The sequence below is a fragment of the Heterocephalus glaber genome, unplaced genomic scaffold (assembly GCF_053883595.1).
Source record: "Heterocephalus glaber isolate CG9 unplaced genomic scaffold, H.glaber_assembly_v1.0 deba00001481, whole genome shotgun sequence".
Classification (NCBI taxonomy): domain Eukaryota; kingdom Metazoa; phylum Chordata; class Mammalia; order Rodentia; family Bathyergidae; genus Heterocephalus; species Heterocephalus glaber.
This window is the reverse complement of record NW_028258317.1, coordinates 16,772,121-17,029,674: the sequence shown is the minus strand read 5'-3', so window position 1 is coordinate 17,029,674 and position 257,554 is coordinate 16,772,121. Positions and strand designations below refer to the sequence as shown.

Here is a 257,554-nt window from a genome sequence, read left to right as displayed (position 1 = left end):
GCCCACTCAGAAGCTCCTCCAGAAGCTGTAGGCAGGAAAAAGGAAGCGGACAAATGTCCTCACCACACCAACAGTTCATGTGGCTGGTGATGTGTGGTGGGTGCTGTGATGGGCTGTGGAGTTCTGCGGAGTGCGTGGTCCAGCTTACCCCAGAGAAAGTGACCATGGAGGCAGAAAGAATCTGGTCACCTGAAGAATGTGTCTGAAGAGGGCAGGTGTATGCGTTAGAGTGTGGTTGTGGTCTCGCAGAGGCATCTGTGGGAGGGGAGTGTCTACGTCAGAGCATCCCACGTGGAGGATGAAATGCACAGGACCCCATAGGCTGAGGGTACCTGTGAGAGCTGTTACCTTTTGTCATGGTAGGGAACCATGGGCCATATTCAGAAAAGTAGGTCATTGTAGGTCATGGCAACAGATTCTATAAACATTTCCTTTTCAAGGCTCACTGTTTCCTAAGGTGTCCCTGCAGCTGTTAACGGTCCCCACTTAATTAAACTTTCCAACAGCCCAGTCCCCTCCCCCAGCACCCTGGCAGTGTCCCCCACATACAGACAGTGGTGTGTGCTGGTGACTCCCTGGGGACCTTAGGGGACCATGAGTGGGAGTGTACAGAGCAGCTGGTGGCAGGGCTGAGTGGGAACAGTCGGGGCGGAGGTGTACAGGGGTGGATGTGGCCAGGGTGTGGGTAAATTACAGGGGTATTTGCAGAGATTCCATAAACTGTAAGTAATGACCCAGTTTTTAGAACCAATACACAGCTGCACATGACCTGAATGCCAGGTAAAGTGCCAGAGCTTCCCATGTGCTCTCAAAAGCAGGAGCAACAGGCATGAAGCCAACATGACCCTGGAGAGGCTCAAGAAGGAGGCACCCGGGCCGAGGATTTAGCTCAGTGGTTCTACTGCCTGCCTTGCAAGCACAAGGACCCGAGTTTGATACCCATACAAAAAAAAAAAAAAAAGAGAGAGAGAGATGCTGGGCCAGTGCTAACATTTCCACTTTTCTAGGTCCATGACCACATCTAAGATCCGAGAGGACCAGTGTCCAAGCCTACTTCTTGCCCTCTCCTGACTTCTTCACTGCTTTTCATAGGAAATGGGTTGTTAGAGTAGACAAGGGGAGGGGCCCAACTGTGAGGGCACTGGGAAGAATTGGCTCTGTGGGAAGCGGTTCATCTGTAACAACTTTGAGAAGTCCAGCCAACATCAGGAACTCCCTAAAACTCAGAAAGTTAGATTATATCTGTCGTCATTACTGTAGCTCTCTGATCTCTGGGAAGTCCTTGTCTATGGACAGAGTGTGGACAGAATAAAGACCTTCTCAAAATGTTCACACCCTAATCCCTGGAACCTGTGAGTATATTACTTCATCTGACAAGATGTAGATTCAAGTAAGTGAAATCCTTTTAATGGGAGATCATCTTGTGTCGTCCTGATCATCTTGGTCTATTCACATGCATCCTCAAAAGGGAGGACCTCTGCCAGCCGTGGGAAGAAGATTTGAGGAGGGAAGAAGGATCAGCGAGACGTGACATGAAAACTCAACCAGCAGTTTCTGGCTTTAAAGCTAAAGAAAGAGAACCATAAGCCAAAGAATTCAGACGGCTTCTAGAAGCTGGAAAAGCAAGAAAAGGATTTTCCTTTTTTACTTCCAGAAAGGAACCCAGCCCTGCTGACACCTTGATTTTAGTCAGAGACCTATGTCAAACTTCTAACCTCTAAAACTGTAAGGTAATAAATTTGTATTATTTAAGCCACCAAGTTTGTGGTAATTTGCCAGAGCAGCAAGAGATAAGTTTCCTGAGTTGTAGAGAAAGCATGATGTAAGGGAAAGTACCGGATTCTGTGGATAAAGTTCAGCCCTGCCACATATGTGACTTTGGACAGGTCACAGTTTCCCATGTTTAAGATATAATAAGATAGGCTAGACCCGAATCAAGAATGCAGTTGCTAAATGCAAGAGGTGTAAACTTTAACAAAGGCCTCCTTAAAAATATGTCTTGGGGGCGGGGGATTTAGCTCAGTGGTTTTGCCACCTGCTGCGCAAGTGCAAGGCCCCAAGTTAGATCCCTGGTACCAAAAAAAATGTCTTGGGAAAAATAAATGAATAAAAATTTTTTAAAAAAAGAAATCACTGTTTAAAAAAAATGTGTCTTGGGGGTGGGGATGTAGCTCAGTGGCACTGTGCCTGTCTGCCTGGCAAGCACAAGGTCCTGAGGTCAATCCCTGGTACCAAAAAAAAAGACAAAATTTGGATTCAAAAAATAAATTACATAAGCATAGGATGGAGGGCATCTTAGATGAACAATAGTTTATATACAAAATGTTCAAAGGGAAAGACAGTTATCAGGCATGTTGGAGTTGAAAAACAATTTTTTTGTGAGACAGGGTCTTCCTATGTAGTCCCAGTTGGCCTTGAACTCACTATGTGGCCTCAAACTTGAATCTTCTGCCTCAGTCTCCCAAATACATGAATCACCACACCCAGCTAATGGATTTTACAGAGCCAGCCAGGTTTTTTCTTTTTTTTTAGCAGTATGTATTTTCAATACATAATAATTACATTCATCTTGGGGAATTGGTACATATACACACTGCATCTTCATCTATTTTTATGTGTTTGTTTGTTTTTTTATGGTACTGGGGATCGAACTTGGGACCTTGTGCTTTTCGAGGCAGGTGGCAGAACCACTGAGCTAAATCCCCGACCCCTTAATCTATTTTTACTTTCCCTTCTGCTAACCATCTTATTTTACAAATTAGGAAACTGGGCTCTACAGGCTATAAGCTCCTTATAAACTACCCGAGTGACCAGGATTTGCGACCAAAGGCTGCCCCATCAGACTGCTTTACCAAATATGTTAAACATGGTGTCAGCTACACCTATGCCCCTCTGAAGGGGACAAACCCTTGCTGATGAGGCACCTTAGTCCCAAGAATTGTGCTTGTGATCCCCTCCAGCCCTCCTGACCTCACCAAGTTAAAATAAGCGGCCAACGGCCTCAACGTTGGCCAACTTGTGGACAAGCCAGTGGCCAGGAAATCAGGGATGGGGTGAGCTTACCAGATGTTCATCCTCAGAAACTTAAAGGGAAAATACAGAGATGACCACTCAGCTAGCAGTGAGAGCTAAAAGGGAAAGGATACTTAGAGAGGATGTCAAGGGCCAGGGATTTAGCTCAGTGGTTCTGACGCCTGCCTTGCAAGCGCAAGGTCCTGAGTTCAATCCCTGATACCAAAAACAAAAAACAAAAAAAAGAATATTACAATTTTGGGGCTGGGGATTTAGCTCAGTTGATTCTGCCACCTGCCTTCCAAGCACAAGGATCCGGTTTCAATCCCCGGTTCCACACACACACACAAAAAGAGGCTGTCAGTCCAGAGTCAAGATCCTCCATACTTAGCAACCCAGCCTGGCAACTCCTGGCTTTCGAATTAGTGTGCAGTGAGTGTCCTGGCAGAGGCGATTGGTCTTAGTATTGCGAGGAGATGGGATTGTGCTACAAACAGGAGCAGCAGGAAGGGATCTGCGGTGCCCCATGTTCCCTGATACAGGGTGATGGAGAGATATGGTGAATGTCTACATTAAAAATAAAAAAAAAAACTACGGTGAGATATTGCCAAGAAAGATCGGAGAAGTGTGTTCCAAGTAACGGGGAGTATTTTGAGTGCTTTAAGGTGGACTAATTACAATGTCTTTTACTGTAATCAACTTTTTAAAAGTTAAACATTCACTGTATCTTTTGATCAAACCTCATATAATTCAAAAATAGGCAACTTTGACCACCATGGAAAGTGCCCAGTAATCAGGGGTCAGAACCCTCAGAAACAAAGGTCTAGGTTACCCACCAGGCAAGCAATCTAGTTCAACAAGTGGATTGTAAAGGAGGAAAATGAAGACTATCAGTTGCAGCCTTAGAACCAACCCCAGCAATGGGGATTTTACCCTGTTCCACTAGCCTGTCAGTTTTTATTCCTCTTCCTCTTCTTCTTTTTAAAGAAACTGATCTAAAGAAGCAGTGACAGTGTGGAATTAATGCAGCACAGGAGTAGATCTGAGCCAAGTGTGAAGCGTGACAAACACTGTCAGGGCTTGGAACTGGGGAGAAGGATACACCAGCAACTGCAGCCTGGGGGGTGGGAAGTGCTCCTCAGGGTCCATGTTCTGCACCAGCTCTAGAGCTCCCCAGTGGTCTTTATATTGCAGATAGGTAAGTTAATTAGATATCTTGTAGGCATTTAGATAGGACCAGCCCACAAGGAGCCAACATGGAGGAGAGTGAAGATGCATTCACTGAAGGCCAGTAGTGTAAAAGGAGAGAAATTAGCACACCCATGTAGGATAAACAAAAGTGATTGATATTCTAAAAACAGGTATCAATCACCTGGTGGGGGGGTCAAGGTCTTAACCCAGCCTCTCCAGGAAATATCCCTGACCCCCACCCTTACTGAAAATCCTTGTATGCTTGCTACGTGACTTGCTCCTCTATTTGATCCCCATTTAATCAATATTACCTGGGTGACTATACTTGTAATCCTTTTTTTTTTTTTGGTACCAGGGATCCAACTCGGGACCTTATGTTTGCGAGGCAGGTGCTGGAACCACTGAGCTAAATCCCCAGCCCTATATTTGTAATCTTATTGGTTGGTCATGGTTTTGTCCCACCTCATGCCCACCTTGTAAAATTCCATTGGGTCTTATAGTTTTGTCCCACTTTGTACCCACCTCACCACATGGCTTTACTGTATAAAACATCTTTGAAAAGTGGGGTGGGCAGGCAACCCACTTTCCAGACCCCCTTCTGTCTCTCTTAGGCAAAACTTTTCTTTCTCCCAATAAATTTTTCCTACTCTTAACCTCCATTGTTCCTAGAATTCACTCTTTGATTTTAGAGGACACGAACTTGTGTTTTGGATATCTAGCAGGTTTGGGAGTCACATCTTTTCCCCCTATATCATTTAGCCCATTTTCCACCATGAAAATAAAGCAGTAGGCCATTTTTATTTTAAATTACCTGTCCCTAGCTAGGCATGGTGTACTTGCCTGTAATCACAACACTTGGGAGGCTGAGGCAGGAGGATCACAAGTTCAAGCTCAGCCAGGGCAATTTAGGGAGGCTCTGTCTCAAAATAAGTCAATAGGGGCCGGGGATTTAGCTCAGTGGCACTGCACCTGCCTCGCAAGCACAAGCTTGTGAGTTCAATCCCTGGTCCCAAAAAAGAAAAAAAAGTAAATAAAAGATGATAGATAGACAGATAGATAGACAGACAAACAATAGATTGCATGTCCCTGACTCCTAGCAGATCTTCATGTTTCTTAGTTGAATTCGCTTTTCTATTGAGGTTAGAATCCTTTACATGTATTTTTTCCTCCTCCAGCATTTTATTTTTAAAATTAGTACAGTTTAAATATACATAATGATAACAACATTCATCACAAGAAACCTGTACTCATACATGATACATCCTGCCCCTTCCTCTCCCATTCCCCTACCCCTCTTATTTACAGAAGCTTTGTTTCTGTTTTTTTCCTTCTATTCTCTTTTCTTTCTTGTCCCTTCTTTCCCTTCCCCCTTCTCCCCAGTTCCTCTTCTCATTTGAACATTTTCTTCCCATTTCCCAATATCTACTATATAGTTTGATCCTTATTTACACTTTCGGTTTCTCATACCAGAGAAATGCCAACGTTTTATTTTGAAACATTTTAAGCCTAAGGGAAAGGTGAAAGAATAATACAGTGAACATCTATATGTCCTTCACTGCCACCCTCCCACCCCCCCCACCCCCCACCCTCGCCACGTGGCTGAAGGGTCCACAGAGGGAGAAATGGCAGTGGGAGATTAAGAAAGACAGACACAGAGAATGACAAAGAGATAAAGCTGATAAAGCTGGGGACAGATGGAAACCCCTTCTGATGGGATAAAAGGGCTGGCTGGCATCTGCAGCACCTTTATTTATGGTGTAGAGATAAGGAAAGCACAGGGGGAGGTCAAAAGGGGCTGGTCTATAACCAGAGCCAGGAGAGTAGCTAAGATCTGCAGGACATCATGCTTGATGGTTTTCTGGTGAATGGGCAGGGAGGAAGGAAGACAGTCCTCTTCTCAGCCAGGCCTTGCTCCACCATGCCCTCCTGTCACCTGTTCTCCCACAGGGCTCTGCCTCATCCTCTGGAGGAGGTGAGTTAGCCCTGGCCATAGTGATCTACAGCACAGTGCTCCCAGCACTTCATCTAGTATATTAGCCAAGGCTCAATCAGAGAAGCAGAACCATTAGGATATGGGCTGGGGATTTAGCTCAGTGGTTCCGCTGCCTGCCTCGAAAGCACAAGGACGTGAGTTCCATCCCAGTACTAAAAAATAAAAGAACCATTAGGATATGTATGTTCACTTACATATACATACAGTTAGGGGCTGTAGCTTGGTGGCATTGTGCTTGCCTGGCACAAGCACAAGGTCTCAAGTTCAATCCCCAGTACTGGGGGGAAAAAATCACATATACATACAGTTATGAACTGCATAGCAATGTTTTGGTCAATGACAGACCACACCTATAACAGTGTTCGCATAAGATTATCATGGAGCTGAAAATTTCCTACTTCCTAGTATTTTTACTGTTCTTTTTCTATTTTCAGATACGCTTGGATTCATAAATAATGATTGTGTTATAGTTGACCACATTGTTCAGTACAGGAACATGCAATAAGGGTTTGTAGCCTAGGAGCAATGGCTGCAGTAGATCCATCTACATTTTTATTTATTTTAATTTTTTCCTGTCTAGATTTAAGTGTATGCTACAGCGTAGGCACAAGGATGAAACTATCTAATGATGCATCTGTCAGAATGTACACCATCGTGTGTACATACACAAACACATACTTTTTACTCTAAACAAGCACTAGGGAGGCTGAGGCAGGAGAATTGCTGCCAATTCAAGGCCAGTTGGGGCTACATAGTGAGTTCAAGGCCAGCCTGAACTACATAGCAAGACATTGTCTCAAAACAAACAAGAAAATACTCTAAACATAATTTTTTCTCAGTTATGGTAATATTGTTTCATTATTTCCTCCCAGATTGCAACCCTCCCCCACCTCTGCCCCTGCACTGAGCTACATCCCACCCTTTTTAATTTTTTTTTTTTTTTTTTTTTTTTTTTTTGTACCAGGGATTCAACTCGGGACCTTGCGCTTTCGAGGCAGGTGACGGAACCACTGAGCTAAATCCCCAGCCCCGTTTTAAATTTTTTATTTTCAAACAGGGTCTTGCTAAATCATTAAAATTGCCCAGCTTATGCCTGAATTTGCAATTCTCCTGCCTCAGCACACACTTTTTTTTTGCACTGAACTACATCCCTTCCTTTTTAAAATTTTTAATTTGAGACCATCCCGCTAAGTCGCGAAAAATTAACCTCAAACTTTCAGCCCTCCTACCCCTGCCTCTCAGAGTATTGAGATTACAGGTGTGCCCCACCGTGCCCAGCTACATGCATATCTTTTTTTCAACTAACAGCGGCACAGAGCATCGTTTTTACACAGTTGTGTAGCTGTGGGAGCTCTTTAACTGCCCATGTGTCGTCCTTACCTTTTCTGGTGCGGTTAATGGTCATGTTTTTGTATAGACAATCACCTAGTATGGGATTCTCTGCTTTATCCCACTGATTAATTTTTCTCCTTTGCCTATTAATGTACTAAGTGGTCTCACAGTCTCTAGTAAATCTCTCTCTCTCACACACACACACACACACATATTTTTTTCACTATATATGTGTGTATATACACATATAGTTTTTTTTTTTTGTACCAGGAATGGAACTCGGGTCCTTACGCTTGCGTAGCAGGCAGTAAAACCACTGAGCTAAATCTCTGGCCCCACATATAGATTTTATATAGGTATGTATATATAATTATACATACATATACATGTATATATATGTATATGTGTGTATATATGTACTGTATGTGTGTGTGTGTGTGTGTGTGTGTGTATGTTTAGTGGTACTGGGATTTATGTGTGCTAGCCAAGTGCTCTACCATTGAGGTATACCACCAGCCCTTCTCAGTAATTTCTTTCTTTTTTGGGTGGGTACTAGGGATCGAACTCATGAGCTTGCACTTCTGAGGCAGGCATGGTGCCACTGAGCTAAATCCCTGGCCCTAGTAATTTTTAAAAAATAATAAAAGAAAGATCTAATGTGGTGGTGCACACTTGTAATACCAGCACTCAGGAGGCTGAGACAGGAGGATCACAGCTTGAGGCCAATGTGGGCTACATAGTGAGTTCAAGACCAGCCTGAACTACCTGGTGAGACCCTGTGTAAAAAAAAAACCCCACAAATTTTGACAAATGTATTCAGTTATGTAACCACTATCACAATCAAAATACAAAATATTTTTTAAACATACAGAACATTTCTCTCACCCTCCCCCCACAAAATTTTTTTTTTTCCAGCACTGGGGATCAAACTCCAGACCTTGCACTTACAAGGCAGGCGTAGTGCCACTGAGCTAAATTCTCAGCCCCTAAATTTTTTAATGGAAGAATTTAGTTTACTTGTATTCACCTATAATGAGTGATTTATTTAGTTTTATTTTTTCCATCTTGTTTTCAAAAAATTTACATTATTAACTCTTCTTTATCTTTTATGGATTAAATAAATCATTATTCATAACACTTTTAATTTGTCATTCTATTAATAGTTACATTCTCTGTCCCTGCTTTCACATACACACATGACTCTTTAATATATGAAAATACAGTAACAACTATTTCTACAATATTATAATTACCTTCTACTTCCTCCTCACAATAAAGTGTGATCTTTAGGTTACTTTCACTACCCTTTCTCCCTCCCCTTTTACTTCTGAAACACTTTGACCTTCCCCTTAACCCTTTCCACCTGATTCCAGATTTATATTAAGATAATTTAGTCCTTATTAGAATTTTCCTTATAGTGTGTTCTGCTGTGAGGTCTTATTTTGGGGGGTTTTTTTTTGTTTTTTGGGGGGTTTTTTGGTACTGGCAATAGAACTAGGGACCTTGCACTTGCAAGGCAGGCAGTGGAACCACTGACCTAAATCCTCAGCAATGTGAGTTCTTATTTAGCATGTACATTATACATTATAAATAGATTTAGGTATAAATATATAGATCATGGTTCATTGCTCCCCACTGCTTTCTTTCCTCTTCTCTTCCTCTCCCCCTATTTTGAAGTCTCTGTTCTGATTCAATTGTTTGTTTTGTTTCGTTTTTTTTGGTACCGGGGATCAAACTTGGGACCTTGTGCTTGTGAGGCAGGCAGCAGAACAACTGAGCTAAATCCCCAGCCCCCATGATTCAATTGTTTGATTAGAGTATCTTCTCAAAAGTATTTCTCATGCCTGTAATCTCAACTACATAGGAGGCTGAGACAGGAGGATTGCCAGTTTGAAGCCAACCTGGGCAATTTAGTGAGACCTTGCTTCAAAATAAAAAGGGCTGGAGTGCCAGGGTGATTTAGCTCAGTGGTGCCGCCACCTGCCTCACAAGCACAAGGTCCTGAGTTCATTCCCAGGTACAAAAAATAAATAAATAAAATTTAAATAAATAAATAAATAAATAGGGCTGGGGATGTACCTTAGTGGTAGAGTGCCCCTGGGCTCAATCCCCAGTACCAAAATTGAGGAAGGAAGGAATGGAAGGAGGGAAATGGGAAGGGGAGGGAAAGGAAGTGAAGGAGGGAGGGATGGAGGGAAGAAAGAAGGAAGTTAAGAAAGAGAAAAGAGGGCTGGGGATTTAGCTCAGTGGCACCATGTCTGCCTTGCAAGCACAAGGTCCTGAGTTTGAGTTTGATCCCCAGTACAGAAGGAAGGAAGGAAGGAAGGAAGGAAGGAAGGAAGGAAGGAAGAGAAAGAAGAAAGAAAGAGAAAGAAAAAGAAAGAAAGAGAAAGGAAGGAAGGAAGGAAAGAAAGAAAGAGTCAGGGATTTAGCTCAGCAGCACCGCTCATGCCTCGAAAGTGCAAGGTCCTGAGTTCGATCTCTGACAGCAAAAATAAGAAAAAGAAAATAGGAAAGGAAAGAAGAAAGAGAGGGAAAGAGAATCTCTCAGGTGAGGTACTTTGTGACTTCTGTAGACCTTCAGGTATCTTTCATTTCCCCTTGGTTGGGCCCAGGTTGTAGACCTTTTCCTCCATTAGCCCATGCTCAGTATTTTTGTTTTGTTTTGTGGTTCTGGGGATTGAATTCAGAGCCTCATGCAGGCAGGCACTCTACCACTGAGCTGTATCCTAGCCACCCTGCCCCTCCCAATAGTACTGGGGATTGAACCCTGGGCCTTCACACTGAGCTACATGTCCAGGCCTTTTCATCTTTTTTTTTTTTTTACTTTGAGACAGAGTCTTGCTAGGTTGCTAAACTGCCCAGAGTTTGAACTTGTAATCCTCCTGATTCAATCTCCCAGAGTGCTGGGATTACAGGTGTGCATCACTACACCTGGCTCCCAGACCATTAAAAAATTTTTTTAAGACACAGTCTCACTACATTGCCCAGGCTAGCCTTGAACTTGTGATCTTCCTGCCTTAACCTCCCAAGTAGGTAGGATTACAGGCCTGTACCACTGTATCCTGCTCACATTTGATTTTACTGCTTTTTGACCATCAGGGCTGCAGATGAGAAGAAGAAAGAACTTGCTTTCTGGCTGAAGGTATGTAAGATTCCTTATTCTTTAGAATTTCAGACATTTTACCTATATAAGATTGTCTTTTCCTATTAATCCAGTGTGGAACTTAAGTCTTCAGCTCAAAGAAATGTCATCTATTATTTATGACCTCTCTTCTGTTCCTTTTTCTTCTGGAACTATTGCAGATAGGTAACTTAATTAGATATCTTGTAGGCAGTTAGACAGGGCCAGCCCAGGAGCAGCCAACTTGGAGGACAGTCAAGGAGCCAACATGGAGGACAATCAAGACACATTCATTGAAGGCCAGAATTGGAAAAGGAGAGAATCCATGCCCTTGTGCTTCCCCTGGGGATAAATAGCAGAGATTGATATTCTAAATAGGTATCAATCACCTGGATGGAGGGGTCAAGGTCTTAACCCAGCCTCTTTAGGAAATATCCCTGACCCCCACCCTTACTGAAAATCCTTTTATGCTTGCTAAGTGACTTGCTCCCCCATTTGACCCCCATTTAATCAATATTACCTGGGTGACTGTACTTGTAATCTTTTTTTTTTTTTTTTTTTGGTACCTGGGATCGAACTCCAGTCCTTGCACATGCCCAGCAGGCTGTGAAACCACTGAGCTAAATCCCCAGCCCTTGTACTTTAATCTTATTGATTGGTTGTGGTTTTGTCCCACCTCATACCCACCTTGTAAAATTCCATTGGGTCTTATAGTTTTGTCCCACTTTGTACCCGCCTCACCAGATGGCTTTGCTGTATAAAACATCTTTGAAAACGTGGGGTGGGTGGGCAACCCATTTTCCAGACCCCCTTCTGTCTCTCTTAGGCAGAAGCTTTCTTTCTCCCAATAAATTTTTCCTACTCTTAACCTCCATTGTTCCTAGAATTCATTCTTCAATTTTAGAGAAAACGAACTCGCATTTTGGATATTTAGTAAGTTTGGGAGTTACATCTCTTCCCTCTATATCATTTTTGATGTCCCACCAAGATTACTGGTTGGAGATAAGAGTTTTCTTTCTTAGGTTCTAACTTTGGTCTTTTTGCTTCATAGTGTGGGACTGCATAACCTTTGTTCCTGTTCTCCAGCCCCATTGTGATTAAAAGTGAGTTAATGGATAAAGATGCTTGTTAGTTTTGGGACACTAGATAAAAATCTGTAACAGACCTAAAGTCCCAGAGTAAACTACTCAACTCCTTGTTTGCCCGGAACTGATGTTCCGGGCACCGCAATTTTTAGAACAAGCTGCAAATGTCTGCTGACCATCAATATGTGACAGTCAACCACTAACCTTTGTCCCCTTTTCTTTAATTCTATATGTTAACTTCCCCCTCAACCCCCTATAAAAACAGCCTCGGATTCTGAGCCAGTTGCCTCTCTAAGCTATTTTGCTTTGGGAGTGCCATCTGGCCAGACTAATAAAGGTCTGTTTTATTTTCCAACTTGTCCGGTGTGTTCCTTCCCGGATGTTCTTCACTGTAGTCAGCTCCTCGGAGCGTTTGGTAAGGCCCTCGGTCTTACAATAGATTGTTACTTTTCATTTCACAGGCTCTGGACATTTGTTTCATAGATTCTGTTTTTTGTTTCATAAATTCTGGCCTTTGTTTTGGCTTTTGTTTCAAAAGTGTCTTAATTTTAAATTGTGGGTTTTAAATGTTTGCATTTCTTATGCATTGTCTCTTGTTAAAATTACATTTTACTCTTGTTTTGTATGTGTTACATTTGGACTTGGTTGCTTAAAAATGTTGTAAAATGGGTCTCTTATAAAATAAGCTCAGACAAAGACAGTTCAGGCTTTTATCTGTCCCTTATAGAATGCCAAACAGTGGTTACTCTGCCTTCTAGTAATTGCCTTTAGGGCAGCTGCCACCCTCAAAGCAGAGGACAGGTTTCTTCAGTTGCTCTCTTGTTAATCCCCACTCCCATTGACACCAATGGCAGGTGGAATGTTGCCCAGACAGACAATTGGGTTCCTTCCGGAGCCAGATCTCTGATTGTGTGGAACTAGCAGAAACTGAGGTGACAACTGAGGAGTCATGGCCAGGGCTACTCTCTGGCGGATACCTAAATGTCCCTCAGAAGAAACTAGCTCCCGACAGCCCATCTGGGTAATCAGCAGAAAAATCTCCACATCTCCTCCCTATCTGGACTCCTCAGTGAGGTGAAAGGGGAACACTACTAGTAAGACCTCTAGACAAATGTAGAAAATGAATCTTTGATAGATTAAAAGCTACCTGAACCTTTTCTCCCCACCAGGCATGGTCTTCATCATTTATGTGTGTAGGAGGTAAATGCCTTTTCTGATAGGTTATGGACTTTGGAACACTGACTGTGGACTTATAAAATGCTATATGATGATTTTTGGATGTTTAACCAGCTTGAGCTTTATTTGCACTTTTTCTCTCTGCTAGTGAGTTAAAAACTCCCCTTAAACTTTTCTCCAACTGTTGGGAGCTCATTTCAGAATCCCTAGTAGTCAGACCGCTCCTCCTTCCAGAAAGTCAGACTAAGACAAACTTGCAACAACTGTTTTGTCTTACACTAGGGAAAATAACAATCAGTAACTTGGCATTTGTGGTTTTACATGCTAACTAGAATATGGGACTATTTTAGCCAGGCTTTTTCATTCATGCATGCGTAGGAAATCCGTAAGAGTGCTTTTACTGTGTAGATTGTGGCGGCTAGGAGGACCTATAAGTTTCAAATACTTAATGAATTTAAAATGGACCTTAAAGGAATCGCCTTGTCTTGCTAATAAAAGTTGTCTAAATGGCTGGATAGACAACAGAAATTTCTCAGAGCTTTCTCTGCCCTAGGGCCCAGGGCAGAATCTCTGACCTACCATCTCTGGAGGTAATCTCTTTAGCAGGAAAAGTGTCCTAATTTGACTGTTGACCTATTTTCCTCTCTTTCAAGGAACTAAAAAGCAGTGGTTTAAATCTCAGTTTGCTAGCAATATTTCCTTCTTAAACATGACTGTTACGGCAAAGGGTAGATAGTTCGGTCCGGCTTTGTTTTCTGGTTCTCTGTCCAGATGGTAGCTACCTACCCTGGAGTGGTATAAACCTTGGAGGATGCCCTGGGGACATCCTAGAGGGCACAGGAATCAAGCAGATACTTATGGGACACCATATTTTTTTCCCTTGTTTCAGATTAGGAACTCCATATCTGAACCTGGTACTCCTTTGGAATGTATTATTTCTCTATACCCAAGCATGGTGTGCCTACCTCCTAAAGCCAAGTACACAGAGGAAAGTATTATGATGCTATCTCACAATTAGAATTACACTGTAAGAGAGAAAAAAATGGTCAAATCATCTTGTGTTGAGATTTTCTTTACACTAAGAAAAATTCTTGCTTGTGTTCAAATGTAAATGTGGGACATAGGAAAATGAGACACCTCACCTTTAAGGCATTCAGTACCTCTAAGCCTGAGGGTACTCCTCACCCTTTAGAACCTGAGAACAAAATTTCCAAGACAACTTTAAGCCTTGACCACCAGGTGCTGAGGGTGGAATTTCTAGGCCAGCCATAATTAATCTCTATGAGGCTATGTCCATCCTTAGCTAAGTTGTTCAGGTCCCTCAAAGACATTATCTCTTACAGGAAGTAAATGGCAAATATAAGACTACCTATGTTCATGTGTCTTTTTCTCTCAGTGATCTAAAACAGATCAAATGAGACCTAAAAAAGTTTTCAGATGACCCTGATATGTACATTATTGAGGTCTTTAGAGGACTTACTCAGACCTATGGACTAGATTAGAAAGATGTAATGTTGCTCTTACACCAAACATTGATTTCTAATGAAAGACAAGTAGTATTACAAGCTGCTACTACATATAGAGACAGATATTTTAATTTTGGAAGCTCAAAAAGACAGGCAGCCAGGGGGACAACTGGTTTCCACTAGAACACAAGCAGTTCCTATATAAGACCCCCCACTGGCTTGGCAATCAGATAGGAGATTAAATAGAAGACATTTTCAGGCATGTATTCTTGAAGGTCTAAAAAACATGAGAACTAAGTCCTTCTATTATTTTAAATTGTCAACTATTTATCAGGAAAAATAGGACATCCCTACATCCTGATCAGGGATCAAACTCGGGCCTTGCACTTGTGCAGCAGGTGTCGAAACCACTGAGATAAATCCCTGGCCCCTGACATCCTGATTTGATAAAAGGAAATACTATAGTTTTTCCCAAGTCACAGTCTTGCAATATATATGCTGTTATGTGCCCTCGGAAGAGCTTTCTAGCCAAAACATCGGCTCTGCTGAATTTTCTAACAGATGGGTTATAACATTTCTAGATCTAAGGCACAACTTTTCAACGTTGGGGTAAAATATTTAGGCCTTATTATATCTAAGGGAACCCAAAGACTGCAGGGAGAAAGAATTAAACCAATTCTTTCCTTTCCACAACCCAAGACTCTAAAACATCTAAGGAGATTCCTGGAAATTACAGGCTTTTGTGGCCTTCAGATAGCAGGATAGAGTGAGATTGTGTGACCCTTTTATTAATTTGTAGAGAAACCCAAGAGACAGACACCTGGGACCCTCATTCCCAGACAGCACTCTAGAAGTTCAAACAAGCACTTCTAAGTGCCTAACTACAGAACATTGTTTCAGTTTGTATGTTAATAAAAGGTGAGACATGGCTTTGGGAGTGTTTCTACAACATCAGAGAGCTGCTCAACAGCCTGTAGGGTATTTGAGTCATAAATTAGATATTATAGATTCAGAATAATTTATTAAAAGTATAAGCCTTAGGCTGGGGATTTAGCTCAGTGGTTCCGCTCGATACCTGCCTCTTGCAAGTGCAAGGTCCCAAGTTTGATCCTCAGTACCAAAAAAAAAAAGGATAAGCCCTAAATAATATAGCTAGAATGTTCATTCTCTTTTTCAAGTAGCAAAAAGCAGCCATTCTGCTTCTTTGATTATTGGTTTGATTTTCTGCTTGGCAATTCAGTTGGGGTCAATTGTAGCTTTTGTCTCTGGAGACATGTTTTGCTAAGGATTGCAGATCCACTCTGGAAAAGCTCCTGATCTTGATTGTCCTTCTACACCTAAGATGGTTAAGATTTAGTCCTTGTGGGCTGGGGATTTAGCTCAGTGGTTCCACCACCTGCCTCACAAGCTAAGGACCTGAGTTCGATCCCCGGTACCAAAAAAAAAAAGGTTTAGTCCTTGTGCCATACTTAAAGGCACTCTTCTGTCCCTTCTCCACTGCCCTGCTCCTGAGAAATAATGCAGTTTGATTCAAGGCACTTCCCTCTTCTGTGGCTGCTGGATTTCAAGACAAAGCTTCCAGAATGGTGAGTTTTCCCTCCCTGGAGTCCTTCCAGAATAAAGCTGACCTTCATTTATCTCTGGGCCATATAGAACACTGGTCTAGGTTTAATCCTGAAACTCTCAAAAAATAAATGTAAAAATTTTAGTCCAGATTTATCTGTCTTTCAGCCCTTAGGCAAAATTAGAGAAAAGTAAGAAGAGCTAACCTGACTCTGAACACTTTCTTGCACCTCTAGTCTGCCGCCACTGGCACTGAATGAGATAAAGCCTAAGGGGCACCTTGGATTGAGCACAGAACAAGAGGGATAGACATGGATGCCTTCTCTTCCTTTGTTTTTTTTTTTTCAAAATGGGAAAACTGTCATAGGTAGACATCTGTAGCACAGTAGGTTGGAGCCTTGGCAGGCCTTCTTCCCTCACTGCATGGAACTCATACTTAGCTCCAAAGAGTCTCTTCTACATGCAAATCTGGCCTGAGCAGACACCCACTGGAGATAGTTAAAACTACCTTTAATGGTCCATCCTTTAGAGGGAACAATTATATGTGGCTATCAAACAACTATGGTTATCAAAGCAACCATGAGAAAAAAGCCTGTATACCTGGGTATTCCAGTCAGATAAACTGTCAGCTTAGGGCTCATCTTAAAACTGTTTTTGCTTTCACAGGTGCAGAAGATTTTTATTCCTTTTGATTCTTATTACAAGAGATCTCTGTTAATTGACCAACAAAGTTCTGACTACTCTTTTTTATAATTATAAACCTAAAAATTGGTAGAGGTTTTTTTCTTTTTTGGTACCGGGGATCGAACTCAGATCCTTGTGCTTGAGCAGCAGGCATCGAAACCACTGAGCTAAATCCCTGGCCCTAAACCTAAAAATTGTAAAAGTTTTAATTCAACTTGGCCAAATACATCTGAGTGTACTTTGGTTTATAAACAAGTTGTCTTATGTGTCTGTCCAATTTGTTACAACACATACATCTGTTGTGTTTAAGCTTTTCTTTTGGTATTTTGGATTTTTTAAGATGTTTGGCTGTAACTCAAGTTGGCTTATAGATAATATAATTAAAGACAGCTTCCCCGAGGTTGCCAGATTATCCAAATAATGTCACCTGGTTTTCAAAAATAATGTGTAATTGTTATGATCTGGCTCTCACAGGTCATCTAAAAATTTGTTAAGATAATTAAAGACTCTTGGGCTTAGGAAAACTACAGGACAGGACTCCCCTTGGTAAATAAAGGAGCAGCTGCCTGGAAAAATCTATTTCAGCCTTTGTTCACAAAGGAGACCCCAATAATTCCCATAGCCTTGTGGGAAATACATTGCTAAACACATTATTGTGATATGTATACATTGGTCACGGTCAAATGGCTAAGTTTTCTGTGGGAAAACAGTAAGATTTTATTTAAAATTCTCTTGGTATAAAATGAAATTAAGGGACAAGGGGTTTCATGTAACTGATACTCATTGTTATTTCATGGTATATATATTCATGCCTTTTGGGTGTACAAGTTTTCTTGGATATTGTTTATGATAATGATCTTTTTTAACTCAGGTATCTGCCTTTCTCTTGCACTCCAACTACTTGTGATAAGAGGTACATGTCAAGCCAACATGAAAAAACCAGTCAAATAATAGTTTTCTTAAAAATTTATGTGATGTATGTTATATGTGTCACAACACTTAGGGATGTTCAGTTGCCAAACAGTTGTTTGTTTGTTTGTTTTTGGTACCAGGGATCGAACTTGAGACCTTGCGCTTGCAAGGCAGGTGCTGGAACCACTGAGCTAAATCCCTGGCCCAGTTGCCAAATAGTTGAAACAATGTCACACACTAAAATTAGAGGCTAGACATTATGAACTCCTAAGGTACATTTATAGACTAATATGTATGTTCTCTTTAGATGGCATCCTACTAAAGGATAATAAAAAAGAGTTTTCTTTATGTCATTTAATGTCTTGTGATCAGATGGAGGTGTTTGACTAAAAGACTATTCTGTACTAAGATGGACATGGATTCAACTACTATAATGACCATGGTTGATAAAATAAATTTCAAAAGTGCTTAATGTCCAGATGAAATTATAAGTTAAGCTCACTGCTCCTACTAAAATACTTATGTCACTGATCTTTTCTTCTGGGTGTTCAACAACTAAAGTTTGGAGACCAAAACTAGAAATGTAACTGGGCTAGGAGGACAGCCAATATTTTGGCCCTGGCCCCTCAAGGTCAACAAAGATCCAGAACACAAAGGAATCTTTCCTACAGGATCCTACATCTTTGGTAAGTCACTCAACCTCCTGAGCAGGGAGATTGCTGGACACCAGAGGATAAATGGACCCTGTGCCAAAGGAGGGTCACCAAGAGGGAAAAATCTCCCATGCTTTCACTGAAAGTAACATGGTCAAGCAAAGCTGTGACCCATCCTGACAGCTGACACGGACAGAGGAGTTGAGAGGCTCTATGCATGGTTCCAAAGTAATGCCTGAGGATACTTAACTGACCTTGATAGATAGCAAGAAGTTCATGCTGATTGACAGGTCTCACTTTAACTTGGTCTTAAACACCCAGCAGAAAAGAATAACCAAAAGAGGTATAAAACAATGCCATAGTAATAAAGCTAGATGTAAAAAGGGGCTCCAGTCACTGACCCCTTCTGGCAGTTTCCAGCTCCACCAGGTAGCTGACCACAGTTATGGATCATTAGGAAAAAAACTATGGTAGAATCTATAAGAGCCAGCAGGTTAAATCACTATTTCAATTTCTAAGTGTGACTTTCTTCCCAACCTGTCTTTCCATTCTAGTGTGCTCATGCTTAGATTATACATGCTCTAATTTCTTTAAAGTTTTCTTTATTCTTGCCTAGAGGGTGCCAAACTCCAAGCAATCATACAAATGGAACCAATGACAAATGTGCTAGAATTCTTTTACCAGGATCCACTAGATCAACCTTATAAACAACTCATAACTGCTAAACTATACAATATGACTTCTATGTTGGATTCTGAAGTCCCCTGGACCTTCTTATCCTCTTTGTGGGAGGCTATTTCTAGTTCTTCCCAATGGAAACACTTGTTGGCTATATTCATTGCAATCCTGCTGACCTTATAATCTGGTCCATGTATTAACTGTTTCTTTGGCTTTGTCTCCTCCAGACTCAAAGCTATACAGCTACCAAGAAGACAATGCATGGGCTACCAAGATGACAATGTTTGGTGTTAGATTTCCCTCACCTTACATAGTTTCCTTTACACAGACAACTGAGGCTAACACACTCCCACACAATTCTACCTCCCAACAAGCAGAATGAATTGCTCTCACCTGAGCTCTTACCTTGGCCCACAACAGGCGAGGCAACACTATACTGATTCCAAATATGCATACCACATCCTGCACTCTCATAATTCCATATGGAGAGAAAGAGGCTTTATGAGCACAAAGAGAACCCCCATCATCAATGGGCATCTGATACATGCCCTTCTCCAAGCAGCCACCCTTCCAGCTCAAGTGAGGGTTATTCAATGTAAGGGACATCAATCTTCTCCCATAGCTCAGGGAAACAATAGGGCTGACCAAACTGCCCACAGGATGGCACAAAAGCTTACTCCCCAAAGTCAAAACCAAATGCTAATCATTCCACCTCTAAAACCTAGCTATACCCCTCAGGAAAAGGCCAAGTACATAGTAAAAGGCGCTACACTGAGGGATGATTGGCTCCTATATTGAGGATGCCATGTCATACCCAATAACCAAATAATACCTCTTCTCACTGACATACATAGCTCACTCCACATAGGGACTCAACCCCTCCTATACCTTTTCGGGCCTTTGCTATACCACCCATCCCTGACAACACTCACACAGACCACAACGCAGGCTTGCTCCATCTGTTCAGCTACCAGTCCCCAAGGTGGCCTTCAGACACGCACAGAAACTCACCAGTCCTGGGGACAGCTACCAGGGGAAGATTTGAAGGTTGAATTTACTCATATGCCCCCCCATAAAAAAGGTCAGATATCTTCTGACCCTGGTAGATACCTTCACAGGATGGGTAGAAGCATTATTATGTACATCGGAAGGAGCAGCCACTGTAGTTCACATACTCCTAACAGAAATTATTCCTCGATTTGGCCTCCCACGCTCCATCCAGTCCGATAAAGGCCCTGCCTTTGTCTCTCAGATTACCCAACAGGTAACAGAAGCACTCAACACACAATGGAAACTCCACATCCCCTATCAACCTCAATCATCAGGCAAGGTTAAATGGGCTAATGGGCTAATTAAAACTCACCTAACCAAGCTCTCCATGGAACTAAAACAAAGTTGGATTACCCTCCCTTTGGCTCTTATGTGGCTTCACTCAACTCCTTGAAAACCATTAAATTTAACCCCCTTTGAGTTAATGTATAAGCAACCTCTACTGTTTTCTAACTTACCTGATCCCTCACCACCTCTTGATGACTATATCCCAAAACTTAATTATACTCATCACCTCCTGCAGACCCTAGAGGATCAAACTCTTCCCTCTCCTGACCCATCAGGCACTCTACATTCTTGTCCTTTTACTCCGGGTGACCAGGTATACCTCAAGGCCCTTTTCCCAAAGCCCCTCCAACCACACTGGGAAGGACCTTTCATTGTTTCCTTAACCACTCCTACAGTGATAAAGCTTCAGGAAAGGGTCCCCTGGTTTCACCTTTCCAGGATAAAAAGAGCACCTCCGGCTTTCCAGATGGACCAGTTTAAACAACAACCTAAACAGTGCCTGCCTCACAAGTGCAAGGACCCAGGTTTGATCCCCCGGTACCAAAACAAACAAACAAACAAAAACAACCTAAAACTTCCAGATACTCTTCTCTTCTAACAGGATCCACCAAGATCAAGCTCACTTGCATCCCTTAAGAGTAAATGTTCCTTCCCTGGCTGACATCCTGCTTCTCTGACTTCTTCTCTACATTACAACAAGATCTTCATTGGCTTGCCCCTTGAGGTAACATGGTCAAAGAGATCCTTCTTTGGATTGAAGACCTCTGCTTCCAAGACACTCTCTCAGACTTTTCATCTGACAAAGTTTGCTTGTTAACATTCCTCCTCCTATGTTGGTTAGCGCTACCTCCACTCCACTTTCACGAGATACCAAGTTAGCCTGTCATCAGCCTTTCTAGCCTTCTACATAGCCTTGTCTTTTGTTTGGGTAATAGGGCTTTTTTCCGTCTCACCCCAGGACTGGTCTCAAACACAAAAAAAGTCTTTTTGCTCTTCTTTTCCTTCTGGCAAGAGTTATCGCCTTCCCATCATGCACCCTGGGATCCATACCATAATTTTCCCAAAAACCCTGGAGTCTTTTTCAAAAATGTCTTTTCATAATTATATATTAAATTATCATTTTCTGTTTCAGTGCTTTACATTGCTTATTTGAACTGAGGGGAATGCAACTGAGCCAAAAGACCTAACGGGACACTGGACATTCCAAGTACAGCTATATAAAACTGATCCCCCTATCATCATCAACCAGTCTTGCTGGGACCCTTCCCACTCCCAAGTCTCAGTCTATTTTGATGCATGACCTGAAAAGGTCAAAGGCCATTGGTGGTCAACTGGATGCACAAACTTAAATGTAGAACACAGTTACCAAAAACTAAAAAAAATACTTTAGAATGGAAACAGTCAATAAGGAGTTATTGTAAATCCCAGACATGGTTTCCTGGTTGCTACCCACATCCAGGACCAGAATGTAAATGCTACCCTCTCAGGGAGGAGAGGTGTGATAGCTCTGGAAGATATTACTGTAACAAAGGGAAAAGATGTTATAGGGAATATTGGGGAGATACTGGCTCCTCCTTGGTTGCCCTTCCAACATCACCATATTGTTCACAGGGACCTGCAATCCAATGGTTTACACTATTAAAGACCCCCAAGACCCCGATTGGGCCATAGGACACCATGGGGGCATTCAGGTCCCACTAAAAATCACTGGCAGGGCGATCCAGGACAACTCTTTACCATACAAAGGGTCTGGCACCCTCCTCCACAAATAAAGGTACCACGACCCAGGCCTCAGGTGGTTCCCCTAGTCCCCCAAAAACCAGAGCCAGCATACAATAATTCACAGACTCCACCCACCCAGGATATTTTTCTAAACTCGGACCTGGTACAATCCTAAATTCCACCCATGGCATTCTCCAGGAGGTAAACCCACAGCTAGGACACAACTGCTAGCTATGTGGGCAGCTTACAAGACTATATTACAGGGCCCTAGGGATAACGGTGCCAAATTGCCAAATCGACAGATCAATCAGACTAACTCTTCTGGAAAGTTACTTCAGCCCCACTCAATCAAGGCCTGGGGTAATGCCTCATGTTTAAGAGGGACAAGCCATACAGTGGATGTAATAGCTTCTTGTTTTGAGGTCCAAAATGTCACCCACAGTTCACTAGTGCCTCCAGCTGGAACCTTCATAATATGCTATGATGGGATTTATTCCTCATTTACAAATGCCACCATGGGACTATGTGCTATAGCCTTCCTAATTCCAGACATTGATGTATATTTTGGGGAAGGGGGACTTACCCCCTCCCACTCTCAACCAGAAAAAAAGGGATCCCATAATCCTACCCATACTGGCAGGAATAGCTATAGCAGGAAGTGTAGCTGCGAGTGCCACTGCACTAGGACTAGGACAAAAACAGCTTACAGATCTGGGGTATCAAATTCCTTCAGAGCTTGATGCCACACAGGAGGCCATTAATATCTTACAGCAACAGATAGACTCCCTGGTGGAAGTAACACTCCAAAATAGAAGGGCCATTGACATCCTCAGAGCAGAACAAGGAGGAACCTGTGCCTTTTTAAAGGAAGAATGTTGCTACTATGCCAATAAATCCAGAGTGGTAAGAGAAATTACATGTCAAATGAGGGAAAGACTAAGGACTCAGTGGGCCAGATAAGCCCCCCAAGGTGCTAATTAATGGTGGGATACTATTGGTTCCTGGAGCTCATGGCTTCCCTGGCTATTACTGCTCTTAGGATCCCTCAATATTATCTGTCTGATCCTCTGCTTTGGACCATGCTTGTTTCACTGTTTTCAAAGTTTCTTGCAGGAACACATGAGGGGATTTACCAACCAGACAGTCATGGAGCTCATCATGGTGGGGTACCAGCCATTGTGGTAGAGGGAAGAAGCCCCCACCTACCACCAATTCCATCAGATCCAGGTTTAGCCCCAACCTTTGCCCCTTTGTCAGCTTGAAGCAGCTCCAGGAGAAGAGACCTCTGCCCAGCAACCCTAAACCAAAAAGCCTGGAATTGGGCCAGGGATTTACCTCAGTGGTTCCAGCGCCTGCCTCGAAAGTGCAAAGTCCCGAGTTGGATCCCCAGTACCAAAAAAAAAGCCTGGAATGTTGCCTTAAAGTGGCTGCTATATAAAATGGCAGCCTTCTACTTCCCATAATACCCTGCTTCCCACTTTAAAATATGACTTCACCAGCCAAAAGACAACCTTCTTCCCAACATGCCCCTCTTCCTTCCAAAAGAATAACCTGATACTTGCTACCTCCTAGAAACTAGTGATGTCACAGGCTCCTCCAATCCCTAGCCACTACATCACTCAACCCCACTCCAGCTCCTATAAGAAGCGTTCCTTGTCCCGGACGTATTGTTCTCTCTTCTTTGGAGACACCCTGGCAGACTGTTCCTACAATAAATGCTTGTTGTGGTTCTGGTCTGGTCTTGGTTTTCGGCTCTTTTTCCTGACACATGGCACCTATCGAGGGCCTTTAGATAGACTCTCTGTAGAGTAACTGCTGATCACAACTATGACCCTCTTCAGGTGGAAGTGGCCAGACTAGTCTGAGCCCTTTGCCTTCTTATAGCAGTTAGGGGTACTTCTTCAGAGGGGGGAATATTGCAGATAGGTAATTTAATTAGATATCTTGTAGGCAGTTAGACAGGGCCAGCCCAGGAGCAGCCAACTTGGAGGACAGTCAAGGAGCCAACATGGAGGACAATCAAGACACATTCATTGAAGGCCAGAATTGGAAAAGGAGAGAAACCACACCCTTGTGCTTCCCCTGGGAATAAATAGCAGAGATTGATATTCTAAATAGGTATCAATCACCTGGATGGAGGGTCAAGATCTTAACCCAGCCTCTCCAGGAAATATCCCTGACCCCCACCCTTACTGAAAATCCTTTTATGCTTGCTAAGTGACTTGCTCCCCCATTTGACCCCCATTTAATCAATATTACCCGGGTGACTGTATTTGTAATCTTATTGGTTGGCCATGGTTTTGTCCCACCTCATGCCCACCTTGTAAAATTCCATTAGGTCTTATAGTTTTGTCCCACTTTGTACCTGCCTCACCACATGGCTTTTACTGTATAAAACATCTTTGAAAAGTGGGGTGGGTGGGCAACCCACTTTCCAGACCCCCTTCTGTCTCTCTTAGGCAGAACCTTTCTTTCTCTCAATAAATTTTTCCTACTCTTAACCTCCTCTGTTGTTCCTAGAATTCATTCTTCGATTTTAGAGAACACGAGCTCGTGTTTGGGATATCTAGTAAGTTTGGGAGTTACATGTCTTCCCCCTATATCAGAACCACAGCATTTGCAGGTTTAGTCTTCTGGGTCTATTCCAGTCTCCCATCTTTCACCACAGGATTTGCATCTCTTTATTTTTGTTATTTGTTTTGAGATATTCTATTTCATTTTGTAGAGCTGTCTTGAGTCTAGAAAATGACTATTCTCTCTTTTGAATTATCTATGAAGATTTCTAGCTCTAGCTAGTTCAAGGAAATCTTGTGTTGAGCTGCACACACATCTCTGGGCTTTCCTGGTTCATCAGGGCTGCAGGGATCTCTGCTGCCAGGCCTGTGTTCCCTGATTTGTCTGCTTTCTCTTCGGCAGCAGCTGAGAAATTCAGCCCACATCAGTTTTCTGAGAAGTCAGGGAAACTGAACAAAGGCACTGATCATCCTTGGCTAGAAGACTGTTTCTAGGAATTCATCCCCCCCTCCTTCTCTCCCTTCATTTTTTGCTTGGTGCTTGGGATTGAAGCCAGCACCTCATACCTGGAAGGCCCCTGTCCTTGCTCTAAGGTTTTTCTCCAGAACTTGTGTGCAGGAAAGTCTCTGCTGGGAGCCCACCCAAGCCCAGGGAATGCCTAGCTGTGGCCAGGAGCTGTACGGGGGTGTGGAGAGCATCATTAGGGCCACCATCTGCCCAGGATGGTTCTACCCATCCTGCCCCTGCTCCGAGTAGTGTAAACATTATTGATAATACCACAGAATCACCAAAAGACTGAAACACAAGCCATTGACAGAAGTTGCCCCTGGGAAGTAGGACTAGGAATGGGATGGGAGTGAACCTTGTATTATCCCACCCCCATTCTAGGATTTCTCAGCCTCAGCACTATTTATTCTTTGGGCAAGAATTCCTTGTAGTGGACAGCTGACCTGGTTGTTATAGACCTCTTCCACTAGCACAGCCTTCCCACTCTGACAACTAAAACTATTTTGGGCTGGGGATTTAGCTCAGTGGTTCCAGCACCTGCCTCACAAGCACAAGGTCCCAAGTTCGATCCCTGGTACGAAAAAAATAAACCAACACACAACTAAAACTATTTCTGGGGCTGGGCTGAGGCTCAATGATGTAGCACATACTTAGCACACACAAGGCCCTGGATTCAATCCCCAGCACCAAATAACAACAACAACAACAATAATGTTTCCCCAAGAGCAAGGGATTTAGCTCAGTGGTGCCACCATCTCCCTTGCAAGTGCAAGGTCCTGAGTTCGATCCCCCGTACCCAAAAAATGTTTCCTCAAGTTCCCAAATGTCCCCTGAGGACAGTCTCCCCTAGTTGTATACTCCTTCCACAGCTTAGATTCTATATGATTTTTTCCTTATGCACATAACATTTCTATGATTAAACATTTAACTGAGGTCATAAAGGAAGAAATGTGAAACTTAAGAGGAAGTAGAGAATATACAGTAAAGAAAAGAAAGCAAGTCTGTGGGACTGCATAACTCTGTAATCATAAAACTCCCCTAGCCCCAACTGTGAATGTGAGTAAATAGATAAAGATGCTTGTTAGTTCTGGGACACTAGATAAGATCTGCTTCAGCCATAAGGTCCCAAAATAAATTACTCAACTCTTTGTTCTGTTGAACTGATGTTCTGAACACAGCTATCTATAGAACTATCTACAAACATCTGCTGACCATCAGTACATGTCAGCTGACCACTACCCTTTGTTCCTCTTCTGTAAATTTCTCCTGTTAACTTCCCCTGCAACCCCTTATAAAAAGAGCCTCCGACTCTGGGCTAGTCACCTCTCTAAGCTACTTTGCTTTGGGAGTGCCATCTGGCCAGACTAAGGTCTATTTTACTTTCCAACTTGTCTGGTGTGTTCCTTCCTGGGTGTTCTTCGCTGCAGTCAGCTCCTCAGAGCGTTTGGTAAGGCCCTCGGTCTTACATTTTGGAGGCCCCAGTTAGATTCCCGGGTAAGGAACCCTGGTTCAGCAGAGACTCTGGTGGGATCCAGCAGGAGACTCTCAGGCACAGACCTCAGAAAACCTCCAGAGGTAAGTTTTTGGCTGGTTGCAACCATTTGTTGTCAGGAGTGAGGTGGCTGATGGGCTGGTAAGCCTCCCCTGACCCCAAGGTTCCTGACGAGGAACAAGGGAAGATTTAGTTTCACTTTTGTTGCGGTGCCTGTTCATCTTGTCGTTCGTACGTTAGTGTCCTGTCCGTTGTGTGTTTAATTTTGTATTTCTTTCCAAACCATCAGGGCAGAGATGGGAGGATCCTGCTCCAAAAATACCCCATTGGATTGTTTTCTCACTAATTTTAAATTGGCTCCCCGCCCCCGCCCCCCCCCCCAACAGGAGGACGAATATGGGGTTAAATTATCTCGCGGAAAACTTTGCTCCCTGTGTCAATTGGAATGGCCGGCCTTTGGAGTTGGATGGCCAGCTGAGGGCTCTCTTGACCCAAGCCTCTGCAGTGTGGTATGGAAAAGGGTCACCAGGCACCCTAGCCATCCTGATCAGTTTCCATATATAAATATCTGGGTTCAGGCTTGTCAGGAGCCTCTGGCTTGGTTGCAGCATTCTTTCTTGCAAACAAATTCTCGCATTTTGGTTATGGCCCCAAGGGAACCCTGAGAAGTCAAAGCCCAGGCTCCCAAGCCAGTGCTCTCACAAGATCCTGATCCCTTAGACCCCTCTATAAGACCTCCACCCTATGTGGAGCCTTCCTCCTCCTCTGAAAAAACCGGCCCCAGGTCTCGAAACCCTTTCTACCCTCCTCTTCCCGAAGAAGAAAAATCTCCAGATTCTATAACCTCCCCCTCCCACATGTGAACAGGGGCCGCTTATGGTCCCAGCAGGGCTCCCACTGAAGGGACTAGTTCAGTTCCTCTTCTGCCTCTTAGGGAAATAGAACAGGATCATTATGTCTATATCCCTTTCTCTACCAGTGATTTGTATAATTGGAAACATCAAAATCCCCCTTTTTCAGAAAAACCTCAGGCTTTGATCTCCCTCCTAGAATCTGTTTTTCATACCCATGACCCAACCTGGGATGATTGTCAACAACTTCTCCAAGCCCTTTTTACCTCTGAGGAAAGAGAAAGGATCCAAGGGCAAGCCATAAAGTCAGTGTTAGGAGGAAAGGAGGGCCCACTCGATGAACAACAGTGGGCCCGTATTGAGGCATAACTTCCATCCACCCGTCCCCCATGGCAAACTAATTCCTCAGGCGGGAGAGAAGCTCTCCAAAACTACTGTCAGCATCTCCTAGCCGGCTTGAGGGGAGCCGCTCAAAAGCCTACCAATTTGAGCAAGGTAAGCAAGGTCCTTCAAGGACCTGAGGAATCCCCTTCTGCCTTTCTGGAGCGTCTGTTGGAAGCACACCGTACGTATACTCCAATTGACCCAGATCCCCCTGCAAATCGACAGGCAATTAATTTGGCTTTTGTCACTCAGTCTGCCCCAGATATTAGGAAGAAATTGCAGCGGATGGAGGGATTTGAGGGAGAAAATAGGGAAAAATTGATGAGTGTGACAATGAAGGTTTTTAATAACAGGGATCCTTTTGATGATAGAATGGTTAAAAAGATTTTAAAAAAAGCAAATATTGCAGCCTTAGTAGATGGAGGGTTCATCCAAAAGGAACACGGAGAAAATAAAAAAGAGGATAAAAGTAAAGTACGGCCCTTGTTAGAGAAGGATCAATCCACATATTGCAAAGAGAAGGGCCATTATAAAAGGGACTGTGAAAAGTTGAAAAGAAAGAGAGAGAAAGAGACTAAGAAAGAAAGAGACAGGGCTCATCTAGTAGATAAAAAGACTGATGAGGCCAAGGTGGGGATCTCCAAACACATCCACCAACTCCAGGAAGCTGGCATCTTGGTCCCTTGCCAATCCACCTGGAATACACCCCTGCTTCCTGTAAGGGAGCCTGGCACCTCAGACTTCAGACTGGTACAGGATTTGTGGGAGGTAAACAGCTGGGTTGAGACCGTCCACCCAACGGTACTGAACCCCTATACTCTGTTGAGTCTCATCCCTCCTGCTCATGTGTGGTACTCAGTATTAGACCTCAAAGACGCATTTTTCAGCCTGCCTCTAGCACCAGTGAGCCAGCCCCTCTTTAACTTCGAACAGACTGACCCAGACACCAGGACTACCAGACAGCTGACATGGACCCAGCTGCCACAGGGATTCAAGAACTCCCCCACTCTGTTCCGGGGAAGCTCTCAGCAAGGATTTACACAAAGTAAGAAAAGTGTTTCCCCAGGCGACTATTCTTCAGTATGTAGATGACCTCCTGGTGGCAACTTCAACCAAGAAAGAGTGTCTTGCGGCCACTGAGGGCCTCCTGAAAGCCCTTCAAGACCTGGGATATCGGGTGTCTTGGAAGAAATCTCAGCTCTGTCGGACCAAGGTAACCTACTTGGGCTATATTCATGAAAAGGGAAAGAGGAGCCTGGCAGAATCGAGGGTATCCATAATTCTCCAGATTCCGGAGCCAAGCTAAAAGAAACAGGTGTGAGAATTCCTAGGGGCGGTTGGCTATTGCAGAATTTGGATTCCTGGCTTTGGTGAGATTGCCAAACCCCTGCAAGAAGCCACTGCGGGAGGAAATACGCCCCTTAAATGGACCGAGGCTTGCCAGCAGGGATTTCAATTGCTTAAGACTGCGCTTACATCAGCACCAGCCCTGGCATTGCCAGACTTAAACAAGTCCTTCACCTTGTATGTAGCAGAGAAAAATGGGGTAGCCAAGGGAGTGATTACTCAGCTTTTGGGGCCATGGAAGTGACCCGTGGTGTACATATCAAAGAAGCTCGACCCAGTGGCCCAAGGATGGTCTACTTGTCTGAGAGCAGTAGCAGCAGCAGCTGCTTTAACCCGAGAAGCTGACAAATTGACCTATGGACAGGATTTGACTCTGATCACTCCCCATGCCATTGAGCCCTTGTTGAGTAGCTCACCTAGCAAATGACTGTCTAATGCCAGACTGTTACAATATCAAGGACTCTTGTTAGAACAGCCATGCATTAAGTTTGCCACCACCGCTAGCCTCAATCCGGCTACTCTACTCCCGGAATCTGACAAACAAATGCCCATCCATGATTGCCTCAAGACTCTTGAAAACTTCAGGGGAGGACATCTGGACTTGATGGACCAGGCTCTCCCTCGCACAGAGATAACATTCTATACTGATGGGTGCAGTTTCATTCGTGATGGTGTACGGTATGCTGGAGCAGCGGTGGTCAACCAGGACCAACAGGTGGAATGGGCGCAGGGGCTACCTCGAGGGACATCAGCTCAGAGGGCTGAGCTGATTGCTTTGACCAAGGCTCTGGAATTGGGAAAAGGAAAAAGGATAAATATATTCACTGATAGCCGTTATGCTTTTGCCACCCCCCACGTACACGGGGAGATTTATCAAAATAGAGGACTGTTGACCTCCAAAGGTAAGGAAATCAAAAATAAGACTGAGATATTGGCATTGCTACAAGCAATCTGGTTGCCTCGAGAGGTTGCCATCATCCATTGCCACGGGCACCAGAAGGGGCTTGGCCCCGAGATGATTGGTAATAATGCTGCTGACCAGGCAGCAAAACAAGCTGCCCAAAAATCAGTGGGGAAACAAATGGTTCTGCTTCCCACGCCGGTACTCCCAGAAAAACCTGAATACACAGATAAAGAAGTAGCAGAAATGAACAGGAGATGCTGGACTCGAGGAAAACATGGATGGTGGACGACTAAGGATGGAAAGGTGGTGCTCCTCCCAGCCGCTGTAACAGATACATTGCTGCGAGAACTACATGAGTCCACCCACCTCAGTGAAAAAAGGATGATGGCTGCCCTGTGACCTCATTTCATCAGCAAGGGATTAGCCCAAAAGGCCCAGGACATGGTGAGATGATGCTCCACCTGCCTCAAGGTAAATACAACCAGGCCCCCCCACCCGGGGTCCAACACAGAGGATTAACTCCAGGAGAACATTGGGGATTGGACTTTACTGAAATGAAGCCTGGCATGTATGGGTACAAATACCTGCTAGTTTTTGTGGATACCTTTTCAGGATGGGTAGAAGCATACCCCACTAAGAGGGAGACAGCTGAAGTAACAGTTAGAAAGCTCCTGACAGAAATAGTTCCCCATTTTGGTTTGCCCTTAGCTCTGGGGTCGGACAATGGTCCAGCCTTCATGGCCAAGATATCTAAATTAATTAGTAATATCCTTGGAATAAAGTGGAATCTACACTGTGCCTATAGGCCTCAAAGTTCAGGACAGATAGAAAGAACAAATCAAACTTTAAAGGAGATTCTGACTAAATTATGCTTGGAGACTGAACTAGGTTGGGTAGAGCTTCTCCCTTTTGCCCTCCTCCAAACGAGGTGCACTCCCAAGCCTCCCCTCAATCTGTCCCCCTTCCAGATTGTTTATGGGTGATCTCCCCCAATCATTCCGTTAGTAGATGTAGAATTAAAGGAAAAAGTTCTCCCACCTTCGACTCCTTAAATCCTTAAAAGCAGTTCATCAGCTTCAGTCAGAGGTACATGAGACATTACAAAAGGAAATGACTAGTCCCATTGAAAAACCTTTACAACCTTTACCCTATAAGCTGGGAGATTTGGTTTTTATTCTCAGGTTTGATTCCAAGACCCTGGAACATCATTGGAAGGGACCGGTTCCTGTTGTCCTGTCAACTCCCTTGGCGGTAAAGGTGGCTGGACATTCTGCCTGGATACATCGCAACCATCTGAAAGCAGGACCCCCCCGTGGACGTCAAAAAGGACAAATGGAAGGTTATCAGCCAACCAGGCAACCAAAAGCTAAGATTGGAGCGGGTTGGAGATGTTTCGCCTTCATGATAATGTTCTCTGGGACACTGGCAGTATTGCCCCCAGGAGGACTAGATCACACAAAAAAATGTATGGAGTCAATTGGCAAACTCGCTTAATTTGTCTGAATTCTGTCTAAATGTTGATGTAAATTTCCATCATGTATTGGGGACATGCCTCATGTCGAAAACCTAAAAATGCTGTCAAATTATATACACCCAGGGTAATTATGTCAAATAATACCCAATGTGGTATGTATGAAAACTGTATAACCAAATGTCTGAGGATAAAATGGTCAGAAGGAATGCTCTGCCATATAAAACAAAAAACATGTGTATAACAATTGCCATATCTCCCTACCAATAGGATGGTTTTATACCTGTGAAGAAATAACTTTCAATTATATCCCAGCCAATTTAACCAAGACCCATTCCTGCTTGAGTCATCTAGCTGTGGTTCTACCAGATAGAACTGATTTGATTATGCCAAACAGAACTAAACATTGGTCACCCTATACTGCACCAGGATGTGATGATGATGTAGGTCTGTTGACAGATGCTGAAGTAATAACCATGATAGCATCTTTTGTTGCCTTGCCTTCCATAGGAGTCCATACTGAAAAGGCAGTAAGGAAATTAACATGCAAGGTGGTCAAAAGGTTAAATGCTACCTCATCAGCCTTGGCATTAATTAACCAAGAGTTACAAGAACAGAGACAGGCAATCTTAGACAATAGGGCAGCGATAGACTATTTGTTGCTCTTCTACCACCAAGGTTGTGAGAAAATAAGAAATATGTGTTGTTTCAATCTTACTGACAATAGTCCAAAAATCAAAGAAAAGGTAAAACAATTGGAAGACCTGGCTCAAAGGGTACATAATGAAGATGGCTGGAACTTGTTCCAATGGCTAACTAAATGGTTGCCCAACCTACAATGGTTAAAACAACTTTTTCTCATCATTATAGTTGTGTGTATATGCTTATTATTGTCATGCTGTTGTATACAATGGATGCCTACATTTATACGTAAGATTACTTAAGTTGTAAAATCAGTGGGGAATGTGGGACTGCATAACTCTGTAATCATAAAACTCCCCTAGCCCCAACTGTGAATGTGAGTAAATAGATAAAGATGCTTGTTAGTTCTGGGACACTAGATAAGATCTGTATCAGCCACAAGGTCCCAAAGTAAATTACTCAACTCTTTGTTCTGTTGAACTGATGTTCCGAACACTGCTATCTATAGAACTATCTACAAACATCTGCTGACCATCAGTACATGTCAGCTGACCACTACCCTTTGTTCCTCTTCTGTAAATTTCTCCTGTTAACTTCCCCTGCAACCCCCTATAAAAAGAGCCTCCGACTCTGGGCTAGTCACCTCTCTAAGCTACTTTGCTTTGGGAGTGCCGTCTGGCCAGACTAAGGTCTGTTTCACTTTCCAACTTGTCCGGTGTGTTCCTTCCCGGGTGTTCTTCGCTGCAGTCAGCTCCTCAGAGCGTTTGGTAAGGCCCTCGGTCTTACAAGTCAGCAAAATGAGAAGAAATCTGGATATATGTAAATAAAAGAAGCAGGGATTGAGAAAGTGTCTGAGTCGGGTAACTGGAGGGCCAGGACCATTGAGGACCCATTCTGTCCTCTCAGCGAGGCCCCAGCACTGACAAGTCCAAGTTTTCCAGGGCCCGTCATGCCATGGCTGGGTTCCGGGACCCCCATTCCAGTGGTCCTCCTCCTCCTCGTCGTCCCGTGACCGACCTTACAACAAACACTTTCACTTAGTCATTATGCAAGCAAAGGCCTGGAGACAGGGCGACCAAACAAAGACACCAAGGGACTGCTGCTATGTGGGCACAGTACTCTATTCACTTCTTTGCTTGTGTGTTTTGGTTGTTGTTGTTTATTTGTATTTTTTTGGTGTTGTTGAGGATTGAATTTAGGACCTTCACATTGGGCTACATCCCCAGCCCTTTTAAAGTTTTATTTAATTGTTTATTTATGTATTAGTGGGGTTTTTTTGCAGTACTGGGGATTGAACTCAAGGCCTTTGCACTGAGCTACATCCCCAGCCCTTTTTTTTTATTTTTTATTTTGAGACAGGAGCTCACTAAGTTTCTAAATTACCCAGGATGGGCTTAAAGTTGCAATTCTCCTGCTTAAGCTTCGCAGAGTGCTGGAATAACAGGTGTGTATCACCATGCCAGAACCTATTCACTTCTTAAGTCCACTCTCTAATGGGGTGCTGATCATCATGTGCAGAGGTGCATGTTCCTAATACCAGCTACTCATGAGACTGAGACAGGATTACAAAGTTAAAGCCAGTATGGGGAATATACTAAGACATAGTTTCAAAATTAAAAAGTAGCCAGGTGTGGTAATCCTAGCACTTGAGAGGCTGAGGCAGGAGGATCTCAGTGAGCTCAAGGCCAGCCCGAACTACATAACAACCCCCCTCCCCAAATAAAATAAAAATTGTAGCTCAGAACTTCCTGGGTTTAATCCCCAGTGCAAAAAAGGGGGAGGGATCCAATCAAGCAAAACAATGGGAGTAAAGAGGGCTGCAAATAAGGTCTGTAAAAGCACTGTACAAGGAAATGCAGAAAGCTTTTCCTGGAAAAGAAACATACACACAGACATGCACACATATGATTCAGGCTGTTCATAAGAGGTAACTTTCAGCTCCTCAGGGTTGTCATATGTAGGAGAGAGACCAGGAGAAAAGTGACAAGGATTGGCCAGGTGTAGTGGTGCATGTCTGTAATCTCAGCACTCTAGGAGGCTGAGGCAAGGCAGGAAGATCAAAAGTTCAAGCCCAGCCTGGGCAATTTAACAATTTAAGGAATCTCAGTCTCAAAAAAATAAAGATAAAAGGCTGAGACTGTAGCTCAGTGCTAAGGCCCTTGGTTCAATCCCTAGTACCACAATAAACATACAAGCAAAGGAGCCAGATTTGGTTTCAAATAAAAAAACCTTTGGGCTGGGATTTAGCTCAGTGGTTCTGTGCTTGCCTCAAAAGCGCAAGGTCCCCAGTTCGACCCCTGGTACCAAAAAAAACAAAAACAAACCAACAATCAAATAAAAAACCTTTTATGAGTAAAAAAGATTGGAAATGAGTGCTTTCATTTCAGTAGTGAGGGCCCCATGTATGGAAGTGTTCAAGAAGAGACTCATAGGTTCCTACAGGGGGTATAAATTTGGATAGATCTCTCAGCTTCCTTCTAGCTATATAATTGTTGAAATTGATAAACTAGGCAAGAGGCCAAGGTAAGCCACATGTTAGGCAGAAACGTCTTAGCACCAAATGGCATAATAGTGCAATCACATTCAGAGGAGGCTGTCTCATGGAGGGATTGAGCAATAAGTGAAGATCTCAGTAGTTCAGCATCTTGAGCTGGCCTTTGGCTATCAGTCTGTTCTCCCCCACAGAATTAGTCAGAACTTGTAGCAAGAGATAGAAAACTTAACTTTGATTTAAGCAAAAAGGGAAATTATTAGCTTATATATAACTAATAAATTCAGAAGACAGATCTAGCTCTGGGCATGACTGGATCCAAAGTTTCCACTGAAGTCATTAAGACTTGGTCTCGGCCCATGTCCTTCCTTGTAGGCAAAACCAGTTTGGAATTTAAGCTCTCTTTGACCAAGCATGGTGGCACATGTCTGTAATCCCATCACTCAGGAGGGTACCTCAGGAGGATCACTGTGAGTTCGAGGCCAGCCTGGGCTACATTATCAACACCCTGTCTCAAAAACCCAAGAAAATTTTAAATAAATAAATAAATGCACTTTGACCAACTGCAGAGCAAAGCCAAAGATAGAGGGGCCTTGGCTGAATGACCCCTCTCTACCTATAAGTAATTCCTATCCCTCCCAGGCATAATGTGGTTCACACCTGTGATCCAAGCACTCCAGGAGCCTGAGGCAGGAAGATTGCAGAGAGTTTGAGGCTGGCATGGGGAACATAGTAAATTAAGGTCAGCTTGGGCAGGGGATTTAGCTCAATGGTTCCGGTGCCTGCCTCAGAAGCACAAGGTCCCAAGTTCGATCCCCAGTACCAAAAAAAAAAGGTCAGTTTGAACTACAAAGTGTGATCCTGTCTCAAAACTAAATAAAACAAACAAAAGAACTTCCTCTCCTTGAATCTTTGTTCCAAAGAGCCTTACCCTTTGGGTTACTAAGATTTCAGGAAGAAAAGAAAAGGTCCTAGTGGCTTCCCTTTGACGTCTGCCCTCTGGGACTTTGCCTGAGACAGGGCACTGTGGGCTGGAACGATGAACTCTTGAGGCAATGGAGTTCACCAAGGAAAGTACCTGGGCTGTGGAGAAGGGGGGAAATATCTGCAATTTGTTAGGATGGGAGGAGTTGAGCAGTTTATACTCTTAGATTCAGCTATTGGTTAGGAAGGTGCCATAGTCCTGATGTTCAATGCTGAGGGCCTGGGCCAGAGCAACAACCTTGATGACGGAAAGTAAAACTGAAGGGGTGTAGAGGATGAAGTAACCAAAAGATCCAGGCTTCGGGGACTGGAAGGGAAACAGTTCAAATCACACTTCGCCACAGCCACCCGCGAAAAATAAAATCATCTTACAGAAACTCAATTTAAGAAGGCTACCTGCTTGGGACCCCTCCTGCCCCTCAGGAGCTTTCTATCAATAAATATCTTCCAGGGCTGGGGATTTAGCTCAGTGGTTCTGCTGCCTGCCTTGAAACCGCAAGGTCTGGAGTTTGATCCCCAATACCAAAAAAAAAAAGAGAGAGAGAGAGAGATGCAAATTTATAATACAGTTAACAGGTTGGGAGATACAACATTTCATATTTCCTGTGACATTATTGGAGGTTCCATTGAGATAATAATTAATAGAAGGTAAGAATTTACTTTTATTGGCTGGGGATTTAGCTCAGTGGTTCTGCCGCTTGCCTCACAAGTACAAGGTCCCAAGTTCGATCCCTGGTGCCAAAAAAAAAAAAGTTTGCAAAGAATTTACTTTTATTGATTGCTAAATTATATTAAGTAACCAGAATTGTCGTTCTTGTTTGTCACTGCTTATGCCTCTTGTAAATGCTTTATACTGTGAGTCCTTATACATTGTTGTTTTGTTAAAATAATAATGTTTCTTTTGTAGACAAGGTTTAATGTTTCTGTTCTATGCTGATTGCTTGACTGACTTGTTAGACAATGCTGAGGAAAAGTAAGGTTAGATCGTCATCTAACGGCCTTTACCAATAATTACAAGTAAATTAGAAAATGTAGTAAAAATAGGTCTCTCTGTAAAATCTAGTTTATAGTTGAAAAATATATATGCCTATTGATAAAATGCAGGACCCCAGCTGTCAATTAATAAGGCACTAGGCTGGCAGCCGCTCTTAAGACTTGGGAGACAGGTTTCACTGAGCAGTCTGGCCCAATCCTTCTCTATACTCTAGAGAAAATGTTGAGCCAGCTCTGCCTCAGTTTCCTTTCTGGTCTGATCTCCCCACTGGTGAGGAGGCAGTCTTACCTCTTGAGATTCCCCACTCTCACCTTTCCAGGCTGAGAGTGACAACTCAGGAGCAAGTTGTCTTGATAAATCACCAAGAGCCTGAGAAGAAAAGACCTCCTTTCCTGGTCTCATTTCCAATCTCTCCTGCCAATCTTATACTCTCCTTTATAGAGGCATGTAAGGTCAGAAAGGATCTCTGAAGTACTTGATGTCTTTCTCCTAAGAACCTTTAAATTAAGTCCTTAGAAAATGAACATTCTTGGGCCAGGGATTTAGCTCAGTGATTCTGCCGGCTGCCTCGCAAGTGCAAGGTCCAGAGTTTGATCTCTGGTATCAAAAAAAGAAAAAGAAAATGAGCGTTCTTGCCAATGCAGAAGATTGGGAAGTCATTTTACTTTATTTTAAATTTTTTGATACCAGGGATCGAACTCAGGTCCTTGTGCTTGTGCAGCAGGCAGAGAAACCACTGAGCTAAATCCCTGGCCCCCCAGGAAGTCATTTTAGATCAGGAAACATACCCCATCTCTGGGTTAGATGAGACATCAAGGTTTTGTCAGTCCAGGAGAGCACATGAACGCGATGTCCCCTCTTAGTGCTCTGGGCAACAGTCTTCCTCGAGAGACTGCACTTGAGACCCCGTGGAAAGAACTGACTTCTGGGTGAAACCAGAAGGAGCTATTTCTGTAAGCACAACACTTAAGGGACCAAAACACATTTAGTTTAGGGGATTCTTGCCTAGAGGCTGCCATACTCCAGTCATACAAATGGAACCAACGACAAAAGTGCTAAAATTCTTTTACCAGGATCCACAAGATCGACCCTGTAAACAACTCATAACTGCTAAGTTCCTTCTAAAATGGATTCTGAAGTTCCCTGGGACTTCTCCTTATCTTCCCTGTGGAAGGCTATTACTAGCTCTTCCTGGTGGAAACATCTGTTGGCTATACTCATAACATTTCTGTTGATCTTATTGTTTGGCCCATGTATACTGAACTGTCTTTCTGGCCTTGTCTCCTCCAGACTCAAAGCTATATGTCTACCCATGATGGAAACGTGTGATGCCTATTGAGGACCTTTAGATAGACCTTCTGAAGAGTACCCCTGACTGTCAACCACAACTATGACCCCCTTCAGCCTGAAGTAGCTCGAGCAGTCATCGCCCCTTGCCCCCTCACGACAGTTCAGGATATTTCTTCAGAGGGGGGAATATTATAGATAGATGAGCTAGGTAGAAATATTATAGGCAGTCAGATAGGGCTAAGTCCTCGAGAAGGCCAGGACAAAGGTGAAACAAACCACAGCACCACATCAATTAGACTTCCTGGCTGTACGCACAGAAAGGGACAGACCAACCTAAACCAAGGGGATTTGCTGGAAGGTTATTGGGGGCTCTTGGTATTGTAAACAGCTAAATTAGTTATAAATTGTACAGCCGGTTATACAGGGCTGGGCCTTTGCCTGGAGGACAATTGTGGCTCAAGGCACATTCACTGAAGGCCAGAATTGTAAAAGAAGAGAAACTACATACCCTTGGGCTTCCCCTGGGGATAAATAGCAGTAATTGATATTCTAAATAGGTATCAATCATCTGGGTGGGGGGGTCAAGGTCTTAACCCAGCCTCTCCCAGGAAATATCCCTGACCCCCACCCTTACTGAAAATCCTTGTATGCTTGCTATGTGACTTGCTTCCCAAATGGACCATTACCTAAGTGACTGTACTTGTAACCTTATTGGATGTTCATGGCCGTGGCCCACGTGGGTTTCACCCTATAAAACTTCTCTGTAAAGTCTGGGGATTTAGCCCAGTGGTTCCGCTGCCTGCCTCACAAGTGCAAGGACCGGGATTTGATCCCCGGTACCACAAAAAAATTAAACTTCTCTGTAAAGTGGGATCTTTGGTTCTTCCCCCCCCCCCCCCCGCCCGCCCCTCGCCGGGACCTCTCCTGGACCTCAGGAGCTTTCCTAACAATAAATATCTTCCTACTCAAAAAAGAAAGAAAGAAAGAAAGAAAGAAAGAAAGAAAGAAAGAAAGAAAGAAAGAAAGAAAGAAAAGAAAAAAGAAACTCAATTTAAATTTAAGAGGGTCGGTTTGAGACAGCCTTGTCACCCAGACCAAGGAGACCGGGGCGGGCCTGAGTGTAGTCTTGGGCTGGACTTCGCAGCCGCCCCAAACCTTGGAACTACAACTCCCAGAATGCCATGGACAGGGGCAGTTTGGCGTAGGAGCAGAGCTGGTGTAGACGCCGAATCTGTCCAGGTGGGGGTGCTGGAACTCACCCCTGAGGGCCCGGGGCCCAACTAAGGGGAGAAAAGGGTCTGGGGGCCCATGTCTGCGGCCTGGGTTGAGAGCATTCGAGCCTTCAGGCCCGATTCTGGTCCGTTCCGGAGGGTTTGTGGGATCCCGATCCCATCCTCTCCCAGAATGAAGCTGTCCTCCTGGAGCGAACACTTTAGCGGTCTTCAGAAGCACAGCAACCCTGAGACCCCCACATCTAGCTGCCGGTGGTTCCCCGCATCCGGTGACCGCCCCTAAAACCACCCTCCCTCCTACACAACGACAGCTTCCTGCCTTTAATCGCGACCTGGGTGTTCCTGGGGAGGCCCAGGTTGGGGTCCTCAGAGGTCCTAGGATCGATCCCAAGGGCATTTGGTTTTTTTCTGGGCAGGGTTACCCTTCTAATTGAGACCACTCGGTCTGAATCAAGCACAGCGTTCCTTACTCTGTGGTTTTCTTTGAGACTTTTAAGTTGGAAAGGAGAGAAGTTTGGAACTGAAAACCTCAGCTTCCCCTTTCTTCTGCCCCTCCAACCTCAGAAGTCCGTCAAGCTGGACCCCTAGAGAGGCCCCAGGTGGAGGAGGCCTAGAGCTCAGGCCCAAAATCAAATATTTTTTTCCTGCCCCCTACAGAAATTTGGAGCAGAGAGCGGGGGTTGCACTACTGGAGCTTTTGCCAGAGTGAGGAATGGTTCATAGCTGGGCTCCAGGAAAGGTTGGGGTCAGGCTGGGACCTGAAGAGAGACTGAGGAGAGAGAAAGACACGGCGAATGTATGTTGCCCAGATGACAGAGGTAGTCACTTTAGCTATGAGCTGACCTTTCTCCCTCTCTCTCTCTCTGTCTCTCTCTCTCTGTCTCTCTCTGTGTCTGTCTCTCTCTCTCTCTCTCTCTCTCTCTCTCTCTCTCTCTCTCTCTCTCTCTCAGACAAGGTCTCACCATGTAGTCCAGGCTGGCCTCAAACTTCTGGCGATCCTCCTGCCTCAGGCTCAGAGTGCTGGAATCACCACACCAGGGCCATCACGCCAGGATAATCCCATTTTTCTCTTATTCTAATACTTCCTAGCATTACACTATTTAAAATGCTTAAAAATAGACACAATTGGATGAATACTGAGGCCATATTCTTAAATGAAATAAATAGGACATACATGTGTAAATACCGAATAGTTTCTCTGGTGTGAGAAACTGAGTGTAAATGAGGATCAAAATGTACAATAGATTTTTTTAAATGTATAATAGACAATGTAAAATAGGGAAAAAAGGTCTGAAGTGGAAGTGGGAGGGGTTGGGGTAAGGAAAGAAGGGAAAGGAATAAATATGAGAAAAGGAAAAAACTGAAACAAAGTCTTTGTAAATAGGGAGGGGATGGAGGGGTTGAAGGAAGGGCAGGGGAATGGAGAAAAAATAAAAACCAAGATATGTCATGTAAAGGTACAAATTCCCAATGGTTAATGTCATCATATTGTATACTGAAAATGTACCAATGAACTTAATTAATTAAAAAATAGACATTATTAATAATCTCCCCATCTCACAGATTCAGAAACTGAGGCCCATTGCTCAAGAACACACAGCTATGCTGAGCATGGTAGCACACACCTATAATCTCACCACTTGGGAAGCTGAGGCAGGAGGATCACCAAAAGTTCAAGGCCAGCCCCGGCTACATAATGAGTTCAAGGTCAGCCTGGAATACATATTGAGACCTTGTCTCAATAAAACAAAACAAAACAAAACAAACAAGCAAAAAAAAGTACACACAGCTGGTAGGTGAGTAGCAGAGGTAGAATCTGAACTTGGGGGCCTGGCTCCCAAGCCTACAGTTCTAACCTTGATGCCAACCTGTCTGCTACATAGTGCAGGAGGCTGGGGTTAAGAATATAGCAAGTTTGGGCCGGGGATTTAGCTCAGTGTTTCCGCCGCCTGCCTCACAAGCACAAGGATTCGAGTTTGATCTCCGGTACCAAAAAAAAAAAAAAAAAAAGAAGAATATAGCAAATGATGGGCAGATTGCATAGGGATAAAATGAAAGTGGTGACAACAAAGCTGTTGTCAGGGTTGTAGCTGTCTGTCTTCACTGGACAGTTGAGAGACAAAAGGAGATGGAGTAGACTGTTTCCATTGTGATGGAGTGAAGAGCAGGCTGGCAGAGAAAGGAGGGCTATGATGCCAAAACAGGGGTATAGATGGGACTCATGGTGGGCAGTGGGGAATTGGTGAAAGAGCTGGGCCTGCAGGTTTGTAGAGGGTGGCAGCACAGTTACAGAGGTCACAGGGAGAGTAGTTCAGGGGCTGGTGAGTTTGCAGACTCCTAGGGCAATGGAGAACCTCTCAGTGCGAATCCTGAGAATGTCCTTGCAGCAACAAGAGCAGCTGAGGAGCTGAACTCTAGTCCTCCTCTCATATCACCCATCTCTTCAGCCCCTCTTGGTCTCTTTTCCCCATCTAAGCACCCCAGAAGTACTCTGTGTAGATAGCAAAGCTCACACCACCATTGTGTGAGGCCTGTTGTAGGTCTGCAGCCTTCTAGGTAAAAATCTAAACACAATTTGAAATTTTATTTGAAAACTAGGGGACATGACAGAGAGCAGCATGGAGACTGTATTTTCCTGCCAGGGTCCTCAGGTCAGAAGCCGGGCTTGGGTTGCTTGGGTCTGCAGGTCCTTAAGACTCTTCCAGGCTGTGGGCTCCCAAGGATGATACCCACCCACATCCTCTCAAGCTCTTACCCTCCCTGTTGGCTGCCCACTTCCGGTGCCTGAGAAGACACTGAGGCGAAGGTAGGCTCTGAGGGAGGCGGTGGGGAGGATATGGTTAAATTTCAGAAGGAGGAAGAAGTGAGACCCTGGGAGTTTGGGGCTGAGAGAGGAATAGGTAGAAAAGAAAAGTGGAGATAGGGCCATCTACCTTTGCTGCCTCCATCGTCTGGAAGCCAGGGGACTGCCAAACCCTGAGAAGTTTCCCTCACAGCTTAGACAGGAAGTTCTGGGTAGATCATCACCTCTGACTGAGAAATGGCTTGGTGTCCTTGGTGTCCTTGGGGGTGGCTGGGAAACCCCAAACAGGGCACTGGGAGCCTCTGTATTGTGGAGGCAGACCACACATGCCCCCTGTGCCAGGCCCTCCTCAGCTGGGCACAGGCTGGCTGTTGGCATAAGCCTGATCTGGGAAGGAGGCCCGGGCTCTGCGGGTCTGGGCACATACTGAGGCATAGAGCTCTGGCTCGATGTCCAGAGCCTGGAGCTTTGGTTCAGAGTCCACCACCACCTCCGAGTACTTGATGGGAGTCCCAGAGCTGGGAATCCAGCCCTGAGGAGGCGGCAGCTGCAGGCTGGTGTAGCACATCACCTCCTCTGCAACCTGGAGGTGCAAGCTGTTAGAAGTTCACTGGACCCTCGGAAAATGGCCCCATTTCCTTTCTTCCCCTTTTCTTCAACCACAGCCAACTCACCTTGGCAGAGCCTCCAAGGGAAGGATCCTGTTGGCCTGGCCCTGGCTCTTGTGACAGCCGTCCTGGAACAGGGGATGGGAATAAGTCAGCTTCTTGTTCCTCTCCTGCACATCCCCATCCCATCCCCCAGGACCTGGCCCCTGTGCCCTCCCTTTTTGTGGCACCCTACCTGTCTGTAGATAGTGCAGGTTCCCATACAGGGGGACCTCTTCCACAGACGCTCCGGAGCTGCAATGCAGAGTTTGGGGGATGAGTGTGGACTTCTCTGGAAGAGGGAACCCTCAGTCAACCTATCCACGTTTGCCCCTGCTCACTGTCCGTGCCCCGGCTGGCTTCTGCTCTGGCCATTGGTCCATTGGAACAAGAGTGCAGCCAGTGAGATGAGAAGCAGGAGGGTCACAACCCCTAAGAGGGCCCACAGACCCCAGGCCTGGGTTATGGAGGGGAATCCTGTAGATGTGAGAGGAGAGAGTGTATTACTACCCAGCCCAGCGCACTCCCCCCATGGCAGCAATCAGGAGCAATGGACCTCTCCTGCAAAAGCCCCCGCCCCGCCCAGCTCACCCAACACTGGTGGATCCGTGCAGTTGTCACCTTTGATCATGACTGCTGATGTGAAACCCTGGTCCACAAGCACACTGCGCTGAGCTGAGGCTCGGCCACATTCATGGCCTGAAAGCTGCCACAGCCCCTGTTACAACTATCCCTCCCTGGGCCCGGCCCTCACAGTCAGGATCCCCAATACTGGTGGTGGCAAAGTTGCTGGTTTCCGGGGTGGAAGGGGGAGGGGAGGGATCAGCGAAAGAACAAAGACCCCGCCCTGTGTCTGCACCTGCAAGGCACCGTGCTCCCCTCCCCCCACGCCCTTCCCCCCAGGGAGAGACGCAGGCCTGAGTGTCCTGTCCCACGCGCATATGGGCCCAGGAATACTGCGGGACAGAAGTGGCTTGAGGCGGGACCAACAAGGACAGGAGTACCCCTCTGCCACCGCCACAGGATGTCCACTTTTCTCTCCTGCCCTGAGTCCCCAAGAGGCAAGACATTCACTGATCATTGTTGCTGTTACTAGTTTTATGCTTTGGGGAAGAGGAAACTGGAGTCCCTCCGCCAAACTTTCCCTAAGAAGAGTGGCTATGTTACGTGCATTGAAGAATCCAACCCAGGACTATGCTGCTGTATCTGCCCTGGATCATAGGCAGGAGTTCAGGGCTCTGGGTGCAGGCCTAGAGGCAGCCCAGCCTTGGGGAAGCTACTGATATGAGAAGAGGGAACTTAAGTTCCGGCTATAAATGAAGTATAAATTTAAATTACAGTGGCCTCCCAAAGATAGGGATGACAGAAACCTGGCCCCTCTGGTTACAGGCAATAAGGAAGGATACTGTCTGTAGAGACTTTTGAAAATAAAATAAAATAAAATTCATTCTCTCTCTACTTCTCCCCCTTACTCCCTCACCCCACTGAAAATTTAGCCCAGGGCCTCACACATGCTAGGTAAGCACTCTTGCCATTAAGCTACACTCCCAGTCCTTTTTGGGGGAGGGGGGGGTGTTGAGACAGGGTCTCATATGTAGTTCAGGCTGGCCTTAAACTCACTATGTAGCCCAGACTGGCCTCCTACTCCAGGTGATCCTCCTGCCTCAGCCTTCTGAAGTGCTGGGATTACAGGTGTGCACCACCATGCCCAGTTATAACTTTTTATTTTTAGACAGGCTCTCACTAAATCACCTAGGCTGGGCTTGAACTCTGAAATCTTCCTACCTCAGCCTCCCAGAGTGCTGGGATTACAGGCATGTATCACCATGGCCAGTTTAATCTATTTTGAAGCAAGGCAGGGTTTTTGCTAACTTGCCCAGGCTGGCCTCAAACTTGTGATCTTCCTGCCTCAGCCTCTCAAGTAGCTGGGACTACAGATATGTGTGTCACCACATGCAGCCCAGGCTCCCTTTTTTTTTGGTACCGGGGATCAAACTCAGGTCCTTATGCTTTTGAGGCCAGCGCCGGAACCACTGAGCTAAATCCCCAGCCCCAGGCTCCTTTTTATTATGTTTCAGCAAGTCTAAAAAATGTCGGTGACAAAATAGTTTTCCCTTAAAAATCTTCTGTAAATCTTAGTTCTAAATTGCTGTGATACCTAATGAATTTTAATGATATAGAAACTTCAAATGAGCATATTTTTGCTGTTTATATTTTTAAAATATTGTAATCTAAATGGAAATTAATCCAGGGAACTGCTAGTTTTCCAAAAGGATCTTAACACAAGCAATTCATCTACACATATTTATATCTAGAATTAGTTCTTAATAATTTGGAATTGTTAAAGTTTCCTTCCAGCACAATATTTGTTTCCAACCCCAAAGATAACTACATATTTTTGCATTTAACCAGTAGACTTAAAATAAACAATGAGTTGGGTAGAATGGCATGCGCCTGTGGTCCTTGGTATTTAGGAGGCCAATGCTGGAGCCCAGAAGTTTGAGGTCAGCCTAAGCAGCATGGTGAGGGCATCATCTCCAAATAGGGAGAGTTGCAGGGAGAGGGAGGGAGAGAAGGAGGGAGGGAAAAATAAAAGAAAGCTTTTGAGAAAAATGAAGCACTGAGGGTGTAGCTCATGGAGGAGCAAGGCCCTAGATTCATAACCCCAGACAGAAAAGGGTAGGGGCTGAGGGTTTGGCCCAAAGATAGAGGTGGGAGGACCTGGGTTCCATCCCTAGCATCAATATATAAATGAAATAAACAATTATAGCAAATGACTGGAAGAAACTGAATTTCAGTTACATAATTCCATCATTCTGGATCACATGGAGCTTTATTTATATTTAAATTTTCTGGAAATTATTAGGAAATACGACTTTTGTGAATTGTTTCCAAACTTATCCTTATGGTTTGTATACTTGCTGCTTCATGTATAAGAAACTTTTTGTACATTTTTTTTTTTTTTTTTGGTACTGGGGATCGAACTTGGGAACTTGCTCTTGTGAGGCAGGTGGCAGAACCACTGAGCTAAATCCCCTGGCCCTTATAAGAAACTTTTTGAAATGAAATTTAATAAAAGGTCCTTTAGTCAACTGTAAGATCAACAAATCTGGAGAACTTTGTAATATTAACAAATTCAGTAAAAAGTAAATAATATGGAAAAAAAAAGATCAACAAATCTGGTTATATTTCTGTTGGCTATGAATTTGTAAAGATTACTCTTGACAAATTTGCCAAAGTTAAGAATTAAAAAAAAAAACACTGTTCATCTTTCAGACAGGATGTATGCAGGCATACATTTTTGTTCCTTTTCTCAAAAAAATGCAATAATATAATTAAGAAGTATTAACCCATTACTATTTCCTTTCTTGTTCTAGAATCTTTAGTTCATTTAAAATTAATGATCTAGCTTTGTTTTCTTGGTACCAGGGATCGAACTCCGGTCCTTGCACTTGCCCAGCAGGTGACAAAACCACTGAGCTAAATCCCCAGCCCTTAATGAGCTATCTTTAATATTGGCATGACTATATCTACAGGGTTCAATGATTAAAAATATTCATTGTCTGCGTTTTCTTTCCATGATTATTACTGAAAATAATTACTTCAAATAAAAATTTTTAAAAATTCAAATGATACACTTAAGTGTCAAATATACTAAGTATACCCCAATTCCTTATCAACACTTAAAAATTGAGAGATTTCCACTTTTTATTATTTTTTGAGACAGGTTCTCACTCTGTAGTTCAGGCTGGCCTTGAACTATGTAGCCTGGGCTGGCCTCAAACTCACAGCAATCCTCCTGCCTCAGCCTCCAGAGTGCTGGGATTACAGGCATGTGGCACAAAACCTGGCAAGATTTCCAATTTTCAAAATCCTGATTGAGCCCTACATGATGGTATAGGTCTGTAATTCCAATGCTAGGGAAGCTGAGGCAGGAGAATTACAACTTGGAGCCCATCTCAAAATAAAATAATTCTTTTGAAAAAATCAAGTCCAGTAATAGTGGGTTTGAGTTCCCTAAAGGCAGCAATCAGTTGGGATCTACTTATCCCATTATAATTGAACTGAATTCCTTATTTACAACAACTATCCCAGTTGGCCTAGACTCCAGGTTTGGTTTACCCTTCTCTCCAAACAGCCTGCCTGTGATCAGATAGACTCTGACAACTTCCCTGGGTGTAGTTCTCCCCCCACCCTGTCCTTCCTCTTCCGTTTCTGGAAAAACAGGAAGATGTACTCATTTTTCATATACCTACTGCCTGTTGATAGAAATGTGAATGGAACATATTCCTTTCCTTACACAGCAAGGTGGCCCTGTGTATCTCGGAAAATGAAACAGGGAAGAACTTTTCTTCCTAGCAGGGTCATGGGGGATTACAGAGAAACCAGGGTGGTGAGGCAAATATTATAGAGAAGCCCAGCCTATTCTTATTTCCAGACAGTCTCGCTAAATCGCTAAATTGCCCAGACTGGGCTTTAACTTTCGATCCTCCTGCCTCAGCCTCCTAGCGTGCTAGGTTCATTCTTTAAAAAAGCCTAATTATATCTATCGTTTGGGGTCGTTGTGAGCATTCATTAATTTAATTCCATTATTTATTTATTTATTTATTTATTTGGTACCGTGGATCGAACTCGGATGCTTGCGCTTGTGAGGCAGGCGCTGGAACCACTGAGCTAAATCCCCGGCCCCTAATTCCATTATTTATTGAGTGCCTGCTAGCATAGGTCCTGTGCTAGGGTCTGAGATTAAAACAAGAAAAAGAGACGAACAGCCTAGCAGTAGCAAATTAAAAAAAAAAAAAAAAAGTAAAATAGTTACAAAGTAGGGCTGGGGATTTAAACTCAGTGGTTCCGCCTCACAAGGTCCTGAATTCGATCCCCGGCACACACACACACACACACACACACACAAAGTTACAAAGCAATGAGTTAGGAGTTAAGGGTCCTCTTTTTTTTTTTTTTTTTTTTGTGGTACTGAGGATCAAACTCAGGACCTTGCGCTTGCAAGGCAGGCGCTGTGCTGCTGAACTACATCCCTGGTCCAAAAGTTACGGGTTCTGAATGAAGGAAACACACTTCAGCTCAGAACTGAAGGTTGTGTAAGTCAAGTGCACAAAAGGAAAAGGAGGTGGGACATCCCGAAGAGAGTTAATGTAATTTCAACTGCCTGATCCTTACAGTAGCTGTTCAAATTCAAATCACTACTAGGAATAGTTTTAAGCATTCTACTTAGAGTATCTCATTTAATCATCATAACAACCTTGAGGGGCATGAGTGTCATCTCCATTCCTCAAACTGCAAGCTGAGGCCCAGAGAGAGACTAAATAATTTGCCCAAAGTAATCTGAAAAATGAGGCACAAGAAAATAGTAGGGTACCTAGTATTAAGCTACGAAAAAGACAAAACAAAGGCAAGGGAGCTAATAAAAAAAGGTAGCTGCGCTGAGAATGAGCCCCGTGAGGTTGGTGCGTACGGACGCACTGCCTGCGTTACTAGATAAGCTGACGGATGACGTCCCGCTCACACGCCGCTCAGCTCTCCACCTGCCAGGTGGAGCTTCTTGGCGGACTAAGCGTGAAACGCGGGTAAAGTCTACGTGCTTATGCACGTGGCACTCTCTGCCCAAGGTCCGGGGACTTTCCCCTAGGCAAAGGAACGAGGAACCAGTCCTCCGTTTGTAGCCTAGGAAACAGGCCTTCAGCACGAACCCGTCGTGTGAGTTGGGCTCTCAAGATTTTATACCACTGGGAGAGTTACCTCTTTGTGATTAGGGTGAGAAAGTTAGTGTTATGAAAGATTAAAAAAAATCTTTTAAAAAACATAATATTTTAAGACTTGAAAAATTTTGGAGCCATTCTGGCTAAAAGAATACCTAAATAGATAAGAAATTAACTAAATTGGAAAAGCCAGACGGACACGCCCTCATGCAAATATATCTGGTCCCGCCCCACTGGAAGCGGCGTAGACGCCCTAGGAAGCCCAGAGCTGGGCCAGCGCGAGTCGCTTGTGCGCGTGCGCACTGGTACGGGAAGTCAACGCTGCAAGGACTAAGAACCGAGCGCGATCCCTTGTGCCCCAGCAATGGCGGGAGCGGTTTCGCTGTTGTGTGTGTTGTGGCTGCTGCTTGTGTCTGCGTTAGTCGGGGTTCTTGGAGAGTGCCCCAGCCGCCACCACACGGCACACCCAGGTACCAGCAAGGGCTGCTGGAGGGAGGCTGGGACTGCCTGGGCGGAGTCGCCGCTGTGCTGATGGCTCTCTGCCCTCCCTCTGCAGGGCACTGCGCCCAGGTCGGCCCTGGGGCCACCGAACCCTGGCAGCGACTGCCGCCCAAGGACCAGCGCGAGCCTGCCCGGGCGCTACCTTGGGGGGCGCTATACACCGCGGGCGTCGTGGCCTTTGTGCTTTACAAGTGTTTGCAGGTGCGGTACGGCCGTGAGTGGGGTGCCCCGGGCCTAAATCTCCCACGGGGGCGCCATGGTACCAAAACCAAGATACCAATTGCCGACTGTCCGTAAAACATACAGTAGTTCCTTGGCTTTCCCACAAGTGCTTTTGTTTTTGTTTTCTCCTTTGGTGGTATTGAAGATTGAACCCAGGGCCTTTGCACTGAGCTACATCCCATCTTTATTTATTTTTTAAAATAAGGCCTCGCTAAGTCGCTAAATTGCCCGGGGTGCCACAGTATAAGGATCGAGAAGTAATGGATGTGAAGGGCGCCTGGTAAATACAGAGTGACCGTCACATTTAATCTTCCCACAATCCAGTGAAGAGCAGTCCTTTGCTTGGGGTCACCCACTCAGTTACTAATGGAGCTGAGATTTTAACCCAACTAGTGTCTAAACTACTTAAGTGCGGTTCCTGGCGAGGTTCCAAACTTGGCACAAGTGGTTGATTGCTGCAGCTACAGTGTGTCTGAGCAGTCTCAGGTTTTCCTTAAGAGGCCCTGAAAAGTGACACATTTTGGTGGATTGAAACTGTTGAAATGGAAAGTAGTACCACCCAGGGCTTTATCTTCAGCCCTGATCCTATCACTTACTAGGTTAAGGAAATAAGAGGGTTGAACTAACTTGGAGATGATATGAAATTAGAAGAGGTAGCTAAAAATGATCCCAAGTAGACTTGATAGGCGAAGATGAATGATTTTAATGATGAAATTTCACAAGGATAGATTAAACTCAGTTCTTGGATCCAAGTACAGGTCAGGAAGAAACATAACTTAGTAGATGTGAAAAACTTCCAGCTACTATGTAAATTCATTATGTGATATGACAACTTCCCAAATCAGTGCTCAGAACAAAGTATTGTGCTTCATCTGCTGATCAGAACACTAGGAGAATTTTATTCTCACGAAGGTACTGCTTTAAGAGCACTTACATGCTCAATAAAGCAACCAGAGAAAAAACATGAATTGGGCACTAATAGAAAAGGTTGAAGATTTTATACCACAAACTCTGGAGAAGTGTTGGGGTTGTGGCTCATTGGTAGAGCAGAGGCCCTGGGTTTGATCCCCAGCGAACACAGACACACACACACACACACACACACACACATTCTCACACAAGACAGGTAGGAAGGAGTACGACCATTGTCTTCAAATTCCTGAGGGGCTATCATGTTGAAGAGACACATTATTTGGAGAGCTCTAATCCCTAATCAGCATCATGGAAAGAAGATAAAGATTTTGGCTTTGTATATGAACTATCTGACAATCAGCTTTATCAAACTGGAAGAGAGTTGCTCATTCCTGGAAATGTTTCAGCAGTGATCACATGTGGGGCATATTGGTATGTTATGTGAAGAGCTGGACTGGAAATGATTGATTTTTTTTGGTACTGGGGATTGAACTCAGGACCTTGTGCTCGTGAGGCAGGCACAGTGCCACTGAGCTAAATCCCTGGCCCTGGAAATGATTCTGATTTTTTTGAGCTAAAAACTCAATTGTTTTCTCCACCGAAAACTCTGCTTCTCTCCTTATTGGCTTTGGAAACTGAGGTGCTAGAGCAGAACCTTGTTGCTGCAGTATTGCCCTTTCCTTCTTCTACAACAGGGCAAAGATGAGGTTGCAGTTCTCCAAGAAGAGAAAGGCAAGAAGGAATCACTGCAGTCAGGTAAGTTAAACTGTGCTTGGTGGGGAGATTGGTGGAGAGATTGGGGAAAGCAGAATATAAATAACCCCCCCCCTTTCCCTTATCTCCAGAGCAAGAGCTGGCCCAGCTGACACAACAGCTGGCTCAGACAGAGCAGCACCTGAACGTCCTGATGGCCCAGCTGGACCCCCTTTTTGAGCAGTGAGAATTTGGTGGGGGGTGGGGGGATTGTGCTGGGTGGGAAATTCAGGGACAGACTGGGCAGGTTCTGAGTGGGTATTTCTGCAGTGTGACTACTCTGGTTGGAACTGAGCGGGAGCTTTTGGACAAGAAACTACAGACCATTCACCAGCTTCTCCAAGACTGCAAGCCAGAAAACAGTGTGGAGGCTCCAGAGTCAGGTAAAGAGTTGGAAGTTGAATCTGGTGAGGGTAAGATAAAGTCCCAGAAATTGGAGCATGCTGATCTTTGCCTTCACAGAGGCCAGCATACCTTTTCCTGAGGATTTACGAATAAAGGAGGAGGAGGAGGAGGAAGAGGAAGAGGCTGGTGACAGTCAGGCCTGGAAGGAACCTGTAAACTGGAACACACAGACATGGAACCTAGCTACTTCCTGGCAACTAGAGCAAGGGGTAAGGAAAAGATGCACCAAGCCTGTGACAAAGAGTCCCAGGCACAGCTCCAGCCAGGAAGGAAGGACAACCACTGAAGGTCTAGTAAAACCAAGTCTATTCCTGTGACTGGATGCTCCTGTGCACTATTCCCTCCCAGTTGATCATACACCCATACTAGGTGACTAAGGACAGCCAGGCCTCCTTGAAAAGCTTTCCTTATTAGGACAAAAGCGGCTTCCTTCCAGAATGAGAGCAGAGCAGACAGAGGGAGCTCCAGTTCTCTTCCTTGTATTACTGAGGCTACCAGCCTTCACAACCCAGAAATCCCTTTTCTCATAGCTGAGACAGAACAGTCTTTCAAAAGAAAAAAAACAAAAACCAAAAAAACTTTATTAAAATCCAGTGGGAAAATAAATTATATCACAACATAAAAATAAAAATAGTCACAATTCCAAAGTTGCAATCTTGATAAACAACTGGTTATAGACAGCATGAGCGTATGAGTCCCAAAGCCCCTCATCTGTGTCACAGGGGCTGGTCCAGATTATTTATAGTCATTTGGGTCACAGTTGATTTCCTAATTCTTAAGAGCTGGTCTGATGACCCAGAGTAGTTTGGCAAACACACAATGACCCTTGTCAAGCTAGGAAAGGTCTCACTTTGTTTAGTGCTTTAGAAGATCTGTACTGGCTCTGCCCTATCCCTGAAGTGTCCTGAATTCTGGAATTTGTAAGGTTCTTCTAGTTCTTCTGGCTGCTATGGAAAGAAAACAGTTCAGGCACTAGCAAGAGCACTCTTCAGACATAGTCACGGGCAGGGTTGGGGCCGGTCACAGGCAGATGTAGGATCAAGCTAATATCAGACTTGCTCATTTCTAGTCATGGGACTTGCACAGCACTCTTCTGTGTGAAGACACAACTTACCTGATAGCCAAAGCCAGACTCTGGTACCAGTGTGACAGCTCTTCCTGGTCTGTGGACATAAGCAGTAGCTTCTCACGAGGGAAGGACAGCTAGAGAGAGACCACCACTTAGTGCATAGCTTAGAAAATTCCAGGCTAACCACACCCAACTCATTGGAATATTTAATGTGTTTCTATCAGACATCTTATAGGTTTAAATTTTTGTATGCTTCTTGATTTATTTAGTAATGTGGGGTTATGTTCTTTTGGGGTTTCCTGTATTAAGTTGTTACTTTTGTGTATTTGTTCTTTCATTGGCTCTGATTTAATAGATGTCTAGGTTTTCTCCTTGTAAAAAAAAATCATTCTGGGGCCAGGGATTTAGCTCAGTGGTTCCACCACCTGCCTCGCAAGCGCAAGGTCCCAAGTTCGATCCCTGGTACCAAAAAAAAAAATAATAATAATTCCAGGCTAAAGCCCTCATTGTTTCCATGGAGGTAATTCAGGGATGAGATGAGAAATATGAACCCCAACCCTCAGCTATCCTCTCTGTATCCTGACGTTCCCATGAGGAGGGACTCAGGCCAAGGAGGTAAACCAGTCCATAAGCATTGGAAATATATTTTGCAACTAATGTCCCCACCTATTACTTACGCTGAGCAATCCCCCACAAGGACCTCCTGAGTGACCAAAGACCCTGCAGAGTAGACACTGGGCCATGGGGTAGAGGGCCCTGCAGGCAAAGGTGCCACTCTTCAGCAGGTGCAATGAGGGTCGGGGCTTGGCCATGAGAAGCACATCAGAGAAGAGGAAAAACATACGAGGCCGAGGCTCCCCAGTGGGAGGCACCACCAACAGCCAGCCCTGGCGTAGGAACCAGCGTCCTGGAGAATGGAAGGGCCGTTATCCATGGGACTAGAAGGAAAGGGAGGCTGAGGAAATGGGGTATGTGCTGGCTCTGTAGAGGAAGAGGTGAGTAAGCACCGAGCAGTTGAGGATTAAAGGGGAAGTACATGGTCTACCTGAGGTAAGCCCCTTCGCCTGGCGTCCACTGAGCAAAGCCTGGACACGCCGAAGGTGCTGATCATTCTTCTGTTTCTGATCAATGGTGTGGACTCTCTGGGCGGTTTCACTTACCAGCCGGGCAGCCCCTGGAATAGCATCCTCCACATCACTCCCAATATAGTTTTGACTTTGGGCGACTGATGGTGGTAAAAGAGGCTATTCTGGAGGGGATCTGGGTTGGGGGCTTAATCTCTTGAAGAAAAGATAAACAAGGACACTATACATATTAATGGAAGATAAAGACATACCAGACTCAGGGAGGGCAAAACTAGACAGGGATACTGGAGAGGAGCAAGAACCTACGTGTGAGCTGCTGGTGGTCAGGGCTGTTGGGACCTGTGTTTTCAGCCAAAGCAATGACGAGATTCTCATACCTGGAATTGGACAGTAAGAATAAGAAGTAGAGCCGGGGATTTAGCTCAGTGGCGCCTCACCTGCCTTGCAAGCGCAAGGTCCTGAGTTCGATATCCCCAGTACCAAAAAAAAAGTAGAGCAAATCTCCCTCTGCCTGTGCTTGACAAGATCAGTCTACCCACATTATTCATTTGCAGGGCCTGGAAAGATCTGCTGTGGATACTGTATTCCCTTCCATCTGGGACTCAGAGCCTGGGCTCACACACTGAAAAGTCAATGGCAGACCATAGTTCAGAGGTCAGATCAGAAGATGGTAAATTAAACCAAGGAGGATGCCAGCCCTTAGCTCATTACCAGGGATTGAAATTGTAGCTGGGTGTGATGGCGCATGCCTGTAATAATCCCAGCTGTTAGGAGGCTGAGGCAGGAGGATCACTGAGAGTTGGGATCGCTGGGATACATAGCAACGCCCTGTCTCGGAAAAAACAAAAACAAAAGCTGGGGGCTCAGTGGTTTTGCCACCAGCTGCGCAAGGGCAAGGACCCGAGTTTGATCCCTGGTACCAAAAAACTAGTGCAGACTGGTCCCTTCTCTCCAAATACCCCATTTCAGGCCCTAGTGCAGACCCTCTCGCCTTAATATAAAGTTCCACAGTCACATGCCTGAGACTGCTGATCTGAGTACTCCTCTGGCTTCACAGTTACCCTGGGAAATTTGGCCCAAGAGTGGCAGGGGGTTGGGATAGACTCCATGTCTTCTCACAAAGGTGAGGCCCGGTTATACCGTCTCAAGAGGTTGGTTTGAGTTAAAGGGATTCACTCACTGATGGAGCCGCTGCAGAGGCAGAAGGAGCAGGTCCTGTAGCTGAAGGCCTCCAAACTGAGGGCGGCCTTCCTGAAGCTTCACAAACTTTCGGAAACGTTTGTTTTTCTTTAGCTGCTCCTAGAGTGAGGGAGAAAGAGATTGGGCAGCAAGGAGAGAAGCCACTCCTATTGTGTTCATCTGTGTACACATCTCCAGGCTTCAGTAAGCCATGTGCTCCTGAGAGAAACCTGGTCTCCCTGCTGGGAACTTAGTCCAGCTCTATAAATGCAGGAACTGTATGAAGGAAGAGTAAGAGAAGATGTAGGACGCAAACAAAGAAAGGGGGATGGGTTTGAGGTCATTTCCAAGTTACCCGTAGGGTGGTCTGGGACCTCTCTGCGTTGGCAGCAAATTGGGTGTAGAGCTCCAGGTGGAGGCAAAAGCCTTCTAGCCCCTGTCCCCAGTGTCCTCCTTCCAGGTAGGGAAGCAGTTCTCTGTGTGGGAAAAAACAATAAAAGGGCAACCCAAGAACTACTCGAGCACACCCTCATTTAATTCTTAAAACCCTGACCCGGAGGTAATGTTATTGCCCCATTTTGCAGATGGTGAAGAGGGCAGGCACTGGGCCAAGGCCACAGGTGGGAAAATCGACTCCGACATGAACCTGTGATTCTGCGCTTGTGCCAGAGACAAAGCCCTCCCTCTTCTCCTTGTGGTCTTTCCACTCACAGGCTTGCGCCGTAAATGAGCTCCCAGCACCCAAACAGAGCCTGGCGCTCTGGAGGCGGCAGGGTCCCCTTGGCTTTCAGGATCCCCAAGAAGTACTGTGGAAGGAGAGAACACAGGGATCTGAGTCTGGAGAAAAAGCCCAAAGCCATGGTGCAGGCAGAAAGTGTAGCGTCAGCCCGAGCTCTCTACATGCAGGCAGACCGTCCAAGACCTACCATACTCGGGGTCACCGATCTCAGAGACCCTCCCACACCCTGGGCCTGCCGCCCCATCCCGGGAGGCCCGCACCGTGTCCACTAGCCCCAGTTGTTCCTGGTAGCGCCGCTCAGTCTCCAACAGCTCCCGGGCAGTGCAGGCGCGTTTCCGCTCCCAACGAGCACGCTGCTCCAGCAGCGGGCACCGCGCGCCAGTGCCGGGGCTCGCCATTGCCTGACCAACCAAGGCCTGGACGCTTCCGGCTGCAGCCCGCCAGAGATTCAAATCCCAACAGCTCCAGGGGCGGAGCAGCGGGGCTGCAGCCGGGAGCAGAGCGCAGGACTGAGCACGCTCAACGACCGCCGGCCCCACCCGGTCTCCTCGGCCTCGGGCCGCCCCACCGTAAGGGCGGCGCTGTGGGCTCGGGCCCGGTGGGGCAGGGTGGGGTTGAGGTCTGGCTCACCTCTGCGCAGCACTAAGTTGGGAAGCAGCCAGGATTTAAGAGTCCAGAAACTCGGGAGGTACAGCCATTGGCAGAGCCTTAGTTCCCTATCTGTAGAAGTGGGAATGGGGAGATAATTAGGGTACATATTCCGTCCTGGTCCATGCCAGACACTGAGGGTTCAGTCATTCCCAATGCTTTCACTACTTAGGAACATTCTGGGCCCTAGGCAGTTTAGCTTTTGAGCTACTGTTGTTTTTCATTTCACACTGACGCAAAACTTAGCCAGCTAGCTTCTGGCAGCCGTCAGTAATTAACATAGTAGTTTGGATCTGCTGTAATTCTGGTCCAAAGCAAAAGCTTTGAGTTGATTAGTCTGTGTGCCTTGTCAAAAATAAAATATACCAAGGGCTGGAGATTTAGCTCAGTGGTTCTGCCGCCTGCCTTGCAAGCACAAGGTCCTGAGTTCCATCCTCGGTACCAAAAATAAATTTTAATAAACAAACAAACAAACAAATAAATAATATACTGGCCGGGGATTTAGCTCAGTGGTTCTGCTACCTGTCTTGCAAGCACGAGGTCCCAAGTTCGATCCCTGGTGCCTAAAATAAGATAAAATATACCAGATTTTTCTAACTTAGGCCTTTTGAAACATTGAAAGTAGCCCTGGAAGGTAAATTGACAGTGCCATTTTGTTAGTATGTGTCAGAAATCTTCAAATGTGCCTACATTTTAGACCCAAGATTGCACCCTGAATGGTTATGTGGAGAAATACATGTACCACGATAGCTGCCAAATGTTTATAACAACAGAAAATTGGAAATCATCTAAATGTCTAGTGCTAAAGAACTGGTTAGCAAAAGTATGGTACAGACATTTGAAGAAATAATATAAAAATGTTAAAAATGATGTAATAAAAAAGCTACCAAGCCAGGTGTGGTGGCGCCCTCCTGAAATCCCAGCACTCTGAGAGGCTGAGGCAGAAGGATAACAAGTTCGAGCACAGCCTGGAAAACTTAGCAAGACCCTGTCTCAAAAAATGGGCTGGGAAAAAAAATGAGCTGGAGGTACAGGTCACTTTGAAAGTCCTGGGCTCAATCTACAGTACCCTCCCCTCCACTAAAAGCTATTTATGTGGGAAAACATACAAATTAAATTGCTGAGAGGAAAAAAGCAAGCTACAAAGATGCATGTAAAATGATCCCCTTTGTATAAAAATATATAGGACTGGGGATTTAGCGCAGTGCCACTGCACCTGCCTCGAAAGAGCAAGGTCCTGAGTTGGATCCCTGGTACCAGAAAAAAAATGTACACACACACACACACACACAGAGAGAGAGAGAGAGAGAGAGAGAGAGAGAGAGAGAGAGAGAGAGAGAGATTGGAAGGCTAAACAAAAACAAATTTTTCATCTCTGGGTGATGAGACTGAAGATAATTGAACAAATATGTATTTAGTACCCAACCTGTGCCAGGTAGTGAATCACTGAGGCTAAAGGTATGAACAAACAGGGTAACTTTTTAAATTCCCTCAAATTTTTCTTCACCTTTTCCAAGAATTCTGCATTAAGCATGCATTATTTTGTAATTAGAAAATTATTTCATATCAAGAAACAAAATGTAAGAGAGAAACTTTAGACCCCATTCCAAACATTTTGGACTCAGGAATCTGGGCTCCAAGCCAAGAATCAGGAAATTGTCAGGGTTCTGAGCTCCCCTCCAGCTCTGACATTCTAAGAATTCTGAGAATGGAAAAATGCTGGGCTTAGGAAAAACTTAAAGGTCTTGGATGGAGAAAAATGAGAGTTTGTACAGACTGTGTCTTACATTTAGATACCAAGAAAACTGTTGACACCAGATAGGAGGACTGGTTATAATATCTCAAATAATGAGTAACAGTCACACTAACAGCTCAAGTAAGGAAGAGGGAAGATAATCCCATGGTAAGCAGTATCACTGTGAGCCCAGGAGATGAGAAAAAAGCACAATGCCTGGGGCACCACTGGTGATGGGTGTGTGTGATTATGGTGCCCATGTGTGAGCATGTTTGAGTGGATGGAAGAAGAGTGGGGAAATCAGCACAGGTTGGGATGGGGTTGGGGAGCACCCAACTCAAGGAAGAACAGGGCAAAGCTAAGGAGATACATTGAGAACATTCTGTGCATGAAGACATCTTGTGTATTTTCTCCATTTCAGTTTTACCACATTGTTAATAGACTAAATGGTGTTCCCAATAAGACATGTCCATGTCCATCTCAAAACCCCCAGAGCATGTCAATGGGTGGAAGATGGGTAGAGAAAAGTCTTTGCAGATATAATTAAGGATTTTGAAAAGAGATCTTAGATTATCTCAGTGGGCCTTAAATCCAATGACAAATGTCTATAAGAGATGCCTTAAGGGGCATGGTGGTACACATCTGTAATACCAGCACTCAGGAGGCTGATGCAAGAGGATTGCCGCAAGTTCGAGACTGGTCTGGGCTACCTTGTGAGTTCAAGGCCAGCCTAAAGTACATAGTGAGACCCTAACCTATCTTTAAAAAAAAAAAAAAAGACACCACATGGAGAGATACAAGGACAAGAGGAAAAGGCCATGTGAAGAAGGCAGATATTATAGTTATGCAGCCATAAGCAGAGGAGTCACCAGATTCTGGAAGAGGCAAGAAAAGATTTTTCACTAAAACCTTCAGATGGAGCCTGCCCCTGCCCACAACTTGATTTCAGACTTCTGGTTTCCAGAACTGTGAGAGAATATATTTCTGTTGTTTGTTTTTGTTTTTTTGAGAGTCTCAAGTGTAGTTCAGATTGGCCTTAAACTATGTAGCTCAGGCAGGCCTCGAACTCATGGCAATCCTCCTGCCTTAGCCTCCCAAGTGCTGGGATTACAGGCACATGCCACCACACCTGGCTCTATTTCTGTTGTTTTAAGACACTTAGTTTGTGATAATCTGTTATGGCAGCCCTAGGAAACTACTGATACAGATGGTGCATTTGGCCCAGACTACAAGTCAGCCTCAGGGCCTCAATAGGACTCTGATCTGTCTTTGTTCCCAATCCATAGCTGGAGAGAAAGGGACTTTTCTCTTTCTACCCCACCAATGAACAGCTCCCTCCTCTGCAAACTCAGGGCTAGTCAGAAACATGTTTTAGTAACGTGTTCCTCAGTGTTTGAAAACACAGACCCTAATGACCAAAGGCATAGCCTTATACAACTGCAGAGTGTTCCTACACCAGCTGGCGAGTGCACTAGTTGGTTAGTCTTGAGTACACTCTGTCCTAACCTGAAGACACTCCAGACACAAGAACTCTGGGAGCTCAGAAGTGTTTTGGGGTTTGGCAGACTCCCATCTGTGAAGGCATGATTCAGGAACTAAATACATATCTCTACCCAAACAAGAGAATTGGCCACACAGACAGAGAGCTAAGGAAGAAACAAAGCTGTAGAGAAGACATTTGGAATATTAGCTGTAACAGAGTGCTACCTCTACCTTATAGGCAGATTCGCGCTCTGAAATACCAAGAGAAAGCCCCAGAGATGGTGAAAAAGGATCCACATAAAGATATGCAAATAAACATTGCAACGCTGGAGAGAAATACTCAAAAGACCAAAATGTTTAGAATATTTGGTAAGAGGAAAAAATGAACAAAAACTGAGATTGATATTGAAGAAAGATATCCAGCTATACAGCTCCAAACACTAGCATGGTGGGGCTAGTGTCTCCCATGGGGCTCTGCTCCCATGACTTCTCCCACCTCAATTTGATTATGTTATAGCTTAGATCTAAAATATCCCACAAAGCCTCATGTGCTCATAGGTGGGGTTTATGACAGGTGACTGGATTATGAGAGTGGTATAGCTGACTTGCAAACAGATTTTGGTACCAGGAGTAGGGTCATTGCTGTGACACTACCTGAGCATGTGATTCAAAAGTCTTTGGAACTGGCTTGTGAGTGGAGTTTGGAAAGATTTGGAGTTGCTGGCTGGCTGGAGAAGCAGTCCTAGAATGTAGAAGCTGAACTTGATGGGTCAAAGCTCAGACTAGAATGCTGATAAAAAGGCAGATGTTAAAGACAAAGCTCAGGAGTTTCAGTTGGGAAGAAAGACACTATTGGTAGTTGGACTTGAGATCATACGTGTTATGATCTGGCAGAAAATTTGTCAACATTTTCCTCAGCCACCACACCTGGCTCCATTTCTGTTTTTGTTGTTGTTGTTGTTGTTATTGTTTTTGTTTTGAGACAGGGTCTCACTATGTATTTAAAGCTGGCCTTGGACTCACTACGTAGCCCAGGTCAGCCTTGAACTCACCTGAGTGCTGGAATTACAGGCATGTGCCACTACGCCCCGGCTTCTGTTGTTTAAAGACACCTAGTTTGTGGTAATTTGACATTGCAGGAGACTGAGATTAAGGACAGTGGACTAATCTGGGGGAGGAAATTTCAAGACAGTCCAATATTCAGACTATGGCATGGGTAATGTTGGGGGCTTTTAGCTAGCTTTACATTGAGAATGAAGAACAAATGGCACAGCTGAGTGATTTTAAAGTTGTGAAGCCAGATATGGTGACACATATCTGTAATCCCAGCACTTGGGATGTTGAGGTAGAAGGATCACTGCAATTTCAGCATCAGCCTTGGCTACATAGCAGCTACATTCAAGACAAGCCTGAGCTACAAACTTGGTGAGACTGTTTCAAAAAACAAAACAAAAACAAAAAACAGTTTTGAGTTTCACCAGAAAGGAAGCTCCTGTAATGTTGGGGCCTATAAAGTTGGAGCAGAAGAGAGCTTGACTACTAAAAAGCTTAGCATTAAAAAGAAGCACAGTACTTTGCATCACGGGAATAGAAATGATGCCTTGAAGGCATGTGAGGAACCAACAAGGCCCCACCCTTCACAGGCTCAAAATTGCAAAAATGATTGATTTTGCTTTGAGAAGAGAGCCTCAGTACACCATGCTCAAGAATGGCTGCCTAGGTAATTTGTCCCCCAGGCTTCTGTTCATAGTGCTCAACCATCCAGGGACTTGGAGACCTCTATATCCATGATACAAGGGAGCCTGGCTACTGCTCTGGCCAGCAGCAGACCTTGGTATCATCCACAGAACTTGGGAGGCTGAAGTAAGAGAATTGCAGAGAGTTTGAGGCCAGCCTGGGCTAAATAGTGAGTTCAAGGCACCTTGAAGTACATAGCAATACCGTGTCTCAAAAAACAAACAAACAGGGGTGGGGATTTAGTTCAGTGGCACCATGCCTGCCTCACAAGCTCAAGGTCCAGTTTGATCCCCGGTACCCAAACAAACAAACAATTGCAAGCACAAGGTCCTGAGTTTGATACCCTGTATGGAAAAAAAAAAGAAAGACCACCTAGAATTGTGTGTGTGTGTGTGTGTGTGTGTTGTGTATGTGTGTTGCTGGGGATTGAATCTGGCATGTATACTTGTGCATGCTAGGAAAGTACTCTGCCATTAAGGTATATCCCCAACCTAGTAGAGGCAACCTTGAGTCTTTAACTGACTCCCTTTTAAGATGACCACTTGGAGAACAGCTGTTATTCAGCCATACAAATTTTGTTCCACAATATGACAATCACTCAGAAAAGTCAGGTAATTTTTTTTGAAGCAAAACCTTTATTGGTACACTTTAGATATACATAATGATAATACTCATCATAGGGAATGTGTACCTGTACATGATATATTATGCTTCTTTCTTCCCCATTCACCCCTTTGACCCTTCTTCCCTTCCTTATTTACAAAAAGGTTTTCATTTTTTTCTTCTCTTCTTTTTCCCTTGTTCCTTCTTTTTTCTCCTTTTCCTTCTTTCCCTGTTCCCTTTCTCATTTGAACATTTTCTTCCCATTTCCAAATATGTATTATACATTTTGTTTTATTTCCACTTTTGGTTTCTCACACCAGAGAAACAACGCAGTATTTAAATATGTGTGTCCGATTTATTTACTTAAGAGTATGGTGTCAAGGTCCATCCATTTAGCTAGAAATGTCTCAAGCTTATCTTTCTTTGTGGCAGAGTAGTACTCCATTGTATAAAAAAAACCCCACATCTTCTTTATCCATTTGTTGGTTGATAGACATTTGGGCCATTTCGAAGACTTACCTATTTCAGACTGTGCCATTATAAACATGGGTGTGCATGTATTGCTGTGGTAGGATGCTTTTAATTCTTTCGGGAATATACCAGGAAGAGGAATACCTGGGTTGAATGGAACCTCTAGTTTTAGTTTTTTGAGGAATTTCCACACTGATTTCCACAATGGTTGTACCAGTCTACACTCTCACCAATAGTGGATAGGGGTTCCTTTTTCCCCAGGGCCCTGCCAGCATTTGCTATTGGTTGATTTCTTGATAACAGCCATTCTTTCTGGAGTGAGATAGAATCTCAGTGTTTTAATTTGTATCTCAAATGACCAGTGGTGTTGGAAATTTTTTCATATATTTATTAAGGCAGGTAATTTAGAATGCCATAAAAATTTAATGTCATACCAGGTATGGTGGTACATGCCTGTAATCCCAGCATTCTGGGAGGCTGAGGCAGAAGGATTGCAAGTTTAAGCCCAGTCTGGGCTCCTCAGTGACTTCATGAGACCCTATCTCAAAAAGGGGGGGGGGGTGTAGTGAATGTCACACTCCTAGGACAGTTGTGGTTTGACACACACAGGTCTGACCTGAGCTCCCTGAGAGCAGGAAAGACATCTTAGAGTTTTGTATTTCTCAAGCACCTGGCAGTGTGATCTGCAGAGAGAAAATGTTCTATAATGGCTGCTGAAGAGAACACTGACTCAATCAAATACTGAACCCTGCCCTTAGAGAGATCAAGGCTACTAGGGCAGATAAAATGTCATAAATCACCCTATATGAGTTAGATGGTGGGCCAGTTTAGTATCAAGGGTAATCAAAGAATGGTGGTAGTTCAAAGACACCGCAGATCTCTCTGGACAGGTGTAGAAGGTTCATTAAGAAAGCCTTTCTGGAAGAGATGGCCTGTGAGCTGAGTCTTAAGAAAAGAAGGGACTTATACAAGGGAGAAAGTGAAACTATTTAACACCATAGTGAGTATACAAGCATACAAGCACTGATCCATCAGAGTGGAAGCTGGCTGAGGCACTCAAGTGGGGTCCTGGGACCCCTTACGTTTCAGGCATTACTCCTTTAAATGAGAGATCATGAGGACTTCGGAGTCCCCAGGGAAGAGCTGGGATAGAAGAGGACCCTGGAGCTAGGAGTTGTGGCCATATGACAACAGGATTAGAAGTATTTCGATATATTGATACAACCATACTGGCATGTGCCTACTCAAAGTCCTTAAATATAGACATGAAATGGCCTTATTCTCTTGTGATCTGTCAAAGCCATAGGGGCCTTTTCAGAATGTGAGCTACAGAACAGTCGAGTTCTTTATTCCATGCTGCATCCCTAGGGTCTAGAGCAGTATCTGGAGGGTTGGAGGAAGCTCAATAAAATGTTCATTCAATGGGTGAACTGGGACCACCAAGCCCATTCTAGGTATCTTCTCACTCTTCTACCTCATCTCCCCACCCCCCCATCTGCCCTCCAGTCCATGCTCTTGTTAGTCCTCAGTATGATGGAATATGAAAACTGGATCCTATCACTCTCCTGCTCAAAATATTTGATGTTTCTCTTCACCCAGAATATCATTCTCATTGTTTTTACAAACTGGACTGCTACTTTGTCTTTAAGGTTCTGATCAAATTTTGCCTAATTCTGTAATAACTTGAGTCAGAATTAATCTCTCTCCCCTAAACATAGTATGCAAGTATTTGCCTTCACTCATTGGACTGTGAGCTCCTTAAGGCAGAAACTCTGTCTTATTCATTTCCATAACCCTGGTCCTACCTAGCCTGACACACAGTAGGTGCTAAATAAATACTGAATGCAATAATAGATAGTATTCCAAGGAGTGAGAACTAGATTAGCAACGGTGATGAAAAGTTTGGAGCAAAAAATAGCTTGTGATTAGGAGTGTAGCTTAGTGGTAGAGCACTTGCCTAGAATGTATGAGGCCCCAGGTTTGATCCCCAGCACCACCACAAAAAGAAAAAAAAAGTTTACAAAAATGAATGGTTTTAATCATACCACAGTGATATATGTGCGCCCATGTTTATAGCGAGTGGCACAGTTTGTAATAGCTAAAGCTTGGAAACAGCCCAAATGCCCATCAACCAACAAATGGATAAAGAAGATGTGGATTTTATATACAATGAGTACTACTCTGCCATAAAGAAGGATGAGCTTCGGACATTTCTAGCTAAACAGATGGACCTTGAGACCATACTCTTAAGTGAAATAAATCGTACACACATATTTAAATACTGCATTGTTTCTCTGGTGTGAGAAGCTGAATGTGGAAATAAGGACTGAGATGTATAATGGATGTTGGGAAATGGGAAGAAAGTGTTCAAATGGGAAGGGGGAACAAGGGAGGAGGGAGGGAGAAAGGAAGGAAGAAAAAAAGTGAAAATAGAACAAAATGGAAACAAAGCTTTTGTACATAGGGAGGGGAGGGGTCTTGGGGGATGGGATAAAATAAAATAAAATTTATATTTTAAAAAAGGAATGGTTTAGCCAGTGTGGTGGTGCACACCTGTATCCCAGCACTCAGGAGGCTGAGGCAGGAGGACCACTGTGTGTTTGCGGCCAGCCTGGGCTATATAGTGAGCTCAAGGCCATGCCTGGACTACATAGAGAGACCTTGTCTCAAAAAAGAAAAAAAAATGTATGACTGACCCCAAGTATTGGGAGAGTAGGAGGAAACAAAATGGAAAGGTCTCTTGGATACAAGGCCAGGCTCCCCTCAAACTCAGAATCTTCCTGCCTCAGCCTCCCAAGTCCTGGGATTACATGTGTGCCCCATCACACACAGCTTTGGGTAAGGTTTTGGGGGACCTGGAAATGAGAAGGAAAAAAATGGACATTTTTTTTTCGGTACCGGGGATTGAACTCAGGACCTTGCACTTGTAAGACAGGTGAGGTGCCACTGAGCTATATCCCTGGCCCTAAAATGGACATATTTTGGTAAGCAGTGGGGACCCACTGAAGAGGTTTTTGAGGAGGGGAGTGAAAAGATGAAAAATACATACATTTAGTTTACACCCATCAGTCTCTCTGATACATACACTCAGTGTTCTGTTCATGCTCAAGTTTGCCTCCTACCCATCATCTATCCATCCACCTACTCACCTTCAGACTCCCCTAGCAGCTTGCCCTGCTCCTTGGTTGAGCAGGGATTGCTTTGCCATTCTGCCAGAAGATGCAGGGGCCCCAGCTCTCCCGTCTTTCCCCTTCCCTGCCTGGGACTGGGAAGCAGGCCAGGGTTAGCTGAAGCTGGCTGGCAAGCAGCTGGGTGGTGCCAGGGAGAGCCTATACAGTGCCAGGTGGTGCCTTGGGTTCCAACTTGAGTCTGTAACCCTGATAAGCCTGAGCACACACCTGCCCCTACTCCACCCTCACCCAGGCTTTGATATCGGGGAGGGGGCACAGGGCCAGACAGACCAGTGGAACTTTGATTCCGTCTCTACAAAAGGGCACTCTGAGTCAGCCAACTCCCCTCAAGGCTTGCTCCTCCCCCACCAGGCTCCTGTTTCCGATGCTGCACGTACAGCCCGTACACACCGTGTCTTGGGACACCCCAGTCAGCCACATGGCTTCCCTGTGCCCCAGCCCCTGGCTCCCTCTGTTGATTCCAGCCCCTACTGTGCAACTGCTGCTGTTCCTGCTGCTCCCGGTGCCTGCCCATCCCCAGAGCCTGTCTTGGATGCAGGGGGATCCCTCCATGGAAGGAGGTTCATCCGGGGAAGATGATCCACTGGGGAAGGAGGATCTGCCCAGTGAAGAGGGTCCACCCGGAGGGGTGGATGCACCTGAAGTCCATTCTAAGCCAGGAGAGGAGGAGGGCTCCCTAAAGTTAGAGGATTTACCCACTGTTGAGGCTCCAGAACATACTCAAGGACCCCAGAATAATGGCCACAGGGACCAAAAAGGTAAGTGGTCATCATCCCCCAAATCTAGGCTCCAGTAAGTCCACGCCTACCCTTCCCACGCCCCTTCCCAGGCTGATCATTCAGGAAGGAGCATGTATAGCACTCTAACAGCAGCCTTTCCAGGTGCCCCATGCCGTTAGATCCTTCCTCCCTTCAGAGCTAGGAGACAGATGCAGAGAAGGAAAAAGGAGGGGGACAACTAGAAGAGTTGGGAAAGGGGCGGGGTGGAGAGAAGAGATGAGGACTGTGGAAAGAGAGAGAGATAAAGGGAAGAGAAAAGACGGGGCGGGGGGTTCGCTAGAGGAAGGGCAGGAAAATCCTGCAGAGATCACCTCATCTTCAGTCTGGGTGAAGAAATGGAGACTAGGAGGAAGAAATCAGCAGCCAGAGGATCCCGGTATCTTAACTTCCAAGCCAGGAACGTTGGGAAAGAAGTGGACACTAGAGAGGGCAGAGAGATGAGTGGGGAGGAGGGATATGTAAGGGAGAAAGTAAAGATGGTCTACTGATTTTGGAGCCTGAGACACCCACTCACTACACAGAGCCTAGGGCAGCGGCTGCACACTGGCCTGTCTGGGTCAGCAGTGCTGTATGCCGCCCAGCGGAGGCATCATGTTTAGTTGCAGTCTACTGTGTTTTGCACCTGGTCCGCTTCAGGCATTTCCGATACCTGCTACGTTCCTGTAAAACATCTGAGTTCGTGAGACCCTGTGTGTTTGGAGGAAGAAGGCTTCTCTTTCTCTCTGGCCACTGGGGAGCACTGGGCTCTAAGACTGGCCTGTTCATCTTTCTCATGCAGGGGATGACCACAGTCATTGGCGCTACAGAGGTGTGACACCCACCCCCAGCACAGACCCGACTCTGCAGATTTGCCCCACAACCAGACCCCTCACAGATCCTGGGCGTCCCCCGCCCCCACCGCCCAGTCCCCGATTTCTAGTTCCCGCTCGGGAGCCTCCTACCTCCACCCCTCATTTTTTTTTTTTTTTTTAATCTGGGTTTCCTAAAAGCTCCTGACCTCATCAGACTTCTTTCCCACACCCCCTCACCCTAGGCAACCCGCCCTGGCCTCAGGTGTCCCCAGACTGCGCTGGCCGCTTCCAGTCCCCCGTAGACATTCGGCCGGAGCTCACCTCCTTCCGCCACGCGCTCGGGCCGCTCCAACTCCTGGGCTTTGAACTTCAGCCTCGCCCGGAGCTGCGCCTGCGCAATAATGGTCACACCGGTGAGGGGGCTCGGACTGAGCCTCTGGAAAGCTGCTGAGACTGGGGGGTGGGGCGGGGCCTACAGATGGGGCGATCTCTACAGATAGGGGTGCATAGGGGTGAGGCGGGCGCGGGAAGGGCAGTGCTGGATCGGCTCATGAGCCGCTCCCCACGCAGTGCAGCTGACTCTGACGCCCGGCCTAGAGATGGCACTGAGTCCTGGCCGGGAGTACCGGGCCCTGCAGTTACATCTGCACTGGGGCTCTTCTGATCGCCCTGGCTCAGAGCACACTGTTGACGGCCAACGTTTTCCTGCAGAGGTGAGCTCCGAGCCCTTCAGGGAGGGGCAAAGGGGGTGTGGCCGGGGATAAGGCCCCACTCTGACCTTCCTGTCCTCTCCAGATCCACGTGGTTCACCTCAGCACCGCGTTCTCCAAAGTTGAGGAGGCCTTGGGGCGCCCTGGAGGCCTTGCAGTGTTGGCTGCCCTTCTGGAGGTATCAAACCTGAACATTCCATTCCCTGCTTCCCTAGGGATTCAGTGTAACCCCGTCCTCATTCACTCATTAGTTCATTCAAAACCCACAGTGAACCAGGCACTGGACCACAAAAAGAAATCCAGAAGCAGAGGGTCCTTGCTTCTAAGGAGCCCGAAGGCAGTGCAGGAGGCTGATATGATAAAAGGATACAGTAAAAATGGTGGTCACAGAGGAGGTGAACCTTTAAGTCTTCACTGGTGGAAAAGAAAATATTCCACCCAGAGAGAACAGTATGCACAAGGACTCAGAATAGGACTCATCCAGAAAGCAGCAGATGCCAGAAACTAGACATGAGGAGGAGTAACTTCTCAACTACTCCTGTGACCCATCATTTCTCCTTCTTGAGATGCAGTAGTGACTTGTGATCTCTTTGGACGGGATCAAGGATACATATACCATGATTGGATGGGGGTGGTAATTGAATGGATTAGATACTTGCTAGGCTCACTCACTAGTGCCAAGCTCATAGCAAAAAGTTCAGAGAGAAATGCCTGAGAAATAACATGTCAGGACCATGCTCCAAAGTCAAAACCGTGAGTTTAAATCCAGAAGTAACAGAAATACATACAAGGTATATTATGGTTTTCTGTGGGAGCTCCATGGAGTGTGTGTGAAGGTGTCAATGATGGAGACTATAAAAGTTAAAAGGAGGGCTGGGGACTTAGCTCACTGGTTCTGCTGCCTTCCTCACAAGCGCAAGGTCCCAAGTTCGATACCCAGTACTAAAAAAAAAGATCAGATCATTGAGGGCTTAGTATCCAGAAAGGCAGTTCCTCTTTCTCCTCTTCTTCTTTGCCATAAAAAAAAAAAATCAGTCCAGCAGGGGATTTAGCTCAGTGGTTTCATCACCTGCTGCACAAGCGCAAGGACCCGAGTTCGATCCCTGGTCCAAAAAAAAAAAAAAAAGAAGAAGAAAAATGCTTTATGGGCTGGGGATTTAGCTCAGTGGTTTTGCTGCCTGCTGCGCAAGTGCAAGGACCTGAGTTCGATCCCCGGTACCAAAACAACAACAACAACAACAAAAAACAGTCCACCAAGCTTGTTAGTTTACAAAGCAAGAGTAATAGACTTTGGATAATAAGTTTATGTTCCTCCAGCATTTTCAGAGGTGAGGAATGGAGGACTATGGGAAATCCACCCCTTATTCAGGCCTCCAGCCATAGCCCTAGACACAGTTCTTGGTCTGTCTTGCATTGTCACTGACTGCTCTTCTCCCCCTTCCCAGGAGGGCCCAGAAGAAAACAGTGCCTATGAACAGTTGCTGTCACGGTTGGAAGAGATTGCAGAGGAAGGTCAGTTTGTTGGTCTAGCCACTATCTTCTATACAAGTGGTGGTACCTCAGTACCTAGATTTAATTGCAGTGTTGGCACTTTACAATAAATAAGTGGGTTTGGGGTTGCAGTTTGACATTCGGTCTCTAAAAGGTTCACCATCACTGTTCTCCACCTTAGTCCCTAATGACTTGCTTTTGGGAGCCTCACATCTCAGGATGGAGATGGAGGAGACTGAGGTGTCAACTAGCTCCGATTTTCATAACTGTGAAGCTGACTAGAGTCAACAGGCACAGGCTCACTGCTAACTACAGCCTTGATGGTTAAAAAACCAAACAGAAAACAAAGTTCACACACACACACGCACAAACAGAACCAAAAATAGTGTTTGGAACATCTGGCATTGAGTATGGAGAGCTCAGCTTTTTCTGAGAATTATTTTGCATTCATAAGCATCAATATTTTAAATTGATAAATACTTTTTGTTGGAAATCTTTCCCTTCTCAGTCACTCTGGGTCTCTGGGTCTTTTTCTTTTTTTTTTTTTTTTAAGATAGCAGGATGGCCTTGAACTCACTGTGTAGCTCAGGCTGGCCTCCAGTTCACAGTGATCCTCCTGCCTCAGCTTCCTAAGTGCTAAGATTACAGGTGTGTGCCACCAAGTTCAGCACTCTTGGTCATTTTGAACCTTACTCTACTGGTCCTTTAGGTTTTTGCTAAACTGCGGGGAACTCTGCCTTTGGAATTTTTATGTCTGTTTTTTATAGTTACAAATATTAAGTTTATTTGCAAGTTATTCAACCCATTTTTCTTTCCCCCCACATGTTGAGATCAAACCCAGAACCTCAAGTTTGCTAGGCAAGTATTCTACCACTGAACTATGCACCCCTAACTCCATTTTTTGTTTTTTTTCCTTTTTAACTAATTCTGGGCTTAAATCAGTGGTCCAGCATGTTATGATAGTGTGTAAAATAAGAGTGAAAGCTCAGAGAGGGGACTTAAGGAGTGCTTTTCTCACTCTGTGAGGCCTCCACCAATTGTCCAAACCACTTCCTTTTGTGTTGCATCTTCTGCAGAATTAGGGGGGAAGGGACCACGCACACATTGTGGCATGTTCTCAGGCAGTTAAGTCAGCTTCTGGGAGGTAAAAACCTAATCTCTATACCTCAGAGCTCCCACGGGAAGCTGTCTAGGTGGAATCACAGGTCCTTTCCACAGGCTCTGAGATTTGGATTCCAGGACTGGATGTATCTGCACTTCTACCCTCTGACCTCAGCCGCTACTTCCAATATGAGGGGTCTCTGACCACACCCCCCTGTTCCCAGGGGGTCATCTGGACTGTGTTCAACCAGACAGTGAGGTTGAGTGCTAGTCAGGTAAGGCTGGGGCATGGCGTCAGCCCAGCGGTAAAAGGGTTATCGGATGTAGGATGAGATGAGGAGAGATCATTGAGGGTCTGAGAAAGGGATGGGGGAGATGGAAGGTGGAGCCCTGAGATGCTAGCTGAGCCCCTTTTGTTTCCTTTTATGCAATGAGCCCACATGTACTATCTATTGATATCCCTAGCTCCATACCCTCTCTGGCTCCCTGTGGGGACCTGGTGATTCTCGTCTACAGCTGAATTTCCGAGCCACACAGCCTTTGAATGGAAGAATGATTGAAGCCTCCTTCCCCTCTGAAGTGCACAGCAGCCCTGAGCCAGGTGCATCTATATCTGGTGTCCCATATTGTTGTTTCCCCACCCCCAGCCACAGGTCCCTCCTCCTTGCATCTTCATTTTTTGTCAGAGTCCGTCACTGATGTTCACACACAGTTCTTGGCTCTAATGTCTTTTTCTTTTCAGTCCACACGAGCTCCTGCTTAGCTACTGGTGAGTCTGTCCCTCTTGTTCCTGATGCTAGTAGACACCCCTTGGCATCATTCAGGCCCCAGGACCACTTTTCTATAGAACAGACCCCCACCCCAATATGATAGTAGATCAGAATGAAGCTCCAGAAATCAAACCACCCCCTCCCCAAGCAACCCTTCACCTAGCTGTTAGGAAGAAAAATGGTGCTTGTCTTAGTCCTTCACCCTCATCCCTTGGCTGGCCTCTTCTGGAGACTGAAGCCCTGGGGCCAGCTGAGAACTCAGGGGAGGGATGGGGCATCCACTGAAGCAGGCTTAGAGGGACCTATGGGACACTCCCTGAGACAACCCCTCCTCTTTCCCTCCCAGGGGACATCTTGGCCCTAGTTTTTGGCCTCCTTTTTGCTGCCACCAGCATTGCCTTCCTTGTGCAGATGAGGAGGCAGTCCAGGTAATGTACTGACCTTCTCCCTCTGCAGTGCCCCATCCCCACGGCCCTTTGTGAAGTTTAGAACTCCAGGTTTCATACAAATTGTATGCAAATAAGATCAGAGGCCAGTTTTCTGATTCAAGTTCCTTATTGTATAGACACAGAAGTGGGACCAAAAAGGGTGTTAGCTACAGCCCAGCTGAGATGACGGAGACTGGAGCCTAGAGATTCAGAACTCGAATGTGACAAGAAACCACTTAATGGAATCTGAGGGGACACAGAAACTTTGTCCTGCCCTGCCCATTATACAGTTCCTTTTTTTTTTTTTTTGGTACCAGGGATGGAACTCAGGACCTTGCACTTGTGAGGCAGGGATGGCACCACTGAGCTAAATTCTCAGCCCCTATGCAGTTCCTTTTAAACCTCCAAAATACTTTTTTCTTCTTTTTTGTTCTTGAAAACCACTCCAATAGGATCTTGTAGTGGGGGGGCAAGATTAGACTCAACTCACAAATTTTAAAAAAATAAATACTTCTAAGCCAGGTATGGTGGCATATATCTGTAATCCCAGCACTCTTGGGAGGCTGAGAGAGTCAAGAGGATCGAAAGTTTGAGACAGCCCAGGCAACTTAGTAAGACCCTGTCTCAAAATTTAAAAGAAAATTTTTTTTAAAGGTCTGGGATATTGTTCAGTGCAAAGGCTGCTTTGGGTTTAATTACCAGTGCCACAAAAAAATAAAAAGTCCTAGTAAAAAATGTGTAAGTCACTTTTGTTTCTCAAATCACGATGATTACATTTTAACCAGAAATCTAACACCCCCCCCTCCCCAACCAGCCCTTTACTCCAAAGGATTCCAAATATAGCCCTGTTGCAGGTGTGACAAGTCACCACTTAGTGGTAATGCAAATGTACCCACAGTTCTGACTAAAATGAATTTTATCTGCTAAAGACCATGTGTCAGTGGAGCTGGTTCCTTCTGGACTTTCTTATGGTAGGACATTTTGCCTTTTTGATTCTAGAAGCTACCTGCATTCCTTGCTCATGGCCCCTTCCTCATCACTGCAGTCTTGCTTCCATTTACATTTCCTACCACCTTTGACCTTCTGGCCCCCGTCTTGTAAGGACCCTTGTGATTACACTGATCCTGCCAACAACCTAGGATAATTTCCCCATCACAGATCCTTTCTCAGTCATAAACTCCCTTGTGTGTTCTAAGGTTACATCTCACAGGATTGGTGGACATTTTGAAGGATGGGATGGGAATTATTTTGCCTACCACAGATGTTTTCTAGGAGGGGGCAGGTATGACTGGTATTGTTATCATGGCTGTGTGTGCACGTGCACGTGCACGTGTGCGTGTATGCAGTGTTGGGAAGGCTACAGCTGCTAGGCTCAAAATCACATTGAAGCTTTGGGCTTTTAACCTGGAAAAAAAATGTCTCTTCTTGCAGTTTTACCTTTAAAATGTAATGTCTGGCCCAGTTGCCTGTTGGAGTAGGGCAGTGCTGCAGATGGAAGCTCCTTTGCCTTCCAGGCAGTAAGAGCCAGAATATTTCTCAGTCCTGTCAGGCTCCACTGCTTCACACAACCTGTTCAAACTCATCACTGAGCCCAGTGTACCCACTCCATGGCTTTTACTGGATGTCCCATTACACAAGGGGGTTCTTCCAACTCCACTGTCAACCAAAGAAAGGCTTAAAGGGCCCTGGGATGTAACATCAGCTTTATTGGGTTAGGGCAGTAACTATACCCTGGCTGGGTGCAGAGTCAGCCCTCACAGGTTGTTGAGTTCCAGCAGAGTCTGGTCCAGGGTCTGGTGAATCTCCACATTCTCCTCCTTGGCACTGGCCAAGGTCTCTGTGAGGGGAAGCAGCAGGTGAGGAAGGGGAGGGAAAACAGAAGGAAGGAGCATGGGAGAGGCACGGGAATGGGGGGACATAGGGGAAAGACACAAGGAGGAATGGACAGGGCAAGGCAACACTGATACAGAGTGGGTTAGGAGACACAGGAAGACACAGGACTTCAGGGACCTGAGGCAATATGGCAGTGGCAAATGGATGGACCAGGATAGACATGGTGTTGGGGACATGCAGGTGGGATAGGGAGGCCTATGCCATAAAGTAATTTATCCTCCTTCTTTAGAAGGTTTAGGAAAGTTGGAAACCAAAGGAAAGAGAAAAGGCTGAGCCAGGAAAGGTAAGGCCAGACAGAATGGAGGCAGAAAACAGACCTGTAGCTGCAGTGAAAGCCCCTGTTGCTGTTATCCAACACTTTTCCGGACTTCCTTCCAGACCTTTATGACATTCTTGCCCCTCCCTGTGCTTCACCATCCTATTTCCCTTCCAGTCATTCTGTTACATACCAGACCCCCAGCTAGGTGCTCCAAAGTCAGTGTCGGGCACCAGAGGGGGCGACAGTGCTCGATAGGGCCACACATGCCCACATGCAGCAGCGAGTCAGACAGCAACAGATAGGAGTGCCATGCAGAGGGGTCTTGTGTGGACCAGTGTGTTGTGGGATGACTCAGTGGAGGGGGGTGAGTGTCACAAGGTGAGGGATGTCAGAAAGAACCAAGGTCTCAGGAGCGAACCAGTGCTCTGTGGCAGTGATGAAGTGTTCTCTAGAGGGCAGGAAAACAGCATGGAGTCCAAATTCAGAGTTTATTAAGCAGTAGAGAGGGGTGGAGGGCAGCAGGTGGAAGGGGTGGTGGGGAGAGAGAAGGATGAAGCCAGTGCCAGAGTGGGTGGTGAGAGTGATGGAGGCTCTCCCTAGGCTGCGCCCAGCCTGGCTGGGCAATGCTGCCAATTCTCGCTCCTCCTGCCTGCCCCTTTCCCATAGAGAGATTGGAAAGAGAAGAGATGAGAGGTGGCCACACTGGTGTGGGCTCAGAGGGAGGTGATGTCATTGAGTGCGTTGTCCAGCTCTTCACTGATGGCCTTGTACTTCATCTTCTGTGCATAGACTTCATCTGGAGTGGCCAAGGGAGGAAGCCAGGTGAGGGTGTGGGGAGAGGGAATGGAGGGAAAAAGGAAAGGAAGGAGAGAGGGTGATGGAAAGAGAGAAAAAGAGTCAGAGTGAGGTGGACAGAGTGAGGGAGGTCAGAGAACAGACCAGACAGCTGACTGCCTTCTTCCCTTTCTTTACCCGTTTCTCTCCTCTTTCTCTGTACCCCAACTTTTTTTCCCCTCAGACCATCTGCTTCTCCCAGAATCCTGTGGGCACAGTGCTCCGACAGGCAGGTGTGCTTGGTTTAATTTGGAGAGGGAAGGGAGGGCACTTGACCAGAAAGGTCTAAAGTCCTGAAGTTGGAGATAAACTCAGTACTTGCCTAAGAAGTCCAGAGCAACAGATGTTGGAATTATGAGAGTTAAAGGGCTATCAGAGTGAAAAGGAAAGGCAACCTTAGGTACAACAACATTGTTGATAATACAAATAACCATAGATGAGCAAATATCTGGATGTCTATTTCTACCAAATGTAGCTTAAAGTATCATCTTCCATAAATGTTGTCACACAATCTCAGACATTAAATGGAATAACTCTCTGCAATCAAGAAGTTTCTATGGTGATTCTGTTGTGTTGCACTTGGAGACAGCATTTGTTAGGTCAGTGCTACATAAAGTACTGAAGGCCAGCATCATCAGCATCACCAGGGGGGTGGGTAGAAATACAAATTCACTAGCTCCAAGTCAATAATCATGTTAATCATGTTCTTGAGCCCAGGAAGTTGGGACTTAATTTTTTAACCCAGGACCCTGCATACTTTAACAATGAGCTATACCCCTGGCCGCCAGGAATCTGTTCTTAAAACTCTCCAGGTGGGCTGGGGATTTAGCTCAGTGGCTACACGCCTGCCTCCCAAGTGTAAAGTCCTGAGTTCAATCCCAGGTACTAGAAAACAAACAAACAAAACAAAACGAAAAAGCTCTCCAGGTGATTCTCCTGTCTGCTGAGGTCTGAGTGGAGCTGATATACTGTGGCCTACACCAACTCCTTGAATTGTGGGAACAGCCCACCAGAATTTGTGGAGTCCTGGGTGCTCCAACTCTAGTTTATCAGTGGCAAATACCGTGGGATGTGAAGATAAGGGACAGACTGATTGTGACAGGGTGTGAAGGGGCATCCTTTTACCTTCTAGGTCATCGATGGTTTTCTCCAACTTTGCCACAGATCTTTCAGCAAACTCTGCTCGGGTCTCAGCCTGGCAATAAAAGTGGCATGGGGGATGTAACAAGGAATTAGGCCCTCCCAGAGAACCTCATCGAAGTCACCTTCATCTTCCACCCCTAGTCCCCAATTCCCTGCCACAGACAGTCTGGTGGGGACAAGGGTAGCTTGAGGGAAGGCTGGGAGCTGGAAGAGGGCTCTTACCTCCTTCAGCTTCTCCTCTAGCAGTTTGATCTCCTCTTCGTATTTGTCCTCTTTGGTGGAATACTTTTAGGAATATCATACACCATCAGTAAATTGCCTCCTTGAATCCTTCATTTCTCCACTGAGCCCCTTGAGCCCCTCCTGATCTTGCCTCCATAGACTGAGCGCCCAGCCCTCCCTGCCTGGCCCTCACCTCCCTCCCCTGCAGGACCCCATCCTCACTGCCCTTCTACCCCCTCTACCTTGTCTGCTTGGGCCTCCAGGGATTTCAAGTTGTTGGTAACAATTTTCAGCTCCTCCTCTAGGTCCCCACATTTACTGCAGGGGTGTGTGGCAGGGTGGGGGTGTGAGGACACAGTGAGGAGAGACAGTGGGGATGGCACAGTGGGGGAGGGGTGGAGGAGAGAAGAGAAGAGCAAAGTGATAAGAGTGACAGCAGGCAGAGTTCAAAAGCCCCAGGCCCTTCCCAACCCCTGGCAGGTGACAGAGAGCAGCCCGAGATGCTGAAATTTCGGGGAAGGTGAGCTGAGAGAAGGCACCATTGCCCAAAAAGGTCCAGAGAGGTTACTACCTCCTCCTCTGAGGCCATCAGGGACTTGAGGGCCTGGTCCATGGTTCGAAGTTCCTCCTCCAGCTGCCTGGCTCGGCTGGGGGCAGCGGGCAGAGGTCAGATGACAGGACTATCCCTGTAGCCCCAGGCCTTGGAAACTGCCTGCCCACCATGCAAGGCACCTCCAGCCTCTGGCTGAGTTTCACTGGCCACCCCAGGGTGTCCTTACCTCTCAGCTACCTCAGCTCTCTCTTCTGAGCGTTCCAGCTCTCCCTCTAGGATCACTAGCTTCCTGGCCACCTGGGGGGAAATGGGAGAAAGGAGATCAGTGGTGACTGAGGGGGTGAGACTTGGGAGCAGGATGGAAGTGGGATAGTGTTGTCACCTCCTCATATTTTCGGTCTGAGTCCTCAGCAATGTGCTTGGCCTCCTTCAGCTGCATCTCCTGCAGCTCCATCTTTTCCTCATCCTTCATGGCCCTGTTCTCAATGACCTTCATTCCTCTGAGAGGGAGGGAGAAGGGTGAGTATGATGAGGTCAGCACCACCAGCGACAGGCTCCCTCTCCCACTCCCGACCCTTCCTTCCCCAGGGCCCCTGCCCACCTCTCGCTCTCGTCAGCTGCCTTCTCAGCCTCCTCCAGCTTTTGGAGGGCAGTAGCGAGTCGTTCCTGTGCCCGGTCCAGCTCTTCCTCTACCAGCTGAATGCGGCGGTTCAGGGAGGCCACATCTGCCTCAGCCTGTGGGTCAGAGATCAGAGGTCAAAAAGGCTTTGTTGGGCTTGGATAAGGAAAAGGGGTTTCAGAGAATGGTTAAGATTCTTCTCAAAAAGAACCTAGGTGTCCTGGCTTTTAGATATTCAATCTGTTTTATCTCTCAACTAACCATCTTCTGCTTAGATGCTGTGCTCCAGTCAAACATGTGCATTTCTTCACAAGCTCCGATTCCCTGCTGTGGGGCCTCTTCTGGCACTATTCATGGTTAGTCTCCCAATGGCTGCCCCTCTGTCCCCTTTGGGAGCATTCCAAAAGCTGAGAACAGGTCTGAGGCAGCCCTGATAATCCATAGCAGAGCCTGTTCCAGGTAAGGGAGTGGGGAAGAATCAGGCCAACCAGATTTCCCTGTTAAAAACAGCCAATCACAGCATCAAACTCGGTGATGTCACCAGCTGCCAGGCAGACTCCAAGCGAGGCACCCAAGAAGCAAGAGCCAAACTTGCGCATGAGACAGCATAGGTTAGTGATGGCGAACCTTTTAGAGACCGAGTGCCCAAACTGCAACCCCAAACCCACTTATTTATCACACAGTACCAACACTGCAATTAAACCTGAACACTAGGTTTTAGTTTAGGAAAAACAACTCATACACTTGTCTTGCATGCCGACAGAGAGGACTCTGCGTGCCCGCTGCGGCACAAGTGCCATCGGTTCACCACCACTAGCGTAGGCTGTAGTAGGGGGCTCCCTGCCAACACCCAGAGACAGTTGGAGGCAGTGCAAGTTATGGATACTCAGCCCCTTGTCTTACAATATGCAAGTAAAACTTTGGAAATTTTGAAGAGGGTCCATAAAAACTGAGGATATGGAGATAGGCCTCCCATAAAGGAAAAGAAGAAAATAGGGCCCCCTAAAGAAAAATGAGAGCAGAGATATGGTTTGGTTTTAAGAGCACAGGCTCTGAGTCAAACTGTTGTCTTGAGCCATGGCTGAGCCGCTCAACACTTGTTTGATCTTGGCAAATGAGGCTCCTTAAACTTTAGTTTCCTCCTTTATAAATTTGAGTTAATGATAACTCAGAGGCCTGTTCAAAGAAAATGCAGTGCTTCTAATACTCAATCAAGAGGGCTGTCTGGGAGGCTCATGAAACTAAACAGATTCCCTAGCTCCATGCTAGATCCACTAAAGTGAGATCTCCACTGTAAGGGGTTGGGAATCTCATCTTTTTTCAAATCTCCGAAACAATTCTGACAAGCCGAGTTTGGGAAATAGCAAAATATTATGCAGGAAATACTTGGGCACAAAGTCCACTTGATAAATGTTAGATTATCCCTGACTCTCTCTCAAAAACAAAGACAGAGATCTCCACAGATTTAAGACTGGAAAGAAAAGCGCCGGCGATTTAGCTCAGTGGTTCCGGCGCCTGCCTCGCAAGCACAAGGTCCCAAGTTCAATCGCCGGTACCAAAAAAAAAAAAAAAAAGACTGGAAAGAAAAAAGGACCAGTGAAGAGGAAAGAGTGAGTGGAGGAGAGGAGCTGAGTGTCAGCACTGGGGCAGAAGGAAGAGAAGACAACCTGGGTGACACTGCAGGGCAGGAGAAACACAGTTCCATATAGAGAGAGTGGATTATAGCTTGTCCTCCAGGTGCTGAAGGTACCTGGAGCTTGGCCACCTAGAATGGCAAGAGCCCATCATGGGCACAGGGCCCAGTGACTCAGTGTGGAAAGATTCTTAGGACAGCACTAGTGTTGAGAAGAGTGACTCCGGGAGACTGGAGGACTACTCTAAAGAGATGAGACTCCGTAAAAGGAAAACTCTCTTCATGGTGGTCATACAGACAAATGACTACAAAGTTTGGGCTCCTCTCGTCATGGGACTGGTATTTGTCATTTTTTGTTCTTCAAGCTCTTTGAAGCTATGGATGCTGGCTGCTCTCTAACCACAGAATAGGCACTACTATACACACTGGACAAAAAGGAAGCAAGACAGAAGGAGAAACTGAGGTAAGTTAACTATGTTCAAGGTCACATAGTAAGTTTAGGCGGCATTTCCTGTCTACTCCAGGCACTGCTGTCCTGCTTCCCCAGCTCTATCCCAGCAACAACCCCCCACCCCAGCCCCCACCTAGCTCCTTGGGTTTCCAGTCCTGCTTCCAGCTGCACTGGGCCTTGGTTATTTATAGAGTGTCAGATGCCCAGGGTCGTCTTTGCTAGCAGCTGCAGGTCATTTCCCTCCCAAGTGCCAGGGCTGGTGGAGAACCAAAATCTGAGGCTGGAGGTCAAAGAAGCCCAACTATCGGGGGTTGAGGCACCTAGAGAATGGTCAACACAAACAGGAATGCCATCTCTGAGATTCAGACTTTGCTTTAGGTGAATCCTCACATATACTCTAACCATAAGACCATCTTAAATTTAAAACAATCCTGGGTGGAAGGCAGAGAATACTGAAAGCACCATGTCCAAAGTCATAAGGCCAGTCTCCTACTATAAAGTGGGGGCTGGGAACGGCAAGAAGTAGAGAAATCTGGTTGGGGTCGTGGGGTGAGAAGAGAAATCTGAGAGTAAGCAGATCCTGCCAAGGTGGCTCCTTTGGCATTTGTGACCATCCCTCTGCCCTGTGGCCTGGAGGCTGACAGCTTAGTGAGGGTAAATGAGGAGCAAGGAGAAACTGAGCTGAGGCCACAGGGCACAGCAGGGCTGCTGAAGCCAGAGGTCAAAGCCAGGGAATTTCTAATGGCTCCTTACGGGTATAACTCAAGTCAGGACCCCCATCTTTGGATCCATCTCCTTCCTCCTGCCCACTAGCACTTAACACTCACACACCCCACCCTGTCAGCCCCCTAAATGTAGCTGCAGTCTCCTCTCCATTTTCCGAGGGAGGGTTAATTGAGGTAGATGGTAAGTTCTCACCCCCTCCTCACCCCCACAATGACTCACTCACTGCTTGATCACTATACAAAGAAGGCTGGAACCAAACCGAATTACTAGGCTAAGTCCTGAGGGGAAGTGGTAGGTGGTTTTGATTTACCCACAGTCTTGGATTATTTGTGTAAACCAACCCTAGCCAGGGTTAAGGAGAGACCATTTCTATCATGCTGCTGGGAGACCTAGGTCCCCTTATCCCTTCATCACCCTGGGGCCTACGGTCCCTTCCGGGTGCACTAACACTTCCCAATTGCCCCAAGTCCACACTCACGTCGGTGGCCTTCTTTTCGGCCTGCTCCAGTTTCTCCTGGGCATCCTTCACTGCTTCAGAATACTTTTCCACTTCATCCTCAGTCCCCTTCAGCTTCTTCTGGAGGCCCTGCTGCTCTTCCTCCAGCTAGGGGAGAGGAAGGGGAGGCACAGGCCAGTCAAGGGTGTTGAAGGGAGTGATCAGGATAGAGTGAATGACAAGCCCCCAGGGCCAGGACCCAGCATTGCTCTGCGAGGGCAGGGATGGAAACCGAGGAACCTGGACTCTCCAGGCTATGGTGGCTGAGATGGAGTGCGGGTCCTGCTAGGGCCCTGAGGGTCCAGTGAAAGCACAGCTCCCAAACTAAGTAGCAAAGAGCCTCAGAGAGCAAGTACAAAGTTGGGGGGCCCAGTGTAATGCCCCACCCCACCTTGGGGGAAGGGAGGGGTGGCTGTACTGGGCTCTGGGCCCCCACCTGCTTGCAGCGGTCCTCAGCTTGCTTTTTGTCAACTTCGGCCTGCTCGGCGCGGTCGATGGCATTCTCCTTGTCCAGCTTCAGCATCTGCATCTTCTTCTTGATGGCGTCCATGGCTGAGGTGGGGGGCGGGCCGGCCGGTGGGAGGTGAGGACCCGGTGGACTGGGCTGAATGCGAGGACTGGAATACGGATACGGGGTGAGGAGGACCTGGTGGCACTGGAAGGTCCCAGGCGCGCGGACGTCTAAAAGGCTGGGAGGGACCGGGCGGAGCCGGCGACCAGCACCCTCCCCCACCGCGGCCCAAACCTTATAGGGGCAGAAGGACATCCCGGCGGGGGGGCGCGGCCGCCCCCTGCGCCCACCCCTTGGGTCCCGCCCCTGCCTCCCAGTCCCCCACCCAGCAGCCGTCGGTGGAAAGCGGCTCACTGAGGTCTGTGGAATCCTTGGTGCTGCAGAGGGGAGGGGACCGTGGGGCTGGGGGCTCCACGCTTCCTCTGAGTGACAGCGAGGCTCAGTGGCAGCTGCGGCTGGGGCCCCTGGGGCTATTTTGGGGCGTGAGCTCACGGCAGCTGCCCGGGCACAGGGACCCGCGTACCTCCCCCCTTCAGCTGTAGCAGCCGCTGCCCCTAATTTAGAAGTTTCCTGTAAATCCCCCCCGGATTAAATGTCTCTTGGGAGGCGGAGCTCCTCTGCGCCTCGAGTGACTCAGTTTACCTCGAGTCCTAGTCTGTAGATTTGGGTTACTGACATAGTGGTTTGTGGTAGCGGAGTTTGAGGAAACAGGCAGGAGGGGAGCCCGGAGCCCCGGTCGCAGTGCGGCGCGCGGCCCCAGCCCCTGCCCCAGGAGCCCGGGCCCCTCCTCTGCCAGCGAAGCCCTGCCCCGCCACGTGTCCCGCATAGTTTCCACGCCGCTGCGACGGGGACAGGCGCCCGCCCCGCCCCCACTCCCACCCGGGACAAGTCCCTGGCGCCCCCGGGCTCTATCGCCCCTCCCCCCTGCCCTCTCTTTCCCCCCGCGCCCTCCCTCTCCTCCCCTTCTTCCAGCAGACTCCGCTCCCTTCCCTAGTGGGCAAACTATGCCGAAATTTCTTTTCTGCCCTTTTTTGGGATGTTTCCTCGTGGGAAGGCGGGGCTGAGGAGGCCGGAGACGTGGGGGAGAGAGACGGAAGAGAGACGCAGTCGCCGGGCGTCTGCAGCGGGTGTGGGTCGGAAGCCTCGCTCGGACGCGGGCAAGGAAGCCCGGGGCGCGGGGCGCAAGGCTGTTTTCGTGTTTTCCCTGGGTGGGGTGGAGCGTTTGGGGGAGGAAGTGGAAAGGCGCCCCGGAGGATTGGGGGGGCTGACCTCGCTCCCCAGGCGCTGAGGGGCGGAGGCCTGCGGTTTGCTGGCGGGCTGCGACTGTGGAAACCTGGCCCGGGCCTTGGGGAGGGGGCTTAGTACTGCATTCGGGTCTGGTTCGAAGCTTACTAGACTCGAAACAACCCCGACCAGCCCTTCATTGTTCACTCCAGCGCTTCGCTGTGTCCCTCAAACTCTGTGAAAGACAAAGGTGTCTCATCCGTGTAGCAGCCTTCCTAGATCCGGGTGGGGGCGGGTTAAGGCTCTTTTCAGTCATTCAGTTTCCTCTTCCACTTAATCCTGGAGTTCTGCTTCGCCACAATCTAGTCAAAGTCAGCTCTGGGGTGGACTTGCTCGCGCAGCTCCTTCAGTCACACCTGCCTGAGTTCGTCGTGATCTTGCTCCTGGTTCCCCAGTTATTTATCTATTTAACTTGTCTTTGACATTGTTATCAAAGATCTTTTTAAAAAATTGATGAGAATAGGATCTAAAATCCTCCAAAGCCCTTCCCCACTCCCTCCTGGTTTGAAGATTAAAAAATCCCACCCTGTCTTTCTCTTCTCTCTTCTTTTTTTTGAGACAGGGTCTCACTTTGTGGTGCAGGCCGGCCTCAGGTGATCCTCATTCCTCAGCCTCCTGAGTGTTGGGATTACAAGATGTGTGCCACATTTCTTAATATGGCCTGGCTCACATTTCTTAATATGGTAAAGAAGACCTGTTGTTGGGGCCCCTAACTACCTCCCTCAGCCTCAACTCCTTTCATTCTCAATTGCACCCCCAGTACTCAGACTTGTACCTTGTGCTACATTCATATTGAATTACATACATTTTATGCTTCTGTTTCCTCTCCCTAAAATGCCCTTCCCCTAGGTTGATTTTTGGTGTCCTTTAAGGCTCAGATCAAGTGTCAACTTTTCTGGGAAGCCTTCCCTGGCCACTTCCTCTTATTCTAATAGGTGCGTGGGGGCAGGTCCCTGTGATTCTTCTCATTGTAGTCCCACTTTGGGCTTCTTGTACCTGTTTATCCCTGCAGAACAGGGATTAGCATTTTCAGCTATGAATCCCCAATGTCTAGCACAGCACACCAGGTGTAAAGTGGCATTTGATAAACATTTGGCAGATGAGGTATTTACATACCAGGTTCCAGTGCACAAATATACTTAATACAGTGTAGGTTTAGAGGAACTCATGGTCTGGTAATGCAGTTCTCAGATCTTTTAGCTTAAAAACCCTGTACACTCTTAAAAATTATTGAAGACTCCAAACAGCTTTTCTATTTTTATTTTTAATTTTTGCGACAAGTTGTCACTATGCAGTTTAGGCTGGCCTTAAACTCAGTATGTAGCTTAGGCTGGTGAGCCTCCTGCCTCAGCCTCTGACTGCTAGGATCACAAGTGTGTGCCACCACTTCATGGGTTATATCTGTCTGTCAATACATTTTTTGGGGGGTACTGGGAATCAAAGTCAGGGTGTTGAGTTTGCCAGGCAGGCATTGCACCACTGAGCTATATTATATCCCCAGCCATTACCAATACTTACATTAAAATGGAAACAAAATTTAAAAACATTAATTCATTAAAATAAAAAACACATTACACTTTAACCATGTGAAATAAATAATATTTTAAATAAAAACATAGTTAGCCTTCTGTGGTGGAGTGCCTATAATCCTAGCACTTGGGAAGCTGAAGCAGAAGACCAGCCTAGGTTACATAGGGGCCAGCCTATGTAAGGCTAGCCTGAACTACCCAGTGAAACATTGTCTCAAAAAACAAAAAAATAAAACTTTAAAAAAAATTACATTTCTCCTCCCTAGATTAGTGAGAATATGGCAATTGTTTTACATCTTTGGAAATCTCTTTAATAACTGGCTTAATAGAGGACAACTGGACTCTCAAAATCTGCTTAAGCACTCAATTTGTTTGCCTCATATAAATATGTAATTGGAAAAAAGTTGTATTTTTATAGCCTTTTCATTTAATTGTGGATGTTCCTTGGTTCTACACCAAAACTTGGGCAAATGGTGGTTAATGGTTAGTTGTAATGTGGTACCTAAAACCTTCCTTTCTGGGCTGGGGATTTAGCTCAGTGGTTCCAGCACCTGCCTTACAAGGGCAAGGTCCCGAGTTTGATCCCCGGTACCAACAAAAAAACAAAACCTACCTTTCTTCTCTTTTCTACATTATACCTTTCTTAGACATGCATAGTTTTCTGGGTGTCCCCTCCCCCCCCCCGCCCCCACACCGTACTGGGAATATTAAGCCCAGGGCCTTTGCACTGAGCTACATCCCAGCCCTTTTTTATTCTGAGATCAGGTCTTGTTAAGTCACTAAACTGCCCACAGTGGGTTTAAACTCACAATCTGGCCACTGTGTTCTCTTGCATAGATGGCCCACCCTCATGCCGTAGGCTATATTTCTTCTACTCCTTTTATTTGGGGCAAAGTCACTCTGCAGAACCTGTTTCTTTTCCTACTCATAATGACAGTTTGCTACCATTAAAATAAACAAACAAACTCACAGTCCTGCTGCAGCCTCCCAGAGAGCTGAGATTACACATGTGCACCATCACACCTGGCTCTGTGACAATTTCGGAACATCATGCCTTTTCAGAAATTTGAATTTTCTTTTGAATGCTCAAATTGTATTATAAACAACAAACACTGTCAGATTTTTTTCCCCTAAAGTGACAGACTTACTTTTCTCTTTTGAGAAAAGCCCTGTTAGATCTAAGTTTGAGAACCACAGTTTGTCACTTGTTCTTTAAGTGATGTGAAAAAAAGCAGAAGCCAAGCATGGTGGCACACACCTGTGATCCTAGCATTTAGGAAGCCTAGGCAAGAATTATCGTGAGTTCAAGGCTAGCCTATGCAGTATAGCAAGACCTTGACTCAAGAAAAGAGCAGTCAATTCAGCTTACTACTCAAAGAATGGGCTAAGTGCTTTTTCTCAGGAAAGCCATCCCTTTGCTGTGCCACAGAAGTGCTGTATGCATATTTCTCAGTTTATCAGACAGTTGAAAAGACTTTCTACTCAAGGACTAAGATTTCATAAAATTAATCAGATTAATCATTTTTACTATTTCATCAAAGGCTTTTCCCCCCTAGTACTGGGGATTGGATCCTGGGCTTTTGCAGAGCTACATCCCTGTCCCTTTTTTATTTTTTTGAATTTTGAAACAGGATCTGACTAGGTCACCAGATTGCCCAGTCTGGGCCTAAACTGGTGATCCTACCTGCCTAAGGCTTCTAGAGTGCTGGAATTACAGGCATATACCTACCACCTGGCATTTAATTCTTAAATTGCTAATGCATAACAGTGAAGAATGTAATGATTACTTTTAGTAGTTTAGAGCCACTGCATCTAAGTTTTGTGTATCTAAGATCTGTGCATCTAAGTTGCACAAAGTTTGCCCAGGTAAGACTTGAACTCATGATCTTTCTGCCTCAGTCTCCCAAAGTGTTGGGATTACAGTATGTGCCACCATGCCTGGTTTACTCAATATTTTTGCACTATTAGTGTGAATGTTGACACTGAAAAAGGAAATTAATGTCTTAAATTTGACCTCTGGACCCCTGCAAGGGTCTTGGGATCCCACAGAGGTCTGAGGGCTACATTTGAAGACCTGCTGGTCTAATGGTTTAGATTCTCTTCCCAGAAGGCTTCCCAAGTTATCATTAGTGACAGGTACGTGATTGGTCACAGTGCCTGAGGACATGACAGGGAAGCCGCAGCAGATGCAGCTGTTCTGGGTTTGTAGCTGGAGGTGAGCCTGGACTACCACAGGTCAGGGAGTTCAGAGAAGGGATTTGATCTCCACAGTCAACTTACGATGCTATGACATTGCATCTGGGGCTTGGGGAACACAGTAGTATGTACTGGAGTTGCCAGTCTGCGTCAGAGATGTGATAATACGTTCCAATTTTCCAGTGCTTAGCACGGGCATGGCTTAGTAAATATTGAATGAATGAATCACAAGTGACAAGTGATTTTAGGAAGTTGGCACTGTCCCTAATGGGCTGCCCTGGGGAGGACAAAGTATCTCCATCTACTTTAAGAAAGCTATTTTTCAGTTTTATTTTTTGCAGTGCTAGGGACTGAACTCAGGGCCTTGCGAATGTTAGGCAAGCATGCCACCACTGAGCCACATCCCTAGCCCTCTATCCACAGGGTGGGAGTGTTAGGTTCTCAGAATAGCAGCAGGTGGGTAGTGTTTGTGTTCTACTTGGAAGAAGTATTGAGGAAATAATATACTGGGCTGCAGGGTTGGCTAAATAATCATGTATGAACATAGTGGCTAACCTGAGAGGACTGCCAGGTTCTACAGAATGGGCAGAAGGGGAGAATCCAGAAGGAAGCATAAAAGCACAGTACCTACCTGTTTGACCACCTCCCTTCACAGAAACTTCAATTAGCCAGCAGTTGAAAGAGGGATACCAAGCACCACCCTGGCCACTAAGAGAGCCTGGCTCCTCCAACTGTAAATTCTCACACCTGGGTCAAGCCCAGCACCCTTTTCTTCCAGTCTGTTCTAGACAGGAGTGTCCCAACCCAGTCAACAGTAGCACCATTTGAGATAGCCCCAGGCTGGACATTTTGCTTGCTAACTGCGTTAACCAATTCTGTTACCACAGTTCTTGTAGGCTCAGACATCTGTTTTATATAGGCTTATTATTTTTAGCAAAGCTTTTTTGTTGTTGTTGGCTTTTGAGACAGGGTCTCAGTATGCAGTTCAGGCTGGCCCTGAACTCAGCATGTAGTCCAGGCTGGCCTCTAACTTGAGGCAATCCTCCTGCCTCAGCCTCCCAAGTGTTGGGATTACAGGCATGTGCCATCACACCCAGCTTAGCAGAGCTGTTCAAATTCAAATTCATCTGGGAACTACATCTATTCACAGATTAGTTATAAAGAACAGAATTCTGGTAGCCACAAAGAGCAGTGGTAGCTGCTGTCCTAGAGACAAAACGACCTTGGTGAGGCTTGTGTGCTAGCCATGTAGGTGGGGACAATAAGAGCATGACTTGTCAGCCACATCTTCCCAATTAGGATGACTTTAGGGATAAGGAGTTGGAAGGGGCCTGACAGGGCAGATTCCTTTGGCCTGTACCGCTTCCACTGCAGTCTGATCCAGTTGGGTGACAGGACTTTTGCCCCACTGCCCTAGGAGGAATCTTTCATCTACTCAAGAAGCCAGGCAACTGTCTAGGTAGAATCACCTTTATTGGAGCCGTGACCTGTTTGGGGTTTACAACCCCGCAGCCCCATAGGTAGCTGGGGTGGGAGATGGAAAGTATCAAAAAAAGGCTGAGTTGAGCTGATGAGGCTGTTGGTATTGGCTGGAAGCTGCTGGCAGGGTGGAGCGGGCCAGGGCCCTGGCAGGTTCAGATTGAGGTACAGGAGCGTTAATAATACTCTCGGAGCATTAATACTCTGGAAAAGGGTAAGCACTTGGGGGCCCTAGGGCACAAAGGCACTTGGGTTCAGGGAGGAGACAGAGGATGTGCATCGGGACTGGGAAGGGCCAGGCCCAGGGTTTGGCAGGCACTTGGGGAGTGCTGGGGTTGGGCAGGTTGGGCCCTGACAGCCCAGAAGGCTTTGGTAGTGGCAGGCACAGTCTCTGGGATGGGTCTGCGATAAATAGGAGCTTCCCTAGTGCTCATCCCGAAGCTCTGAAGGCAGGAACTTATACTGCTGCTGCCGGATCTGGGCCAGCTTCTTTCGAGCCTCTTCCAGCTCTCGTTCCTTCCGAAGCATCTCTTCCTGTGCTGCAATGATCTGAGGGACAGAGGGCCGAGACCCAGCTCAGAGAGTATATGCTTTAGGGGCAGAGGGCAGGTAGGACAGCGCAGACAAGATGACTGCACCTGATAGTGTCCCTCAGAGTGGCTTACCTGGGCGATGCCCCCGACCATCTTCTCCTTCACCACCACTGTCTCATTCTCTTGGTCTTCAAAAGCCGCAGCCTTCTGGGCGGCCTTCACCAGGTTATCGGAGGCCCGCTTCACTGCATTTCCGGCAGCCTATGCAGGGCCAAAGTGGCAGGAGAGCTCATGTGGGGAGATATTCCCTCAATTCCCTCAGAGAAGTGTTCATCTCAAGGGTGATGGTTTAAAGCAATACAGTGGGATGGGACAGGGTTCCTCACCTGAAGCCGCTTCATTGCCTCAGAGTCTTGGTCAGCCTTGACCTTGCAGGCCACAAGAAGCTGGGCTGTGGAGGCAGCTACCTGCTTGGCTGAGGAGATGAGCTTCTCCTGGCTGGCATGGCCTTGGACAGCTGCATTGGCTGCCTCACACAGATTGTTGGTGGCTGCAGCCACCATCCGGGCCTAAGGCAGAGTTACATTAAAAAATGAGTCTTAAAAAAAAAATATGCCTCTTGCCCTAGTCCACCCCTCCCACTCCCCTTCAGCTTTCTCAAGTCTCCCAAAGTCAGAGAGAGACCGAGTATTGTACACTCACAGCAGAAATGAGGCCCTGGGACCACTGCCCATCGTCCAGTGCATTGGCTGGGATGGCGCCCACCTGTGGAAGAAGGAGGAAGGCCTGCTCAGACCTGTGCTCTCCTTTCTCTAAAGCCTCTCAGCTAAAGATGAAAGCATAGATTACAAATCTGCTGTCCTGTTCCCATTTTTCAGGGTATTTAAGAACTTACCTTCCCTTGAGCCACCAGTTCCCTCTGGGCAGCTGATGCAGCTTTTACCAGTGCACTGGTGGCTGCTGCAATGGACTTGGCAGCTTCCAGTATTTGCTCCTCAAAGTTCAAGGACTCATCTGCCTCCTTCAATGATAAGAGATGGGTTACAGATGCAAAGTCAGAGGGGAGACCAAAGGTACAGAACCTTCCCTTATGAAGGTGGGTAAGGAAGGGGCAGGACTGACCTTGGGTTTGGCCCGGGGCTTCAGCTGCTCTAGCTTTTTGGCTGCAGCCTCAATGGCTGCTGCAGCTCCCAGGAGCTCATTCTCAGCAATGACTGTGGGGTCTTCTGGGTCCACCCATTCTGTTCCTAGAGATGGAGGGGAAAGGAAGGGGCTGAGGCAGAGCAGGGAGGCCAGAAACACTGGGGAGCTCAGTTAGTATCAACAGGCCCTTCTACCTCGGGAACAGTGGGCATAGGGTAGCTCAGAGCCGTCCAACCAGGAGGTGGAGATCACACCATGACAAGGGTTTTCCTTCCCTCCCTGTCCCTGGTTACCACTCACCCTTCATGGCCTCAGCAGCCTGGATGAGCTCAGTGACTGAACCAGCCACTCGCTTTGAGTGTCCCGTCAATTGCTGCTTCAATTCTGGATTTGGCTTCTGCAGAGTCTGGGCAACAAAGAGCATCAGAAGTTAGGTTCTGTCCATGAAGCAGGCCAGACCATGCTCCTGACCCCCTCCCTAGTGCACTCCACAGCACAGCCCTCAAACACACATGCAGCCTTCCCAGGTCCACTCCACACAGCATGCTGCACGCACAGTGAAGAGCGGGGCTCTTTCACTCACCGGCTGACAAGAAGCAAGAATGATGAAATGAGAAGAAAGAAGAGATGACGAAGGTAGAGAAGGGGGAGGTCAGGTGGGAAAGTGGTGACAAGAAAAGAGGAAAAGATAAGTGGGAAATGCAAAGATGGTAAGAATGATGGGGCCCCAGAGAAAGGGAGACTTGGAAACATCAACAGATTTGGGAAACAGATGGCAAAGTAGGGAGGGGATCTGGGGAAAAAAATGAGAGAGCTAAGTGAGGCTTCTGGGAAGAGGATTGTAGAGTATTTTTTCTTTTGGTACCAGGGATCGAACTTGTAGAGTATTATTCTGATACTAGGGATTGAACCCAGGGCCTGTGCACTGACCTGCTACATACATCCTCAGCCTTTTTTTGTTTTTTATGATAAAGTCTTGCTATGTCACTAAGTTGTCTAGGCTGGGTTCAAACTTGTGATCTTCCTGCCTCAGCCTCCTAGAGTGCTAGGATTACGGGCATGCACCACCATACTCAGTAGGACTGTGCATTAGGGTGGCTGAGATGAGGAGCAAACAACACTCTCCTTACCAGTAGCACATGGTCCAGCAGTTCTAGGTAGCCGTTGGCACATTCCCGGCCAAAGTGCAGGGCTCGAAGCCTTACATCAGGGGCCACTTCTGGGTGATATGCTGCTTCCTGTTTCCAGAGTAGTATGTTAGCTTTAGGATCCCAAAGAGCTCCAGACCTCCCAAATCCTTATAGTTCTGCTGCCTCATGTTCTGCCCCAAGCTGTCTCAGTACCAGCATTCCTACCTTGCAAGCCCGAAGCATATCTGCTATAGCACGACGGCTCAAATTGGCTGTGGCAATGACATCTTCCTGGCGACAGGAATTGCCAGCAGCAACAGCTTTGGCTGTTGCCATGGTAATACCTTTGGTCATTCGGATGAAATCTTCTGGGGTAGAAGTCTTGGCAGGTGGCTCCGGTGAACAGAAAACCTGAGGGGGGCAGAACAAGAAGAAAGATTTTGTAGTGATTGAGATTAAAAGACAGTGTAGTACCCTATCCTTGTGTGATTTGGCGTCCTCATTCATGTCTTCCTTCAACAAACTTGCACTGAGAACTTATTGTAGGTTAAGATCTTTTTTTAATTTTTTATTTTTTTGAGACAGGGCCTCACTATGTAGTTAAAGCTGGCTTTCAACTCTTTGTAGCCCAGGCTGGCCTTAAACTCACAGAAAATTACGAGTTCCAATTTGGACATTTCCACATAGAGGTGAAAACAACATCAAAAAGACGAATTTAGGAATTAGAAAGATGAGCACGAGAGAGGAGAGCCGTAGAGCTTGAAAGCAGGGAGACCCACAGAAAACTGGGACAGCAGGCAAAGTGAGCTGGCAAAAGTCTGAACAAGGAAGATTGTGGACTAAGACAGAGATGGGGGAGGAAAGGGAAAGAGAATGGAGAGCCACGTGTGGCGGTGCATACCTGTAATCCCAGCACTCTGGGAAGCTGCAGTAGGAGGATCTCAAATTCTAGCCCAGCCTAGAGAACTTACTTAGTGAGACCTTGTTTTAAAATAAAAAATAAAAAAGGGCTGGGGGTGTAGTTCAGCACTTGATAGGTTTAATTTCCAGTACTAGAAAAAAAAAAGGAAAAAACAAGGGGAGTGGAAGGGTGGAAGGACTTGGCAATGCCTGGATGTGGTGAATGACAGGTCAAAGAAGACTGAGGTAGAATCTTCACAACTGGGAGTTGCTATGACCACCATTCATAGAAGGGGCACATCATGCAGAACTGGATGGAGGCAGAGCATCTCAGTGGTGATGTCAAGCAGGCAACCAAGAGAAACTCAGAACTGGAAGTCACCTTCTTAGAGAAGGACAGTGAAAGTGATTAAGCTCATCTAAGACTGGAATAAAGAAGGATGTACAATTCTGGAACAGCTGCTACATTTACTAGGTTGGAGTTGACTCAGTGGTTGGCACTGAAGAGATGTTTTTGAGAAGCAAGAGGAATAACCAATGTCAAGAAAGCCAAAGGCAGCAGGGCATGGCAGTACACTCCTGTAATTCCAGCACTCTGGGAAGCTGAGGCAGGAAGATTGGAAGTTCAAGCCCAGCTTGGGAAACTCAGTAAGACCTTGTCTCAAAAAAGGGTTGGGGGGCCAGGGATTTAGCTCAGGGGTTTCAGCGCCTGCCTTGCAAGTGCAAGGTCCTGAGTTCAATCCCTGGTAACCCCTCCCCCCAAAAAAAGGGCTGGGGATGTTAAAGCTCCCCACCAAAAAAACAAAGAAAGAAAGAAAAAGAAGAAAAGAAAAACAAAAGCCAAAGGCAATAGAAATGTCAAAGACAAGCTTATGAACAGAGTCAAATGCTATGGAAATATGGAAATGCTTGAAGATGAAGGCCAAGAAAAGACTGCTGAATGTAGCAACCAAGAAGCCTTTGGTGACAGGAGAAAATAGGAGGATGGTGGTGCAAGCAGTTATCAAATGCTAAGGAGTTAATAGGTGAGAGAGGGAAAGACAGAAGTGTATATCACATGAAAAGTTTGGCAGTAAGAGAGAACGTGTGTGACCGTTCGTATGTGAATGCATGAGGTAAACTGTCACAATCTCATGTTTCCTCCCTCTGACCCTAGTCCATGATGGCCCAGCCTTGTGCTCACCGCCAGTTCCTGCCGGATGTGTTCTGTGGTTGCCTCCAGGGCCCGTGTGCCTTTGGTGGCCTCATCTTCCACAGCTTTCACTGTCTTGAGCAGTGACGTCACATTTGTCACCATCACCTGAAGGTATCACAGAAGTAGGGGAAGGGATCATTTTAAGGAACAGGAGCAAGTGTATTCATTAACCCCTTCCTGATGTTGCTCATTCCTTCTGACCTTGGCAGAATTCTTCAGCTGCCACACTGCAGGGTCATCCCCAACTTTGCCAGCTGCAGCCTTTGTTGCACTGATGAGGTCTCCCAAGGCCTTGGCTACATCCTTCACTGCATTGATTAGCACCACCTGTAGGAGGGAGGCAACTCTGGTTTATGGGAGGAAGAAGGGGAACAGGAAGTGGTTCTGGCCAGAATTAGGGATGTCAGGTAAATACCTGTGTCTCAGGGTCCTCAGCTCCTAGGCTGGCTGCACCAAGCTTGACCACATCAGCAAGGCGGGTGATGGTGGCCACAGAGGACTGGGCAGCCTGTGCCAACTTCTCCTGGCTCCCAGCTGCATTCTGCACCAGTACCTTGGTGTCCTCCACCAGCACCTTTGCAGTCTTCAGAATGCCCTCCCTGCAGGAAGCTCAGCCCAGTCAGTTTTCCTCAGATCTCTCTACCCACTCCAGCCAGGCTAAGATTCCCAATCCAGGTTCTCCCTAATGAGCTATTTATATCCTGTCTCTTCTGATCCCTTCCCCCTGCGGGTCTGCCTCCAGCTGGGGAGTTTCCTCCTCACCGGTGGTCAGCGAAGGTTTCAGCACCTTCGCGGTTGAGTGTGCCAGCAGTAGCAAACATGATGGTGGTGTCGAGGTCAGCGATGATACCGGACACAGCACTGGCTGCTGTGATGCAGGCCTGGGTGCCACGATTCCCAGCCTGGAGTGCAGCCAGGACATGGGAGACCTGGGGTAGAAAGAGTTACATGGTGCTATGTCAAAGGAAAGGGTTTCTCATGCCTGGGAAAAGGGCTAAGAGGAGAGGGCTGGGAAGGCTGGAGAAGAGTGGGAAAGATTCCAGGTTGTGGTGCCAGTCTCACAGCCCACAGGAAAGAGCACAGTCACCTTCTCAGAGACTCTCCGGGCACACTCTATGAGCTCCTTCTTGGTGTAGGCATCACTGGGGCTACACTTCAGGGCACCTGCCTTGGTGACCAAAGCAGCACATCCATGGCCCAGCTCCTGTACTCGGTGCTTGATGTGGGCACCTATCTGTGAAGGGAGATGGGTTTTTAAAGGTGCACTCAGGACCCCTCCACTGTGCTTGGAGAAATATCTAAGGACTAATACAGTTGTGAGAAAAAGTTCTGAGCACACAGACTTTTCTGGTTTCATATCCTTTAAGCAGGAGGTCAGATCCTACACATGGAAAATAATAGCACATAGACACCAGCTGGTGAGGATTGTGTTAAGCTTAGTGTAGAGGAGAGAGAGAAGCACTTTATGCTTGAGGATTTGAATCAGAGGGCCAAGGATTACAATTTGGCCCACAGGGGACTGTGAAGGGTTTGGTGGTTGGGGGTTAGGTATGACTTGCTAAGATCCAACTGCTTGCTTTCTTGGAAAGCCAGGAGCTTAGAGAAGGATGAGCTTCATGAGTTTGCAACAAGGAAGAACTAAGAAGGGAACAGAGGGGATATACATTTGCACACAGTGGAGAAGCAGCCACAGGCCCAGACAAAGGTAAGCAGCAGCAGGAGAGGCAGAATTGAGAAGTCTCTAGATCCTGGGTTGTCTCCTTTAACCCTGTGACTGAAGGCTTTGATTCTCTGTCCCTACATCATAGAGCCGAGATCACTCCAGCAGAGCAGATTGAGTTTGTGTTCTCCTTTTTATGACAATCTAAACGGGATGAGGGTGGGACAGACCAGAGATTGACAGGATGGGAAAGGGGGCATGCCCCTGGGATTTCCTGTGAGGGGCAGGTAAAGGTCAGAGCTGCCTTCATGTTTACCTCTTCATTTTCAGCAGCCACAGCTGCAGGCTTGGCCTGAGAGGCCAGTCGGCCATAGTCACTGGTTAGCTGGTTGGCCAGAGGGCCTAGCTCTTCGGGGCTGGTGTTTGACTTGGTTACCTAGTGATAATGGAAGAGGTGAAGCTCTGTCCAAACTGAGCTCTTCAAAGGCAGTCCTCAAAATCTCCCTAACTCACCATTTCCTGTACAGTGACTGCAATGGCCTTGGCTGTTCTCACCATGGTGGTCTGGTAATCCACAAAGGAACCTTCTGGTTCACCCATTGGTCCTTCGTCTAGCTGAGGGGGGGGATGGAAGAAGGGGAGATTGTCAGGGTCTCTGCCACTGAGCTCAAGGCCCTGGCCCAGAGCAATATCTGTGTCCACAGGCACCCCAAGACTCTAACCTGGTTGATAGCCTGGGTGATGGAGTCCACCATGCCACCAACGACCCCTGCAGCACTGGCTGCCTCATTGAGGGTTGTTGTCAGGTCCTCCACGGCCTCTGTCATCATCTGCACAGCCTCCTCCAGGGCTTCTTGGGTGTGAGCTGCTTGCTGTGGAGCAAGTGAGTAAATGGAATGGAGCCTGGCTGGTTCTACTTCTCCACATTTCACTAGGAGGAGCCCCACTCCCTCACTACCTTAGGGTTACCACCAGCCTCCTTGGCAGTGTATAGCAACTGCAGGGCAGACTCCGCCAATGTTTTAGTTTGGTCCAGAAGTGCCATCTGCTGCGGGTGGCTCAGGGTCTTGGAGGCAGCACCCACTGCGGCCAGTGTGAGTGGCTCAAAGTACTGGGCCATCTGGGACACCTGAGGCAAGGGGTTGAAACAGGGCTCAGGTACTCTGTCTCTCACCCTTCCTTCCGGACTGACTCTTCATGTGTCTCCCTAGGTACCTTGTGTCCCAGCTGGGAGGCTTCAGCCCGGGCAGCACTGGCCAGCGGCTCGATGAGATGCGAGATCTCCTGCACTGCAGTGAGCATCTGAGTGTGCAAGGCCTGGGAAGGAAGAGGACACCAGCTCTAATTGTGATTGCAGTAGGACCCTCTGGCAAACAGAATTCCATTTTTCCAATTTTTCTTGTTTGCTTTCTCTGGTTCTGAGGATGAACCCATGGCCTTGTGCATGCTAAGCATGTGCTCTACCACTGAGCTACTATACTCCCTGCCCCTACTTTTTTTTCCCTACTCTTATTTCAGAGAAACTCCTGACCCCGCAGGCATGATCCAGCCTTTTGCCATCTCTGGGAAACCTTCTCCCTGACCCCAATCTTCTCTAAGTCAGACATCTCCCGTCCCACACACAACTTTCCCCTACCTCTTGAGAGATTCCCTCACGGGGAGCAAGCTGCTGGCTAACTGCAGCAAGAGAAGCCTGGTCCAGGTCCCGTAGACAGCTGTTCAGAGCTGCAATGGCTGTCTCACACTCCAGCTGCCCTGGGGCCTTGTCCCTGCAGAAACATCAGTTTTATACCAAGAACATCCCCTGAAAACAAGGTGAGCCTAGCATTATTTCCCTGTGTCCTCCAAGTCTGGAATAACAGGTATCCTTTAACACTACCCCATAGAACTGCACCAAGTGTTCACCCACTCTAATCAGCCACAATGTTTGTCTCCTAGCCACACTGGTTCTCCACCCCTCAGTACCTCATGCTTGTAATGAGCTTCTTGATGGAGTCTGAGACAGTCCGGGAGTGGCTGGCCAGAACCGACCAGCGAGGGGGGTCCCGGGGATTGACTGCTAGGGCCCGGGCTGTCTGGATCAGCCCCCCAGCACTCTCCAGCATTGTCTTGGCAGAGATCACAATGGGCTCCATGGCAGCCTGGCCCTGGGGAGAGGGAAGGCAGCAAGGTAAGTCTCATAACACTCCAGAAGATTAGGTGATGTGCTGGCCTTCACACCATCTCACCTCAGGACTGATCTGGGCAGGAACACTGGAGAACTCGGGGTTAGATGCAAAGGCACTCAGATTGTCCACAGCCTCCAGCAGAGGGGCTGTTGCTGCTCGGCACTGGGCACGGTTCTCTTCTGTGAAGGCCCCATCTAGCGCCTGCAAGTCACAGGGAAGCCCTAAGGACTCAGCCTACAGGCACAGGAGGTGAAGCCCAGGTCTCCCTTCAGGGCTCAAAGGACTGGGGAAGGATGGCAATGGTCAGTATGGGTAGGGAAGGGGTTGGGTTTAGGTAGAGGGCATCTGGCAGAAGGCCTTGGAGAATGGCTGGGGCATTTGGGGGACAGGAGATGGGACAGGTCAGGGCGATGCTGGAATTCAAACACTAGGAACCTTGATGGTCTTGACCAGATTGGCTGTGCTATTAGCCACTTCCTTGGCTGATTGTACAAACTGACGCTTGGCAGTAGGATTGGCGGTCCGGGCAGAAGCCAACCGGCAACTATTACACAGTGCAGAGGTGTGTTTGGCTACAATGGTGGCTGCAGAGAGCACCTATGGAGACAGACATGGACGAGGCATGATGAGGGCAGGAAAGAGTGTATATACCTAAGGAGGAGCCCTTTTAGGGTTGGAGGATGAAGTGTGATAACTATGGAAGTCTAAATAGGAAAAGACAGTCACCCGAAAAGTCAAGATTTGGGAGACAGATGCCTAAATGTGAACTAGGTGTACGGAGTGGGAAGTGAAAGAGATATACTAATGGAAAAAAATAGGGCAAGTGGGAGAATAAGCTGAGATATCTATTAAGAAGTTGTGAACTTAGCACTAATAAAAAGAATAATGAGAAACCTGGAAGGAAAAGACAGCTACCCAAACAGAAGCTGTGTGTGCCAGGTTAGAGACAGGTTCTTGCCCTCTTCTCCCCAATATGTGCTCCATTTCCCTCTTTTCCCGTGGGGTCTCATCCGTCTTTCCCCACACTTGCCCATGGTACCTGTTCCCTTCTTTACCTGTGCCTGGGTACAGCCAGGCTCCCCCAAACTCTGACATGCCATCTGGATTGCCTGGTTTGCACGGGCGAACTGTGTGGGTTCCACCAGGCCTTGCTGTCCTGCTTGGCTGTTGGGATCAGAGACGCCAACCAGATATGCCGCCTAAGAGAAAAAAGGGTGTGGGGGTGAGGAATATAGATTACAGATGGGAAGTGAAGAGTGGGGAAAAAGTGGAGTAAGTTTAGAGAACTTACTGTAAAAGTTAGTTATACTTTAAAAAGAGAAAAAACTCTTGTTAAATTTGTTCCAACATTTCAGATTAAGAGCAAAAGGGTGTGTGTGTATCATTTTGGGGACAAAGTATAGCTTATTGTGAATAGCAGAAAAAAGTTCGAAATGGTTAAAATGATTTTAAAAATTGTATAAAAGATGAAATAAAAAGTTTGAAAGACACACAGATAAAGGCATAATTGTAAAGCTGGATGTGGTGGTATGTGCCTATAGTTCCAGCTACTTAGGAAGCTAAGGCAGAAGGATCACCCGAGCCCAGGACTTTGAGGCCAGCCTGGGCAATATAATGAAACGCTGGTCAAAAAACAAAAACAAGGGCCAGGGATGTAGCTCAGTGGTACAGCACCTGCCTAGCAAACACAAGGCCCTGAGTTCCCTTCCTGGTATCTCCACACCAAAAAAACAAAACCAAAAATAAAACAACATAGCTCTGGAAAATGAAAGCTGTTAAGGTAATTAACACTGACAATACCTCCAAGCTTCAAAGATTGGGAAAGCAGGACAGGACAGGTATAATGGTTGCTAATGATTTTTACGATTGAAGACCATCATATTTGATTTGTACTTCAAGCAACACATGATAGCTCTGGTTTTTCATCTTTATGCTTTTCCAAAAATGAGGAAAAGAAAAACAAAGATTTTAAGAAGTCAAGCTACATAGAGGAGGGTACCCAATGTAATAGGGGAGGTGGAGGAGACTGAGGGAGCAGGACAATGGTAGGCTTTCAGGGAAACAGTCTGGGATGAACTCTCAAACCACTCTGCCTTAAGTACTCATGTATTAAAGCAAACATTCTAAAGTTACTAGATAGTTGGGGTTTTTTTGGTACCAGGGATTGAACTCGGGTCCTTGCGCTTGCACAGCAGGCGGCGAAACCACTGAGCTAAATCCCCGACCCTTCTAGATAGTTTTATACTTGATAATGTAGAAGAAGACAGTGAAGTGGTACCTTTCAGCAACTGGAAATTTTGTTATATACCATTTTAATAAAAAAGGAGGCCTCATGGTTGGACAGTGTAATCATCACCAAAACACCAGTTTAGGGTTGCAGTGATCAGGATTATTGGAATCCAGCTCAGGAGGGAGAAAACTCCAGGTTCCATAGAGTTGGCTCTGGAGACACACAATTCTTGATTTATCCACATGTGATTTGGGCTGAGGGGGCGTGGGGAAGGGACAGCAGAGGCTGTTCCAGGGAATCTCAGGGCAATAACCTGTGCAGCTGCCTCAGTGAAGCCACAGAGAGCCTTGGAGGCTGTGGCAATGGCCTCTCCAAACTCCGGCAGGTTCCCATTCTTGGCATTTTGGGAGATGCCGGTCATGGCCTCACCCAGCACCTGAGGAACAGAAGGTATCAGAAGGTTCAGATCATGTCCCTCAAGTACTGGGCATCATCTGGTTAGTTTCATCTTCCTGCCTGGGCTTTCAGCTACACTTACTTTTGAGTTCTCCATGACACTGTCCAGGCAGCCAAAGTAGGACATGTCGTTGACAGGTTGGACTGGGTTCTCCAGGAGTTCCCGAACTGTCTGTGTAGTGGGAGAGAGACATGAGATCCAAAACTTCCTCAGCCCAAGCCCAGAGCACCCTCCTGAACCTCAACCTCTGCTGGCCTGCCAAGTGCCCACCTCCAATTCCCGCAGGGCATTGTCACACTCCTTCTGGCCAGGCGCCTGCTTGGTGCACATGGTGATGAGCTGGTTGATGCTGTCAGTCACTGCCCTGGGAGCAACAGAAAGGTGAGTGAATAAGTGAATGGATCATCATTCCTTGGTCCTGTGTATATGGGATGTCTCCGGCTATTTCTCCTTTGCCTTGCCACTCATAAGCTGGGGCTGTCTTACAAAATGCTTCCTCCTCAGTTCTTCTTACACATTCCAGGACTGGGCTTCCCAGCTCCTGCTTACCTGGCTGCTGCAGCCAGCTGACTCTTGAGGTTGGGGGAAGCAGGGTCTGTGGACAGGGCTTTGGCAGCCAGAAGAAGTTTGCTTGAAGACATGGAGATGCCCTTCAAGTTGGATACAACCTGGGCCCGGTCCTCTTGGCTCTGTTGAAAGCAAGAAAGTCATATATACATTGTCCTCTTCTTTCTTATATATCTCTATAAAAGGATCTTCTTTCCCAGACATTCAAGTATTGCTCAAGACTGGAGAGGGGGAAGGAGCCAGGAGCATGTCCAGACTTTATAGTCACCCAGGTGCCACTTAGCTCCTTAAGGGACCATGCAGCCAGACCCCCTGCTTCTTCATACCGGGGCCTGTCCTGCCATCTCCACACCAGCTTCCAGGAAGGTGCTGAAGTCCTGTCCAAATCGACCCGAGGCTCGAGCCAGGTCCTGAGGCGTTCCCCGGGAGGCCTGCACCAGTTCTGTGGCTGCCTGATTCAGCCCAGCAGCAGCTTCATTCAACCGGCTCTGAGCTTCTTGAAATGTTCCAGTGCTGGGAGGAAGCTGCAGGGGAATGAGGCAAGGGAGAAGTTGGGAAATGAGGGCTGACAGGGTGGGTACATAACTTGAGAGTAATGAATGGGGACAGATTTGGAAGGCCAGGCCAAAGGAGAAGTCTAGAAGTAGGAAGGGCAGGCTTTGAGTTTTCTGACTTCTCTGTCCCCTCCATGCCCTGGTCCTCCTACCGAGTCACTCAGGAGTCGCTTGCTGGCATCTCCAACTGCTCTCAGGGCATTATCCACGTCTCGCTGGCCAGGTAGGCAGCTGACACAGCGGTTCAGTGCCTGGGTCACTGCTTTGGCCACCTGAAGTGGAAAGGAGATGGAGTTGCCAAAGTGGGAAAAATCTGTGCGACCTCTCCCTTCTCCTTGGGACACACAGGAGATAACCAGCTCTCTAGCTTCAGAAAATGGAGGAAAGGAGTTATAACAGCTGAACAGGCTGAAGTTAGGACCTCTAGCAATAGTGATCAAACTTGGCACTTAGCTAGGCTTCTGCCTTAATCCAACTGAGACACTTCTTCTAAGACTGAAAAGGTGGACCCCAGAGAAGGGAAGAGGAAGTGCTCGGGCGTCACGTGGCCGGAGGACAGGTTGGCGAGGCGAGGGCGTGGCATTGCAGGCAGCAGCCACTTTTGAGGCGGCGGTGGCCCGGGGCAGGGAGGGGGCGGCCTCGGCCCGTCATCCCGACACCTGTGGCAACTAGCCCGCAGTGGGAGCACCATGTCTGTGGAGGGCCCCGAGGCGGCGTCGGCCGAGGAACAGAAGGAAATGGAAGATAAAGTCACCAGTCCAGAGAAAGCTGAAGAAGCAAAACTAAAAGCAAGGTATCCTCACCTGGGACAGAAGCCTGGAGGTTCTGAGTTTTTAAGGAAACACTTGCAGAAAGGGCAAAAATATTTTGATTCTGGGGATTACAACATGGTTAAGGCGAAGATGAAGAACAAGCAACTGCCTACTGCGACCCCGGATAAGACCGAGGTCACTGGTGACCACATTCCCACTCCGCAGGACCTTCCTCAGCGGAAACTATCCCTTGTCACAAGCAAGCTGGCTGGCTGATTAAAAGAGCTGAACTGCATGAATCTTCTCATTCCCTTTATTCCTCCTTAATCTGTTACTTACCCACTTTTTACTTCCTTTTTTCATTCACAAAGTCATGCACGACTTACAGCTTTGCAAGTAGTGGTAGTAAGTGCTGCCAGTGTAAGGGCATAGACATGTGTAGAGGTTCTGACTAGTTCACCAGTGCACTGATGAGAAGGACATGTTGAGCAACACATGTCATCTACTTGAAAACAACTGTATATATCACCTCACCCCAGTGTAGGGCTGGTTCCAGCAAGCAGCAAGCAAGTTCTACAAGTTTGTTTTGGCTTTCCTTCCTTCATCTTAGTGATAGCTTTGTATGTTACTCCTGTTTAACATAATCTCTCTTGTACAATTTCTTCTTTATTTTCCTTTTGGATTTTGTAAAACGGAAGTTTAAGACCACAAGTTAGAAGAAGGGTCACATAATCAAACATGGAGAGACGGGAACTCCAAAAGATTTGCATGAACTTGAATGGCCTTAAACCTGTTTCAGCTTTAACAGTAGCATTTTACTTGGGCAATATTTGCCCTTCTGGTGTAACTTCTATAACTCAGTGCTTACCAGCTGCCCCCTGAAGGCCGCGTTCCTACTCAGTTCTGTGGCGTTAGTACACTCTCCTTGCAAGATGTGAAGTATGCAGGTGCATCAACTAATGGATTCACTTTTGTGCCATTTTTGTAAATACAGCAGCTTTGCACAACCTTTATTGTCTGCATTAATTTCACATATTAGAGAGTATATAATGTGCCAACCCTAAGCACAAAAGTTCCTACACAAAACTATTGCTGCAGCTTTTGTGTAATGAGAGCAGTTTGCAGTCTTGGGCCGTAGAATGAAGCTTTTTGTTCCTCACATCCGTGACACTCAGTGGCCTTGTGCACATACGATATGTGGCTTAGGCATATCTTTGTCCTGTGCAGAACATTTCCTTTTGACTCTTGTGGAAGCTGCAATTCATATGATTTCTATGAACTTTTAAATGTAGACACGTTTTACTTCCACACCACCCTTGGGCACATAGAATAAAAAGCTTCCATATTCTGCCTTCCATCCTGGCCCTCCCCACCCTGGCTTTTTCCTTTTCCTCTGCTCCTTTGACTCCTGGTCTTGGGCTGCTCGGTGGCTATGAAAGGCCCGGTGTCTGAACCCTTACTCTAAACTTGCTGTGCTAAATGCTGTATTTTGTGACACAATAATGGTGTTTTCTAATTTCTCAGTTGTTAATTGATCGCTCAATCCTGTATTATTACTAATACTTGACAACTGTTTAAATAAAAGGAACTTTATAATGAAACAAAAACAAAAACAAAAAAAAGGTGGACCCCAGAGAGGATTTCTTGTGAGCAACCCAAGATGTCCTCCTGTCAGTGCAGGTGAAGCCTAGAAACCTTTGCTCCAGCTTGGCAGGGTTGGGGAGTTTGGGGTGGGGGAAGGAGGGGTGTGCTTATGAAGGGACCTGGGAACGAGAAGGGCAGTGGCCCTTCCCAATACCTGACCTGGGCAAGCCGCTGCTGGCTCTCAGGGTCCCCTGGATGGCCAGCTGCCTTTTTCGCCTCCTCGATGAGGCTGCTGGCCTTGTCCAGTACATCACTGGCGGTGTCAAGCACAATGGCTTGCACTGTGGGATCTGATGTCAGGGCAGCTACACCCCTAGCAGCCTGGGCCAGTGACCGCAGTCCACCTGCCACATCCCGAGCTGCAATACCTAGGGAAACAGGGAGGGAGGGGAAGGGAAAAACCACCTTCATTGGCAAGCCTTGATCCCCGTGGTTTCCTCTGTCAGCCCCACCCCTCATCTAGCTCCCATTTCCCCACTTCCCTACCCCTCATGCTCCCTTCCTGCCCCTGTGCCCACATACCTGCATAATTCTCATTGCCCTGGGCAACCTCTCCCAGCAGCTGGGCAATGGCAGAGCTCACGGCTTTGGTGCTGTTGCCAAGGTCCTGGGTACACTTCTCCATCTATGGATGAAGTGGGTGGGAGGAAGTCAGGCTCAGGGAAAGACGAAAGTGAGGAAAAGGCAACTGACAAGGCAGCTGGAGATAGCTGGAAGTTTAAATTAGGTTCAGGGCAGCTCTGCAGCAGAGATGGGGAGACTTTAGGATTTGTGTAAGGATTCTTAATACTCACTGTCTCCCCAGGTAAAGGTTTAAGCTTGCCATCTCGAGCTGCTGCCTTCACTTCCTGCAGGTCTCTCTCTAGATTCTGTACCACACTCAGTGCAGAATCCATCTCCAAAGGCCCACATGCTTCCTGAGCCTGTCATAGTTAAGAAGGGGTTTTGGATGTAGGAGGTATGGTATCTCACCAAAGCTTCGGATTACAGTCATCCTTGTTCAAGGTTGTTCTGTACAGATTCCCTGTCATCCCAGTATTCCACCCTCATCTTCCACAGCTACAGCCAGCTCCCATACCTTCTGGGCAGCAGTACGGAGTTCAGCCAGTGCGGTGCCCAGGTTCTTAGCACACTGACTCAGCTGCATGGCAGAAGCCTGGTCTTGAATTGTTGGTACTGAAGCTTTTGCAGCTGCCACCATCTTCCCACCTGGCTGTTGGGGAACAGGTTGGTAGATGAGGTATGCCGTCCTCTCCCTGGGCTTGGGTACAGGGACCAATGATGGTCAGGACATGGTGAGCACTGGGGCTTGGTATTACCAAAGAGACTACCAGTAAATACTCAACTTGCTGTAGGTATAGGGTCTAGGAAAGGCACAGAGCATCTGGTTTGAAAGGTGAGAGTGTCCCTTACCTGTAGGAAGCTCTGGCTGGCAGCAATGAGGGCTAGCTGAGCACTAGGGCTGTCAGGCTGAGCTTGGCTTCCTCGGACACCCTGCACCAGCAGTGGAATCTGCTCTGCCACAGCCTGTAGGTGGAAATGTCATGAGCACCAGACTGAGGGAAAGGCCTTCTCTTTCCACTCCTCTGTCCAACCATAGTCCTCTTAAGAGACTCACCTTGCAGCTCTGCACCAGTAGAGGCTGGGGGCCTGCAGAGGCCTTGGGGGTAGAGGCTGCGTGTTGGGCTGCAGCAATAGTCTGTGTTGCCGAGGCTGCAGCCTGCTTGGCTGCATGCTGTGAGGATAGAGTAGTGAGGACAAGCGCATGCAGTCCCAGGCCCTCCAGGCTCATACTATGCCCCAAGGAAACTGACTCCCTGCATGTACTGCCTGGTTTATTCCTCCCATACCACTCAATTTTGCTCTGGTTGACTTCCCAACCTTACCTCCAGGCGCTGCACCAGCTTTTTCTTGATGGCATTCTGTGCAGCTGCATTGGTGGCCATGCGGAGCCCCTCCGCTGCCTCTCGAAGCCGCTGCTGCTGTTCCTCACTGTCGGGGTGGGCAGCTGCCCCCTGAGAGAGGGGAGAGACAGTCATCACTCAGCATCTTTGTGGACCCTAAATATGCTCTTTTCTGGCCCCTGACTCAGTTTAAAATTCACTTGTTTTCCTGAGCTCATTTTTAATTATCCACAGTGAAAGGCAATCACTACGAGGAACTGCCTCCAGAAGGACAGTGGGATGGCCCTGGGGTGCCTGGATTCCTCTGTCATGCTGACCTCCTTTAAGATGAACCGTCAATTCTTCCTCTTCTTGTGGCTTGCCCCACTTCCTAAAGAACACCCAGAATGCTACAGGTGAGTGGGGTGAGCAGGGCTCCCTGGGAAAAGGAGGATTCACTTTGAGAAGGGATCTCAGAATTCTTAAGCAGGGAACCATTTCTTCCTGCAAATTGAGGAGCCCCACAGCCCAGAACCTGGCAATTACTGCAACTTCCTTCCAATAGTCCTCTGCACCTATCTCATTGTCCTAATGCCTTGTCTTTCTCTGTACTGTTAGCATGGAGACTCTTGAGACTGAAGACCTATGTACTTTCACAGGAGAGATTAGGAAGGAGAAGAGTTCCAGGCAGGTGGTGGCAGCAAGGTGGGGGAAAAGTAGGAATAGTAGACTTTGAGTTTAAAGGAAGAAAAAGAATATGGGGGGCTGGGGGTTTGGCTCAGTGGTTCCACTGCCTGCCTCATAAGTGTAAGGTCCCGAGTTCGATCCCTGGTACCAAAAAAAGAAAAAGAAAAAAAAGAAAAAGAATATGGACACTTGCCACAGGCAGCAAATACTCTGGAAGTCACAATGGCTGGAAACCAGGGACACTGCCCACCTGCAGCCAGGGGGTTTGTTTGCTTCCTGAGTGTTTCCTTATTTGTTCTCTTTACATTTTTCTGCTTTTCTGGGGTCTCCCCATCAGTTGACACTCTCCATCTAGACCTACTTCCCTTCAGGAACCAGTCTGGGGGTCTGCACGGTAGGTTTTGTACCTTGGCAGCCTCCACCATCTTGGCTGTGGCATCAGCTAGGATCTTGGCAGCACTCAGGAGCTTTCGAGAGTTCTCCAGATCACTCTCCCCTTCAGCATCAGCCTTGATAGCATTGACCAGGTCTGAGGTGGCTTGGGCCAGGATGCGGGCCTGTCGCACCATCTCCCCTGACAACACAAGGGACAGTCAGGTGAGAAAGCCAGAGAACTGAGAGGGTGTCAGGGTGAAGATAAGGGGGAGGACAGATGGGGCTTTTAACAAAAGACAAAGACTCTTTTACATTCTCAAGTGCTTTCTCTAGTTATTTTTTTTCTGTGCTCATTTAGGATCTTGAAGAAGAACAGATTTCCCAATGAGTTCTTATGGGAGGGAGGACAGTCACCAGGTATTTTCAGCAGAAGTCTTGAGAAAAATGAGATTCTGTTTGTGAAGGCTTTTGGGAGTAAGAGGATGGAGTGGAGAAGACTAGCTATTAATTATGCCACTTTCCACATTTTTGTGTATATTCACTAAACAATACAAGGGTGACAAAACAGGGCTTTTGTTTCTGCTTTACAGACAGGGAAGGAGAGGTTTCTGAAAGTAAACAACAGGCCCATGGCTGCATGGCTGGCAAGGCCACACTGTGCTGAGTCCGTAAGGTGAGGTGGATGGGTCTGCATGGGAATATCCACTGGGCTTGGGGAATCTCACTGGGGTTTTTGTTTTTCTGGGGATAAGTGTCCTTACCAGCATCACCCATGGAGCTGAAGATGTTCTCTGTGACAGTAAGGATGGTGTCAGTGGCTTGGTCATAACGGCCAGCAGGCCCAGACCCTGTGGCATGGGCTTTTACGTGCTGCAGCAGCTCATTCAGAGCCTGGGTGACGGCTGTGGCTGCTGCTCCTACTCCTCGCAGCAGCTGCCCATCCTCTGTGGCTGCTTGGGAGGCAGACACACAGCCTTCCACGGCTTTAGCCACCAGTCGTCCAGCTTCCACTAGCTGCTCTTGGCAAACAGGTGAGCTGATTGTAGGTGCCACTACCTGTGGGGGAAACAGAGTGTCAAGATATGTAGGCAAGGGAAAGAAGTCACGAGATGGAGTGTTTATAGTTCTCACAGTAGTCACTTGGATGGGTAATGAGGGCTTGAGAGCCAAAAGGATGAAATGAGAGGCTTAGGGTATGTGTGGCAGCATGAGTAGTAGGCACAGGCTACAGCAACCTTTGGGCTCACCTTGGTACAAGCCACCAGTTGGGAGGTAGACAGGGCACACTGTGTGGCTGCAGCAATAACTTGGGTCTGAAGCCCTGAGTCCTCTGTCCGCTGGGCCACACTCTTGGCCTTGAGGACCAGAGCAGCTGCAGCACTTGCCACTGCCTTGGCCAGATGCATTAGAGTATCCTGTGAGCAAACAGCAGTTAGCATGACCTGAGATGGAGCTCGGGATCCATGGACATGTCTCAAGGCATAAGCTGCTTCATTATTCCCATCAACCCCAATCAGAGGATAGTGTACGCAGAAGCAACCAGAACCAACCCCAAGCCCCAGCCTTGAGCACTCAGCCGGACAGAATGCCCACCAAGGAACAAGCCCACACCGAAAGAAAGAGAGCCTATACCAGTGGGAGAAATGCCTGAGGCGGATACACTCGGACAGTGATGGGAGGGAGGGGTGGTGCTGGGCTAGAGTGGGACCTCTTGGGGTCCCTCCCCTAGCTTCCTTTTTCCGTTTCTTCTCAATCTTGGTTTGCAAGCAGTCATCCTGGAGTCTCAGGAACATGTTCCTGTCCTAGTCTACCTAATTCCATTTTTCCAACCCTGCCTTGGCCAGGACTCTCCAACTCCCATCATGTTCTGCTCTCCCAGGAGGCTGGGGGAGGAGTACAGCAACGAGTGTATGCGGCTCAGAAAGAACCAAGCTGGGAAGGCCCAGGCCAGAGGCCGTTACCGTAGGGGAATCGGGGGGAGATCGAACCCCAGCCCCTCTGGGTGCACATATCTGCATGGGAAATCCAGGATGAAAAGTTAACTGAGGCAACTGGCATGGGGTGGGGGAGAGGGAGAGGTGGAGGACCACCGTCCTTAGCATGGTTAAGTGGGACTGGCTCAAGACAGCCTCAGGCTGGGGCAAGGGCTGTATATACAGAAGAGAGGGCTAAGAATATCATCAATGAGGGCCAAGAGTGAAGTAGTAGATTAAGTTTAAATTCAGGGGTTCTGAATTCTCACCTCCTAAAAAGAGACTAGAATCCCTGGAAACTGAGGTTCAGGTTGGTTTGGAGGGGTCAATTCATAGAAGCAGAGAACTGGGAACTGGATTCAGGATCAGAGGTTACCTTCTAGAAGTGGGGGTTCTGGGGGCTGGGTAAGTCACCAACCTGGAAGTGGGGGTCAGTGTCACTTTCCCCAATTTGCTGCAACAGCTCCCCACTGGCCTGGCCCACGTTCCCAGCTGCTTGCAGCAGGTTCTGACGGGGCTGTGGAGAGTGAACACCTGTCAGAAGCTGCCCAATCCTAATCACATGCCAATGGGTCTCTGAGGCCCCTGGGATACACTTCCATCATGCAACTTGGATTGCCCCTCCTTGGGCTTGAACACTTTGTCCACCCTCACCCCAGCCCTATAGCCCCTGACCTCAGCACTGGCTGGTTGGGCACTTCGTAGCAGTTCGGACACTGCCCCTGCAAGGCCCTTTGCTGCCTGTAGCAGGGGGCGGCCACTGCCACCTTCATCCTCCAGCAGGGCAGCCAGCAGCTTCACCCCACGGGACATCTCCGTTAAGTTGGAGGAGATTGTGGTGACTGCACAGCCCACTGCAGTGTAATCTGTCTCTGCAGGGTCACCTGAGGGCAAAAGGAAGAGGAGGAGCATGAGAGACAGGACAGGCTAGATGGCAGGCTAGGGAAGGAGCACCGTCACACCCAATTAGTCACACACGTCTGGGGAGAACTGTACACACACAGAACCTTCCATAATGAGTCAGGGTACAGTCACACACGGAGCCAGTCACATGCATGCTTACACATGCTTGTTCCCCCTTCTCCCTCACACATATACAAGTTGGCATCTAGCCTACCTGCTGTCAGATTCACCACGGAGGCAGTACCAGCTGTGATGGCATCTACCTGGGAGTGGATCTCATGCTTTGACTCATCCATCTTGTTCTTACGCCAGGCCTTAGAGGCCTATGAGAAGGAGAAAAACCTCTGGTTTGGTTAACCCCTCTATCTCTGGGAGTCCTAGCTTCAGGACCACTGGCCTCTCCTCCATCCCATACTCACAGCATCCTGGCCAAGAGGAGGCAGAGTGTCAAAGTCATCCAGAGTGGCCTGGGCTGCCTGCACAGCCTGCATGCTAGAGTTGATGGTTCCAGTGAGGGCCTGCTGGGCTGAAGTCTAAAAAATAAGGGGAGGAGTAACAGGACTGGGCTGGAACATTTAGAGAATCGAGAAGGTAAAGGAGAACCAGAGACTAGGAATACAAATAGGAAAAGACAGTCTAACTCCTGGTTAGGCCCAGTAGAAGGTAGGAGAAGGGTCTGGGCACCATGGTGGAAGTGAGGGCACTCTTACCAAAGGAGGCATGTGTCCTCGGTGCATCTGGCCACTGGTAATCTGCTGCTGAGCGGGTGGCATGCTGCCCATCTGGAAATTCTCAGGACCAGAGGCTCCAGAGCGCATGATGGCAGGCAGAGCCACGGAGCCATGCTCCACTTTGCCCATCCGGTTATACTGCTGCTGAAGAACTGTTGACCTGGAGACAAGAAGAACCATGCAACACAGAGGGGACTCCTCATCTCCACTCCATCCCAGCCCCTAGTTCCGCCACCTCTGCAGGTCCTGGGATCTGGGTTTGAGAGGTCTTATTACAGGTTGTGCCTAGTGAAAGAATCATCCTAAGGATCCCCACCCCCAACATTCCATAGAGCCAGACCTTGCCTTCCCTACCCCTGGGCCAATATAACTTCATTCCTACTTTTTGGGAGACACTGAGTCCTCCAGCATAGTAGACTCCTCATCTCCCTCAAGTCCAAAGTGATCCTTGCTTTTTTTCTGTAAGAAGAAAAAGAAGTTGGGGCAATTAAAAGGAAGAGACAATGGGGAAAGACTGCCTCTTCTTTTCTCAGTCAGCTGTTTTTTCTAGAACATAGGTCCCTGTTTCTTTCTTTCTTTCTTTTTTTGGTACCGGGAATTGAACTCGGAACCTTGTGCTTGGGAGCCAGGCAGCAGAACCACTGAGCTAAATCCCCGGCCCTTATAGGTCCCTGTTTCTTTTTTTTTTCTTTTTGGTACCGGGGATCGAACTTGGGTCCTTGCGCTTGCGCAGCAAGCAGCGAAACCACTGAGCTAAATCCCCGGCCCTTATAGGTCCCTATTTCTTAAGGACTGGCTTGGGGGTGGTCATAGACAGAAAGCTGGGCACCAGCACTCACCTTCTTCAGGATGATGTCGATGTAGCCAGCAATGAGCTGTGCAATTTGCTCCCCCTCAGTAGTCTGAACTGAGTAGTAGCCATCCTGGTAATCCCCGAAGTCCTAGGGTGACAAGGTAGAGACTCAGTGGAAAGCTAGAATCTATCCAGGATGGAAAAGAGGAGGGACCCCATTGGTTGATCTGATGAGGATGCCTCCCCAGGCCAACAGCCTTCTAGAAGAAGCCTACCTTCTTCACTTTTCTGCTTTTTTGTTTTGTTATTTGAGGCAAGGTCTCACTCTGTACTTCAGGCTGGCCTTGAACTCATGCCAATCCTCCTTCCTGAATTCCTGAGTGCTGGGATTACAGGCATGTGCCAACCTCCTGCTTTTGGTTTGTTCCACTGTGTTATGTGTGTGGGACTGGGACTTTCCCCTAGGCTACATCACCAGCCCTTTACATTTTTTTTTTTTTAATTTTGAGACAGGGTCTCACTAAGTTGCCCAGACTGGGCTTAAACTTTCATTCTTTCTGACTCAACCTCTCAGAGTGCTGGAATTACAGGCATCCACCACCCCACCTAGCCAACCAACTTTCCTCCATGAAGGGAAATACTGTTTCTGAGAGGTGGCCTTTCTGCTACAATTTCAAGTACTCTACCCCTGATGATAAAACTGGGAGGATGGAAAGATTTGTTATTAAATGACCATACTTGAAGGTTGGCAACAGTATTCAAAATGGAAAAATGATATTTACTATAATTTCTATTTCCATTCCTCAGATACTTTCTCAAGTTAGTATCAGTTTTCAATTCATAACCCCAAAATACAAAGTCAGAAGGAAAAAACAATTGTAAATAGTTACTGTTGAGAGGAGGGTTGTTTTTCTATAGTCTTTCCCTCCCTCTCAAAAATTTCTGAAATCTCTCCTCGATCGTTACAGTTTGGTTCTTCTTTCAATTATTTTGCTGTTCTGGGGACTGAATCCAGGGCCTGTGTCTGTGTATGCTAGGCAAGTGTTCTAACACTGAGTTACATCCCTAGTCCTCTGCTGACTTTAAAGAGCATGTGTATCACCTGCTTCATTTAAGCACCGTTCACTTGCCAGAATGTAAGTTTCTCCATCTACTCTAACCTCCATCTTCCTGCAACAGTTCTGAATTTCTCCTTTTGCCTGGAGACATGCTCAGTACACCTACCCAAGAGGAGGGGGACAGATCTCTGTAGCTGTCCCTTCTGGAAGACCCCAAAGCCTTTTCTCATTGGAGCCCCAGACCTACCAGGGTGAAACTCTTTGGAGAGGCAGCCCAGCGTTTGATGTTGGTGAGGCTCCACTCCTGGATCACCTCCTTGGTCTTCTCATCCACACGCATCACACATTCCTTAGTAATGCCCAGAAGCCTAGGCACTAGTTTGTTCTTGCCTTTCATCTTTTCCTGTGAGGCAGAGGTTAGTGTTATGTTACAGGTTAAGACACTGAATGACTGCAGAATAGATCAGCTCTAGACCACAAGGGGTTGTTGTGGGGCCAGGAAGGCTACAATAGGGTGTCCATTAAGCATGCCCAGGATAAGGCTCTGCTAAGGACAAGGGGAAATGCTGGGTAGGGAGGGAAGTCGTGGTAGAGGACTGACAGCAAGCAGGCTCTCACAAGGTCAAAGCAAGGCAAAGAATGGGACTCCTGCAGAATGGAAAAAATGTAACTAAGTGCCATCAGAGAGACCCTCAGAGAGAAGAGAAAGCGGCAAGAGTGAGAAATAAGGAGGGCAGGGAGCAGGATCTGGAACTCACCTTGACCAGGAAGAAGGAGACACCGTAAGTCTTGAGGGAACGGGCTAGCTTCACATAGCGTACCTTGGCCTCAATCTCACTCATCTGTCCACAATTCTTGTGTGCCTTTCAGTATGAAATGGGAAAGGATTTAGCAAGATACACGGATAATATCACATAACATCACAGTGAAGGAGTGAAGGTGAAATGTTAGCTATAATGAGAGAGTATTATGGGGACACAGAAAGGCTCAGGAATGTAAGAGATAAGAAATGAAAGGGTGATGAGATGGAGGCTAGCCAGGGATATGCATAAGCAACGACACAGGGATGAGGTTAGGGAACTTGTAGGCATTCTGGAGATTTGCCGGATAGTTAGGAAGTAGAAGGTCAAAGAAAAGGCCTTTGGGCTGAGTTTTCAAAGAGTGGAGGTAATATATTTGGACAAAGATTATTCTTTCACAGTAATTTCCGGTTTACTATCCTTTTGATGATCCTATCAATCTTATGCAGAGTAGGCACTGTTATCCCATGTTAGAGATAAGGAAAACACTGAGTTGAATTCCAAGGCAAAAGCAGTGATGAAACTGAGACTAAAGCCCACGTTTTCTCTTTCTTTTTTCTTTTTTGGCATAGGAGAGGTGGGAGAATAGCTTGGAGGGTGGAAGTGGGGTGAGCAGAGATGTGAGGGGGCAGAGGTCCACTTAGTAGGATCAAGCAGCAAAGCTCCCGGGTCATCCCAGATGCTTTCCCTTCCCCCATTCACCTGGAACATCTTACGCTCTCCCTTCTGCTTCACATACTCCTTGGGCAGGAAGTCCTTCAGGCTACACCAGAAAAGGGAGGGTCAGCATGTAGTGGATAGCACCAGAGGACATGTGGGCCATGAGCTGTGGGTCTAGGGGTATGAAGAAATGTCTAGGACAGTGTTATCTGTAGGGCAAGTAGGACTCTGAGGGAACCAGGTCTAGAATGTTTTTCAAAATAGAGATAACTTAGCACGAACTCTTGAATGCAACTTGTATCTCTCTTTGTGGGGAAAGGGACTGAAGGAACTTAAATTGGAGGCTGAGTCCCTGAGTGAAAAAGGGTCTTGGTTCTATTTCAGGGAACCAAGAGGAAGAAGCACTCCCTAGGATGCCCATGCATTTAGGAAGCTAAGAAAGCCATGCCAAATTGCATACTGAGAATACCAGTGGATGAGACTTAGAAGACTTTTTAATCTATGTTCCCTATGAGGAAAATGTTATCCTACTTCCCTCTGGCTACTGTAGAAAAATTCTTCGGGGGAGGGAGAGAGGCTTGCTTTAGGGAAGGGTGCAGGGGAAGAGATACTGGATTCCACTCATGTTCCAATGGGGCCAGTGAGGAGATAAGGGATGATGGCTGTGAAGGCCAAGCCCTGGTACCTTGGAAGAGGAAACAGGAAGAAGGCCTAGGATGGAGACAGGGCCACCGGGGTGACAATGGCAGGGAATCCCAGGGCTCAACAGGGTGTAGGATATGGGGGACTCACTCAAGGAAGCCAGCCTTGTGCTTCTGTTCATTGTGGGGCCCAAACTGGATCTGGCATTGGAAGCCAGCAAATTCACAAGCCTTGTCGAAGGAGACAGGGTGAGAGCCATTCAGGATGTCATCTCGTGCCTGGAGAGCACACAGAAAAAAGCAAATGTTATATGGGTAAAGGGATACACTCCAAGTCTGCTTCTGGCCCTCTTACTATAACTCCCATTCTAGGCAAGATTGCTGTGTACCTGCACATAAAGAAGGTTCAGCTGTACAGGGTCCCGGGAATCCACATTTTGGTCTGAGTAGAAGAACTTCCTCCGCAGCAGCAGTGTTTCATGTTCCTCCACTCCCTGTTCCCTCAGTGTACGGCCATGGTCCAGCCAGTTCACTGGGCACAGAGAGTTCCCTTAGTCCCAAGCCACATGGCCTCTATTCTGTCCGGTGCCTAAAGTTTATTTCATTTCCTACCTTTCCTCTCTAAATGTAAGTTCCATAAGCACAGAATTTGGTTTTATTATTGATACATACCCAATGTATAAAATAGCGCCTTTTACAAGGAAATGCAAAATAAATAAGGAATAAAATGACTGCTGTTCCTGCCCCCACTCCAAATTTCCAATGCTCTTTTTCCCAGTTCTGCTTACATTCATCATCTGTGTGTAGTTTCTGTTTTAGTTTCTCCATCTTCTTTTCATCTCGCAACAGTGTTTTGTCCTTTTGTAAGGTCCCTGTCCCCTCATCCTTTTTCTCTTCCATCAGCTCTCGAACCAGTGAATATTCATCATGGTTGGTAATACCTGGGGGCAGGAGGATAGTTTAGTAGCTTCCTGGGCACTGCTCTTTTGGACTGGCTGGACCCTCCTGGCCTGTGCCCTCAGCCCTACTAAGACACCTTACCAATTCGGGCACAGATGGTCATGAGCATGTCAGTAACAGTCTTAGAGTCATCCACCATAATAGTCTTCACAGTTCCATCTAACATCCGGATCTTCAAGGGTCTCTGTTTCTTCCTGTACTCCATGGTGTCCTGTTGGGGCAGGAAAAGGAGCCCAGAGCCTATATGAAGCTGGAGTATTACTTCATTTTTACACAGCCAGAGGGGATGAAAGTAGATTACTGAAAGGAATTAGTGCAGTGGTTCAGTCAAAAGCAGGGCATTATGACTCCCACTAATAGAAAGCAGTATGAGCCAGGAGTGGTGGTGCATGCCTGTAATCCCAGCACTTGGGAGGCTGAGGCAGGAGAATTGCTGTGAGTTTGAGGCCAGCCTAGTCTCCATAGTGAGTTCAAGGGCAGGCTGAACTATATAGTGAGACCCTATCTCCAAAAAACAGCAGCATGAGAAGGCTGGGAGTAGTAGAATGCTTGCCATCATGTCCAAGCCCCTAGTTTGATCCCTCACACCATCAAGAAAACAAAATAAACAACAACAAAACCCTGAAAGAACAAGAAAGAAACCAGACATGGTGGTGTACACCTGTAATCCCAGCACTTGGGAGACTGAGGCAGGTGGATTGCTGTGACTTCAAGGCCAGCCTGGGCTACATAGTGAGTTCATGGCCTGAACTACATAGTGAGAGCCTGTCAACAGCCCCCCCCCAACCCCCCCCCAACCAAAGAATAAGAACAAGAAAAAAACATGGGGAGGGGTTGGAGATAAAAACAGGACTTGGGAAAGGGATAGCTAGCTAGAAGAGGATGTTGGTGGTCCTGGATGAAGTGATACTCACCCCATTTCGGAGCATATAGTAATCCAAAGCTTTCCCAGCCTCCAGCCATATTCCCTTTTTGGGATCATCATCTGATAGAAATAGTCCAAAGTCGCTGGCTAAAAGAGAAGAAGGATGGATCACATTGACTTATGATGATCCCACTGGGGCCAAATGCCTACAGCACTGCCTCTAACTATTCTCCCGTGACCTTGGAACTAAAGAGGAAGAGGGAACCATGGAGCACAGACCTGAGGATTAGTCACCTTAGAGCACAATAGGTTCTCCTTTAAGGTCAAGAGCCCAAGAATGAGAAGGAATGGAGGACTCCCGCCCAGCCACCCAGGTAGTCCAAACTCACGAGGGCCAGCCAGAGCCTCTGGGATGCGCTCACGAATGATGCGGCAGGCATCGTACACCATGGTGGATGGCTCAAACTGCATCGTCTTCACCACATTCCCAATGCTGATCTTCAGGGAAAGCGCAACCATGGTGGCGGCTTCTCCTCTCCAGCCTGGCTATACCTGGCCCTGGCATAAAGGCATTAGGATACACACTTACTGCAGAAGAGGTCCCCTAGAGAGTGGAGTCCCAGGGAGGGGATTTTTGAAAGGGATTCATCAAACCAGAAAGTAACAGTGTTGCTTTTGTCTTATTTAATAATTTCAGAGTGTTAGATTATTTATATCAGAAGTACCAGTTCTGACCATTTAAGACGTCCAGTTAGAGGCTTTTCTGCAAGGTACAATAGCAGGTCTGAAACGCAGTGTTATCTGAAGATACTGCCTTGGCCCCACCACTGGAATTTGTGCCCCCTTCTTTCTTCCAAGTGCTTCTCCTGCCACTTGTGCCTGCTCACCTCCTTTCTCAAACCTGCCCTTGTCTTGTTTTCATCTTTTCCTGGGTCAGTATTTTTCTTCTCTGTCTCCTACTGTGTTCAGCTGGCTTTTCCCTGTCTGGGATTTTCAGAGCTCTGCCCTGACTCATCATATGATCTTCCCTTCTCATTGCTTTAGCCTCATTTTCTGCAAAATTAAGATGTTACATGAGATAATTCCCAAGGGCTCCAAAGGCCTGCAAACAGATTAGCTAGCCTGGTTGGTGTGCAGACCAAATGCTGGTTGTTCTGGCCATCCAGGTCCACTCCTGCCCTAGCTTCCCTTCAACCTGAGATGTGGGGTCTCCCAAAGGAGCTCCAAGGAGCCAATCCCCATATCTGGCTTTTCTGGCAATCAAGCTAGAGTTACAACTCTAGTCCAAAAGGATCTTAAAAATTATCTAGCCAACTCTTCAATTTTGCAGAAGAGGTAACGGATACCAGGAAAAGAGGAGAAAGTTTCAAGGCAGGTGAAGGAAAGTTAGACAGCTCCTACAATAACTCAGGCCTCCCTCCTTCCAAGTCACTAAGATGATACTCGTCTCACTGCAACTCCTCCTATGCTCTCTCCTCTTCTGCAAACCCTCAGACTCTCCCCACCACCTCAGCTGCCTCCCCTGACACTATTCTCAATTCAGCTCAGCATACAGGAGTCCTACTCTGCCTTCTTCCAGCTCCCTGGCAGCACCTCTTAGCAGGCTGGAGGAGCCACTGTGGTCAGCAGGTGGCGCAAAGGCCTTAAGAAGACAAGTCTGCCTAGCAGTGGATGATGTGACCAGGCAGGGGACGGGGATTGGGTGTCTTTTAACTAAGAGTATGAACAAATATAGGCTCCCTATTCCTCTCCCGCAAATGGCCATCCTCAAAGGAGCAAACTGCTAGTCTCAAAGGAAGAAAGCAGGGTTGGGAAGCAAAGGTAGAGTGTCAGGCTACAGAAGGCATCGGAGAACTAGGGATACTAGGAAGGGGTTGAGGGTGAAGAGGCCAGGAGAGAAAGTGTGGGAAAAGAAAGTTTAGATAGAAACAGGAAGCAGATGTGGATTGGTGCTTAATAGATCGTATCTGACCTTACAAATGACCCAGGATTTCAAAAGAGAACCGTAACTCTATTCTTTACTCCCAAACAAGGGAGGACCCTCCCAGTCTCCCCCTTTGCAGCTGTTCCCTCCCATTCATGGGTGCCTCTCCCAATAGCAGGACAGACCTGGTGGTGGGTTGCTGACCACAAAAAAGTGAGGGCTGAAGGGTCAGAGAAGCTGGAGGAGTTCGAGGAGCTGGAGCAGGACTGAAAGAACCCTTCACCCTGAGCTGAAATTGTATGTGTGCAACCCCCCCCCCCCATTTCCTCTGGATACATGGACACCCACTTCTTCCTCAGAAGTCTCTGGTGAGACCCCGATAAGGGAGTTGAGTCATTCTTACCCTAACTCCCAGCCTGGTTCTGAGAGGGTGAGGGGAGGCATAGGGGTAGTTGGGGAAATGATGGCAAAGAACAAGGCTCCTGGAAGTAGAAGCTATCTGGCTCCTGCCCTGGCCTGAGAACTTTGCTACCCCCTCTGTCATGTTTTATGAAACAGCAACAACACACCCCCTCCGTGTCTCCTCCCAGGGAACTCCTCCTCCCTCAATACATTCCTGAGATGCATTCCAGAGGAGTTGGGCAATTGGAAGGGGGGAATGGAGGACAGGAGGTCAAATCCCAGCAAGGAATGGAATGTAAGTGTATTGGAACTAAGGAATTTTGGGGCATATGGAGAATACAGTCAGAGTAGGTACCCTCAAAGAGAACTGCAGAAAGATGAGGAGTTACAGCGAGGGTCAAAGGGAGAGAGAGAAAACTGAAGAGTCAGAATGTAAGAGAGTTGGGGGAGTAACAGACTGTTACCAAATTTGGCCTCTGAGTCCGAAACCGCGGGGGATGGGGGGAGGGTTTGTGGCTGAGACTGACATATCCGGCCTCCGGGCTGCTAGAGGCTCATTTAAGGCTGGACAGGGCAGCTGAAGGGCTGGCCCTGACTTCCTCCAACACAGCCCCTCCACATTTACAAGTGCACACTCATTCTCCTCTAATGTACCCCAGCCTATGCACAGGGCTCTTTCTCATAATACCACCTATGCTGTCTTGACATACACCTTATCTCAGTGATGGTAAACCTTCTAGAGATGGAGTGCCCACACTGCAATCCAAAACCCACGTATTTATCTCAAAAGTGCCAACACTGCAATTAAACCTGAATATTGAGATTTCAGTTTAGAAAAAAAACCCCTCTATATTAACATCTTTTGTCTTAAAAGAAAAAACACAAAACTCATCGCTTCTCGGCCTTTTGGCTAAGATCAAGTGTAAAAACACAAAACTTGCATGCCATAGGTTCACCGCTACTGCCTTATCTCAGTCACACAGCCTCTACACAGATCAATCTTGCAAGAACCCCATCCTCCCTCCCGAGCTTCCCCACAAATACACCCCCATGACAAGCACACCAAGGACCAGTGCCCCAGCTCCCAACACCTTTCCTCCCCTTGTGTTCAGTTCTCCATTTATAAGGCCAGCATTCCTTGAAGGCCTATTGTGGGGAATGCCCTGGGCCAAACTTTCAGTGACTGAGAACTGCAATGAGTAAGACCTAGCCTTTGCCTTCAATGGGCTCCCAGTTCTCCAGGCAAGTGGGTAAGTTAAATACACAGTTACAATAGAGAACAGGATGCAATAAAAGTCAAAGAGTTGTGCTCAGAGGAGAGATCCCTTTAAATTTAGGTAAGTGGGACCATGAAAAGTGTTACTTGAAGGTAGAATTTTTTAAAAAGACAATAAAAGGGCTGGGGATTTAACTCAGTGGCACTGCGCCGGCCTTGCAAGCACACGGTCCTGAGTTTGATCCCCCGTACCACACACACACACACACAAAGATAATAAAAAATGATAGCAATCTGACATTTATTGATTATATGTCAACTGCATTTTACACAGAATTTTTGTTTATCCTTACAACAACCCTGCAAGGTAGGTGTCATTTATTTCCTTTCTTACAGATCAGGAAACTGAGGCTTAAATTAAATGTTTAATGTACTTGTCCAAATAATAAGTTGTGAAGCCAGGATCCGAACCCAGGTCTCTCTTACTCCAAAGCCCAAGTGCTCTCTATCACATCAGCCAGAGATGAGTCAAAGGCAGCATTCCAGGCAGAGAGAATAGCATAAGCAAAGGTGGAGAAGCAGGAAATCGCGGAGGAGCATTCAAGGAAGTGAGCAGAAGGCTGGCTGATGTACAGGGTACCTGCAAGGGAGGAGTTGTGGGGAAGTCAGGGTTAGGATGGAAAGGCAGGGTAGACCTAGACTGGGGTATGAGGAATTTTACCTATTGGAAAGTAACGGGAGGCCAAGGAGGCTTTAAGCAGAGAAGGAACATAACCCAAACTGGATTTTAGGAACATAACTGTGGAGATTGGTTAGAAGTACACTGTATTAGTACGGGTAAGAGGTAAGAAAGCCAGAGTTAGAATAGTGAGAAAGCAGCCCCTCAGAAGGAATTTTAAGAGGTAAGACTGACAGAGCCTGATGACAGTCTGTTTCGTCAATACTCAGGGACAAGAACCCAAAGTCAGGCTGGGGTCCCGTACCTTCTGATCATCAGTGGCCACTAGTGGCTAGGGAAGCTCAGAGCTCAGGTAAGGAATTGGGAAAGGGGGAAGGGTCAGATTGAGATGGAAATGTGGGGATGAGGCTATGAGAAAAGATGGGAGGTGATTAATAATCAAGTAGGAGCAGATGGGGTGGGGTTAGTGACTACATCAGGATGGGAAGGGGGGAAAATCCACATATGAGCAGTCACTGGATGGGGCAAAGGGAGGAATAATTACATTACACGAATAGTGGCTAAGTCAGGGAACGATGGAATGAGGTGAGACAGCAGGTCAGACTACAGAGGTTTGATTAAAAAAATGGGGATATGGTAAGTGGCTAAATTAGGCTAGGGTGGGGAGGAGTGAAGGAACAATGGCAGTGTCTAAGTACAGCTGGAATTAGGATTAGGGGAGGAACAGCATGAGGTAGTTGGTGGCTGAATCAGAGGCTGGGTAGAGGATAGTGCTGTGGTCAGTGGTCAGGTCAGCCTGGGAGTGAAATGGGGGTGTGGTCAGTGGCCTGGTTGGGTGTGGGATCAGCAAGACCCAGTTTCCTCTTTGGGTCTCATTTCCTCTTTCTGTTAGGGAGTGGGGGAAGGGGATCTACAACTGGACCAAGACATTAAAGGTGGCTCAGAACCAGGGGATCCATGTAGCAGGTTTAAGGGTCAACTATTCAGCACATGACCAGGTGGTATGCATATGTACAAGTGAATGAAAATGGTGGGAGAGTGCTTTAAGATGATGGAAACCTCAGATTCGGGTGGGGGTATTAAAGTAGGATGTATAACAAGGTTTGGGAAGTGAGGCAGCAAGGAGGATGGAATGGATTGCTAAGAAGGTGTACAGAGGGCTGGGGATTTAGCTCAGTGGTTCTGCCACCTGCCTCACAAGCACAAGGACCTGAGTTCGATCCCCGTACCAAATAAAAGAAGATGTACAGAGGAGAGCTAAAGGGCAAGGAAGTATTCTGTAAGGAAATATAAAGGAAGGATGTGCAGTGTGGAACCAGGGATAGGAGTTGGAGAGGAAGGCTTAATACCTAGGCAATAAGGGAAGAGGGAAACAGTAAACTGTCAGGAGATTCAGTCATCCCCTTCCTCCTCGATAACAGTGTCCCTCTACTTAGTCACAGGTCTCCTCTTTGCCTGACAGTCCCCTCCTCTTATGACTAGACCTTGTACATTTCCCAGGGCCCTGTCCATTTTTCACCTCCCATCTCGTAACAACATAGTCCAGGAATCCCTGCCCTCTTAACTGTGGCAGCCACAGTAAGATCCTTGATCTTGGTGTGGAATAAAGAAGCTGGAATCCCAGATACCTGCAATCCTAGCTGAAATCCAGAACCTTGACCTGTCATTTGTACATGAGAGAAGTCACTGTTACTACAGAGGAATGAAGGACTTCTCCACAAAACAAAGACATCCCCTTCCTGCTAATCTCTTAAATTTTACCTGCTCAAGGTTAACTACATACCTCGGCCTCAACCACAACTCATAAACTTACCTCTAATTCCTGACCCTAATTTGTTTCCTGATCCCCAGTACTGTCTTTGACATTTATCCCTTTCCAAGAAGACATGCTGATCTAATTTTTACCTTTAACAACACGCTCCCTTACTTTAAACTAAAGTTTGAGCTGTAAGCCTAAAGCCCATTTTTAATTTGACTCCTAAAACATGTTTTCAGTTTTTGCTTAACATTGACTGTCACAAGTCTTTCATCCCTAAAACGGACTTCTAATTCGTGTTGTTGACCCTTAACCTGGTACTGAACTCTGACTTTTGCTGGGCATTCCAAAAAACAAAATAGTGACCTTAACCTAAACTTCACCTAACAAAACGGACCCAACTCACACGAATAACTTCAATTTTAGCCCCCGCGGGTTCTAAACTTCTACTGACCACTGACTTCTAAAGCCAAACACACATAAATTCCAAAGTCACCCAAAGCTTTCCTACCCACTTACCCGCTATCAGCTAACACCAAAGCCCATCCCCGCCCTGCGCCTCACTACCACCCCATTTCTCACCCGCTCCAAAATCTATCGCAGGGGGAGGACTGCTCCCCGGAAAGGGCTGCCTCCAGCAAGACGGAATACTTAACTCTGAGCTCAAGCCGAGAAAGACTGGACCCTGACCTCTCTAACAAAACCCGAAACAGGACAAGCAGAAGAATCGGGGCTCCGCCCGCCTCCCGCCTTCCCGGGCCAGGCCCCGCGGCCCCACCCCGAAGCTCCGGCTCGACCCGGTCAGGCCTACCTGCGCTGCCAGGCTGTGTGCCCCGCCCGCTGGGCCTCTAACCAGCTCCTTCCCCGGGTCGCTCACGGGGTCTGGCCTCGCCCTCTCGTCTACTCCCGGTCACTTCCGTCCCGGGAACGTCCCCACCGCGGGCGGCGTCCTGGGCCCTCGCTCTATGGTTTCAGGGACTGCAGGAAGCTGCTCTGGCCCGGGCTCTCGATGCTCGGGAGCCCGCCGAAGATATGCAGCTCCTCCCCGGCAGGAAGCAAGGGTGAGGTGCAATCCGGAGAAAACGCTTGAACTACGCCCGAGTTCCCTTTTAAACTGTATTTCTTCTTTTTTCTAGCTTGGGGCGAGGGCGGAGCCAGATCCTCAGAATCCCCACCCTTAGGTTGTGAGGAAGCAGCCGGGACATCCCCATGATTTGCATAGCCCCTGGGACGTGGCGCGGCGGGCGGTCCATTTCCGAGTTGGCGGGAACTCCAAGTCCCAAAATGCCACGGGACTTAATACGTCACTTCCGTTGTGTTGGAGGCGCACTTATTATCGAGGCTGGGAGACAGCTTGGGTTTGACGGCCATCCCCTCTCTGGCTACCTGTGCGAAAGAGGAGCCAGATAGGTGCGGGAGACCAATTGTTAGACCGAGGATTGTGTTTGGGGTAGGGAGTTTGAGCCTCGTGGAAAAGTGAACTCGTGTGTTTCTGCCTGTCCTTTCCGTAGATGGCCCAAATGGAGCTGGAGTTGGACCCTGGTGACCAGGACCTGCTGGGTTTCCTGCTAGAGGAAAGCGGACATTTGAGGGGTGCGCCCGATGAAGCTCAGGAGGCTCCGCTGGACTGGGAGCTGCCGCCCTCCCAGGTGGGTAGGGGTTCTGAGTGGCGAAACTAGAGAAGTCCCTGGGTCCGGGGTGTGTGTGTGTGTGTGTGTGTGTGTGTGTGTGTGTGTGTAGGAGAGTCAAGGCGTTTTAATTTGTTAGAACTTTGTGCAGGAACTGAGCGACTGGGAGGTAGAAGACTTGCTGAACTCCCTGCTGAGTCCCCCACCATCACTGGACGTTCTCGACTCCTCGAACTTCTGTTCTGTCCACCACGATCACACCTACTGTCTCCCACAGGAACATGTCTCCATAGATTTAGGTGAGCATAAAATGAGTGAAATGTGGGGGAAGGAGAGGGCCTATGGGCCTGGCTATTCTTACTTTTCCTTTTTCAGACAGTGGGAGCTGTGGAAAGGAGAGGGTCCACATGACTCCGCCGCATGTGGAGGAGCCCCCAAAGCAGGTACTTGAGTTGATTTTCGGGAGGATTATTTCCATATTGCCCGGGTGGGGCCAGAATCCTCTATTCCTAACATCTTGGTGCAACTGGCTGCCCGCTTCCTGTTAACCCCAGGAGACTGCCAGGCTGATACTGACAGAGGAGGAGGAGAGGCTATTGGAGAAGGAGGGGCTTGCTCTGTCGGGAACACTTCCACTCACTAAGGTCAGACTTCACTGGTTAAGCAAAGGCTGGAGAGGGATTGCGAGTCCCAAGTAGCCAAATTCTTTTCGCTTTATATCAATATCTTGGGAAAAAAAGATGAGGTAAGAATCTTAGCAAATCTGTTGCTAATAGGAAACTGGTACAGGTCCTGATTTTGTGGGGTTTATATAAATTCTGGGATTCTTTTTAGGTAAAAAGATTTCAAACTTATCTGTATAACCGCGGTATAGGGCCTTGGGAAGGACTGTGCAGGTGAAGGGCCTTGACGTTGAAGATTTCATTGTCTTCATGGTAATCCACCTCTTGCTCAATGTTAAGTGTTTGAGAGTTCAACAGGGGTGGATCAAACAGTATATAGTAATGAATAAATACAAAATCTAGTTTTAAGTTTCCTGGAATGAATGGCAACTTCACAGGCACAGTATTGTGGCACTATGATAAAATCACCACAAACTTCAGGGAAATTTTAATTTCTAAAAAATATAAGATGAGCCACTTTGTGGTGGTGCATGCCTGTAATTTCAGCATTCTGAGAGGGTGAGGCAAGAGGATCACAAGTTCAAGCCCAGCCTAGACAACTTAGTGACACACTGTCTCAAAATAAAGAATGAAAAGGGTTGAGGATGTAGCTCAATATGAAGGCCTTGGCTTCAATCCCCAGTACAACTACAACCCCCCCCCCCCCAAAAAAACCCTAACAACAAAAAAACCCTGAAGTGGGGTGGCTTAGTGTTAGAGTGCTTGCTTAGCATGTGCAATGCTCTGGACTCAATCCTTATAGTACAATTAAAAAAAAAGAAAAGTACAAGATGAGCCAGTAGTATGATGTAACTAGTAAATGGGATTTAGAAACTCTTTTCAATAGAGATGCTGCTCCTGTTAGAGGTGTTGCTCTCCTTTATGCTAGCTAGAGCACATCTTTGATACATACAGAGGATGTAATCCATCCTGAGGACAGAAGCTAAGTTAAAATTATCCAGGTTGTTTTTCTTTTTAAATTCTGAGGGCTGGGTGTGGTGGCGCATGGCTGTAATTCTGGCACTGAGGAGGATCCCTGTGAGTTCGAGGCCACCCTGGGCTATGCAGTCAGTTCAAGACCACTGAACTACATAGTGAAACCCTGTCCCCAAAAAACAAACAAAAAGCAAAAAACTGGGCTGGGGATTTAGCTCAGTGGTTCTGCTGCTTGCCTCACAAGCACAAGGTCCCGAGTTCGAACCCCAGTACCAAAAAAAAAAAAGCAAAAAACTCTTAGGAAATGTTAAAAGTGCCTTAAAATAGCTAAACAGGGTTTGTTCTCTATGGCTCCAGAGATTCTAGGTAAGACCAATGGATATAACTTACAAAGAGACAGATGTTGGTTCATGATAAGGGAATTTTAATTACTATTAATAAAATTGTAGAAAATAGTCTGGCTTGTCAGACAGAAGCTGAATGCCTATTAGTAAGGGAAGCTGTAAAAATAATTGGGAATATTTAACTTAGTTGCTTTCCAACTCTTTGATTCAATAGTCCTGATACCACTTTCTCCACCTCTCAGATGGAGGAACAAGTTCTGAAACAAGTGCGGAGGAAGATTCGAAATAAGAGGTCTGCTCAAGAGAGCCGAAGGAAGAAGAAGGTGTATTTGGGCGGTTTAGAGAGCAGGTATGAAAGAGAGGCAACAGAAAATAGTTGAAAGTGTTATACTTTAAATTTTTTAAGTGTTAAGTTTTTGGAGGGAGGATACAGCCTATATCCATTATCCCCAGGGTCTTGAAATATACAGCCCAGAACCTGGAGCTACAGAACAAAGTACAGCTTCTGGAGGAAGAGAATCTGTAAGCAACCCACCAAATCACCCTTCTCCCTCCATTTAACGCCTCCTCATTTTTTCCCCCAGCCCTACTGCATTTTACAGAAGCTCATAGTTAAACATAAATTAAATACCCAGAAAGAGGAAAGGAAAGATCTCATGAGACAGGCAGTTATCTGACAGCAGGAAGGATTGTGGAGAAAGCATTCTAGGCAGAGAGGACAGAACACAGTTGGGTTTGGCTGGGACCCTAACACAGGCAGGCTGGGTCAGAAAGTTGAGAAGACCGAGAGTGCTTGGTAAAGATTATGTGTACAGCTGATGGGGCAGTGGAGAAATACTGAAGGTACTTGCAAAGGAGTTTCAAGAGAGGGCAAAGAGCTGGGCGTGGTAACGCACTCTTGTAATCCCAGCACCAGGGGTAGGGGTGGTGTTGAGGCAGGATTGCTGAGTTTGAGGCCAGCCTGGGCTACATAGTGAGTTCAAGGCCAGGCTGGACTACATAGAGAGATCCTGTCTCAAAAAACAAACAAAACCACCCCACCCCCCAATGGAGAGGATAAAGAAGTTTGTTTTAATTAGGGACTTCAGGCATTTTGTCCACAGGGATGAAGTCATTTGCAAAAATAAGATGAAAAGAGGATGCAGGGCATAGATGGAGGATGTGGCCATAACAGTTTCACTGAGGCTCACAGTGCTGAGCCGGGGGTGCTCACTAGTGTCCTCTCTCCCGCTAGGTCCCTTCTAGATCAACTGAGGAAACTCCAGGCCATGGTAATTGAGATATCAAACAAAACCAGCAGCAGCAGCACCTGTGTCCTGGTGAGAATGGTGATGAGAACAGATCCTTTTCTCAAGTGGTGGGCCCACCAAGGGTATAATCCAGAGCCCTTCATTTTTTTTTCCTTGTACTCTTAGGTCCTACTATTCTCTTTCTGCCTCCTCTTTGTACCTGCTATGTACTCCTCTGACACAAGGGGCAGCCTGCCAGCTGAGCATGTTGGTAAGTGGCTTAAGGATATTTGAGGCATGGGTTGGTAGAGAGGCCTGGGCTTTCTGTGTTGTCTCCTGACACTTGTTTGCCTCTTCAGTGTTGTCCCGCCAGCTTCGTGCCCTCCCCAGTGAGGACCCTCACCAGCCAGAGCTGCCTGCTCTACAGTCAGCGGTACCAAAGGACAGCATAAATCAGTCGGACAGTTCTGACCTTGAGCTCCAGGTCCCTGGCAACTGTTCCTGCCTGTTGTACCACATGCCTCAGCCTTTGCAGGCTGAGCCTCCCCAGTATCGGCCACTCCTTGACCTCTTCTCAGAACCCCCCTGCCCAGGCCACATGTTTCACCTGTGGGCAAATCTCACAAGAAAGGAGAAATGGCTCCCTAACTACAGCCCTTCGTCTGTCATCTTGCAGGGCAGATATTCAGGTTAGACAGGAAGATACAGGGTATCTCAGCTATAGCCTAAGCACCCCTTCCCCATCTGTGTCCAAATAGAAAGGAATAGGAGAGGGTTGGCCTTCATTCTTGTGACATTAGGATGCCTGAGGGGTCAAACACATACATTTTGGCTTTGTGTGTCTTTTATTTGTACCCATGTATGTCTACTGTCCCATAAATGGATCTGAAGAAATCAATTGACCTCCTCCAACATTTCATACAGTGAGGGAAGAGGTAAGGAAAGAAATAAATAAGTGATTTTGATGCTTGCTTCACCCTCAGCCCCTCTTTACTGGCACAGTTGGGTGAGGAGAAGGGAGGGAGCATGATTGTCCTGTTGGCTCAGGGCTGCAGGAAGTGGGGGTAAGGAGCAAAGACCAGCCTGGAGGTTGTGATCTCGTGGTTTGGAGGGCTTACTCTGGGGTTAGGTTTGCCGAGGCTTCCTTTGGTCCACATTTAGGCTCTGTGCTTAGTCCTGTGCCCTGATTGACTATCAGACTGGAGGCTTTTTTATGCTTCTGCTGTTGCAGGGCCAGTTGCATGGCCCAGATACTCAGCGGGCGCATGTAGGCCAGTGAGCGGAATACCTGCTGCTGGCAGTATGCCTCTGGGGTCTGGAAAGCCAGGCCAAGGCGCTCCCACACAGTACGATAACAGCCTTCAGCTGTCTGGAAGCCCTCCCATGTCAGGCCCTGTAGGGAGAAATGGAAATCATATGTATAACTAACTTGGCACCATTAGACAAGTGAAGATAGCAGGGTCTCTGTCCTGAAGGAGCTCATAGCTGTCAGAGGAGATAAACTTGACCCAGTCAGAAACCTGAATGCAGGAGGTGGTATGCATACCAAGGAGAAGGGGAAGGCTTTATGGATGGGTAAGATGGCTTTCGGTTATGTCTTAAGTCTAGTGGCTGAGGAAGTTTTCTGGGCCATAGTGCAGATTTGGGATAAGATGATGGGTACGAGAGTACATTACCTCTTGGATCATGGTGGCTGCCAGGCCATAGACCACACCCACCCAGACTTCATCAGACTGCACACTGGATCTATCAGGGATACCATGGGGCTGCATTCCATTCACAGCTCCCATGGCCCCTCCAGCAAAGGACTGGACATTGAGCTCGAAGATAGTCTGGAGAGCACGGACCACATGTGTGGTAGGAAATACCTGGAGGGGCAAGGGCAAAGGCAGGGACATGGTCTTTTATACTTGCTTCCCATCTCTGGGGGAAAACCCACCTTTCTCTCTGGCTCCTTTTCCTAGTCTCTCACCTCAGTGTCTCCTTCTCCTAGGCCACAGGCCTTCAAGAACCACTGCCCAGCACACTGGTCAGACATGACACTTCGAGACTGAGGCTGAGAGCTGCTATCATAGTTGTAATAGCGGCCTGGAGTACAGGAAAGGCAAAGTAAGGCTCTTGGTGTTCCCACAGCCGCCTTAAGACTCCTCAGGTTCCCCCAACTCACCATTCCACAGCAGTCTCTCATAGGCTTCCTGGCCCCGGCTGAGGATGGAAGAAAACTTATCCTGGACATCCTGTGCCGCACATAGAACAGCCATCTGGACCGTCACAGCCACAGCTGCCAGCCACAGCCCTCCACAGTAAGCACTGATAAGGGACAGGAATTTGGGGGTCACACTGGCAGTTTTAGCCACTCCTGTGCAAACTAACAAGTAATGGGTCATTCTTTTTGAGTCCTACCATCCTTTGGTACCCCAGTTCCCCAACACAGGCCTCCTGGAAACCCCTATCCCCTAACCTGGGGCCTGTGGTGACCCATCCATCATAGGTCTGGTCTGCATAGCCACCATTCTCAATGAGTCCGTCATGGTCCTTGTCAAACTTCATTTCAGATTCCATCACGGCCTAGAGACAACCGACATACCAGAGATGCAGGTACTAAGGAAGTACAATAGCTAGCTGGGCTTTTCCCAGACACTGGCCATGCTCCTGGCATACTGGCCACTGCTCATGTATCCCTTACTAGACACACAGGCCACATGTCCTTCAGGAAGCCTTGGTCGCCCGTCAAGTAATAATCTCGATAAACTTGCAGCACAAACTTCAGGTTCAGGTCCTTCCAGTCAGCAGTATCATGGATCAAATATGCATTGACCCGGAGCCACGGCTCATCATCTGTGGGAGGGGAGAGGACCTAGTTCATTTGCATTGGTGGATAGGGTGGAGGGTGCAAAAGTTGAAGGAGGGAAGCTGACCATGGGTGTAGGGACTTTTACCTGGGTCCCCAATATCATGGGGAATGACATTTCTCCTTTTCACAGGTCCCATTACCCCACTCATCAGGTACCGTCGACGTGTCAGGTCCTCCCTGAGGGTTGCGAGAGCTGGAAAACAGAAAAGTGGGAAGGGGAAAGCAGGGAATGGGCAGGCTTGGGTGGGGCACCAAACTCTGTGACTCCAGAGGGGAAACAGCAAGCAGGATGCAGGTATGTTTGAGGGGAAGGAGAAAACAATCTGAGAGACCACTAAGGTTGAGGAGTATGGGGAGCCAATGGGGAAGAAGCAATACAACAGCTACCCTCACCCATGTCATACTGTAGGCTGAGCTCAATTTTGGGCCAGAGCATAACGAGGGCAAAGGAAGCATAAAAGTGGACATCATATGTGTTGTACATGCGATACTCTTGGCCTAGAGGAATGAAGAAGACACATCGTTGCCACAATTCCTGCTTCCTCTTCATAGTCCCCTCCCTTGCTTGTCTTTTAAAATTGAAGGTAGGGCACTGTCATTCACCTGATCGCCACTTAGCCCTTCATCCCATCAATACCCTGGAGTAGGCAAAATCTATCATCTTTCGTTATCCTAGGGCATTAACTGACCTGAAGAGTATGCCCTACTACACCCTAACCCACCAGTACTTACCCTCAAGATAGCCAAATCGACCGTATTCCCGAAGGATGGGACGAAGCTGACCCATACTTCCTACCAGCTCCTCCGGTAGGGAGTCTTCAGGAACTTCAAGCCACACTGTGCCCCCATCCGCCAGAAAGTATAGTTCATTGAATAGTGCAGATTTGTACCAGGCAGGTAAGGATCTTGGAAGTTAGGAGGAGAGAATGGTTTCATAAGTGTGACTTCGCAGGATAGAAAGGATTCTAGGGGTCAGTGGAGGGGAAGTGAATCCCAGCACAACTCTGCCGACTTTGGTGGTACACAATCAGAGTCGCACTTGGAGTGAGTGCCCAGGAGAAATATAAGAGAGGGTCCCATTGGTACCTGTCATCTAATACTGGGCTCTGCCATGCTGAGATCCTGTCTTCCCAGTCTGCATAGTGGCACAATGCGTAGTGGCTAAGGGCAGGAGCTGCATCACCATCTGGGCCAAAGAACCTTGTGTACCTCCTGGAGTGGAAAGAAAGGGAAAGGATGAGGGCCCATGCTCCGGGTCAGATCCTTAGTGTTTTGGATCCCTATATTTCTTGGTCCCCTCACCTGTAGTGGACTTGCCCCTTAGCTCCAAACATGATCCTGGGCATGTCCCAAGCCAGTGAAAACTCCAGGGAGCACCGGCCTCGAGGTGGCAGCTTGCCTGAAACACACAGAGCCCCAGCGATGCCTGCTCCTTTCTGTGAGGGGTTGCTTCGGCCTGAGAAGTATAAGAAGAATTAGAACAGCCACCTTCTTCAACCCCAGAGCTAGGGATCTCTACCACAAGAACAAGGGCTATTCAATACTAGGTCTCCCACCCCCAAGGTAGTCTTTCTTCCCAACACCTCCCAGTCAGACCCCCATCACCAGCGGGGGAGTCCAGCTGTCCATCCTGAAGTAGGTCCTGCCACACCTGGTGCCCAGTGCTGTCAGGATCAAAGGCTGTGATGTGGGTTACCGTGGAATCTTCCTGTTAAGGGGCCAAAGACTATAAGGCAAGCTCCAACATACACTGGATCCCAACTAGTTCTCCAGCTCTTACACACCCTTGCCTCCAAGTTCCAGAGGCTAAAGGGCTGTGATGAGAGTGGGACTTGGGGGAGATGGAATGAAGAGACTTGTGGAGTGGAGGTGGGTCTGGGGTCAGGCTGAGAGGAAGGGCTTAAGGTATAGGGTTGGCTCTTTCATTACCGTGAGTCGCGCAGCCACAGCCATGGTGTAAGGATTTGGAAGGGTTGGATGATGCAGCAGCAGCCCTTGAACAGTTTCCCCATCCTGCTCCAGACAGAAGGGCTCATTCCATAAACCCCCCTGGGCATCGTCTTCACCCCCCAGGCCATTTCGCATGGAGAACATGATGGATACATCCACAGCTTCATCCCCTTCGTTTTCTACATCCCACACAAAGACTCCTACAGGCAGGCTGCTGTCCTGGGGGTGAAAGAATGGACTCAGATGATAGCCTTTCTTGACTACATCCCAATTAGTCCTGGGTATGGAGGACCTATTTCAAATACTACAATATATTCTGTCTTTTACTTAGATCTCCCCATATTCCCCAGCAAACTGCCTACCAGAAGACTCAGAAGACTAGAATGAACCAGGTAGTGGTCTGGGGAGGCCAGTGTAATGATCATTGCTCCAACCCCTCCCTTTCACAATTCCTTTGGACATAGGAGGGCAATGCATGAAATAAAGGTGAACCTTACCTCGTAGTCATGGGGCAAGATGGGTGTGATCTGGCGACAAGTGAGGGTGATATTCTGGCCAGGAAGCTGATAGACAGTCCAGGCTCGGGGATAGAGGGCGTGGTAGAAAGCAAAGTAGCCACACAGGCCCCAGTTCCAGCTGTGCAGGACACTTGGACGCTCCATGGACAGAACTTGCTGGTACACAGTCCGTCCCTCCCGACGCAAGCACACTGTAAACTTGACCGAGAGAAAAGATGGGATGGAATGGAGTAACCCACAGGCACTGGTTTCTCTCTTCTCCGAGCAGCTTCTCTTCTAGAGGCTGTGATTGTCACCTCTAACCTCAGGTCATGCCCTAGGCTTTCTTCCAGGCTTAGGAAGTAACCACCAAATCCCGCTGCCTTTCCCTACTGTTGCCTAGCATATAGAAAGCCCTAGGTTCAATCCCCAGTACAAAACCAAAAAGAACCTCCAAAACACAAAAATTTGGCAGCTCCTATAAAGTAGGAGCTATGTGGGATACCTCTTCCCTTGATTCAAACTATGCCTGATGTTTTTACTGTCTGTAACTTTTTGTTGGAATAGTGCATGATGGCTAAGGCCACAGGCTTTTTACGACATAGAGACCTGGTTCGGAATCTCGATCTTTAACCAACCACATAACCCTGGGCATATTACTAACCCTCTCTAATCTTAATTTCCTCATCTGTAAAATTAACACGATAAAGGTACCTAGTAGGGTTTTTTTTTTTTTGGTACCGGGGATCGAACTCGGGTCCTTGCACCTGCCGAAACCACTGAGCTAAATCCCCAGCCCTAGTAGAGTTGTTTTTAATATTAAATATGCCAAAAGCTTAGCACAGTGCCTAGACACATTAAGCATGCAACAATTAACTGTATAGTCCATGCTTCCAGAAGGCACTTCCCCTTGGGATACCTGAGGATAAGGGAGAGGGGGATCTTGGGAGTATTATGTAGGGTCTGCAAACTTGAATCTGGAAGGACATTATCACCAGTGGGACTTAATATCTGCCAGCCATTTTTCCTCTGAAGATAAGCTGAAAGCTGGAGGCATTCCTGGCAGGATAGAAGAGCTTGATAGATAATTCAAAAAGGGAGGTCACTAGAGAGATAGGAAGAAAGACCGGCCACATACTTTTGACAACTTAAGGCCCTAATGTTATGTAGGAGGAGAGGGAAAAATAAGCTCCCTAAAAGGGAAGACAGCTAGAGGTATAAGCCTGGGAGACAGGGCCTTTTGTCCTTGAGCAGAGAGACCTCTAGCGATGTGATCTACAGCATAGGAACTGACCTTTGATTGAAAGTTCACAAATCAGGGAGAGGAGTAGTGGCAGTATACATTTTTTTCCCCGTGACTTCTAAATCTTGGGTTTTATTTTCCCTTCTAGTCTTACCAAATGTTCTTTCAGCCATGTTAAGTGACGTAGGAATTCTCTATACTATGTGGCAAATATTGGCTCAGCTAGTAGAACTAGGGCAGTGAAATAGGTAAGAGGCATTAAAAAAAAAAAAGGCATTTACTAGAGAAATGCCAGGGCTGTTTACGGTTCTAAGGAACATGTTCTGTGCATGTTGTATCCCTATAGTATATCCCAGCACAGGGCTAGGCACACAGAAAGCATCCTGAAAGCACTTATTGGCTTGAGTCATACGTATATCTAAATGCCAAACTCCACACCAGTCAAGAAGCATTCTTTGTCTGGGGCTGTCTACCTCCTGGCTCTTACCTGGTCAGCGATAACTGTCTGGTGCTGGTATATTCCTGGGTTAAGCTGCCAACGACAGAACTGGCCTCTCCAGCCACGGGTAATAGTACCTCCACCAATGCCACCCAGGGGACAACCTAGAGACAGAATCAGGATGATTAGTAGGGTATGGGGAGAGGAAGAAAAGCCCATTTCTCACTTTCTAGACTATAGATTGGTTCCTCTAAAAACCTAGGGACAGATCAGTGCAGTGTGCATAAACTATGTGGCAGATCTAGAGTTTGAACCCTCTGAGCATGGCAGAGCTGGGGTGAGGCTCACCATAGATCTGTCTCAGGGGCACACAATTGATCATATCGATGAAAGGTTTCTTCTTTTCCACCTGGGTCTTCCGGTACCACCACTTCAAGTACCTGAGGAGCAAAGTGGCAGTGTGAGTACAAGGTGGTGGGTGGGTAGTTCTTCACAGGCTGCAGACTCCCGCCTCTTTTTTGTGTGTGTGGTACCGGGGATTGAACTCAGGACCTTGTGCTTGCCAGGCAGGTGTAGTGCCACTGAACTAAATCTCCAGCCAACCTGCCTCTCTCTTGACAACCAGCTGTGACCTCCCACTGAATAATATCCCAAGGATAAGACCCCTTCATCTTCCCACTTGCTCCAATGCCTTTTGTTTCCCCTCTTTATTCTCCTCAGAAAGAGCTTTATGATCTTTCCTTTCCAGACTCAAATACCGCTGGTTTAGTTCAAACCTCAAGAGCTTTTGTCCGAGGTGCTGAAAGGGTCAGGTATACTTCCCTTGCCTACATTCTCCACTGCCCACAACCCACCTCTTAAATAGGTACAGGCTGCTGAGATGATGTTCTTCTTTTTAAAATAATTAATTTTCTTTCTGGTTATGAAAGGCTAAAATCTAGAGAATACACCAGGTAGAAAGAAAAGAAAATTTCACCCAAAGTGAAGCAGTGTTTACATTTCAGGCCATTTCTTAAGTCTGTAAGCTTTCAGACTTTGCTCTTTCATAATATCCCTATAACGCCTAAAAAAAATATCCAAAGTTTTCCTGGTCTAGCTCCTGCCTTGTATCCAACAGGTAAGAGATTGTTTCCAATAGGTAAAATGGTTCTGTTTTTAAGGCTAAGGCATCTGCCCCCACCTGCTCTCTTTTTCCTACAAATTCTCATCCAGGATGGGTTCTCACTAAGCAAGCTCTGCTCTGGTGGACTTTTCCCCATTTCCACTCTATTCCCAACCCAATCATTTTATTTTATTTTATTGTGGATTTTTGAGACAGGGTCTCTCCGCCATGACCCTCACAGCATAGGGTCCGAAGCCAGGGAGACTGACTATCTAGTCTATGGAGGAGAAAGGGAGTAAGGAGGAGGCGAAGGACCATGTTCAGGCTCGGCCCGAGGCATCTCTCTATATAGTTAAGGCTGGTCTTGAACTCATTATGTACCCCAGGCTGGACTTGAAACTTGTAGTGATCCTCCTGCCTCAGCCTCCTCCCAAGTGCTGGGATCACAGGCGTGTGCCACCACACCCTGCTCTACTCAATCATTTTAGAACCAATGCTCAGTCACACCACTTGTAACCAACTACAGTAATTAGGTAAGCCTTTGAGCCTCAGTTTCCTCATTTACAAAATGGGGATCCCTCCTGTCCTAGCTATCATGGAATAGCAGAAACATCTGATGACATAACAGATAAGAAAGCCATAAAGTGGAATACCTGTGACATTCACAATTAGTACTTACTATCTCAATTCCTAATCAAACAATACTTCTTTATTTCAACATTCCAAACTCTTTCCTTGGGGAAAGAGTAACAAAGACTCTGAATGTTACCCTCAGCACAGGGCAGAACACTCTGCAGTACATAAATATTTGCTTAATTTACAATTGAAAGAAGGTACAAATAATGGAACACAGCAATGGTAGGCTGGAGCAACCAGAGGGAAAATGTGATTAAAGAATAGGGACAGTAGTTTTGTAGTAGATGGGGTGGGGCTTGGGGCAGAGTAGGGCAAAAGGTGAGACGTTGGGGAACAGTTTCTCTTTGACAGTTTAGAGAAAACTGGACTTTGAAACTAGAGCCCAGAAAGGATTGGTGGTGGAAAGCCAGGTTTAGGGTAGCCAGAGAGAAGAAATGCAAGATAAGAAGTTAGAACAAAACAACTATTTGGGATAGAGCAAGCACTCAGTATTTACTGAATGAAAGGACCCTGGCTAAAGGGAGAATAATAAAAACGAGCTCTTACCAAGTCTAGGCCCAGAAAACTGTCTTGCTGGAGCTCTTGTTTGGAGTGCCCCCATTTCTGCTCCCTCTTAAGTGCTCTCTGACACACTAAGCCACTAATTAGCAGCTGGCCATGCCTGACCTATAGGCCTTCTCCATAATTTCAACCCCAACTCAAGAATTATCATTCCAGATGCTTCTTACCTCTGCTTTCTCAAAGCAGGACCTCATTCCATCTCAAAAGGTCTGTGTTAATGATTCCCACTCTATGCTGGTCCAGGGGGCTAAGCAACAGCTTCAGGCTTCTGTAACTCAACTCATTCTGGGGGTAAAATGCTAGGATGCCTACTTGGTGCTGACCTCACTATCCCTACCACATGTACCTCTCTGGGCTTCTTCAGCACCCTAGATCCCATTTGGACCCACAGGTCTTTGGGGTCAAAGTTGGACTTGGTCAGTTTCAGAAGCAGCCTGGAAGGATGATTCTCCTTTGGTACAGGCCATCCACAGGCAATAGCAAAGGAGCCAGACATTCAGGCAGCACCGGGCTCTTCCCACTTCCCAGGGGTGGGATTAGGTAAATGGTCTTCCCATCACAGCCCCTCAGCACTGACTTGGGAAGTGCAGGGTCCCTTACTGTAGGAGTTGTCAAGCCTGACTTTCTCAACCTTTGCCTCCCTCCCCAGCTTTGTGTTTACTCCGTGGACTGACTCAGGATGACTTGAGAGTGATGCTTCCTGTCCTCACATCCATTTGTTCCTGTTACTAGGTATGGCTCCTAGTCTTTGAACTTAGCGGGTCCAGAGGGTTTCTATAGCCCAAGATAAGCTCCTGAGGCATTTGTAGCCTTTGGAGGTGGGGGAAGAAGCCAGGGCAGCCTCTGTAAAACTATTATTAAGAGCTCTGGGGGGCCAGGGATTTAGCTCAGTGGTTTTGCCACCTGCTCCGCAAGCGCAAGGACCTGAGTTTGATCCCCAGTACCAAAAAAAAAAAAAAAGAGCTCTGGGGACATCTATGGCAGTGCCTACCTGGTCATCTGTGGGGGACTAGGGATATAGCTCCAGCACTTCTATCTACCACTGAGCTATGCCCTGACCTTACTTTTTTTGAGGCCAGATCTCATTATGATATCCAGGCTGGCTCCAAACTCCAGGCTCAAATGAGCCTACTACCTTCCCTACAGATGCTGGGATTACAGGTGCATTACCACCAAGCTCAACTCCATTTTTGCTTTCCATATCAGGAGCTGTCTCTCCCAGGATAGAGTGGACCTCTCCTCACCTCCTCCTTAAGAGTCGACAATAGGTAGGTTCTTACCTATTCCCTGCAGCTAAAGCTTGAAGACAGACCCAGATGAGTAACATCATATGGTTAAATAAGGTACAAAGAATGCTTCAGCTGCTCAGAGAATTGGGCTGAGAATGCCCCCCCTCAAGTAAAGTACCGTCAGTACCACAACAGGGGTACTAGCCTTTCATACCTTGCCAAAATGATAAGTTAATCCCAAAGGGAAGTCTTTGCAAGAAAAACCAGTACATAAGAGGGATCTCAAATGAGAAAGGTTAACCGCGGGACCAAATATTTCTACTCTTTTCGGATGAAAAGATCCTGGAAGCAAAATAAATGTGATTTGGCCTCATCCTTCAAAACCACAGGCCTAAAACATGCTGGATATGGGGACTACTTGCTTTTCCCACTTTTAGAAGTCTTCCAATAGAACAAAGTGAAGTCCAAGGCATTCTAAGCAATAGGTTCTACTCACCTGATACCCATGCCCAAGTGCTTTACCAGGTTGCTTAGGGAGATATTGTTAGCTTGAAAGGGTTTCCTCTTCTCTGCAAACTCGTGAGCCAGGCAGATGCGCCAACCAAAGGAAGGCACCTGGTAGCCCCTAGCTTTACCCTCATAGGAATCCATCAGCTGCCCAAAGTCTTCCGGACTGCAGTAGCTTGGTTCATTTTGGGGTCTAATGTCCTCAAGGATCTCCCGGTGTGTAACCCGCACAGCCGCGGTGCCTCCAGTATCTTTAGGGCAATAAACTTGTGGATAACCTTTGGCACAGCTGATCTGCTCCGACGCTGGCACGTCGGTTCCCATGTTCTCTGGATCCTGGGTCCCCAAGACCTCGATGGCACTAGGTCCCGAGCCTTCTGACACAAAGTATCTCGCCAGCCAAGTCCAGATAAGAGCGCCGGTTGTAGTTCAAGAGGGTCAGACGCTGGGCTAAGCTGAGGTGAGCTGGTTTCAAGGTAGAGCCGGGGAGCTCTCGCCGCAGTGGCAGTGGAGACAGCAATAAAGCCGCCCGGCGCTCCCCTTCGGTCGGGTCTGTAGGTTCAGGGCGGGAAAGGTTGGGCCTAGTCGTCATTGGGCTGTGATAAGAGCTTGCCTGGCCAAAGGCCGACAGGGACAGCGGAGAGGGGAGGAGCCGCGGGGCCAGCCCTCAAGGCCCCGCCCCCGGGACGGCCCGGAGCCGGCAGCGGCCTCGGCCCCTCCCCTGGGCCGCAGCACCAAGTCCCCCAGGGCTGGGGGCCAGGTCTCGCCGGCCGGGGTCCCGGGCAGCGCCGGCGCCCAGACGCCACTCTCTGGGACAGTGACCTAAGGCGCAGGGGCCACCCGAGCCCCTTCCGGTCGGAAGCATCCGGCGGGCCGGACCGGAAAGAGCTCTGGGGGCGGGGAGGAGGACTGAAAGGAAATCCCGCCTCTGCCGCGCCGCTGAAGCTGCGGACGCCGCGGTTTACCTGGCTCTGTCCGGGAGGGACAGGGAGGTGAGGGCCTCGGGACAGTGAGATTGAGGTTTCGACCGCGCCAGGTAACGGACGGCCGTGTTCTTGGGCCGGGGGCGTGGAGCTTTCAGGGAATGCGGGGTAGAGGCCAGCCTGAGAACTCGGGGGGTAGGGGAACTAATCTCGCGCTGAGGGGAGCGGAGGACTGGGCCTACAAGCGGTACTCTCTCCTTGGGGGCCGTACTGAGTCTGCAGAGCCGCGTCTCTCTCATCCGCTGACTCCACAAATCCGGGCTTGCCTTCCGTCATCGAAGTGCTGTTCCTCGCCCCATCCCCCCAGGTCGCCCGAAGTTTATAAAGAAAAGCCGTATCATTTGGTCTGGGACCTGACCCTAGTCACACCCCTTGGTGCTCGCCTAAGATACTCCCACTTTTCTGTGGTACTGACCTCCCATGCCCCATGTTTCCTTCTAGATCTGATTCCGGAGCTGCCATGATTGAGGTGGTAGCAGAGTTGAGCCGGGGTCCTGTATTTCTGGCGGGGGAGGCGCTGGAGTGTGTGGTGACCGTCACCAACCCTTTACCTCCTACAGCCACTTCTGCATCCAGGTGAGGATGCTGATACTGAAGGTGTTGGCCCTTGGGAGGCACCCTGGTATTGCTGGTGCTAAGCCAGAGGTGAAGTTGTCTTGTAACTACACCTTCTTGCTCATTGTGCCCTCATTATAGGAAAGGGTTATTTAACAGAAGATGTGGGTAACAAAGCTCTCTCTTTTCTTTCCTGACCCCGCCATTCCCTTTTGTATCCACTATATATTCTTCTTTGTTTAATGGTTTCTCTTTGAGGGTTCTAGGTTTCCTGATCCTAGGATAGCCACCTAAATTTGTTTGGTTTATCACACAATGTAGTAGGGAGTTTGAGAAATCATTTGTGAGGTCAGGAAGTATCCTCTGATGTCTCCTTTTCCTCTTCCCACAGTGAGGCCCTGGCCTGGGCCAGTGCACAGATACACTGCCAGTTCCATGCCAGTGAGAGTCGAGTAGTGCTGCCTCCCCCTGACTCTAGTCAACCAGATGTCCAGCCTGACAGCCAGACTGTCTTTCTGCCTCACCGAGGTTAGAGTTAGGGCATTTGGCTTGGGAAGGGCTGTGGTGGGGTCTTTGTCACCTAACAGTGAAATTAAGTTGTTATTATGTGTCATAGCCTTGGTCACATGAGGGATGGAGGTGGGACGTAACTATTGTTTTGAGAGTGTAAGACTCTGTTTCCATGTCACAAGAAAAGAGAAATTGGCAGTTCTTCACTGCCTTCTGTTAGTGGGCTGGCCTTGTCAAGTATTGGACAATGGAGTCATTAAATTGCAGTTTTTCTTACTTTTTGTAGGCGAAAGGGGTCAGTGTATCCTTTCTACCCCACCAAAAATTCTATTTTGTGACCTGAGGCTAGACCCTGGAGAATCAAAGTCATGTGAGTGACTGTCCCCAGCCCTGAATTGCCTTTTAAGTCTCCTGGAGGGAGGATGCCTCTGGCTGCCTCTACCTGCCCTGACTACTGCTTCCTAACCAGACTCCTACAGTGAAGTGCTGCCCATAGAGGGACCACCCTCCTTTCGCGGTCAGTCAGTCAAGTATGTCTACAAATTGACCATTGGCTGCCAGCGTGTCAACTCACCCATCACTTTACTCAGGGTTCCTTTGAGGGTTCTTGTGCTGACTGGTAAGTAAGGGTTCCTGAAGGGAAGGGTTGAAGTAGAGCTTTGCCAACACAGAAATAGTCTAGAGGGCTTGCAAGAAGAGCTGCAGGGAGGCTTCCTGGTCTTTGGGAAGGTGCTAGGGAACTGGGGAGGGAGGGAGGCTTCTGGAAACTGGGTTGAGATCTAGATCTCAGCCATACCTCTCCCCATGCCTTCAGCACTCTTAAGTTGGAATTTAACCCTACTGTTTATTTTCTTTTCTGTCTCTTCTCAATGTTCCCTCTCTTTTCATTCTTTCTAGGCCTTCAAGATGTCCGGTTTCCCCAGGATGAGGCTGTAGCCCCATCCAGTCCATTCTTGGAGGAGGATGAAGGTGGGAAGAAAGATTCATGGCTAGCTGAGCTGGCTGGGGAGCGTCTCATGGCTGCTACATCCTGCCGAAGCCTCCGTGAGAATCTATTCAGAATTGCCTCACCCCTTTCCTTCCCTCAAAATATTCCTTTTTTTTTTGGTACCGGGGATCGAACTTGGGTCCTTGCACTTATAGGGCAGGAGGCCGAACCACTGAGCTAAATCCCCAGCCCTCTCAAAATATTCCTGAGAGACAGTTTCCTAACTACCGTATAATTCGGTGGATCCATTCATATCTCACCCCAGATTATAAGGAAAAGTCCACCTTTTGGCCCTTGGGACCCAGTCCTAAACATTCTGTAATGTAGACTCCAGGCTTATTGTGTCTTATTCTCTCCAGATTTATACAATATCAGTGATGGCCGAGGGAAAGTTGGGACATTTGGCATCTTCAAATCTGTGTACAGGCTCGGCGAGGATGTGGTGGGGACCTTAAACTTAGGAGAAGGAACTGTAGCTTGTTTGCAGGTGAGAAGGAAAGAGCTCCTGGGGTGCTGGGCGTGAAGGACTAGGGTGAAAGGAGGGCCTATGTAAAGAGGGGTAGTTTGGAAAAGTGGATAGCGTGGTCATCTGGGGTCCCTTTGGGGAAATAGCTTGAAGTCGGGGTACTCTCTCACCTAGAGTCTCTACTTCCAAAAGCCTGCCAGCATGCACCTCTCTTCTTGCTCCCAGTTTTCAGTAAGCTTACAGACTGAGGAGCGTGTACAGCCTGAGTACCAGCGGCGCCGTGGGGCAGGGGGTGCCCTCTCTGTGTCCCATGTGACTCATGCCCGGCACCAGGAGTCTTGCCTACATACAACTAGAACCAGCTTCTCTCTCCCCATCCCTCTCAGCTCCTCTCCAGGCTTCTGCACTGCTGTTGGTAAGATCCTGATCATTATTGGAGAAGGGAGTGGGGGGAGGTAAAATACTGTGCTTCGGAAGAGCGTAATGGGTCCTGATTCCTACTATACTGCCAGATGTGCCCACATCCATCCTCTGACACTTTCTCAGAGCTTCAGGCTTTAACCCCATTTCATAGATGCCCTGACCCTCTAAACTCTTTTAACAATTTTATAGAACTCTTTGCCCACTCCTACCTTCTGGAACTCTGTGATGCACTGATATTTGATTCCTTAGTACATTTACTTCAAGCTATCAATTTTGACTATCCCACTCGAGTTATTAGGTAGTTAACACTACTGTCCTTAATTCTGGTTAATACAGCAGATTTCTTTAAAAAAAAGAGAAAGTCCTTGATCACAGTTCCCTGCCCTGGGACTGTCTCTTTTCCTAAATACATTTCTCATTCACTAACCATATCCTGTCATTGGCTTTTATTCTTGCTATTTTCTAATGCCTCAACCTCTATCTTTTTCTTCCACAGTGTCCTTGAAGTGGCAATTACATTTTGAATTTGTAACATCTCGAGAACCAGGATTGGTACTGCTGCCCCCTATGGAACAGTCCGAACCTGCCACCTGGACAGGTCCTGAGCAGGTGCCTGTAGATACCTTCAGCTGGGAGCTCCCCATCAAAGTGCTGCCTACAAGCCCCACTCTGGCCTCATATGCTGTCCCGGGCCCCAGCACCAGCACCATAACCATCTGAAACTGGCCTACCTGCCCACGATGGCACTGGTTTCTTCAGGATACTAAGAATTCCATACTTCAACTCTGATAAGGCTCACTTTTTCCACTTGGGACCCAGTGGCACAGACAGTGGGAGGCAGACTTTCAGCTGTAGCATTAATTTATTTATTCAGAATAAATTGGCAGCTGCTAGTGGTTTCCCTGGAAGTGGCAGCAGCAGTGAGCAGTCAGCAGATGGATGATCAGGTGAGTCTAGCTGGAGTGGGGAGCAGGAGCCCCAGGAACAGGGGTGTTAGCTGAGCCCCACTCTAGGTCGGGCCCTCCGCCTTTGCAGGGTAGCCGAGGATCAGATTTTTGCACCAAGGAAAATTGGCAGGTTCCTGTCTCCTGATGAACCTCACATCCAGCAGGGAAGTCAATGGGATGCTGAGACCTGAGGAACCAAGGATGGGGAGTCAGCACAGTGAATGATCACCTTTATAGGCCCCCGTACCCTCCCACAGTTGTCTTCCCATGTCCTACTTTAGTGTCCCCTGCTCCTCCTGACTAAGTTCTTACCTACTATATAAAAACTTTAGTTTTGTAGCAGGAGTATTTTCCTCCAGATCCACCTCAGGCTCCTTCACTGTGTAGCCTGAAGGCTTATCTTTCTCACTCTTGTTGCTACCTGCAGGTCTGGCTAGTCTCATACTTCTCCCTGTTCATTCTTACCTCACAGCAGTGCAGTCACTCCCTGGCCATCCCTCAGTAAGTTACATCAGAGGCGTTCCCTCGGGTCATTCTTGGTTACTCACGTGTCGCAGCAGCCCACACCGACAGGATGCAGACAGGTGCAATGGAAACAGTCCTTGCGGAGCCAAGACTCACCCAGGGTGAAATATTTCCCCTCATAATGACAGGGAGCTGGGGAACAATGAGTAGTGTTAGTGGGTGTGGGAGTGGTGGTAGCAGACAAGTCTCTTCTGGTCTGGGGTGGGAGAGAGTTGGTGCATACTAACCCCATGATTAGTCTTTCCTGTTTCACAGTTGGAGGGAGTCAGGGTATTCTGACAAAGGATCACCTCCAATCCCTTGCTGCCACTCTCGCTGCCCCCCCCACCTCCTCCAACTTCTCAACCTTTCCTAGCCCCTCACTCCACTTTACCTTGAGCTTGGAAGTAACACTTGCTGTGGACTGCTGGGTACTGCAGGAGTAGAGACACCAGCAAGAAGATGATCCCCCAGCCTCCTAGGGTCCCCTTGGCCTGTCCAGCCCAGAGCATTCTTAGGGCCATTTCTGTGGCACAGCCTTCTGGGACCCTTCTTAGCTTCTATTCAGGCTACTCTGGTCTTGTCCTTATGGCTTTTCTTCAATTTGCTCCTTGAGTCTTAGTTTCTTTCTCTCCCTGGCTTCTGTCTCACACCATCTCCATGCCTTCTTGCACAGGCTGAGGATGTTTATAAAGTGAGGACCCTGGCCCCCTGCTGAGTTTAGCTGGAAATGCTGTAACTGTTTCCTGAGGTGAGGGCATGAAAACAAGAGGTCCAGCTTTAACAAGCTGTGAGAGCTGATTCATACCCCTGCACAGTCTCCGCACAGCTTGAAGGAGGGCGGTGGCCATGGAGGAGGCACTGGACTGGGCACTTCCCCAGCAAGGAGGTGGGACGGATGCAGGCCCCATGTGGTGCCCAGATCTCCCTGACCTGGAGAGAGGAAGCATTCTACCACCCCCCACCCCCCCAGTACCACAAGGGGTGTGTGTTGGGATCCCTGCCTGAACCAGAGGGAGGCATTTCCTGAGGATGGCTAATTCTGTGCCCTAGCCAAACGAAGGAGCTGCAGCAGGGTGCAGTAGCCAGAGGCTCCAGAAGAGTGAGCATGCACCTGGAGTGCAGTGTTTCCCTCAGATCCTGGGCAGGGTTTCCCTCTTGGCATCTGAGAAACAGGGCTGCCTTCCAAAGATGGGAAGGGGGTTTCTTTTTTTCCTCAGTCATCCCAGAGATCAACTGTCCATTGTTTATCACCCTCAAACACAAAATGTATACAAGATTGTCCTTGGCTTGGGATGTTTCTGTGCTCCTTTGAAAGAGGAGCATCTCTAAACCCCCAAAAGGGGGATCCATCACCAGTTTCCCAGGAATCAGTCACCAGTTTCCTCATGATGGAATTTAGGAATTTATCCTACTTTTGAGTCTCCTGCAGGTTTTGGATTACCTACAATGGTGACTGAGAGCAGAGGCTATAGAGTCAGGCTACTGGGGTTCAATTCTGACTCCACTTCCTAGCTATGTGACCTTAGGCAAATTACTTCACCTCTCAGGCTGTTTCCTTATCTATACATTGGGAACAGAAATGCCAACTCAGAGAATTGTTATGAGGTAGCACATGGACTGCTCTCTGCACTATTTCTGACACATATACCCCTCAGGAAAGATTAGCTACTGTGATTGCTGGTAAAACTCAAGAGACAAAATGGGTGGCATTTTTTGTTTGTTTGCTTGAAAGACACCAAGCAATTTTGTGTGCACAGCTGAGGGTTTCTGTTGGGGACTCTCCTGGCTGACTTGGGTCTCCTTCATACTCATGCTCCATGCTACCCCTACCATATCCTTCAAAAACAGATACTGTCAGGAGCATTTTGGTTTTTGTCCATATATTCTTGAACTCTGAATTTGGTTTGAGAAATGAAGTTGCTGATCTGTGTGCTTTCCTCACACCAGTACCAGCACCTCTGCCCTGGGAAGAGGTATCATTTTCTAATCTTCTATTTTTGTTAGCTGTTTTGTTTTTTGACACAGGGTCTCATTATGTAGTTCAGGCTATCCTTGAAGTCACTGTGTTGTCCAGGCTGGCCTTGAACTTGAAGCAATCCTCCTGCCTCAGCCTCCCGAGTTGTGAGATTACGGGCATTTGCCACCATTCCTGTCTTCTGATCCTCTTTCCAGCCAATTTTAGTTACTTTTTTTTTTTTTTTTTTGCTTTTTGGGGTTTTTTTTGTATCGGGCATCAAACTCAGTCCCTGTGCTGGCGAGGCAGGTGGCGGCACCACTGAGCTAAATCCTTGTCCCCTGCTTTTTAAAAAATTTTTTGGTGCTGAGAACCAAACCCAGGGCCTCATGCTTGCTAGACAAGTGTTCTACCACTGAGCTAAATCCCCAGGCCCTAACTTTTGTACTGTTCCTTTCTCATTAGAATTCTGATCCACTTCCCATCCCCACTCACATGAATTCTCAAGTTTGTTCTCTCTCTCCCTTTTTCTTTTCTTTTTTTTTTTTTGTGTGTGTGTACTGGGGATTGAACACAGCGCTACACTGTATTCACACTGAGCTACAGCCCCACTCCTTTTATTTTGAGACAATCTCACTAAATTGTCTGGGCGGGGCTTGAACTTGCAGTTCTCCTGCCTCAGCTGAGAATGCTGTTATTACAGGCATTTACCACCATGCCTGGCTCACTTCTCCCATCTGACCCAGTCTTGGCCATATTTTTGGTGCAACAGTCCCTGGTCAAACTGGATTTATTTTTCTTTTCTGTACTTCAGAGGACCATGTACCAGCTATTCCCCTCCCACCTACAAGGCCAATCACTTGGGCATTTATTCTCTTCTTAAGTTTACTCTCATTTACTGCAAGACTCACTGCCTACTGCATCGTGCATCAAATACAACTACTTCTGGCCTCCTTTTGCAGAGAGCTATCCTGTTTGTCACCTCTTCCTTCAGAAACCACTGTCAGTGTACGACAGACTCTTTGGACGTCCTCTTTCAAGATACCCTTTCCCTTTCAAAGGAGTCCCAAGACAGGAAAATCCATTTGTATAAGGGTGGCCTGAGGTAGGCCAGTGTCTAGCACAGAGATGCAGACGTCTCACCAGTGGTCTGTAGCTCCATTGCTGCCTTTGGGCAGAGGGGGAGGTGGGTGTCCATTTGACACCCAGACCACTGGGCTGTGGAATGTCTTTTTCTGCAACCTGGGGGCGGGCCTGAGTGGGGAACTGGGGAATGCAGGTGATGGTGATAGAAGGTGGTGGGGAGCCCTTTGGCTGTGGGTGTGTGTGTAAGGGTTAGCCACCTGGAAGGGAGATGATTAGGTCTGTGGAGGTAGGTGTGTAGGGAGGCTTCAGGGAAGGGAGAGGCTGAGCTGAGCAGGGATTCCTCTCCCACATTTGGGGGTCCGGGAGCGGCACAGAGGTGTTGGGTGACCACGTGTGAGTTCTTAATGCAAGTGTAGGGGTTGTCAGTGGTTAGGGCCCAGCCTAAAGTCCCGGGAGGAGAGGCTGTTTGGGACTCCGGTGGCCGCAGGGTGGGAGGAGCGGCTGGCGTGCACTGCTTTGGGATAAGGAAAACATCCGCCGGAGGCCTGGCTGGGCTGCCCTCCAGCGGCCCAGGCAGGTTCTTGGGGCGAGGAAGTGAGTGCATTCCGGTCCCCCCAGGCTGGCAGCTGCCGTCCACCTCCTATGAGTCACCTCGACCCCCACCTGCCCGCAATGGGAGGCAGAGTACAGCGACCTTGGGGGATCCTAGGGGGAAAAATTATATGATAGAGGGGTCAGTGAGGGGCCTCTATCTTACTGCACCCAAAGCACGCCGAATATGTAAGTTTGTCGTGGAATGGAGGTGGGAGGGGAGAAAGCCTCTGGAAGAATCTTGAGGGTAGGAGGAGGCCACAGGAAGATCCCACGGAGAGGGAAAGGGGTCTGTGGAAGTGGGGTGGGAGAAGCCAAGAAAGGAAAGTGGAGCGCTCTTGGCCTGGAGTAACAGGAAGGAAAACGTCCAGGTTAGGCTTTCGAGAGCAGAAACTAATGCAAGGAGAGATTCCCATCAAGTGGCCAATTGGCTACTTGCATCATGAGATCTGTCCAGAGGTCTCTTTGGACAGCAGGGTAGGTTTTAGGGAGTAGTGGGAGTTGGGCTATTTGGGTACAGCTGTGGCTAGGTTATCAAAGGTTTTCATTGTGGAGATGAGGGATTCTGATTTGGTCTTGCAGGTAGCATGCAGCAGTAGTAGGTGGTTTATAAGCCGGGTATTCTCCACACACTGGGAAGCTGGGGAGTTCAGTGATTTATCAAGACCTTGTCTCAAAATTTATAAAGTGCATGGCAGGAGGTGGAGGGGGGAACAGGGTGGGGGGGAGTCTGGGGTTGTAGCTCAGTGGTAGAACTCCCCTAGGTTGAACCCCCAGTATCAGTGACAGGGTTACTCCCAGTAACCGGGTTATTAATCTAGCATCACTGTCCGCTGGCTTTTGCCCCCCACCCCAAAATACTGATGTGCTCATTTTTATGGTAATTTAAAATTGCATGGTTCTACCTATCATGATTTAAGTAATTTTGTTGAATTTTAAAAGCTAAGTTGAAATAAAATTTGAAAAGTTGAAAATCTGATTCAATATTTGTTTTAAAACCTAAACTCAGGCAATTGAGATTAGTTATGTGATGTTGAAACTGTTACTGTTGTGCCAGATTTTCCTTACTGACTAGACCCTATTCCTATCAGGGCCTCAGTTCTTGGATGTCTGTAGCATACCCTTTCTGCTTCATCTTATTTCTATTCTTGTTTTTTTTTGGAGACGGGATCTCACTATGACTGTGTAGCCCAGGTTGGCCTCCAATTCACGGTAATCCTCCTGCCTCGCAGCCTCCCTAGTACTGGGATTACAGGCTTGCTCACTACTTGCTGCTATTGCCCTTTTGTTGTTGTTGTTTTGGTACCAGGAATTGAACTCAGGACCTTGGCTTGCCAGGCAGGCACTGTGCCACTAATATTGATCTATTTTTAACCATAGCTTTTCCCTGCCTAGCTTTTTTTTTTTTTTTTGGTACCAGGGATTGAACTCGGGACTTTGCGCTTTTGAGACAGGCGGCGGAACCACTGAGCTAAATCCCCGGTCCTTCCCCTGCATAGCTTTTAACTTGCTGTTTGTATCCTGAAACATGTAAAACATTTCTTGGGCGGGGTCACTGGGTTCCAGTGTACAAGGACAAGTAACTCAAAATATATGTTATGATGCTTACTATCTTCTGTGGGAGGGTAGCTATAAAGTTTATTTATCTGATGGCTGATAAAGAGAAAGCTATAGCTATTTAATTCATCATAGTGTTTGTACAACATTGCAATTTGTTAGTGTGATTTCTAAAATGGTACTTGATTCTTATCTCAAGAGATGGACACTAATTGCCATGATTCTTATAATTTGTGCTGTTTTGGGCCAAAGGCAATTTTAAAGATTAGAATACTTACAGTGTATTTTAAACATCCTTAAACTCTACAGTTGGTTTTGTTTCCAAATAAGAAAATCTGGGTCCGTTAATGAAGAAAGAAAAGATTTTCTTCCTGGGCCCTGTTGCTTTCCTGCTGTTTTAGCCCCAGCCCTGCCTTATTCCCAGTGACTTTGCTTTCTTATTTATTCTGCTGGGCATCTTTAGAGGAAAACTTCACACCAACTTCCTCTACTATAAATTCTCTCCCTCTTTTCATCTCTACACTTTCTTTGCCAACGTATACCAATACTTCTTCACTAAGCCCACAGTCCTTTCTGGCTGTTTTCTGTCTCAACACTCTGCTGTTGAAATTCTCTCTTCCTTTGATGAGATGTCGGGTTTTTAAAAGGCTAGGCTTCAGTGTATTCTACTTCTGTTTCCTTCCTCTTGTATACCTTTTCCATATTCTGTTTCTAAACTGTTATGCTTGATTTCATCAAAGCTTTAACCTTTTTCTTGTGTTTAAAATTTTCCTAAATACAGTAAAAAAGATGCTATGTTTCCATTACTTTTCCTAATTTTTTTTTTTCGGTACCAGGGATCGAACTCAGGACCTCGATGCTTGTGAGACAGGCGGCAAAACCACTGAGCTAAATCCCCAGCCCTACTTTTTCTATTTTTTTGTTTGTTTGTTTGTTTTGTTTTTGGTACCAGGGATCAAACTCAGGTCCTTGAGCTTGCGCAGCAGGTGGTGAAACCACTGAGCTAAATCCCTGGCCCTCTACTTTTTCTATTTTAAAAGGGTCTCAATTTCACATCTTCTTTGGTGTCTTCTTCCAATATTCTGCATCCAGAAACATGACAGGGCCATAATTGTAAAGTCCACTGAGTGACAATTTAGGGTTGGTGTTGTGCTAGGCATTGTATAATTGTATAATAAAGTTTATAATCCTGGTGCCAGATTCCTAAATGCTTACAGACAAAAGATACTGTCATACCTGTGTGCATGAATGTTGTCCACACAGATAACAGAACTAAACATATATTTACATATATATTCATATTCATTCTGGGATTCCTCCACCCCAGGCCTTTTAAATTTTTTTATTTTGACACAGGGTCTTTCTAGGTCACTAAATTTCCCAGGCTGTGCTTGAACCTATGATCCTCCTGCCTCAGCTTCCTAGAGTGCTGGGATTACAGGTGGGCATCAACAGGCCTGGCATGGCAGCTCTTTAAAGATATAAAATTATTATATTTTTGTTACTTATTTTTCTAAGTTTTCTCTTTACTCCACCACTGTCCAATAGAACTTTCAGCTATGATGGAGATGTTTTCTGCCTGAGCTGTCCAGTTGGTAGCCAGTAGACAAATAATGGCTTTTTAGTATTTGGAATTTGGCTAGTGAGACTGAGGAACTGAATTTTAAATTTTAATTTGGCCAGATGAGATGAATGGCTACTCTGTTAGTGCAGCTCTAAGCCATCTGGGGATTAGTATCCTGTCATACGTTCTTACCTGCTACTTCAGAAATCTTATATGGTAAAAATGTGTACTCTTGGATTGATCTGGAGGCCAGACTCACATTAAAGAATGGAGAAAAAGGCCCAAACCCTACTACCAGAGCACTGATGAGTAATGTCAATTTTTACTGAAGTTTTCTTAAAAGGAGGAAAAATAATGATTATATCTCACATCCCATATCCCAAAAGCAGAACTTAAAATTAAATACCTTCCTTGAATTTCTCTTTCACTAAAGTCACATTCCCTAATTGCTCCAAAACCTTTCCTTTTGCTTTCCCCCTTTTTCTCAAAAACATTTCTTTCTCTTTGAAGTTTACTCACCCATTTTCTTTAAGCACCCACCTCCATCTGTCCTCTTCCCCCAAGAGAAGAGCTCTTAGGGAGGTGGTCTCCATTTTCCCTTCCCTTCCATCATCTGGGTTCAGTAAAACCAGTGGTTGTTTTCTGGACCTTCTTTGGGGATGGTTAGGGCTAGAGGATGATAAGCTTATGGTCTTTTTTTTCCCTACTAATAATTCCTGACTAATAATTTCCCCACTAATAATTCTAGAAGCCCTCTCTGCTTTACTGGAGATTCTTTAAGCATTCTTTTGCAGAAGAATCTCTAATTTCTTTTTATTCCAAATCTATACCTGGACCCTGGACACATCAGAAAGCTACTTCTATAATAGTTACTTTGTTGCTTTTTATGTTACTTTCATCAGTTGATCATCTCTTTACTAGTCTTCTAGGCATACATATGTGTCATCCACTGACAGAGCAACATTTATTTCCTACTGCTCTTACCCAGTTGTCTCATCCTCCTTTGATTCCTTTGGTTCAACATTGTTGTCCATACTTTCTTCCCTTTATTGCCTGATGTTTTCATATCCCTCTTTATCCATCTCCTTAATTAAATTTACTATTAAAAATAGTTTCTGGGGATGTGGTGCATCCCTATAATCCTAGTGCTCTGGGAGGCTAAGGTAGGAGGCTCCCAAGTTCTAGCCCAGCCTGGGCAACTTGGCAATTTAGTGAGATGCTGTCTCAGAATTTAAAAAATAAAGAGCTGGGATGTACCTCAATGCAAAGGCCCCAGATTCAAAACCTAGTAGCACCCGTGCGTGCACACACACACACACACACACACACACACACACACACACAGAGTTTCTAGATTATCAAAATTTTTCCAGGAACTCACACAAGTTTGTGTATTGTAACCTAAAACTATACATGTGGTAATGATAATGATTTCTTGTAGATTGGGGCTGATGGATTAGTGGAGGAAGTTTGTCACACAGTTTGTCAGCCTTGGCATTGTTAATATTTTAGGCCTGACAATCCTTTGTTGTGGGGGGCTGTCCTGTACGTTGTAGGATGTTTAGCAGACCCACTACATATCAATTGTACTTTTTTTTTCCCATTAAGTTTATTGGTACATTTTAGGTATAAAATACAGTTACGTTCATCATTGGGATCTTGTACTATTACCTGAGTATCTTGGTTCTTTTTTTTTTCCCCCTTCCCTTGCCCTCCCTTCACCCCCTCCACCATTCCCTATTTGCAAAGATTTTGTTTCCATTTTTTCCTTTTCTCATATTTTTTCTTTTCCCTTTTTTACCTTTCCCCTACCCCTCCCACGTCCCCTGCACCTTTAGACCTTTTCTTCCTGTTATACAATATCAATTATAAATTTCTTAAATTAAAATATCAAGATCTAGGACACATTACCACAGATTTTACAGATTTTAAAAGGATCTAGGAAGCATATTTCAAAAATCTGTTTTGAAATAAATTTGACAACTTTACTCTTTATCTGTCCATTAAACTTTGAAACCTAGGCCCCACCAAAATAGTCTTTCAATAAAATGACACAATTAGGATAGGATTGGCAAGGTAGAAGCAAAATCTTTATATGTAGATGAAATGATCATCTTCAGAGAAAATACTAAGAAATCTCTAGGAGCCCCTAGAACTTGTATTTGAATTTAGCAAGATTAGAAAACACAAGCTATATATAAAAATCCAGGTCTGTGTATACTTGCTATAAATGAAGAATTGGATATTGAAATTTAAAAGTTATGTAGGAGTACAAAGGACCTAGAAAAGTTAAACAAAAAACAACAGTGTTGGAAGACGTTTAGTACCTAATTTTAAGACTTCTTCTAAAGCTACAGTAATCAAGGCAGTGTTGGTATAAGGAAAGACATATAGATCATTGGAGTAAAACAGAGAATCTACAAATAGAACCACACATATAGGGTCCACTGAGTTTTGAAAGATTATTTAACATTAGCATTTTATAGACTATAAACTCAATTCAAGAGCCGAGGAAGAGATAGGGTTTTCAGCAAACGGCACTAGAATGCGTGGTATCTGTATATAAAAACTTAACCTCAACCCTTTATTTCCATACCTGAAAATAACTTGAAGGGATCTATGAACCTAAATATGAAAGCCTAAAAGTATAAAACTTTAAGAAGAAATTATAAGGGAAAATGTTTGTGAATTCAGGGTAGGCAAGAACTACCTAGGATACAAAAGGCATGATGTATAAAAGAAAAAAATTGATAAATGAGATTCCATCAAAATTTAGAACTTTAAATGACATCATTAAAATGAAAAGTAGTCCTTAAACAGACCATATTTACAATGCATATAACCTATGAGCAGAATATATAAAGAATTCTTAGAGGTCATTAATAGACAACCCAATTAAAATGTAGACGTAAGAAGATGATAAATAGTACAGCACAAGGAAAGGTGTGCAACTCTAGAATCAGAAAAATACTAATCAGTACAGTAACAGGATTGAATTATACACACATTAGGGAGATGAAGTTAAAAGTTTTAAAAGCCTTGTCATGACTTTTTGTTGGATTCTCCCCATTTGCGTTTAATTTGTCACGCCCAATGGATTCATTCTGCTGGGTTTCCTGGGGTTGTGATCCTCATTGTCTTTTCCTAGGGTATTGTCTAAAATCTTTTGGAGTGCTGGTTTGGTATTCATGAAGTTCCTAAGGTGATCTTTGTCATGAAAGTATCTTATTTCTCCATCAATTTTGAAAGATAGTTTTGCAGGGTACATCAATCTGGGTTGGAGGCTGTTTTCCTTTAGGGCTTGAAATACATCAGTCCAAGCTCTTCTTGCCTTGAGGGTTTGCATTGAGAAGTCTGCTGTGATTCTGATGGGCTTTCCTTTGTATGTGATTTGTTTCTTTTCTCTCACTGCTTGTAGAATTTTATTCTTCTGTTGGATTTCTGGAATCCTAACTATTATATGCCTATGTGTAGATTTTTTTTGATCAAGGCTATTTGGAGTCCTATATGCCTCACTTATCTGTATGTCAAGTTCTTTTCCCCTCCTTGGGAAGTTTTCTGCCATCACTTCTGTGAACAATTTTTTTATGTCATCTGCACTCTCCTCTTTCTTCATTGACTCCAATCAGTCTTATGTTACTCTTCTTTGCATCGTCTAGCAGCTGCTGGATTGATTTCTCATGTTCCTTTACAATTTTAAAGCAATTTTTCTTTTCCTGGTCACTAATTGCAATCTTTTCTTTTATATCTGAAATTCTATCCTCACATTGGTTCATTCTGCTGCGCAGACTTTCGATGGAGTTTTTAATCTCCAGGAAATCTGTTTGCATTTGTTTTATGGATTCCATTTGTTTCCTATGTTGGGATTCCATCATGTTCCTCAGAACCTCTATTTTTTTATCTGTGTCCCCTCTAGATTTATTAATCATGTCTTGCACCATAAGCAATATCTTTGCTATTATCTGAGTAATTATTTCTGATTTCATTTTTCCCAGATCCTCTTTTGTTGCCAGTTCAGAGAGTCCAGGTGGTTGAGTATCAGATTGTTCCATCTCATTTCCCTTTGGGGTTCCTGTAGGTGATCCAGAAGTCTGTTTTTGAGGCTTATTTATGTGTCTTCTCATTTCCATGGTGGGGGGGTGCTTCTGGCACCCGTGCGGCTCACCTTCTCTGCTCTAGGAGCTTGGGATGGCAGTGGGGGAGCTTCCTTCTGGATGCTGGGACCAGCTCACCTTCTCTGCCCTAGGAGCTTGGGATGGTGGCGGGGGAGCTTCCTTCCGGGTGCTGGGACCAGCTCACCTTCTCTGCCCTAGGAGCTTGGGATGGCAGTGGGGGAGCTTCCTTCCAGGTGCTGGGACTGCTCAGCTTCTCTGCCCTAGGAGTTTGGGATGGTGGCGGGGGAGCTTCCTTCCGGGTGCTGGAACTGGCTCAGCTTCTCTGCCCTAGGAGCATCAATTGTACTCTTATAGTTGTAACAACCAAAAATGTTTCCAGACCTTGCCAAATGTTCCTGGTGGCTAAAATCTCCCCCACTCCAATGTTGAGAATTTCTGTGCTGGAACATCCATTTTCTTTTTGTACTGAGGATCGAACTCGGGACCTTGTGCTTGCGAGGCAGGTGCCGGAACCACTGAGCTAAATCCCTGGCTCCATTTTCTGAAATTGATTAGATGGTTATACTTTTTTTCCTCAACTGCTGATTTATTTGCTTAACCTAGTCTTTAAATGTGTGTTCTTTGTCAGGCATGGTGGAGGACACCAGTAATCCCAGCACTCGGAGGCTGAGGCAGGAGGATCATCACAAGTTCAAGGCCAGCCTGAGCTATATAGCAAGATCCTGTCTCTAAATAAATAAATAAATAAATGTATGGTCTTTGATTTACTTGGTAGGAGATGTCCTCTTAAATTTGCAGATTCCTGAGCTCATCCTAGACCTACTGGATGAGAAACACTGGAGGTGGAATCCAGAGGTCTTATTTTTATATGACAACCAGGTAATTCATTTGCCCTGGGCTTGACCCTCCTGTGGCATAAATGCTGCATTACCCACATTTTTTTTTCCCTGCAAGTCTTTCTGGTGTTCCAGCTTTGCTTCCGCTCTTGGTCCCTTGATGCCAACTCAAATAAGGAGGCCTTAGGTTACCAGGACAACGGGAACACAGGAAACAGTAAAAGGCTCAGCACTGTGACAGGCATCACAGACTGTGGCTTTACTGGCTTGCATTCTCCTTAGGGACTCAGTCATACTTCTTATTACTCATTCCACAAGTCTACCTTTACAATTCACTAAAAGTTTCTCTCCACTTCATTGGCTGCCATTGTAATCTAGAATTTTATGCCTTCAGATCTACTATTCAGTATTAGCCACTTATTTAGTCTCCTTGCTCTCCTTCTGGTCTGTATTATATATGCTGTTGCCATTTTATTTTTCTTAAAACATGGTCATCACCATGAGATTTCTGTGCTCAAGAACCTCTCTGTTGCCTATAGGAGCTTCTCAGTCTGACACTCTGTTAGCATTCTTTTTTTTTTTTTTTTTGGTACTGGGGATCGAACTCAGGACCTCGCACTTGCCATGCAGGTGCTATGCTGCTGAGCTAAATCCCCAGCCCTCTGTTAACATTCTTTAGGATCCTCCTTGTTCAGCTAAATGTGAGTCTTCAGTCCATCCTAGTATGAATTAATTAATGGACTACATAATAGTGAGATTAACTGAGACCTTCCCTACTCCTGGACTCCAACTTTGGCAGAATTTTCATGTGTATAGTTTTAATGAGGCATGATGAAAAAATACAAAAGAAATAGAAGTCAGAGCTCGTAAAGAGCAAGTTGCATAATATGTATAGTATAATTCTGTTTATATCATGAACTTTTTTTTTAGTTTTGGGCATTATTTTGGGGGACATTCTTTATTAACTCTAGAACATACATGTTTGTAACTGAGGCCCCAATTTCACCTCATTTTCTAATCGTTTGGCATAGGAATTTAATACATTGTACCAGTAATGTTGAGGGTCCCATTTCACTTGATGGGACTGATAAACATGCTTTTTTTTTTTTTGGTACCAGAGATCGAACTCAGGACCTTCAGAGGCAGGTGGCAGAACCACTGAGCTAAATCCCTGGCCCAAACATGCATTTTTAAAAATCAGAATGAAATCTTAGTAAAATCTTAGGTCCTGTGGTAGGTGAAATTTTACTCGATGAAGAATAAATTGCCACAGTGTTTTCTGAAGTAGCTATACAATTTTTCCAGCATTATATGAGATGCCAGCAATTCTGATCCTCGTGAGCACTTAGTATTTTCTTTTTTTAAAGTCATTCTAGTAAGTGTATAAATGTATCTCTCATTGTGCATTCCCTAATGATTAATGACATTGAGTATCTTTTCATGTGATTATTTGCCACCAGTATCTCATATTTGGTGATGTCTGTTCACATCACTTCCTCATTTCCAAAAAAAAAAAAAAAAAAAGTAGGCTAGTCATGGTAGTGCATGCCTGTAATACCAGTCACTTGGGAGACTGAGGCAGGAAGACTGTGAGCTTGAAGCCAACCTGGGCAACATAGACCTTGTCTCAAAACAGCAACAGTTGGATATGGTGGCACGTGCCTGTAATTCCAGCATTCTGGGGGGCTGAGGCAGGGAGATCACAAGTGTGAGCCTAGCAGAGGCAAGCTAGTGACTTAGTGGGGCCCTGTCTCAAAAAATTAAAAAGGGATGGGATATGGTTCCATGTGAAACCCCTGGGTTTAATCTTTAGAAAGAAAAAGTAGAATGTTTCGCTTCTCATTATTGAGTTTTAAGAGTTCTTTTTTCTGGATACAAATTGATTATAAATATATGAATTTAAAATTCCTCCTGTTTGGTGGCTTGTCTTTTTTTTTTTTTTTTTTTTTCCTTTATGGTATCTGTTGAAAAGAAGCTTTAAAGTTCTGATGAAGTTTCATTTCTTACTTTGGCCAGTTATTGCATTTGCACAGTTTCTTCCTCAAAGTATTACACCATTAACCTGAGAATTTTAAACACATGCTTTGCTGATTTTTTCTACTTGTATATTATTTTTATTTGAGTCTTTTATGGGTACAGACGGAAGTTTACTCCCATTGATGCCAACTCTTCCTCAATCCTCCAAGCAGTCTTTTCCTTGGGGAGTTGTACTGTAAAATTCTAATCACTACAATTACATAATATCAAAATACCTTATATATGTAATAACAGCTTTGCATATGTCCACACCCAGTGAAGCAAGGTAATTTTCTATGGAAGTTATGTGTGATGTGATAGGTGATGTCATGATTGTGGATGAACTCATCAAGGAAGTAAGGAAGTAAATATGGGAAGTAAAATATAGAAATCTGAAAAAAAAAAAAAAAGAAAAGAAAGAAATCTGAGGTTAAGAGCCTAGGGGAAAAACTCATAGTTCAGAGAGGGGAAGATTCTTCATGGTGAGAGTTCAATTGGACATTGACATGGAAGGATAGCTAAGAGTCTGGGCTGTTGTAGAAGCCATGACAAGAGTTTAGGAAGGAAGTGACAATAGTGTCAAATGAGACATCACTGGAGTAACATACTGTCATTTGTAGAGTAGCAGCTTCAGTATGTTCTTATCTAGATCATTTATATTATAACAAGTATGTAGTGTGCTGAATACAAACTCTGATATAAAAGAGCCATACAGTTGTGTTTTATGGCTGCGAGGCAGGTGGTGGAATACTTTTTTTTGTTACTAGGGATCAAACTCAGGACCTTGTGCTTGCGAGACAGGCGGCGGGACCACTGAGCTAAATCCCTGGCCCCTATGGCTGCTTCTCTCTCCCTCTCTGTGTGTTGGTGCTGGGCTTCAACCCAGGGCCTCACACATGCTAGGCAAGACCTCTGCCACTCAGCCCTAAAGTTGTGTTTTAAAGTAATGTTTCTTTGTAAAAAAGCACAGTGATAGATAATTTAGATAAAAGCTCTTATCAATTTTTTTACTGGTTGTTCTAGTTCTTTTTGTGTTGCTACAACAGAATACCTAGAGTAGGAGATTTATAAAGAACATATTAACTTTTTACAGTTCAGGAGCCTGAGCCTGGCAAGCCCCTTGGTGTAACATCCCTTGGCAGAAAGTAGAAGGGCAGGGCCGGGCATTTAGCTCAGTGGTTCCACTGCCTGCCTTGCAAGTGCAAGGACCTGAGTTTGATCCCTGGTACCACAAAAAAAAAAAAAAAAAAAAGAATACCTGCTTTCGGGCCAGGAATTTAGCTCAGTGGTTTTGCCGCCTGCTGTGCAAGCGCAAGGACCTGAGTTCGATCCCTGGTACCAAAAAAAAGAAAGTAGAAGGGCAAGAGAGAGGGGAGGGAAGGATAGGGTGAGGGTGGGGGAGACAGACAGGCCAGACTAAACCTTTTCTCAGGACCCCACTCCTGTAGAGTGCTCATGACCTAATCACATCTGAAAGGTTTCACCTCTCAGCACTGTGGCATTGGGGAATAAATTTCCAACACATGAACTTTAGGGGACACATTGAAACCATAGCACTGGTATGTTTTTAAATGGAAACTTAAACTTAAAAACATTTAAAAAATTCTTTCATCCCTGTGGTAGCTTTAAAAGAAAACTCAATTTTTCTTATTACAAAGGTAATAATCTTTAAAATATGTGTCCAACCTTTTGGCTTGCCTGGGCCACACTGAGTGAAGGGGAATTGCCTTGGGCTACATATGCAGTATATAAATAGTCAACATCTATCAGTAACAAAATTTCTTTTTAAAAATATTTTTATTAGCCAGGTGTGGTGGTACACTCCTCTTATCTCAGCACTTGGGAGTCTGAGGCAGGAGGATTGCTGTAAATTCAAAGCCAGCCTGAACTAAATAATGAGACCCTGTCTCAAAAGGAAATATTTTTATTGTAACATTAAAATGAAAGTAACATAAGCCTGTGGGCCAGGATTGAACATGCTCTTCTAACCTGTACTACCCCAAGAGATAGCTGCTCTTTTTTTTCTTTTCTTTTTTGGTACCAAGGATCGAACTCAGGACCTTGTGCTTTCAACAGGAAGGTGGCAGAACCACTGAGCTAAATCCCCGACCCTGATAGCTGCTCTTAACATTTTGATTTGTGCTGTTCCAGGTTTCTACTCTGTGGGTGTGTGCACATGCGCACATGCACACACATTTTTATTTTTATTTATTTTATTTATTTATTTATTTATTTATTTATTTGGTACCAGGGATTGAACTCGAGTCCTTGTGCTTGCTCGGCAGGCGGCAAAACCACTGAGCTAAATCCCCGGCCCCCTGCACACACATTTTTAATGAAATTGAACTTATTCCATACATTTTTCATCCTTCTGTTTTATTTATTTATTTATTTATTTATTTATTTATTTATTTATTTTGTACTGAGGATCAAACTCAGGACCTTGGGCTTGGGAGGCAGGTGCTGGAACCACTGAGCTAAATCCCTGGCCCATCCTTCTGTTTTAATGTATGATGAACAATCTTTTATATCATACATCTCTGAAACAATGTTTAACGGGTTGCTTGAATTTTTTTTTTTTAAACCTGGTTTTTATTGCTTTTTTTTTTGGTACCGGGGATTGAACTCGGGTCCTTGTGCTTGTGCAGCAGGCAGCAAAACCACTGAGCTAAATCTCCGGCTGCTTGAATTTTAATATAGCAATGCCCTATTAGAAATTTGGATATTTCCTGGCCAGCCCTTTACTACCTCCCCACCTCTTTTTGTATTTTATTTATTTATTTTTTTGATACCAGGGATCAAACTCGGGTCCTTGCACCTGTGAGGCAGGCAGCAGAACCACTGAGCTAAATACCCGGCCCATTTGAGACAGGATCTTACTAAGTTGCCCAGGCTGGCCTTGAACTTGCAGTCTTCATGCCTCCCCCATCCAGAGTGGTTGGGGTTACAGTTGTACACCACCAAGCCCAGCTATGAGTTCACTTCTAAAGGGTGGACAGGGCAGGAAACTATTCTGATTTCTCTTTGTTCTCCTGAAAGCTGCTCAGTAAATATTTGTTATATTGAACTGAATTGAACAGCTTTTGTTTTTGGTCACATACCACTGATCAACTCCTCTTATAAGACTTTTCAATGAAGAAATGAAGAATTTGAAAATCTTTATAACATAATAAGAAACCCTTTTTAAGAAAACATTTATAGTGGTGCACACCTGTAATCCCAGCACTGGGGAGGCTGAGGCAGGTGGATCACCACAAATTTGAAGCCAGCCTGGGGGCTGGGATTTAGCTCAGTGGCACCATACCTGCCTTGCAAGTGTAAGGTCCTGTGCTTGATCCCCAGTACCAAAAAAACAAAACAAAACTGTAGAACCGAAAAGATAACCATGAGCCTGGGCTATATATAGTGAGTTCAAGGCCAGCCTGAACTACATAGCAAGACCCTGTCTCAAAAATAAAACATTTAAACCTTCCATCATTGACCTCAAACTGCTGATGGTGGGGTGTAGCTCATTTTTTGATAGGAAAGACCTTTTATAATCATAATAATTAACATGTATAATATATAAGTTGCTTTTTTTCCCCGGTGGTCCTGGTGATTGAGTACAAGACTTTCACACTGAACTACATCCTCAGCAATTAAAAAAATTTTGGTACCGGGGATCGACCTTGGGTCCTTGCTCTTGCTCAGCCTGCGAAAACACTGAGCTAAATCCCTGGCCTCTGTTTTGTTTTTTTGAGACAAAGTCTCCTTATGTAGGTCAGGCTGACCTTAAACTCACTTTGTAGCCCAGAATGGATTTGAACTTGCAGCAATCCTCCTGCCTCAGCCTCCTGAGTACTAGGATTACAGGTGTGCACCACCACTCCTGGTTTGGGTTTGGAACTTTTGATCCTCCTGCCTCAGGCTCCTAGAGTGCTGGGATTACAGGCCTATGCCACCACACCCAGCTACAAGGTGCTTTATGTTTATTTTCAATATAAATGGGTTATACTCTGGGGATCTGGAATCTGTTTATTTGACCTCTGTCAGATTACTTTAAAGTCTAGATTTAAAAGAAAAACATTAGCTTTTTTGTTTTGCTTTCTTCTGAACAACAGGCAATAGGTGGAGTTCTTTGACTTTTTTCTTAGCAGTTTAGTCACTCTCAGTAATTGATGGGAGATGTTCTCAGCTGTCACTTAGTGAGAGAGGCCGGTATCACATTACCACTCCTTTTGTTCTGCTTCTTGGTGATGCAGCAGGTGTTTGGGGACAACGATTGACTCTTCTATTCACATGGTGTTTTTGTAGTCATAGATGATGCCTGTTTAGCTGAGTTCACTGGTGCTCATGTAATCCCAGCTACTAAGGAGGCTGAGGAAGCAGGATTAAAAGTTCAAGCCCACACTGGGCAGTTTAGTAAAACTCCATTTCAGAAGGGCTGGAGATAGCCAGTGTGGTGGTGCTGCATGCCTGTAACCCAGCACTTGGGAGGCTGAGGCAGGAGGGTCACTTCGAGTTCAAGTCCAGCTTGGGCTACGTAGTGAGTTCAAGGCCTGCCTGGCTACATGGCAAAAAAAAAAAAAAGAAAAGAAAAAAGAAAAAGACAGTGCCTGTTGATTTATCATCCTAGACCCCTCAAGAAAGAGTCTGTCAGCCTTATAGTTCTTGTCTGATCAAAATTTGCTTTGTGGAAAATAAAAATAATTTAATTCTTGGGTCAGAGATAACCCACCAATCCTAGGTTTGTTTTTATGACATTATATTGGAAATTTTCTAAATCGTATTTGGGGAGCGGTTACCTATTTTTATAGTACCTATTTCTTGTAGGATATTTTAGTCCCAACTTTTCTTCTTTAGACCAATTGGATTACTCTCTGTGTAATACTTGTGTGTTATGTGTAATATTTCATTATCTCTTTGTTCTAAATTACTGGTCTTTAGAAAAGCCTTCTTAGTTGTGATATCATTAAGGCCTCTGATGTTTTTAATCTCCATTGTGCAGCAATTTTTCTGTCTTTTTTTTTTTTGTACTGGGGATCGAACTTGGGTCCTTGTGCAGCAATTTTTATTGAGCCAAGCCCATTTTGCCCAGAAAGCTGATAAATGATGAGTTTTGCAAAAAGAGAAAGAGGTGGGTTTTTTGGTTTTGTTTTGTTTTGCAAGGCATCAAGAGAGCAAGTGGGAGACCCACATCTGAACTCCACCTCCCTGAGGATAGGGTTTGGGGGCATTATGAGCTACGGAGGCAGAGTGGTCTGAGACATAGGGAAAAGTGATTGGAGATATAGTAGTTACATATTCATATGTAGTTGATCTTCATAGCTCTTCATGGGATGCAAATTCAGAAAATGATGGTATTAGCATGATCTGAGGATGAATATTTGGTTTCCTGATGTCAAAAGGTCACATATCAAACAACTGCAGACCCAAGTGAAGTGTTGGTAGTTTCAACTAAAATGACCTTCAAGTCTCTGAAAAGTAACCCAGGCAAACATTGTCACCATAAGCTACAATGTCAGAGATGTTATCTACACCAAAACTAGTGGCAGACTAATATATTGCTTAGTGATGTGACATCCAAAACCACTGATTTTTCAAGTCAACTAAAAACAAGTGAAGCTAGAGAGTTAGATTTTTCCTCTGGTTCACCATGAGGGATTTATCACCTGGGTTTATCTATATCCCTTTGAGGGAACATTCAAAATATCAAGCACCATATATTAATAGTATGTGTTTTTGTACTTTCTTAATTGTGATTAATTTTATTTATTTACTTTTGAGATACAGTCTCACTATGTAGTTCAAGCTAGCCTTGAACTCTTTTTTTTTAAAATTCTTTTATTGGTACATTTTAGGTATACAACACAATTACATTTCTCATTGGGAACTTGTACCTTTACATGATGCATCTTGGTTTAGCCTTGAACTCTTGGTGATCCTCCTGCCTCAGCCTCCCAGGTGCTGGAATTACAGGCATGTACCACTACACCTGGCTCTAATTTTAATTTTTAATAGGTAATACTTGCTCATGTTACAAAATATAATACAAATTGTTATGTACACGAACCAACTCACCATGATGAATGTAATCTTTATGTACTACAAACATATTCTAATAAAAATTAAACCTCATTCTCCTTCAAGAAGCAATAAATATTAGGAGTTTCCTCTATATCTTAAGATACAATAAAATTTGTAGCCCCTTCTCTGTTGCCCTTTGATGATTATTTATAGTTTTGTGTAGGAGGATATATTGTAGCTTAATGTTGAAAAGTAAGTTAAATATACAGCAGTGCTTAAGCATCAGAATACTTTTCTGTCAGAACGCTGCATTTAGAACATTTGCATCTGGCATGAGTGGCCTCGATGTTTGCAAGTCCCTGGCTGTGTGGCCCTCCTCCAACAATTTGCTTTATTTGCCTAAATACCTACTCTTCTCCCACAGACACAAATGATGAGCTCTGCCTAATCTTTTAGCTCTTGGTTCTCTCTTCCACTCAAAAGGTGATCTTAGCTCCGCATTAAGACATGCAATTGAGCTCTGTATTTCATATAACCCTACCTTCACTTCAATATATTGTAGAGATGGTAAGTGGAATTCTTATTGCCCTAGAATTGGGGACTAGGTGCCAAAGCTGGGGACAAAGAAGCACTAGGTACCACAAATTTCAGAGGCTGTTGCTAATAAATGGGGTAGGATTCTCTCTGAGGCTTCCAACCACTAATCTGACCCCACCTCCTTTTTCAGCCTGTGATCAGACATGACTTAAGGAAGCAGGGAATGTGTTCTCCTTTTCACTGCAAACCAAGCCAGTGAGTATCAAATAGAATCTCCATGAATGAGAAATTGGTTCCCTCATTCTCTGACCAAACTGTCTGCTTAGACAGTGGACTTGCTCAGTGCTGTACCTATATGAGAAGAAGAAAGGCCATTAGAAGTGGAAGGGCAGAGTGTGCAGGAGTTGACTTAGCAAAGATATGCAAGTTTCTGTGATCAAAGGGATTTTGAGGATGATAGCTGGGCTTGGGTCGTCTTGCTTTCAGTCATTCAAAAGGCCTCCTGCCCCAGCATGGTAGTACACGCTTGTAATCCCAGCACTTGGGAGGCTGAGGCAGGAGGATCACCACAAATTCAAGGCCAGCCTGAACTACATAGTGAGACCCTATCTCAAAAAAACAAAAACAAACACAAACAAATGGCCTCCTGCTTGACAGAAGCTAGGAATGGAACAGAACTGTCAACATTATAGCACAGTTCAGTAAAGAGGTCCTGCAGAACCTTCTAAAGAACTCATAATGTTAGGGCTGGGGATGTAGCTCAGCAGCACAGTGCCTGCCTGGCAAGTGCAAGGTCCTGAGTTTGATCCCCAATACAGCGGGGGGGGGGGGGGGGGGGAGAAAGAGAGGAGAGAGCGAGAAAGGAAAGGAAGGAAGGAAGGAGGAAGGAAGGAAAGAAAACTCAGTGCCATAAGGGAGCCAGTAGTTGTGTTTTTTGTTTTTAAAATAGGGTCTTGCTATGTAGTTCAGGCTGGCCTTGAACTCACTGTGTAATCCAGTCTGGCCTCAAACTCACAGGAATCCTCCTGCTTCAGTCTCCCTATTGCTGGGATTACAGGCGTGTACCACCATGCCAGGTTGCAGTTTTTTGAGACAGGGTCTTGCTATGTAATCCAGGCTGGATTTGAACTCACCGTGTAGCCCAGGCTAACCTTATACTTGTGGCAATTCTGCCTCAGTCTCCCTACTACTGGGATTACAGGTATATACCACATTTATATACCACCATATATATACCGCCATGCTTTGGTGAGAGCCAGCATTTCTGCCAAACAACAGGCTGGGATGGCCTGTCAGGCACAGTGAACGGTGGTTTGCAATGCCCACTGTTAAAGAGTCAGTTGTCCCTTTCCTCCCAGTTCATGACCACTTAAGAGTTAGAACTGTTTCAGAGAACATTCCAGAAAACTAGAAGGAGGAGGGGACTTCCCAGAAGATGACAGAGTGGTGAACAGAAAAGAAACAGCCTCTTTGAGATTTGGTGTCCAGACACTGGAATATAGCAATGTGAGGAAAAGAAAAAGGAGGAAAATGGGTCCCCAAGACCCACAAGGATCCAACAAGGACCCAGAAAGACCTGAAGCGAGAATTGAAGCCCACGGGAGAACGAGGAGAGAGACTTCAAAAAAGGAGGAGGAGGTGGCGAGCGGTGCTTTCTCCCTGAATCCTGACTCACTGCATGGGAAGGGTGGCTCAAACCTGCAGATGCATGGTGACTACTGGTGACCCCAGAGGCCTCCACAGAGAAATGCATCAGTGGAATAGAGCAGTGATCACAGTGGACTGCAGTGGCTGGTGAGTTATTCAGGTTCAGACATCTCCCAGAAGAGGGTGATTGGCCAGTAGCCATCTGGGAGAGGGGGGCCAGCTGAGCTTAAAACATAGAGCAGCTGCGGGCAAACTCCATCAAAGTAAGGTGGACCTGAGTTCAATCCAGCAAGAGACACATGGAGTATTGCAGGCTGAATAAATCAGGTTCCACCCTCACAGCCAGAAACTAGCCTGAGCTTTAAAACTAAAGGTGCAGGCTGGCTGAAATTATCCACTACCCTGCTGTAAATCTATGGCTTGCTTGTTGGGATTAATGAACACAGATCTGGGCTCTATATGCCCAACTTGTCTACCAGTGATACGGAGACATGCGTTAAAGTGGACATTTGTTTTTTTCTTTTCTTTTTCTTTTTGGTACAAGGGATCGAACTCGGGACCTTGTGCTTGTGAGGCAAGCAGCAGAATCACTGACTTAAATCCCCAGTCCTGTTTTTTTTTCTTATTTTTTTCATTTTCTTGTTTTATTTTGTTTTCTTGATTGTTTGTTCTTGTTTTTATATGTGTGAACATTATTTCTAGGTTTTTTTTGTTGATGTTGTTCTGTCCCTATTTTTTCTTTTTTTTTTCTTTTTTTTTTTTTTGGTACGGGGGATTGAACTTGGGTCCTTGAGCTTGGGCAGCAGGCAGTGAAACCACTGAGCTAAATCCCCCACCCTCTGTCCCTATTTTTATTTATTCCTTCTCTCTTTCCCTCCTGTCTTCTTTACCAGTTCCCCAAAGTTTGCATAATCTTCCTTTGTTCTCGGGCCTTGTTTCTAATCTCTTCCTCTTCTTCCGTTTCTTTATTTTTCCCCCTAACCCATTTTAAATTTTCTCCCCTGAGGGTAAAATGGCCATACTGAGGGCGTATTTCCTGTATACAATTTTCTTGGTTTAGATTTTGTTATATAACCACAAATCTAGTTCATATGTTAAAGGTGGCAAATCAATAGTTACCACAGTAACTAGGCTGTGTTTGATGCTATTGTTACTGCTAATTATACTACTTTAGCCAAGGTTATATAATTGTTCTAATCAATTGTTCTTCCTGGTACACCCAGACAGACTGCCTAAGGGTCATAAACAATACTATAGGCCATTTTGAAAGAACCAGGGGCTAAGCCAAATAGGTCACAACTTTTCATTCTCAATAAATTGAAGAGGTAGGATATTTTTGTTTGTTTGTTTTGTTTTATCATCTTAAACACTGGGATTTTATTTGCTTTTCTCCACAAGAATACATAGAATGGATCTCTTTCCCCTCTGTGAGTTATTTTCCCAGAAGAGAACCATAAAACCAACTTTAATACACAAAACAACCTTACATCTTCTCATCAATTAAAATCAGACCTTCCCCTCTTACTCTGACTTGAGCTTCAGAGCCCATTGAGTACAGTACACACTTCACACATTCCTCATACCACTGACACAGCTTTCCATCACCATCAATTCTCCTTCCTCAACTTTTCCTTGCCCAATGAGAAAGGTAGTGAATTGAGAGGGAAGGAGGAAAGACACCAAAAAAGGATTCCTTTTCTAAAAATAGTTCCTAGGCTGTTACTTGATTCTCCAAAACAAAATTGGGTAGCATCATCCACACCAGACTCCAATGCTAAATTCTCAAGTGGCTATATTTTCTGTAGCCAGGCCCCAAAAGCTCAAACCTAAACCTACTGATGGAAGAAAGCAAAGACTTCCTAATAATGAGTAAAACTGACCTCGAATTGCACAGGCACAATGACAGGTTAAGATCAGACACTAGGTTGCTTAATTCATTGATAACAGGCCAAGTTTTCCATTCCCCCCCAACTCTGCCACTCTGGAAAGAGCCCACTAGCCAGCCTTGGGCTACCAAAGATTGTTGACTAACTCACTCTTAGGGAGCACCTTGTGGAATGCAGTCTTGGGGTACCATGTGTGCTTGTACCCCATCAGGCTTCCACTATACATGGACAATTCTGTAATTCTGACTTTCATTTTTGTCCCAGAAGACCTGCCCATTAGCATGGTAAGAAATGCAGAACTCAATTTTCTTCTTAGTTGGAATGACAGGGAGTAAGTCAGTGGTAAATGAAATGTCATTATCTGAGCTGCCATATACATTCTTTATGTAGACACAATCCACATTCATGTAGCTTTTCCAACTGTCAAAAGTAATGTGGACCTGAGCCCTCTTCTTAAAGCTTATGCTTGACACTTTGACAGTCCTAGTCACTGTTCACTCTTGGAAAGAGCAGTTCTCCAGGCAGAATACTTTTGAAAATTGTTCCAGCAACTTAAGTAATCAGTTGAAGGCTGAGGAAAATCTAAAGTCAAGTTTTTCCCTTCATGGAGTTTTAAGCCAGAGGAGATATTATTAAGATCCAAGAGATCAAACTGGAGATCTCATGCAGGTTCTTCTGGGAGGTCAGAGAAGACATGGATAACATCAGAGAGAGGCCCTTAGAGTCAGCATATACTACCTACTTCTTGGCTTGGTTGTGTGAGCACTTCCATTCATTCTGTGATTTGGCTTCCTGTTTGAGGTTGAGACACAGTTTCAGAGGTTTTAGTCACAAAATTTCTTCATTGAAAGTCATTGTAAGGACCCATGAAATTCTTCAGAGGTGGTTAATGAGGCAAGCAAAGCCTCATGGCCACATCCACTGGCATGACTGAACTTATCAAAGGACATGGATCCAAAACCTAGATCATTTTGGCAAAAATCAGGTCTACAATAACTCTTTCAAGAATGAGTGTTCATCAGATACTTCTTGGGTCACTTCATATTCTCTCAGACACATTTGTCTCTTGTTCCAGCTGCTAAAGAGACCAACACTGTAATTGGCACTGAGCAACTTCACAGTGGCCACCCAGAGTTGAATGAGGAACAGTCCAGAGGGTCTGTCTGCACACTGGAGACTGAAGGATTTAGTCAAAGGTCTGGAGCTTACTGCAGTGTCCCATGCAAATCTGTACCAGGAGGCTGGTGGGTGTGCCATGGAGGGCTGAAAAGTCTATGCTCTGAAGAGGTAGGATCTTGGAGCAGATTCAAAACCCAAAAGCCATCTACACCTGGAAGACATCTCTAAGATGTAGTAATTTACTAAGGGTTTTAAATACTAGCAATAAAGCTACTTGCCATATATAATTTACAAGCAAGATCATAACATAAGATTGATCAGAGTCAATAAAAAAGTAAGAGATAGTGCAAATGACATAAAAAACCTGTTCATGGAAGTAATGGCATAAAAATTCCCCAGCAGGGAAAAAGAATTTGACATACAGATTAGTGAAGCATATAGAACACTAATTACCTATGATAAAAACTACATCAAGCCATATAATAGTCAAGATTTCAGAACTCAACATAAGAACAGAATATTAAAAGCTGTTAAACAAAAGAAACAAATCACCTATAAAAGAAAGCCCATCAGAATCACAGCAGACTTCTCAACACAATCCCTCAAGTCAAGGAAAGCCTGGAGTGAAGTATTTCAAGCCCTAAAACAATCTCCAACCCACATTGATGTATCCTGCAAAACTACCTTTCAAAATTGACAGAGAAATAAGATACTTCCATGACAAAGAACACTTGAAGAAATTTATGACCACCCAGCCAGCACTCCAAAATGTTCTGAAGGACATTCTAGAAAGAGATAACCAGGACTATAACTCCATGAACCCCAACAGAATGAATCCACCAGTAAAGGCAAACCATTAAACAGACGGGGAAAAAAGAACCAACAACAGGAAAATAACATGAAAATTAATAAATGTAATACACCATATTAACAGAGCCAAGGACAAAAACCATATGATCATCTCCATAGATGCAGAAAAAGCACTTGACATAGTCCAACACCCATTCATAATAAAACCCTACAGAACACTGGAATACATGGTCTTTATCTCAATCTGATAAAAGCCATCTGTGATAAACCAACAGCCAACATCATACTAAATGGACAAAAACTGAAAGCTTTCACTCTAAAATCAGAAACAAGACAAGGATGTCCACTGTCACCACTCTTATTCAATATAGTTCTGGAACATTAGCCAGAGCAATTAGACAAGAGGAAGAAATTAAAGGAATAAGGATAGGAAAGGAAGAAGTTAAATTATCATTATTTGTGGATGACATGATACTAGACATAGAAGACCCCAGAAACTGCAACAAAAGACTTCTAGATTTTTTGGGGGGGGGCGTACCGGGGATCGAACTCGGGACTTTACACTTGTGAGGCAGGTGCTGGAACCACTGAGCTAAATCCCCGACCCAAGACTTCTAGATTTAATAACCAAATTCATAGCATAGCTGGATACAAAGTCAACACTTAAAAATGAATAGCATTTCTGTACACAAATAAGAAACTCACTGAGAGAGAAATTAGGGAAACCACATCTTTCATAATAGCATCTGAAAAAAAAATGAAGTACTTAGGAATCAATCTAATGAAGAACGTAAAATACCTTTACATGGAAAACTACAGTACTCTGAAAAAGGAGATTAAAGAGGATATCAGAAAATGGAAAGATATCCCTTGTTCTTGGGTAGGAAGAACAAATATAATGAAAATGGCCATACTTCCAAAATTGTTATACAGATTTAATGCAATCCTGATCAAAATACCAATAGCATATCTCACAGAATTAGAGAAAACAATCCTAAAATTCCTTTGGAATCAGAAGAGACCTAGCATAGCAAAAGCAATTCTGGGCAACAAAGGCAAGGCAGGAGGCATTACAATCCCCAACTTGAAATTATACTACAAAGCTACTGTGATAAAAACAGCACGGTATAGGCAAAACCAAAAAACAAACAAAAAACCAGACCCAAGGATCAATGGAACAAATTAGAAGATACAGAAAAAACTCCAAATATACTTATCTTTGACAAAGGAACCAAACACCTTCACTGGAAGAAAGATAGCCTCTTTAATAAATGATATTGGAAAAACTGAATTTCCACATGCAGAAGATTAAAACTAGACCCATATCTTTCACCATGCACTAAACTCAAATCAAAATGAATCAAAGATATAAATATTAAAACAGAAACACTAGGGCCAGGGATTTAGGTCAGTGGTTATGGTGCCTGCCTCGCAAGCACAAGGTCCCAAGTTTGATCCCTGGTACAAAAACAAAAACAAAAAACAGAAACACTAAATCTGCTGGAAGATAGAATAAGTAGAACTCTTGAAGACATTGGTGTAGGTAAAGACTTTATGAACAAAACCCCAATAGTGCAGGAAATATAGCAGAATCAACAACTGAGATCTCATTTTATTTTTTTAAAAAAGCTTTTTCACAGCAAAAGAAACCGCCAACAGAGTGAAGAGACAACCCACAGTGTGGGGAAAAAATTTTGCCAGCTGTTCCTCAGACAAAGGACTAATATCTAGAATATAAGGAACTAAAAAAAATCAGATCTCCCCAAATTTAAAGACCCAATCCAAAAATGGGCATCTGAAATGAATAGACACTTCTCAGATGAAGAAGTAGAAACAGTGAATAAATATATGAAAAATATTCAATATCACTGGTCATATGAGAGATGGAAATTAAAACAATGCTGTGATTCCATCTCACTCTAGAAAGAATGGCTATTAATAAGAAATCAACAAATAACAAATGCTGCTGGGGCTATGGAGAAAAAGGAACTCTTCTCCACTGTTGGTGGGAGTGTAGACTGGTGCAACCACTGTAGAAATCAATGTGGAGATTCCTAAAAGACTAAAACTAGAGGTTATTGGAGACCCCTGCAGAGGATCTCCATCTCATGCTCAGTCCTATGATGGAAGGTGTGAAGAAAAAGACTTAGATATAGAATTAAAGTGAAATGGGGAACTGGGATGATCAATGCCTGAGCAAGCAAAGACCCTGAAAGGTCAGAACCACTGATATTTATTGGTGACACAATCATTGTTAAATTGGGATAAGATGGCTACTTGTGGTTGCTAGGGATATGTTGCTGACCCAGGCAAGTCTTGTAAAAGAAGAGACAAAGCATTCTTGTGTTAGGAACAGAACAGACAAGATACAGGCTGTGATTAACTAATAACCTTGTCTTTTTAGTTAAGAAAGTTTCAATCGGGCTGGGGATTTAGCTCAGTGGTTTTGCCACCTGCTGCACAAGTGCAAGGACCTGAGTTCGATACCCAGTACCAAAAAAAAAATGGAAGAAAGTTTCAATTCTGGGAACAGAATTTGGGTAAGAGTAAGTCTTACCTCAGCTGTGTGTTATCTCATATTAAGCCTCACAGCTTCTCAGGCCATTTCTCTGGCCTGTGCCATGGCTGTTGGCCAGGAGGTTGGTACTCATGTGCCATCTGCAATGCTTCTGTGAGTCACGTAGGCTTCAGTTGGACTCTTTTTTTTTTTTTTGGTACTGGGGATTGAACTTAGAACCTTGCGCTTGCGAGGCAGGTGTGGCACCACTTAGCTAAATCCCTGGCCCTGGACTCACTTCTTAAAACAAGCCATTTGTGGGGTTAACTGCCCTGCTTACAACCTGCTTTGGGCATAATCAACAGGGCGGTCTCCCACAAAAGATTCCATTTGACCTAGCTATTTCCCTTCTTGGTATCTTCCCGAAAGAATTTAAAACATCATACCACAGCAATATATGTATACCCATGTTCATAGTAGCACAGTTTGTAATAGCTAAATCTTGGAAACAGCCCAATGCCCATCAACTGACAAATGAATAAAGATGTGGGGTTTTTTTTGGTACCGGGGATCAAACTTGGGTCCTTGCACTTGTGCAGCAGGCAGCGAAACCACTGAGCTAAATCTCTAGCCCAAAGATGTGTTTTTGTATACAATGGAGTACTACTCTACCATAAAGAAGGAGAAGCTTGAGACATTTCTAGCTAAATGGATACAACTTGAGACCATATCTCTTAAGTGAGATAAATCAGACACAGATGTGCACTGCATTGTTTCTCTGGTATGAAAAATCAAAAGTGTAAATAAGGACTGCTATAATAGATATTGGGAAATGGGAAAAAATATTCAAATGAGAGGGGAGCAAGGGGGGGGAAAGGGGAAAGGAATGAAGGGACAAGGAGAAAAAGAGAATAGAAGGGAAAAATGGAAACAAAGCTTTTATAAATAAGGAGGGGATCAGACGGGTTGAAGGGGGAGGAATGGGAAAAAAAGCAAGAAAAAAAAAGATGCAAGATATATCATATACAGGTACAAATTTCCTATGATGAATGTTATCATTATGTATACCTAAAATGTATCAATAAAGGTTTTGCTTTAAAAAAGAAAACTAGAAGGAGGAAGAAAAGTGAGAAAAGGTATCACATTTTTCTTCCCACTTCAGGTCTTCAAGGCTGGGGTGGAAGAAAGGAGGAGATAAATTCTGCCTTGGCTAAGTCTGAGTTTTAAACCAGATTGGGCTGAGTTTGTAAATAACCAAAAGGGCACAGAGTGTTACATACCATGACCATGATATTGTGAAGAGGTGTATATGAGACATTTGTCATGACTTAAATATGATAGATGGCAAGTTATATTTATACCTAAGTTCAATACTCAGTAGATATATGAAATTTATTAGTAAATCCAACCCCGAATCCATTGTCCCATCCTTCCCAGCAGTCTCAGAGAAGCCATTTCTTTTTCCTTTAAAGTGAATTCTTTCATCCGCACCTTTGTTTATCCAGGGAGAAAAACATTAAAAAACATTAAAAACATATAAAATGTGTTGCCACCAGGTGTGGTGGTGCATGCCTGTAATCCCAGCACTCAGGAGGCTGAGGCAGGAGGATTGCCACAAGTTTGAGGACAGCCTGGGCTATATAATGAGTTCAACACCAGCCTGGACTACAGAGAGAGACTCTGTCTCAAACAACAACAACAACAACAACAACAAAACAAAAACCCCCCAAAAATGTATTGCCAGAATTGAGGCTCAGAGATGAAGCAGGATAAAATTCCTTCTGTCATGGAATACACAACCTCATGGAGGAGGTGGAAAGTAACTACTGACTAATGAATTAATTGAAGAATTATGAAAGGTAGCCTAGGAAGGCCTCAAAGAAAAAGAGTTATAAGGGAAGAGAAAAGACATTTAGCTGATGGGCCACACATGGGCCTGGAGTCACATATCCCAGTTAGGGAACCACAGATAAGTCTTTGTATTTACAAGCACACGACTACTCATGAGGCTGCAGGTCCCAGTGGGCTAGGGTTCTTGTTCCCCATTCTGCAGGCTGATGGCTCTAGATAGCAGTAGGATTTCCCCTCAGGGCATTTTAGCCAGGGGTGGGCATTTTTGTTTGCTATAGTGATGAAAAATGGGTGCCACTGGCATTTTGGTAGTCTGGAGCCACAAATGCTAGATTCTGCAGTGTGAGCATTTCTACAAAATTATTTCATGAAAGAAGAAATTTTATTTTGTTAATCTTTGCACCTAGACATTGGCAATACATTTTAGATGTCAAATAAATGTTCTGAATTTTGCATGATTTACATATCCTGAATTCTACTAGATCTTTGTATGTCCTACCAGTTGTGTTGAGTATTACAGGTAAATCTAATCTGTTATCCTAAACTGGTGTTTAATCTTCTGTCTTTCTTATGGAATGTCTTCTAATCTTATTTTCCTTAAATTATAATTACTAATTTCTCATAGTTAGGTGGAAGCATTTGAACACTTCCTTAAGTTTTCTTTGTATAGTCATATCTAATCATTTACATATTGAATTACCTATTATTATATTATGTTATTATCTTTTATTCTTTTTTATTACATTAGGACATTTTATCAATGTTTTGAAATTATGTGTGTAGATGGGTTGTGTCATCTATGCCTTTCATTTTGGGTTAGTAAAGTTGCTGTTACAAAATATTTATTAGAAGAAAGGAGATTTAAGTTTGATGGCACTGAGGGACACTATGTAGCCCTTGATTTTCAGTGTTGTTTTGAACCTCAGCACTCAAATTTTTTGTTTATGAGCTCCTTAAAATAACATTCCCCTCACACAGTTGAATAATTAGTTTGAAATCTAATTATTACTATGTTTAAATTTGTACATTGTTAGTAATATAGAATATATTACTCATTTTATAAATTGAAGCTGAAGTTATTTTAAGATGATTTCATAAAGCAGACTTTTAACTGTTTTATTGAATGAATCATGCCATGTATGAAATGTTACTTCAATTTTTATTTATAAATTCTGTTTAGTTTATCTAACATTTTGTTGGCTTGCAAAACTTTCTAGTCACATTTTTTCAAATTTTCAAAATAAGGTTATTAAAATATAATTTATGTAAAGTAAAATTCAGTTTGTACTCCAGACTTTTACAAAGAAAATGTGTCACTAGTGTACTCTGGCTGTGCTGATTATATAGAGAATTTCAACACTGGCTAAAACACCCCATTTCTTTTTTTTTTTGGTACCGGGGGATCAAACTGGGGACCTTGCGCTTGTGAGGCAGACGCCAGAACCACTGAGCTAAATCCCCGGCCCGAAACACCCCATTTCTAATGCCAGGCTTTACCTTGCACAGAATATGAATACAGTGGGGAAAGACTGGAAGCCTACTAGTGTACAGCACTTTGATTACTCTTTAAAAAATTCCCTAGACCAATACTTTGATTTCTATGACCTTTTACAAGGTACCCTGCAAGTTCTTACAACCTAGAACAATTTGTCATGCTAAGACTTGGCACGAGTGCAGGATATGCCATTCTTTTTTAAAATTTATTTATAGGTTTATTCATATTCACCTCAAACTGGAAACAATCCAAATATCCTTTAATGGGTGAATTTTATACCCATACAAAATACCATAAACACAACACAGCTGAATCTCAAAGACAGTATGCGGAGTGAAAGTAGACAACCTCCAGGTTACGTTCCATATGACTATTTATGTGACATTCTGGAAAAGGCAAAGCTATAGGGATAGAGAATGGATACTTGTCTATGTGAGGCTGCAGTGGGGAAGCATGCCTGGCTTTTTTGGATGGCAGAACTACTCCATGTCCTGAATTTACATCATGTGCAAAACTTACAACTCACAGAATTAAAAAAAAAAACCCTCATAGAACTGCACATCAAAAACAGTTAATTATACAATATGTTAATTTAGAATTTAAAACAATGAAAAAATATATCCACTAAAGTTCTTTTGAAAAATGCCTTCAAAGAAATTTTCTACCTGGATCTCTAACAGAATGATTGTACTGTGGTGGCTCTGCCACACCGGGCCTAGAACAGTGATTTTCCTTCTTCTCCCCTGACTCCCCCACCCTGGGCCCCTGGGCACTCACTCCCTTTATGAAAGTGGGGTGTGGGTAGGTTTGAAGAGAAGGGGCACCTGGCCTCTGGACACACAGCTCAGTGTCAAATCGTAGAGTGAAGCTCTTGTGCTTATTTGTCTTGTGTGTCATCTCAAAAGCTCTGAATTAGAATAGCTAGTCTTAAGCCAGATGTGAAGCAATCCTGGGCTCCAGGGCCTATGGGTGGCATCCACTGATTGTCCCTTTGACACATGCCTCTGTGGATCCTGGGAGTCAGAGTGGAATAGTGGCTCTAAAGGCCAGCAATTCTAAACAAAGCCTTTTGGGGAGAGCTGGAATCATGCCCTTGCTTTTAGAACCCCTAGGTCACTCTGGATTAGACATAATGGGAACTTTAAAAAGGCTTCAAAGTCCAGGCCTCTTTTGAGGTAGGAATGAAACCATTTTTTGCCTCAAAGATGGTGGCTTTCTGGAAGAATACTTTGTAAACAATATATGGCTGTGCTCAGGAGAAATGTCTTCATGAGGATAACTGTGCTGAGCTGGGAGCAACAGGGCCAAACAATACCATTCAGTATAAAAGCTTTCCTTTACACTAAGCATGCACCATGCACTAGGTATGGTGCTATGGAATTGTTCTGTCTTCACAGCTGAGGACATTGAGGCTCCCAGATGCACCAGGTCACAAGAAGAGGAGGTGACAGAGCTAGGTCACAGTCTGCAGCTCCAACTTTTCAAGCCAAGGCCTGTGAGAGGAACCTTTGAGGTCTGATGTCAGGCTTGCTTTCCTTGTGAGCCCTGAAGAAGAAAATTAACACCTTCTTTCCTCATAGACTGGTAGAGGACTGCCATGGGCTCATTAAGACCTTGCCCCATACAATATCACTCAGGAAAAAAAATTTTTTCTGAATTTTATACAGTGGAATACTTTCTTTGAATACTATGTTCTAAGTCCTATCTAGAAAACTTGAGTGGGGCCATTGTAATAAAGGTGGGTGTGAAGTCACCCAAGGCCTACAGGTTTCCAGGAAATGGCTGGAAGCCATTTACCCAGTAGATCGGTACTTACCCTGAGAAGCTCAGGGTGTGCCATGATGCTTAAGGCTCTGAAGGGGTGAGGTGGGATTGTGGCAGACTCCTTTCTGGGTTGGTCAGTCTGGGGGTGGGCTGCAGGATTCTAGGCCTGCTCTATGCACTGGGCTCTGATCTCTTCATCCAAAGTATCACTCGCCTCACCCCACCTCTGGCCAGTAGCCATCACTTACCCCTCACAGGGTAGAAAACTTATCTTCACTTACAATTAGTGAGTTTAGTCTTTAAAGATTTGGATTACAAGGTTAAAAGCTGTAGCAACCTTTCTTTTTTCTTGCCCTTATGAAAGGCACCATCTAGTTTGTTCTTATATCAACAAAAGTATAGTGTTCAAGTTCAGATCTTGGAAAAGGATCAACAACAAATCTATACTGCTGATCCCAGTGAGGGGGTTGGCAGGGTGGCTCACAGTGGAATCATCGAGTGAACCTCCCTCTCATAGATGTCTGGGATCACTCCCATTGAGGAAGGGACCATGTGCACGCTATTCTTGCCAAACAGCTGGAACTCATAGTGGATAAGCTGCTCCCAAAAGCCACTGTTAGGTCAGATGATGGGCCGGCAGAACTTGGTCCATGTGTGGGCATCTAGCTGGGACATGGCATGGTACTTCATGAGATAGGCAAGACACAGGGCAGCTGAGTGGCTCACGCCAGCAGCACAGTGCAGCAGGGTGCGGCCCTCTTTCATCTCCACCGAATGGATGTGGTCAGCAATGGGGTCAAAGAAGTCATAGAGACATGAGATAGGTGCATCAGCCACAGGCACTTGCATGTACTGGATGTTCTCATAGAAGGTGTTCACTACCTCCACTGAGACATTGATGACTGTGGTGATCTGTTTGCTGGACAGTAGGAGCTTATTGTTGGCAGCTGCCCCACTGCTGATATACAGGCTCCTGGTGATCTGGGAGAGGCCGTTGACTGAGGGCTGCTGGAACTGGGTTGGGAAGGCACGCGTGAGTGATGTCATCAAGGGAGTGGATCAGCAATTGGTGAAACCTGAGGCCTATTTCTCTTTTCTAGGCTGTGTCCATGGAAAGCTCTCCAGGCCAAATGGCAGTCTTCATCAGGCACAAATGAGGAGCCAAAGCTTTGTTCCTCTGTTTAATATATATCAGCAGCTGCCCTCAGTCAAGATAAAATTGCACTTCTTAGTTTGGCTGTCAAGACTATCTGTGGCCTTTCTCCTGGAGCAGGATAGAGGGGTTCATTGAGGTAGCAGCAGTGCGGTGAAGTCCCACCCGAGGGTTTATGCTTCCCAAGCTGGCTCGGGTTTCCAACCTGTCCTGTAGCGTGGAAGACGCGGCCACACAGTCATGTAGGCCCTCGGTCAAATGGGACCTAGACTTGCCCCCGGATTATGAGATCCCAGCCAAGGCGACCACCAGTTCCGCTGCCACCTGCGGCTCGGACTTCCGGCGCGACAAGCTCGAGCGCCGGCAGGAAATCAGTGCACGGGTCGGTCTGCAGGTCATCTTCATACCGCCGTGGACCGCCTACCACCCGGTACTCTTCAGGTGCGGCCCTGGCTTCCAGAGCGTTCGTCAGACCCCGACACCTCTGTGGAAGCCCGAAATCATCAAATTCGCGATCCCTCGTCCCATCAACCCCCCAGTCCCTGAGCCCCAGACCCCTCGTAACCCAACCCGTTTAGACTCCCGGGAAGTCTGAATTTTTCACGGACACTGCCCCCAGCTCCTGCCGAATCCAGCTTTTCGGACCCCACGGGCCTGGCCGAACCCATTCTTTTGTAAAGTGAAACAAGGACTGGGGTGAGCACAGGTCATTCTCAGGCAGATCATTTCTAGGAAAGAGAACATATGGAAGTTGAGGGTCTTTGCTGCTAAAAATAAATCTGAAAAAACACAGCTTCCATGGAGAACCATTTGAAGATTTTAAGCAGGAAAGTGACATAATTAGGTTTTTGTTTCAAAAGGTTGCTTTGGCTTCTGAACACATTGTGAAGGCTGAATAGGAGGAAGGCAAGACCGGAGATTCAGAGCTAGATGTAGTGGTGCACGACTTTAATTCCAGTACTGAATAGTTTGAGGTAGGAGGATGGCCAGGAGTTTGAAGCCAGCCTGTGCTATATACTGAGTTCAAGGCCAGCCTGAACTACAGAGTGAGACACTGTTTAAAAAAAAAAAAAAATATATATATATATTATATATATATATATTATATATATATAATATATATAAAGATTGGAGACCCAGAAACTTGAACAGATCCAAAGGAAAAAGAACTTGGAACTGGCAACTCTGGGCTCCATCCCAGAGTGGCAGCATTCATTTTCGATGGAGCCAGGGGTTCCTGGATTGCCAGTCCCCATCTAGCAACCCTTGGTTTACAGTAATCTTTGATTTCTCTTCATCCTGCATATCCAATCTACCACCAAGTCCTATTGTTTCTTTCTTCAAATTATCTCAGGTTCACTTCTCTATCTCTTACCATTCCATTATCCTCCATTAGGTACCTTACATTTTGCACTGGGCTTTCTCCAGAAACTCCAGGGATTCCTGCTTTCAGTTCACCTGCCAACCAATTACTGTCACTGCTTTGGTACTTACGACATACTGCTACACATGCAAAATTAGTAACTTTGTCAAATTTTACTTCAGATTTATCTTCCTCTTCCCATTCTAAGCAGAGCAGAAAATTAAAATGTGATAAGATTAAAATATGATAAGTACATTCTCCAGAATATATAGTGACCATGTTTCCTTTGCCTCTTTTTGTGTGAGCTATTTGACAATTTGGCAGGACTTAAAAGGTGAGGGAACATCTTTCCCTCTTGCCACCTGCCTCTTACCACTTCTCAGGAAAAGACTTTGTGAAGAAAATGGAATGTAAATGGAGTGGAGAAGAGACTATAACAGAGAATATTATGTTTGAGATTTTATGCTATCAGATGCTCCCCATGGGTGGCAAGTAACTACTGGGGCTGATATGAATGGTAAAGGATGCCAGTGGGAAGGCAGGGAAGTGGTATATGTATCCAGGAAGACAGGCCAAGAGTGGAGAGCAGTGGAGGCCCCAGGCATCTTCCTGAAAACAGGACTGTGGGGCCAGGCCTGGATGGAGCAGACCTGGAGCTTGAATCTTCACGAGTACAAATATACATGGTTCTAAAAGTACCTAGATGTAGTATAATTGCTTTATGTATTTTAGATGCTTTTTGGTCTGTTAGCATGCCTGTTAATCTATGTTTTTGATAGTTAAATTGATAAAGACTTAAAAAAATAAATCTGATCCCGCCCCCCGCCCCAAGTACGTGATTGCTTCTCCTGACAATTCTTAAATTCCTTTTGTAGGAGCTATTGGCTTTCTATGAAGCATTTTCCATTGGGAAACTACTTGTCTGGAATTTCAATAAAACTAGTATTTCTGACTCCTGTTCCTCTTTTAGAACTCATATTTAGACACGTAAGTTGGAAGCTGGGATCTAATTGGAAAAAATTTTTTTCCAGTGGATTGTAATATTTTTATTTAATTATTTATTTTTTCTCCTTAGGTTCTTTTATTGGTACATTTTAGGTATACAATATGTTTACATTTATCATTGGGTGCTTGAACCTGTATATGATGTATCTTGGTTTTAATTTTTTTCCCCATTGCCTGTGTGCCGTTCACCCCCCCCCATTCTTCCCTATTTACATAGACTTTGTTTCCATTTTTTTTTCTTTTCTCATAATTTTTCCTTTCCTTTCTTTCCTTTCCCCTTCCCCTCCCACCACCCCTACCCCTTTGGACCTTTTCCTATTTCAAAGTATCAATTATTCATTATTTAATCCTTTTAATCCTTATTTACACTTTCAGTTTCTCACACTAGAGAAACTATTCGGTATTTACACATGTATGTCCTATTTATTTACTTAAGAGTATGGCCTATTTATTACTTAAGCTATAAATGACTCTAGTTTCTCATTCTTTATGGCTGAGTAGTACTCCATTTTATAAAAAAAACACATCTTTATCCAGTCTCCAGTTGATGGGCAACTGAAGCTGCTTCCAAGCTTTAGGTATTACAAACTGTGCCACTATAAACATAGGTGCACATATATTGCTGTGGTATGATTCTTTTAATTCTTTTGGGAAGATACCCAATAGGGGAATAGCTGGGTCAAATGGGACCTCTAGCCCAAGTTCTTTGAGGTATCTCCATACAGATTTCCATAGTGGTTGCACCAATCTACACTCCCACCAACAACGGAGAAGGGTTCCTTTCTCCCCACATCCCTGCGAGCATTTGTTATTGGTTGATTTCTTGATACCAGCCATTCTTTCTGGGGTGAGGGGGAATTTCAGTGTTGTTTTCATTTGCATCTCTCGAATGACCAGTGATGTTGAACATTTTTTCATATATTTATTTGATGCTTTTACTTCTTTGTCTGAGAAGTGTCTGTTCATTTCAGCTGCCCATTTTTGGATTGGGCCTTTGAATTTGGGGAGTCTGGTTATTTTCAGTTCTTTATATATTCTAGACAGCAGTCCTTTGTCTGAGGTACAGCTGCTAAAAATTTTTTCCCACATTGTACGCTGTCTCTTAGCTCTGTTGGTGGTTTCTCTTGTACTGCAGAAGCTTTTTAATAAGATGAGATCCCAGTTGTTGATTCTTTATGCTAGTTCCTGTGCTACTGAGGTTTTGTTCATAAAGTCTTTTCCTATGCCAATGTCTTCAAGAGTTCTACCTAACTTATCTTCCAGCAACTTTAGTGTTTCTATCTTGATATTTAGATCTTTAATCCACTTCGATCTCAGTTTAGTGCATGGTGAGAGGTATGGGTCTAGTTTTAATCTTTGGCAGGTTGAAATCCAGTTTTTCCAACACCATTTATTAAATAGGCTATCTTTCCTCCACTGAGGGTGGTTGGCTCCTTTGTCAAAAATGAGGTGGCTGAGTATGTCTGAAGTTGTTTCTGCATCTTCTAATCTATTCCACTGATCCTTGGGTCTGTTTCTTTGCCAGTACCATGCTGTTTTTATCACAGTAGCTTTGTAGTATAGTTTCAAGTTGGGGATTGTGATACCCCCAGCCATGTCTCTGTTGCCTAGAATTGCTTTTGCTATTCTAGGTCTCTTCTGGTTCCAAATGAATTTTTGGATTGTTTTTTTCTGGTTCTGTGAAGTATATTTCTGGAATTTCAATCAGCACTGCATTGAATCTATATAATAGTTTTGGAAGTATGGCCATTTTCACTATATTGGTTCTTCCTACCCAGAAACAGGGGATGTCTTTCCATTTTCTCATATCCTCCTCAATCTCCTTTTTCAGAGTGCTATAGTTTTCAGTGTAGAGGTCTTATGGTTCCTTTGTTGGATTGATTCCTAGATATTTCATTTTTTTGGATGGTATTGTAAAAGGAATTGTTTCCCTAATTTCTCTTTCAGTGAGTCTGCCATTTGTGTATAAGAAGGCTATTGTTTTTTGAGTGTTGACCTCATATCCAGCTACCCTACTGAATCTGTCAATTAAGTCTAGAAGTCTTTTGGCAGAATTTTTTGGGTCTTCTATGTAAAGTATCATATCATCAGCAAATAATGAGAGTTTAACTTCTTCCTTTCCTATCTTTATTCTTTTTATTTCTTTCTCTTTTCTAATTGCTGTGGCTAATGTTTCCAGAACTACATTGAACAGGAGTGGTGATAGTGGGGATCCTTGTCTTGTTCCTGATTTTAGCATGAAAGTTTTCAGTTTTTGACCATTTAGTATGATGTTGGCTGTTGGTTTTTCATAGATAGCCTTAATCAGGTTGAGATAAAGACCTTCTTGTTTTTTGTTTTTGGTACCGGGGATCAAACTCAGGACCTTGCACTTGTGAGGCAGGTGCCAGAACCACTGAGCTAAATCCCCGGCCCAAGAAATAAAGACCTTCTATTCCAATTTTCTGTAGCATTTTTTATCATGAATGGGTGTTGGATTTTGTTGAATGCCTTTTCTGCATCTATTGAGATGACCATATGGTTTTTGTCCTTGACTCTGTTAATATAGTGTATTACATTTATTGATTTGCCTATGTTGAACCATCCTGGCATCCCTGGGATAAATCTGACTTGGTCAGGATGTATGATCTTCTTGATGACTCTCTGTATTCTGTTTGCCAGTATCTTGTTGAAGATTTTTGAATCTATTTTCATTAGGGAGATTGGCCTGTAGTTCTCTTTTGGGGTTGGGTCTTTCCCTGGTTTTGGAATCAAAGTAACACTTGCTTCCAGGAATGAATTTGGAAGCCTTGCTTCCCTTTCAATTTCCTTGATGAGTTTAAAGAGTAATGGTGATAGTTCTTCTTTAAACGTCTTGTAGAATTCAGCAGTGAAGCCATCAGGACCTGGGCTTTTTTTTGTTGGTAAATTTTTTATTACATTTTCAATTTTACACATTGTAATTGGGGTGTTTAGAATTTCTATATTTTCTTCATTTAACTTTGGCAATTCATATGTATCTAGGAATCTGTCCATTTCTTCTGTGTTTTCCATTTTATTAGAGTACAGATTCTCGAAGTAGGTATTGATGATCCTCTGGATTTCTGCTGGGTCTGTTGTGACTTCACCTTTTTCGTTCTTAATTGCATGGGTTTGAGCCTTTTCTTTCCTTTTTCTGATAAGGTTGGCTAAAGGTTTATCGATTTTATTTATTCTTTCAAAAAATCAACTCTTTGATTCATTAATTTTTTGTATCATTCTCTTAGTCTCCATTGCATTGATTTCTGCTCTGGTCTTTATAGTTTCCTCTCTTGCATGAGCTTTGGGTTTGTTATGCTCTTCTTTTTCTAGGAGGTTGAGGTTCTGCATTAGGTTATTTATCTGAGTTCTGTTTTCCTAATATGGGCATTCACTGGTATGAATTTCCTGCATAGAACTGCTTTCATTGTGTCTTATAGATTTCTGTATGTTGTACTGGTGTTATCATTTACTTGTAGAAATTGTCTCATTCTTATTTAATTTCCTCTGTGACCCATTGGTTGCTCAGGAGGGTGTTATTCAATTTCCATGTGTTTGTGGGAGTTTTGCAGTTTCTCATGTTATTGATTTCCAATTTTATTGCACTATGGTTTGATAATATACAGGGGGTAACTTCAATTCTTTTACATTTACTTAGACATGTCCTATGAGCTAGCATGTGATCTATTTTGGAGAATGACCCATGTGCAGCTGAAAAGAATGTGTATTCTGATTTTGTGGGGTGGAACACTCTGTAAACATCTATTAAGTCCATTTGTTCAATAGCTTGGTTCAGTTCTAGAATTTTGTTGTTAATTTTTTGTCTAGATGATCTGTCTATTTGTGATAGTGGGGTACTGAGGTCCCCCACTACAATTGTGTTAGTGCTTATTTGGTTTTTCATGTCCATTAATATTTGTTTTGTAGAAAAAAAATGGAAATGAAGTCTATGTAAATAGGGAAGGGTGCACAGGTAATGGGGAAAAAATAAGAACCAAGATACATCATTTATAGGTACAAGCACCCAATGATAAATTTAAAATGTATTGTATACCTAAAATGTACCAATAAAAGAATTTAAGCAAAAAAATATTTGTTTGGTATAGTTGGGGGGCGTTTGTATTTGGTGCATATATATTTAGGATTATCATCTCTTCCTCTTGGATTGTTCTCTTCACAAGGATGTAGAGACCATCTTTGTCTCTCTTAATTAGTTTTGGTTTCAAATCTCCTTTGTCTCCAAATAAGATTGCTACCTCTGCTTTTTTATGGGTTCCTGTTGCGTGGAGAACTGTTTTCCATCCTTTTACTTTCAGTCTGTGAATTTCTTTTTGAGTTAGGTGTGTTTCTTGTATACAACATATTGCTGGATTTTGCTTCTTAATTCATTCTGTCAGTCTATTTCTTTTGATTGGTGAATTGAGGCCATTAACATTGAGAGTTATAATTGATAGATATTGACTCATCCTTGTCATGTTTTGCTGTTGTTGGCTCTTTTATTTCTTTTTTTTCCCCCTTTCCCTTTAGTTTCTTACCTTGCCTGGTGACTTCCCTCTGTTGGGCCTCATGGAGTTGTGACCTTCATTGTCTTTTTCTAGGATATTGCTTAGAATTGTTTGGAGTGCTGGTTTGGTGTTCACGAAATTTCTCAGGTGTTCTTTGTGGTGGAAGTATCTGATTTTCCCATCAATTTTGAAAGATAATTTTTCAGGATACAACAGTCTAGGTTGGAAGTTATTTTCTTTTCGGGCTTGAAATACTTCACTCCAGGCTCTCCTTGATTTGAGGGTTTGTGTTGAGAAGTTTGCCGTGATTCTGATGGGCTTTCCTTTATAGGTGATTTGTTTCTTTTCTCTAACTGTCTGTAGGATTTTGTTCTTCTGTTGGGTTTCTGGGATCTTGACTATTATATGCCTAGGTGTAGATTATATTTGATCATGACCAGTTGGAGTTCTATATGCCTCACTTATCTGTATGTCCAATTCTCCACCTCTGTCTGGGACGTTTTCTACTATTACTTCTGTGAACAGTTTTTTTTATGTCAATTGTACTTTCTCCTGGTTTTTTGTGGACTCCTATCAGGCTTATGTTATTCTTCTTTACATCATCTAGCAGCTGCTGGATTGATTTCTCATGGTCCCTTACTACTTTTAAGAAATCTCTGTTTTCATGGTCTTTAACTGCAATCCTGTCCTCTATATCTGATATTCCATCTTCAGATTCTCTTAATCTGCTCTACATGATTTCAGTGGAGTTTTTAATCTCCTGAATATCTGTTTGAATCTGTTTCGCGGTTTCCATTTCTTTCTTATGCTGGGCATTCATGGCTTCCAGCATGTTTCTGACCTCATCTATTTTTTAAATCTGTTTCTGTTCTAGAGCCTCTAATCATGTCTTTCACTCTGCTCATCATCTCTGTAGTTATCTGGGAGATTATTTCTGCTTTGAATTTTTCTAGCACCTCATTCATCTGTTTTGTTACTTCCTGTGCTATCAGTTCAGGGTGTCCAGGTGGTTGATTATCAGACTTTTCCACCTTGTTTCCCCCAGAATTTGCCTTTTGTGGTGTGGAAGCCTGAGTTTTTGCCTTGCTTAAATGTCTTCTCATTTTTGTTTTTGGTATTGTCCTTGGTTTAATTCCTGGGTTGATATTTTAAAATTGCTTATTGTAAGTATCTTTGTTGCTTGTGTTTAGAACCCTTGTGGGATGATTGCTTCTCAGAGGTGTCTTCCAGATATAGCTGGTCTTTTGGTTTTGAGACTTAATGACTCTGAGGCTATCTCATTTTCATTATACCAGGAAGGTAATCACAACATCTTAGCCCAAATGATTCAATCAGCAACACCATAGCATCAAGCACAGCTTAGAAAATGACAATTTGTATTAGTTATTAATCTATCACATTTAACTGTGTGAATTAAATCAAAAGCGAGGACCAACTCAACATATGTTTATAGTGAATAAACTCTTCAGTATAGCAACTTTACCCTTCGGGATAGGGAGTTAGAAGGGTTGGGGAGGGAGGGACAGATACATAGAGGGATCAGGAAAGGTTAGTGGTGAGGCCAGAAGACACAGGAAGGTCATGCAAACTCCAAGAAACTGTTGAAGGCAATAGGAAAAGGCATAATGAAAGAACAAAGACGTGAACAGAACCACCTAACAGCAATAGGGAGGCTAGATACTGTATTTACTTTTCTTTAAAACTAATGATAATCGAGAGGAAAAAAAAGAGAAGAAAAGAAAAATAAAGGAGAAATCCGAATTCGGTCCAGAAAGGAACATAAAGGGAGATGAAGAGCAATGTGGGACAGTGAGAGAATGAGAGAGAGAGAGAGAGAGAGAGAGAGAGAGAGAGAGAGAGAGAGAGAGAGAGAGAGAGAGAAAAGAAAGAAAAAAAGGAGAGAAAAATAAAAGTTTGAAAAGCATAGAAAAAAATTAAAATTAAGAATTAAAAATAAGGGAAATATTTTTTTCTTTTTTGCAAATAACAAAAAATAAAAATGAAGGTCGTCCTTCAGGCTATGTCTCTGCTGTCACAGTAGACAACATGGGCAGCCATGTGCAGATACAAGTTAATGAGTCTCAGCAAGTCAGTAGCAGACCTGTGAGATTCAGGCAGGTTTCTGGCTGCAAGTCCCAAGTTGATCTCCCTGTCCTCCTGCAGGGTTGAACTCTGCAAGGTTCTACAGCAGGTTCCAGTTATCCTTCCCCTGAAGATAGTGTAGGTTCTGATGGGAGGTGATGATCCCTCCAACTTACCAAGTATGGTGGTCTGGTGTGCCTTTATTGCAGAGATTTTCTTCACTTTTCTGCTGAGCTTCAGTTTTCATGGAGGAGCCTCAGAGAGGCCCTTTTTCTGTTGCTCACTTCTGCTCTATCTTGTGGAGCTCAGGACAAGGGCCTTTATGATAACCTGTGCCCTCTGTAGTGTGGAACCCTCTGTAGTGTGGAACCAGGTAGCAGAAGAGCCAGGGGGCCAGAGGCGGGGGCGGGGGGCGGCGGGGCGGGGGCGGTACACAGGGAAGGGGGCGTGGGTGGGGCGGGACTGGGCCCTGCGGGTCGGCTGCACGGCTAAGTGGAGTAGGGGCTCCAAGCAGCGCTGGGGTCCTCACCCTGCAGTGGGCAGAGCCCTGAACGGAGTGGGGGATTCACACTGCCTGGATCCTCAGCTTTTGCTGGTTGGTCACGTTGTCTGGAAAATATTTTATACTTACTGTTTTTGCAAAAAGTTGTGCTGGGTTTTGAGTCCAGGGCCTCATGCATGCTAAACTCATGCTCAATATCTGAGCTACACATCCAGCCCTTAAAATATTTTTAATTTTTAAAAGAAAAAGATACTAATTCAAACTGAAAGCTCTTGGCTCAAAATAATCCTAGCAGCTCTTTGAAGATGTTGCGAAGGTGAACTGGACTGCAGGCTGAGAACCATCTTGTGTGTGCTTCATGTGCCAGCAAGGTATAAGAGAGGGAGAGGAGTGGGTATGTTAGCAGCAATAGTTTGACTGGTTTTCAGGATTTTGTTTCTCCCTCACTAGGTCTAAAAGAAATATGGTAACACGGAATTTTAATACAGTCTATTTTGCCTTCTATATGCTTCACTACTCTTTTTACACAGCTCCCTTCTTTTCCTTAATATGTGTCATGTAAAAATGTATCTTCTGTGGCTCATTAATTTGTTCTTACTTTCCATGGCTGTTCTCTGCCCTCTGTTGGCAAGTTCTCTTAGTCTGTCTGACTTGTATGCTGGGGACAGCTGCATATAGTCAAAGCCTTTTTCTGTAGGCCTGGCAGGTCAAACAGAAAGGAGACTGGAATGTTTTGTTTCTGGAATCTTACAGGTCTGGGGGTATGGTCTGAGGATCCAGATTTAGCTGTGAATCAGAGCAGTTATAAAATTGTTCATTATCATCAGTTTGGAGCATCAGCGTTTACCATGGAAAGATTAGTGTGAGCCTGAATGCCATGGTGGTCCCAGAAGTCTGCTAGGGTCTTGAGGCTCCCTTGGCCTGAGTGTGACTGGATAAAAGGTTACTTTCTGCTAAGGAGCATGGCAGCTTGGAAACCGCAGCAGCTTCTAGCATCTAGCCAATGTGATGCTCTCCAGTTTAGTTCCAGATCAGATTCTAATCCAGAAAAACTAATCAGTACCTGGGATGACCCTGCCCAGAAGAAATTACAGTAGTGTCTGTGGAGTAGTTGAAAACCATAATAACCATACTGAGAGGAACCTGGACACTAGCTGGGTGCTGCTTAGGCCACAGAGTCTGAGATTTTTCAAGCTTGTGTGAACTGTAGCACAGTCTGTATCTGAATACAGCCAAAATCTCTTTGTCTATATTAGCAAAAGCAGCAATAGCTTGGGTAATTGGAATATACAGATAACAATTTATTTATGTATTTATTTAATTTTTTTAGTACTGGGGATTGAACCTGAGGCCTTCATACTGAGCTATATCCCCAGTCTTTTTTTTTTTTTTTTTTTTTTTTTTGAGACAGAGTCTTGCTAGGCTGGGCTCAAACTTGCAATCCTCCTGCCTTGGCTTCCAAAATTCTCATTTATGTGGTGTTTTCAGCCTCTCAAAAAATGAAAGAACGAAACAAAAGACATTTCACTGGATGTTAATTTAAAAACCTCATTAAGCAGTTTAACTTTTATCTCTGGCCCCTTCGCACTTTGTAGTATATGTGAGGAAGGAAGAGAAAGAGGGAGGGGGCAAATTCTAATTCTTTGGCCTTGTGTCATTTGGATTTGCTTCTCTCATGAAAAGCAATTTTTGGTTGGTTAGCCAAAAGTTACAGAGGTATGTCCTTTTTTTTTTTTTTTTTTTTTTGTACCAGGGATTGAACTTGGGTCCTTGCACTTGCAGGGCAGTTGGCAGAAACACTGAGCTAAATCCCCGGCCCAAGAGGTATGCCTTTTAAAGGTTGTCATGTCAGCTTTCTGACTGTTCCATCCTTCCTTTACTTGCCCAGATAGGACAGAATTCATTTTGAACGAATGTCTGGAGCCTGGGACTATAGTTGCCATCCCTTCAAGTTAAAGAAGGACCTGTCCTAAGGTTTCCATTCCTACTTTGCTCGAGGCAGGAGAAACTGTCATTGAGGGACACTTCTGTGCTTCTGTGTGTTCTTCAAAGGCAAGGCTTGTACCATTCAGCTTTCCTTGTATTCATCCTACAGTTTATGCACTAAGAATAAATGGCATTGTCCTTAATTTCCTCCCCCAACCACTAGGTGTCGCCTTCATCTCAGAGAAACCGTGCCCCTCCTAAACCTACACTGTCACCCCTCCCTCTGTTCAGGAGCTCTTAGCTTCTTGGCACTGATTCCTGGAGAAGTGGCTTGAAAGGGGGAGAAAAACAGTGCCTTTCAGCACGGAGGAGAATGGGATTATGTGCATGTCCTTTAGCACAGTTTGAGAAAACTCCCCAAGGTCCCATATCAGTCCCCCTGCAACCATGATGTCATCCCTCACAAGCTGTTCTAAGGATCAGATCAGCACTCCAGATGCGGGATGCCTCAGTGGCCTTTCTAGGTTGGAAACGCAGGAATAGGCTAGAACCCAAGGTGGGGTGCAGAGGACTTCAGTTACTGGACCTATGGGGTTAGTCCACAAGCTTCCATCAGGCGAAAGTGGGTGCTGTACAGAGAGACAAAAGACAGAAAAGGCCCTAGAGCAGATGGCTGGTGGAAGCCAGTGGGGCCATGTTGAATCTCTGAGGACATGCAGAGGGCACAAAAGGGCCGCGGAGACAGGGAGGGAGTGAGAGGAGGGTTGAGTTCCCAGGAAGGAGACTTATGGGGTTCCTAAGGACTCGTGAAGAATGGAACATGGGAGCCCCTGGGTGCCCCAGAGGCCAGCCTTTCAGGGAGCGGGCATGACTTCTTGCTGAAGGAGTCGGACGTCACTGGCAATTAGGAGGGTGGTATGGTTTCCTAGATAGGGGACCGGTGGGAACCCCAAATGTTTGGGCATTCTTGATTGCTTGCTGGAGAGTGGAGCGACCGAGAGACTCCGGGAGTGAAGAGAGGGGACCCTAAGAAGAGCAGGGTAGGCTAGGGGGTTGAAGACAGGCCCTGGGGTCGCTGGTGTGTGTGAGATGGAAAGGGAGCGGCAGGGTGGACCAGGGGCTTGAGGGAGGCAGAGGGAGGCCCAGGATCCTCGTCGGCCTGCGTGGCTCGGGTGCGGAGCCCCGGGGCGCTCACTGGGTGGGTGGGAGGACTGGGAGGTCCCCGGGCGCCGGGTGGGGGGCGGGGGGAGACAGCAGGCGCCGGAGGGCGGGGCCGGGCGAGGGCGGGGCGGGGCAGGCGGCCCTGCCGGGGAGTCACTCTCGGCCGCCGCCGGCGGCGCAGCGAGCAGAGACGCGCCGGGCCGAGGCGACCTGACCCTGACAGGCGGCGCGCGCGGGGGCCCAGGCTGGGGGCGGGAGGAAGCGCGGCGGCCGCCGGGCCCAGGAGAAGCGAGTGGAGCGGAGAGGAGCGGGGACACGGGCGGGGCCGCCACAGCTCCGGATGGGACCAGCGCCCGGGCCCGTTAGTCCGAGCAGGAGCTTCGGGAGAAGCCTTCACAGGGAGATTCCCCTTACCTTTCCCTCCCCTCCCGCCCAGGCCTCGCTTCTCTGCCCGCCTGCCCAGGTCCCAGTCCTTCCGCGGCGCGGGCGCCCTCCTATCTCAGCCCTTTGGTCCTGTTTTTCGCAGCTCCCTGCCCGCCCAGCCCCTTCAGCTGTGAGGTCTCCCAGAGCTGGTTCTTCGTGCCAGTCCCCTCCCACCCCCACCCCCCATCCCAGGCTCAGATCCCCTTCTCCTCGGCTTTGGTTTTATCAGGCCACTTCACCCCTCACTGTCCCCATCCCTGTCGCAGGCCCCGTCGGTCTCTCCTGCCTCCTGCCACCCTCCTCTTAGTCCTCGTTACTTGCCCTAGGCTGGTGGCCCACTCCTTTCCCACCCTGAGGCTTCCTCCCATCTCCCCTCGAGTCCCACCACTTTCTGTAATCCGGCCGATTTAGCTTGTCCCCACTTCTCTTCCTGGCCCTCTTCCCTAAGGTTCCAGGCTAGGTAGTGCTAGTGCCTGCCCAGTAGGCCAGAGTGGCCCCTGGTTCTGGGGGTGGTGGCGCTGCTGTTTTATCCCCATGGCACTGCCATCACTGCTGCTGTTGGTGGCAGCCCTGGCAGGTGGGGTGCATCCTCCAGGGGCGCAGAACCTGACGCTGGCAGTGGTGCTGCCAGAACGAAACCTGAGCTACGCTTGGGCCTGGCCACGGGTAGGTCCTGCTGTGGCACTAGCTGTGGAAGCGCTGGGCCGGGCACTGCCCGTGGACCTGCGGTTTGTCAGCTCCGAACTAGATGGCGCCTGCTCTGAGTACCTGGCACCGCTGCGCGCTGTGGACCTCAAGCTGTATCATGACCCTGACCTTCTTTTGGGCCCGGGTTGTGTGTACCCCGCTGCCTCTGTGGCCCGCTTTGCCTCACACTGGCGTCTTCCCCTGCTGACTGCCGGTGCAGTGGCCTCTGGTTTTGCTGCTAAGAGTGAGCATTATCGTACCCTGGTTCGCACTGGTCCCTCTGCTCCCAAGCTGGGTGAGTTTGTAGTGACATTGCATGGGCACTTCAATTGGACTGCCCGTGCTGCCTTGCTGTATCTGGATGCTCGCACAGATGACCGGCCTCACTACTTCACCATCGAGGGCGTCTTTGAGGCCCTGCAGGGCAGCAACCTCAGTGTGCAACACCAGGTGTATGCCCGTGAACCAGGGGGCCCTGAGCAGGCCACCCACTTCATCCGGGCCAACGGGCGCAGTGAGTGTGGCCCCAGCTGTTTTAGGGTCGGGGAGGAGGGTCACTGTGTCGGTGGAGCTCAGCATTAGGAAGCTGGAGATAGAGATAGGCACTGAGGAGCTGTGTGTGGTAGTTGGGATAGAGAAACGTTTGTGGTCAGAGCACCTGTGAGAAGGCTCAGATGTTAGGGAGGGTGCTGGGGACATCATGGGCAGACGAATCAGGGAACGGGAGAGCATGAGGGGTGAAGATTGTCTCTGGAGAATGTGGTACTGGGGGAATGTTGAGTTTGGGGAAGTGATGTGAGTACCTAGAATAGTGGACATGGTTGATAGCCATTCTGAAATGTGTGCCTGTCTGTGAGCAGAGACCCCACAGACTGGGGCATCAAGACCCTTTAGCTCTGTAAAAGTAGAGAAAACTCCATAAACCAGTTCAGGGCTCAGCAGATGTGGTTGGGGAAGGTGGACAAAGCTCACACTGAGAAAAGCAGATCAGATCAGCTAGTATCTTTTGAGCTGGGGGAAAGCAGGGAAGAGTAGGTGTGAGGAGGGCTGGTGAGGAGCAGCAAGCAAGGCTCTGGGGAAAGGGGGAGCTGTGTGATTGCCGTTTTCCTCTGGGGTCTCGAGTCAGCCTCTGACTTCTGCCAGATGGGCTATGGCCCCAGGGTACTTACGCTGTGGGCTCTGAGGGGTGGGAGGGGGAACATCTGCTGGTGGTCTACTGACCACCTATTGTTGGTGCACTGACTTGCTAAGAGGACCAATCAGAAAGGGGGATGCATGGGGATTGGGATGCTCTCTCAGGGTGCTCTGTCATGTGCCTGCTCCCAGTTGTGTATATCTGCGGCCCTCTGGAGATGCTGCATGAGATCCTGCTTCAGGCCCAGAGGGAGAACCTGACCAATGGGGACTATGTCTTCTTTTACCTGGATGTCTTTGGGGAGAGTCTCCGTGCAGGCCCCACACGCTCTACAGGCCGGCCCTGGCAGGACAATCGCACCCAGGAACAAACCCAGGCCCTCAGAGAGGCCTTTCAGGTATCATTTGAACCCATCTGAAGGAGGAGGGGAAGAGGCACGTGGTTGGAGATTCTCTCTCTCCTTCTCTCCTATGACCCTATATAGACCCCAGGAACAGGCCAGGTGTTGTGAGCTACAGAAGCAAAATGAACAAAAACTTTCAGAGTCTAGTATCATTAATTTTCCTTCCCCAGCTTTGTGACTTTGGTGTGTCTGCTGCCAAGACTGACTGGCCAATGCCAAGGATCCTAGAATACTGACTTTCCTAAATACCAGTAGTAGGCTAGACTGGGGGAGAAAAGTTCAGGAAAAGAAATGAATCTCTGAAGGGCTTCTATCCTTTCTGGAGAGGCAAGGTGGAGCTGTGATACAGTAAGATAAAGTTCAAGAAAAGGTATGATTATGTGCCTCAAACAGACATTGAAAACTTGTGTGGTTCAGAGGAGGAAGAGTCAATGTGGGCTGCGTTTAGGGGAGGACTTACTAAAGGAAGAGAGACTCTTGTGACTTTAACAAAAGATGTCATGTTCACAGAGTGGGAGAGGGGATCTAGGCTGCCTGTCCAAAGAGGAAAAAAAGATAGGGATGAATGAGTTTGGAGGTCCTGGAAGATACTGATAAGAAAGGAGTGATCACTTACAACATAGGAAATAAAATTGCAAAGGTATAATTAGATTAAGGAGAGCACTAAACCTTAAGTCACTGGGACTTGAAGTTGTTGACATTTTTAAAAAGATAAATACAGTGACAGAATTCAGGTTGGATTAGAAGAGAAAGAGAGACCAGGCGGTGAGACCAACTAATAGGTTAGAAAGGAGTGAGGTGATACAGCTTGAACTAGGGTGATGATAGTGGGAATGGAATCAAAGGAATTAAGAAAGAATTTGTACAGAAGGTTGGCATGACTCTGTTCATTTCTCTCCTCAGCTCCAAACTTTTAGTGAGTTGTTTCCTACAGAATAAGACCTTGTGTGTTTATCAGGACACTGAAGAATGTCCTTATCCAGTTGAGTGTAGTGGTGTGTGCCTACAATCCCAGCACTGGGGAAGCTGAGGCACTGAGAGTTCAAGGCCAGCCTGAACTACATAGTGAGACCCTGTCTCAAAAAAAAGAAAAGAAAAGAAAAGAAATAATCTACAGCCTGTTCTCAACTCACTATTTCAGTCTCAGTTCCCAGTGTCCTTGTGCCCAGAACTCCAGCCCACTAGACCTCATTCAAGTGTCCCCAGCCTGGGACCCTCCTGCCCTCATGCCTTTGTGTCCTTTGCTCCTTTTGTCTGCAGTGCTTTTTTTCCTCCTCACCCCCCAATCTCTGCCTTGCAAAATTATACTCATGAATCTTTCCTTGGTCCTCTCACCAAGTTTTCATTGATTCATGTATAAGAGCATTTCCTATTTATTTATTCATGTCCCTTTTTTTCCAAAAAGGATTTGAGGTGGCTTTTGGGATGAACTTAAGGTGCTTTTCACCCTGAGATTCTTTGATTCTAAGTAGGTATGTGTAAGGGCTGGACCTGGGTGGCCATTCTTCTCCAGTGAGTAAGGTTTTATGTGTCTATGATTATATATTTGGTTGTGACTGATGAGTGTATCTGTGAATGACATATCTGTTTGCATGCCTAGTATGAGTCTGTGACTGTCACACTTGAACATGGGTGTTAGCAAGACAGGTTTTGTTTATGGTATAATTTTTTTCCTGAAACAACCTTCTCACCTTTTGTGTCTGGAGAATGCTTCCATATTGAAGATTCAGACCAGTTGTTTTTCCTTCTGGGAAACAAAGCCTGAATCCCTAGGTTGGGCTGAATTTCCTACTCTTATGCTTAACTCTGTCTATCACAGAAAGTATTATTCAGCTTGTGTTTCATTCATTTGAAGACTGTCTCATTCCATTAGTATTTACTAAGCACCTGTTATGTCCCAGTGACTGTGCTAGGTACTGGTGTGTGGCAGAGAATAGATACAATTCCTGCCCTTTTGGAGTTTACTTAGTAGGAGAGACAGACAATAAATCAGCAAATAAATACAAATATAGAAACATACATATTGTGATAAGTGTTATGGGGTAAGGGGAGGAAGAAAGAAAGAAAATACAGTAAAATGGAGTTGCATGAGAAGATAACAATGAGCATACTGTACCTTAGCTAGGATGGCAGGGAGGTCTGTGACACTGCTAGATGGAGAACTCCACAACTTTCTTGGATAAATTCTTTTTTTTTTTTTTAGAAGAAGAACTTTTTGTGTGAGAATTCCTGCCATGCAAGGGACCCTAGCACTTTGAGTAGGGGGAGGAGGGCCCTAGTCAGTTAACAATCAATTATACCAATTAATTCTCATCTCTCCCATCACTTTAGGCCTTATGCAGTCAGGAAAACAGAGGGAGAGTTCCCTACAAGAGAAGGGAAGTGGGCAGTCAAGAATATGCTAAGGGGAAAACAAGACTTGGGCTGGGGTGGGTGCTGAGACAGCCTCTCATTCTTCCGCAGTGCTGATGCGGGCGTGGGGCAGGGAATCTGGGTGGTCAGCTCCAGCCCGGGATGAAAGACCGGAGAGCCCTTCCTTCAGAGACATGGACCACTGAGGTCCCAGAGCCCAGCTGGCCTGGGAAAGGTGGTAGGTGATGCAAAGAGGCCTTGGCACAGATGTCCAAAGCCTTTCCAGGGCAAAGGTACGGTCAAGGCAAAAGTGCCAGCACAGACTGGATACCAACTACTGGGGGAAAGAGCTCTGAAATTAAGTATGTGGACATGACTTTCCTCTGCTACTCAGCCAGAGCTGCTTGAGGGCAGGGATCATGGTCAACTTTGTATTGCATGTGTCTAGCATGTAATGGGTATTTAATACATTTCTTTTTGGAAACAAGGTCTCCTTGTGTAATCCAGGCTGGCTTTGAACTCACTATGTAACTCAGACTGACCTCAAACTTGAGATCCTCCTGCCTCAGCCTCCCAAGTGCTGGGAGGTGTGTACCACTATGTCCAGCCACATTTTTTTTTTTTTGGTACTGGGGATCGAACTTGGGACCTTGGGCTTGCGAGGCAGGCAGGAGAACCACTGAGCTAAATCCCCTGCCCCACATGTTTTGAATTGAGTTAAAGTATGTGTCAGGGAGAGGGGGAACAGGACCAGGAATTAGCTCCTGCTTGGAGGAAAGCTGGCAGGTGCTATAAACCAAGGTGATGAACCAAGATAAGGAAGAAAAGTTGATAGAGAAGAACTAAAGAAGCAAATTATCAGGCTCTGAGGATCCAGAGGCCCAGACTGAGGCCTGCAGGTTTAGAAATTCAGGGAGGACATCACAACCTGAGCACTACTACATCCAGGGCTGTGTAAGGCAGACTCTCTTCTGGGAAACTGTACCTAGTCTCTTCAGGTTGTTGTTGACAGCACCTCCTGCAGTTGTCAAAGCAAGCTCTGAGTGGGTGGCACAGGCAGAGGCAGGGTGTCCCCACCCCTACACTTTCCTGGGTGCATTCCTAGCTTTCACTCACCACTGAACCCATTTTGGGCAGCATTTGCCTGTTTTTGTTTTGTTTTGTTTTGTTATACTTGGGATTGAATACAAGGCCTTCACACTTAGCTACATTCTCAGTGCTTTTTATTTTTTTGTATTTATTTATTTCTTTTAGTGTTTTGAGACAGGGTTTCACTGTGTAGTCCAGGCTGGCCTTGAACTCCTGGTAGTCCTCCTGCCTCAGCATAAGTGCTGTGATTATAGGCATGCACGACCACAGCCAGCTCTCATTTCTAGTCTTTTTATTTTTTATTTTGAGATAGAATCTCACTAATTTGCCCAGGCTGGGCTTGAATTTTCAATCCCTCTGCCTCAGCGTCCCAGAGTTCTAGGATTACAGGTGTATGCCACCATGCCCAGCAGACTTTGCCTGTTTTTTTTGTGTGTGGGGGGGGTATAGGGTCCACTGTGAGATTGTACCCAGTTACCTGCCTTCATTTCTCTCCAACCCCTGAGCAAGTATAGAAACTGGCATTGATTTTTTTTGTTTGTTTGGTTTCAATACCGAAGTTAGTAGCCACAGCAAAATGGTCTAGCATGGCCACTCGCAAGGCGTGGTATTCGGATCCTGGGGGCCCATGAAATCCTTTTAGAGGGGCTGTGAGGTCAAAATTATTTAAAAATAATACTAACATGTTCTGTGCCGTTGTCGCTCTTACCCTTCCCTGACTGAGCTGTAGGGTTTCCCAGAGGCTGCGCGCCGTGATGATGCCACGCCCTGACAGCCATGGAAGGCATGCTCGTGCAATCTTATCCTTTCCAAAGTTTATGTTTTAACCTCTAATGTGGTAAATATTGACAGATGTAATACAGATGAAAGTTCTTTGAGGTTCTCAATAATTTACTGCTCAATAAGGAACCAATATAGAGAATTCTATTTTAGTGTTTAAAATCACCAGCCTTTATTGAAATATACATCGTGTTAACCGCTTAACAGTTTACCCCGAGCTTTGCTCAGGCAGCGCGTTTGTTTACATACTGACTATCCTGAGTGTCACTCAGGCAGGTGTCATTTAACTAGTCGGTTTTTGTATTGAATAAATTTGATAAAATTGTTTTTATATTTCCTGTTATATTCTTATAAAAATTAATGAAAAAATATGCAATTTTTTGTCATCTGTATTTAAATAATTGGACTGGAAAGTGGTTAAGCCTGATCATTTCCAGCCTTTTTTCTTCTTTCTGGTACTGAGAATTAAACCCAAGACTTTTACACTGAGCAACATCTCCACCCCTTTTTATTTTTTATTTTGAGACAGAGTCTTCCTAAGTTGCTAAATTTCCCAGTGTGTACTTGAACTTGTGATCCTCCTACCTCAGCCTCTCAGAGTGCTGGGATTGTAGGGTGCACTACGGTAGGCTTTTTTTCTCTTTCTTTTTTTTTTTTTTTTGCTGCTTTTTACCTGCTCTGTCAACAATGTCTTGCTCTGTTTTTCTCTTATTTTTGGAACAGGTGTTACTGAATGAACCCTTCCAGCCCTATCCTTCTCCCTACCCCCTTTTTTTGGCCTGGATGTAGAATATTAGAAGTGTGTAACCAGGCATCCAGATACTCCAGTAAAAGTAATTATATTTTGAAGCAAACTCCAGTCTCATACAATGAGTACATATTAGAAATTGAGGGCCAGGGATTTAGCTCAGTGGAGCTGTGTCTGCCTTGCAAGCAAAAGGTCCTGAGTTTGACCCCTGGTACCCCCCGCAAATGATTTCATTGTTTCCTACCTGGAATGAAGAGACTATAGACAATCTGATATATCTGGTATCTCTGTGGTCCACATGTACTTTCTACAAGAATGAAGAGTAGAAATTATTAGATTTTAACCTATCATTTTACAAAATCAGGTTTTGCATAATATATTGAAGTCTTTTCCTGAAGTTGTAAGGTCAGTTTTCTGACTGAGCAGAGGCTGGACTCAGTGACTATGTGGCCTGAGGTCCAGCAGCCGAGGAAGGGGAAACATGCAAGGCTCATGGGAACCAGCCAGGCCCTTTGGTGGGGGCAGAGACCTGCTAACTCATGTGCCAGTGCTTTGTGTTCATAATTGAGACCACACTTATCATTTGCTTATCTGTGCAGTGTGTCTGGGCATGTGACTTGTGTGTCCCAGTGACACGTCCCAGTGACAGTGGTACTTAGAATGCAGGACAATGCTCTTTATTAGGTGTTCCACACATATTAAATGCATAACTCACAGCTTTTAACAGGTGAAATCACTGTCTCAAAACATTTCCTTTAGTTGTCACAGGGTCTGGAATCACTTTAATTTACTGTGTGGAGGAACTTGGTGCAAGTGGCCCACATGAAAAATGTCAACATTTATCTGACAACATTAATAGTAATGAACACCTCCTATAGGAAGTGTTGGTTAGTGTCATTCTTGATAATGACAGGTACCCAAAGAGCATGGCATGGAGGGATCACTGTGAGATCTGTGGCAGCCTGGTGAGAGGCCTGGTGGTGGTAGGGAGTTCAGGAGGATGATGGGTTTGGGATGGAGCTGACTTCATCTATTGCTTCCCAGTCTCACCTTCACAGCCCTCTGTGCCTTTCATGGGGTGCAGCCTCTCCTCCCTGCCCTCTCCTCAGAGTTTAGTGCCCTTTTAGCCTTCAGACTTCCCTGTGTATATTTTATATCCTGTATATTTTACCAAGCTTCCCTACTCCACCTCCTCTGTTCCTCTTACGGTCATCTTGAATTCTACTCACTCTTCTCTGTGTGCTGCTGGTACAGACTGTATTGGTGATTACATACCGAGAACCCCCAAATCCTGAGTACCAGGACTTCCAGAATCGTCTGCTGATAAGAGCCCGGGAAGATTTTGGTGTGGAGTTGGCCCCATCCCTGGTGAGTAGGTCTCTTCCTCCTTGAGAGTTGTGCCAGACTACAAGGAAGGGCTCCCCTCCCCAAATCAGCTGCACATCTTGGCAGTGGAGCAAGTCCCACCCTGGGGCTGACCTCTTCCATCCTGGATATTTCCTTCTGCCCTAGGCACTAGTAAGGTAGGGATGGTACTTTAGGAATGAGAAGAGGGAAGAAAATGAACCAGAAGAGAGAAAAGGTAAAAGGAGAGTCCATGTCTGGGAGAGGGGGCTAAGGGGCCTTGCAGGACATTTGAAGAGCACTGATGAAGTTGCCACCCCTAGATGAACCTCATTGCTGGCTGCTTCTATGATGGGATCCTGCTCTACGCTGAAGTCCTGAATGAGACAATACAGGAAGGAGGCACCCGGGAAGATGGACTTCGAATTGTGGAGAAGATGCAGGGACGAAGATACCATGGTAATAAAGAGGGGAAGATAAGCTGGGCACCATGATGCACGCCTGTAATCTTAGGATTCTGAGACTGAAAGTTTGAGCTTAGCCTGGGCAATTTAGTGAGACCCTATCTCAAATAAAAGAATAAAAAGGGGGCTGGGGATATAGTTCATTTCAAAGGCTCTGGGTTCAATAAACCAGTACCCCCCCCAAAGGTGGGGGGAGGGCAGGTGGAGGCCTGAAGGATGGTATCAGGCTGTGAAGTGGAACAGGCAGAAGCAACATGTTAGGGGCAGCAGGGAGAGTCAGTAGGGGTCAGAAGCATGGCCGAAGTGGACACACATCCAGGACAGGGGAGGGGACAACTCTGAGGCAGCTGGAAGGATTGAGGGGATAGGAGAAGGTTCTGGGGTTGATCTCAAAGTGAGGGGCACTCTTTTCTATCCTAGGTGTAACTGGACTGGTTGTTATGGACAAGAACAATGACCGGGAGACTGATTTTGTCCTGTGGGCCATGGGAGACTTGGATTCTGGGGACTTTCAGGTGATGGGGGAGGGGGCAGGGAAGAGAATGTGGCCCTGCAAAATCCACCTTTCAGGGGTTCAGGGGGAGCAGAATCAAAAGTTGTAGGGGCCAGGGACTTCTGTTCCCGGTGTCCTGGGTGAGTGGCCTGGGGAGGAGGCTGGTGGGAGCAGGCCTGGGGGCCCAGTGTTCTGCTTCCTCACAGCCCGCAGCCCACTACTCAGGAGCTGAGAAGCAGATTTGGTGGACGGGACGGCCTATCCCCTGGGTGAAGGGGGTCCCCCCCTTGGACAATCCCCCCTGTGCCTTTGACTTGGACGACCCATCCTGTGATAAAAGTGGGTGTGTGCAGGGACTGGGAGCGATCCTTCCTCCCTTTACTTTCCATCTTCACCTCGACCCTCACTGACTCCCTGCTCACAGCCATATTGTTATCTCTACAGCTACAGCCCTTCCTCCTCGCTTCTTTCCCTCAAGAGATCTGTCTGCTCCCTGCACCTGTGTCTCTTCCCGCCCCATCTCACAACCCTTGCCCCCCAGTCTTTCTCAGGGTCTCTATCTCCCCTTCAGCTCCACTTTCCACTCTGGCAATTGTGGCTCTGGGCACAGGAATCACCTTCATCATGTTTGGTGTTTCCAGCTTCCTAATTTTCCGGTAAGTTCTGGGTTTACTATTGACCTATTCCTTACCTTATCATGGCCACATGGCCACTGGTGGAAGTGAGGGAGTCCCTGTAACGGGTAGGTAGCAAGCCTCCTCCTTTGGTGGTTGTCTCTTAGACCTAATACTAGACATCTTCCTCTCTAGCCTTTCTCTTTGTTTTTTCAGCCTAGGTGTTTGTTCCATTTTTGGTTCTAACCTGGGTATATTAAGTAGGATTAAGTTCAAACATTTTCCATGGTTGTTCCCATTTTAAGAAAAAACCTCCAACCTCTGCATTTGTGAATGCACACAGGCATGTGTCATACATGCAGAGGATGTGTCTGCATCTTCTAGTCTGGTCTCTGGGTGTATCCGTTGTAGCTTCAGGAGCTGCAGGGTAGATCCCACAACTCCATAGTTGGATGAGAGGGTGGCAGGATTGGGCTTGCCAGTCAGCTGAGGTGTGCAGTCCTTACAGAAAGCTGATGCTGGAGAAGGAGCTGGCTAGCATGTTGTGGCGCATTCGCTGGGAAGAACTGCAGTTTGGCAACTCAGAGCGTTATCACAAAGGTGCAGGCAGTCGCCTCACACTGTCACTGGTGAGCCCTTCTCTCAGCTGTCCCTCCACCTCCCTCTGAGTTCCTGTCCTTTCTTACCCTGGACCTTTCCCAGCACATTGGCCTGTAATGATAGCCCCTGCACTACCACCACCATCTAATGTTCCTTTCATCCTTCCGCCTCCATGTTGCCCTTGGCCCCAGCGGGGATCCAGTTACGGCTCGCTCATGACAGCCCATGGGAAATACCAGATCTTTGCCAACACCGGTCACTTCAAGGTGAACAGTCATCTGCTTGTTCTGGTCCCCACCATTTCATCCTGTCTCATCCCCATCTGCTATCTCTGCCCCCGACCTCTGCTTCTCATAGCCCCTCTCTGTGCCCAGCTGAGCTCCTGGATCCTCTTACAGCTCTCCAGTACTTCCTAGAATCCAGTAACTTCTTCCGATACTCATATTTCTTTTTCTCTTCCACCCTCAACATCAGGGAAATGTTGTCGCCATCAAACATGTGAATAAGAAGCGCATTGAGCTGACCCGGCAGGTTCTGTTTGAACTCAAACATGTATGTAACAGAGCATGGCTTGAGGGTGAGGGGTAGAGAGGGAGAGGAAGAGGAAAAGGGAAGACTATGGAATAGAAATTTTGGCAAGGAGGGCAAGAGGGTTATTTATAATTTTTAAGTAATAGGTACAACTAAAAGAAAGGTCCTTTCTTATAATGGTAGATTTCTGTATCTAATTTTTAGTTCATTCAATTTTATTTTCCTTCCCATTGTTTTTACTGCTAGATGAGAGATGTTCAGTTCAACCATCTTACTCGCTTCATTGGAGCCTGCATAGACCCTCCCAACATTTGCATAGTCACTGAGTATTGTCCACGTGGAAGTTTACAGGTGAGGGATAGGTGTAGGGGTGCGGGGTGAGCCAGTTTCACTGACTCTATACCAAGTGATAGCCAGTGGGGCTAGGACACACAACGATCTACTCTGTGTCACTTACCAGGATATTCTAGAAAATGACAGCATCAACTTGGACTGGATGTTTCGTTATTCCCTCATTAATGACCTTGTTAAGGTGAGTCTTCTCTACTCACTTTTCTTTTTTTAGTGCTGGAGATTGAACCTATGGCCTTGTGCATGCTAGCCAAGTGCTTTACCACTGAGCTACATCCCAAGCCTCTACTTATTTTGAGGTTCTCACTAAGTTGCTCAGGCTGCTCTTGAACTTGTGACCCTCCAACCTCGGCCTGCCAGTGTGTGGGATTACAGGTGTTTACCACCATGCCCAGTTCCCTACTCTTGAAGAGTTTATCCACTCTAAAATGCCTCCATCACTCAGTTATTTCTCTCCTTCTAGTCCTCTGAAAGTCCTGTTTTCTCCATCTCCCTATTCTTGTGTTGGGTGATAGATAATTGGTAAACACAGGTTCTGAGGTTTATAAAGGGGGGGGGGAGATTTTTGTCTTCCTGCCCTCAAGGACATGTGTCTCTAGCATCTCTTTTACTTCCAAGAACTCATATTAAAATCCCTTACAGAAAAGTGAAGTCTCCAAAGCTCTCGCTTTCCCTCTTATCATTTTACTTTCTGACCAATATTTGGGATGTGTATTCTTTTGTTCAGAAATTGAAATTTAAATGAGAACACTTACTGTTTAAACTAAGAGAAACCAAGGAAAATTGCACCAAATCTTTGTTATTCTTCCAGGTTTTCACTATTTTGAAATGACCCACGAGGCCCATGAATTGTGGAGGCATAAACTTGAATCTTGCATGGGCTGGACAGGTGTTTAGAAGCAAGTCTTATAGCCAGTGAGCAGGCCTAATGGATCTCTCTGCACCATCCCTGAAGCTGGCTTTGGTTTTCTGCTAAATTTTGATGAAGTTACATTTTTTTAAATGTGTGAAAGTTTGCCATCAAATGAGAGAGAGAAAATATTAGGTAAAGTTGATGTAGTGTTCAATTAGAAGTGTGACGATAAGTATAAGAAAAACATGACTTTTGAGAGAACAGTGATCTGATGGAAAAATGGTTTTAGGATGTATCCTTTGCATAGTTTCCATGCAAGCAAATTCACAAATTTGGAGATTCCCAAAGATTTTTCTGATTCCAACAGGAATAAACAGAGACTTCAGAGACTAGTTATGAATTGTTCAAGTTCAGAGCTACACATTTAGGCAGAGATACCTTTGATTAGCATACAGAACCTTCTATCCTTTTTCTATCCCACTTGCACTGACATGGGTTGGCTCCCAGGGTTTCATTTTTGGGAAGGACAGCCCTGCCCTCTTAAGACTTGTGTTTTAGTTCCTTGGAGGCAAAGGTTTCTCTCATTTCTGGCCCGTGAGCCAGGAGTTCCAGGCTTCTGCATCAGCTTGGCAGTTCTCCTAGTACTTTTATTCATTTTCCAAGTTTTCCTAATTTACTATATTTTCTGTTTCCTCTCTGGTCCAAAATCCCCTCTTTTACAGCACATTCCTCCTCCACTGTGACCTGCATGCATGGTTATACATTAGGCTTTATAACTGCCTAGTCTTCCTTGGTACATGTAGCTACCTTGTCCCTCCCTCCCTACCATGTCGTCCTAACATCTAAGGCCACCAAGGACAGCATAATATTCTTGGAACTCACCTTCATTGTTCTCTTCTCTTCACTATTCAGAAGATGTCTACTCTTTCTTTTTCTTTTAGCTCTCCTTATCCCTGCTCTTAAACATTTTTCCTATCCCTGGTGCCTGGCTACCTATATACTACTTGCAGTACCAGAAAGAAGTTATTCTATTTGGCCTGCTTCCTTGGGTAAAAATTGTGCTATAAAGGATGACTTCCAAAATTACCTTATGTTATGGCCCCAAGATCTTCAGGCAGCTAGCTAGTGCCCATCTCACTAGAGGAGGGAGTCATCTAGCCAGATATGATTTAGATACTTGATCTGTATCCTGCAGGGGATGGCCTTTCTCCACAACAGCATTATATCGTCTCATGGAAGCCTCAAGTCCTCCAACTGTGTGGTGGATAGTCGTTTTGTGCTCAAAATCACAGACTATGGCCTGGCCAGCTTCCGATCAACTGCTGAACCTGATGACAGCCATGCCCTCTATGCCAGTGAGGCCTGCTCGCACAACCCACTTTTTATGTTGTTCCTTTGGCCTTGCTCATTTCTACAGAGAGAGGGTGGGAGAGATGGAGTAACAGCAATATGCAGATGAGCCTAGGTGGGCTTGGGGGTACACTATTTTGGGGACTTGGCCAGCTTGTTTTTCTTTTCAGAGAAGCTGTGGACTGCCCCAGAACTGCTCCTTGGGAACCCCTTGCCAACTATAGGAATGCAGAAGGCTGATGTGTACAGTTTTGGGATCATCCTACAGGAGATAGCACTTCGCAGTGGTCCTTTCTACTTGGAGGGCCTGGACCTCAGCCCTAAAGGTGAGAGTCAAGTACTACTATAGCCTCTTCTTCCTGGGGGACCCTGTTCTTCATCCAAACCTTTCATCACCCTTAGAGATTGTCCAGAAGGTCCGAAATGGTCAGCGACCATATTTCCGGCCAACCATTGACCGGACCCAACTGAATGAAGAGCTAGTTTTGTTGATGGAGCGATGTTGGGCCCAGGACCCAGCTGAGCGGCCAGATTTCGGACAGATCAAGGGCTTCATTCGCCGTTTTAACAAGTGAGAGGGCACTAGGGGGCAGGGGCTCCTGAGGGACAGAAACCTCATCAGACTTAGTGAATAAGGTGGGGCTGGTGGGGCCAAAGGGTGGATTGGATAGGAAGTCCTGAGGTTCTTAAGAATCTTGGATCGGCCAGGGATTTAGCTAAGTGGTTTCGCCGCCTGCTGCGCAAGCACAAGGACCCAAGTTTGATCCCTGGTACCAAAAAATAAAAAAGAATTTGTCACTAGCATATTTATAAAAAAAAAAGGGGGGGGGGTTGGGGATTTAGCTCAGTGGTTCCGCCACCTGCCCTGAGAACACAAGGACCCGAGTTCGATCCCTGGTACCAAAAAATAAAAAAACTAAAAAAAAAAAAAAAAAAAGAATCTTGGATTGCTGGCCACGGTGGCTGATGCCTATAATCCCAGAACTTGGGAGGCTGAGGCAGGAGGATCACCAAGAGTTCGAGGCCAGGCTGCATTACAAAGAGACCCTGTCTCCCCCCAAAAAAGGAATTTTAGAGTAGGTGCCATAACCTGGCTTCCATGCAGGGAGGGTGGCACCAGCATATTGGATAACCTCTTGCTGCGCATGGAACAGTATGCCAATAACCTGGAGAAGCTGGTGGAAGAACGCACACAGGCCTATCTGGAGGAGAAACGCAAGGCTGAGGCTCTGCTCTATCAAATTCTACCCCAGTGAGACGTTTGATCCTCTTTGTAAATTATCCTTTGGATTCAGCTCTGAATATCAGCTTCCTGAAAACTCACTTCCCAACCCTCGGAACCCTTGTTTATTCTGTATTGCCACAGTGAGCCCTTCTGACTATAGACTAAACACTTTCATTCTGTCTCCAAATGAGCTGTGCTCTTTCTGGCTTCTCATCCCTCCTCAGAACACCGTTCTACCTTGCCTTTGCTTTAACAAAAATATTCCCAGCTTGAGACCCTACATGCAGATCCCTTGCAAGCCCCCACCACTTGTACATCTTACCTTGCTCTACGTAACCTTTCAGCCACTTTGCTGCAGCCACCTACCCCTTTCCTCCCTGCCCCTCACAACCATCTTGGAGCTTGGCTCACACTGCACTCTTGCTTCTTAGTTCTGTGGCAGAGCAGTTAAAGCGGGGAGAGACTGTACAGGCGGAGGCCTTTGATAGTGTTACCATCTACTTCAGTGACATCGTTGGCTTCACAGCACTGTCAGCTGAGAGCACCCCTATGCAGGTGAGAGATGTGGGTGAGAGGTAGAGGGTGGGATAGGGACCTGGGAGCTTCACTGATAACAGGGAAGACTAGTTTGTTCCAGAGCTCCCATACATTGCTATGGCTCATGGATTGAGAATTCTGGGCCGGGGATTTAGCTCAGTGGTTTCGCCGCCTGCTGCGCAAGCACAAGGACCCAAGTTTGATCCCCGGTACCGAAAAAAAAAAAAATTTGAGAATTCTTAGTAAGTTGGGCAAGAATTTCAGGGCTTGTGCTTTCCCATCCTGTTAGGTGGTGACACTTCTTAATGACCTGTATACCTGCTTTGATGCCATAATTGACAACTTTGACGTCTATAAGGTGAGAGCTGGGTTGCCCTACTACCTTTAAAACCTATTTTCTGAAACTCCCCACACACCTTCCCCACTCCATGGTTAATTTTCCTCCAGGGTCTCCAGCATCCTACTGATGGTGGACACTGTGGATGGCTGTGGCTCCAGCATTACAAATGTATACTCTGGCCTATTTCCTTGTGGATCTTTAGGGTTCCCTAATCAGAACCATCACAAGCTTTACTTCTTATCTCCCTGGGGGTATACAGCTTATTCATTCTCTTCTCTAGACACAGAAGAATCATATAGGATGTAGGCACATATTGATTTAGTGGAGTGACGGCCAAGATATGGATAAAGGTTGCACTGCTTTCTGTTGAAGTCACTGCATTGGCAGAGAAATGGTTTTATTGTCCTTGAGAATAAAAATGAGCTGGATTTGAATACTGGCTTTGTAGTTGTGTGGCTCTGGGTAAGTAGTAGGATCTCTCTGGGTCTCAGTTGTTTTATCTTTAAGATGGAGACAACAGATTAGTGGTCAGATGTGGTGGTTCAAGCCTGTAATCTCAGCTACTCAGGAGGCTGAGGATCAAAAGCTTGAATGCATCCCAGGCAATTTAGTGATTAAGCAAGACCTTGTCTCAAAATAAGAAAGTAAAAAGGTCTGGAGATGTAGCTCAGTACAAAGGCTCTGAGTTTGATCCCCAGAACTGCAAAAAAAGGAAAAAAGGGCCAGGGTGGGGTGAAGGATGCTGGGAATGTAGCTCAGTGCTCCTTGGGTTGAATCTCCAGTACAAAAAAAAATTAGCTCTATGGTTATATGGAAAGTATCTAATATTGTGTATGGCACTTGGCAGATAATAAATATCTATTCCTGTCCCTTCCCTTTGGGCTTACTCTATCATCTCTGTTTCTATAACAAAAGAAATCTTATAAACCCTTTGCCCAGGTTCAATTGTTTTTATTTTCCTCTCTTTACTTTAAGAAACCTATTTATATGGGGCTAGGGATTTAGCTCAGTGGTTCTGCCGCCTGCCTTGCAAGCGCAAGGACCCGAGTTCGATTCAAAAAAAAAACAACAAAGAAAACCTATTTATAGGTGGGCACAGTGGCACACACCTATAATCTCAGTATTTTGGGTGGCCGAGGATATAAAGTTTAAACTAAGCTGGGGCAACTTATCAAGACACTATCAAAATAAAAAATAAAAAGAGCTAGATATGGTGGCTCATACCTGTAATCCCAGCACTCTGGGAAGCCAAGGCAGGAGGATTGCAAGTTCAAACCGAGCCTAGGCAACTTAGTGAGACCTTGTCTCAAAAAAAAAAAAAAAAAAAAAAAAGGCTGGAAATTAAAGCTCAGTGTGAAGGTCCTGAATTCAAGCCCCAGTACTGAAGGTGGGTGTGTGTGTGAAGAAACCTATTTATGTAATTATTTTTGAAACCATTTAAGTAAAATTTCAGATGTAGAATCCTTTCATCCTAAATACTTACTGTGTATATCCTACAAAATTAACTGTATATTTCATAAAAACAAGGACATTCTCTTACATAGTTTTGGTATAATTACCAAAGTCAAGTGCCTGCTTTATCACCCTCTGACAATCTGGGCTGTGTGGTCCATTTCATTGGGCCTGCTTTACTTCTTTGGCAGCCTCTGTGCTTTTCAGGTTGTGTTTTCTTGCTTCCTGTTTCCTGACAGCAGAGCCTGTTTATCCATGCCTTGTTGCAGATAGGGTGTCCACTCACTCAGCAAATGTTTACAGGTGCTGGGGTCAAGATGCCCTTGACTACTTTCTCTCAGATTCGCAGGACCAACTGACCAAGGCAATTGTTTCCTAGTCAGTTTTCTGGACTCCCAGGCTGTCAGGATGACTCCTAGTGATGTCCAGCTTGTTTCCCTGTACCCTTCCTCATTCCCACTGATACAGAGAGAGGTGACCTTTTTAATCCTCTTCTCAATCAGGTGGAGACAATTGGGGATGCATACATGGTGGTGTCTGGCCTCCCGGGCCGAAATGGTCAACGCCATGCACCAGAAATTGCTCGGATGGCCCTAGCATTACTAGATGCAGTTTCTTCCTTCCGCATCCGCCACCGACCTCATGACCAGCTAAGGCTACGCATAGGGGTCCACACTGGTAAGGCTGACTCTCACCTAGCCCTGGGCTCCACCTTTCCCGGGCTCTCCCAACCTGTTTCTTTTATTAGGGCCAGTCTGTGCTGGGGTTGTTGGCCTGAAGATGCCCCGCTATTGTCTTTTTGGAGACACAGTGAACACTGCTTCTCGAATGGAATCTAACGGTCAAGGTAAGACATTAGCCTTCAACTACAGCTTCGGCCTCAGTCTATTTTGCTCCTTTCTTTTCAGAGTTCCTCCAAATCTTTCAATCTAAGAAACCACAAGTTCCTAAGTTCCCTATACCCTGGGCACAATTTGACTCTAGGGAATGTGTTGGGAAGACAGGGAGCCTCTTGGTTGGGTAAGGTGCTTTCCAGTACTATCAATTCTTCTATTGCCTTTTCTCTGACTCTTCTTTCTACCATTCCCCCTTGCCACCCTAGCCTTGAAGATCCATGTCTCCTCTACCACCAAGGATGCGCTGGATGAGCTGGGATGCTTCCAGCTAGAGCTTCGGGGAGATGTGGAGATGAAGGTGAAGGCAGGCCATGGGGAAGAAGGGGAGGATGGAAGTGAAAGAGGGAGATAAAGGGACTAATACTAAAGAATTTGACCTATGTTCACTCCCATGCTTCCAGGGAAAAGGAAAGATGCGAACTTACTGGCTCCTAGGAGAGCGGAAGGGACTTCCTGGACTCCTGTAAACCCCACTTCATCCCAAGTCAGACAATCCCTTGCTGCTGGTACCTGGATGACAGTAGCTACCATCTCTCCACATACCAAAAACAGACATTGCCTCTTGAGGTGGAAAATGTGCACAAATAGCCTATTAATATAGAAATTGAAGCCCTCTGCATCTCAGCTTTGTACATATACCTGTCCTTTTCTTACTTGGTTCTCTTCCTCCCTACCTTCTGTAAATATCTGTATCTAAACCAGAATATTTTGGCCAAGTATAAAACAACAACAACAACAAGTCATGGTGTCATAGTCTGGGTAGGGCAACCTCAAGGAAAGGTTATGGGTTATGGACACAGTGACTCACAGAATCAATGAATTAGTAGTCTTGGGACAAGGGAGAACCATTTATGTAAATCCCTTTCATCAAGTACAGAGAATATTAACTTCCTCTCCACCCACTTCTCTAGTACAAACAGAAATAGGTTCCAAATTCCATACCCTACTTTGTTCCTCAACCCTTAGATAGGAGCCATTCTCCCTCATCAATACCCCTGCCCTCTTCCCTGACAGGCAAGGGAAGATATTTCACCCATCTGGTGGGGGTAACTCTCAGGTTCATAAGGCAAAGGCTGTCCCAGAGACAAGGGCACTGGTGTTGAGAAGCTGCAGTTCTTCCGGAATGGTGTGTCCAGTGTCCTGATGTAACTGACACCCTGGAGAAGTGCCACGATGAGGACAGATCTCACCCTCTCAAGCCACAACAGTGCAGCCTCTGGCCTGCTTTCTCCCCCACCTCTAATACCTAGTCTACCCTCACATACTGGTAGCTGTGGTGCCCTTTGTATCCAGAAGGTTTCAGGCTGCTCCTGACGGTAGTCATGAGACTGTTAGAGAGAGATATTGAGTAACTACTGCACTTTGGCCCTCATTCACAACTTCTGGGCTTGCCCACCTGCTGCAGCCCAACTGAACAAGTGGGGTGGGATGGCTTCTCACCTTTGTTGGGGCAGGAGGCCCTACTCCCATCAGCTCCATTTGGTAGTCATGATGCGTTACTGACTCGACTTCAAAGAGCTTCCTTGGAGGTTCCTGCTCTGCCTGCACCTCTTTACTGTGCAGTCCTGGGGGCTGTCAAGGCCATTCTCCCAAGTTTTCTCCCCCGCCCCTTCCCCTTTGCCCAGTATCTCACCAGATCTGGTGGTATAGGAGCATCTCCAGCATGGCTTCACGCTTCCCTGTGGGAGGGCAGAGTGGGGGTCTGGTTAAGAAGCAGATTTGAGAAAACGAAGGGAAATCTTGGGATTTTTTTTTTTATATCCATCAAACAATCCACAGTCCCACTGAAACTCCTTCCTCTCTTTTTTCTCTCCTTGATGGACTCATTCTGGCTTGTTCTCTTACGCTTCATACCTCGAAGAGGCTGATGGAAGTTTCTTGGAGGCTGGTATGAGTCTTTCTGGGTGGTGGTGGAGAGCACAGGTGACTGTAATATGGTCAGCAGTCCCTGGTGCCCATGTCGGAAGAAGAAACTCTCAGAGCCATCTTTCGAGCATGGGACTTGATCCAGGTGATTGGTGGCTCTCTGTGGGCCAAGTTGAGTGATTATAATATTCCTTCTCACCACCCTCATCCTTACCACAAACTATTTGCTTCCCTAGGAAAGTGGGATCTGCCTTCAAGAAAAGGAGAAAGCCATATACCTCTTCCTGCCAGTTGTAGAGAAGGCACTGGCCCCGTGGTAATGGTCCATAGTGAATCTTAGGCTTCCCTTCAACCTCTTGGGGCTTCCACAGCCCTCGGGTAGCAGGTTCTGAGACTTGCAAAAATTCCCAGGCTGGTTGTTTCTGAGGCTTCCAGTGACAGTGGGGACTCCAGGAGGTATTATCAGGGAGCAGATCTGACCTGAGATTTCTGAACCTTTGAGGAGTGCTGGGGCTAACCTCAGGGCCAAAACCTGGGCCAGTTCCAGAGGCAGGACAGGACCCTTGACCAGAACCATGGCCAGGACCTAAGCCAGACCCAGGGGCAAACCCATGGACAGGACCAGAGCTGGAGGTAGGAGCAGGGCCAGGGCTTGAGCCAAGGTCATTTGTAGTAATGGGATCCTGAGCAATACAGGAAACATAAGCAGGCTCAAAGTCATGGCTCCCAGGGGCTGTCTGGTGGGATTCAGCACAGGCTGTCCCAAGATTGTCAGAGGAGGGCTCTGTGAACCCAGAATAGGGCTCTAGGGTCTTTGAACATAATGCAGCTGCTTTGGCGGTGGAAGCGCCTGCACTGGCTGCAGCTGCTGCAGTTGCAGCTGTCAGGGCAGACCTAGAACCACCATCTGAAGAAGGAAACGGTTCCGAGGTAGTCGTTAGTCCTTCGGAGCTGGGCTGTAGGTCTAAAGCTCTGAAAGAAAACGAATGCGTCAAGGCCGGCAAAAGAGCAGCTGGAAGTCCGCTGACCTTCCTGTCCCTTTACGCCTGCAGCCAGAGCTGCGGCTCTCACCGCGACCGCGATCCTTGAGTAGACTCATGGGTCTCCATCTTCAGTCTCCCGCTACCAGGTTGCCGTAGAGACGGTAATAATTCCAGGAGCCTGCGCAGAACTAAAGCTGGGCGTGTGTAAAAGATGGCGTGGAGGCAAGCCGTCTGCGGGGCGGAAGTCTTAAACCTGGTGCTCCCCGGGAGTCCGCTTTCCGGCCCGGACTCCATTCCGCCTCGGCCGGGGTTTTAAGGTTCCGCCGGCTTGAGGCCTCACCCTCCAGGCTAGAGCGTGACTCTTTGCAATTAAGGTGACTCTATGGGGACGTGTTAGAGATAAGCACCGGGCTGTAGCATCACACAAAAACTTATTTGATATGTTTGTGGGCGGGCAACCGTAGCTTCCCCTTAGTATGCTTAGTTCACTTTCAAAAGTTGGGGATGGGGAATCTAAATGTTTGGTTTTTGTTTTTAACACGAAACAGCTAAAGAACAAAATGGGGAGGGGTTTAGTTCAGTGGCATCGTGCCTATCTTGAAAGTGCAAGGTCCTGAGTTTAAAACCCAGTACAAAAAGGGGGGGGGGACGTGGAGTGTCTTATAGGTAGTAGCTTTTGTGTGTGTATGTGTGATTACTTATCCAACTGAAGGCTCTTATATTGACTACCCTTCTCCTAATAACCTGTAGGACCTGATTTGGCTTCCGAGTAAGAGCCAGGATGGAGCATCTCTCACTTACACCTGGGTTTCAGTCTTTTTCTCCTCCTTCAGTTTCATTCCTATTGCCACTTTTGTATAATCGTGACCCAAGACACACCACTTGTCACGTGGCAGATCAATAAGGGAGAACTGCATTTGCCCTGTTTGACATCATTTGATTGCTTTAACCATCAATGGACCTATTCCGTATCTCTCACTCTGGATTGTTTTTTCTTTTTGTTTTTGCATGGTACTGGAGACTAAACCTAGGGCCTTCACAGTGAGCTACATCCCCAGCCCTTTTTATATATTTTTGAAACTGGATCTTCCTTAAGTTGCTAAGTTGCCCAGGATGGGCTCAAATTTGGGATCCTACTGCCCCAGCCTCTCAGGCTCTGACCACTGCCAAGGGAAATCATGGCCCCAAATTGGGTTTCTTTCCTTTTGTGGTATAAATCTTTTGAATATTTAAGACAGGGATGTAAAATTGAGGGAGAATAGATTTATTAGCATCACAGGGTCCCTTCCCCATCCAAGCATTCAGGTCTGGGGGTCCTTGATCAGTTGGCAGGTTCAACCTGGAGGCCACTGGAGTTGTCGGCCTCCAAGTACGTGAATGTGCAGGTGATAAACGGATTGTGCGCCCAGCTTTCCATCATTGATCACTGAAATGGAGGTTGAGGTTAGGGGCCAGGATCATGGGAGGGGTCAAAGAATGAAGATCTTATTGAAGAGTCAGAATTCACAGGTGAGGGGTCCAAGAGCCCAAGTGACTCACCAAGTCGGTATCCATCTCTCAGACCCTCAGTCTTTGCTATCTTCTTGGCCACAAGGAGGAGGTGTCCTAGAAGCTATAGGGAGAGGGGAGGGACATAGGTAGCTTCATTCATAGGGAGCAAAACCTCTAGCTTACTCCATGGTTCTTCCCAGGCCAACCCTGGCCCTGATCTCCCCACCTGCTGGTCTTCTTCCTCAGCCTGGGTAATTCGAGGAATGGGCTTCTTAGGAATAACCAGGAAATGCACAGGAGCCTGTGGGGCCACATCACGGAACACGAGACACTGGGAGCAGTGACAGGCCAGAGACCATCATGTTATTTCATCAGGCCAGAAAGTATTTATGAAATTCCTAAGGGGGCTGGGGCCTAAGGGGACCCCACCTGCTGGTCCTCATATAGAATATCAGCTGGGAGGCTCCTGTCCAGGATCCGGGAGAAGACAGTTGGGGCTGCTCCTCTAGGGGCTACCTGCTGGGCCTTGGCCACTTCATTCCCATCAGTCATACTTGCAGCTCCTCGGACCTGAAGATGGGTCAAACACACCAAAAGGGAGGAGCTGGCAGTCTCTCTCTGTGTACTTAGTTGGGGCTGGGCTCTGACAGTTATTAACTTTATCCTAAGAATATATTAGTGATTCCCACCCAAGGGAAAAGTTCCTGAATTTCACTCATTGCATCAGCAGCAGAGGGTCAGGCAGACGGTACTGGGTCTGTTTGGATAAAGACAGTGTTACTATGCAGGATTCATGTGTGCAGTTGATTCCTGCTAATGTGTCTATGAAATTTAGCACTGTTTAGGGAAAAGGATCTAGAATGGGTATCTCAAGATTTAGGTCTCAGTTCCAATTCTACCACCAAATTACCTCAAATAAACCCTTTTTTCAGCTTCGAAAATAAAGGGGTAGTTTGCATTGTCTATTAGGCCAGTTTCAAGCTCTCCCTGTACATTCTACCTTGTCTGTTTTCACTTATTTATATTCCTTTTTTTTTCTTTCAGTACCAGGGATCAAACTTGGGACCTTGCACTTTGGAGGCAGGCATAGGAACCACTGTGCTAAATCCCCGGCCCATTCTTTGCTTTTTGATCTTTTAAGTCTTATTTGTTTTATTTAGATTTTAATTCATTTGCACTGTTTGACATCAATTGATCCCTCATCTGGGTCGTGTCTGATCTCTTCCTGTGGATTTTAAATCTAGAAACTTGAATCAGTGGCGTTGTATTTCAGCTAAAAGCACTCAGCGCCCCAGCCTGAGGGGATTGGAGGTAGGTTTCCCTTGAACTCAGAGAAGGCTGAAGTCAGTGCGTCACATTCAGGAAGAAAGGATGGAATGAATTTAGATTTCTCTGACTCCCAGGTCGTTTCTGGAAAGTGGTGAGGATCAAAAATTAACAGTGGTGCTTATTAAGAGGCCAGAGGCCCGAGGCCCGAGGCGGGCAGAGAACTGGCTATGAGAATAGAAAGCTCACTATCTGCAGGTAGCACTGGGACTGCCCAAAGCTTCACCAAGGGGGAGCTTCAGCAAGCGGGAGCCGCTGCCGCTGCCCCAACCCTGACCTGACCTCGGCGCCCAGGCCTGTGCAGAATTGGCGATCATGGCTAGTTCACTTCTCCCGTCGCGACCAGTCCGATCTCACCGCACAGTCCCACAGCTGGATGCTCTGAGAGGGGCAGTGGCTCGGAGAGGCTGCTGAGTTGCGCGCGCCTTGGGGAACCGGAAGGAGTGTTGTCCTCCGCCTCTGAGGGCGTCAGGGCTTGCGGGACCCGGTCGTCGCCCCCGCGGCCATTCTCACCTGCGACCCCCGCACTCCCGCGGCTGCCAAGGCTCTGCGCGCCGCGCTCAAACGGGCGGCCAGCACCATTGCCGCAGCCATTTTCCTGGGCTGCAGGAACCGCTCACCAGGCCAGCTCAGCTCAGCGGCCTGCGGGAGGTGGGCTATTAGGTAGCTGGGGAGCGGTAGCCATTGGGCCGCCTGGACGGACCCTATCATCCCATTGGAGCACGCTCCTGGGCACTATTCGTCCCATTGGGTCCGTTGCCACCTCAGAGGCGGAATCTTTTCATCCCATTGGCTGCTTCTGCCAACGCAGTTTCAATTTCCTACTCCATCGGCTTTGTCTTCCAGTCAGTGTGAAAGTCGGTTTTCCACGGAATTCCCTAGATAGTTTCGCTGTGAAATAAATGTTCACAATTAAGAAACCCGGAAGTGGTATTTTCTTCCAGTTGGCTCTGATCCATAACCTTCGCTTCAAGATGAGATTCCTGAGTGGGGGGGCTCTGTTGTTCTGGGCTCTTCCTTTACAGCTCCGGCCCCCACTTGGGGGCTAGAGGAGGAGGCCAGGGTCCCCTCACCTGTGTTTTAAACCCTTTCATTGCATTGGCCAGGAGGGCACGGTTCTGAGGGCATTCGGCGCTTATTGGCTCCAGGGGCCTCTTGGGCGGGTCTAAAGGGGCACAGGGACCTGATCTCTTTTTTCCATTGGTGCAATCTAGACCCAACATTTTCTCCTCAAGGGCAGTTTCAGACTCTTGACCATCTCAAAGATTGTAAAGGGCAACTCCTCCTTAATTTTATGCTTTAACACATTCACTCTGTAGATTAAACATCATGCAATTTTCGGGATCGTTTTGCATTTTTAAAAATCGGGCAAGGATGTGAGAGTCCTATCTTTGCTGCACTTGTAATAAGGGAAAGGAAGTAGGTATCCAGTGTTCTTTTCAGAAAAAGTGATGTGATATGGCATTTTCAATGAGCCAAGTTTGCTCCGCTGGAATTTTTCTTTTCTTTGGTACTGGGGATCGAACTTGGGTTTTTGCACTTGTGCAACAGGCGGCGAAACTACTGAGCTAAATCCCTGGCCCTGGAATTTTTCTTTTGGACATATAAAACCATTAGTGTTGTCACAAAGGTACTAAGACCAGGTAAGTTTTAGTTTGATCCTTAACATATAGGATAATTTTCCACTGTATCTTTAGTATTTTTTTTTCTTTGTTCTGGGAATTGAACCCAGGGCCTTCTCAATGAGCTACATCCTCAGCCCCTTCCCCCCCTTTTTTTGAGACAGGGTCTCGCTATGAAGCCCAGGCTGGCCTTGAACTCCCAATAATCCTCCTGCCTCTGCCTCCTGAGTGCTGAGATTACAGACATGTGTCACCATGCCCAGCTTCCCAGCCCTTTTCTAATTTTTATTTCATGACAGGTTCTCACTAAGTCACTAAAAATTGCCCAGGTTGGGCTTGAAGTTGCACTCCTGCCTCAGCCTCCGTATATTGCTGAGGTTACAGGCATATGCCACCATGCCTGGCTAGTTTTGTTTTTTAAATACAGTTTTTAAACACATGGCCTGATACATATAGATGCCCAATAATTGTTGAACGAATAACACTTGGTGTTTTATTTCCTTTCATAATATAAAATGACATGTATGGCATATTTATTATTCTCCCACTTATAATCAGTTTCTCATTAGCACACAGTCTATGTAAATATACTTTGTAATGGCTGCATACTATTTCCTTGAATGGATTTATCTGAGTAACTTTTCCTCTATTGTTGACTATTAATTGATTTAAGTGGATGTTATCATGGTACACATAATCAATGTTGAGAAACTTTAGTTAGTAAATCCTTGTTATGTAGCTATATTATTGTTAGAAAGTCCTTTCTTCTCCAAAGAGCGGTAGATGTTTGATCCTGTGATTTTTCCCTAGGGTCCCAGCAGTCCAAGCTGCTCCCTCCTTTGGAAGACAGATGCCCTCTCTAAATGTAAGTGAATGTAGAATGGTCTCTTCTCTGTGCCTCTGGGTCACTGGGAGACCCTAGAGCTGCCCTGGAAAAGGGCAGGGGATGGGGCAGGTGGGTTCTAGAAGAGGAACGACAACAGGAGGGATTTTGAGTACAAAGCACTTTGAAACGGTTATTTCTTTGGAGCCTCATAGAGACCAGGCAACATAGGTTATTCCTGTTTAACAGATCCAGAAACTGAGGCCCACAGAGGGAGAGTTCTTCCCTAGAGTCACAGGACTCTTCTAGTTCCATTAAGCATTGGCTATGGACTTCCTTACCTCTCTCTCACAGGCACTGATTCTGATCCGAGGCTCACAGTCTTCTCTAGTCCAGTGGCTGCTCTCATCTGGAAGCTGCACAGGCTTTGACTACCCTCTCTCTGTTACCACAACTGCTACTGGGGCTCATTAGAGACTATTATTCCTTTGACTGGTCCTTTTTTTCATCTGTCATTTGCTTTCTGGCATCATTTTCTTTTCCTATTTGTATTGCCCATTCTCTTCATATCTTCATGCCTACTTCTTTTGCCTTATTTTCCTAATTATCTTGCGTGACACCCTCCCATCACCACCTGTTAATTTAAATTTTTTGCTTTTCTTCTCAACTGGTTCTCACTTCTAATTGTATCCTAAACTACTAAGAACTTTCTCAAAGTCCCTATATTAACCATCCCCAAACTTTACCTTTCTCTTCCTGTCTCCTATTTCCCACTCTTACTCCTTCACAGGGGAACTTTCACAATTTCCTGTTCCCCGAAGCTCAGTAAAGAAAGCCGAACTTTCTTCTTGATTTTAGGAAATAATTTTCCCACTAGTCCCCTCACTCGCCTCTCCTCCTTTCCTCTTCCCTTCCCTTCTCACTTCTCCTCTCTTTAACAGGGTCTTGTTCAGTTGCCCAGGCAGGCCTTGAACCTGTGATCCTTCCGCTTCAGCCTTCTGAGTAGCTGGGATTATAGGTCAAAGGCACTGCACCCAGCTGTGATGTTTCCTTTGTTCAGAGCGAATCCCTTCACCTCTGTCTTGACCTCATACCCTCCCTCTGGGATCTTCTGACCCAGGATTTCTCCTTTCTCTTCTGCATCTTTCAAGGTCTTTTTGTCTACTGGTCTCTTCCCCCTTCCTTCCTAAAAAAATACTTCCTTGATTCCACATTTCTCTCTAGATATTTGCTGACTTCTCTCCTGCACCTTTCACCTAAGCTTCTTGCAGACACTCCACACTCACTGCCGCTTGGCTTCTGCTTCCACTGTACCAGTGTGAAACTGCACTCTCGAAGGTTCCCAAAGACTTTCTAATTGCAAAATCCAATGGGCACTTTTCCATCTTTAACTTATAGAAGTCCCAGCTACACCAAAATAACTTCTCACTCTCTTTGTAATTCCTTCCCTCCTTGGCTTTCTTAAAGCCATTCTATTTCTCATGTCAGAGCTAGCAGCTTAAATGTGGGTGTGATGGAGACAGATGCTGGATCCAGGCTTCATCCTGCTTGGCTGTGCTGTCTCGCCCCCAGTAAGTGCTGACTCTAAGATCTTACAGTTGAGTTGTGGCTTTTCCTGCCACATAAAGAGCCAGGTCATATTCTAATGACTTTCACTTTATTGCTGATGTGGCCAGGCTCAGAAAGGCCTGTGCCAGTTGTGGACAGTGTGTGTCCCTGGAGGAAGGAAGAACAGAGGTGAATGGGTCAGGTATGTGGGTCACATTTGGAGCTAGGCTGAATGTCTCATGGGTCAGGAAGTGCAGGGGGACTAGGGTTGGAACTAGAATGAGTAGAGGGCCCCTGCATCTGGAGGGCCTCAAACTTAGTGTTGATGATGGCTTCTTGAAGGACCAGCATCTCAGCAAAAGGCTCCTAGTCTGCTCCTGGGGGTGGAAATCAGTGTAGGAAAGGGATGTGGAGGATGGAATAAGGGGAATGCAGGAGTGTTGGAGGAGATGGTTGAGGTGGAGTGCCTTTCTGCCTGGCCTTCTGACTATAGATGACAGGCTGGCCCTTGTCCCAGGTTGCTCTCTCACCATGAGGCCTCCCTCCTCCTCGTCGGGTCTCCTCAGTCTCAAAGAAAGCCTCATGTTCCTCCCAGCATCGGTCACAGGCTGCACAGAGGAAATTAGATTCAAAACAGTTGCAAGAACAGCCTGAAGTAAAAGGACAGCTAAGAAGAATAGAGGGAATTGAGGCATCCCTATGGAAACTGACTGCTTTCTCATCTCTTCCTTACCTGCCACATACCCAAGTGTTTCTCCTTTCAGCCCCCATCTTTGTCCCGTCTGCATCCTGTATTCCTCTTCTTCCCACCCCAAAACTCTTCTTGCACTAGAAGTTACCATGATGCCTGCAAGGATGGGCTCCATTGGCTGTGTGGTCTTCATGGCTGTGTTTGCAACGACATTGGGCCCTCCAGGCCTTGGGGTTGAAGGTGGCCCGTCTCCGGAGCAAGACATCACCCACCTCCTCTGGGCGTGACGGGATAAAGCAGAATATGAGGCAGTGGCACTGGCTTGCAGTGCAGGGCACAGATATGTCTATGGGAATGGGGACGGGTGGTAGGGTTTGACCAGAACCTCGTAGCATTTGGTCTTTCCCACTCTATCCCCTACCAATATACCTCTTCCACCATACATCTCAAGACACAACAGAGTACAGCTGTAACTCCACACTAGAGAGGCTGGTCACATCTCCCATACCTGAGATGATCTGGTGTTGTTTCAGCAAGTGTCCACAGAAGCACTTGGACTCGTCCCCAATCCGGTAACAGTCCCATAGGTAATGTGGACAGTGCCAGCCGATATAGAGACCTAGGTGCAGAAGATTGAATATGCAGGGAAAAATAAGCAAGAGAAAAATTCTAAGCTCCTCTCAGGTGTTTTGACCTATCTGCTGGGGGGACACTCACCTCTACCCCCACGTATATTTATCTCTACCCGCAGTCCTCACCTCTACCTCTTAAGACTTTTTTCCTCATGGTTTTATCATCCCCTAACTTTAGCTTCCTTCCTGTCCCAGGATCCACTCCATCTCTGCCAGCCCATCAGAGATAACTAAAGATAGTGTTCAGTTTCTGAGCAGGAAGATTATAAGTGAAATATTGTTTGAAGGTGCACGTGATTCTCACTAAGTTTTATGTGACCACGTGGTTTCTCATTTTCTTCCCTCTCCAGAGGAGAGTGTCTAAAGTGAGGGAGAGGGAAGCAGCTTGGCCAGGTGTACGGCAGATAAGGGTAGTGGCTCCTAAGGAGAATGGTTAGTGAAGGATTTCCTCCTGAAAATGGTGACAATGTTGGGAAGCCCTGGTGCCAAGAGGCAGGAGGAGTGCTTCTCCTCACTTCTCTAGATTGGCACATTCATATATCTCCTCTGTGTTCCTAGTGTTATGGAATAAATGCCCTCTATGAACCCAAGAAGGGCTGCCTATGGCTCTCCGAAAGTCAGAAGAAGGGGGTCAGGTCAGAAGTCATAACTACTTGAGACTTGAAAATATTAGTTGTGAGGCTAAGAAAGGAGGCAAGGGAAAGGGAGTGAGGTGAAGTATTTCTTCTTCTTTTTTGGTACCAGGGATTGAACTCATGACCTTGCGTTTGCAAGGCAGGTGCAGTGCCACTGAGGTAAATCTCCAGCCCTTGAGGTTAAGTATTTGTGAATGCAGGCCTCAGAAGGAGGTTAGAACTCTTGAGAGCCTGGTTTTAGTAGTGGGGTCTGAAACTGTCCAGTTTTGTGGCCAGTCTCTCCATGAGGTAAGGGTGGTACTATGTACATGTGCCAGGAGAACAAGATCATCTCCTTCTCAGATTTTCTCATTCTCTGTGATAGCAGAGAATATCCCAACTTCTATCCAAGAATCCTACTTCTATCTCCTTTTTTTTGTTACTGGGGATCGAACTTGGGACCTTGCACTTGCGAGGCAGGTAGTGGAACCACTGAGCTAAATCCCCTGCAAGAATCCTACTTGATTTCCCATACAGTGGGACTTGTAGTTGCAGGACTCTTATTGCCATTTGAAATCTCAACTGGGACTCACCTCTTTCCCCTGTCTGCTAGGCCCCTTCTCTTTCCTTCCGCACCTCCTTGTGCTACTCCTGTCACACTCAATGCAATGTAATGGACTGTTCACTTGTATTCCTATTAGTCTAGGAGCTCCTCAGGAAACATTTATATTTCATCCATATCTCTAATCGCAGCACAGGGCCTGGCACAAACAGATGTTAAGAGAACATAGACTGCCTGACTGAATAAGTGAGAAAATTCCTTCATGAGAGAAGAGAGACCCAACATTCCAAGCATAAACCTGAAGTCCCACAGGAGAATGAGAAAGAATTGGCACGATCTGGTTTTTAACTCTGGCCAGGGTCACAATTCACAATTCTGTGCCTCAGGCCAAGTATTCTTGTCTTACCCATAGTTTTTCAGGATCTAAATCCTATTCAGATGTGACTTTTGGCTTGGCTGCTTTGATAGTGAGCCTGACAGCTTGTAGTACCAGTGCTCTAGTATACCAGGGAGCCTTGGATGAGAGCACAGAGTATAGGCAGAGTCACAATGGGGGTGGTGGGAGCCAGGATTCCACTAGAGGAATTCTAAACTCTCTCTAGAATAGCAGGACACAATGGATAAGCAGGGGAGGTACAGAGATGAACAAGAGTTTATGCCCATAGGTCAAGTCTAAGCACTAGTATAGGAATTAGTGTCCAGTGTTTAGACAGAGTTTGAATAGGAAGACTGGAACTAGACCTTGGATTCTATTCTATTATTCTATTCAGTGCTTTTTAGGAAGGAGAATTGGCATCTGGCTGTACATTCCATTTTCTGTCCTGATTCCAAGCCCCCTTTCTGTTTTGAGTGGGTGGACAAAGACCAGTGGGGGAAGACATTATCTGGGCCACCATTCTGACTGTATAATGCAGTCCAATTCCATGCCTGCACAATCATACTTATATGATAACATCTCTTTATATCTAGATGTCTCCATACAACTTGTAGCTGTCTTTACAGGAAGGATGTCTCTATCCCAGACCTCTCTCTGGAGCTTCAGGCCCATTCAGCCAGCTGTCTACCAGCCTCTTTCATGAGCATGTTCCAAAAGCACTTCTACTGTGTGATATCGAGCTTTCTCTCCAAACTCAGTCCTCATCCATGGCCCTCTGTTCACACATTTATCTAGCATCTACCCTATTTTAGGCACCATCATCCAATCAGCTATTAAAACTAAAAACTTAGGTGTCAATACAGACATTTTCCATTCTTATTAAGCACATCCAACAACCCAATAATCAATTTTACCTTGTTAGCATTTTGTGAATCTGTACTTTTCTCTTCCTACCTACTTCTTACCTAATTACCAGGCCTATTGGTGTAGTCTTCCTGTCTCCAACCTTGGCTTTCTCCAGTCTATTCTATTGCCAGAGTGATCTTCCAAACACACAGATCTGCTTATATTACTGTCCTATTTAAAATCTTTTAGTGATTCTCAGTTGTTTTCAGGATATAATTGCACAGATATGCCTCACAATTATTCCCTTCCAGAGCTGAGCTGGGACACTCCCCCTCAATTACTCTATGCATCAGGCATAATGCACTGCTACAGTGTCGTAAGATATCCTGTTTTGTCATTCTCACCTTACTCTACTCAGAGTTGGCCACCTCTTCTTACCATCTTACAGATATCAGCTGAGCAATCTTTCCTCCTAAGGCTTATTCTGTTAGCATCCAAGATTCGGTGCTCCCTCTCTCTGCTCCTGCAGCACTCTGGCTATAACAATTATTGAAGTGAATTGTAATTGTCCTTTTACTTCTTGGTGCTGTTCATTGGAGTGCAAATTACTTGAGGGATTTTGTCTTTGAAACCTTACCAGCCCTACAACTTCTATAACTAGCTCAAAGACAGCATACAATAAATGTTCGTTGAAAGAATTTTTTAAAGAGCTTACATTTGACATTTCTCTACACATCATATATACTGTTGTGAAGTCTTGACTTTCCAAGGACTCAAGATTCCTCAACATTAGAAGGGGACCCCAAATATCTTTGTTCAGATTGAATGACACTTAAATTTTGTACAAACTCCATATTTAACCAGGAAAATGAAGACCTGAAAATCAAAGAAGAAGGAATGCAATGGTGTTGAAGAATAGGGAATAAATAAGTGTCTAAGAAAAGAAATGGTGGACTAAACAGACCCTACATTTGCAAGAAAATAACCAAGAATAACAGAAGATGTTAAAATAAGCAAAAAAGCCATTTCAATGCCTGAATTAAACAGAGAAACAAATGAGATAATTGTGAATTTCTTGGGCAGAGGTGGAAGGTCCCTGAATGGGAATAGGGAAAGCAAATTACACAGAAGCGGGGAAAGGATATGGAATCACCAGGTTATCCTTTTGACACAGCTCTGTTCCCATGATAAGGGGAAAAGGAAGTATGAAAGACCAAAATAAACAGAGTGACATCAATCCATCTGGATATCCCAGAATCCTTGTAGCAGTTCAGGGTGGCCTTCTTACTGAGGTTAGTAATCCCTGTAGATAGGAAGTTCAGTAACACAGGTAGACATGTTTGCATACAGGATGACACTGTTGACACAGCTCATCTGCCCAACAGAAATACAGACAGAAATACAGCATGCCACTAACAGGACTATCTGGGCTGAAACTTAGACCCAATGGGCCTAGATAACATAGCTCTTCTTTTTAGTGGGAAGACTCAAAACTTTTGAGTACCTAGGTGATCATGGATCTGGCATGCAGGGGTGACAGGCTTTAATGGAATCCTACCAAAGGAGACAAGGCCTTTGGCCATATCCAAACAAGAAGTCTCCTGCAGACTTTCCAGGATCCTGGGCCACCTCTGCCTTAGGATCTGCCTGGTACAGGCTATTTGGGGCCTAGATTTGGGGATGGCCTCTGGCTCTTCTCTTTTTAACAAATTTTTGTGCAGCCACCTGCCCCTACTTGGGCTTTATATGACTATCCCCTTTTGGTCAGACCCATCCTGATATTTTGGGGCCTGCCTCCTTGCTCCCCTTCCAGATTTTAGCCAGGTGGCACAGTTATTTCCACAAGGGATAACTATTCATTGAACAGGCAGTTTCCAAGATCCTGTTGGTTTAGATGACGTCCATTGGCCTGTTACAGGAATCCATCTGAAATGCCATCTGGGCTCACCTGTCTGAATGGCATTCAGGGCTGAATCCTTCTCCCACTGGAAAAGATGATTCATCTGAGCACCAAACTGTTCTCTGTGCATTGCCTTAGCCATCTCCACCAGCTCTGCTTGCTTAGCAGGGACCACTGAGTGGCCTGTGCAACCTAGGAAGTAACCAAGGAGGGATGTGAAGAGGCTCTAAAACTAAGACAAAGGGCCAGGTGTGGTGGTGCACACCTGTAATCCCAGAACTCAGGAGGCTGAGGTAGGAGGATTGCTGTAAATTGGAGGCCAGCCTGAGTTCAAGGCGAGCCTGAACTACATGGTGAGACCCTGACTCCAAAAACCCAAACCAAACCAAAACACACACACACAAACCCCCCCAAACAAAACAAACAACAAAGAAACCAATCCCCCAAAAGCCCCCAAACAAACAAAAAACAAAAGACCTAAGAGAAATGGACATGTCTAAGAATAACCCAGCTCCCTCCTCCTGGGCCAAAGACAATAGATAGTGATGAGTACAGGGAAAAGGGCAAGAGTAATTACAGATAATTCCATTCTTCCTCTTCTTCTTGCCCAGCTGGTGTCCAGGCTGGGTTGTGTGAGCAGTGATGTCACTGCTGGTATCCACTATGTCCTTGTGTTCTCCTGCCTCTTCCTTCTGTTTTGCAGATGTGTCCAAGTATACATGGGTTGAAGAGCCTGAAAGGAAGTGCTTTGGAAGGTGCTCAAATTCAGGGAGCTCCTTGGAAGAAGACTCAGACAGGAGGTCTTCTTTCAAATTGTCAGAAGGAGATGCAGAAGCACGGGTTACTAATGAGGGCAGAAAAATAAGGTTTTTCTCTGGGACGTTACAGATGTCAGTCTCAGCGGTAGGGGCTTCCAAAGGGATGTCAGAGATGGATGTTATGGGGATGGAAGGCTTCAAAGGGCTTTCAGAGGCTTGGGGTACTAAAGTGGTCTGAGAAGTGGATGACACCAAAAGAGGGTTAGAGGTATGGGACTCTAAAGGGGTTTCAGGGATGGAAAGCTCCAAAGCGCTCTCAGAGATGGGGATCTCTAAAGGCGTCTCAGAAACAGATGAATCAGGAAAGGTTTCAGCAGCAAGGGGCTCTAAAAGGGTCTGGGAGATGAAAGGCTCCAATGGTGTTTCAGAGGTAGGGAGCGCCTGTAAGTCTTCATTATCGGAGTCTTTTTTTTTTTTTTTCATTATCGGAGTCTTTTGATGAGGGGTGTTCTTTTGCATCCGTGGTGGTGATGCTATCTTGCTCTTCCGTGATCTCATTTGCTTCCATCTAGTGGTAGAATAGGGTATAGGCTTTATTAGGTTGGGATTGGAGGGGTCTCTACACATTAGGGCAGAGCCCAGGGTTCACAGAAGGTTATGGAATTAGGATAAAGCTTTAGTGTACCTGAAACACAAAAGTTCTGGGTCTCAGAGTATGATACCAGGAGGCTCACTCATGTGGCCAGACCTCGTGTGGCATGTTGCCTTCAGCTGTTAGGGAGCTGGAGCTTAAAGAGAGAAAAGCTGAAGTAGTCCGAGTCTCATGGTAGCAGAGAACCATGCCCCAGAAGGAAGCCCAAACCCAGGTACTTGGTCAGTCCAAGAGTAGGGTCCTAGGCATGCTGGAGGTCAGGCTATGGAGTCCCAGAAATTGGAAATATCAAAATTGGGGTTGGCTCCTGAGTGTGGGAGAATGCCATGATGCACAAGGCAGGACCCTGAGTATAGTCTGGTTTTATCTAGGGACCACATACACTTTCCCTTGACTGTTATTCATTTTCAAGGCTTCACCTACTTCTAGTGGTATACTGCTGGCTCCTAATTCCATATTTCCAGTTCAAACATCTTTTGACCTTTAATTTTGTACTTTAATTTCTAACTAGTGTCCACAGGTTTCAAAACTGAACTCTGGGGTCAGGGATTTAGTGCAGTGGTTCTGCTGCCTGCCTCACAAGCGCAAGGTCCTGAGTTCGATCCCCGGTACCAAACAAACAAACAAACAAACAAAACCAAAACAGAACAACAACAAAAAAACTCCTCAACTCTGGGAACATCTCAGTCTTCTTCTTTTCTCTAGGCTCCCATCTTCTAATAGGTACCAAGAATATATCACTTAAAAGGGCCTTTTTGAACTCATCAGAGACTTTCTAGAGAGGAAGTTTGGTAAGGGAATTAGGATCAAAGGTAGGATAATGGGGCAGAAGGTGGCCTATCTGCTAAATATTCCTAAAATGCATTCTCTCTGCTCCTTTCCTTCCAATTTTGTTCAAGGTCTAATTATCTTCTGCCTAGGTTGTGTAATAACTACCCCTCCACTGCCACCCTCATCATATTAATCGATTCACCCATTCTTTTATTCATTTAAGAAACTTACACTTTCACAAAGAGCCTAATATTGCACTTTTACTCAGGCACTGTGCTCAGCACTGGATTCAGTGGAGTTTGGGAGGGAGACAACTAACAATGACAACACAAATGAGTTGATGTGGTTCAGTAAATGCAGGACGCTATGGGGAAGGAGTATACCTAATTTATCCTGGAAGGATGTCCAAAAGAGTTAGTCCTCCATCTTCACCAGATCAAGTCTTTCCAAAATGCAAACCCAACACTGCCTTCCCTTGCTTAAAATGATTAAGTTCAAATCTCTTGGCTCTTGCATTCAAAGTCTGTCATCATTTGCACCACTAGAGAATTCTTGCCTTAACTGTTTCTTATCTCTAATGTTCCCCCATGCTCCCGAGACACTAATATATCACTTCCTAAATTCATCAAAGCCTTCTCGAACTCATCAGAGCCTTCCAGAGGCAAAGTGTGGTAATGGAATTAGGGTCAAAGATAGGATAATGGGGCAGAAGGTGGCCAGAGTCAGCTAGAGAAAAAAGGTATCTGAGGGTAGAGAACCAGAGGACGGGAGGAGAGGATTGAAAGGAGGGAATTGCGTGAGGGGGAGGGTAAGGATGAAAAGTAGCCACGGGACAGAAAGTATTAGGAGGAGGAATACATTGAAGGTTGAGGGTGGGCACTGGAGAAACTACATACCTCTGGGCTTTGGCTTGGTTGTTAAAAGTCCGTAGGTCAGAAGCTTGAGGGGGAAGTGTTGGTTCCGAGAAGGGAACACTCTTGGTTGTGGCCGAGCTGCAGGTGCTGAAAAGTGAAAGAACTTGCTTGAAACTTTGCTATTTGGGGAGACTTGGGCATCTGCAGACCTTCGCAAAGAACTCTGGCTGACCTGGGGAAGGGCGGTAAGAGGGAGGGACAAGGGAGGTACAGAGCCAATGAGGGAGGGGCTTGACCGAAACCTCTAGGACCTGGGTCTGGAGAAGAGGGTTCGGTCACCAGGGCAACAGGATCGCCCAGTAGTCTCCATGACAACAGCAGTCAGGTCACTTCCCACGTGGGTGAGGTTTCCTGGGGGTCTGCATTGAACCCGATTGGAGGTTTTGAGCGAGTCTCTAGGATGTGCGGATACTGTGGTACGTCCATGAGGAGTCTGGGTTTGTGGGTATCTCTGCAGGGTTCCTGTAGATCTGTGGAGCGTTCTGTAAGGGATGAGAGACTATGAGGGGTCACATAACTCTAGCTGGGGTGAGGAAGGCAACGTCTCTGGGGCTGGGGCGGAGTCTGTCTTTGAAGCCCCGCAGGACTAAGTTAGAAGCCAATAGAATGATAAAGGGGGCGGGCTTTACTGAGGGGGCCCAATCGGACTGCGAGAGGGGCGGAGCGTCATATGACGTAAGGACGGGGCCGCCGCCGCGGGGCCTGGTTATCACCGGTTCAGCGCAGCCCGGAGTCGCCCAGGCCTGAACTCCTACCCAGGTCCCGGACCCCGGCCCCAGGCCCGCGAGGACACCGGAGGTCACCCCCCAGGGGTAGGGAGCGGAGTCACGGGTCAGCTCTGCGAGCGCCCCTCGCTGGCCTGTTCGGCCCCGCCCCCTCCCCGGGCCATGGCCCAGCCCTTGTCCCGGCCCCTTGTCCTATCCCAATCCCAGCCTTGGCCTCCGGCCCCGCCCTCGCCCCACTTCCCAAATCTGCCCCAGCCGGGGCCTGGGTCCCTGCGAATGCCCAGATCCAGCTCCCAATCCAGGCCCCCTCTTCAGTCCAGGTCGTTGGCCTGGCCCCCATCTTCGCCTCAGTCCCTATTCCACCCCCTGTCACAAATCCCAGCTCAGCCTCTGTCCCCACCTCATTCCCAGCTTTTGCTTAAACCCCTGGCCCAACCCCGACTCTGGCTCCATTTCCCATCGCAGATCCTCTTTCCACCACACTCTCTGCCCTTGTTCAAGCCTCAGTGCTCAGCCCAGCCCAACCCATTATCTCAGCCTTTGCCCTCATCTCTGTGTTTGCCCTCAACTCTTCCACTGGGCCCCCGGCTCTCTCAAACTCTGGCCCTCTCCCAGCCTCGACTCAGGTCTGGGCTCCAGCTGCCACCAGCCCTATTGCTGCTGTTGCTGTTCTCTGTCCTTGGCCCAGGGGCTGGTGAGTGCAGAAGCAGGAAAGACTGAGACAAGGATGGGGTTCTGGCAGGGAGGGATGGGCTGGAAAGATTCAGAAGAGGTGGCACCTGGGGAACTCAATCAATGGAGAAGATGTGGGGAGAAAGGAGTAGAGAGATCTTACACAACAGAGGAATTGGCAACATCAAGAGTGGTAAAGGTTATATGTGTGTGTGGGGGGGCGGTGGAGTTGAGGTGGTCAACAGACTCTAGGACAGAGCCTTTATTTTGTTTCCTGGTGTTCATCTTGACCCCACTTGACTCTGGCTTTCTAGGGAAGTTTTGAGGGCTTTGGTCTTTCTGTTCTTAAAGTTTGCTGGTGAAACATAGGCCCACACCAGAAGCATAAACCTTTGAGAGATTGGGCAATGCGTTCAAACAGGGTTAAGAAAATAGTTTGAAGATAACATGTAGCAAACAGATGGATATAGAATAGTTGTCAAATTATAATGACTTTTCTTCTTGTAGTAAGTCTTTTTTCCAAACAGGCTTGATTTGCCTATGAATAATTCCTGATACTTTTAAATCAGGGCTGAACCTCAAAGGCCATTTTACAGATGGGGAAATTGTGGTTCACTGAGGGAGCAATTTGTTTAAGGTTAAACCACGTATAAATGGTAGTGCTGGGACTAGAAAAATGGTTTCCTAACTCCTAACTACCCCCTCCCCTGCCCCCCCAGTTACACATAGTAGAAAACCAGACTTAAGTGGGGAAAGGCCCAAAGCCATTTCTTTTCTCTCCAGTCACCCATAGGGAGCTTCATCTACAAACTGTTTCTCCCTTTCCAGAGGTCACCAACCAGTCCAGAAAGTCACTTGGCTAGGAGTAGGAGAAGCCCAACTCCTTAGTGGGTGAAATGAGGGTGAAGGGCAGGGTGTGTGTCAAACTGATGACCTCATCATCCAATGACTGTGGTCTTCATAGCTCAGCCTCTGGCCTCCTCTGCTGGGCAGCAGTCTAGATAGGATGGAGGTGTGCCTTGCTGAGTTGTTGGCAGTAAGGGCTAATAAAGCAACTGGGGTTGGGCTGGGTTTCATTGAGCTCAGTGGGCCTGGTTCATTGTAAAAACTCAATAAGATCAGTGGTCATAGGCTCTACAGAGATGTCTGGGTGCTTTGCCAGTGTGTTAACTGAAAGACCCATGGGAATGCTGGCTTGTGCAGTGTGTGCAGGTGCTTGTGTGTTGGTAAGTGTTAAGTATACGCACATGTGTGCTGTGTGGGGTGCATGTGAGCTGATGTGTTCCCTGAGTGCCGATGCTGATTGTATGCTGTATTCAGAAGTGGATAGTTCCTATGTTGAAGGCAGTGTTGGGTGCCTCTCCCTGAATATAGAAGTAATCCATCCATCTCTAGCTGATCTCCCAAAGGGAAGAAACCGTAGAATGAGGGGACGCTTAGTGTTGATTATTGCTGCTGACAAACTGGGCACTCAGGAGAGGCAGTAGCCAGTCAGGTTGTCAGTTTTGGTGAGGAGAATCCATACTGATTAGGCCAATACATAGCTTCTATCTGAACCACTGTGGTGGCTTCTTTATTCATGAGCCCATTGAACAAACACTGGCCTGACAAGAGGAGAAGGGTGAGCAATAGTCAGAGTATACAGACCTGAAAGTTATGGATAAAGACAGTTGATCAGAAGCAGGTTTGGTGTGTTGGAGAGAATTATAATGAAATTGGAAAAGAGCAGTATATAGGCCCAACTGCAGGCAGGGTTGCCCTTAGTACTGTTAATCAGTGCCTTGGCACTGACTGGCATCCTGTGTGGTGCACAGGGTGCTCTGTGACCTAATGGTGGTGATGGATTTTACCTGAGGAATAGCAGGCAGTGTCATAGGACCATCATGGCATAGGATTGCACAAATCTTTAATGTTGGCTTCAGTCTCGTTTTAGGAATATAAATCTCTTCCTGGGTTTTCTGGTCCTATCTTTGATCTGTGGGTTTAGCTGATTATGATTGATAACCCTTGGATGCATTGCCATTCCAAGAAATGATTTTTTGTTCCGTCTAGTGCTATCAGGAACACTGCCAGCCTCTCTCAGTCTCTGTGGATCTGTCTGTGTGTATGTGTTTTGTATGGTGGTGGTGAACCACATAGCTTCATTATAGAAATAATTAGGACATCATGGCAGATTCATCTGAGCTTGGCTAGGACCTTGCTTATTCTTCCTGTGGACGTAGCTCTGGTAGGCCCTGTTCAAACCCTAAATCAAAGCTTGGAGTAAGTGGGCTATGGATCCTTTCTCAAGCATCTGCTCCCAGAACATTCCTCCCAGCATTCCCAGCTGATTCTCACTCTTCCGTCACCAGCCTATTCTGTATCTTTGTAGACCCTGCCACTTTGGGGATAGTTTAACTAGTTCCCCAATTCTTTAGGCCATGACATGGTTCTTTGAATCTCAGTGATCTTGTGCTTGTCTATCTGTGTTTTCCAATGGTCATTAGCTGTTGTTCATATTAGCTCTCTGAGGATCTCTACTGAGATACTGACCAACATGTCTCCTAACAATAGCCATGGCTGATGAGATCAGGTACCAGTTTTGAGGAGGAGCAATTCTTCCTTATGGCCAGCAGAGGGTGCTCCAGAACTCATTTCTTAAAACAATGATACCTGGGTTGATTCAGCTCTTGACATTTAGCTTCCTATTTGTCCAGGCAGGGCTCCTGGAGAATGCATCTTCCCCATCAGCTGGTCCTATTGTCCCTCATCCGTCATAGTACTGTTGCTGTACTGATCCTCTCTGGGTTCCCGAGCAGTGCTCAGCTTGAAAGTTAGCAGGTCTTCTCTGCTGACAGTTGAAACTGATCATATGGTTGGAACCAGAAAGATTAGTCAGTCCGTGGATGCACCCACATCCTTTGAGGAAAAGCACAGGCCAGTATAGGCCCAGTGGCCTCTACCTATATATGGCAGCTCTGTGGAGCATGACTTGAAGTTACCCCAGTTTAGTAGGGCCAACCTCAACCAGTGTTGCCTCCTTCAGTAAGTCATCCTTTTCCAGACGTCTCTGTTATTTCAAACACTTACTTTTTGGGGTTATGTCTACCATCTTCAGAGAGGGAGATCATCAGACTAGGTAAGCCCTGTGGGTATTTTTTGCTTGGCTGAAAACTCCCCTCCGAAGTCTCCCCCTCTCCATGTCCCTACGCTGTCCTGAAGATACTTGAGTTTTCTCTCACCTGCCTGAAGGCATGTTCCTGGGCTTCTCTGGGGACTGGTCTGAAATTTCCAAGTAGTCAGAGTCCTCAGGGGTTTACTCCAGAGAACCTTGCCTGCCCTCTTGGGCCCACTTCCTATCCTGCTGAGCTAGTTACTAGATTACTCTAACACCAACAGTCCCAGTTCCCATGTGTTTGCCTGACTAGTGCATACCTTTGCTGTTCACCTCCAGTCTTCCACTTTGGCCTGTTCCAAACATTCCCAAGTGGTTTGAGAGTCTACTGGGTTCCAAATGACTGCCTCACTGGGCCTCCCTCTGCAGAAATGCCTCTCAATGCTCATTCTGACCGTACAGGTTCTGATGACTCTTTTCCTGGGCACTCTTGTGGTGACCTGATAGCTCCTGTTCTTGCCTCTGCCACCCAAGCAGGCCCCTTGCAGCCTTACCACACCTTCCCCTCCCCTCTCCTACATCGAGCCAGTATACAGAAAGCTCTTGTGAAGTTTCTGAGGTTTTCGATGCTTCTAACCACCAGGGAATAGAAAGAGGCAGAAAATAAACAAGTTACAGAGTTCCATGCTGACTCCCAAGCCCCACAGGTGGAGTTCTATCCTGCTCAGTGGCTTAAGAGTCCATGCCAACACACACACACACACCCCCTTCCACATGTCTATTTTGTTACGCTTGGTAAGAGAAGAGCAATGGCTCCTAAATGAGGGGGCAGCTGGAGGTCATATAAAGAGTCATGATTCTGAATCCTCTGTTCAGTTTAGGTTTGAGCCTCAGTTTCCTTACCTGTATAATAATAATAATAATAATAATTATTATTATTATTTTTTTGTACCGGTGATCAAACTTGGGTCCTTGTGCTTGCGCAGCAGGAGGTGGAACCACTGAGCTAAATCTCCGGCCCAATTATTATTATTTTTTAAACAAAGTCTCTCTAAAGGCTAAACCAGATGTTGGCTAGGGCAGCAGGAACCCAGTTCCTGGTTGGGAGGAGAGTGTTTGTGGAGTTGGTACTATTTGTGAAGGAGACTGGTATGCCTGTTGCCTAATGGAAATGCCCTCTTTCTTATCCTGTCCTTCTTTTCTCTTGCTTTCCAGCAGGCCTTTTCCTGACTGATTACTCTACCTGCTCACCCCGCAAGCTGAGCCCTTTCTGCTCCTTTGCCAGCACAGAGCTCTTTCACTTCCATGTTCCAGAGGACACATTCCTGGCTGTGTGGAACCTCATCATCTTCAAGGAGCAGGGGGGAACCTTTGGAGACCACTGCCCAGACCAAAGTGTGACTGTGTGAGTGTCTAAGTTATCCCTTGATCCCTACTTCCAACTCCAGGTCACTTTCTAAATTAAATTGTGACTTATAAATATCTAAGATGACTTCCTGACCCTAACCTTGACCCTTATCCAGATTGGAGTGTGATTGAATGGGGGCCGTGACTTATGTCACCTGACCTCTTCCTGACTACTGTTGTATAGCTGCAAGTGTCTGAACTGACCTTTTATTCCTTATCTCCTGACCCCTGACCCCTGACCTAGAACCACTCTGTTATATATGTCACTATAGGGAATCCACTTATTTTGTTTGTTTGTGTTTTGGTACCAGGGATCAAACTCAGGACCTTGCACTTGCAAGGCAGGCACGGAGCCACTGAGCTAAATCCCTGGCCCTGCAAATCCACTTATTTTACTGGTGATAAGTAACTGTTCTCCTTTCTTTTCCCCATTTTGTGCCTCTCACCTTACTGGCTGCTTTTCTTCTCTCCTAATTCTGGTCCTATAGGTATTTCCGGTCTGGGGCACCTCCTGTCATCAATCCACTGCACACACACTTCCCGGGGGACACAGCTGTGCCTGGGGTTTTCTCACTGACCCTCAGTTGGACACTGCCTAATCGTACCTCAGGCATCTTTAATGTCAGCAGCCCCTTGCCAGGAGACTGGTTCTTGGCTGCTCACCTTCCTCAGGCTCACGGCCACATCTCTGTCAAGGTGGGTTGATGTTGCCAGGGTAGGAAGGGTCAGAGCTGCCTCTACAACTTTGCTGAATTCCCCCCACAGACTATTTGGCACACCAACCTTATGCCAGGATAGGGATAAGGGTGGCTGGTATGGGGCAGGGCTAAAAGCTAGCAGGTCACCTGGTGGGATGGTCTGTAGAAGGCATCCTGGTAGCTTTAGAAGGACATAGTGGTTTCAGTATGCTGAAAGGCAAAGTCCCAAGATTCTGGTCCAGGGGAGTAGCATTCCTTCCTATAGGAAGCCACTAGGGTTAATCAAGGTCATTAGAAGCTAACCAGGGTCTGTTCGAATCTTCTACACAAACCCCATACTGGTCTTGTTCTATATTTTGTTGATAATATCCCTGAACTCTTAGTTCACAGCCCAGTCTCTGTTCCATTCCTCTTCCTTCATTGTTTTAGATAGTTCTCCTCACCCCATGATAAATCATAAGAGAAGCACTTTCCTGTTAAAAGGAGGCTTTGGGCAGCTGGTGTCCATCCTGACTGTTGCCTCCCTTTCCTCTAAATCACAGCACTAATTCACAAAGTAGAGTTATTAAAGTCCAAAGGGCAGGTTCAAAGGTCAGGATGCTTCTCTGGTTTGGAGGGAAAGGAAATTCCACAGTGTATTCTTGCCATTCTTGTGTCTAGACAGACTGGGCTTCCTCTTTGTAGTGAGAGGAGCTGTGGGTTTCCTATTCTTGTTCATCCAAGGAGAAGGAGTGTAAGATGAACTGGCCATTGTCAGAGTGAGGTGGCTATGTGTGTGGGGCCTGTAGTAAGAGTGAGGGACCAAGGATAAGCAGAGCAAGGATTTAAAGAATCATGCATCATAGAGGAAGGGAGCTAGTGAAGTTTGGTCATTGAGAATTGAGAGGAACAGAAATTCTCAAACAGGTGAAGATTTGATTCTGTTATCTCTCTCCAGGTTCAGTTCCTTGAGGGCAGGGACTCTGCAACTGTTAGATTCACTTCTCTTGCTGCTGAAGCACAGGGTTCAGAGTAGGTGTTAAAATGCCTTTGACTGAGGTATGATTTGCACAGGGACAAATGCATCGGCCCTGCTGTTGGCAGGGATGTGAAACTAGGGCGGAGGTAGCTTCTGGAAGACTCAGTGATAGGCCTGTTTTTCCTGAGAGTGATGTACAAGAGGGCCTGGGAGCCTTCTGATCAGATCATGCTGGGAGCTCATCTGGAAAAAGGTCTAGGTTGAGGCCAGGAATTTAGCTCAAGTGCAAGGTCCTCAGTTTGATCCCCAGTATGGGGAGGGGGGTGGGGAAAGGGTCTAGGCTTTAGATGGACCTTGGCTCACATCAGAACTAAGAGCTTTTCTACTAGGAAGAATGTCTTCATAGGTCGTAGGTCTTTGGCTAAATCTCAAAGAGCCTGCCTCTGATTCTGATTCTGATCCTTGACTCACTTTGTGAGAACTGACAGGGAGAATTCTTTAGCAGGTTGTATCCCACAACCTTTCTAGGTGAGCAGGAGGAACCTGGGGTCTGCTCCTGGATTAGGATTATGGGAGTGGTCAGGGTTGCTTATAGTTGGCCAGATTGGGGACAATGGATAGCAGTACAAAGAAAGGCTGAACAGACTCTAAAGCCTGATTCAAAGTGCTACACCAAAGGGAGCTGGACAGTGAGAGAAGATCAGGCCTGACATGCCCTTTTGCATGTAGATATAGCAAGTGGGGCCTGGGAAATTTAATAGTGGAATTGGAGCCCTACACCAAAGAGCGCCCAGGGGTGAGGCTAGGGAGAAGAGGGCACAGTTCTACTTGTCCATGATGGCAGCAGGTCTGGACACCATGAAGATACATTGCTTCAGCCAGACCTGTTCTAGAAGTTGGCGAGGCAAGGATCTTGTATATGGTCCTTCTAAGAATTTGATTACCTCCTGGAATTTTCTATGGGGCCTTAAAGATTCATAAGCCTTCCAGACCTGGCCAGCTTCCCATGTTCAAGTGTGTGGGTTCATTGTCCAGAGCATTCCTCCATCTTCTCAATTTGAATTTTTTTTCTTCACCATAGTTATTTTGATTTCCTATGAGCCTTGACAGATACAGTTATGTGATTTTAGGGACAGCCTGGATGGGCCCTGAAGAGTCCCAGCAATAAGAAGGCAGGGTCCTTTCACAACTTTGGAGTAGGCTCAGATCTGCCTTTATTTCTTAGTCTTTTAGCACTTTGTGCTAGGCTTTAGTTTGGGGCTGGGAACACTGAGGTAAATAAGATGTATACTGGTGAGATACAGGAAATGTGTTAAGAGGACAAAGGAGAGATGGCTAACTCAGCTTGTAGTAGACTGGAGGTGATATCTGGAAACTGTTAGGAAGTGAGGCCTGAGGGTAAAGATACAGGGAAAGGCATTTCAGGTGGTGGAGCCAAAGCTCAGAAGGGAGAATTGAAGTGGGTCAGTGTGGGCTAGGTGTTGGGGTAAGTGGAGGCCAGATCATGAAAGGTGTAGAAGTTTAAACTGTATCCTGAGTGTGATAGGGTGCCTGGAGAATGTGAAGAGGAAGGTGACTTATTTGGTCTAAGCAGTTCTTCTGAGCTCCAGTCCCACATACTGCTAGATTCTGTGTCTGTGTTATTCACTATATATTCCTAGTACCCTACACAGACCTGGCACATGGTTTGTTGCCCTTCTGTCACCTTCTCAAACTTAGGTCCCAAACTGATATCATTTCTCCTTCTTCACTTGTCCTCTTCTTTCTATCCACTCCCCCCACCCCCCCGCATCTTCTTGGCTTTTCTGTCTTGGAGTATGTGTTTATTCTAAGGTATACAGTTGCCAGCCTTCTCTGAGCAGCTGGGCTTTGGTGTGTGGGTATCAGTGAACACACAGCTGACATAAGGAGAAAGTTCTCCTAAATGGCCAGGTACAAGTTCTCCTCCAAGACTTTCTCTTCTCAGCTCTAAGGTTTGAAAGTGAGTAAAAGCAGGTAAAATAATGAAAACAACTAGAAGGAAAACAAAGAAGCAGATTATACAGAAGAAAGGATTTTATTAAATCCAGCAACTAGGACTCAATATTTATGTCTCAACTGAAGTGGTTAAAATCTGCTAACAGTGCCTCTTCTGTTTTTCTTCCTCCTCCTATGTTATTTTATTTATATTTCAAATAGGTAATATATGCACCTGACTCAGCATTTGAAAAGTACAAAAGGCATAAAGCGAAAAGTAAGTCTTCCTCTTCTCTTCTCCTTCTAGTTCCCAATTCCTCTCCTCAGAGTTAACTAGGAGCTAGTTGTTAACTACTTCCTTAAATTACCTTTTTGTTCCTGAAATACTTTCTTCTCTTGGCTTTTGTGACTTCACAGCATTGTCCTGATTCTCCTGTCAATTTCCCACTTCTTTTCTGTCTCCTTTCCTGGCTTATCTTCTGCTTGATCTATATATGTGTTGGGACCTGATGCTTGGTCCTGGAACAATTCCTTTTTATTTTTCCATTCTCTTGCTTAGTGTCTGTAGCACAATTATTTAAAAATATTATCTATGAGTTAATGCCTTCTAAGAATAGTCAGCCAGTCCTAATTTCTTTGAATATCAGACTTTATATCCAGCTGCTTGACATTTCAGTTGGTTATCTGAGAAATGTCTCAAGCTTAGTATGTACAAATCATAGTTAAAAACAAAAAAAACTCTTTGATTCTCATTTCACTTTTTCCAGTCTAAGCCTCTTTTTCTTTCTTGTTATCTTTTTCTCAGTAAACAACATTGTCTTTCACCAATTGCTGAAGCACAAATTTAGGTGTCATTCTTGATTCCATTTCCCCTTTATTTTCCCACAATCCATAAAGAGTCTTTTTTAAACTTTAATTAATTTTATTGGTACATTTAAGGTATACAATATAATGACATTCATCATTGGAAATTTGCACCTTTACATAATCCATCTTGGTTTTTATTTTTTCCCCATTCCCCTGCCCTCCCTTCAACCCCTCCACCTCTCCCTATCTACAAAGACTTTGTTTCCAGTTTTTCTTTTTCTCATATTCCATTCCCTTTCTTTTTCCCTACCCCTCCCACTTCCTCTTCCCCATAAAAAGTCTTGTTGACTCTAATTCTAACACGTGCTCTGAATACATCTTCTTTTTCTCTATTTCACTTGGAGCACACCTTCCCTCAGCTTTCTACTTGGCCACCACAGTAACCTCCTGAATGGTCTCTGCTTCCACTCTTGCCCTCATTTACTTCCATACTGGTTGGTGCTGACTCTGGCATGGGAGCTGAGTGCTGGGCTATTCCAACAGAGAATCTTTCGTTTTTAAAAGAAACCAAGCCCACTCAGAATTCATCTACTTTGCCTTTTACACCAGGATCTTTCAGACTGTTTCCTGTTCACTTCTTACTTTTGGCTGTCTGGTTTCTTGAGCTTTCTTGGCCCTGTTCTTCCCATGGCTGCTGATGGCTTTGCTGTTGACTCAGTTTGGACTCTCACAGTTGGCTTCTACTTTGGTAGTTGAAGGAAGGAACACATCTTAACCAGAGACTTCACATCTTCTGATCCTTCACTGAAGCCAACAGCAGTAAAATGTGGAACAGTGTTTCTTCCCCCAGGACTGTCTAGCAAGGAAACAGGCTGTGTCCTGAGCGTACATCTTCCTCTCCCATCTTGGGACTCATTCACTGTAGCATTATTGTGGTGATTTCTACCTTAGCAGTGAGGTCGCTGAAATGCCATGTGAGGGTATTTCTTATGCTTAGATTTTGACACTGTTGATGAGGGATATCTGCTTTGGATATCAGAAATGGAAGTTTGTGAGCAACTAGGCTTGTTCAGGAGCTCTCCAAAGGAGTCTTCAGGAGTCTTCCAAAGGAGACATGTATTTTTTAGTTATTTATTTATTAAATTCTTTTATTGGTACATTGTAGGTATACAACACAATTACATTTCTCATTGGGAATTGTACCTTTACATAACGCATCTTGGTTTTTATTTTTTCCCCATTCCTCGCCCTCCCTTCACACCCTCCACCCTTCCCTATTTACAAAGACTTTATTTCCATTTTTTCCATTTCTCATCATTTTTCCTTTCCCTTCTTTCCTTTCCCCTGCCCTTCCCACTACCCCTACCCCTTTGGACCTTTTCTTCCTATTTTACATTATGGATTATTCATTCTAATCATTGGTACATTTTAGGTATACAATATAATGACATTCATCATTGGAAATTTGCACCTTTCCATAGTCTCTCTTGGTTCTTATTTTTCACCCTTGCCCAGCCCACCCTTCAACCCCTCCATTCCTCCCTATTTACAAAGATTTTGTTCCTATTTTTCCATTTTCTCATATTAATCCTATTCCCTTCTATTCTTTCTCCTAGCCCTCCCACTTCCTTCCCCTTTGCCCCTTTTCTTCCTATTTCACATTACCTATTATACATTTAGTCCTTATTTACACTTTCAGTTTCTCACACCAGAGAAACTATTCGGTATTTATACATGTGTGTCCTATTTATTTCACTTAAGAGTATCGCCTCAATGTGCATCCACTTAGCTATCTATAAATGTCTCTAATTTCTCATTTTTTATGGCTGAGTAGTACTCGATTTTATAAAAAAACCACATTTTCTTTATCCAGAGGAGACATGTATTTTTTTAACTCAACAGCTGTTTTCTTCAGCACCAGATGGTGTGCTAGGCACTGGAGATGCAATGATAAAAAGGCACAGAATGGTTTCAGGAAAAGGGTAATGAGATCTTCTGGTTTGGCATTTCTCAAGGCCTCCTTCCAACCTCATGGAGCTTTGCTGGAAGTCAGTGTCTTGGCTGGTTTCTTCCCTGATATGGATCTTAGTGGAATGTCATGCCTGGAACTTTTGTCCCAGAACAAAGCTTGGAGGTATCTCTTGGACAGAATAATGACATGAATGAGTCATAGCCTTTAGTTTATTAGGGCATTTTTCCAGATTAGAGAAGCCTAATTAGGGGACCCCTCTGCCTCATAACTGTTTGGTTTATAGGCTTATATAGCTGCAAAAGCTACAGAAGAGGAACTGTAACAAATAGTACTTTGCTCACTGAAGAATGATGGGTCTCTGTGGGTTGGAAATAGTGTTCATAATGCTGCAGGGAAGGGGCAACTGAGTTTGTTCAGGACAAGAGAAGCCAGGGGAGATGTGATGTTGTCCTCCAGTGTCAGAAGAAACAGACTGAGACTGAGGAAGTAGAATGGTGGGAGGACAACAGAGATGACAGGTTTTGGCTTTATAAATGTCAGAGTTGCCCCCTGCTAGGCTGATTCACTTATCCATTCATTTTGAACTTATTCATCATGAGTTTTGCATGCTGTGTTAAACCCTATGTCTGGAGGAACAAAAATAAAATAAGACAAGGTTCCTGTTCTTTTTTTTTTTTTTTTGGTACCAGGGATCGAACTTGGGACCTTGTGCTTGCGCAGCAGGCGGCGAAACCACTGAGCTAAATCCCTGGCCCTTTAAGAAAAAATTTTTTTTGGTACCAGGGATTGATCTCGGAACCTTGTGCTTGCACAGCAGGCGCCAGAACCACTGAGCTAAATCCCCGGCCCTCCTCCTCTTAAGTTAGTAGTCTAGGAGGTTGTTGGGGAGGTGATGAGTAGCCCTCACTGGGTGTGTTGAAGCAGAGGCTGTACAAACGTGAAAGGGGCAAAATGGGACATAATAGTAAAGATTAGATGAAGGGTGGATTGGAGACCTTGAAGGAGCTTTCTAACTCCTGTAGTAGTAGAGCTAGTGCTCTGGTAGTGGGAAGGGAGTGGTTTGAATTTTACAGTCATGTGGGGCTGACCAGGGATGCTCAGGAGGAGGGTCTGGATTGGGAGAAAGGGCAAGCAGGGCCTGATTCCCCCCACCCACCCAGACCTCAGTCAGTGCTGATGATAACGGCAGACCTGGGAGATCTAGATAAGACAGAAGTGATCAGAAATGACTTCTCTGACAGGAAGGATCCAAAGCTGAATGAGACTGCAGTCAGAGACCTGGGGTCAGGAGGACAGAGGCATTTCTTCCCAGCCCATGTACTAGATTTGGTTAGCTTTGGTTTAGTAGTACCTTGGTGTCACTCCCCCTCCTCCCATTCCTGCTTTGTCTCAGGGTCTCCAGGATGAATGTCAGTACCTCCTTCAGCCACAGCTGATTGTCCGCCGTTTGCTGGATGTGGCTGTGCTGGTTCCTGGCCGTCCTTCAGAGCAAACCCTCTCTCCCCACAATCATTCAGCCCTGTACAAGTAAGTCAAATACCCACTAAGCCGGGTCCTTCCCTTTCCTTTCCTTGTTTTAAACAGGTGGCAGTATTCTCTTTTGACTTCTCACCTACCTATCTAGTCCTGCAAAATTGGACTTGGGACCCAGAGCCCCCAGGGTGGGTTGGATTCCTGCCTCCTCTCTCCTAACATAGAGGGAAAGACCTGAAAAGACCATCTATTCCCCTGTCCCATACCCTCTCCTCACCCCTTCTTCCTCATGTTTCCCTCCTTCTGGTGTCCCTCTCACCTCTCTGTCTGTACTTTCTTGCCCCCAACCTCTCCCCTGCCCAGGGTCTTTGTGCCCAGCTTCACTTACAGGGTTTCCGCGCAGCTGGTGTGTGTGGGGGGCCGAGGGGTGTCTGCCTGCCCCCTGACACTGCGCCTACGTCCCAAGGCCCCACCCCTGCACAACTCAAGCTCTGTGGCCTGCGGAGGCACCTCGATATGCCAGCTGGAGCTGGCCCTGCCGCCCTGGGGGCACTGGGTCTACGTGCGAGTGGAGACACCATCCCGGGGCCCTAGCAGGACCATCCGCTTCCAGCTATGTGTGCGATTGCAAGGTCAGAACCCTCACATCTGCCCCAGTCATCCAGCCTTTGCAGACATCTGTGGCTGGGAAGTGACCTGGGTGGCTGTGTTTGGTGACCCTCTGCCTTACAATTTCCCCTATCCCACCCAGACTCCTTTGTACATCCTGACGGACCCCCATCCCAACTGGAGTTCCAAGTGTTTGGACAGTCTTCAGATCATTTTTTGCATCTGACTTGGGATAAATAAAGGCTTTTATTATCTTCCTTGATTTAATATTTCTTTCAGTTTCCTGAGATAGGCAAGGACAGCCAAAACCTCTGGGACATTGTCCTTGTCCATGTAAGTCAGTGAGACAGCCTGTTACACTTAGTTATCTTAGACAGTTTACAAAGTTAGCAATGTTGACGGTTAACAGTTAAACGCTTTAACGGTGTTACTACTGCACTGAGGGAGGGACAGATGACCTCGATTCTCTCCAACATGACATTCTGTTAGTTGTGATCATTAGGAAACCCCTGGGCCCTATCCTGTGTTCCTGGATATGTCACATTCCCTAGGAACATCATGTTCTAGTTCTCAGCCTTTGTTAAATACTGTCTGGCTCAGTTTTGGTTTGTTGTGGTGTAGGGTTATGAAGGCTACAGGCCTCAGATCTGGTTTTCTTTCTTCACAGAATGCCCACAGCCCAGTCTTTCCCGTGCCCTGGTCCCTGGAGCTGCCATGAACATGCCCCAGTCACTGGGGAACCAACCACTGCCCCCAGAGCCACCATCCCTGGGGACCTCTGTGGAGGCACCTGGGGCCACATCTCCACCTGAGCACTGTTGGCCAGTGCGCCCGACTCTGCGCAATGAACTGGACACCTTCTCTGTCCACTTCTACATCTTCTTTGGCCCAAGTGTGGCCCTTCCTCCTGAGCGCCCAGCTGTGTTTGCCCTGAGGCTGTTGCCAGTACTGGACAGTGGAGGCGTCCTCAGCCTGGAGCTCCAGCTCAATGTGGTACTCTTTGTGGATTGCTGGGTGGTTGTCCTTTGGGGGTACGTAACAGAGAAACTGTCAGGTGCGTGGAGGACTCATCTCCTTCAGGAATCCTACCTATGTTGGTTCTACCTATCCTTATAGTTAGGGACCATGTCTTAGTCCAGTTCTGGTCAACAGGCATACTCTGAATATCGACTGTGTGGTGAGTGGGCTGGGTCAGCCAGGGTGACTCAGAGTGCTTGGGCTATCCTCATTGTTGTAGGCTGCCCTCCCACTCAAAGGGCCCCTCTCAGTGACAGCTGTTCATTTTTTCTAAATGAGTTTACCACCTCTTGAGGCCATGCAGTCATATATGTCATTCCTAACACTACATCAATTCACTACATGAATTCCAACCTACTGATTTTTGTTTTGCCCAGAAGCCATATTCAGCAAATCTATCCCTCTCCCTTTGTCTTTAAATTACTTCTTTCTTTCTCTTTCTTTCTTTCTTTTTCTTTCTTTCTTTCTTTCTTTCTTTCTTTCTTTCTTTCTTTCTTTCTTTCTTTCCTTCCTTCCTTCCTTCCTTCCTTCCTTCTTTCCTTCCTTCCTTCCTTCCTTCCTTCCTTCCTTTCTTTTTTTGGTACTGAGGATTAAACTCGGGACCTTGCACTTGTGAGGCAGGCGGAGGAACCACTGAGCTAAATCCCCGGCCTTACTACTTTATTTTTTTGAGCAGTTTTAGATTTACAGAAAAATTGAACAGAAAGTAGAGTTCTCATAGCCTACCTTTCTCTCTGCAGTTTCCTGATACTAACATCTGGTCTGAGTGTGGTGTATTCATTATAGCCCTATCCTATTGTAACAGCCCTTCAGATGTTTCTATCCAAATGGCCCAAAGCTGAAACAATCTGGGTGTCTTGGGACCTCTCGCTATTCGCTATTGTCTCCTCTGTTCATTCTTATGGTGGTCATCATGTCTGCAACAAATGTTCTGAAGTGGTCTTCCCAGGGTGGCAGGCAAGATTTGCATTTGTGCAACCTGAGACCAAGTGGCCTCTTTGAGTTGGTGCGTTATATTATGGGATCATCTGTGCCTTATGGTACACTAAGATCCCTGAGTCTTTTTCCTTCCTTCCTTTTTACTTTCTTTAGAATACTTACGTACATTTTTTAAATCGTAAAAGTGTTTTAAATCATTTAAATTGTAAACAGGATCACATAAAAACTTTGGGCAGAAGGGGAAAACACTGCCCAAACATAACTACTTAACTTTGGTTACATTCTCCCAGACTATCTCCATACTGTTTTGTTTGTCTAGTTGTAATTAAGGGGAATATACATTTTGATGTGTTGAGCTTGTGAACCGCTGCCAATTCCCATCTTGTATTTTTGCACTAAATTTTTGAACCTGAATGGAAGAAGTTATGCCCATCCTAGTGGTATTGCCTAGTATTGTTTAGGGCCCTGGGCCTTCTCCCCTTTGTGCAAAGCCAGCCTTTTGTACCTCTTGAGTCATTACTATCAGCACTGACTAAGACCCGGATGAGGGTGTAGTCCTGTGTTGGGCCCTTAGAGATGATCCTCACCTTGGCTTTGATCCAGTAACCTGTGTTCTGTTCCCTCTACTAAGGATCCTTTTAACTCCACTGTGCCCCAGGTTAGAGGTCTACTTCCCCTTAGCCAACCTGAGGGATGGTCTATGACTTTTTATGGGACTTGGCCCAGAACTTTTTGTGTTCCTGCTTATCAGGACAGATCTGGTTCTTTAACCTGAAGACATTCCTTATTTTCATACTCAAATTCTCTCTGATTCTGTCCTGGCTAAGATTGTATTTTGTGTTTGCTTATTGCCATGCCTTTGGGCAATGACCCAAAGGTCTAGATTTGACCTTGAAACTGTAGAGGCTGAATCAGAGACCAGCCCCACCCACCCTGAGATTAGAGATCTAGCCCCACTGCAGCTCCTCACGTCTCCCTCTCTGCATTCTATTTTATCCTTCCTTTGTAGCACTGGGGATTGAACTGGGGGCTTGTGCATGCTAGGCAAGTGCTGTACCACTGAGCTATGCTGCTGGTCCCCTCCCTGTCTGCATTCTACCCATTCACTGTAAAGAGTATCTGTTTCCATTGTGCCATTTGCGAGGTATGGCACTTGCTACACACCTCAGACAGCCTGTTAGATTTATTCTGAAAAGTGTATCAGCACATTTACTCTGATCTTTCCTTCCAAATATTTTGATTTTTTTTCCCCTTGGATCAAAAACTGCATAGCTGGAGGACCCCCTCCCCCAACCCCTTTGCCTCTCTCCTACAGTGACTTTTACTCAGTTATACTGTGCTGGGCTTGCATAGAGAGAAATGCTAAGCAAATTGTATGAAATTGTCTTGTAGTTGAAGACAGGATCCGTAACAGCACATCTTCTTGGTGGGAATGTCTAAGGACTACTGCTTTAGTTAGGCATGGTGGTTCTCTGGAGACTGATTAACTTTTATACATTCACAAATCTGGAAACTCAAGGTTTCCTTCTTTGCTTTGGCTACATGGAAGTCAGTATCAAACATATGGGGCTGGGGATTTAGCTCAGCAGTTCCGGCACCTTCGTCGCAAGCGCAAGGTCCCGAGTTCGATCCTTGGTACCAAAAAAACCCCCCAAAACTAGATACAGTATCAAACATATGACTCACATCTATGGACAGACTTTATTTTTGTATCTAGATTTTAAAATTTCTCTCACGCATTTATCCCATCTTATGTGTTAATAAGATGACTCAAATCCTTCTTGAATAAGGTAAATTTATGGCACCTGTTACTTTTATTTATTTATTTATTTGGTACCAGGCATCGAACTTGGGACCTTACGCTTGTGAGGCAGGTGCCAGAACCACTGAGCTAAATCCCTGGCCTCTGTTACTTTTATTCTTGTAGTCAATCCCTTACCTTTACTCCTGTGGGTATCTAGTTTCTTTTAATTCTAGCCAGGTTGCTACATTTAATGGCTCAGGCATTCCTTTACCACCAGGATCATTTTACCTGTGAGATGAGTTTCTTTACAGGTCTCCTGCCTTTAGGCCTGGAACGAGTTGAGTGAGATCCTTAAATTTGTCTACAATTAATTTCAAGTCTGGCAACACCTACCTTTCCCCCAATAAGATAGGATTACAAACAGTGTTTTCTGAATCAGAAATTGAGAATTTGGCCTCACCTGCTCATCAGTTGTTGGGAAATTCTTGCAGTAGGGAATCTGGTGCTTTTCAGTTTTGGGGTTCCAAGAATGGAAATGAGACAGCAGCACTGGCTGCAGATCAGCTGGAGGAATGGGCTGTCTAGTGAGGCCTGAGGGGCTGATAGGCATGGGAGTCTGGGGTTGGTGCGGTGAGCCCATCTGAAGGGTCTGACAACCTCATTTCCACATCTGTCCTCCCCAGAGCTCCCTGCACCAAGAAAATGTGACAGTTTTCGGATGCCTGACTCACGAGGTGCCCTTGAGCCTGGGGGATGCAGCGGTGACCTGTTCCAAAGGTGGGGTGAGGAGTGAGGCTGGAATCCCAGGCAGGGCTGTGGGGCATGGTGTGGAGGAAGGACAGCCAGGGCCTCCAGGAATCGGGAGCAGGTGGCTGAGGGTTCTTGGTTCCTGACCACACCTCCTTACCTCTCACTGGTCCAGCCCTTTTCCTGTCTCTCTTCAGAGTCGCTGGCAGGCTTCCTCCTCTCAGTCAGCGCCACCTCCAGAGTGGCGAGGCTGCGAATTCCCTTCCCGCAGACGGGGACTTGGTTCCTGACTCTCCGCTCCCTGTGTGGGGTGGGGCCTCGGTGAGCAGCACGGTCGGGGTCAGGGTCGGGGTCAGGGTGGGGGTCTGGGTTGGGGTCTGGGTCGGGCCGCGGCCCAGACGGGGACGGCCCTGGACCCAGATAACAGCCAGTGTGTCCCTAGGTTCGTGCGGTGCCGCAACGCGACTGCCGAAGTGCGACTGCGCACCTTCCTGTCCCCATGCGTGGACGACTGTGGGCCGTATGGCCAATGCAAGCTGCTGCGCACGCACAACTACCTATATGCGGCCTGCGAGTGCAAGGCTGGTGAGTGGGCTGGCGAGGGAGCGGGCACATGTGCTTCCAGGGCTGTAGGTGGTTTGGAGAGGTGGGCGTGCTGGGCACTCCGGGGTGGGGGCAGAATTGTCTGCCTTCTGTCCTCCACCCAGTGCCCTCCTGACCCACAGGGTGGCGGGGCTGGGGCTGCACCGACAGTGCCGATGCGCTTACCTATGGCTTCCAGCTGCTGTCCACACTCTTGCTCTGCCTGAGCAACCTCATGTTTTTGCCACCTGTGGTCCTGGCCATTCGGAGCCGCTATGTGCTGGAAGCTGCTGTCTACACTTTCACCATGTTCTTCTCCACGGTAGGAAGTGGCATCTCCGTCTTTACCTCTTCACGTCCTTCCTTCTTCCTGGTGGTGGTGGTGTTGGTGGTGTGTGGGGCATCATTTCTACCATGTTCTCCACCAGTTTGGGGATGTCTCTACCTTCAGTGTCTAATACAGTGGTGCCTCTCAGCCTACCATGGTGTCACAGAAAGTGGTAATTCAGGCAAGGCACCTTGGGGCAAATGACTCAAGCTGTTTACGATTTAATATAACAAGTGTGGGTCTCCAGCTGCTCCACACTATGAGGAGACCTTTACTCAACACATCCACTGAGAAACTGCCCTACACCTTCACTGTATTCTCTGTAACAGGGCAGGACTCCATACTTTCACATTCATCTCTGCACAGTCTTCACCTTCATCATTTCTTTCCTGATATGAGGGCGAGCTATTCCGTGCTCATGTTCTGCCGTGTAGTGGGGATGTCTGTGTTGTTAGTGTGCTTGTTTCCATGCTTTGAAAGCATGTTCCCCCATTCAGTCCCCATGGCTGTCCTTCATTTCTTGTGGGAACTTTTGGAAGACAGAAGGGATCTCTATATTGGACAGTGAAGAAGATAATCTGGCTGTCAGAATCCTCAGAAACTTTATCCTGAGTCAGGGCAAGTGGCAATATGATATAAAATCCCAGTTCCAGGAGTACATTTTGATGTAGATTTCAAGTTTGGGGTTTTTTTTGTTTTTTTTTTTAGATAGGGCCTCTCTGTGTAGTTCAGGCTGGACCTGAACTCAATGTGTAGCCCACAATGGCCCTGAACTCACAGTGATCCTCCTGCCCCAGCCTCCTGAGTGCTGGAATTACAGGTGTGCACCACCTGTAGGTTTAATAGTTTTAAATTTCTCCATGCCTATTTAACAATCTCCACAATCCCTTCTCTTTGTTTTCTCATTCCTCCACAGCCAGAAAAATCCATATTACAAGTAAGCATTTAAGATATTATGAAGAAGGGTAGAGAAGTGGGTTTGCTGATATATCCTAACCCCCAGTTAGACTTTTTCCTCCACCAGATTCTGCACCTCGAAGGATCTTGTTATCCCATCTGTTCTTGACATTTGTATAATACAGTACCTGTCTATGAGCACTACAAAAAAATCTTAGATGGATTCAGACTCTCCTAATGTTTTAGCAACAGGAAAATCATGAAAACAAATATGATTCCCAGGTATTCAGCATTATTAGATCAGACATGTGTCCAGAGTACAAAAATCCTTCTTAATATCTGGAGAAAGTAGGGAGACAGAAGTGTTGAATTAGGGTCACAGGGTCCTCCTGGATACTCATCCAAAGACTCAGAAGAGTAGGATGTAGCCACACTGCACAGAGAGACTGTGGCCCTTTAATCAGGCTGAGAAGAGTGCACTTCAGTTTTGGATGACTGGGCCTCTTTTTAGGCCCCTCTGATAGTGCCTCATTCTGTTTTTATTTTAGACACTGTTTCTTATTGTCAGATGCCCTTTATGCTGTTGCTTTACCAAATCTTCTAGCAACAGCTGTTCTACCAGCCCACGCTTGACTTCATGCAGATCTAATGTGATTCATAATTAGTAAGAGTACCTTGATGTATCAGGAACCTAGAGCATGTGGGGAGAGCATATTCATTTCTCTCAGCTTGGCAGAAGCATCCTGGGCATTGGCTCCAATGTGTTCAGTGCTAGATGTCTCTTTCTGGATACAGTGGCATAGCAATCTGAAGAGAAAGACTTTTCCTCTAGTAGGAACACTGAGGGAGCCTCAGAAGCCTAGTACTAAATAAACTAAATTCACTTTCTTGAATAAGGCAGTAAGCAAGAGAATAAGGAATATCTGCTAGCTTTAAGGCATTGACTGAAGTCTTGCCCTAATTCCAGTTCTTTTTCCACAGTGGCCAAAATTTAAAGCTATTGGTCATTCAGTTTTCCAGGGGCAGGTCCCTATTGTTACTTCTTTCCCATTCTTTACTTAGTTTGGACTTATTTCATTCTATTGTAAGGATGATATAGGGATCCACTGGTCTTATTGCAGTTGACCAGGACAGTAGATGATAGTCATCTTCCCTGTCTTGAAATCTAGAACAGTCTATACTTGAGTAGACACATGCATTCCTATCCAACGTATAGCAGCAGACAGCAGGTTTATAATTCAGGCATTTGCAGATTTTAAAAAAAGATAAAAATATAAAAACAGCCACAAATGTAGCACTTGATTTTTGTACGTAGCTAGACAGTTCACATAATGATAACAGCAAAATGATATCTACAGAATTAATGGTATGCAAGACACTGCTAATTTAATCTTCACAATAGCACTTTAATAATAAGTAGGCACTTTTATTATCATTTTTTTTTGTAAGTGAAAGAAAATTAAACTTTTTGCCTAAGGGAGACAGTGAGTAATGGAGCTTAGATTCTCATTCATCCTGACTCCGAGCCCTCATGTAATCACTGAGCTGTGTTGCTCTCCTTGCACCAAGGCAGTGAGTGTAAATTGATAGAGTTCTTATCCAACTTTAGTTTCTAGAAGTCCTGGAGTATGATGAGGAACACATAGCTCAGGTTTAGTAGCTTCCCCCAAATTCTTGTGATAGTTTTTTTTCTCTCTCTCCTTCCTTCCTTCCTTCCTTCCTTTCTTCCTTTCTTCCTTCCACGCCCCCCCCCCCCTTTGTGTCTGTCTGTCTCTTTCTTGCTTTCTTGCTTTTGTGGTCCCAGTGATTGAAGGGCCTTGTACATGCTAGGCAAGTACTCTATCAGTGAGCCATGTCCCCAGACCACATCAAATTCTTAAGAGCCAATCAGGAGATTAGAGAATATAACCAAACCCAATATAAAAAAGCATCAGAGTGAATATATAAAACCTTGTGGTTGTGGGCCTTTAACCCAGATAGTCCAAGCCATTTATCCTTCACAATTCTACTTGAGTCCTTATAGAGTCCATGCCATGTGGCTTAGATAGAGCCCATGGCATGTGGCTGTCCTTGGCTGTTGCTGACATCCTGGCTGCAAGCCCACTGTCTCATTACCTGTTCTGCTCCTCAGACCATCACAAGTAATTTTCAGTGGCCCTTAGCAAAATCCCATAACTGTAGCCAAGAGAAAATAGAATTAGGAAATAATAAGAGAGGAACAGTTAAGTTCCATTATATCCTGTGTGCAAATTTCCCAATCTTTGGATAATTTAAATATGTTTGCATTTCCAGTTTGACATTCTGTAATGCCTGGTCACCCCATTTTAGTGCATTGGATGAACTATATAGTTATAAAATTATAAAGTTCCATAGAAAAAACTGAGGATAATTTTTTCCGAATTACTTCATATATAGGGTTCAAAGCTGAGGACATGATCAATATGGATTAGAATTATATTAATAGAATCTAGTTAGTAGTCTAAATTTCTTCTCTTAAATTTACCGAGTTTTCTGTGTCATTTCTACCACTATTATTGTTGTTGACAAAAGAAATATTAGTCTAAAATTTAACCTACAAGTTTCAGTGGGATAATTTCCTGAGATGGCAATTTTAATTAGCTCTATCCCTATGGATATTCCACAACCTTAAACTGTCACTTACTCTTTTTAGAATACGTGGAGAATTTTTAGCCGTGGACTATTACTGAATTTAGTAATTTTACTGAATTTACGAATATTACTAATTTCCCCTAAACCTCTCCATTCTAGAGATAATATCTCCATTTCTCTCTCACTCTTTTTCAGTGTAGAGAAATTCCTAGGTGAAAGTCAGTTCTCTGTTATTGGCTTAGATATGTCTTCAGTATTTGGTGATTCAGCTTTGCCTTTTTTTCCCCGCTGATCTGTATCCTCCTTTATTTGAGATCAAAGGATTCATTTTAAGTTCCTCTTCTAAAAACTTCTGGGCATTTCTTTGAGTGTACTTGAAAGGCATATGGAGCATATGAACTGTGAAATTAATTCTTGAAAAGAAAACACAAATCTTAAAAGAGTATTGGATAATTTAGTAACTTGGCATACTTATTTCTTTCTTGTTGTTATTTTTGGTACCAGGGATTGAACTTGGGTCCTTGCACTTGCAGGGCCCGGGGCGGAACCACTGAGCTAAATTCCCGGCTTGTTTGAGACAGGGCCTTACTATGTAGTTCAGGCTGACCTTAACCTCATGGCGATCCTCCTGCCTCAGCCTTTTCAAGTGCTGGGATTACACGCATGCGCCACCACACCTGGCCAGCATACTTATTTCTGGTCTTGAAACAGAGAATAACCAAATAACTAAAATTAAGTTATTAATTAACCAGTGTGTTATAGATAAACTAGAAAAAGACTAAAGTATTAATATGTTTAGGAACCAAATTAACTCTCAATCAGCATATATAAGAGAAAGTATTGAAAAATTTCTTAGGCATATTTAAACATTAATTCTCCACAATGTAGGCCAGCTGGTAGACACTATCCTTCCCCATTTGTTCCTCCTGGTGTGAAATGCCATGCTTAGCCACTACCTTAGCGACCCTTTTTGCTTACTGTGTGCCTAGCCCCTGTGTAGTGAGTAGGAGGGGATGGAGAAAGCCAGTTAGTGGAGGTCCTGAGATGAAGCCCAGTGCAGAGACTGAGCAATCAGGAGAAATTCAGACATTCAAGAGAGTTTTGGAGGTCTAAATGGGCCATGAGTCCAGAGGCAGACCCCAAAACATGGGCTGGGGATAGGGGTTATTCGTGGGACCCATAATGAGTGTGTGGAGATAGGGAAGAAAATTGCCTCATTTTGAGAGATCTGAACCCCCTGGCCTGGCTTCTCCACTACACATTCCAGAAATGGGAAGCTCGGAGCTGCCAGATACATATGGCTAATGAAGTAGACCAGGCCTTCCTACCATGTTTTTTTTAAAGAGTGGAGGAGTCACATATTTCTTAGCTCTGCTCACCTGTGACCTCTGACCTTTGTTTCTCTGGCAGCAGTACACCATCCCTGTGGCTTCTTTATTTTCATACACGTGGACCTCCACCCTAAGTCCTTTCAACACCTGTCATTTCTTCCAGTTCTATCATGCCTGTGACCAGCCAGGCATTGTGGTTTTCTGCATCATGGACTACGATGTGCTGCAGTTCTGTGATTTCCTGGGCTCATTAATGTCCGTGTGGGTCACTGTCATTGCCATGGCTCGTTTACAGCCCGTGGTCAAGCAGGTCAGTCCAGAGTGGGCCCTGGGGGACAACCATAGCCAAGATCCACTTGGAATCCACTACTATCCTATCCCTGAGGGCTTTTCCAAGTGCCTCTTGCCATCCTAGCCCAGCCCCTGAAGTGCTGTCACCTGACACTAGTCCAGCCCCTGGAGTCGTCTTCCCCTAGGTGCTGTATTTGCTGGGAGCTATGCTGCTGTCCATGGCTCTGCAGCTTGATCGGCATGGACTCTGGAACCTGCTTGGACCCAGTCTCTTCGCCCTGGGGATCTTGGCCACAGCCTGGGTAAGGGTGGGGAGGGCTGTATATGTGTGTATGTCTGGGTTGGGGAGCCAGACTTGGGTGTAGGGCACTGGCCATCTCAATTTAAGGTGGGCTTGGCTTGTCACCATCACCTACTCTCTACAATGTCCACTCCAGCCTTGGCAAGGCCTTTAGGTCACAACCAGGCTTCAGGGGAAGCCTGAGACTGACCAGCTGTAGCTTGGGTTCCAGGGTCTTACATTCCTGAGCCCCACTTCTCTGCTTTCCCCAGACAGTACGCACTGTCCGCCGTCGGCACTGCTACCCACCCACATGGCGCCGCTGGCTTTTCTACCTGTGTCCAGGCAGCCTTATTGCGGGCAGTGCCGTCCTACTCTATGCTTTTGTGGAGACCCAGGACAACTACTTCTACATCCATAGCATTTGGCATATGCTCATCGCCGGCAGTGTGGGCTTCTTGCTGCCTCCTCGTGCCAAGACTGACCACCGGGTCCCGTCTGGAACCCGGGCCCGGGCCTGCGGTTACCAGCTGTGCATCAATGAGCAGGAGGAGCTGGGCCTTGTGGGCCCAGGAGGAACCACTGTCAGCAGCATCTGTGCCAGCTGAGAAGGGCTTTGGCCCAGGACCCGGGGAGATAAACCCTTTGTAGGGTTCTTCCTGGGGGTGAGAAGCCTTCCTGGGGACAAGAGACAAGCTATATTTCTTGAGGACTTAGAGTTTTTCTCAAGGACATTGAATTCTTCCAGGGACCTGGAGCCTTTCCCAGAACATGGGAAACTTTCTGTGTTCATGGAATCCTTCTTAAGGACTGGAAGGAACTACGCATGGCACAGAGCCCCCTCAGGACCTTCTGGGGCATGGAGTCTTTCCCAGTTATGTGGAACCATCCTACAGACATGAAATACTTCCCAGGGAGACAAAGCCTTGTCAGGAACATGGCATCATTCCAGAGGAAATGGAGTCTATCTTGGAGAAATTGAGTCTTGAGATTTTCCTAGAGACTCAGCAACTCTGGCCTCAGGCTTCCTTCCTAGAGGCAGTATCTGGGCTGTTCTGTGCTGGCCATGGAGGATTTCAGGACAGATGGAGTTGAAACTGGGGCTTGGTGGCTGGTATCCCGAGTTGGTACAGGCAGAGTCTGGTGTGTCTCCAATGAAATATGTGCTGATTCTGTGCTGCTTTTTTTCCCCTTGGGGTCAGGGTTTGGGAGAGGAAGGAAAGAAGAACCTTAGGAAATAGCAAGGGTGATGGGAGCCCAGCCTGAAGGAGCTGCTGGGAACCACTGCCTGAGGCTCCTGCCCCATTGTGCACACACCCTCATCCCTCTCATCTGGTCCCTGTGTTCATTCCCAAACCTGCCTGATGCTTTTTCTCAATTCCTAAAGGGCCCAGCCTGCAATAGCTGAGGTTGTGTGTATGTGTGTATGTACACGTGTGTGAGCATACATGTGTATGTGTATACTGAGATCAATTGAATCAGTGAAACATACCTCCCTCATGATGCCCATACACCCAGAGAAGGAAGCCAAGGTACCAGGGAATTAGAGTAACAGGTATACATTTCAGATTTACAAAATAATATCACAATACTGTAACTTCTATTTTGAGCCTCCATTTTTCACAAGTGCCAGAAATAATCTTTTGTAAACTTGGATTTCTTACTTTTCCATGAAAGTCATAGCTGAGTGCAGAGGGTCTTACATAATCTAAGAAGTTGGGAGGGCATTCTCTCTGGTCCCAGTGTCCATACTTCACCCATCCCCTGAGGAGATTTCCATCATCCCATCTGATTCTCATTCAACAGCCCAGATAAGCCATCTGGATGCAGGCAGGGTTCTTTTTCCTCTGCATAACCCTTTCAGTCCTGAAGTTCTTCCCACCACTTCCATGCCGCCTATGGAGACTTGTGAGGTTTCTATGGCCTTGGCTACTCAGACACACCATGAAGCCATTTCTGTTTTGGGGTCCTGCTCTGGGTTTTACTTGAAAAAGAAGACATAAATTACTCCATCTTTTTATCCTGCAGACCTGTCTAGGGGCTGGCAGAGGACTCCTTCTTTCTTGTGTCAGCGCTGTCACTACATTTCTTCCTCTTGTCCCTTCCTTCCCTATTTGTTAATCTGAAGGTGAGGAAGTCATACTGTTATTTTCGCCCAAATCTTTTATCTGTACCTTAAGTCTTTTCTGGTTCCTTCAGGACCTAGGTTGCTGAAGCTCAAAAGCCAGCAAACCGCCCCTTTATTCTCTGCTTTCTGCAGTCAGGTCTGTTCTTTGGGACACTGAGTAGAGAATGATGTGGCCTACTGCATGGTGAGAAGGAGTGTGGGTGTGGTGGACTACGTGTCTGTCCTGTATCAGAAATGCTATTCCTTCACACTAAGGTGGATAGATCCAGGTCACTAAGAGGCTTGAACCGAAATAGCTGGGATTCAAGGCTAGATCAGCAGAGTACAGAAGGCAATGAAGGAACAGGGCCGGGACACAAGCTACCAAGCTAGGGGATATTGGAAGATGCTTTTGGAAAAAAGGGCTTGCGAGAGGATTAAATGAGTTGTTATAATGCCGAGACTTGGGGAGAGTATTCTCTGTGGTCACAAGTGTTCATGCTGCATTCCTCCCTTGAGAGTCCTGTTGTTCCACCTAGTCCTTAGTAAAGCACTTAGAACACTCAGCACAGTGCCTAGCCTGGTGCATGATGCATGTCCAGTATATGTCAGCTCAAGGTCACAGTATTTGGACATGGGGAGAACAACAAGGGGAGACACAGGTGGGAAAGACTTATTTTAACTCAGGGAAGTATGCAGATTACAGGAGACCTGGATCTGGAGGGTGTGTGTGTGCAGAGTTAGATGGGGTCTGTTCTTTACCATATGGGAAGTACAGAGCCACTGGAGGGATTTAAGCAGCAGGGTATGATGGCCAGATTGGTGTTTTGATGGCTGGTGTGAAGGATAGGTTTGGGGAGAGTTGGAGGGCATTGTAGTAAGAGAGTACTACATGGTGTACCCAGTGTCAGTGGAAAGGAGGGGACTGGTTTAAGAGCTCTTGGGAGGTGGACTCTACAGACTTAGTGACTGATGAGATAGTGAAGTATGAGAGAAAGTCTAGGATGGCCACCACGTTTCTGGCTTTGGGTGATGGTGCCTTTCCTTGAGATGATGACACCACTTGGAGTTGGGGATGATGAGTTCAGTTTTGGATATTCTGAGTTTGAGGTACTGGTGGGATTCCTAGAGGTGACAGGGGGACCAGCAATAAGACAGTGCTGGCATAGTAAGTGAACCATTCTGGAGCCTTTGGTTGTTTTCTGGCTTGTCTCATTGCAGAGAGCCCAAGTCCAACCCAGCCCTGCCTGCCTGGGATACAGGGCTGTGGCAGCAAGTACTCCTGCTCCCTGTGTGTATCTGCACGCACAGCCGCACTAAGACTACTGACTACTTACAGCTGCCTGGCGTGTGTTCAGCAACACAGGGCTCAATCCATAGATGGTGATGTGAGAGCTTCCAAGTGACACCTCAGTTCAGCAAATTGCTGTAGGGAAAGCCCTATGGGAGCCACAGAGATGAGTCAGACTATGACATCCTACCCTGAAGGAGCTCTCCTGCTGGTGAAATGTAAAGAATGCAACTCAGGATGAGATAGGTCCCAAGTGAAAGGTCCTGACAAAGTACTGTAGGATGTAAAGGGAACAATTTCAAAGTGCATCAGGAAAAATTGCATGAAAGAGATGATGTCTAAGGTGGCTTTGAAAACTCATCTTCAGTATGATCCGAGAACAGCATGAGCAAAGACCTGGAGGTGTGGGCTATACAGATGATGTCGAGAGGGGCTGGCCTGTGTGAAGGACACAATGGAAAGTCAAGCTGAAGAAGCAAGTGGGACCAGATTCTGGAGGGCTTTGAAGATCAGTGGAAGTATTTGGACTTAAAGCTATGGTAATATGAAGCCATGCAAGATCTTTATCAGAAGTGATAAATCAATTGGGGTTTGATCAAAGTGACAGAACCACTGAGTGACATAAAGAATTTATTATAGAGGGCCGGGGATTTAGCTCAGTAGTTCCACTGCCTGCCTCGCAAGTGCAAGGTCCTGAGTTCGATCCCTGGTACCAAAAAAAAAATTATTATAGAGATTACACATGTATAGCCTCGGAAGCAGAGAAACCTATGTAAAGCTGGTACCTCTGTATTTGGTGTTGTCCTGAAGTTGCTATAGGCTTACTAGGTTGGCAGTTGGGAAAGAAAGCTGGTTTGAATGAGGGTAGTGTAAGGGCAAAATAGAGCCCAGGAGGCCAAGCTAGAACCCTGGTCTAGCTCTCACTGTCTTCCAAGTTCAATGAGAGGTGTCCTGCAGGAGAAGTTGACACCTTTTACACTTGATCTTAGCCAGAAGGCCGAGAAGCGATAAGTTGGCACCTTTTGCCATACAGTTGCACTTGGACCAGACTGAGAACAGTAAGAGAGATGATCTGGCTGGAAGTGAACAGGGTGTACTGACAGGTGAGTGTTCCTGTGGTACCTGGTGACATTTAGGCCTGTGGCAAGGTAGAAACAACATAGTAGAAGAGCATGGCAGGCGAAAGCTTCTCACCTTATGGCAGCCAGGAAGCAGAGAGAGCGCCAGAGAGGAACAGGTTGGGGACCTTATAGTCCTCAAGGTCATGCCTCCGTGATGATCCACTCCCTTCAACAAGGCCCCACCTGTTTCTGACACCTCCCAGGAATATCATATCAAGATCTCACAGTGAAGTTCAGGCTAGCCTTAAACTCATTGTATAGCTCAGGATGGCCTTGAACTCACACTTACTATGATCCTCTTGCCTCAGCTTCCCAAGTGCTGGAATTACAGGCATGTGTCACCATGCCTGGCTCTAAAAGTATGCTTTAATCAATGGATTGATCTGATGAAGTTAAATCTGTACAATCCAAATGCCTTCCCAAAGTTTGTCCTCTGAATACTTGAACATTTTGGAGGACATTTAAAGATCCACCTCAATGTGGTGATACATGCCTGTAATCCTAGCACTTGGGAGGCTGAGACAGGAGGATCACTGTGAATTCAAGGCCATTCTGAGGTACAGAGTGAGTTAAAGGCCAGCCTGAACTACATAGCAGGCCCTTTCTCAAAAAACCAAAACTAAACAAAAGATCCAAATAACATTTAAGCTCATGCACATACCTCTTGTGGGCAATCCTAAGCAGACCCGGGCAGGAAGGAAATTCTGGGAAGCACACCTTGTTTGGTTGAACTAGTGCAAAGCTGCCACAAATGAACTAACCAGAGCTTTGTTGAGATGATTACCCTGACACAGTCCAAGAAGAATGGATGGCCAGGGCAGAGGAAGCCAGATCTCTGGTAGCTCTTGGGTTGATTCTGCAGAATGGCATATCGTCATTATGTATTCACAAATCTCTCAGTCTCCTCTCTTTCCTTCCAAAATAGTAGCTGGACTTCTCCACCTTGATTTTTTTTTATTTTTTATTTTTTTGGTACCAGGGATCAAACTTAGGTCCTTGTGCTTGTGAGGCAGGCAGTGGAACCACAGAGCTAAATCCCTGGCCCCAACCACTCTGATGTTAAATGTGGCCATGTGCCTTGTAATGGACAATGAAATGTGAGTGGAAGAAAGCATGAGTACTTGTGAGTGAAAGCTATGAGTTTTTGCAGACTTTGTTACCTTCCCTTTTCCCTTTGTCATGCTGAGTTGTTCCAGATGGTAACTGCTTTGTCATCCTAAGTCCCAGAAAGTGAAGAAAATGATGCAGAGCAGAACCCTAGCCAGGCTCTAATGGACCTGAAGCATGATTGAAAAACAAATCTTAACGGTTTTAAGCCACCAGCGCAATATAACCTAGCCTGCACTGGCTGATAGAGGTGGACAGCAAAAGCAAAACTGGGACATTTTCCTGGAGAGCAGACCTTCCCCTAGCAGAGCTGTGACAGCGGCTTTCGCCTCTGTGTTCCTCAGGCTATAGATGATGGGGTTTAGTGAGGGTATCACAGCCCCATAGAACAGTGTGATAATTTTATTCACATTGAGGTCCTGGGCCTTGGGCTTGAAGTACAATGAGGAAATGGTCCCATAGAAAACCACGACCACTGTGAGGTGGGCAGAGCAGGTTGAGAAGGCTTTGTGCCAGCCTGCAGCAGAGGGCACCCTAAGGATGGCAACCAGGATGAAAGTGTAGGACAGTATGATGAGTAGGAGTGGGGTTAGTGTCAGAACAGCTGTGGCCACCATTAGTGTCAGTACATTGAGGGAGATGTACCCACAAGCCAGTTTAAGCACTTCCAGGATCTCACAGAAGTGGTTGATGACATTATGGCCACACAAAGGGAGATGCCAGACAAGGATGGACTACAGCAGTGAGTTGGCAAAGCCTGTTTCCCAACTCAGCCCTGCCATCTGCATGCATGTTTGCCCACTCATAACCTCTGGGTACCTAAGTGGATGACAGATAGCCACGTAATGGTCCTATGCCATCACAGCCAGGAGTAGGGACTCTGTAGCAACCAGGGCTAGGGTCAGGTACATCTGCATGGCACAGCCCAGAAAGGAGATGGTCCTTTGGGTTTCCAGGTAGTTAGGATGAAAGGCATGAAGGAGGAGGTGCCACAGATGTCTATGAGGGAGAGGTTGCTGAGAAAGAAGTACATGGGATTGTGTAGGCGGGGGTCCAGTGTGATCAGCCCTACAAGGAGGGAGTTCCCCAGCATAGTCATATAGCAGATGCCCAGGCAAAACACAAACAGGGCCACCTCTAGGTTATGATGCTCATGAAGCCCCAGCAGGGCATATTCCATCACAGCTGTCCAGTTGGCCCCATCCATTTCATTATCCTTTTCCATCTGGACCGCACAACTTTTTGGAAAAAACTCCGACTGGCATGGATGTGTGACCTGCAGCAGCTCAGGCTCACTCTATGGCATTTAGCTTCACCATCTGTATAAGGAAAGACTTAGATTTCAGGTCTGTGGCTAGCCCTCTCTGCTTTGCCTTTCTGCTGATGATATAACTTGGAGAAGGATGTTTCACATTCTGGCCCCTTGGGCTCTTCACTGTCCTCCCCAGGGGTTGCTTAGA

The 257,554-nt window shown here is 46.0% G+C and overlaps 16 protein-coding genes, 1 long non-coding RNA gene, 1 other non-coding gene and 3 pseudogenes across 51 annotated transcripts; 8 read left to right on the top strand and 13 right to left on the bottom strand.

The window, feature by feature from the left end:
• The first annotated feature begins 26,051 nt into the window (after window positions 1-26,051).
• On the top strand, window positions 26,052-35,426 carry LOC110346787 (uncharacterized). Its single transcript, XR_002391013.2, has 2 exons — window positions 26,052-26,525; window positions 31,110-35,426. It is a non-coding gene; the product is annotated as an uncharacterized LOC110346787 (long non-coding RNA).
• A 6,176-nt stretch (window positions 35,427-41,602) lies between these two features.
• Window positions 41,603-43,301, bottom strand: Sit1 (signaling threshold regulating transmembrane adaptor 1). The gene is made up of 5 exons (XM_004870157.4): window positions 43,074-43,301; window positions 42,824-42,959; window positions 42,679-42,737; window positions 42,510-42,571; window positions 41,603-42,418 (listed from the first exon to the last, which is right to left on the bottom strand). The coding sequence occupies exons 1-5, from the start codon at window positions 43,111-43,113 to the stop codon at window positions 42,185-42,187; spliced, it is 531 nt and encodes a 176-aa protein (XP_004870214.4). The 5' UTR covers window positions 43,114-43,301; the 3' UTR covers window positions 41,603-42,184.
• Window positions 43,302-47,917: 4,616 nt separating this feature from the next.
• On the bottom strand, window positions 47,918-48,190 carry LOC147825839 (RNase MRP). Its single transcript, XR_015440190.1, has one exon.
• Window positions 48,191-48,468: 278 nt separating this feature from the next.
• Ccdc107 (coiled-coil domain containing 107) lies at window positions 48,469-64,206 on the top strand. 2 transcript variants are annotated; one of them, XM_087183723.1, is made up of 7 exons: window positions 48,474-48,669; window positions 48,756-48,901; window positions 50,530-50,590; window positions 50,680-50,770; window positions 50,858-50,970; window positions 51,050-51,201; window positions 59,168-64,206. In XM_087183723.1, exons 1-7 carry the CDS (start codon window positions 48,564-48,566, stop codon window positions 59,228-59,230), a joined length of 732 nt encoding a protein of 243 aa, XP_087039849.1. In that variant the 5' UTR covers window positions 48,474-48,563; the 3' UTR covers window positions 59,231-64,206. The 2 variants fall into 2 exon arrangements, with proteins under 2 accessions (XP_004870209.1, XP_087039849.1); XM_004870152.4 differs by lacking the exon at window positions 59,168-64,206 and having other exon boundaries at window positions 48,469-48,669; window positions 51,050-51,639.
• Window positions 51,080-83,762, top strand: Ca9 (carbonic anhydrase 9). 2 transcript variants are annotated; one of them, XM_004870155.4, is made up of 12 exons: window positions 51,080-51,201; window positions 65,283-65,689; window positions 66,489-66,518; window positions 66,744-66,914; window positions 67,072-67,214; window positions 67,297-67,389; window positions 68,657-68,723; window positions 69,921-70,078; window positions 70,269-70,404; window positions 70,546-70,572; window positions 70,920-71,001; window positions 71,139-83,762. In XM_004870155.4, the coding sequence occupies exons 2-12, from the start codon at window positions 65,296-65,298 to the stop codon at window positions 71,203-71,205; spliced, it is 1,368 nt and encodes a 455-aa protein (XP_004870212.1). In that variant the 5' UTR covers window positions 51,080-51,201; window positions 65,283-65,295; the 3' UTR covers window positions 71,206-83,762. The 2 variants fall into 2 exon arrangements, with proteins under 2 accessions (XP_004870212.1, XP_021104127.1); XM_021248468.2 differs by lacking the exon at window positions 66,489-66,518.
• Arhgef39 (Rho guanine nucleotide exchange factor 39) lies at window positions 51,551-55,531 on the bottom strand. The gene is made up of 9 exons (XM_021248471.2): window positions 55,325-55,531; window positions 55,037-55,131; window positions 54,681-54,801; window positions 54,327-54,445; window positions 53,453-53,523; window positions 53,107-53,235; window positions 52,739-52,968; window positions 52,107-52,195; window positions 51,551-51,939 (listed from the first exon to the last, which is right to left on the bottom strand). Exons 1-9 carry the CDS (start codon window positions 55,460-55,462, stop codon window positions 51,924-51,926), a joined length of 1,008 nt encoding a protein of 335 aa, XP_021104130.1. The 5' UTR covers window positions 55,463-55,531; the 3' UTR covers window positions 51,551-51,923.
• On the bottom strand, window positions 72,686-80,596 carry Tpm2 (tropomyosin 2). 4 transcript variants are annotated; one of them, XM_004870151.4, is made up of 9 exons: window positions 80,267-80,451; window positions 79,813-79,938; window positions 76,507-76,640; window positions 76,288-76,405; window positions 76,132-76,202; window positions 75,924-75,999; window positions 75,353-75,415; window positions 75,113-75,182; window positions 72,686-72,838 (listed from the first exon to the last, which is right to left on the bottom strand). In XM_004870151.4, the coding sequence occupies exons 1-9, from the start codon at window positions 80,378-80,380 to the stop codon at window positions 72,756-72,758; spliced, it is 855 nt and encodes a 284-aa protein (XP_004870208.1). In that variant the 5' UTR covers window positions 80,381-80,451; the 3' UTR covers window positions 72,686-72,755. The 4 variants fall into 4 exon arrangements, with proteins under 4 accessions (XP_004870208.1, XP_004870207.1, XP_021104128.2 ...); XM_004870150.4 differs by lacking the exon at window positions 75,924-75,999 and adding an exon at window positions 75,595-75,670; XM_021248469.2 differs by lacking the exons at window positions 72,686-72,838; window positions 75,924-75,999 and adding exons at window positions 73,628-73,949; window positions 75,595-75,670 and having other exon boundaries at window positions 80,267-80,596.
• Window positions 83,763-86,806: 3,044 nt separating the features above from the next.
• Tln1 (talin 1) lies at window positions 86,807-121,029 on the bottom strand. 4 transcript variants are annotated; one of them, XM_004870135.3, is made up of 58 exons: window positions 120,880-121,029; window positions 114,481-114,649; window positions 114,141-114,238; window positions 113,308-113,437; window positions 113,055-113,207; window positions 112,656-112,798; window positions 112,418-112,545; window positions 111,668-111,728; window positions 110,924-111,028; window positions 110,413-110,568; window positions 109,154-109,255; window positions 108,697-108,773; window positions 108,294-108,474; window positions 108,003-108,116; window positions 107,798-107,906; window positions 107,356-107,564; window positions 107,099-107,197; window positions 106,669-106,719; window positions 105,955-106,122; window positions 105,469-105,763; window positions 104,740-104,906; window positions 103,649-103,777; window positions 103,381-103,497; window positions 103,176-103,289; window positions 102,841-102,975; window positions 102,557-102,685; window positions 102,285-102,387; window positions 101,922-102,130; window positions 99,519-99,638; window positions 99,139-99,336; window positions 98,795-98,934; window positions 98,516-98,609; window positions 98,327-98,416; window positions 98,102-98,224; window positions 96,614-96,757; window positions 95,994-96,155; window positions 95,619-95,759; window positions 95,356-95,537; window positions 95,027-95,159; window positions 94,606-94,707; window positions 94,349-94,519; window positions 94,113-94,262; window positions 93,904-94,005; window positions 93,707-93,826; window positions 92,818-92,964; window positions 92,493-92,659; window positions 92,146-92,329; window positions 91,932-92,057; window positions 91,719-91,835; window positions 89,861-90,046; window positions 89,636-89,743; window positions 88,806-88,911; window positions 88,485-88,609; window positions 88,258-88,383; window positions 88,065-88,127; window positions 87,749-87,931; window positions 87,495-87,623; window positions 86,807-87,378 (listed from the first exon to the last, which is right to left on the bottom strand). In XM_004870135.3, exons 2-58 carry the CDS (start codon window positions 114,608-114,610, stop codon window positions 87,253-87,255), a joined length of 7,677 nt encoding a protein of 2,558 aa, XP_004870192.1. In that variant the 5' UTR covers window positions 114,611-114,649; window positions 120,880-121,029; the 3' UTR covers window positions 86,807-87,252. The 4 variants fall into 4 exon arrangements, with proteins under 4 accessions (XP_004870192.1, XP_087039839.1, XP_004870194.1 ...); XM_087183713.1 differs by lacking the exon at window positions 120,880-121,029 and adding an exon at window positions 120,651-120,754; XM_004870137.3 differs by lacking the exon at window positions 106,669-106,719.
• LOC110346791 (cAMP-regulated phosphoprotein 19 pseudogene) lies at window positions 99,638-100,413 on the top strand (annotated as a pseudogene).
• Gba2 (glucosylceramidase beta 2) lies at window positions 117,918-136,209 on the bottom strand. Its single transcript, XM_004870141.3, has 18 exons — window positions 135,875-136,209; window positions 132,199-132,290; window positions 131,899-132,014; window positions 130,169-130,387; window positions 129,651-129,890; window positions 129,327-129,429; window positions 129,024-129,177; window positions 128,808-128,933; window positions 128,454-128,626; window positions 128,115-128,219; window positions 127,807-127,914; window positions 127,554-127,705; window positions 127,329-127,435; window positions 127,035-127,177; window positions 126,840-126,955; window positions 126,544-126,735; window positions 120,880-126,260; window positions 117,918-118,273 (listed from the first exon to the last, which is right to left on the bottom strand). The coding sequence occupies exons 1-17, from the start codon at window positions 136,207-136,209 to the stop codon at window positions 125,982-125,984; spliced, it is 2,760 nt and encodes a 919-aa protein (XP_004870198.1). The 3' UTR covers window positions 117,918-118,273; window positions 120,880-125,981.
• Window positions 120,997-125,832, top strand: Creb3 (cAMP responsive element binding protein 3). Of its 9 annotated transcripts, XM_087183719.1 has the most exons (11): window positions 121,059-121,129; window positions 121,205-121,478; window positions 121,580-121,717; window positions 121,848-121,995; window positions 122,072-122,139; window positions 122,251-122,340; window positions 123,881-123,987; window positions 124,092-124,160; window positions 124,873-124,957; window positions 125,054-125,138; window positions 125,227-125,832. In XM_087183719.1, exons 3-11 carry the CDS (start codon window positions 121,580-121,582, stop codon window positions 125,559-125,561), a joined length of 1,125 nt encoding a protein of 374 aa, XP_087039845.1. In that variant the 5' UTR covers window positions 121,059-121,129; window positions 121,205-121,478; the 3' UTR covers window positions 125,562-125,832. The 9 variants fall into 9 exon arrangements, with proteins under 9 accessions (XP_004870196.2, XP_012923009.2, XP_012923011.2 ...); XM_004870139.4 differs by lacking the exon at window positions 121,205-121,478 and having other exon boundaries at window positions 120,997-121,129; XM_013067555.3 differs by lacking the exon at window positions 121,205-121,478 and having other exon boundaries at window positions 120,997-121,129; window positions 121,836-121,995.
• On the top strand, window positions 134,572-157,784 carry Rgp1 (RGP1 partner of RAB6A GEF complex). Of its 5 annotated transcripts, none has more exons than XM_013067560.3 (10): window positions 134,572-134,881; window positions 135,356-135,417; window positions 137,310-137,444; window positions 137,815-137,951; window positions 138,220-138,303; window positions 138,403-138,552; window positions 138,831-138,977; window positions 139,281-139,408; window positions 139,613-139,802; window positions 140,307-145,869. In XM_013067560.3, exons 3-10 carry the CDS (start codon window positions 137,329-137,331, stop codon window positions 140,528-140,530), a joined length of 1,176 nt encoding a protein of 391 aa, XP_012923014.1. In that variant the 5' UTR covers window positions 134,572-134,881; window positions 135,356-135,417; window positions 137,310-137,328; the 3' UTR covers window positions 140,531-145,869. The 5 variants fall into 5 exon arrangements, 4 of the variants coding, with proteins under 4 accessions (XP_012923014.1, XP_012923013.1, XP_087039848.1 ...); XM_087183722.1 differs by lacking the exons at window positions 134,572-134,881; window positions 135,356-135,417 and adding exons at window positions 136,775-136,921; window positions 152,760-157,784 and having other exon boundaries at window positions 140,307-140,419; XR_002391017.2 differs by lacking the exons at window positions 134,572-134,881; window positions 135,356-135,417 and adding exons at window positions 136,783-136,921; window positions 152,760-157,784 and having other exon boundaries at window positions 140,307-140,757.
• Window positions 140,764-141,785, bottom strand: Msmp (microseminoprotein, prostate associated). Its single transcript, XM_004870146.4, has 3 exons — window positions 141,656-141,785; window positions 141,306-141,414; window positions 140,764-140,944 (listed from the first exon to the last, which is right to left on the bottom strand). The coding sequence occupies exons 1-3, from the start codon at window positions 141,783-141,785 to the stop codon at window positions 140,764-140,766; spliced, it is 420 nt and encodes a 139-aa protein (XP_004870203.1).
• A 6,741-nt stretch (window positions 157,785-164,525) lies between the features above and the next one.
• On the bottom strand, window positions 164,526-166,038 carry LOC101716731 (protein phosphatase 1 regulatory subunit 3C pseudogene; annotated as a pseudogene).
• A 6,501-nt stretch (window positions 166,039-172,539) lies between these two features.
• On the bottom strand, window positions 172,540-176,771 carry LOC110346790 (dual specificity protein phosphatase 18-like). Its single transcript, XM_087183712.1, has one exon. The coding sequence runs from the start codon at window positions 175,640-175,642 to the stop codon at window positions 175,217-175,219; it is 426 nt and encodes a 141-aa protein (XP_087039838.1). The 5' UTR covers window positions 175,643-176,771; the 3' UTR covers window positions 172,540-175,216.
• An 11,694-nt stretch (window positions 176,772-188,465) lies between these two features.
• Npr2 (natriuretic peptide receptor 2) lies at window positions 188,466-207,575 on the top strand. 2 transcript variants are annotated; one of them, XM_004870120.4, is made up of 22 exons: window positions 188,466-189,913; window positions 190,726-190,931; window positions 197,161-197,274; window positions 197,574-197,709; window positions 198,135-198,229; window positions 198,414-198,546; window positions 198,779-198,863; window positions 199,330-199,450; window positions 199,613-199,687; window positions 199,896-199,973; window positions 200,199-200,303; window positions 200,413-200,484; window positions 202,352-202,511; window positions 202,677-202,832; window positions 202,909-203,077; window positions 203,612-203,758; window positions 204,163-204,286; window positions 204,558-204,626; window positions 206,564-206,738; window positions 206,809-206,907; window positions 207,163-207,254; window positions 207,358-207,575. In XM_004870120.4, exons 1-22 carry the CDS (start codon window positions 189,247-189,249, stop codon window positions 207,421-207,423), a joined length of 3,144 nt encoding a protein of 1,047 aa, XP_004870177.1. In that variant the 5' UTR covers window positions 188,466-189,246; the 3' UTR covers window positions 207,424-207,575. The 2 variants fall into 2 exon arrangements, with proteins under 2 accessions (XP_004870177.1, XP_004870178.1); XM_004870121.4 differs by lacking the exon at window positions 199,613-199,687.
• Window positions 207,576-207,783: 208 nt separating this feature from the next.
• On the bottom strand, window positions 207,784-210,099 carry Spag8 (sperm associated antigen 8). Its single transcript, XM_004870123.3, is given in 8 exon segments — window positions 207,784-207,965; window positions 207,967-208,113; window positions 208,222-208,284; window positions 208,397-208,511; window positions 208,590-208,635; window positions 208,811-208,982; window positions 209,101-209,794; window positions 209,894-210,099. Coding segments are annotated over 8 exon segments (1,497 nt in total). The 3' UTR covers window positions 207,784-207,911.
• Window positions 210,100-211,053: 954 nt separating this feature from the next.
• On the bottom strand, window positions 211,054-213,343 carry Hint2 (histidine triad nucleotide binding protein 2). Of its 2 annotated transcripts, none has more exons than XM_004870124.4 (5): window positions 213,136-213,343; window positions 211,726-211,866; window positions 211,523-211,627; window positions 211,345-211,417; window positions 211,054-211,231 (listed from the first exon to the last, which is right to left on the bottom strand). In XM_004870124.4, exons 1-5 carry the CDS (start codon window positions 213,331-213,333, stop codon window positions 211,140-211,142), a joined length of 609 nt encoding a protein of 202 aa, XP_004870181.3. In that variant the 5' UTR covers window positions 213,334-213,343; the 3' UTR covers window positions 211,054-211,139. The 2 variants fall into 2 exon arrangements, with proteins under 2 accessions (XP_004870181.3, XP_087039850.1); XM_087183724.1 differs by lacking the exon at window positions 213,136-213,343 and adding an exon at window positions 212,905-213,087.
• Window positions 213,344-216,705: 3,362 nt separating this feature from the next.
• Fam221b (family with sequence similarity 221 member B) lies at window positions 216,706-225,761 on the bottom strand. 9 transcript variants are annotated; one of them, XM_087183717.1, is made up of 9 exons: window positions 225,314-225,418; window positions 223,680-223,782; window positions 223,465-223,562; window positions 222,844-223,328; window positions 222,285-222,428; window positions 217,815-217,925; window positions 217,455-217,652; window positions 217,146-217,223; window positions 216,706-216,783 (listed from the first exon to the last, which is right to left on the bottom strand). In XM_087183717.1, the coding sequence occupies exons 3-9, from the start codon at window positions 223,560-223,562 to the stop codon at window positions 216,746-216,748; spliced, it is 1,152 nt and encodes a 383-aa protein (XP_087039843.1). In that variant the 5' UTR covers window positions 223,680-223,782; window positions 225,314-225,418; the 3' UTR covers window positions 216,706-216,745. The 9 variants fall into 9 exon arrangements, 7 of the variants coding, with proteins under 7 accessions (XP_087039843.1, XP_012923018.1, XP_012923017.1 ...); XM_013067564.3 differs by lacking the exon at window positions 223,680-223,782 and adding an exon at window positions 225,583-225,761 and having other exon boundaries at window positions 216,706-216,992; window positions 222,814-223,562; XM_013067563.3 differs by lacking the exon at window positions 223,680-223,782 and adding an exon at window positions 225,583-225,761 and having other exon boundaries at window positions 222,814-223,562.
• Window positions 225,622-251,641, top strand: Tmem8b (transmembrane protein 8B). 4 transcript variants are annotated; one of them, XM_087183715.1, is made up of 15 exons: window positions 226,005-226,143; window positions 226,672-226,750; window positions 231,038-231,227; window positions 231,718-231,925; window positions 235,064-235,118; window positions 239,014-239,147; window positions 239,457-239,725; window positions 240,370-240,695; window positions 244,086-244,179; window positions 244,347-244,470; window positions 244,592-244,734; window positions 244,875-245,053; window positions 250,061-250,207; window positions 250,374-250,490; window positions 250,741-251,641. In XM_087183715.1, the coding sequence occupies exons 5-15, from the start codon at window positions 235,071-235,073 to the stop codon at window positions 251,074-251,076; spliced, it is 1,917 nt and encodes a 638-aa protein (XP_087039841.1). In that variant the 5' UTR covers window positions 226,005-226,143; window positions 226,672-226,750; window positions 231,038-231,227; window positions 231,718-231,925; window positions 235,064-235,070; the 3' UTR covers window positions 251,077-251,641. The 4 variants fall into 4 exon arrangements, with proteins under 4 accessions (XP_004870190.1, XP_087039841.1, XP_004870186.1 ...); XM_004870133.3 differs by lacking the exons at window positions 226,005-226,143; window positions 226,672-226,750; window positions 235,064-235,118 and adding an exon at window positions 225,622-225,747 and having other exon boundaries at window positions 250,745-251,641; XM_004870129.3 differs by lacking the exons at window positions 226,005-226,143; window positions 235,064-235,118 and having other exon boundaries at window positions 226,152-226,750; window positions 231,041-231,227; window positions 250,745-251,641.
• A 4,562-nt stretch (window positions 251,642-256,203) lies between these two features.
• LOC147825838 (olfactory receptor 2S2-like) lies at window positions 256,204-257,311 on the bottom strand (annotated as a pseudogene).
• Between the last annotated feature and the right edge of the window lie 243 nt (window positions 257,312-257,554).

Bases quoted from the DNA above. Each gene is read 5' to 3' on its own strand.
- Sit1 (XM_004870157.4), bottom strand. From the start codon at position 43,113: ATGATCAAAGGTGACAACTGCACGGATCCACCAGTGTTGG. The intron at 42,738-42,823 runs GTGAGCAGGGGC...TCTGCATTGCAG, and splicing joins AGCCAGCCGGGGCACGGACA to CTCCGGAGCGTCTGTGGAAG. The intron at 42,419-42,509 runs GTGAGTTGGCTG...TTGCACCTCCAG, and splicing joins CCCTTGGAGGCTCTGCCAAG to GTTGCAGAGGAGGTGATGTG.
- Ccdc107 (XM_004870152.4), top strand. From the start codon at position 48,564: ATGGCGGGAGCGGTTTCGCTGTTGTGTGTGTTGTGGCTGCTGCTTGTG. The intron at 48,902-50,529 runs GTGCGGTACGGC...CTTCTACAACAG, and splicing joins TGCTTTACAAGTGTTTGCAG to GGCAAAGATGAGGTTGCAGT. The intron at 50,591-50,679 runs GTAAGTTAAACT...CCTTATCTCCAG, and splicing joins GAAGGAATCACTGCAGTCAG to AGCAAGAGCTGGCCCAGCTG.
- Arhgef39 (XM_021248471.2), bottom strand. From the start codon at position 55,462: ATGGCGAGCCCCGGCACTGGCGCGCGGTGCCCGCTGCTGGAGCAGCGT. The intron at 53,236-53,452 runs GTAGGTTCTTGC...ATGCTATTCCAG, and splicing joins TGACCACCAGCAGCTCACAC to GGGCTGCCCGGCTGGTAAGT. The intron at 52,969-53,106 runs GTAGACCATGTA...TCCATTCTCCAG, and splicing joins GGCGAAGGGGCTTACCTCAG to GACGCTGGTTCCTACGCCAG.
- Ca9 (XM_004870155.4), top strand. From the start codon at position 65,296: ATGCTGCACGTACAGCCCGTACACACCGTGTCTTGGGACACCCCAGTC. The intron at 66,915-67,071 runs GTGAGGGGGCTC...CTCCCCACGCAG, and splicing joins GCGCAATAATGGTCACACCG to TGCAGCTGACTCTGACGCCC. The intron at 67,215-67,296 runs GTGAGCTCCGAG...TGTCCTCTCCAG, and splicing joins GCCAACGTTTTCCTGCAGAG to ATCCACGTGGTTCACCTCAG.
- Tpm2 (XM_021248469.2), bottom strand. From the start codon at position 80,596: ATGTCCTTCTGCCCCTATAAGGTTTGGGCCGCGGTGGGGGAGGGTGCT. The intron at 75,416-75,594 runs GTAGAGGGGGTA...TATTCCTAAAAG, and splicing joins TGGAGGCCCAAGCAGACAAG to TATTCCACCAAAGAGGACAA. The intron at 73,950-75,112 runs GTAAAAGGATGC...TGGCCACTCCAG, and splicing joins AACCATCGATGACCTAGAAG to ATGAAGTCTATGCACAGAAG.
- Tln1 (XM_004870135.3), bottom strand. From the start codon at position 114,610: ATGGTTGCGCTTTCCCTGAAGATCAGCATTGGGAATGTGGTGAAGACG. The intron at 114,239-114,480 runs GTGAGTTTGGAC...CTTCTCTTTTAG, and splicing joins AGAGGCTCTGGCTGGCCCTC to CCAGCGACTTTGGACTATTT. The intron at 95,538-95,618 runs GTGAGATGGTGT...CCCTCTCCCCAG, and splicing joins CTGCCCAGATCAGTCCTGAG to GGCCAGGCTGCCATGGAGCC.
- Creb3 (XM_013067555.3), top strand. From the start codon at position 121,034: ATGGTTTCAGGGACTGCAGGAAGCTGCTCTGGCCCGGGCTCTCGATGC. The intron at 121,718-121,835 runs GTGGGTAGGGGT...TTAATTTGTTAG, and splicing joins GGGAGCTGCCGCCCTCCCAG to AACTTTGTGCAGGAACTGAG. The intron at 124,958-125,053 runs GTGAGAATGGTG...TTGTACTCTTAG, and splicing joins GCAGCAGCACCTGTGTCCTG to GTCCTACTATTCTCTTTCTG.
- Gba2 (XM_004870141.3), bottom strand. From the start codon at position 136,209: ATGGGAACCGACGTGCCAGCGTCGGAGCAGATCAGCTGTGCCAAAGGT. The intron at 127,706-127,806 runs GTAAAAGTCCCT...CCCCTCCCACAG, and splicing joins CCATGATATTGGGGACCCAG to ATGATGAGCCGTGGCTCCGG. The intron at 126,736-126,839 runs GTGAGAGACTAG...TTGCCCCTCCAG, and splicing joins TAGGAGAAGGAGACACTGAG to GTATTTCCTACCACACATGT.
- Rgp1 (XM_013067560.3), top strand. From the start codon at position 137,329: ATGATTGAGGTGGTAGCAGAGTTGAGCCGGGGTCCTGTATTTCTGGCG. The intron at 138,553-138,830 runs GTAAGTAAGGGT...CATTCTTTCTAG, and splicing joins GAGGGTTCTTGTGCTGACTG to GCCTTCAAGATGTCCGGTTT. The intron at 138,978-139,280 runs GTGAGAATCTAT...TATTCTCTCCAG, and splicing joins TACATCCTGCCGAAGCCTCC to ATTTATACAATATCAGTGAT.
- Msmp (XM_004870146.4), bottom strand. From the start codon at position 141,785: ATGGCCCTAAGAATGCTCTGGGCTGGACAGGCCAAGGGGACCCTAGGA. The intron at 141,415-141,655 runs GTAAAGTGGAGT...ATTGTTCCCCAG, and splicing joins GTGTTACTTCCAAGCTCAAG to CTCCCTGTCATTATGAGGGG. The intron at 140,945-141,305 runs GTGAGTAACCAA...TTGGTTCCTCAG, and splicing joins GGTGTGGGCTGCTGCGACAC to GTCTCAGCATCCCATTGACT.
- LOC110346790 (XM_087183712.1), bottom strand. From the start codon at position 175,642: ATGACATCACTCACGCGTGCCTTCCCAACCCAGTTCCAGCAGCCCTCA.
- Npr2 (XM_004870120.4), top strand. From the start codon at position 189,247: ATGGCACTGCCATCACTGCTGCTGTTGGTGGCAGCCCTGGCAGGTGGG. The intron at 199,451-199,612 runs GTGAGCCCTTCT...CCTTGGCCCCAG, and splicing joins GTCGCCTCACACTGTCACTG to CGGGGATCCAGTTACGGCTC. The intron at 207,255-207,357 runs GTGAAGGCAGGC...CCATGCTTCCAG, and splicing joins GGGGAGATGTGGAGATGAAG to GGAAAAGGAAAGATGCGAAC.
- Hint2 (XM_004870124.4), bottom strand. From the start codon at position 213,333: ATGATAGGGTCCGTCCAGGCGGCCCAATGGCTACCGCTCCCCAGCTAC. The intron at 211,867-213,135 runs GTGAGAATGGCC...ACCCATCTTCAG, and splicing joins CGGGAGTGCGGGGGTCGCAG to GTCCGAGGAGCTGCAAGTAT. The intron at 211,418-211,522 runs GTGGGGAGATCA...CTCTCCCTATAG, and splicing joins CTGAGGAAGAAGACCAGCAG to CTTCTAGGACACCTCCTCCT.
- Fam221b (XM_004870126.4), bottom strand. From the start codon at position 225,641: ATGGAGACTACTGGGCGATCCTGTTGCCCTGGTGACCGAACCCTCTTC. The intron at 222,429-222,813 runs GTAATTACTCTT...GTTACTTCCTAG, and splicing joins GAGGAAGAATGGAATTATCT to GTTGCACAGGCCACTCAGTG. The intron at 217,224-217,454 runs GTAACTTCTAGT...TCCTCTGTGCAG, and splicing joins CCATCCTTGCAGGCATCATG to CCTGTGACCGATGCTGGGAG.
- Tmem8b (XM_004870129.3), top strand. From the start codon at position 226,219: ATGGCCCAGCCCTTGTCCCGGCCCCTTGTCCTATCCCAATCCCAGCCT. The intron at 239,726-240,369 runs GTCAGAACCCTC...CTTTCTTCACAG, and splicing joins GCTATGTGTGCGATTGCAAG to AATGCCCACAGCCCAGTCTT. The intron at 244,471-244,591 runs GTGAGCAGCACG...GTGTGTCCCTAG, and splicing joins CTGTGTGGGGTGGGGCCTCG to GTTCGTGCGGTGCCGCAACG.